Source organism: Homalodisca vitripennis, chromosome 4 (assembly GCF_021130785.1).
Source record: "Homalodisca vitripennis isolate AUS2020 chromosome 4, UT_GWSS_2.1, whole genome shotgun sequence".
In the NCBI taxonomy this organism is placed as follows: Eukaryota; Metazoa; Arthropoda; class Insecta; order Hemiptera; family Cicadellidae; genus Homalodisca; species Homalodisca vitripennis.
The window spans coordinates 28639322-28927679 of record NC_060210.1 but is presented as its reverse complement, the minus strand read 5'-3'; the positions used below and the strand labels follow the sequence as shown (position 1 = coordinate 28927679).

Here is a 288358-nt window from a genome sequence, read left to right as displayed (position 1 = left end):
AATAAAATATGTCGTCACTAAGCATCTTCTTTTTGTTGTTAATTTTAGACTTAGATTGTTGTGTTCCTAAAATTCTATCCTAACTTAAATTATTGGTAAATATGTAAAGTAATAATAGCATTAAACTTGACATTTACTGATATAATTATTAACTAAGTCTAGCTAGGTATCAAATGGAGTTACACGACGAAAATGTTTAAAGCACAGCAAGTGTAGTGAAGATTTCCATTGCTAATCCTAGGTAACTAATATTAGCAATTGTAACTACTATACTACTACTACTAGGTAACTACTGCACCAAAAGAGTTTTTAAGGCAAGAAAAGAGAATTTCCAAGAATCAGAAAATTATATTTAATTTCTTTTTAAACCTAATTAACAACATTATTAGCTTCCTTTTTATTTATGTATTGAACAATGGTATTATTTATTTTTGTATTTTTATTCATAATTTATTAAAGTTGTGCTTGTTGAGATTATAACAAAAATATAAATTTAAATCTATTACACTTAAAACTTTACAGACCATGTAAAATATGATGTTTCACCAGTTTATAACTTTGTAATAGTACCTATGTAAACGTCTAGTAAATATATTAAAATGTTTGAGATAAAACGGAATTGTGGGTGAAATGTAAAAATTGAATTCAGAATAAAATCTCAGAAAAATTTCAAACAGCAGCGGAGTTTGATTAGAGAAAAAGTTGTCATCTAACCTGTATACCTGCTCTGTCCTTAACCTGTTATGGTATTTTCTTCTAACTTCATGTTATTTACACACAATATATTCTTTTGTATGGCATTAATGTGCAATATTTTAGTATACCTATTGTATAATGTGAAACAAAATTAAAATTTGTTATTAAATTAACAGAATATGTACACCGATTTTCAATAACAGCTAAAAAATAAAGAATCTCGTGACTTTACACTGAAAGACCATCTAGTTAGACGAGTAACCTATTGTTTGCAATAAACAAAACAGCTTAACAATGATTTCTGAAATTTAAAAATATTTTAATTTGGATGATTCGCCTATATAACATTTTTATAACATGTACAGAAAAAATATAATAGAATTAATGTTAATAATTAATAGTTAATTAAGTTCTGAAGAAATTAATAAATATTAATTTTAAGACAAACCTCATACCATCAATTTATATTAGAAGCAGTTTTTTATAAAGTTTTAGAGAATTTTAAATTTATTATTAGTTATTTTAGTGTTAATTGTATGTGTGTAAATTACTGTGCACGTAGTTATTAGTACACATAGTGTTTAATTAATTGATGAGTAATTACATAAAAATAAATCTGAAGTAACGGCCCTGCGCTCGACAAGCAGCTGCAGGAGTGACTTATGGCCTCGATTGGTTCTGATGAATCGTTTCTGCTGCCACTGCCGATCTGATCCGGTCACTGCTTCTAGTTTACTCTGTCTTTGGCCATAACAGGACAATTAATGCTTGCCTCTGTGCGTGGCGCGGCAGAATATCTCTTCTGTTAAACATTGCAGCACGGCAGTTTACTAACCAGGCCCACAGCTACATAAGTTAATTGTGATAAATTTGATAACATTCACTGCTATTGCAAAATTAAAGTGGAAATTACAAAACATTAATGATATTTATAAGCTGGTGCTTAACATTTCTCGACTTTGTTAACCCATAGTCAAAATTCTTACTATAAAAAGACATTATTATCCCATTAGTTAGAATGTTCTAAACAATTTAAAAGTTATGTGGTATGTGTACAGGAAACTTTCCTGTACACATCTTTTATTGCTTTATAACTTAAATACTAAACTTGGATCATACATGACTAATGTTCCTGTTATTCCCAATTCTAACTTTAAATTATGCACTGATGAAGATTTATACTGATAAGATGTGATCGTCAGACACAAGTAAGTTCTAGGGAGTGACATTTTATTTGATTCTTCCACCGCACCGTTTGATTACACAATCAATTACATAATTAAATATTACGCCCCGCGTAAGCAATCAATTTATTACTATTAGAAAATTACCGTTTTGAATTATACAAATTTGCTAAATGCATTTGTCAAAAACAATAATTTGTATAGATTATAAAAAGGTATGTTTGGAAAGATTAAGCATTGAGAGTGTCCGAATATGAACTAAATTCCGAAACGCATCACATGAAATCTATTGTATTCTCAAATATACATAGTGTTGACATTTATGTATATACATATATTCTATATGATGTAACCTGTCTCCTGGGCCCTTGGCTACCTAGGACTGGCTCGAACCATTTCCCAACACTCTCAGCTACCCGTTGCTGTTTCCTTAATAACTAACATACTAGCCTCTCTATTAGATAAACTTAGATTTTTACCTCAATCATAGTTCTAGAAATTCGATGATTTTTTAAAAAGTACATAAATATAAATGATAAATGATACTACCTTTGTTTGAAGTTTGTTTTTGACAATGAAATAATCATGAAGGAAAGGGATTTTTTCGGACATATGCCATCGTTCAGTGGTAGAATACAACCAGTAACACTACGTTTCGAGAACTGCAATCTGACCTCTTCTTCAGGTAAATGACTAAACCGCATGTAATAGCTGCCTGATGAACTTCCGCAGCAAAAGTCTGACTCAGCGTGGCTAATATGCTTCAAAAAAACGAGTATTCAGGTCTAAGTGAGTGTTAGCAAGAGTAACATCGTGTTAAAGTTTAGTAACTAGTTATTTTTAAACTAATGTAGGTAAATTTTGTCTTACGTTAATTGCTTACGTATTCCATAGATTTATTCTATTTTAATGTCACATAAACAAGTTTTTTTTTTATTTGTATATCTGAGTATGCCTCCATCAAGTGATAACCATGCTGAAACAGCATACAATTCCCAGGCAAGAACGATTATTGCATTTGTTTTGCAATACTTTGAGCGGGAACGTGACAACAGAAGACCACCATTAGATGTAAAATAGATGTCAGAAAGAGTTGCTTCAGTTTGTGATATTTTTACAAGAACTTTGAGCTGCATATATATATATATATATATATATATATATATATATATATATATATATATATATGCTTAAAATAAATGCAGTATCCACAATTGTTATGTAGAAATGAAATAGCCGTAATCTGGTTATTAATTGAGATGTTAATATTGATTTGATCATTTTCGCTTATTGGTAAACCAACGATATATATATATTCAATGCAAGCGCTTGTTTCCTCCGTGACTCTCGTTGGTTTATCAATAAGCGAAAATGATGAAATCAATATTAAAATCTCAACTAATAACCAGATTGTGGCTATCAGTTGAATTTAAACTATCATATAGTTCCTGAATAAATATTCGTGGAGACGATAAAAAGCAAGGACAGAAAGAAAATATGACTTGGGTAATTCTAATTTAACTCTCAGCCCCAGCATATCAGTTGACAGGATTCCAGATGTAACTACACGATATTCAGATAAACCAAGATACCACCCGCTCTATAGTAATTATTACAACTAGCAAAAGTAACAAACTTTGGTATTGATATTGTGGTATCTCATGATCCTCTATCCACACTTCAGTAAAAATTGGTGGTTTTTTGTTAAAAATAACAAGTTTTTCCTACGCTTTTAATATTGTGTTGGATAATTATAATAGCTTATATACAATCTTAAAACTATTTAAAAAAATGAGTTTATAGCCCAAAAAGAAGAAAGTAAATTTATACTGTACAAGAAACAATGTTGACTTAGAATAAGTTGATTAGCTACTATGAAGGAAGCTAATTTCAGCTCCAAAATGTGACTAAACATTGATCGTTTGTATTTTAGTATACAATGTACCTCCTTTTTTACTGAAGCGATTACGACACATCTGCATTGGTCCGTGGCACGTGATTTGGGCTGGGCTAGGGGCGAAGACGAGTGGACGCGGCCTCTGGACTTCCGCAGTTCATCCACCTTGTGACGTCATCACCATCAGCCTAGCTCCTTCCTCTGTTCGGATCAGAATCCTTCCGTTACGCACCCAGACGAACTGCAGAAGTCCCAGCCGAGTTCTTCAGATTTCCGAGTTGAACACTTCCCTTCTTGCCAGACTCAAACTCTCATTCATGTACACCTCTTCAAATCCGGCGGTAAAACCGATGCGATGTTCTTTGTATTAAGTCCGCTTGACTCTTCGTCTCCCTAGTAACTTTTAGCACTCGACTGATGAACTTCACCATGATATCATGGGATTTGCTTCAGCTGTCACCACTTCTCTTCGGTCCTAAGCAATGGCAGCCGTCGATAAAGTTTTCCTCTATCTAAATTCCTAAACTCGTACTTATTTTATTATAATAATGTTGGCTACTTGTTCACTGCATTGCTCGTTTATTTCCATAAAATTAGGCACTGAATATTTTTCAAATTGACAAGCTTTTCTAGTTTTTTTTTTTTTTTTAGTTTATATATTCTGTATTTGCTCTTTGATTCCTCACGCATCTCTTGAAAAAGATCAAATACTCGTTTAATACTCACACTATATTCTCTTAGTGCTGATTCCACCTGCTTACTCTTTCGCCTTGATTTATGTCAAGGGTCACAACGCACATAGCTTTGTTTGGAGGAAATCGATGTCTTCTTTGGAAAGTTTCACACAAGAACCTTGGAAAACGTCTCTGTTTACACTTATCACTCATTTTGGTTTGAACGACAAAAATTATTCTATAAATTAATAAAAACGCTATTTGCTTAATATAAAACTTAGTTTCTAAGCCTGGATAAGGTTGTAGAAACACAATTAATTGAGTACACTATTTTCTCTATGCATGAGTCGGCGAGAGCTCATACTCAGAACTGGAAGAACTTAAGGAATTATGGAAGGTGTGTATTTTAAGGCATAATTCATACATATCCAAACTATTTTTTCTATAATTTTAATGGTGGTGTAGAAAAAATAAGTTTCAAGCATTTTTGCACTTTATCGTTTAAATATTATACAGATTACAATTTAAAATAAACCAAGAAGTGCCTGAACTGGGATCATTTACATCTTTGAAACGGGATATCTTCCATAACTATATCTACCATTATATATATATATATATATATATATATATATATATATATATATATAAGGTGAAAAATTGCATGGGTTTTAAAATTATAAAAATAGAAAGAACTCCAAGTCGTTTCACTACAGCTCTTAAAATTGATGCTGTATCTATTTGCTTTCATAATAAATACAGACTCTTTCTTTAAACTCTTCACCCTCTCAATTTAGAATTCATTTCAATATTTAAATATTGTGTAGTAAATAGGTATTAACTCAGTACATTATCCAAACGTGGCTTCTTTATGAAGAATAAAAGAGTGAAGCTTTAGTTTTGAATTCATTACTGGCCTCTGGTTTTTAGTTGTTATTCAGGAAAATGTCTCCTGGTTGGTTAAGCAATACATTTAAAATTCGATCTAATCCAGGTACATCCATTAAGGTTTTGAAATTTCCCTCAATCAATCTCCTTACTCCCATTTTGTGTGTCATTTTGAAACCATCTAAACGTAGCTATCTATGAGAAGCTTGTATATTCAGAAAAAATCTTAAAATCTGAATTATATGGAGAGATAAAACTTTTCCATGCTCCGTTCCATCTTAATGTCACAATGTCATATCCACATCACTCCCTAGATCTCTCAACTGTCCGCGGGTCGACGCGACGAGAACACTCCCAGGCGAGGCGAAGGCCTGGACGACCGACAAGCACTCAGTTCAGGCTGGCTACAGGCCAAACGGGCAATTTGGGCACAGCAGGGCAGGGCAGGGTAGCCACCCAGAGCCCTAGCTCTCCCAAACTTGGGTGTTCCTACTGTTTACTTAGTGCTAATTGATGCCGAAGTCTGTCAGTTTAAAGCAAATTCCACTCCTCCCACTTAATTTGTTTACCTTAACTAATTAAATCTATCGAATTTGAATGAATATTTACTCTACAAATGGGATCCTATTTTCCTCTGACCCCTCTGACACTCTTTATGTGAGTGATATGAAACGACATTGGGGAGTGGATTTTGGTTATTTTGAAATGACATTATATATTTCACGGCATAGAATGTACATTTATGGAATACCTGCAAGAATAATGGAATAGAACATAGGTTTCTACTTGTTTAACAAAGTAAAAGAACAGATCCTTATTTAAAATAGATGTCGTTTAAACAGAATGTATTTTGATGATTAATACACCTCACCAAAAACCATATAGGTATTAATTTTATAATACCTCGCCAAAAACCACGATCAGCCTGCATTTTCACTGAAACACTTTTTGTATAAAAGGTAACTATTAGTCTAGATGAAGCTGCGCTGTAGTGAAGTTAATGCTCATTTGAACTCTAGTCTGGGAGTAAGCCCTTTACTCCCAGTTTAGCCCTTAAAATACCACGTTCTAGGTGATTGCCAGGAAACACATTACAGTTGCAGACACTCATTGTTTATAATTTAAGCATACTACAATTCTATTTAGTAAGTAATTAACAGGAATAATAATTCTCTAATAAGCGCCGACCGTTGAAGATCAACGTTGTTATGAATTTCTCGTTGAGTGCAAAAACGTCTTTTAATTTACAATACCGTTTTGAGTATTATTTCAATATTATGCAGAATGTATTTGAAAAAATAAACCAAGAATTGCGTGAACTTGGATAATTTACGTCTTTAAATCGGGATATCTTCCATAACCCTACATTAAAAATAAGGTGAAAAAGTCAATGAGTTTTAACAGTATAAGAATAGAAGTAAATTTTGTAGTAAAGCATTATGTTTTTTTTTTTTATTTATTATATACCTATACGAAAAAAAAGATTTTTTTCCAGAATAGAGGGATTCGATACTTTAAAAATAAAGACGTTAAAAAAATTAAATTGTTAAAAAAGCAACACATATATTTTATGAACCATTTTTTCCCCTTTCATCGTAAATTTGTTGTCTCCTGCTGCAACTTTTCCGTACATAGAGCATCCCAGTATTAGTAAATATAAAATGGCAATGACCCAAAGAGTAAGTCACAAAGTATATAGCTTAGAATGAGTTACAATGACAAGTGGCACCTAACCTAGGTGCCAAGTACGCTCAATGGTAGTTCCATTGACGGAGGACGGTGGGCCGGTGGGCAAGTGACAAGGACGACCCACACACGACACACAATCGATGTAAGGTTGTCTGAATGATGACGTCACTAGGAGTACGACACCTCCATTAGTGAGCAGGGAGGCTGGCAGTGTGCACGTGTCAAGGTTATCATTGAGCTTCATATTTAACTTTTATTGGCTGGCCGTTAACGAAACTGCTTAGTTGGATAGTTAAACAAATATTTACTTTAGTCTGCCTAAAACCAAAGGATATCTTAAGAAACTGAAGAGTTGGAGCAGTTAATTTAGTATAAATTTATTGCTTTACCAAAAGAACACTGTTTGACTATTTTATACATTTAAGCTCTGAAACTAGGTTAATTTATATAGGTACAAGTTAAAAAGCATAGAAAAATAATAATATTCATTTAAAAATACCTTATAAAAATACATTTTAAGAAGCTCATATTTAGATATACTGTCAACTAGCTAATAGAAATATTTAATTTATAAATCTATTTTTAAAATTTGGAAAAAAACTTACATATATAATTACAATAAGTTAACAATTTAATGACTTATAATATTGCAGAATTTCAATAAACCATGGTTAAAATCTTAGATCACAACCATAATATAATATATTTAAATTTATTGGTGTAAATAAAAAATATTGGATGTAACTTTGGGTCGAGGCAATTCAACAAATTTTTATTGATTCTAGACTTTAACGCCAGGGGGTGATGTATCTATTTACGAAGTTTCATCCTAAATAATTATCAAATATTGTTCAATATTTGTGAGTGTTTTTATTAATGCTGAGATATTACAACGTGTACAACTAAGAGGATGGACCTCTACGAAGTCTGAACCTCATAAGGCCATCAGCCTTCCAGCATTTTATTATTTTATTTATGACAAGCAATTTGCTTAATTTTATATTCTATTTTGAGTTTATCGAAACTATAAAACTAAGTAAGATAAGCAAATGTAAGAAACATTGTCAATTTCATTAATTTCACCACGTCAACTTAGTACCTAGAAACCATCTTCTACACATCCGTCCGCTTCCAGCCAGCAATGGCCAGTGATACAATCTACTTAAAAAATTGTATTATCGGTTTTTATTTTAATTTCATCTCGTATTATACGCAATTAAACTACTCTTTTTAACAAATTTTGTATCAAGGAAAATCGAATGAATACAACAAATACGAGTATTTGGAGTGTATTTGTGAATTATGACTTAGTGGATTATTAATAAGTTGTGGTGAATACAAATCACATTTTTTAATAAAATATTGACTTAAGAAGATGACAGGTAATTAAGGATATATTACTTAAGAAAATTACCAAAAAGAACAAAATTACTAATTTAAACGTCTACAGTTCCTTGTGGAATAACAAAAGAAAATTTCGTGTCTTCAAATAAGACATATATAGAGGCAAGAAAAACTAACTTAGGAGTTGTTTGAATTTTGATTTCTAAAGTTTTTATAATTAGCGTAAGTGAACACCGATGCCACCAACATGAACAAAATTTTCAGCATTCAGCCACGTTATAGGCATTTTTATTTCCCTAAACCCATTAAAATTTTTGTTAAAAAAATGTATAAATAAAATTGAAGATTCTAATAAAGTTTCTACATAATAACAAGGCTTAAAGAAAGATACAGTATGTTCAACATCAATCTTCATGAAATTATTGCATTCCTCCTTGAATGTGATATTTTATTTTTTACGAATATATTTAATTATAACTATTTGGGCGTACATCTAGTAAAGGTTATTTTGATTACAATACTTCAACCAACATATGATTGGAAAACAGGATTTTGGACATTTGCTATCGTTATGGGTTTAAGAATAGTACACTACGACTCGAGGACTAAAATCTACCCCTGAAATAAAGACTTCATACATAGGGTGGACTTCAAATCAATATTTGGCAAGAAAATCTTAAAAAAATAAAAAATGCACCAGAAATCACCTGAAACAGAGGGTAGATTTTAATCTAAGAAATATACTTTTTAATCATTGTAACACATAATGACAAATCCGGAGTCTTGCCTTCCTTTAAAATCAAACATCGTCAAAACAAAATTTTAAAACTATGAGGTTCAATTTATAATAACCAATGCTAAAATTCAAAACGTATTTAAAGTAGACAAAATAATATTAGTTGTGACAACCAGAATATCGTAAAAGATACATTGGGAGACGAAATAAATGTTTTCAGTAGTAGGGCTGGCACTCTTTAGAGAGTATCGTATGAGACAGATCGATGACTGATAAAGACAAAGTGTTCTAAGCGACGAGCCATTCTTCACCGGAAGTAGTGACAATAAGTCAACATTTTAGAGCGGACAGTACCCTGACTGTTTTATAGACACTTATGGTTTATTGCGTTATAGACATAACATGAAGATGTTGTTTTAATTAGAACGTATATAAAGATTGTTTGTAGTTTTTAAAATTAATATTAATTCTTCACCGGAAGCAGTGACAATAAGTCAACATTTTAGAGCGGACAGTACCCTGACTGTTTTATAGACACTTATGGTTTATTGCGTTATAGACATAACATGAAAAATTAATTTTTAATAGAACGTATATAAAAATTGTGTGTAGTTGTTTTAATTAATATTAATTCTTCACCGGAAGCAGTGACAATAAGTCAACATTTTAGAGCGGACAGTACCCTGACTGTTTTATAGAGACTTATGGTTTATTGCGTTATAGACATAACATGAAAAATTAATTTTTAATAGAACGTATATAAAAATTGTGTGTAGTTGTTTTAATTAATATTAATTTCTTCACCGGAAGCAGTGACAATAAGTCAACATTTTAGAGCGGACAGTACCCTGACTGTTTTATAGACACTTATGGTTTATTGCGTTATAGACATAACATGAAAATGTTGTTTTAATAGAACGTATATAAAGATTGTTTGTATTTTTTAAAATTAATATTAATTCTTCACCGGAAGCATTGACAATAAGTCAACATTTTAGAGCGGACAGTACCCTGACTGTTTTATAGACACTTATTGATTTATTACGTTATAGACATAACGTGAAAAATTTAGTTTTAATAGAACGTATATAAAGATTGTGTGTACTTTTTTAAATTAAACACAAACAGAGTAGATTAAGTATAATAATAATTGTGAGATTTTATTCTAAACTTGGGTATAATTTTTATTGTGAGTAAATATTAAAAATCCCCAGCATTTGGATGAAGTGTATGGTAAATTACTATTTAACGAGTATTTATTTGCTTATTTTAACCACAGGTGGCACCGGAATTAAAATTAATAAAACACATTTTACTCATTACGATTAGTTTAAAAATTGTTTACTCTAGGGAATTGTTTCGCTTTCCATCATATCTCCACGGTAAAAAGAAATTAAATCTTACAAACACATTTCCAAAAAGATATATACCATGGACGTCCGCTCTAAATTGTTCTGATATATGAAATATATTCTTATAAATTGTTTGAAAATGCCTCTTTTAAAGCAATATCCTGCACGTCCTCATAGGCCACTGGCCTAAACGAGAATCTTATCAAACAGAATTAGTAGATACAGTACAAGGCCGAAGAGACTGATAAAAAGTGTTACGGTCACAAGCAGAAATGCGGTACCACTAGCTCAAACCAAAAGGCCGACGTCTCAGACTATGCGGCCATCGGCTCGATGTACCAATTGGTATACTTATTTTTATAACATAAGACATACTTTTTTCCATTCGTTTATTTAATTAATGTTATAAGCTGTAATGGCCTTAAAATATTCACAACTTAAACATTTTCAATGTATAAATGAAATAAACGTAGCTGATTTTTACCAACAGATTCAGTTACAAACAGTTAAGAGGTCTTATAATGGTTTTCACAGTTTCATATCCAATGAAATCGTTTTTACAAAAAATCGGGTGATAATCACAAAATATATATTAAAAGTAAAGCGTGAGTTCAAGAATACTGATAACTATGCATTGTTTTAAAAAATTGGGAAACGTAATCATAATGTATTTAACGTCATCAAAAGTTTTTAAGGACATCATGATAAACGTCGGACATTATGAATATCTTAGGAAGATGTATTATGTAAATAGAGGAAATATACTAATACATTTAACTTCTACAAAAATTGTCAAGGACGTATTACAACTATAACAAGTTAAATAAAACTCATACCATACAGCTTTTTCAGTATGGTGTTTGGAGAACTTTGTTGTCCATTCCTCTTAACAGATGTACTGAAGTACAACTATGACCATACAAGCAGAGCTCACCCTAAGCGACCGTGTACGAGGAAATATTCTTACAAACAGCCCAGCCGAGATAATACTCAAAGCTTAATTATAACCATACTCTGATACAAGCAGAACTCACACTAAGCAGCCGTGTACGAGGAAATATTCCTACAAACAGCCGAGAAGATACTTAAAGCTTAATTATAACCATACTCTGATACAAGCAGAACTCACACTAAGCGACCGTGTACGAGGAAATATTCCTACAAGCAGCCGAGAAGATACTTAAAGCTTAATTATAACCATACTCTGATACAAGCAGAACTCACACTAAGCAGCCGTATACGAGGAAATATTCCTACAAACAGTCCAGATGATACTCAAATTATAATTATAACAATACTCTGAGACAAGCAGAACTCACACTAAGCGACCGTGTATGAGGAAATATTCCTTAAAACTCCGCCAGCTTCAAATACTGATTATATTGGTTATTTGACTTTTTCACAGCGTAAAAAATACTTAACATACAACTTCCCTCACTTATTGAGTGTTGATTAATTCATACAACGGAGTATCGAATGGCCCGAAAGACCGTAACGAAAGTCATACGTTCGTTTTAAGTTTCTTGGTCGCCGACTTTCTTTGGATCTCTTCAGATGAATATGACTATAGATTCCAGGAGTCAAATCGGAGACAGCGTCAGGTACCAAACGCTGCAATATCAGGAAAGTGAATTGGAGTTAAATTAAAAATTCAAATTGAATCAACCCTTCCTACCATAGCTACAATTGGTTTGTTCTAGCACAACAAGAAACTCCTTTTTTATCCGCCCCACTTTGTTCAAGTACAAAATGTATACTCGACACAAACTACAATCCCAAAGTTTCTGTAGATAATGTTAACATATAATGGTGCTGTAAAACATCAACCCAAAGTTTTGTCAGGAAAGAGTCGCCAGACGAATAAAGCTATAAACAAAATAATTTTACTTTGTTTTCAAAGAGAACATGTATTTTCTTCTTGTAACCGCACTATCCTTTGGCACTTGTGTTTGCGCGCTTATCGTGTGCTAGTCTTTATGATGTGATAGAACAATGTTGTTAGTTTGTCGCTTCATTTACAAAGTCGAAGTCAAAATACTAAACAAATAAAGTAAACAACTTTTCTGAATGTAATCTTTTAAAAATGAATTCTGGTGCTTGCTTAATCCATTACGGTTACTTATATAAAGTAGTATCAAAAGAAGTTCCCTCTTGATATGATTTTTGATCAGGATATTATCAGTTTAACATTTCCAATGTAATACTTTAAAATTAATATTTATGGTTTTGTAATACAGTAACCTCGTAGTGATTATATCTGTCCAAAGCTTTAATCACGTATCCCATAACTAACATTAAGTAAATATTATTACTCTAAATATGTAAACAATAAATACAGGCATTTAAAATACTGGAGTATACTCGTTTTATTAACTGATTTTTATGAGATATCTCAATAATGTTTCTGATATTAAAAATTGAATTCTATAAAACGAAATGATTTTTGCGGTCTTAAAACCATTAAATTACAATGTAAGATAGGAGAACAACACTCAGCAGACTTGGATATAAGATTGCAGCACAATCTCATAGCTCATTCATTTCATTAGGCTTGATGTGCTACCACTGTTTATGTAAGAACGTCATATGATTTTACTCAATTGGATTAAAAATGTATTTATTCTGACTAAATACTATATAGGACTAATTTAAAAGTGTTAATTAATGCTCAGCCAAATCCCATTAAGTACAATGCATGTACAGTACTACCATCGAACTTAATTTTGCTTATATAGAAATGGAGGTTTACTCAACATTTCTAATCTATGGGTTAGTTTATTTTTAGGCATCGTACGACAGTCAGGTAGACAGAAATAAAAATCATCCAGTCCCTCGAATGATTTTGCTAATGCTCAGGTAATAGAAACAAAATGTTATCCAAACATATTAAAACATTAGTTTAAAACAGGACTAGAAGGCTTGCAACACCAGGATTATTCTACAGAATTCAGGAAAATATATGAATCAAAACTATAATTTATTATTATAAATAAAATATAAAGGTTATATGAATTATTATATATATGGCATAATTTTTATTAATATTTTCTATGAAAGCAACCAGGAAGGTATTTTGTTAGCTACCTCAGTCAATTTAAAAAAAATCTCATGTATGTATCAGGTTTTACTTAACAAAAACTATATCTTATAGTAACTAACCTTAAGCAAAATATAGTTGCCATTTGGTGGGACAGCATCAAGAATTCTGGTAAAATTATCACACATGCTGGCCCAACATAAATTACCCAATTAAATTTATTAGATGGACTTTTTATTAGTAATATCTGGTAATGTACTCTGCCTGGATAGCGGCCAGAAGGTCAATTTGGGCGGGATAACTCGGCCTCGGTTGTCTGACTCCCGGCTACAGCCTCCCTGCCCCACTATACGTGTTATATGAGGACCGTCATAATGGCAGTTACTTGCTGCCAAGTTGGGTTTTATGAACTGTGTATACACTGGATTACAGAGATTGGAATCAGCAACATAATTTCAAAACATTTATATGTTTTTATAAATGTATTAAAGTAATCAGTTATATTCTCGTAAGACATAAAATAAACTTAATGTCTACTTTTCAAGTTTTTATCTATAAGAAAGGATGGTGTTTGAGAAGTCAGTGGTAGATTTCAACTGAAAGTAAATTTCAAGTTGCTTATAATTTTAAAGCTTTTCAAGATATAGTTTTGAGATAATAATAATAGTTAAGTTGTGACTATGGATTGTAAATATGAAAAAATTAAGAGTTTAAAAAATTTTTGGAAATAAAACTTAATAAGAGCTCTTCCTTATTTCATTGAATGAGGAGCTCTTTATATTTAAAAATACTATTTCAGTAAAAGAAATACCTCGTGTTTTAAATCGAAAAATATTGGACATCTGCGCGTATCTTGTACTGCATTTCTTAAGTGAAATTTGTGTTAAAAGTTTTATTTTTAGCCATACAACCTTATACCTTTTGCTTTCTTCAACAATTACTTCGTTATTTCAAACATAAAAACAGGTTCTTAAGAAACATATTACTTTTCAATTTCCAATTTTACTAATTCAAATTTAGTCATATATGTTCAAATATGTTTTGTAAATATTTATACCTCTTACTTAGCATCCAAATTTCAACACATAATTTATCTTTAGGGTTAATACATTACTTTTAAATATGTCCTACTCTACCTTTGTTTCCTCCAAAGGACATTTAAATTAAGTATGGACTACCTTTAGGTTTTAAATTTTCCACTGATCTTTTCCGAATCGTGAACAGTGTTTCCACATTATCAAATAAGTCGGAAATATGAGCAAATCTCGTTTAAAAGCAGACTGAATATTATCTTTTTATTTGTCCGTAGTTTAGAAGTAAAACCATGATGTACCATGGCATAATGTTAAACCAGAATTTAAGTTTTTGGTACTCGTCTTTTTAGAGAGAGAGAATCAAGATTACATGAATACCGTCAATCTTGAATTTAAATATTTTTCATTGATGGCCCGCAAGCGTCTTCTTGGAGAGGCAACATAAAAATTGAATTTTGTTACTGTGGCGAAATGCGCTTTTATAAACTGAATAACTTCATTCTAGACTTTATGGAAATTCTGCCTTAAAATAATAAAATAAAATATGATTTTTCTCTTTATCGTTTTAATACTTACTGTATAGAGAAACTATACTACAAAGACTGAATGTATTCATAGTTTCAGTAACTTTTCCTACATTGAACAGTTTCACTTGGAATTGGAATTTACGAAAATTTATGAACGTAGTTACCGTAAAACACCATGTTCATGCAAGATCCCGAATTATTATTAAATTAATATTATATTGCCAAAAATGTTAGCTCACCACTGGTAAATTCCTTAGTCTTTATGTAATATTATTCATGAAACTTTTTCTACTAGGAAAAGAAGCCGAAATCCTCTCATTGCAAATGTAAAGTTCCACTTAGTGCAACATTTGAAATCTAGCGCTGTCATATTCATAATTTCTTTATTTTTACATAAGTACAGAGGTGATTATTAGGGCTACATGGCCCTTTATTACATTTAACCTCAACAAAATCCAAATACTAAAAAAATAAATGCCCAGTAGACTTAAACAGATTTATCGACTTAAATCTGTTTATAATATTTTAAAATTATTTAAAAATTTAAATAAAAACTATAACTAATATTACTATGCATTATAACATATATTACATTATAATATATTTAATACATTCCATGTCCACGCTATCGGTCTTGGCAGACACGGTCATCCGATCCAATAAGAGTTTCTCAAAGCTGTATTGAATAGTGCCTAGCTTTCCAGTTCTTTAATGCTACTTGAATGGAATTGAAAGTTCTGCATACGGTAACAATGAAGGATTTATGAAACATTGCTATTCTATGACATAAAATCCGCAGCGTAGGCGATCCAGTGCGAGTATTTATTGCACTTCTGCTGTTGCAAATAAATTTGAAATCGTTGACACGATATTGTGGAAACCCACTTTTAAGAATGGAATATAATACGTTCGAAATTCGAATGCTGCTCCGATGATATGCGAATATACTCGGATACTTATTGAACACTGCGTGGGTAAAGTTCCCTAGTTGACAACATATAAATTTGAGGTAATAAGCCCTCTCCACTTAAGTATTATCTGAATAGGAACTACACATAAGCATTTTGTAGAGAACTACGTAATTCAGGACAGTTTTTTACTAGTACTGGCAGAAAACAATCTATATTGCAATCACATCAGCCAAACCAGTCAAGGCTGAGTCAGAAGCGGCGAGTAGATAGTGCTATCTGCAGCCGCCAGGGATATGGGATGGCGGCAGGGGGTAGGTACTTAACCCATAAGAACAGTAAGTCACCAAGTCTAATCGCTCATATGTCATTTTAATGACCCCTATTTAAAAGTAATTTATCAGTGACGACATTTGTTTAAATTTTGCAGATCTCCAAAATTACGATATCTTCGTCATATTAACATTGTTTTACAGCACGTTCGTGTTTTAATATGTCTATTATTGTTTTTGTTTACACCCTCTCCTAATTAAATTTTACCAGTAACGAATATTACTCCTCCTTCTGTGTGCAAGAAGTAGGTTGTGTGCAAATATATAATTTATAATTTCTGTTATTAGACTTATCACATTTGTGCTAAATTCAGTCATGTTTAATGTTATACGTTTAGTATCCATAGAAATATTATTCATTAATTTACTTTAAACCTCTCGCCATAACCGAATATAAATTGTGGCATCGAAGTGGCCTCATGTAGAAGAGGTTGAGAAGAGAAGATGACCCCAAGGTCTTAGGAGACGTTGGGGTCATCTTCTCTTAGTCATCTTCTCTAGTCTCCTAAGATTAGAGCCCAAGATCGTTTAAAGTGTTATATTTTAGTCGATTTTTGTAGAAGTTTTGTCTGCACTGGGGTAATTTTCCGTGATAGTTCTCCCTACATGTGGCAACACTGAGTATCGAATTCTGGCGTAGTGTTTATTGCAAGACCTTCATGGGGATTTTTAGTTTGTTTATTTATATTCCCCAATGAAAACACTAGAAAAACAGGTGTTTTGATCTATTTAGACTTATTCTTTCAACAATATATCTAAGCATTGAGGTTGTGTAGTAGAGAGGGCCTGATAGTCCTAACTCCACCTTTTTTAATAAAGGCATTTTTAATTCACTCATATTCATGCATATTAAATATTTCTTAATTTACCAGCACATTGTGAGAAAAAATAATAAAAATGTTATTCTTTCTTACGTGCGTTATGCGCACTTGTTTAATTTTTTTGTGTTTAAGAAACACAAATCCGTGAAAAATTATGTCCTCCGAGAGGTCATTAAATATGTCTTCTCACAATATAAAATAATAATGTTAACTAATTTCAAAAGCTAATATTAAAAACTGTAAAATTTTTCTCAGCCTGGTATAGATAATATGTTATAGATTATTTTATCAATTAGATCTTGATAGAACTGAAAGTTATTATTTTCAAATAAGTACAATCATATTCAAATATCTAACAGTCCGGAACCTTAGTTAAAAAGGAATTCTTTAATTTGTCTAGCCACTGCACTATATGTGGATTAATTATATTTGTTTTATCGGTGATATTAAGTTATACAATTACATGATACTTGTTTAATTTTTAATTACAAGCATATACATTTCAATTTTGCGAATCATATGGATAAACATAAAGCAATTCGTGTGCAGGTGGCTCGTATATTATACAGAATCAACTGCTATAAAACCAGCCACTTTGGAACGCTTACTCTATGCTTGAAGTCATAATATAACAGTTCATAGTCTGCAAAGAGTTAATTTACTACAACATTCAACTGTAGCTCAAATCTTTACTGCGTCTCTCTATCTAAAAGTGATGTACTCCTAGTAATAATTGCCTTGGGAGCAACGAACTTATTACTAATCATTTTTTAAGGCAGTGCAAATCGATTTAAAGTTTCGAAAATATTGTTTATGTTAAGTTTATAGTTCTTTAGGATAACTTCGCTGAATATAGATGACATAAACAATGTTTTTGTAGCTCTTTGGAAATTACAGGCATTTAAAGTGGGGGAAAACAGCTGAAGATAAAAATGTGAAGTACTTACAGTACATACATGAATTGTTTTATTGATTTATTTATTATATTTTTAGTTAAATATGATTTAATAAAATAACAATTTTTTAATATTTGTTCTTAACAAAATTAAATCTTTTTATAAATAAAAAAACATGGTATTCTCACGTACATACTGTACATACTTTACAGTTTTATCTTCAGCCGTTCTTATTTAAGACTGATTATAAAATGGCAGACTTCCTACTTTAAATTCCTGTAATTGCACGTGGAATGAAAAAATAATGTATTTTTATTAATTTTGTATCCAAGAAAGTTATTTTAAAAGGCTATGAATTTGGTTTTTAAAATATTGTCCAACCCCTAAATTGATTGCACCACCTTAACTACTTAGCTACTACACATACATTTTACGTTAATTAACACGTTAATTGTACGTTTTTTACGTACAACACAACATTTGTTAAGTAAATAAAAAGGACGTTGAGAGAAACAATGTATTTGCTGCCATTGTCTTCCCTAAACAATACGCTGCCGTTTTCAGTACCACGGGTCTCGTCTGTAGGAAGCAAACCTGAGTGTTGTTCACACTAAAGGTTGAGATTTGAGTATTATCCATGTTAATTAATTTTATTATTTAACCATATAGTAGGTACCATATTGTAATCTGGTTTCGACTAATGTTACATATCTATTTATAAATAGTAATAGTCGATTTTAACATTTTTTGCGTAATTTGAGATTATGTATATCGCGCTCTTATACGAACATACAGATAGTGCTTTCTATTATTAATAATTTTAAACATATTTCCTTCTACTTAATTTATAAATAATCACACCAATAATTATGAAATTTTATTTTTGTGAGGCCTTTCGTGTTCAATCAACACTTAAATTTTATTTCAGTTATGTTGGCCTGATGATGTGTCATTATTGGAGTGTTTGTTTATAAATTAAGTATTTGATTCCAATATGAAGAGGCTGGTAGAATGTACGAGAATGCTCGTATATTTTTTCTGGTATAAGATATGTAAGAATATTGAAACATCACTTACATATGAGCTCATCCATAAGGTCCCCATACTTCCTCTGTTTTTTAATCTTGCTCCAAATAAAAGCATTCTACTGAAGATAACAATTTATTTTATATTTGTATATTAAATGTTTAACTGGATTTACCATATAGATGAAATTGTTTTATGAACAAAGCGAACGTTATTATTCAATGATTATAATGTATTTGGAAATGAAACGCTTTGTATAAGCTAACAACTCACAACAAAACTCACGAAAAACAACACAAAGAAAGTAACGAAAGTGTGTTCAGCCAAACTGTTGGCGACACAACAAAACGGAAAGTGGCTCAGTGGTCTATTTGCACGGACAACACTGTGAAGCGCTTAGCAGATAACAGTCTTGAATGAACAAGATACGTGGGTTTGAGTAGACTTCGTAAAGCCAGCTTCCCGTGCATCTTCTTTATTTTCTTATACTTAAAACGTAATACACTTCGATAATTCGAAAATTTCTTTTCTTAGTCTTGTCCTTCAAAAAACCTTTAAGAGTTTTAAATGTTTGTTCATGAAATGTCAACAAATTAATACTACTGCAATATTTAGAAGTGATTTAAATCAAAGATTAAATGTATTTTTTTTAATGTAAATATAAAATGAGATGGGTATCATTTCACCGAGTTCATAACAATAACGTGATATCAGACAAAACAACAAGTATGAATATGTATAAGGCATATGTAATATAATATTAGTAATAATAATTGTACTTTTTGTCCAATATTAATTGAACAAAAAATACATATTAAGTAAATTAAGACCTTTCAAAATCAAAGATTTTAGCGTCAGGCAACTCCACAACAAATAAATATTTAAAGGTTTCTATATAATAAATATATAATTCTACAGTTTGTCTCATTTTCTTTAAAGAAAATCCCCTCTAAGAAATATCGGCGTTGCAGAGGATTTTCTTGGTCACTTGTACGTCTATCTATTCTAGGAGATGGAATCTTTCTTTTAAGAGTCACTGTTATGTCACATTATTACTGCTGCAATATAATTAGGATTCGTGGTTATTATGAACTCTAAAACAGTAGCTAAAATAATAAAGGCAATTATTCAGGTCCATTCCATAAGTTTATTTGTTATCCTACTAATGATATAAATGTTTAAATGTGATGTAGATCAAGGAGCAACGTTTTGTCGCCCTGTTCAGTTATTTAGTAATAATTCATTTCTCGGAAATAATTTAAACATAGCCGACTAACCAGATCTTTTGTCTTCAATACAGTATATAAATCTAGACGTGGGGTATTCAACACAGAAACGCTGTAAGATGAATGTAGGCCTTTGTTTACCATGGGTTGGTATGAATCATATGTACTGCCGTGCCGTTTGGTTATTTTGGGAGCGCTGCACCGATTTTATCGACAATCCGTCAAAGGCCACTTCTAGACAATCTGGTTTGTGAGACTCCCGTTCATATTTATGTGTTCAACTGTCAGCGCGGGCCAGTAAACTGCGCTGGTTATGTCGACCAATTACCCTGCTGACCCTTACAGATTTATGTTGCCAATCTTTTCTGTGGTAGTGTTTAGTTATGTAATGAATTTTATTTTGGTTGAGCGTTATTTACTCCAACGTTTAGTATTGATGTCATTGCTTATATCTGTTTCATTGTAAACTGTAAACACTGTACGTAATACATTAAAATAAAAATACAATTATCAACCAGTTTCACAAATTATACATGTTTCACAAATTCAATTAACATAGACATTTTCCTTGAGAATTACAGACTCTAAAAAGTAAAATGATATGAAAATTAATGTGACCAAAATGTTTTAAACCAATATAACACACTAATTTCGAGACGTTCCTCAAAAGATTCACAGCGTTACCGGCGGTAGTATAGATTTTAATCTAGATTGTCGCGTTGAGATTTTATTCCAACGTTGATGTCTCGCTTACTAATTTGTGGACCACTAACACTTCGACACCCTGCTGAAGGTCCACATAGACCTTATCATTCATCTGCGATATCTGAGGTTACTGAAATATTACATCAGATAAAATCTTACCTTATAAACTTCCATTGCTTGTGAACCGTTAGTAGTTCCATCCGTAGTTAGTGACTTAGCATAAACTACTTCTTAATTTTTTTTTTAACAGGAAAGAAGACTCATTAGTGTTAAGAACGTGTCCTTTCATTCAAATTGTATAAATTTAAAATTACACTGTGTTCAATGAAAGCTTCTTATCTACTTTAAACTTCCAGCCACTAAAAGTTAATGCTTGAAATTATAAATTTTGTATGCAAATTATAAATAATTTTAAGACAAATAAAAACTGCCAAATTAAAGATTTTACATTTAAAAATGCTCTTCCTTAATGTTAGACTCAATAAGGGATCTTCACACTTTAAGCTCTTAAATCTCCGTTATTAAGAGAAATATCTGAATAACTCTAAGAATAAAAGTCTTAAAATGTTTTCTCCGATAAAAATTAATAATAAAATAAAGGTGTCCCATAAGAAAAAATTGTTAACCGTCATATTGCAAAATGGCGGCGGTTTAGTAAAATTGTATATACATATTGTAATATTTGTAAAAACAAGCCAGATTTATAGTTTGAGGTGAAACGGTGGACCATTTAAAAAGACATCATGTATAACTACTAAATAACCAACTCATTAAGTTGCCTACAATAACAAATTAACTGAACGCATAAGTGCTGTCTGTAGATGTTTTAAGTTTTTCACCTCCATTATAATAAATTTGTAATTATTATATTTGTGTACTGACATGTATTGAATGTATTTATCAGAAATATTGTTTTTTTTAATATTACGTAGAGGTTTAAGCACAATGCTTTGTTATACTGGCGAAACATCTCTTTGACAGTTTCCCAGATGTCGTATAAACATTCATTCACGTTTTGATCAATACACTTGTTAAATGTTTGCTTACACTCACAAAAATGTATATGGTGTTTTATTCTCGTTATACTAAATACTTAATATAATGAATTTCCCACGTCTAGTTTAATAACATTACTATCAAAGATCTGGTCAATCGGCTATGTTTAACTTATTGCCAAGCAACAATTTATAACTAATTCACTGTACACTGCTACTCAATTTTGCTACATGATCTACGACAAATTAAAACATTTTTAACATGGGACAGATCTGAAATATACTGATGGAATGGATCTAATAATTGCATTTTTCTTTTCTTTTTTTGTTGCTGATTTATGTTAAGTTATTTTACCAGTGTATTTATATTTGAATAATACTAATACGAAAGATGTGACACAGCAAAATTAACTCTTAAACACCAGATTCTATCTCGTGTAATACGTAGACCTACAAGATGACCAAGGAAATCCTCTGCAATCCGGAAAGTTTTACAAACAATATAAACTTCAGTCTCAATAATAACTATTTACTTCCGATATCACTATCCGTCTACTAACCACCTACCTTAAAAGAGGTCTAGACGAATGAAGACGTATTGTGACCTGTATTCCGTAGTTCAGTTTTAATGATTAGTGTTTTGTATAGTTTTCTATTAAGTGCATGTTTATAGAGTTAGTGAAGTTGACAAACAACATGTAGGTTGTGATTCCTGACTTAGGCGTGCCACAACGCTTTGGTAAGATTTGTTTATTTTAACCTAGTTTTTAATATTATGTATTAGGTTAGTTCTTTACCTGAAGAAGAGATCAGATTGCAGATCTCGAAACATAGTGTTACTGATTTATTGTTTCACTGAACGATGGCAAATGTCCGGAAAAATCCTATTCCCTTCACAATCCTTCCATCGACAAAAATAACCTTCAAACAAAGAATACAATATATTATTGTCAAACTATATTGTCTAATCGTTAAAATCTTGACTTCGTGCTCAAGTGAATCTGATCCTTTCACTAATACAATGTATAGTCCAGTACAGTCGTCTCATCTTCTCATAGTACTCAAGTACCTCGCGAGGGTAATTTACTTTTCTTAAAAAACTACAATTCATAGACAACCAACATCAAATTCTCGTTATACACATGTACTTCGCGTGGATAATCTAATATTCTTTCGAAAAAAATATACAGTCAAATCAAATCGTTCCCTTATTACATTGAAGTTCTTCTCGTGGATAATCTGTTCCTTTCTTAAATGAAATATACAGCCAACCAACATCGTACTCTTGTTACATTTAGGAACTTCGTGTGGAAAATCTGCTCCTTTTGACAATAAAATTTATGGACAAACTACATTGCTTTCTCATTATACTCAAGTACTTCATTTGGAGATTCTTCTGTTCCTTTAGAAAATACTATCTATATTCAAACTACATCGTCGTATTTTCATGTACTTGTATTTCACGTGAATAAACTCTACTTTTATACGATATGATATACGAGTATATTAAAACAACATTGACTTCTCGTTTCACTCAAGTTCATTACTTGAAGAATCTTCTTCTCTAAAACAATAAAATGAACAAATAAACAACACCGTCTTCTAACATACACAACTACTTCACGTGGAGAAGCGACTTCTCCAAAAAATTATAATTAATGAATTACCAAGTATATTTCACGAATTATACTAGTTACAACTCTTTTACATATTTCGTTAAAACAAATTAATCTTTAAAGCGGTTCTTAAAATAAAAATTATATAAGATTACACTTAAACAACTATTTCGATATTAAAAACTTACGTTAAATGACGTAAAACAAAAAAAGTTACGTTTAAAGACTTTGGGTGGACCAAGATTCCCATGAAACGTTGTTGGCATTTATATAGGGCATTGCTCGAAATAAAATATCCACAACGCGTTCTCACTAGATATTTGCCCAATATCAACTTCAGTGTTAGCACACTAATATGTCTAACAGCGTGGCCAGAACGCGTTTAGTAGTAGCTGTGTAAATACAGAAATCCTTATATTTTATCGTCAGCTTTCTATTAAAAGCATCGTTTCACAAATTCAACTGGCGTGACCAAGAAAACTTATGTTATTACTTGTTTCAATAATTAGCTTGTTTTACAGCGTCATTTAATACGCCTGATGTAAAATGAGTGCTTACGTCTGTAATACAAATCTAAGAAGTTTACTGATTGTTGTAACAGTCATAACACAGTTTTATTGTTGCTATCTAGATACTTAATGACTAATGCTTTAACTTACAGCTGTGTGTAACTCATTGTCATTATCGACCATACAAGGCTACATGGACATAACACGGTTTCTGATTACCGTTTGTGTCTGAGAGTGAAACGTTTAAAATTTAAGTTATGTAGCTGAGATTTGACTTATATCACCCTGACATGTATGACTAACGGGTACTCCCCATCCTAAAATCTGAAATGTTGTGTATATTTCCAATACATGCATACGGATCGTTTACTTGGAAAAGGTACATAAAATATAGATATAATACTAAATTAATATAAATTCATACTCACTTATATATATATGGATATATTAATTTAAAACATACTAAAATTATGTAATGCCACTACCTAATAAATTGAATATTTTAAAATGATTGAGCTTCCTTGGATGTTTAGGCCCCAATTGGATATTTTAAGCTTAAACGAATTAAATAGTGCCGCTTTATGGTTTTACAATGGATTCCTTCCCATTCTGTCATAGAAACTGTAGTACAGTACGTCCACAAGGTAACTATAGTGGTAAATACGAAACTTAACAATAGTCGTAGATGTCTATGTCTGTCAATCTCTTTCAAACGTTCACTAAAGTTTACAAATAAACAATTCATTTTTAAAGAAGAGTACAGATAAACCCGAGGTGTTCTAAGTTATGAACCAAATAGGTTTAAATTTGAGGTTTAAATAAAATGGTTTATGTAACTTAATATACAAATTGATTTTCGTCCCAATATACGGCATAATGAAACTTAAAACTCTACATAATACTAAGGGAAAAATAGATTGATATCATATAAAGGAATTCTTTGAGTATTTTGCTTAATTATTAGTAATTAATTGTTACAGAAGAGGATAAAGTGAAAATCAAAACTAATTTGTAAAGCCAATTATATCACATTTCCTGTAACAAATATAGCCTACCTAAACCTTGGGACTAAACTATGTTAATGTAACATATTTTGGATGAACACAGCCATGGTTCAACTAAGATTCTTAAGTTCAATATCTATCAGTCTGTACGGTGGGAAGACTTCCAATGGTTTATAGCATTCTCGCACCCCCGGCCTAGGAAATCTGGGAAGAGGACACTTTAAAAATACAAATTAAATAATTTGGTGAGAAAACATTTACAGAGGAGTAATTAAATTTGAAAAATAGCAGTAATTAAAAGTATGTTCAAATCGAATGCTCATCGTAAATTGTTTACTAACTACACATTCTGAGTTATGGGACCATCTGGTACGAATATCAACTGGAATGAGTCACATGCCCAAATCGTCGGTACACAATGTGGCTAACTAAATTGTATTTTGATATGTCACTCAGTGTTGGTTGGAAACAATAATAAACATTATCTTAGTTAATCAAAAGGAGTGGGACATATCTAACCATGTATTTTCTTTCCAATTAAATTATTAATTATATTGTCAGTCCGTATTAAGGTGTAAGATTCTCAGAACTTTAAACTCTAAAATCCAATCGTACTTACAATATAGTAATTTTAGTAATTAATTTATAAATAGTAGGCTTTAAAATTATCAAATACTGCGTACAACAGCGTCTTAAACATTATTACGCAAATAACTCTCAACTTCAGTTTAGTTTTGTTTAAATTTAACATTAATCCGCAAAACATGAAGTAGCTATATTGAATATTATAATGGTTATTTATAGGAGTTCCGTAATTAAAATTTTCAGTTTCTTTTCTTTCAGACCTAAGAGAAAAATATTTTGGACTCTATACACTTAATTAACTATTATTAACACTTATTGACCTTAAATGTTAGGTACATAAATTCTTAAAGCTCGTATTAACACATTTTCCTGTTTATATGAATATAAGTAACTTTTTAAATATTATTATTTTAATTCCTGCTCTAGGCTACGTCAAAACGTTTAAAATATAACTTGTTTTAGTTTGTGTACATTTTTAAATGAATTTATTCATTACACAACCTTTCACATTTTTAGTTCGCTTTTAGAGAGTTTTTTTCTAAATCTTCCTAGTTACCCAACCTTGATAGTTAAGGCTAGCTGACAGACATCAATGACTGTCAATTTGCGTAGAGACAGTTGGTATGAGGCCAAAAAATAGTATTTTAAACAGCTATAGGCTACAGTTTAGATTCCACGTGAATTGAGGCCAAACCAGTTAATTCAGTTCTTTATACAATTGTTTAAAGGAGCTATATTAACAGTTTTGTATTAGAACATTGTAATGAAAACAACATTATTAAATCTGGATATTCAAATTAAAATATGCGTTAATTAACGTGATACATTAAGGTTCGATGTTACAAAAAGCATAAATAACTTATTATTGATCACTGTACATTATAAACTTATTGAATTGAATATTTTTGTTTGGCGATAACAAAACATCATTGTTAATCTCTGCGATATGTTATCACCGAAATCTGAATGATTTATGTTGTACTTTAAGCCATGTTTCTCAAAATATGTGTGTATTTTCAAAATAACTGGTGCAAAAATTTTCAACTTTTCCACTCATATATTCTTAACATAACTAATTATATTTAAAGCTGGTCTTAAAATTAAAAGCGCTCGTCTGGAAACAATAATGTTCTTAATTAAAATAAGACTACTCACAGAAAATATCAGGGATTTTTCTGGGGACAGGAAAGTTTTATTTCACTAAAAATCCCAAAAAGATGAGATATGAGTGAGGAGCGCCCACACTCTCGTTCACTCGCGAGGCTCGCGGGTCAGAGTAACGCAGAGATGCTCGCAGTCCACGCGGCCGACACCGACTGGGCCCTACACCTCTAGGAGCGCATCCCGCGCACGCGTCCGTGCCTGTGCGTGTGTGCGTGTCCAGTCAGCTAGCAGACCACTCCGTCGGTCGCCTCCGGGTCCGAAGGAAATTTGGCAATTAATTGTCTCCGTGTATCTCTTAATATTTTGAAACACGCTAATTGTGAATTTGTCAGTAGCACATAATTAAGATTTTAAGAATTATAAGATTACAACTCTTATAATTTATACCTACTCCAATAAACCACCAAATTCATCAGTCTGCATTCCTTGTTAATGATTAACCATTAATGCAACCATTAATGCTAACCATTAAATTTGAAAAGTCGGCAGCTATGTAATATTTAAATTTGCTGCGATTGATGGCATGGGTAAATTATTTGGTTGACCATAGCACAGACTATTTTTCTTCTTCAGAGAGAATAGCGTATTACGATGACACAGATAGCAAGTCCGATATTTATGTACATACTAATGAACTGTGCGCTGCCATATACATGTTATTTTAGGTTTTATAGCCGTTTCTTTCTGCAACTTGTTCGAAAGATATTACAATCTGTTTGTTTATTCTCTTCCGAGTTTGGATTGTTTATGAGTGTGATTGCTGACCTTCATCTGACACTATCTACAAAACGTTTAAGGCATATTTATTCCAAACAGGTTTTAATTTTCAAATAGAAAGGGAATAATAATTTTAGAGGGTTCCTTGATGTTGCATTTTAAACTGTTTAGTAACAATTTACATTTACATTAGTAAATGATTGTTGCAATAACTTCCTTTAAGGTATATAAGGTAGGCGTAGGTCGAAGCATGAGTCGAGTAACAGACTTCGCTAAGGTTGCATGCAAAATTTAATTGATAATTTCTCTCTTGAGATGTCCTATAAATAAACAGGTAAATTCTACAGGGTGAATAAAAAACATGGTCTCTATTTTTTCTAAACTTTATAAAAGGAGATATCCTTTGGGTTGTGGAGCAATGTGGAAAGGAAGTTTTACTTGATGATTTTGGAAATATTTTGTGTTTCCCAAAATGCCACGTAGAAAAAAATAGAAGGGGTCCTGATTTTTCTATTTACTCGTACGTGTATAGAAAATAAACTTTTACATTTCCATTGGCAAACGAGAAATTGGACCATCCTACTGCGTGATAGTCAATAATGACGGCCAGATAAATCCACATGCACCATCACAGAACTCATTCTGGTCTTTTTAAAATGGCATTTTATACTAAATTGAAAGTTTTAAGAAATTGAAAGATGGCATCTTTCTCGAGATATCTCTCCACGTGCCAATGTTATATCTTTATGGTCAGTTTATTTACATATGTATTTATCCTGCGATTTTTTTTGTTGCCAAGAAGATTTTTCAAGATACCAATACAAATATTTTGCAAATACTTAGTTAGAAATCAAGCAAAGTGTCAATTTTTTTTAGGTCAGTTCGTTCACGGGATACCGTGTGACAGATACACAGACAGAAATTACATTTTTACAGCTCCTTGAGTTAATTTCGCTTTCGCCGGCAATCAGAATTTCAGTATAAATCTCGTGTATTTAAAGCTTTAAAGCTATACAAAAGGATACATAATAAATAGGGAGAAACGTTGACAACCTCAACAGCCCGTGCAGCCTGTAAGTGGGCGCAGACGGCAGACGGATGAGGGAGATCCTCGCCGCGGTAAGCTCGATTGCTCGCCTCCGCCGCTTCACTGCCAACCGCCACCCTCGCATGACCGCTCCGGGACGGCACAACTTTTTCACAGAACTCAAAATGAATCTATCCAATTTCCTACAACACATTTCAGAAACTTCAAAGGGCCGCATCAGTCATGCTGATAGCCATCCACACGTGTCACTAAAAGAATGCTGACAAAATATCAATGTTACATAGCCAATAATTGTTTATTTTATATATTCTATTGACAGTTAATTTATTTTTATAACAATATATTTAATTTGTTAGTTCCTATAATTTTCTTGGACAGAAAATGTTTTAAAGAAATTTTGATTTTGTTTAGTCAGTTTATTTGTACATAATTTATCATGCTTTATTTTATCACCTGAATCACCTCCAAAACTTCTAACAAGTCTTTGTTTTCAATGACAAGATTGTATTGTCTTGGCGTTTAAAACGTATTCCAATGTGCAGCATTTATAATTAAAATTAGTTTCTCTTCATTTTTAGCAGTGCTCTCTCTTCGTATTTGCCTTACTGGTTGTCCCTCCTTGAGTCACTATAAATTAACCTACTACATAACTACAATCCATGTTATATGTTTGGTTATTTAAGAGATCAAATTGCAGAACTGGAATCGTTGATGTATCATTGAACGATAGCAAATGTCCGGAAAATCCTGTTTCCTTCACAATTCTTACATTGTCAAAAAAACTTCCAAACAAATTCCAGAATTAGGGCTATGTTTTCTATACAAGGCTCCGCAGTCAGCTTATTTGAAAATCATTAGAATCATAGTGTTATAATACATTACACGATATCAGCCCTGAAAAGCTAATATTTATTTATCAATGTACGCTCCACGGTATTTCTTGGTATGTCTTCATGACATAACTTATAATCAACTCATTATTAAATGTTATAACACATATGGCGATTCTGTAAACAGATAGTACGAGGATATTGAATTCCCCTTCAGCATAGATAGTTCAATGATAGACGTAGACGCCTCTCTTGATTGACTGGTAGGCGCCTTGGACTGACCCATATAGGCCTAATGATGGTCTAACTCTGTTGTTTGTTCATCCCATGCTTACTCCACTGTGTTCTCCGAGCTTCACCCACTCGTTGTTATCAGCCGATAGATCTGATGACGTAAGACCTGTGACCTCACACATGAACGAGAGTACAACCTGACACAAACAGTAGGTAGTAGAGTGGCATTGTGTCAGTTGTTTCTGGATATTGGCATTTGACACAGTTCAGTAATAGACATCGACGCCTCTCCTGATTGACCGACTGTCGCCTCGGACTGACCCACATCATTATCAAAAGTTACGGGTATTGTCTTCGTCCTTCCGATCACCATACACTTACGCAACCATTTGGGCATAGATATCAACCCAAGCCACCACTATGCAATACAGATCCAATGTTATAATTACGGATCTAACATTGTAAATTCTAATGAACTTTATACGTGTTACTAATGACAAATTTAGTAAATCTTGAGTAACTTTAAGGTTTTCAATTGGGTTTAGGAAGGATTTCACTATCGATTAGAAACAATATTGATATGGCACAACGAAATACTGCAAATTCACATACTAAACTTGACTACGCTTACGTATTAGGTCTTCGCAGACTTGGTAAAACATGATAATAGTACGTTTGCAAGGTTGGCTTGGTTACAAAATATTGGCTATTAACAAGCATGATAGCACATTCTGGATCAAGATTACCAGCTGAACTTAACAAGAATTACATTTTCATTTCAGCAAACTTGTTATGACCCTGTGTACTAAAACTTGTGCTTTTTATGACTCTCTTCCGAGACAAACAGCTGGTCGTGACAAGAATAATTATATCTTTAGCAAGAAACAATACTGTTATAATTTTATGTAGTTAAAAGAGGACACTGCTGGCCTGTAACAATCTTGATATAATTGTACTCACTTCTTCTCTGAACTAGTCAAGGATCTTACAATTAGCAAGTAATAAACTTCTTATAAAACGATATATGGGAAGTATTGTACAGTCAGCTATTAAAAAACATCCCGGATTAAAAGTTGTAACATCAGTGTAAACAAAATAATATGATAAGTTTTTTTTTTAGAATAGCATGATAAAGACTATATATTATATTCAGAGAAAGATTGCATGCTACACACTGACTCAGTATACAACGTTTTGGTGAAAGAAAATCCTAAGATATCACCAATTTTCGAACAATAGACCGCCGTGAAAGCTCGGAACGTTTGACGCGATGGCACTACAGACGATGTGTGTCAATCGTATGTGGTACAGACCATAACTGCGTAATACAGATGTAGTAGTCATAAATATTCTTGAGAACATACTTGTTTGTTGGTAGCGAGGTTTCCTATTATTCGAAAGATAATTGCGTATCCCACTACTTAATTTTTGTTATTTCCATACTTCAAAAGATTCCCAAGTCATCGTGTAAGAATTGGGAAAACTGAGGAGTACCATACGATGGTATTAACTCTGGATGTCTACAAATATCTCGCGTTTCTCGGCATATGTACAGTTACCAGCATACTGTCCAAATGTGTAGGAACGTGCCAGAGGTGCCAGAGTGCAGTGAGGGCGCCGCAGCGCGAGGTGCCAGTGACGACGATGGTGACAGGTTGTGAATGGCTGTGACGAGTTTGCGGAAGTATATTTTTAGCGAGAGACTGATGATGCGTGGCTGGCACTCGCCCTCCCCGCTCGTTTGGCACTGGCACTCGCAAATAGAATACTTGCGAGAACTTCGGCCTCTTCGTCATAACTGTTAATATAAACTTTCTTAGGAACTAACTGACCGGCCGCATTTTACTCCTACACAGGTGATTTATAGCCGATATTTTGAATATTCGTAAAACAAGAGCAACGCAAAACTTCTGTGAATCAGAAAACCGACGAATAAAATTATATAAGCACATAACCTCGAATGTTACTTATGCCCCGTTAACTTTTCACGTGGTAACTGGACCATGAACCATTTCTTTTATTCAAAGAATCCTCGTTTTTTAATTGGCAGAAGGTGTTTGGCTGCTAAAGTCAATGTGACGGATGAGATAAATGTATTTACGTGTTTTACAGTTTCCATTTTTACTGTTGTTAGCGTGATTAATTCATAAATATTCCAATTGTTATTTGAATTATTGTAAACCACGTGTAACTGATTGTAAATGTTACATGTTTCTCACAGCCCTCTTATCCTACTAACTATTTGGATATTATTTGGCAATGAAGGTAGGTGCGATCTAAAGCGATCATTTGTATTGAAATGTTTATTATTAAAAAATAAGACAACTAGAGAAATTTGCTAACTATTTGAACTTACTGTCCCCATTAAAATAACAAACCTGTAATATAAAAAATGTATAGAAAAAATTAAAAGCTATTAAAATTAATATCATTTAATAATTAATAACTTCATACTAAAAACTACTATTTTTTAACTTACCAATTGTTTAATTAGAATTTATGAATGAAATGTTAACTTTATAGTTATACTAAATAAACCTAGAACTTAAAACTTTACTTAAAAGTTAACTTTCGATTTACAATTTTAATGTAATTAGGTATAGAAAGCACTTTCTTTTGCCGGATAATTTTATTGAACAATTTTGCAGTTTATACAAATTCGTTAAATTTATATTGTGTGCAATTTTCCAAAGTCAAGGTAGGGCAATAAATAAAATAATTAAATATTCATATATCTAAGTTGCGTATTTATATTACACCGTTGTGTATTTTACTATTGTTTAGTGCTAAAGGTTTGAACGATATCACTGCAGGAAATGTAGTATCTCCATTCAAAGTTAAACATTTAAATAAAAATCTTATTAAGAAAGCTATTATTATAAAAGATGAAAATATATATATATGTTTTAAATAATACTTTTTATATAATATAACACAACGGTTCAAGGATTAGAATCCATCCTATTCGTCAGGTGGGACAAGTATTAATATTTATGAATACATACAAAAATAAAGAGCAGAAAGAAGAAAAAGGGAAAGAAAAGGTTTCAAACACCCAAAAGCCATGTTATGGACGAAGAGTATAGATTCTAATCCTCGAAACGTTGTGTTATACCTTTTGTAACATATAACGATGGCAAATGTCCAAAATCCTGTTATGCTTTCAAACCTTCCATCGTCAATAACACACTTTAAAAAATATTTACAAGCAATACTTACATTATGATTTTTGTAGTATAATTACAAAGTTTAGTTCATAATTTATTTTAATGTTTTCCCATAGCAACAACAATATTGACTTTATTCATTAAATGAGTTAAATTAAGTCTAATATCCGAATTCATGAATCTTTTTTTATTATTCTTCATCGGGGAAAAACGTAAGCTTAACGCTTTTACATCACTTATGTAAAAATAATTAACGTTTACCGTAGCTGATAATGGTGCGTATAAGATCCTAATTCTAATAATATTATAAATGCGAAAGTGAATTTGTTTGTTTGTTTTGCTTCCACGCATTTACTATTCAATCTACTATACTGAAATGTTGCATGAGAATTCTTAGCATCCCTGGGATGAGTATAAGCTTATTTTTATTTCGAAAATCTCTCCGGGCTCCATCCTACTGGTCTCTAAAGCAGAAAAAAATCCTATCTTCGTCGTTAAATGTAATAATGTTTGTTAATAATGCATTGTGACAGCATGGCCATATATTCAATTAATTTAACCACTATTATCAATTTTGTTTACATCTTTATAGAATGAAAACATAACGAAAGTAATAACAGTTCTTATTTAAACACCATGGCAACAAGTCAAACCAATTAATTTATATTCTGGATTTTACCCAACAAGAAGCTAGAAATGTGTCCATGTAAGGAATTTAATTTGGTTTTCTTTGACATTCTGGGATAACATGTTTACAGTAGCTGAAGGAGCAATGACGGACGGGCAGGGCATTAGCTTGATTCAACAAACCATTCCTTCCGTGTCTACAAATTTTAGGAAATGAGCGAGGGCAGTGATTTAATGATAGCATGTGAAATCACAAAGTAATACACGAGACACTAAAAGCAATTTTATAACAGAAAAACGTTGAGAGGACAACACATCCATGTCTCAATGATGATGCATACTATACTGATTAGATATATGCATACTGATAAAGTTTCTAGACTAGACCTAGGAAATCGTATGACATTGGTAGCATGAATTGGGAACCAAGAACATGTACTTTACTGCATCATGACAGACTGCATCAAACTCGACTTTTAGCATGGACGTTCCTCTCTATCTCTTATTCCTTAGTCCCCAGTTATAATCTAAAACTTAATTTTTAATACCTTAATAGTCTAAAATTAATATCCAGGTTACGATTATAATTTAAACAAAACATTGTTTTATCATGATGCAATAGCGTGACACACTTTAAACAATAGCTCGGAGTGCATCTCAAACTCCAGTATTCTAATAACCCAATTATTTAGTTGACGTGATAGCCAGTTTATCTACCACCTGCATTTCCTTTCTACTAAACATTCGATTAAATAATCCATTCCGATTGTAATTAATCACTGATATTTCTGGAAATAAATTTATAACCATTTACGTTGTTTGGTGTGTCGTTTATCTTAACTAGGCTATCACGGCGATAACAGTAAATTATCAATAATTGAGTATAAAGTAAAACAAGAGATAAAATACAACTGTTTTAATCTGAATAATGTGCTCAGGACATTATAATTTGTGTCAAGGTGAATTTCACTTACTTCTTCCCCTTTAAAAGTTTCATTTCATTGATTTCTTCAACCATGAAGCTTGTAACGGCTTAAACGTTTTCCCCGATGACATCGAAAACGTTTGGTTTATACCGTACTGCCGAAAGTTGCACTGTTGCATTCAATTACTTTTCCAGTAGATACCTTTTGAATGTCCCCACCCCGACTAACCACTGTGAAAGTCTACATAATTCAAGGATCCCGATAGAGAATGTAATCCGAATATTAAAAATCAATCCGACACCAAAACTACGTAATAAGTAACATCATTAATGAATGAATAGCAGGAACAATTTACTTGCATAGATCTACACAGGAAATTCTATTACAAATAATAGTATTTTATTCACAAAACAATTTAAAATGGTGAATGGAATGTACTTGATCATTTATAACAGCGGGTATAACAAAATCTTGTTGGTGGGCAAACAAGAATAGTACATTAAGTGAACCTGATGTATGCTCCTAGTGCAATAGCGATAAATATACAATAACTATCGTACAATGCGAGTAGCCTACACCAGGCGAGGAGGAGGTTACAACAGTTGGCCGTACATTACGGGAGATCATAGATTCATACGCGAGTCGAGGTCACACCCGCCCATATTGTTGTGTATACCTTACACCTCTAATATTTTAGTTTAAGTCTGGAAAATAAATTTTATTCCCGTGCAATCTCCTTAAAGCAGGTATTGCTATTGCATTGTAAAGTAAAGCTCTTTCAGTGCCAACCATGCTTATGAGAATTTTATCTAATACCAATATATGTGATAAATCTTTAGCAGATTGGGTGGACTGCGCCCATTTCTACCTGAATTAGATACGGGAGCTTTAATACGGTTGTGATTTCCATGAAACCCTTCTCTATTTGCTCTATTGAAATGACGGTGTATTAATTATGGAGGTGTAATTAAATTGGGTAAATTGTAATAGTGTATTAAATTGCTATATTGTTTAGTTGTAACTAAATAATTTCCATTATAATATCAATTATAACTTAAGATAGTAGAAAGAAGATATTAAAGATGAACATGTGAGCTAAAAATTTGTATGTATCTATATAAACCACGTAAGATGGAAAAAATGCCACTGCTGTTTATATGATTGTTAAAAACTTTTCGGAAAACTTCAATGAACCTCACCGATGACATCCAAGCTTGCATTGCGATATAAAGATAAGCTATGTATACTAGTTTTAGTCAAAATAAGATTGTGTTTTTTTTTACAAAAACGAGGTATTGAATAAAACTGTCTGAATAGGATTTTTTCGTTAGATTTAACTACAACCCAGTGACTACGACTGAGCTGAAAAATCTAAACTTCAGCAGAACAGGAATATAAATATAAACTGACTTAGGTTTCGCTATCATGTACTCGCCAGTAAAATGTTGGGGCAACTCATTTCAAGTTGTCAATTGAATCTATTTTTATTTTTATTGTTATTTTATTCACGGATGTTATTTAAAAAATGTTGTTATCACTTGCCGGCTGAATGTGCTATCATTACACCACAGAGCCCTCACGTTTTACGATTCAATTATTTTGTATTTGGCCGTTTCTTTCACATATGTGTTTAAATAACCAAACTAACATATGACATTCACCCGGCAAGTGAGAGATCCGGGTTCGAGTCCCGGCGGAGCAAGTAATTTTTGTGATTCAATGTTTATTGAAATTAAATTAGGCTATTGACAATTATACAAATTTAATGTGCAAATTTATACGAATATACATAAAAGTCATTTGACAGGTATTTGGTCTTTCGATCATACGTTAGTTTGGTTATTTAAACACATATGTGAAAGAAACGGCCAAATACAAAATAATTGAATCGTAAAAAGTAAGGACTCTAAGGTGTAATGTTAGCACATTCACCCGGCAAGTGAGAGTTCCGGGTTCGAGTCCCGGCGGAGCAAGTAATTTTTGTAATTCAGTGTTTATTGAAATTAAATTAGGCTATTGTCAATTATACAAATTTAATTAATATATATATATATATATATATAAATTGGTAGTTTAAATAAATGATGATTCAGTAACATATTAGTTGAACTTATACAAACACGACAATTAGAAGCATACTTGGGAGCAAGAACAATTCATTTTCTTGACCATTAACTATTTGGCAACTTTGATACAGTTAACTGATTATTTAATTACCCTTGAAATTACTTTCTTGGACTTGAAAGTACAATATTTCTTTACCAAGTACAGTACCTAAGATTGGCCTAAGGAGAAGTTGAGTCGCACCAAGTTCGTACGTGCCCTGAGACAACTTAGGAACAGCAGAGTGCCTACGGGCTTTAATACTGTTATTCCATCCCCAAGCTTCCAAAGTTCTGCATTATAACATTATATTATAGTTTAATAAACAAAACGCTTATTACAAAAGCATTTGTTCGTAGGGAACATGTAGCGCCCGCACATGCTAGGTCAGATTGGCCTTAAAAAGTATTACTGTGTTACTGAACTGTCTATACTTACTTTGTGATAAACACGTAACTTACTTTCAATTTTTAACGTCAGGAAAATAAATACTTAAAGTTGAAGCTCTTTCTCGACACTACAAATCTTTTTCCACACACAGCTCTAACCATCGGAAATCGGTTATACCAATGCATTAAAAATGTTATCTAAAAATAGAAACATACAAACTATAATTCACGACTAAATTATATTTGTTGTGAGTTATGGTTGTTTCTATTTAAAACAATATTTACGGTAACGCTTTTTACATTAACCTACTTTTCTGAAATGTAAAAATTCTAGTTATCAAGTAATCAAGGAAATCAATCACCTCTATCAATTACCTCTCAATATCTGTGACAAGAGAATACATAGATCTTGTTTCCAACGAAGAGTTATTTAATTATGATGGAACAGTTTTATTAGATACTAAATTTAGAGCATGTTATTATTCCTTTTCCATTTTATTACCCCTACCATACATAATACAATATTCTAATTTTGCTATTTAATAAACGTGGAACCAAATTAAATCTTAGATGATTACGGAAAATGTACGCAAAGAGGACGTTTTATAAATACCTCAAGTACATCATTTTCACCAATAAGTCGGCAGTAGAAATCACGTTATTCGTTTAATTACTATCTCCTTTTATGTTGAAAAACCTCTCGAGTAATTTGAAAGATCAACAGCTGTAATGTTTAGTGTACTTATTCTCTTGTACCGCAAACATCTCACCACCTCACTACATACAGTATTTGTATTATATCTGCTAACACTATACGTTGCCTTTAAAATGTATTATCTACCCTGAGAGAAGAATTCTCTACAAATTTATAAGGTATTCCTATTATTAAAAACTGTAAGCAAAAAAACTTCAAAAAAAGATTCTTACAAAATCAATCTCTGATCTCTGAAATTCCATTAACCTACTTTCTGTAACTATAAATCCGATCAGAATATGACTACAGTAAGCTTTTTTTATCAAAAGACATCCCACTAAAATATAGTGGCTTCTGTACAATTAATTCTACACTGGTTGTATGGTAAGAACACAGGTTTAATATAACTGAGTTTAAAACATAAATGGCAGAATATTTAAATTTGGTTATCTAACTATATTATTTTTTACTCTAAATTGTACAATATTTCAACAACGTAACTATTACCAATGTGGCTTACTTATACTAAATGTAGTTTATTAAGCTACAAAAACTTTTCTAAGGCAAGTAAAACGTATTCTTTTAAAGATTTTAATTCGGGTTTAATGTTTAAGACAATAACATCTAGCACAATAAATAACAATTTATTATTATGTGACTGACAATTTAAATTCGAAGCCTAACTTGGCAAGATGTTATATTAGTAGAATAACTGTAGTAAACAATAGCCATCTGTAGAATACCACTGACGATATAACATGAGTAGTTATAACGGACTTTCCCTGCATGTTAACATCGGGGATTTGTCTCCAGAGAGTTGTACAATACCTAGCAATATGCAGTACACGTATAGAACTTATTGGTTAGAACAGGTCACAATTATAAGTTTAAATTTGGACTGCAATATGCTTGGGCTATATTTAAATAAGTAGGAAAATTAATTAATTTTTGGCCTCAAACTATTTGCCCACTAAATTGACCTATTGAGGGCTTTTTCAATCTCTCTTAGAAATTACTCCGGAGTGTGTATATATATTATATATAGTATCTAATTTCATAACAATATACTTTGTTTAGCGATTGTAAACGCATATGTGTATTTATTAAATAATAAATGGTCTTTATGTGAATAGTAAAATATGTTTATTGACATGATATTTCATTTTCATGACCCTCTTTGCTAAGCTCCTGAAAATTGTTCAACAATTTTAGACATTACATTACAATTGACATGATATTTGAAGAAGATGATTGGTTCTCAATCAACGATGGTAAAAGGGAAATAATTGTACAGCAAAAATTAAACTAAATACAGAAAAAGTCTCGTTACCAACGTGAAGCATCAACTTAAAGATACTTATAAATTGTATTTCTAAGTTTGTCATCTTATTTAATTACAAACTTGACATATTTAGATATCTGATAATCTGACGAGGGCATCAGTAGATATTTGGCCAAAATTTCAATGCACTAGATGTTGACTTATCGGTAACATAAATGTTACATAACTGGAATACAGTTATTGCGCAGTAATGTGTGCTGTGTGAACGGGGTCATAATCAAATTCATTATTCATTTAAGTTTGTGGTTTATATTTATTTTTATCTGTATTGTTGTTTAAGTTATTATAAACTTGGATGGAAAACGTTCTTTTGATTCTGTTCCGTATTTCGTGTGTATTTGGGTGGACTTTTTAATTAATTTTATCTGCCACCGCAAGGACTCTAGGCAAGGCATACTAGTTTTAGATTTAGTCATGATGTGACTGATTCCTATATGGGTAGGTATGGCTGACTAACGACTAGACGTCAAAGATTTACTTTCTTAACACACCGAAGTTGAACGTGGCAACGAGCACGTGTTTAGGAAGCAGATTGCTCAAGTGGCAGAACATTCGGTGAAGTCGCTAGCCATCTGTTAAAAATATAGGCAGGCAGGCCTGTGGCGGTTGCTTAATACGGACTCCGTGTTTTCAATAAAGTGTGATACATGGGGGAAAGGCTGTAGCAAAAATATTACACGGGTACACGATTAGAATGACAAGATCGACTGCGGCAAAACACAGGTTCATCAGAGCCGGCAAAATTAGTGAAGCGGAAAGATGCAAAAGTAAATATTACTCAGATATTGCAATTCTGGAAACTTTAAATACCTTTGCAGATATTTGGGGTACAAAAAAACTTCTGCTGCAGAAGGTGGGAAGAAGAAATGGAAAAGTTCGAGATTATCCATTGGTCAACTCTCACCGGACTCCTTCGCCTAGAATATGAACCCTGACAAACCTGGGTAAGTGTGTTTGCGTATGTAGAGAGGATGCCAAGACCAAGAAAACAGATGAAAGTAATACGGCGTCAGTGTTGCGCAGCTGATAAAATACGCTTCTGTAAAAATCTGAGAGTAAAGATGTTTTATTTAGGGCCTCTCGAACCAGCCTTTTCAGTACGTTACGCTGCGTGTTACCATTTTCCTTGATAGAGTATAAATACATACACAATTATTAAATAAATACACAAGATATAACTTAGACAATCAGAAAATAGTATTTGTATAGTTTATTACATAATTTTGGTGTAAAAATTATTAAACCATCATAAATATATAACATATATGTATCAATACTTTGCTACTTATCAACAGTAATACGTTACATTAGTAATTAAAGAGTATAATACATTATTTTTCCACCACTTTGTTAATAAAATAAACTATGACGCTCACACATACACAAGCAAAGATGAGAAACAAAATTATCGTGATACAACTACTATATATGATAACCAGTTCTAGTTACGATCCTACGCTAATGGGTTTTACCACTCACAAGCAAACAATAATTATTCACACACTTTACTTTACTCAAAGTTCAAGAAGCTCCTCTGGCAGTTTAGCAACTGGTAGGAAGGTTGGAAACTTGCATTAAGGTAATTAGAAACTTATTTTAATTGTGAAATCCTCTCAATACATACATACTGTTTTAGTGTATTCTAAATGTGGGTCTTAACTCACCTTTTATTCTTGGTCATGGATAGATTAAACAGTCCCAATATAAAATTAAATGTTGCACGGATATTGCAGTGCTTAATTCATTATTGGAAGAAATGCAATATAAATAAAGTATAGCTAAATGTAGGCTGTAAAACTGTGGTTAAATAAGATTCAAATTCACTTGATAATAACAATTGTTTGTTCAAAACGCAAATAATCCTATCAACTAATTTACTAATTGCATAGGGTTCCTACTTGATCAAGGTAAATTAGATTTAAACGTTTCGAATCTTAGATTGTTCACAATTTCAGATATAGAAATCTTTGCGTTTTTATTGGACTATTATATCTTGATTGTTTACCAACTGAAGAGGTACTTTTTTCTTCCTTGTACCATTGTATCCTCCCGTGGTAACCACCTAGTCACTGAGTATTATAATGTAGCAAGCTCTTATGAGTAAATAAACTCTACATTTAATGATTAAAAATTTACATTAAATTTGGTAAACAATGTAAATGTATAAATCTAGGAAAAACTTATTCATTAGAAAGCTTAAGGGCAGGCACGTGTGGACAAAACTGGGCCAATCGGGCAATAGACGAGCTAATGTGTTGCGTCCATTACATTTACACTACACGTCTCTCGGCCGACGTTTTTATATCGATACACATATTATCACTTTCAATCGACAATATTTCCTGAACGCTATTCTTTATACATCAAAGCGATTAGAGTATTGCTCTGCATATGCTATTGGTTGACGAGGAACTAGGGTTTTCCGTCACCGAACAAACTTGAAATGATTCATGTAAATGTTAATTTTAATTTTTCAGTTAGTAAAGTTAAGTAGATTTCATAAAAAATGCCTATTGCACTAGCCCTCTTGCCGGAACTTCCGGGAGATTTTGAGAAATGTTTAAAAGTGTTACGATTATAGTAAGACGCCAACGCCGGGTTATTGTCACATCAGTGTAGCGCGAATCCAACATCTACCCTAATAATGCATCTTTAGTTTGATATTTCGAGATGACTACCTCTTGCAAAATCCACCTTTCTTTTCACTGAGCCGGACATCCTATTGTCCTAGAAAAGTAAATTTGGAATACCTGTATTAAGCTTTCAACAGAATACGAGCTCAAGAAATTTGAGTGGATACAAATCCGGAATCAGTTATTTCTTTGACCAAAGAATACTTTTCAGACATATGCATTTATAAATTTTCTAGATTAGGGTAACAAGATAAACAATACAATCACTACATTAGACCTAAAGTTAATTAAAAGGTCCAAAATTAGCCTTTTTACCATACTTTTCAGACTTGCGTATTGTATGTGTTTTCTTAATCGTGACTAAAATACAAACGTTAATACTGCAATTGAAATACTTTAAATAAAAAGTTTATGAAGTATATTATTATGATTGGAATTAGAAGTTTTGAGATGAAGAAGACTTTTTAGACCTATGTACGTATATATTTCCTTGATCGGGGCTTTTTTTAAGTCCAATTATTTTTTAATAGATCACGAGATTGGAATATCTTCCAGTGATGTCACTTCTTTTCAGAAGTTTTTGTTATGCTATTAAAAAAGGATATGCCTATAACGTAACTTTTATTTAAAGGAAGATTCCGTGCAAAGACACAGGAAACCGCTTGTAATGAAAATATTAGCTTTTAGATTTCTAGTTGTATGACAACGTATTGTATACATTCCTACTAATGAAATACAAATATACATTTTCAGTTTTTAGACAAAATTCAATTTATTAGAAGTTGACTTTTGTTCACATGCATGTGTGAATTCATTCGTGTGCATAACCAACGTCTTCTTGGGCACACCTAAATCAGATTGGTCTGGGAATTAATGAATGGGCTTACTTTAGAGACATTACCTTTCCGTAGTTATGTCCGACTCTATTTATCTGACAGAATTATGTTTCAGGGTATGTCAAAGTGAAGAATGTCAGATAATGAATGACAAGTGTCGGTACTAGTTATATATTTTGTGTTACTAGTGTAAAACTTATAAATGGAGAGAAATTCTATTTTCAGCTGGTAAGCTTAGTAATGCTTGTATACCGTTAACTTATTATAACACATAGTGATAATGTTAAACAGACTATTGTAAAAAAATATGTTGCAATGGAAAATCTCGTACAGAGGGAATACAATTTTATTGTATGTAATCAATAAACTATGATCAGTTAGTATAATCATCTAATCCTCGTATCGTGTAATACGTAGTTTCCACTCAAGAATAAGAAGACTTGTGCACATAATTTAGCAAACTGCCTGTGCCCGCGCTCGACAGGTGGGGGAGTAGTGATAACACGTGTGTGGCGTGCTGGAGGTGATAGAGCAGCGATGTCTCAGCAATTGTCGCTGGCCAACAGGCTGTTACCCTGCCATTACTGTCTCAGACCTTACTGACCCGAGCTTGGCTCTCCCATTACCTCGATATATGGTGGTCAAGTTGTTCCTTGTGTTTCCAGTTCCACAAAAGCAGTACTGATGAGGTAAAATACTTCAGCAGAACCATTATTCGATCTCATATATTATACGACATAAAGGGCTGAAATGCCAAATATTAATTAATACTGTTGTGAAACGATTGTTTGCAATGCCGTGGTAATTTACACAATTTCAAACTAATGACAACTGATACATATATACAACGTTGCTAATTACAATCTCATAATTTATTGTATTAATCATTTATACATATGCATATTTTACCACCGGCTTTAAAGATTCCTCAGCACAATTTACTTATAACTCCCTAAAACTTTATATTAGTCTATATGCAAGACTGCGGCTTTCTGAGTGCGGTCATGGGTTCGATTCCCGGTAAGGTAAATAAGGAGTCTCAATCGACCGTCTCCCTTTAACAAGTTTAGTACAGTCAATTAAAATAACATTGGCGATTAAAGAGTCCCATTGTAAACAACATATAGTCTCATTATAAATTTCATTTAGCACTAAATCCTCACTTCGATTAATGCAAATGACGACTAAAGAGGCACAGATTAGTGTTAATACAAATTTACATATACATATCACTCGCCTATCAAGTGAGAGACGCGGGTTCGAGTCCCGTCGGAGCTAATACATCTTGTTATTCCATCCTTATTGAAAATGTGAATATGTATCCATTTTTCTATATCTTTCATAGCAACTTGTTGTTCAATTTCTGTGTAAACATTTATTCAATTTAAATTCTGTGTAATATCTCAAACATATTGGAATGTTTTATAAAACTGGACTTTTGTTGATTATTAGTCAAATGTTCTTACTATAAAACATTCTTGGGGTAATTTCTTCTAAATTTATAGTCTATTTTCACACATTACGTAAAAGGGTTCTAAAACATTAAGATTCACATTATAAGTAGTCTTCTATCATTATTATATTCTAAAAATAGTGTTATCTTGTAGTAACTTTGTAACAGTGGATGAACAATATTTACATTCCGTCAACTGAATATTGCTTGATGCGATATCAAGAGGAGAAGCCGCTCCACGTGGCCACCACCCCTCGCCTTACCAACCCCCCCCCCCACCACCACCACCACCAACACCCACCGCAACCACTTCCAACTACTAACCTCTCAACCAACAATTGTGTGGTTGACTCTCGTCCCCCTTTCCCCCTCTGACCGAGACAATGTTCTCTGTCATTCTCTTTCTCTGTCTTTTTTCCTCAGATTTTATGTTTTTATATCGCTAGATTCCGGAAGTTCTCATATTTCCACCAAACAAAGGATTCCATTGGCGGGAATTTGTGAGGGTTCAAATAAAACTCGTATTTCCTCTCTCTTAGCGCCGGCTATGAAAGCGAACTCCCGGTCTGGTGCCTTGTAGTGTATACCATGTCTTTTGATATACAGATATAAATATATTTCATAGATCCTCAGATTTTTATAATACAATACAAATAATTACTTTGATTAAATCTTAAGATTTATTGAATTATAGAATATCCTGTGATTTAATATCTATGTGGAGAAAGATATCTAACCTCAAAAATAATTGTCTGTTTTAATTTTTTTAATACTAAACAGAGGTTAACCCCGTAGTGCATATGTATATTTTTTCTTTATAGGCCTGCAGTACTACTTCCGTGTCAACAGCCCGCTTTAAGGCTAAATACAGAACGCCTTCAACTTTTAATAAGGCAATCGAAAGGCTCAGTACAGCGGTTGCAGCTACAACTTGTAGGCTCTTATAAGATAGTCACAAGAATTTAAAATTTCTCTTGCCGTTTTTTAATTCAATCTCTAAAATAATGTCTCTAATTGATTTTGACTAAGCAATAAATCAAGCTCTTTTTAGCTCAAGAATGTTTCACTTTAGAAATAAGAAAACTACTTATTTGCACTAAAACTGTCAAACACTCATGTGTGGTGTGTATTGCTTCGTTTGAAATAATTTCGAAAAATTATCCAACATGAGATATTAACTTAAAGAAATATGGCATATGATATATGAATTTTGATTAAAAAAGGAAGTTTTAAAAATTATGTCAAACCTACGGAACTGCTGGAACTGTACGAACACACCTATGAATGTTTTGAAAGTGATTAATATAAAAAGGCATTTTTAGGAAAATCCTATTTTTTAGTTGTAAATTACTAGGTAAAACTTCCGCTAAACTAAAAGCTGGTGAGGAAACTATTTAAACTGGATATTAATTTTATGTAAACATAAATATTTTTTTGATCGCGATGTTATGTCATATTTGATTTTTAGGTATTTATTTCTGGAAAAAGGGAGTTAAAATTAGAAAGATATTTCCTAGGAAAGCAGGAAATGGCGAAAAAGAGTCAGGATTTTTTTTTTCTAAATATAACCCTAACCTTAAGGATTCTTAGGGACTTTTATTAGCCTGGGGACTTTCAATAGGTTGTTTTTTAAAGGTAAGAATTTTCGAAGATAACTATGTCGAAGGACACCTGCGTCAGAGCATGAATCAGCAGTGTAGAAGAGTTTCGAAAATTGGGTTTTACAATTATCACCTTGTTCTTGACCTGAAGATCGGGTATTGGGATGTTTAATATTTTAATATAATATATAAGTATAATATGGAATATAATACTGCACAAACCCGAACACCTAAGGTATATACGATGTGTTTTTCCACTCAGTGTTTATGACGAAACGATGACGGAGATGACTTTATAACAACACAGCCACAGTATTCTTCTGACACAATATCTTTGCATCCTTAATTTCTGTTTTATCGTGAAACTTTATCTCAAATTGTAGTTCCTCTGGTTTATGTACAGTAATAAAGTTTCGTTCAATTTTACAACTTAAGAGATCTTTTAAGTGTGAGTCGTTTTTGTGGAACATGACACCCTTGCAATAATATCATAAATAACTACATTTTTATTTTTATAATGACAAATTTAGTCCTTATAATGACAACTGATTATTTCTTTACAAACTAATCGTTGTATTTCTGTAATCTTTCACAAACTGCCGGATAGTATAGATTGGCTAGAGACATCATAGTTCGGTCTCGTATATTAAAAATACGTTATCAGAATTAACATAAAATTATTGTTTAACCATTAATTTTGATAGAGATCGAGTCCGTTCTGTATTCAACTGTCTTATAGAGCTTTAAATAATTAAAATGATTAAAGTGGCACTAACTTTTTAAATTTAAACATGGGTCTAGGCAAAAGTTATAATTATTGTATAGTTTCATAATATTTAGTTTAAAAGAGTATACTCTAGAATATTTATAACTTACATAATGCATTCAGATAATAATCAAAAGTAGGCCGTTTCTATCGTCTCTATCACGATTACATTGGTCATTAGTTATATTTTTTTACTCTCTATTAAATGTCAATCAGTAACGTCTATCGGTACGTTTGAACTTAGTTTCTCTGTTAATTTGGGTTTCTGGCTTTTAGTGCGCTAAGAATATCAAAAATGTATTCCAAATCTTTACAGCTTTTTTTAAGATTTTTTTAAAGAAAAACTGTTTTGTTCCTGCAATTTATTTTTTAAAGGTATCAGTAAAAGGTACTTAGTAAAAGAAATTTCTCAGAGAATATCCTAATAAGCAGACTATGCAAATAGGACCAATAGGAGCAAAATTTGGATAAACATGAAGATCTACTTACTCCACGCTATTCACGAGTTCATTCACACACACGCGCATGCACACTCACAAACTTAAACAATGTTTCAGAGAACTCCAATTATATAATCTGATATAATACATTGGCTACGGTTATTTACACGTTGGTTAAATTAGATGATAATAATACTTATGTAGACTGTTTGTTGTTTTTGTATGATTGGACAGTAAATACCTTGCTTAATATTGAGCGAGTGAAAAATATATACAGAAACAATTTTTTTAATAATAACCTAAGTACTGAACACTAATTTAGATATTCGTCAATAGATTTATCCATCACTTTCAATAAAAATATCCTTAAGCATGAAATTATGTTGATTCTATTCTGTCCCATCAAAGCTTACTTTTTGTTTTCATGTTCTTGTATTCAACAGTTCATAAACCCTTCATTTCATTTTAAATGTAATTGTTAGCGATATTTACAGGTGCAACGCATTAGACTTTTTTTCATGATTTTCATTCTCATCAACCTTAAGATGTAATTTATTATTTCTTATTGCTTAGAGCGTATTAATTATCTAGTAATACAGCACTATATATATATATAGCTGTGATTTTGTTTCTTCAGGGACGATTTTGTTGGGATGCTGGTGAAGTTTTTTTATTACGGCCGTGACATACAATGTTTATGTGTACATATGTGATGTGATATTTGACAGCGCTGTTTTTCGAGTTTATTAAAATTTTTAATTGACACAATATTTGATGTCTAATAGAAAAAACACACCACTTAAAAATATAGCAGACACCAAGTTCCGAGACAAGGCGATTTGGATTTATGTAACAAGATGGTAAATACGACCAAATACGTATTGAATACAATGGGAGATGATGTTAGCATTACATTAACATGGATATGGAAGAGATGATTATCCTTTCCTAGACTTTATGTGAATCAAAATCATTCTCCTGTCATATCTATTGAAATAAACAGAAGTAGGAAATAAACTTTTTTAAATATAAATAGCATGCAAAAAGAAAGTCTTCAAAAATGTAGATGTTTTTGTTACTTACATAAAAAAAGAACATTTATGTGGTCCTGAGAGAATAAAACAGGATACCTTTATTTGTAAGTAGTTTCTGTGAAATATTTAATGAATTAACTTTTATTTTTATAGAGATTTTTAAGTAAAATAGATAAAGAAAATCCTTCTATAATCATGTGATACGAGTGAAAATTCTAAAAAATCTACAGTAAAAAATGTTGTACATTTCAATATTTATTCCGTTATTTCAGTGCAAAAGTTACTTAGTTTATACTTAACGAATGTATTAGTAAATCATAAAGTTAGTGATCTAAAACGACCTTGAAGTAAGATTTATGTTAGCTTTGAAGCAAACACGTGTTTCTAGGAAATATACCCTTTTAATCGTGTACTTACAATTCGCAGTAGAAAAAGCGTTTGCGAATGAACGTTTTTGATATCCATTCAAAAAGGTCAAACTTGTTTGCCGGGGGTTATAAGATTTATTCCCGCGCCACGTGCCCTCTCTTTGGCCTCCTCCCGCCACACCGGAGCTCTGTTCTCAACACTCGGTGATTGTTCTTGGAGAACAAGTACAATATGAAGAGTAATAATAAAATGCTCTTTTATTTTGTATTTGTGTAAGCTTTAGAAGAGAATTTGTGTAACAACGGATGGTATTACATTTAAGTCCAGCTTATTGTCATATGTTAGGGATATTTGAGCAATGCCGGAAGTTATTTATTTCAGCCCCTAGAAAAACCTGTAAAGTGGTAAAAAAAACCTCTCAATGTCAATTTAAAAGTGTAGCATTTGTTTCAGATAGTTTGAGTAAATAGCAATTTCTCTCAGTTTTCAATACATACACTTAGATTTTAAATCACTAAAAAGTTAATGTGTTCTAAATTATCAAAATTATTGGCATGGAGTATAGAACTCCAATCGTTACATACAATACTTCTATCTCTACATCTTACAATGACGCTACAGATATAGTATAAAAGTTCATCCTTAACATTAGAGCTGTCTCATGTTTCCATGACATGCACGGCATTCTCAAAGACAAATCCAAATCCTTGACCTAATTCAAGAAGGCAAAGGTATGAATTCAAGCCAGTTAGCATTCTTAGAACCTCTGACACTATTTCGCAAAATCAATTGTCTTACTAACCATGTGAACTGTTTAGCATTTTATCATTGTTTCCACCACTACTTCGAACATAGGCGAAAAATAATTTCAAATGGTCTTGACTAAACTTCTAGGCTAACAAATCATGCAAAACTAACAATCTGTATCTTTAAATACAAATATTGTTTATATTACTTAAAACCCCTAAAGCAACCGTTTTCCTTGAATAATCCAAAAGTGATTGCTTTCAAAATTAAAGTTTGGACAAATAGTTTTCTGCTTGATTTAACATCGCGTTGTCCTTTTCCTTGTGTAGGCACTTAACACAAAGAGTAGGCAACAATACAAACTCCCGCGGTAAACAAAGATTCATACTTCTACATTAAAAGGCGGGATGCCGTATCGTCCCGTTCATCGTAGACAAGAACGCGGAGAGTTCTTGTCTACTTAGAGCGATCGTGGATACCCGCAACAGCTCTATGTGAACGGAAAACGCATCATGTCTATGTATCAGGTCGTTTTTGAGATATCGAGCGGGCAGACAGTAATATATATATATATATATATATATATATATATATATATATATATATTACATTACTCAAGGGGCTGGAAACAATTTCACTCGATAGACCTATGTTACTATTATAACAAAATTGTTCACAAATAGGTATACTTTTATTATATAATATCCATTCGGATAATAAAAGCCAAACTATTACAGTCGTATTATGAGTAAGTTATAGTAAAAGCATTTTTACACGCATTGAATCCAAATCTTCTCTTAATAAATTTCAAGCAAGTAGTAATTATTCTTTGGTTCTCGATAAGTCAAGTCGGTGACAAAAGTTCAGCACACTCCTACGTTGTTTTAGTCTCTCTAGCTCATTGGAAAATTTGATATTTGAAAACTGCTAAGAAACCTATATTAATGAACGAAAATGTGAATGTATCATGTGGCAAGATACCTCGAGACAGTTTTCACCTGCAGATATCACATTTTGTAAGAAAAATCACGGGCGACGAATTTAAAAAAGTATTGTTTTTATTCACATTTAGTAGGCCTAATATTATGAACGTTCATTTGTACTTTATACAACAAAAATTTTATCAAATTGGATTAGTTTTAGATTGTGATAATATTGAATGCATTATAAAAGGGTTCACCGTTCAAGGGAATGTCAAGTTAATTTGCTGAAAACTACTTACGTTTTAAAATACTGCTGGTACTTGTGCGATTCTTTTCTTCATTGTAGGGCAATCATTTTTTGCAATATCTTGCGCTAAGATCGGTTTCAAGGTGCATAAATTACTATAGTATTATTGGTAATATAGAAACAATATTTTGTGTTTTTTTATGGAGTTTTGGCATTTTTAATGCTGATTTTTCAAAGTCAGTCAAGCTATGCAAATAAAACAATACAGCCGCGGCTTCGTTTTCCAAAACACGTTTTCATATTTAGCTAAAAGTTATTTAAGCAAAACTATCTACAGAGTGACAGAGCGTAACGATTTAGAAACACCGCAAACGACCAGCGAGGCTCGGGGAGACAATAGAAGTGATGTCGAGCTTAGTTCTGTGGCGGCGGAATCCCCCCGAAGACGTTTCGTCCCGACTGCGTGCATTCAATTACCGCGACTGTTAAACCTCTGTTTGACCCAGTTTCTGTGGCACCCACGTGGGGCGTCGTTATTCTGGTTATATCTTTATATCAACTTTTGTTGTGAAACGATATAGGTAATACATAATAATTGTTTCAAAGTAAATGGATTAAAATGATATTTACACTTGCTACTGTTATTATTAACTGACGTTTTTACTTCAAATATTGGTATAAGTCATCCATTAGGTTACTTTTTATCCGTTATTATATTAACGAATCAGCGTGCAAAGCATGGTTTACTTACAAAGCAAACTCACTGAACAATTTTGAGATAATCTGCTGTGGTTTGCGAAAGAATTAGTGAAAATCAAAGGACGTACTAAACCAATTTGTGTTTCTCTTTCAGATAAACACAAACAATTTCATCAACAAGCTGCCGAATTGGATCAAACATGCTAAAACGCCCAAGGCGCTCAAAACTCGTCATCAGGCGTTTTATGATGTCAACGAGCTTTTGGTATGTAACTGGGAGACCGCCCAATCAGAAGATTGACTACGTCGCTGGAGGTGGGAAAATTGGCGAGTGCATGGGAAATGAATGAAAGCTGAAGTGTGAGTAGGATTTTATGTAGTGGATATGAAAAAAAATTTAGTTATAAAAAACTGACGTTTACTATACATCTAAAACCATGTCTTTGTAATAAAGATTTGATTGATTGATAGATTGATAAATTTTAAATCATCATAAATAGCTTTATTGAATTGATGAAATTTTGTCATATAATAAAGTAGACGAAGCTTGAAACTTAAAATTAGTGTTTAGGTAAGTAATTGTATATTACTATGATATAGCGATAAGGTTTACAGGTGTTTACATTAGTGTACATTTTGAGTAAGTCCAAGTATTTAAGAGTTTATTATACTATCCTTGTGTTTATTGAATATATGTAAGTAACTTATTTAATTAAGTTTAAATTTATTCTCTTAATAAACATTTTTCTATTATGAATTTTGACTTACTACCTTTTTTATTTTTGTTAGTTTGAAGATTGTAATATTTTGTTACTGATTGGTTCTGAAAATTGCTATCGACTCAATAGCTTTATTTAAATACGGATATATACAATATCGGTATAGGGCATATTCACATTTAAAAGTCTGAGTTGCATGACAAATTAAATATTGATGCTTCAGCTTTAGACCAGGTTGATTTTAATCTTAAAACTCAAAGTTAGTTAGACTCACTCTTGAGATTCCACTAACCATTACATAGAGCAGGAGTCGACCTGCATGTAGGTATGAGTAATTATTAAAATAATTAAAGTTAATCTAATTTATATCTCTAGTTATCTTATCTAAGTCAAAACCGTATTCAAACCTTTTAGTAACTGAATATTATTTAACGTTTTGAAAATTACATTACTTGAGTAGCATAAATGTGAACTTGTTTAATATATTATTCAAACAATATTTATTCCAATTGTATTGTCGATTTGTTCATAATCACCCTGCTGTCCCTGCCAAGTTCACGATAAAGAGTGTGTTGTTTAAATAAACAATCTAAAATAAACATATTGATGTAAATACCGTCAATTAATTATATAATATTGAACTCAAAATATCAATAAATTGATCGATGCAACTGCTCTATTGATTATCTTCCTTAAATATAAATTAAAACCACAAAAATTAATCAATATTACTAGTACTTTACGGATTTTTGGATAGTAAGGATTTTCGTTGACACACTACGATTATATTTATAACTAATGAAACATTGACGCGCGTGGTGTACTGTATACGTTGTAGTTCCCTTAGAACATATTACAACCATTGGTCTAGTTTTTGTTTCAATTTACAACTTTGGTGGAGTTTCTTGTAGACGAGACAGAACTTGGCACATTCATAAGGACTTCCAGCTCGGAGGATTCCAGCTCGTCATATTTCAGAAACTGGGTGTTTTGCTCAAGAATTTTCAATATTGAAAATACAACCGTTTTACTATTTCTCTCGTTGAAAGCCATATTAATGGAGTTGATATTGCTTTATTAATAAATAACTATACACTCATGTTGTTCGTTAACTATGTTGCATATTATATATGCTATTATTAACTGTGCTAACTATATTATTTTGAAATCTGTCGTCATGGAAAGCATGTTTCAATTTTCTAAAAATATTTTAAAATAAAATACTATGTAAGAAACGTACATTTAAAGATTTTTTAATAATAACTACTTTTGTTAACAATTTAATACATACCATTATGTTTATTTTTTGCATTTTAAATTGGGAAAGTATTTCGTTTGTAGTGAAATAATATTAAATGTCGACTATTGAATCATTCGTTCTTACTAAAGGGTGGCGCATATGTCAGATTCCCCAGAAGAGAAATTTAAAGGTGTTGAAGGTTAATTGAATAAAACTTGATTTTGTATACAACTACTTAGAACGTAATCACAAATGTTTAGCAATTAAAGGTTTATCGTTATTAACAAGTTCAAATGCATTTATAATTAGGTTTCTGAGTTCGTCATGATTTTGCGGTTTTGAAGCATACACAAGTCTTCTTTATAATACCCCACAGTGATAAATCACGTGGGGTCAGGTCTTTCGAGGGCGCAGGCCAATCGATTGTACTACGGCTACCAATAAATTCATTAAATGTGTTATTTAAACAATCTCGAACTTGGATACCAAAATGTGCTGGGCACCATCTTGTTGCCAGATGAGCGAATGAATATTGAAAACAGGATTGTTTCTGAGCTCGGCAACTACTACTTCTTGCAGCAAACCATAAGTAACTTTGTGATTTAACATTTCCTTGAAGGAAATAAGGACCAATCAGTGCAGTGTTCGAAATACTTCCCCATACCACAATAACTGGCACATTGGGTTCAGCTTGGACTACGTTATGAGGATTTACATCCGACCAGTACACGCCGTTATGCCGATTATTAACGCGTCCATTTAGTTTGAAACGTGCCTCATCACACCACAAAATTGATCGCAAGAAATTTGGATCGGCCTCCGGGCGGATAATTATTGTCTCACAGAATTTCAATCGCCTATCGGAATCATCCTCGTGAAGCGCTTGGAGTAAAGATGGTCGGAATGGCTTAAATTGTAATTGATTTAACATTCTTTGCACGCTTATTCTTGATATTTCTAGTACAGCAGATGCCTTACGAGTCGATTTACCGGGACTGGCTTCAAAAGCTTGAGCAACTATCTGCAGTATTTCTTCGTTACAAATTGATCGTGGACGACCGCACTTAAAAGGGGCATTTAAAACGCTTCCTGTGTTTTCAAATTTCTTATTTAACTTCCGCATATACTGTTGAGTGGGTATCGCGACACTTGAATATTCACCACTAAATTCTTCAATTATTATAGCAGTTTTTGTATTATGCTTGCACCACAACTGAAGGATGTAAACTCGTTGTAGGGTTGTAAATATTTTAAAAACACTCATGAACAAATAACAGATGCAAAGAGCGTCACTTTACACTAGCCACTGGAACAGACAACAATGAACCGTTGCTGCCAACTTAACATTGTTACCAACCTATTGAAACAAAATATTCCAATTTATGGGGAAACTGACATATGCGCCACCCTATATTGCATGATCTGTAGCTTAAACGAGTCAACACTATTTATTGAGACAGTTATAAATTAATTAATGTACACCATTCTTGAAAATATTGAAGGTGGCTATAGGCCTAATTGTACTCGTGGAACTGGGAAAATTTCATTTCAGTTTCTCTGTTTATCTGAATGTTTCGAAAACAAACTGACATATAAATTGGAAATTTTGCTTAAAGCTTTATTTCTACATAAGCAACATCGAGTTAGAAGATGGTACATGTCACTATCAGGTTCGGCTGAGCAGTAGCAAACATTTTTACATTGGTTGTATGGGTTTTATGACCATAATGATAACGAGAATATTATAGAATAAATAAATTTGTACTATCTCATGACATTTATTGGATTGGATTGGAATCTGTATTAAAAGTTAGCTTGATGAGATGAGCTGTAGACTTTTGCAACCTCATTAGAAAATATAATACTTAGACTCTGTTTTATCTGGATTTGATACAGTGCGATCCTAGATAATAATAATAATAATTGAGGGTGTGTCATTACATCAGCTGAGCAAAGACGTTCTCTGTGGTCTAGGGGTAAAGTTACTGCTATCTAACCGACAAAGTCACTGGTTCGAGTCGCGGAAGTTCAATAAATATTTTCAAATGGATTTAGACCGGTTTTCCTTAAAAAGTGTAGTATACCTAAAAAAAATGCCACTGGCGTTGAAGAACACCCTTACAGAAAGAGTGATAGGGGAGAGGAGGCAGGATGACAGAAATACGAAATGATCGTGCTGGAAGAATTTTTCGTCAACAGTAAAGAATATGTTGTGACAATCTGTAAGGTGGTTGAATGCAAGAGCGCTTTCCTTAGTGGCTTGACTACTCTGAGACAGGATCATGTGGTTCAACTGGGCGTCATCACGCAGTACACGTGCCACTGAGGCACTTCCTTTCCTTAGCTTTCCTGTTCAATTAGGTTGATCCTAAGTTAACTCAACACCATCTAAATTATACTTCGAATTGGATAACTTATTTAGAAATGAATGTTTTCGCGTATTTTACGCTGTTTACATAAGAGGACTTAAATTAGTATTGAATAGTTTTACTTGGAAAAGCCTTTGATTTATATTCTTAGATTATTTTTTAAATATCAAAAATCGTGAACTGTGTTGATTTTACTGTACTACTGTACTTACTTACTAACACTTTTCGCACCCGCGCCTTTCCCATGTAGGAAGGCACGTGTACAGTATGTGAGGTCTCAGTGGGAGAATGTTGCCATATTGCCTATCGTAGCGCCTTCGTACATTTATTTGCAGCTAACAACAGTAGACAGAATACACTTAACCGTTTCAGTCCTTAAAGGGTTAAATTTTATAACTTTATTTAGATTATTTTTTTCTGTATTAAAAGTTACTGTGTGTATAAATGCATATTCAAGATATTCAAAGAAATTCAAAGTTTAGCTACTATAATTTCACAAAATTAAAACAATAATTTTTCATAATTGAGTTTTATACATTGTAGTTTATTTCAATACAGTTTCAAATATATTTATTTAAACTAAAACCTCTATCTTTTATAACTTTTATACGCCACTGTCTTAGAAAAGAGGCAGAAAAAATTATTTTTTAGTTATGTTGTTTATATTTGAGAACAAAAAATCTTTTTTAATAATGAATATGTCATCAAAAACGTAAGCGCTATTTTATAAACTTTTCATTTGCGCAGAAAAGTGCATTCATTTGATTAGAACATCTAAAAGTATACAGTTTCTATAAAAAATATGCGTCCATGTGGACAAAGTAGGTTCAAATAAAGCCTGATAATGTTGAGTTTTTGCTCATGTTGTTGTGACGCATACTTCGCGACAGGTAAAGCTCGATAATTATGTCGTTACAGACTTCATTCTATTACTTTACTCTCCTGTGATAATGCGTCTCCTCCCATCTTGAGGAATAAAGTAAAAGAGCACATATTAAAGTACATAAAGCTTTATTAATTAAGTTTTTAAACCCAAAATACAAATATTTTTTAATGTCATACCATTTGTTCTCACTCTGTTATAACTTTGTAATATAATTACCTCAAAGGTGTACCTACATTTCTGATAGAATATGACGCGACAAACAGGAGTTAGGCAACTTATCAGAGCAATTAAATACTTCGCAATAACTCATCATTTCACTTCCAGTGAACGCACATTATAAAAATAGTCAAACTAAAACTTGTTAAAGGATAACCATGTGCCAGGTATACTTTATAGAACTACGGACGCCTTAGAAGCAGTTAACAATGCGAAAACGAGTTTTATTTTTATCCCCCCAGTCACACTTTATTAAGACATCGCGGTTTTCAAGGCGTTATAAAAACTCGGCACGTGTTAAAAAGTATCTAGGTCAGAGCGGGTTAATCGCTCAAGGCTTGCACGCTCGCTGGCTCTGGCGGGTTCTGAGAGGCTTCATCCATTCTCCCCTTCAGCCTCACTCTTACCGCTTAAGTTATAAGGCTAATTGATCAACTCTACAACGTATTCATATTGTTCATATTAATGATACTGTTACAGTTTTATAATTGACTTCTTTGCATAAAAATACCTCTAGAGTCCTTAACTGTAAAGGTGTTATTGTTCTGTTGATTTCCAACAACTTTGAACTTTCACAAATGTATGCATATTATATTCATAAAATAGTAATGTTATGAATTTGCATACATGAAATTTTGGAAGTGGAATTATACATAAATATCTATGCGACATTCACCAGTATAACAATTTACAAGTACAACAGGGTATAGGACATTTGCCAGCGATATTTTTCACAAGAATACATCACTAAGTGTCAAGGATTGGAATCTATTCCCTTCTTCAAGTGTCAAGAACCTTATTAAATCCTTGTACACGATTACTTATTATATTTTTTAGTTTCTATTTCAAGTTTTTATATGCAAGTATAATGCCAAATTTTAATTTTTTACTAGTTTGTACATTTCCTTATTATATTATAAGTTACTGGCATCTAAAAAAGAGAATATATTTTACTTTTCAAAAAATAATGTTCTATTATTTTTAACACATAATAATGGAAAATATCCTAAATATTTTCATTATTTCGATATAACACTCATATTATACTATCATAATGTGTATTGTGTAAATATAAAACCTTTTGAACTGATAGTATTGACTCAAAGGTGATTGCTCAAATCTCTACATACTCAGTGTCACTATTAGAGCTTCACTGATTTAAAACTAAATTAATTCCCAAAAATTATGTTCTTGTTTCTACAAGATGTTCCTACAATGTACATAAAAATTAAAAAATTCTATTTGGCTTGTGCAACTAACTTTACATTCCAATCGTAAAGCAAGATTAGTAATTATTGTAATTCATTAATGTTTACTATGAGATCATAATAAAACCAGTATCGCTTGAAAAATTATAAAAATGTTAAATAAATGTAGCCAAAGTATTTTAGAATCTTAATAAAGATTAATTTTATAGTTCCTGAATAATTAATGAGTATTCAGAAACACTCGCGGATGTGATGAATCAAGTTAACGAACCTTTAACAAACTCTTTCGTCGTTTGCGAGAAAACTTAAACTCTATTTATCCTTAGAAATTTAACATTTCAATGTTAAGGTCCGTGGTGTGAATAAGTACGAGTATTTTATCAAAAGAGGCTAATCATGTTTATAGTTGAGTTAGTATTATCCATTTTATTGGTGCGAATGCGAATTCATTACATGTAAAAGTGCTTTCAAAAACAATAAAATCATAACATTTTATGTATTTACATATTAGAATTAGCAATGAGTTTTTTTACTTTATATTTCTGTGTTTGATATACAAATAATTATTATAATATTTGAATAAAAATTGTCATCAAAATAAAAAGCCTCAGAACAAATATGTAATAAATAAATATTATAGACGGGTATTATATGCCACCATAACTTACGAATTTACAAATTATATTTAAAAAGGAATCAGTTATCAAGTAATTCAAATCAAAATAAAAGCTATTCTAATTTTAAATAATTTACATGAAGAAGAGCATAGAAAGTAATATAATATTAAATTATGGACAAAAATAAAGCCAAAAATTGTTTGTATTAACTATTATCATTGTAATTGTGATACGGTTATAATCAAATGGTTTTTTCTAATGGAGAAGTTGCATTTCAACTTAAGCAAAACTTGAAAAACTGAATATAATACACATTGTTCAGCCTAGGCTGAGCTGCGAAAACAGTGTACAGAAGGTCATGTATAGGACAACAGGTAAAATACGAGAAAATATCATTTACATCAAATAAAAAGTAGACATTTTTCAAAATTTAACTACCGATTTCACAAGAAATACAAGTTTTCAGATGATGTATAGTAATAAATAAAACATACCCTTCACTAAGACCATTCATTATCGCTCTGGAAGGTATGAAAATTGTATGATTGGTTTACACGGACATTGCATCGCAAATACTCGTTTCGCTCTTCATGTAGATAAAACTGTTTAACCCATACATAGATGAAATAAATTCAAACTTAAATAGTAAATGTATTCGTAAAACCACATTTTCCAACAAACAACTTACCCCTTGAGTTATCTTACATATTCAAAAAGATGACAACCAAGGCATGTCAGCAAATGTTATATAGCCCTTTGAAAGCAAAATAATTATCTAACATATGTTGAATATGAGGCTAGAGACTGCAAATTTTCTCATTTAACACCCACAGAGCTAATTGAAAATGGAGTTTTCTAGTTGTTTTCCAGTAATAAGAATACGATATTTCTGTAATTTGTGTATGAGTTTGTGGCAATAATAAAGGTTGTTCTTACGTGAATCAAACAACCTGATAACCAAAACCCAGTAGTATACACAAACCTTACACTACAGTGTATACCCAATCTCACTAACTTTACAAATAGACTTGAGCAGAAATTGAATCAGCTGACGAAGAATACGCCCAATATTGTATAATTAATATTTTCTGAGCTCAAGTCATGATCAGGGCGGGAATAGCACGTGGCGAGCCCTTGGCTCTTACTTCGTGGGCTGATCATTATTATTCCAGGGGAGTCGTCGCGCTCGCCGCTGCATCCCCCGAAGTAACGAGACTGTTATACGAATGGTTGATCAGATCTGATTCTCTTGCACAACTTGGCGTAAAAAAGGCCTAATTTTAAAACTAAATTTTCTCAAAGTACTGTTCAAAAATTACGTTAAATATTATTTGTTAACTTAAGACCCATGTGCAGATGTCTGCATTTAAATACACAGTGTAACAATTTAAAAACCTTAAAATAAAATTAAATATTATTTATATAATACAGACCCAGATTTACAAACTGGCTGGCTGAGCACATGCCTAGTGCGGTTGCGTTGTGGAGAAATAACAAAGATTATTGAAAAGATTATTTGGGGGCATAAGAAGTGCAACTACCAAATTCTTTTTCTCTGGGTCATCCAGCTACTTGGAATGTCAGCTCAAACCTTAATAGTCGAAATTTTTTTAAACTGAACTTGATGATTTTTTTAAACTAAACTTTCGAAATCATTACGAACATACAACGATGTATGAGAAACACTGTTCCAAACAATGTTTAAAAGTACTCTTCCTAATGGATGAAATATAATTTTAAGAAATTTGACGTAATACTAAAAAACAGCTGAAAAAATAGTTTGTACTCCTTGCAAATTGTTTCAACCAAGTAATGCACGAACTAGTTTTTCCACAGGTTTAAATGACTAATGTTATTGACAGTTATGAACTATAAAACATCACGACAGTCTCAGGACCACAGACGTAATCTTCTTACTTAGATCACTAGGTAACAAGAACTAATGGAAGTGATCAAAACTTTGTTTCTACAGTATGAAGAAGAAGATAATTATTGGCAAAGTGTATTATCTCAAAGAGTTTCTGTAGTTAGACTTGCTAAAAACTAACTATCGTTAAAGAAGTCAAAGAAGCGAGATACTTCTCTCTAATTGTGTATTCGACTTATGATTCACATAACTCTGATTAATTAGCTATTTCTTTGAGGTATGTATCCGAGACAAAACTTAAAACTATAGAGCGGCTTATCAAACTTCTACTTTGAATATCACATACAGCTGCAGGCATGGAACAGCTATAGTTGGATAGTTTAAAAGCTAAGATATGGCTATCAAGAAGTGTGGCATAGTGTCAAAACTATGGCAACGCTTCTAACATATCGGGGCCTTACTCCGGTTTTCAGACCAATGTGTTTCATACAGTAGTTCATTAAATACGAGTATTTTGTTGATTATATTGCAACAGAGTGCTGCTCAGCTATAGTAGTGCTATTTGGTTTTGTACAGGAACTGTAAAACGTTTTTTTCTGTGTCAACTTACAGGTGAAGTATTTCGAAACAGTGTTTGGTAAAAACGCAAACGTCAGTCGTTGTTAGAAACTGGATGGTCAGTATGAACAGATGCTGTCTTAGCTTTGGTAAAAGGTTATAAGAAAATAAAAGAATCGTTTAAAATGCTATTTATGGACCACTGTATAAAACCTGCCTGTAGACTTAGTGCACAGAAGTTGCAGAATTTTAACCATTCTTCTTATAGTTGTATGGAGTAAACTTTCGGAGAGAGAAGACGTGGAGTTCCAAAAACGTGTAGAGTGAACGTATTAATCCTGAGTTGGAATACACATTTAAAAACATGGGCAGGATTGTTCAACTTCAAAAGGGGTGAGTTTGCCGAATATGAGAAATCTGCACTAAAACTAGCTAGATGTGATGTTTCTAGTTACTCAAAAGTAAGAAAAAGAAAAATATTTGAAGACTAAACCCGTGGGATCGAAGGAAAATTGGACGAAAGAACAAATTTCAAAATTAATATATAGTTTAAAATGATCTATTCAATAATAGCAAACTTATCTAGAAAGAAGGAAGCATATGAGGTCATAGCTTCCAGATTTCAAGTTTTCTCTCTTCTACTCACCTACCCACAGTGAGTAAACCTAAGTAAACAGAAGGGAAAAGATCAAAACTTCAAGCTTCAAAACTGTGTACGATCTATCTGAAGACATCAATGTAAATTTCTTGAACGAATGTGTTAACTTTCAGATATATTTCGAATTGTAAAGATTAAAAAACTTGAATGTTTTTTACTCTACCAGTGACTAACTATACTGTGGAATTAGAATGTTCAATGCTGGACCGGCATTTTTTTTTATTTCCTATAAGGGCAACACTATAGAACCAAAACTTGAATTCATTGGTATTTATGCTCACAGAAAAGGATTTGACTTTAAAAACAGACTTTTCTGAAATAGTGTAAGACTTTTCCGATCGAAATTCACGAATAAATCTTTGATGTAGCTTTATGTAAGGTATCAGTTTCAAGAGTCAATATTTCAAAAAGCCTTTTTAGATCTCTGATCACAAAATGTTTATTTATTTCCATTTTCTGAGTTTTTTGTCAAAAATAACAAGTTTAATTTTCTTAGCAGTTTTGTTTATTGTTCAGTTAAAGAATAGATGTAAATGTAAATTTAATATACATTTAAATCAATTTTTAATCAACAATTCCTATTAATTTCACATGTTTAGCACTAAAAAGATACGGTCCTATTAAGTTAATATTTTATTAGCCTAATCCCTAGTAGGTAATTTGTTTAGCTGCATAAAAAGAGTTAAAATAATAATATAATTAATTATATGTATGATTTGTTTTTACATACCGAAACCTAGACATTTAAAAAAATTTGGCCTATAGTTTATTTTAATTGTTGATGAAAAGCACATTTGTAACCTTACTACGAAATAAATTTTGTATTATGCAATTTATTATTAATAGTCTTTGGTTTAAATATACAAAATACCAACCTGATTAACTTTTAAGCAAAGTATCATTAATGGTGGTACAAGATAGCCTAGTCAAACTGTAATGAAGGCCCTATATACCTGTATAAATAGGTTTAGATTTGAACCGCCTATTAATCTTGCATTTGTAAAGCCAAGATACAATAATTGGAGCAGAATCGAGTCAACGAGATGGGGATGTGATGAAAGGGGTAAGTGAGGGGGCGGAAAATATGAGCGCCTGTAACTTGAAATCGGGGTCTGTATAAAATCTTGATTTGGCAGATGTTTATATAAATAAATTTACATATTTCTGACATGCCTGGACTTTTGAACACTTTTGAGTAATCGGCATCCCTGCAACCCCCATCAATCATATTCAGTGAAACCATTTGAAATAGTTCCATCAGATTAAGACATTTTAGCTTTTAATAGTTTTTTTTTATAAAGTAGGCCTACTACTACATAAGCATTTTTTCCTAACATTTTTTATGGGGGGTATAAAACTGTTTTTAATTATGAAATTCAAACGTATTCACTATTATAAGGTATACTTACAGCATTTTCGAAAATACATCTGCGTCGCGTGGTATATGGTTTTAAATAGCTTATAAAAAGTGTTGAAATATTTAAAAAATACTTGACTGTGGTGGATCAGGACGTACCAAATGTTATATATGTTTTTAAAAATAAACTATTACTTTACTATTAAATATTAGTTTTATTACTATTAAATAAACTAAAAATAAACTTTCCAATTTACGGTTATTATCCTGTAAAGTCTTCAAAAATTAATGATAATTTTATGTTTAAATAATTAAGTTGAAATTGCAATAATTTTAAATATAACTATGGAGTACGACTGTGGCATTTCATTTCATATATCAAAAATGGAAAGTTTTATAATTCAAACAAAACCGTTTAAATGAGTGTTTTCAAAATAGCTATTCAAAAATTATTTGAAAGTGACCTTTAGTAAGGTTTGGCACCAAAAATCAGTGTATTTTCAAACAACGTAATGATTATTGGTGGATAACTTATATAATCCATTTTAGTTCTTATTTTCCCATTAATTTTCCCGGGAATCATAAATGTAATTCATCGCTATCAATAACTTTCAAAACCAGTAATTTAACAATAACACTTAGTTGTAGCTTTAGTCACTACATTATACATTTATATTTAAACTTAATTGTTAGTTAATAGTTTAAATGTATATGTATTCAGTTATTGTTCATTTACTGTATAAGATACTATGATGAGTGGCATAGAGGGCTTGATAGCCTTAACTCCGCCCCTTTATTAAAGGCAATTGTTATTTCATTTCAATCATAAACAATAATTTTGTTCACTTTGCGTTTTATGTTTGCACTATGTAGTCTTCAGTGTTTATATCCATAAATGTAAAACTCTGGTTATATTCATTAGTATCGATGGGTAACATTAGTAAACTTGAGTTCCGTTTTTGTTTAGCATTTTCGTAAATGCCAAAATGATATTAATAAACAAAATATAACTTATTAAATTTACAATCAAAGGGCTCACCATAACGAAAATGAAGCTCACAGGTTACGAACTCGGAGCCATTACAAAGTTTTAAGGTCATTCCTGGATAATTTAGTGCGTAATATCGGCCTGTGAAGGAGGTAACTGACCCGCTCTACACAATCCAGATCAGGTTATTACAAAGTTATATTACTTGTCAACCGTTACCGGAAAGGACCAACGAAGGCGGAAGTACTCACAAAACTGCCTTAAACAAATCTCTCTTTCGAGTTTTAGCATGTAATTTCCGGCCAAGAAATTACAACTAAGAACTTAAATATTGAGTTTCAGATCTGACATTGATTTTCTTAAGTCTTAATAAGACGTAAAGGTTTGTTGATTTTATCAAAATTTGTGCTCTGAAACTTGATTAAAGTACTGCTTTGGCGTTTTTATGGAGAACTGTTAATAATTCTCCAATGAACAATTTGGAATAAATCATCACATAATCCAATACTATATCCGATATGCGTATTTAAACATGAAACTAATCATGTATGCAATGTTTTCCAATATAAGATGGTAAATTGTTCCTTACATGCCGTATAGATATTCAACACACACTTAAGTCATAGAGTCTACAATACTGGACTATTATCGTACCATTATCCATTATAACGTAATAAATATATGTATCTAATAAAATCTGTTAACTATAACCTGACCCGATAACAGCTCTACGATACCAAATATTGTGGTACCGCATGATACGGTTGCTTAAAAGCAATACCTTCTACGATAAATTGTTCTACCTAGGAATTGTTGATTCCAAGAACTTTCAAGTCTGAAACAACAGTGATATTCTTCATAGGACTCTCAAGTTTAGACACTTTTACTGTTTTTAAACTGAGATTTAAGTGCTGCCTGTCGCATCGATTCCTAGTTTGACACTCTGTCGACTGAGACAAGACGGCAACATTATTTATGACAGTTCTAAAGTTTGTGCGAACTATCCAACTGACTTTTAGAAATTTTCTTTCCAGTTATTTATCTCCAAGAAAAAATATTATAAACGTAAGATAGCATGGCTATATTTTAGAGACATTGCACACCTCATATTAGCAAGAATGCATGAATTCGGTTGATTCAAATGCTCTATAAAAATTGCTCATACTGGGTTAACGATTATTGATCAAATAAAGTGCATTTGTTTCGTTTGTTTCCTTAGGTCAATCAGGTTGTGTCATCTTTAGTGAACCATGGCTTACTGATTCGAGCTGCCAGTCATAAACAGATATACTAGGTCTATTATGTTGGTAAAGGTATGTGCCGTGTCTGTTAAAAACTTATTGTTTATATAACAAATAAAGATGCTGAGCCTATGAAGTACAAGTTATCTACAAACAATATAAATAAAATATACCACCTAAAAAACGAGAGAGGTGTTCGATTGACTAAAGACAGGTCCTTCTGGTCGTTATACACTATGTTTTTTTTTTTTTTTAATATTCATTATTTCCTTTGGCCGGTATAATAGTAGGTATCTCTGAAGCATATTTTAGCCTTTTCAGTCAACACATGACCTTGGAGAAAATCTTCCCCTCTATCTTCAACTGGCCTTGATGTCGTTATCTTCAGGTAGTAGATTATGTTTTAGTGTCTTTATTCTACCTCGTTCTTAAATAAAGTAGCTTTTCTGACAATTTTTGGTTAGCAAAACTTTCCAATCCTTAGGTTAGATATAAGTACCATTCTGTGTAACAGTCGACTGTCATCAGTATCGCGTCAGTGGTGGTTGTCTATCATCTTCATGAGATCTTGTCTCAGCGTCATCAGGAGGAGGATGTAAGTCAGGTAATAGGCCACAGGTTCATTGTGTAGGCGGTTATGCATTCCAGGGTGATAGGTGTCGATGAGTTTATTTTGCACTGCTGAGGATATAGTTTTAAAAGCTATGCCCTGTATGTGGAAATTATTGTTCAAAAATGGCGATTTAATTCTTTGGTTTTCCTTGACGATCTTTTCTTCTTTTTGGATTCAATGTGAATTCTTACGCTTGTAGCGTGAGTGTAGTTTTGAGTAAATCGACTTGTCAGCCTTAATGATTTGACATTTGGAATAACTGCTTTAGTCAAGTTTCATCTCCTTCACATCATTACTCTATTGATAAAATCCTGTATACTGGTTAGGGATAATACAAATCAACAGTAATCAGCACAGATTCCGACTTTAATTATTTTGTGTGTGTTTATTTTGAATATTGTAGCTCTGCGATTCCGGTTTTCACTTAACAGATACGGATAACAAATAAAATATAGTTTCAGTGTAGTAATCGTAAAGTGTAATGGTTAACGTTTTGGAGTAACTGATTTAATTACACAACGAAATTGAACGAAATTTGATATTATTTAGCTCAGTACCTCAAATTAAACATGTAAACTGGAATGAACGTGAAGAAAAGTAGTTTTTTACATGCGGTATGTTTTTACGCTAACTTTAATAAGAAAATTACTTTGTAAAACAAAAATGATACATTGTTATCCCACTTCCGATGAATTACCATGTACCCCTGTCGGAGGTATGAAAGAATGAATTAATGACCGAAGACATAACTACAATAAGGAAGTTGTTGACGCGATGTTACTATTACAAAGTAGGATGTTTCCTATTCTTCCACGCGAAAAGTTATGAAAACCTTACATACTTTGTTGAAAGTGCCCTTGTAGAACTTTTAAAGCGATTTTGTGATAAAAATGTACATTTTATAACTTTTTATAAGGTTGTAATATAGCTTACAAAATGTAGACCGGCAGCCACTTCTCTCTTTTCTAAGTACGTGGTAATACATGGTGACGTTAAACTATGAAATGTCTTCTCCACTAGACTGCTTATATTTTACAACGTCTATGAATGAAAATATATAGCAGCAAAGATAAAAACAAGTGCAAAACATAACTTGTTGATTGTCGGTTGGAAATTATATTATAGCCATCAACTCATAAGTTTTTCAATCGTTTCAAGAAATAAAGTTATGAATTTATAATATTAATACTAAAACGAAGTTTTACTACAGGTATGTACTAAAAATAATTGTGTACTATATTTAAATAGTCTTGTTCTCTTCCTATATGCTTGAAGATATAAACTGTATTTTTAGATAGTATAACGGTTGATAAACATCACAAACATTCAATATAGAAGCCGAATGATCAAGAAGAACCTTTGAGTACAAGATAAGACAATTTAGTACCAATAAAAGCAGCCCATAACAGCTAAATCTTTATAGAAGGTAATAAATAAATAATTTGTTGCGGCCGTGTAACCTAAATGTTACGTTCTGTTGCTTGCTTGTTCTTCTTTTGTACGGAAATAAATTTGCTCTTATCGTGTTGGACATTAGAAAGCTTACCTTGGGCTTTTATATACTTTCAAATAAATAATGAATCGTTTATATATTTACGAGTGTAAACCATTATAAATAAATAAACTGATCTTAAGCTAGTTAGTGGGATTCAGGATAAATGCCTTAGCAACACGTGAGGTTTTCTAACCATCTGGTTTATATTAAATAAACATACGAGTATTCTCATAACATTCACGTAAAACCTTCGCACCCATGGGGCAGAACCCCATAGTCGGATATATTCAAATTCGTTTTATATCAAATATGTGCATAAAATAACAGTGTGATATACCTAAAATCGCTGTACAAAATATTTTCTATAATATAGATTTTGTTTTTGGCTATTTAAAAAAATTAAATATTGTGGTTTAGTAAATTTACATAAATACTAATAATTGTTTGACTTTCATTACTACCTGCCAATAATAAACGATAGTTTTAAAAGATAAAATACTTAAATAATGATTATAATGAAACAATATCCCAAACGTATCAGGAACAATGACAAGATTATATTTACTGTTGCATTTGATCTTCAGTGAACCCTCCCCCCCCCCCCACGATCACACTAGCAGTCTCGTGATGAGACTCATATAAGTGGAAAGCGGTCGTGGACTGATGAGTATCAGTAACGTAACTAAAGAGGGTGATAAGGGGGCTAGAACCCCTACCCCCAAAAAAACAATAAACGACTTTAAATTTATACACATAACAGCATTTAAATGTTTTAGTTTAAATTAAGCCTATCTAATTTGTTGAAATTTATATGTATTCAGATATATTCCATACCCACCGGATGTGGTGCCCTTCACACAGATTCATACCCCCAAAATCAAGTTCTAGTCACGCCACTGATGAGTATCATTGGACTTGGTTTGATTCGGGTCGCGTAGCAGTTGGAGTTGTAATATTCATATCACACGTTGAAATTATTTTTAATTATAACTACGTTAATTATAATTTATGTTATTTTCTATCCAATGCAAGTTATTGAAGCATCGGTGTTATGGAATGCTTATAAGGTAAACCAGGCTAATTTTTATGTCGTCATTAATTCTCATTTTTAGAATTATTTTCTGAATCATAAGCATAATCTTAGACAAAGACGTTGCGTAATACTAAAAAAGCATAATTTTTAGGATTTAAACAGATGTATATCCTTAGATCTAGTCAGCTTTCAAGGGAAATTCGCTTTACAACACACTAAATATTCTGATTGGCAGAAATGTATTTGAGAATTATTATTTTTTATTATTTAACATGTTGAAACCTGACTCGTGGTATTCCAAGCCGGACCCTTCTCCATCTTGAGATAATTTCTTATTAATATAATGAGAGAATAAACTACTTTAATGTTTAAATATGACAAATAAAAAATGGTAATTTATACTCCTGCTATGAACAGAAACCAGTATTAGGATTTCAATTACGGTTTCATATTTTTTTATTCACACCTAACAACGCCATCTTGGATGTCGAAAGGTCTTGCGCAAGAAATTAAAAATTATTAGAGAGTTGCGTGTTTCTTTTTAAAAAAATAACAGTATTAGAGTGTTTCAAGAATCTTGGACGACCCAACAACAAACAAACAATATATCTGTACAGTGGTGTTTAAATCTCATTTTAAACAACCACTCCAAATTGTGTATTGTTGGATATTAGATTAGTAATACCAGTTATGTGAAATGTTGGATTATGTGACTTAAGATCACTGGATCACGATAACCTGAATTGAAAGACATTTATCACAAAGAAACCTTCTAAAACCTTTATAGACTCTTTTTAATCGATCCTGTTTGTTCATTAATGCATAAGACATAACTTACTCATGACCCATTATTCGTTTCTCTCTTACCAAAATTTTCTTTGTTGGATCCTTTATTGACCAACTCTTTGTGCAGAATTAAATAACTCATTTTACATTCAACGGTCGAAAAATAAAACCTGTGTTAATTCAACTATGTTCAACGTGTTTTCACATGCTTTTATGTATTTATTTAAATCTTCACAATTTATGGTCTCATATGAATATTTAATCTGTTTGTAATATTTAAGTAACCTTAAACTCCAACACTTACTCGTGGACTTTTTAGTTTCTAAAATTGCTATACGAAATAGGCCCAGCCTTATATAAGTTTGCCGCAATCTGACTTCCAGTGTGTCAAATAAAAATGAAGAAGTGTAGGTTATGTTTAGCCATTCTGGATGTCTTATACACATTTATAATATTACGAACTGCTATCGATGCAGGCAACAGAATGAAAATCCAAACTAAAAATCCAGAAAGGGTGTTTTTATTTGAAAAATTAAATAACACAGTGCTATATTTTTTACTAATATTTCGTTTATAACTATGTTTAATTTTTTAATAAAAAAGTTAATGACAAAATAATTCTTGACTATATGTCATATTTTCAAATACATATTTTTGCATATAGTTCTATTTTATTAAAGCAATACATTAAATTGATAAAGGAAAGAATTTCAAGAATGAATTCCTTAATTTATAGTAGGAGATGTAACCGCCACGTGGATGTGCTCCCCCTCTATTGCCGACCTTAACCTCCCTTCACTTTTCCCTCCCTCCACCACCAACAACCAGTTAACAAGCCTTAATTATGTCCCCAGTGCACAAACCAGTGTATCCAGTACAGACAGTAACTGACCCGTGGCTCTCTGAAGGAGAAACCTTCTTCATCAAAATAAATAATAATTCATCCTCTTTACCTTATTACGAAAAATAATTTACCAGCTAAATATTGTAAGTTTAATATTGTCACTGTACATATTTATTGGGTTCTAAATACCTTCAGAAAATTTCAAACTTTGAGTTAATTATACTTACAATAAAATAATATAACTTACTTACAATGAAGGGTTTTTGCTATAAATGGTTAAAATTTAAAATGTGTAAAATGTCTCTACGTTGTCAATTAATTGTAACATTTTGTCTCCGATTCAAACTTCTTAAATGAGTATATGCTAAGCAGTTTTATTTTTACTTTACTATTAAAATAGTTACATTTAACTATTTATATGTTTGTTGTTATTATTTCGTTGCGACACGAAACTGCGTTATAAAATGTACGAGGAAAAAAGATATTTATGATACTGATGTAAAATACAACCTGTCTCCATATTGTTAGAGGTAATAACTGTATTTGCACGTTCTAAATTTTGAGGTTACTCTTTTAGAATCAACTAACGATATATCGTTACTATCATAAAGCGTCTTTACAACTTCCTTCTTTGTTTGTTACATATGATGTTTCATCATTTCTTACTATTGCTATCATTTTATCGTAATTTCATACAGCTAATCATAACTTATCTATTTTCATATTGCTTACTTGTACTATAAGGTTTTGTTCCTTTATAAACAAAGTACAATTTTGTTAGTTTCGGTTTTTGGTTTTAATAATATTTATTCAACTGAACTTTCACCCCTACGTGTTTGTTGATTTTGAACAAAACACACACACACTTGACAGTGTTTTGACACTTTTTTGTGTCTTTGAATGTACGAAGTGATTTATTCAGTGAGAGGATGAAGAATCGTGCATTTAAGAACTCTCGCTTGGTTGTGACAGACGCCCAGTAACATTCATATTTTGTCGCAATAGACACCCGATAGACAGCTGACTGTAGTGTACAGTTTGTTACCAATGATTTATCGTGTTTCAAAATAACTGGAATGAATTCGGTTGAAGACAAATAAGTCAACAAATACCTGCTTTGACATTTCCTCATCCATTTCAGTACACAAATAGTTTACCATTTACACTTAACGCAGCTATGGTGATAAGGGTTTCATTTAATGTGAATGTTAAGTTTAACTTCAGTTCACTTTCTTCTGAGTGTAGCATCTGAATCTAATGCTGTCGCAGATTTGACTCCTGAAATTTGGAGTCATGTTCGTCTGAAGGGATCCAAAATAGTAGGTGATAAAGAAGCTCAACGAACTCGTAGCATCGTTTCGACATCAGAGACGCCTACATTTAACACAGAGGAAGACGAACTTTATATTAAATTAACGTTCACATTACTATTAAATTCTTTATGGTTTTAAAATCTTTTCACGGTTTTATGAAAATTGTTGAAATAACTGGTATTTTCCTAATAATTAACAATTAAATGCGCACTGAGCTCTATTACTCATGTAAAAACATACAAAATTATTATTAAAACATGTTATGAGAGTTAACAACTGCTATACTGGGTAAATTAAAATATTAGTTTTAAAGTATACAGTTCCCCGATTTGTCAAATTGAAATATAAATTGTATACTTTTATTATTTATTAGACAATACTTTTCATAAAACATTGCTTTGTTCATAAAATTTACACAAAAACATTTGGGCATAAAACCGTAAAACCCATGGTCTTAAAAGCGTGAATGAAATTTGTTATAATTGTGTATGTTTATCGAGTAGAATTATATTAATCATCTTTTATGACATATTTACTACCTTCGACATTAATGAGCAACCTTGATCAGAAAATATCCAAACATTCCGATACGCGAGCAATAATTCTAAACGCAGAAATAAACAAGCTAAATTTTAACACAATTCTAGTAATTTTAGCGTTACTAATCATTTTGTAATTACCGTTCAAACTCTGTTACCTATACTTGTTTAATCCAACAGTAGATAATAACGCTCATTATTTTACGGAAAGAATGGATCAATTTTTAACGGATCCTGAAAATTTTGAAAAATACGTATAAATACATTGTTTGGAATGTATTTTAATTGCTGTATTTAAATCAATGATCTTTAAACAAAGCCGCTATTAGTATGAGGAAACCTGTTTTCAAGTTTTGTTACATAGATACATTTTTTCAAATAAAAGCAACATTTAAATAACTCAAACCGTCAACACTCTATAACCTTTCTGCAAGAATAATATTACATATATGTATTTAGAATAGTCAGTCATATACTTGATCTAGCCCTTAAAACAGTATAGTACTAGACAACTAGGATAGTAGTGACTAGCATTGTTTTAAAGTTGGGAACTAGAGTACCCTTCAAAACCTAAGCTGCAATCATAACACTACTCTGTGACTGTGTATTGTGTGAAAATTTATGTAGGCGTCAAATAAGCATTATTCCATTGTAGTTTGGACTAATTCTACAATTCATACACAAACCAAAACATTATTCAATGAGATTAAAAAGACACAATTCAATGTTGAGGAAATTTGATGTTTTACCACGGATGTTCATTACCAATTCCAAGTTTAAATATATTAGTGAATAATCTCTACCATTATTTTAGATTCACCATACCCATTAATTTCCATAAATATAAAATTGTTTTATATATATATATATATATATATAAAATTTCAGAGTTGTATTTGGATTACCATTGTCAAAATTAGATTGATTTATTCCAATTGATAATGATTTATCTGCATTGCACTTCTTAACAAGTGTTGCAAGCCTAATAATATTATAAATATGAAAGTGTTATTGTTTATTTGTTTTCCAGACATAAACCATTCAACCGATTGTACTGAAATTTTACGTGGGCATTCTTATGGTCTCTCGGATGAATATAGCCCCATTTCGAAAATCCCTTTAGGTTACGCCCCACTGGTCTGTAAAGCAGCAAAAAATCCCATTCTGGTCTCTAAAGATGTGCAATATGTACTGTATTACTGTTCTTGTAAACATTGTCATGACAGCGCAACCATATGTTTAACTAATTCAACCTATATTTTTCTTATCAAGTGAAATCATAACGAAAGTCAATACCTCTAGATTCAATATTGTGGCAACAAGACAGACTAATTAATTTATCCTGGATTTTACTGTATAAACTAAATTGGGAATGTGTACATGTAAGGTAATGAATTTGGTTTCCTTACACATTGTGGACGAGATATTTACAGTAGTTGAAAGAACAAAAACGGAAGGACTGTACATTAGCATCATTCAACAAATCATTGGGTCCGTGACAGTGAGGAAACAAGCGAGTGCAGTAAGTCCGTGATTATATAAAGTAGACTCGCTTACACATAGTAATACACGAGACATTAATGCAATTTTTATGACTGAAAATCGTCGAGGGGGCATCACATCCATTTCTCACTGATGAGGTATACAATACTGATTAGGTATATAAATACTGATATCAATCCTAGATTGGACCGAGGAAATAGGTAGGTAGGTACCTATTATGATATTGCGAACAAGGGTAGCGAAGCAAGAACATGTACTTTACTGTATAATCTTTACAAATGGATTACAACTGTCATAATGTAAGGATTGAAATGTGTTAGTATTATTGATGTTGATTTCAGTTATCATTTTTAATGTAGTTAGTTTTTAATTGTATTTTCTAATTGGAAACCTGTACTGTTTTGAAATCAACCTCATTACAAAATTATATAAAAGTCTATTTATATGGTTTCTCTGGCAAACTCGAATTTTGCGTTGTAAATATAATTATTTGAACTAGAAGTAAAAAACCTGAAATAAGAATTACTTGCAATTGTGCTTAACCTTTGGTGCTCTTAATCATGAACACTGAAAATGGATACTTAATGCATGATATATGACTAATTCCATTTTTAAAGTATTACTAAGCTTCGACTTTGGAGTTCCTCTACATTGATCTGAAACAGTTCGTGTTACTGAAATCATAGGAGCTATTGAAACAAATACACGGAATGATGCACAGAAATCGCAACCGAAGTCACGGGTATGTGCTAGTAGTATTAAAAATGCGAAAGTTTGTGAAGCTGTTTGGATGTCTCCGTGGTCTGGGTGGATGTTTGATACTGAATCACACAGACCCTAATGAACGGATTAAGGACGAAATTTTGAATGTATATTACTAGAATGTAGGTATTTTTATTTCGATTCACCAGCCATAAATACTTTTAAAAGTAATGTAAAGAAACTTTATTTACTGTAAAGATAGATAATATTTTTAAAGTGATAGCTGATAGCCACATCACTTTGTATTTTCATGGATAAATATAATAATAATAATAATAAATATCAGTTATCATTGGGTGATGCATATAGTAATGACAAATAGTATAACATAACTTTTATTATAGACAGAATCAGAGACAAATTCGAACCAATTAATGTATTCTTCATTTTACTTAAGAACTAAATTGAGAATGTATACATGTAAGTCAAAATTGGGTTCTTTTGACAATTACAATAGCTGAAAGAACAAAAACGAAGGGATCGGGAACGATCGTGATTTAATGAACGATTCGCTCCGTGGCTACAATTTTAGGAAACAACTGAGCGCAGTGACCCCGCAACCATAACAAATGAAACCACAAAGCAGTATACCAGACGGGATGACCAGGATGACATAGCGAATATAAATTGGGAGGCGAGAACACAGACAGTAGCACCACGATATATCTGTACTGTAATGCCAGACGGAATAAAGAGCGATGAATATAGCGAATGAATTGGGAAACGAGAGCACATATTGTATCAGGTTTCCAGAGAGAACCGGGTAACCGAGGGTACCGAGACGGAATAAAGTACGAAACGAGAGTAGAGATATATCTTCGAGAACCGGGGGTAGACAAAGTAGATGCAGACGGAATAAAGAGGATGATATAGCGAAATGGATTTGACACATATTGTACTGTAAACAGGTTCAAGATATATCTTCGAGAACCGGGTACCGAGGTGTAGATGCCAGTCGGAGAGCGAAATGAATTGGGACATATTGTACTGTATCAAAGGTTTCAGATATATCTTCGAGAACCGGGTATCGAGGGTACAAAACAAAGTAGAATGCCAGACGGAATAAAGAGGATGATATAGCGAAATGGATTGGGAAACGGGAGCACATATTGTACTGTACCAGGTTTCCAGATATATCTTCGACCGGGTATCGAGGGTACAAACAAAGTAGAATACGAAATGGATTGCAGTACTGTAAAAGATGATTACGATTTCCAGATATATCTTCGAGAACCGAGTCCCGAGGGTACAGTAGAATGCCAGACGGAATGAAGAGGATTTCTAAGCGAAATGGATTTGGAAACGAGGGCACATATTGTACTGTATTCAGGTTCACAGATATATCTTCGAGAACCGGGTACCGAGGGTGTAGAATGCAGACGAATGAGAGGATTATATAGCGAAATGGATTTGGAAACGAGGGCACATATTGTACTGTATGTTCACAGATATATCATCGATACCCAGGGTACAAACATAGTAGAATGCCAGACGGAATGAAGAGGATTATAGCGAAAATGGATTGGGAAACGAGAGCACATATTGTACTGTATCAGGTTTCGATATATCCTTCGAGACCGGGTAGTAGAATGCCAGACGAATGAAGAGGATTATATAGCGAAATGGATTGGGAAACGAGAGCACATATTGTACTGTATCAGGTTTCCAGATATATCTTCGAGAACCGGGTACCGAGGGTACAAACAAAGTAGAATGCCAGACGGAATATGAAGAGGATTATTATAGCGAAATGGATTGGGAAACGAGAGCACATACTTGTACTGTATCAGGTTTCCAGATATATCTTCGAGAACGGGTATCGAGGGTACAAACAACGTAGAATGCCAGACGGAATGAAGAGGATTATATAGCGAAATGGATTTGGGAAACGAGGGCACATATTGTACTGTATCAGGTTTACAGATATATCTTCGAGAAACCGGGTACCGAGGGTACAAACGAAGTAGAATGCCAGACAGAATGAAGAGGATTATATAGCGAAATGGATTGGGAAACGAGAGCACATATTGTACTGTATCAGGTTTCCAGATATATCTTCGAGAACCGGGTACCGAGGAGGTACAAACAAGTAGAATGCCAGACGGAATAAGAGGATTCTGATATATAGCGAAATGGATTGGGAAACGAGAGCACATATTGTACTGTATCAGGTTCACAGATATATCTTCGAGAACCGGGTACCGAGGGTACAAACAAAGTAGAATGCCAGACGGAATGAAGAGGATTTATATAGCGAAATGGATTTGGGAAACGAGGGCACATATTGTACTGTACCAGGTTCACAGATATATCTTCGAGAACCGGGTACCGAGGGTACAAACGATAGTAGAATGCCAGACGGAATGAAGAGGATTATATAGCGAAATGGATTGGGAAACGAGAGCACATATTGTACTGTATCAGGTTTACAGATATATCTTCGAGAACCGGGTACCGAGGGTACAAACAAAGTAGAATGCCAGACAGAATGAAAGAGGATTATATAGCGAAATGGATTGGGAAACGAGAGCACATATTGTACTGTATCAGGTTTCCAGATATATCTTCGAGAAACCGGGTACGAGGGTACAAACAAAGTAGAATGCCAGACGGAATGATGAGGATTATATAGCGAAATGGATTGGAAACGAGAGCACATATTGTACTGTATCAGGTTTACAGATATATCTTCGAGAGAACCGGGTACCGAGGGTACAAACAAAGTAGAATGCCAGACGGAATGTAAAGAGGATTATATAGCGAAATGGATTGGGAAACGAGAGCACATATTGTACTGTATCAGGTTTACAGATATCTTCGAGTACCGAGTGTACAAACAAAGGTAGCGAGGCATTTCGTCCTCAAAGTTGGCATACATTTAATTTTAAGGAATTAAACTAGTCTTAAATATTATTAGTAAATCGGGACACTTTGAAAAGTTCATGTTTTTCTGTGTTTGTGTGATAGGATTACCTAAATATAATCTTGAAACCCTTTGGACATATATAGAAGAGATTAGCACCAATATTATAGGTGTATTAAAGGGTAAGACACACCCGGAGTTAGGAATCTTCCCTAATACACGGAATTGAATACAATCGTAGATGTAGGCGCTTTTTGACTGTAGTAGGGTTTTCATTCGAACGTATGTACTTGTGTGTGTGCGTGCGAGTGCGTGTGTTTATTTTGTCCCAAAGATTACATCGACTAAACACTCATTCTTTTATGAGTAAAAATAGTATTCACACATGCGATTCAACACGACCGAAATTATTAAGAAAATTACCTCACATTAAAAGGAATCATTTACAACCAAATCCCGAAAATAATTGATATTGAAGAAATATTTTAATTTCAAATCAGCTAATTCTACAACTTAGGTAACCAGTGAAGTGATACCTCCCTCGTATTTTAATTTTTCAGGGTTTTAAGTTATTGGTGTTTTCAAATGTAGAAAATCACACGTCTTGTGACACCTAAACATTGGCAAACTCGGTAAATCGGTTATAAAATCGATTGTAGTGGTACCTCTGAAGTCGTCTATTCAAACGATACAGTTGCTTTCTGTTGATACTTTCTATGTACCTATGCTCTTTGCCACTGAACGACTACGCTGTACTACAGACTGTAATCCCCTCTTGCTGTGTTTAATTATTTTTGTTCTTTATTCTTTTAAAAGGTGCGGAAATCATAAACAATAACTAGTCAATTTTAAAATGATTAATTAATCAAAAGAGCTCTATGAAAGTCTTGTTTGAAAAGGTAAAAATGTCAAGGAACAATATTTACGTAAAAATACACAATTTATCTACCAAATTGTAGTACTTTTGCTGTTTGTACTGTACTTGTTCAATAAGCCAATGTTTTAGCAACTTTTAAGCTAAAAAATATAGTTTTATGATTTGAGTATCTGCCAGTAATTTAGGAATCCTGCTATCAAAAGAGAACGTAAAACAAAAACTAATGGCATGGCTAATAAAATACACTCAATGACTTTCTAGAAAAAATCCAACGTTGCTAAGCCATTATTACCTATTATAAGCTATTATTAGATGGGACACTTGTATTGAACATAAAACTCTGCAAGAACTGAAGGCTGCTGTACCAACAAATATAATCACTTTCACGATAATTTAAAGTATGACGTCCATCAACCATTGAAGAGCAGCTACACAAGCTGGTAACTAGCACCGTTTGAAAAAAAAAACTTAAAAGGCAAAGTGAAAAAAAAGTAAATCTCAACTTAGAGTATTTTTTTAACTCTATAAACCTAACTAATACAACTATAATCATTAATGTTTCATTGTTTAATTCACTTGTGTCAGTCATGTACTGAGTTCAATTGATTCTTAAGGTGATAGCTCGTACATACTTGTGATTGGTCAGATAAACTGTGAGACCTCGTGTGTGATTTTATCCAACAACTCGTTTTTGGACAAAACACGCCCAATGACAAAACTTAACCCAAAGTAGAATAATATTTTGTAGTATACATTTTTTTAATTTTTGAGGCTTGTTTTTGTATCCTGAAAAGTTCTGTTTTTAATATAGCAGGTGTCACTTCTTAAGTGACGAAATAAACTATATAACAAGTGATGACAAATTTGATTTAGAAATTTGAAATATAAACATGTTAACTGATTTTTCTGTTTCGTACTGATTGTAAATGTGATCTTACTGCAGATTTTACATAGGCCTTTATGTACTGTTTATCTAGATAAAAAACAAACTAATTTATTTCAGAAATATATTGAATTCGAAGAACGTAGCCAGGAAAAAGGTGGGAGGGGTCCAGACAACTGATATTTTCCCGTAGTGGACAGAGAGTAAGACTTCATTTTGTTCCTTAAAAAGTTCTTGACCCGTTTCTTTGCTGAGAACGACCTTTTAGCAGAACATGTCAGTAATACTGAATTATTTAAATAATAATAGTCGTTTACTAAAAAAATAATTGAAACCATCGAAAATCTGGGAGGGGGTCCCCTCCAATTTGGGATCTTCTTGGAACCTCTCGCTGGCTACGTCCTTGAATTCGAACCAAAAGTGCTCCTAGAAGCGGTAAACCTGAAATAAGAGGCATTCACAATTTCGCTTGACCGTAAAACTGAATATTATGTGTAATAGAAGCTCACGTTTACTTTTCTGCTTCCCATTATTTTATATATTTTGTAGTTTGAAATTAGTACAACAAATGTATTATGTGTTAAGTTATTGAATACTGTAATACTACTATTGAATTCTATTGGTTTAATTCAGTCTAGAAAATTCTTCTTTGTAGTTAATAAATAGGTGTTATCGGAATGTTGAACTTGCTCTCCTATATATAAGTAATAAAAAGATTATGAGTGTTTGTTCATCGCCACTATTTGCACTTGGCTGAAATTAAAATAACGTATTGCTTAGTTTGTTATTAATAAATTATTTTTAACTAAACTGGAAAAATGCGTACCTGATATATGCCTTCCAACTTCCGTTTCATAGATCATCAGTCTTATGCCTACTTAAAATATCATATGTTTTAATCGTATAACATATTTCATAAAAAATATACAGACTTCGACTTTAAGTAGTTCACGTATTACTGAAATCGTTGGGGCTATTCAATGCAGAATACACTGAATGCAGAAAAATACGATTTAGCATTGAGTTGGTAGACTATTTATAAAATTTGTTTCACTCTCTCAAGTCAGAATCCCAAATCAACGCTTTCCAAACTTTCAAGCCGAAATCTATGGTATCCTGGCCTGTGCCAACCTAGGCCTTACCAGAGGGTACCAAGGAAAGAACATATGTATAATGTCAGGCAGTCAGGCAGCTCTTAAAGCTCTTGACTCCAACAGCATTACATCCAAGCTTGTGTGGGAGTGCTTTAACACTCTCTGCAAGCTTGGATCACGCAACTTTGTGCGTCTTGGTTGGGTACCGGGCCACACAGGCATAGGTGGCAACGAATGCGCCGACAGGCTTGCCAAAAGCGGAGCAAGCATGCCATACACCGGTCCAGAACCGAGTTGTGGTATAAGCAAGTCAGCCGCTTACCCAAGTATAAACAAATGGTCCAGGAAGACACACCGCTTGCGGTGGCAGAGTCACCAAGGACAAGCACTCGGCAAAAGACTGCTTGCTGATTCTAGCTCCGGCTTCACCAGATGGCTGATGGGGCTGGGCAGAGATCGGGTTAAGCAAGTGATTGCTTTGATCACTGGACACGGCCACTTCAGGAAACACCTAAACACTCTAGGTTTACGAAATGAGGACTCGGAGTGTAGACTCTGCAATAAGTCTGAAGAGACTGCAAAACATATAATACTGGACTGTGAGAGACTGGGAGCAAGGAGAAGGGCTCTTTTCGGTGATAAACAACCAGGCGACGAACCAGATGCTAGTATCGGGGAAAAGCTTCTTAGCCTAATTAAGGGCACAAAGATAGGCTTACCCCTCTAACATCAAAGGGGCACACAATAAGCTCAGGTTGACGTGTGAGGATCTGTGAATCCACCCCAATAACCCAACGCAAAAAAAAAAAAAAAAAAAAAAAAAAAAAAAAAAAAGTAGTTCACGTATTACTGAAATCGTTGGGGCTATTCAATTAAATACACTGAATGCAGAAAAATACCATTTAGCATTGAGTTGGTAGACTATTTATAAAATTTGTTTCACTCTCTCAAGTCAGGATCCCAAATCAACGTTTCCCAAACTTAAAATCGAACTGTTTGATTGTGGTTCAGAAGATTGGAATATTTTTCAGTCGCCATCTTTAGGGCGTTTTGTTTGCCACTTAAAAAGTATATGTATATAATACTAATACGTTATTCAGCAGGAAACGCGAGCGAAGCCGCAGGTATGTGTTATTAGAATAATATACGAAGTTTTTTAGACTTGTTTTACCTGTATCTTACTATAAGTCTATATAACAGTTTAATAAAATTAAAAAAAAAAAACAACTTTAACACTTTATTATTTCTATAGTATATTATGTACATTTGGTTTCAATGAATCCATTTTCAAGCACAGAGTAGGTTAAAGCAAATTAAATAAAAATATAATACTAATGAGTGTTTCGGGTCTTTTTCGTTTAAGGGCCAGCACATTACAAACATACTATACCTGACTGACAGTGCATTTAATCATTTTTTTGGTGTTATTAGTTCGTAGGGCAGTAGTCCAGGTACTACTTCTAGTATAAACTCGTCTTATCTTATCAGTGGTAAACGCGCGCCGCTTATCTTTTGCCTGTAATGAAACCTGCGTTAGTTCTGTCTGAGTTTTGTGTGTGTCAATAAAGCGTGGTGAGTTGATCTGGGCTTGGACTTTGCAAGCTCGAGTTAATTTTTCTCTAAAAGAGCAAGCAGCGCAAAGCGCTGCGCAGCGGGCAGGCATCGCGTGATCTGAGTTTTGAATAGGCAAGCTAGGGTCTTTTGTGCTGGCCCTTAAACGAAAAAGACCCAGTGTTTCTTTCATTTGAAATGTTTACTATAAAACCAGCATTTTTACAAAATTATTTATGAGACTATTGTTTATAAAATGTCGAAAACGCCTAAACTGTGTGTTATAAGGGAGGTGCTGCTCTCTACTTGACAGCTATTATAAAAGCCCAAGAGATAGCAGCACCATCGCAACAATTTCCACCAGAGCCTTGCATCTCGCTATTACTGTTGATATTATAGATTGTGGTGCCAGAATACAGGAGTTTTAAATTGTTTTCAACGAGAAATTATTTATTTTGTAAGTAAGTCTATTCATTTACAACTTTACTTATTTATGTGTTATTAAAAGTGTGTTTAAAATTACTACTATATTGTACATTATAAATTGTGCTTTAAAGGCACACGTTTATATTATGTTTTGGATATGTTTCAAAATGTACAAAAATCATTCTTGTACGTACAAGTATATTTTCTTAATATTTCACTGTGTTAACTATTTGTGATAAGAACATTTCTTTTGTTTTGACAGTTATAAACTTTAATTCAAGGACAGTTAATAATTTGGCTTATAAATTCGGCTCTGTGTATAAGGAAAAAATAATTTCAATATATAACAAGTTTATATAAGTAAGGTATGTTTAAAACGCAAATTTAATTAATTATTCTTTCCAGCATTATGTCAAGGTTACATAACTGTAATTATTTCCAAAATTCAACGTAAGTTATTGTTCAAAGACAAGATGTACGGCCTATTCCAAAAAAACAACAGGGCCCTAAAACTGTTTTATATTTTTTACTAATATTAATAATGTTTTGGCAATATCATTCTCTGCTTCAATAAAATATTACAAATTAGAACATAGAAGAATTTTTTGAATGTATTATATTGTTTTACCTTTTAGTTCAATTTTTACTCACAAAAATACGTATAAGTAGATGATCATGAACAAATTCTATATTTCGAGTTAAACCGTCTTCAGGAACACAAACTAAATAAAGCTATAAGAACAATAAACATCAACATAGAAAACCAAAATAGAGAAACTGTTAGAAATTAGGTAAACTATTTATAATTGTTAACATATAATTTGACTGCATAAATTAACTATGCTGACTAAGTCAACTTAAATTCGATCCACTTTGAAATTTTTATTTTTTGACGATCTGATGGGCTTGTTTCATGGTTCTTTTTTTTACTTAACTTTTTACTTTTACTGGTAATTTTTACTTAAAATTTGCAATATTTTTCTTTTTGGTGTGACTGGATTTGTTTCTTCGAAACTTGAATTATGCGTCAAGCCTGGTACCACTGTTGCTCTGTCTTGTTATGTTTATTTACACACCAGTGCCCTGTCATTATTGTTCTTAGAAAATTTACTGTGCAGGAATGTAATCTTTGGGACATATCTTACATTCAATTTGTCAAATAATATTTTTGGATTCACGGGATAAGTGTTCAAATATTCAGTAAGAATTTTTGTGTAGAACTACTGACTTGTAAATGTTTTCGAAGTGGAGCACATTTGTTGCATACTAAACATCTTGGTTTGATGCAAGGATGTGTTAGGCCTACTACTGTTGCGTTGTCTTTCTTTTTGTACTTATTGAGTTCAGGTAAAAATCTTACTTTTAGAGTGTGTTTTAATTATGTGGGTTAGTTTGAACAAATCTGTATGCTACTCTAAGAATGTTGTTAATGTTATAAAGTTCTGTATTGTATTTTAATTAACCTTGTCAACTTTAGATTTATTTGCAGATTTTATTTAATGCAGATAAACCACTTGAATATGATTTATCTGCATTGCACTTCCTAATAAACATTGCATGCCTAATGTTATTATAAATGTGAAAGTGTCTTTAACACTGTTTGTTTTACTTACAGGCGTAAAATATTCAACCTATTGTACTGAAATTTTACATGTACATTCTTACTATCTCTTACGCATGAATGAAGGCCTATTCTTATTTCTAAAATCCCTAGAATATCTAATTTCTAAAATCCCGGCCTATGCCCCACTGGTCTTTAGAGTAGCTAAAACTCTCTCTCATCGTGATTCTAAAGTTGCGAAATATTAATTGAAAGAGCCTGTCAAATGTAATCAAATGTTCTGTGTAAACTTGTTCTATGATAGCGTAACCACATTTTTAATTCATTTAACCACTATTTTCAATTTGTTTACATTTATAGTGTGTGAATTCTCTAAGTAATAACCATAAGTTTTCACGCTGTTTGTATATTTCATAGGTAATCATGCTATGAACCTAGTTTTTAGGTAAGTCATCAAATCCTACTCATCTACCTTAGAAGATTTCCTAAAACACAAGATGGTTATAATCTGACTCCTAAGACTTTCTTTGGAGCAGTCGGAAAAACTACCGTAGATGAAAGTTCGGTAGGCTGTGCTTTTGAACTAATTTACCAATTCCAGCTTGAAAAGTTTTAAAATATCAAAAATATTTGTCTGTTTATAAAGAAACAAACGCGTAAATAATTCCATTTTCAATGTACTTTTAACTCTACGCTTTTAGAAAGTATGTCCAAGTAACTGTACATTTTAGCTAGTATTAGTAGTATTAGATATAAAAGAGAAGTTATTATCTTTTACTATAAATTCAAAGACCGTTATAAATATCTTAGTTGAATTTTGACAGAAGTAGGTTTCTATGAACAGTGATATATATTTTCTTGGTCGTAAAATAAGGCAAAATCAACTATAGAACAAAAAACAGTAACAACGAATTAATTAAAATAGCCATAAATATACACTTTTTGACATTTATGTTCTTGATTGTAGGAACAATGTACACTCAACATTGGCGTTGCAAATTGACTGTCTCTTTGAAGAATGCCAGAAATTCACTCGAACCAGCAGTGCTTATAATCGTGCAAATCCTACGAAATTGCGTGTGAAGCCGCGGGTAATTGCTAGCACTTAATACTTCTTACAATGTACAGTAAAAGTATATTTTTACTAAACTTCCAATTTCATTTTCCGGGTAAACTCTGAGCTTAAAGACTGATAAAAGATAGTGGTTGCAGGAAAGGTTAAAATGGGATGTATTGTTATTTTAAAGGTTACACTATGCTTCAAAACTATAAATGTGACAAAAGACTTAAATGGTCAATAATGTTTTAATAATATGATTGTTCTGTTGTATTATAATGTTTACATATAACAGGGTCTTTCAATTAATACTATGTTTTACTGCGATGCATTTCATATGGGAGTTTTGGCAACTGTAGAAGCCAATGGTTCTTCAAAGTAACTACGTAAGATCCTCTAAAGTTCTACATAGATGAACCTATGTGCAAAATTTCATATTTCTATGTTTTCATTGTTTAAGCTGGGCGTCGATGAATCAGTCAGGCAGTGAGAGCATCTTTTATATATCTATAAAATTATAATTATAATTGATCATTTGCAAACACTGCAGAAAAATAAAGTTGCTCACCTGTATAGTGGATTCAAGATGGCGGTCGATAATTTTCACTATCTGAAAAACTAAAGAATTATTAGCTATGATAAAGAATTTAGTTTCCTGAATATATGTAAAATATTAAAGGATAAGGAGCTTAAACTCATCTTGTATACGATACCGGTATCATATTTTAATTTCATAAACTGTCAGCAAGCAAATGTCTATCCATTTGGCAAATCACAATTGTTTAATGTATTTGTGGGATTTTTATCTTGATAGAACGAAATGGTTAAGCATAAACTAAAAACATGAATTGAACAGAAATAACAGTGATGTCATTAACGGTGAAAATAGAGAAATCCTCCCTCCCTAAGTTGTTTCACTATAGTAGCGTTAATAGAGAACGATATTATTTCAAAAAGAAATTACTTGTAACAGAAAATTTCAGTTTTGTATTGTCATTTTTTAATGTTTCAAGTTCAGAATATATTATTAGTTTCAACACTAGCAACGAATCTTACATTTATCACGTACATATGTCATCTAAAGAATGCTCAGCACAACCCCCAAAGTACAGGATCAATCAGACACGTCTAACCAACCAGCCACTACAGAGACAGTGGTTTCTTTGGATGTTCATTTAGCCGTGCAACATTAATTAGCAACTACTGCGGTACTAATTTAAAGCAAAGGCTGTAACCTCCACGCACGGTTCTAGCAAAACCGCGGGTTCCATTTTGTTTATTCAAATTAGGAAATTTTCACATTACTTCTTCTGTACAGGCTAATTTTTTTTCTTAACTGTCCTTTCAAAAACATCAACTAAGTATTTTTCAAGCCCAGCAGGGATCACTTCTGGCTGATTTATACCTTCCAGCTGAACCTACCACTGGCCATAGCAAAAACCGATGTGTCACTTAAATCTGGGCAATCTTATGGATGTCCAGGAGCGGCACATCACTAACCGCAAATGTCGAGATTCTGGGGTTCAAGAGCAATGTCGATAGGTTTAGTCTACTGTGGGAGATGACTGTTGGAGTTGGTGGGGTTTGCTCCCTAACCTCAGAGGTTCTTGCCTAGCCTCAACAAGTATGTTCACCCCCTGACTACCTTGACTGGAGAGGCTGGTTCAGAGCGCTGGCCTCCCTTCTTCCGGGGAGACATGGCTTTTGAGATGTAGTGCCCTAATTCTTCCTCATGGATCACGATAGGAGGCGGTCCCTACTCCCTAACCTTACCCATCCTGAATATTCTGTCACTCCGGAAGCAGCACAAAGGTTCTTATAGGACTAAGTTCAATTTATAAGCTTCTTGTCCTAAGAGAACAAAAAAAGTATTTTTCAAGTTTATTAATACACCATTAGAAAATTCCATTGAAAACCTCTCGGATATTGAAAAACAAAACTGAACCATTTGGTTTCTTGGAAAATGATTTAAATCAGTAAATCCAGATATTCATTAAGAAAACTTTATAAGGACCTAATCTACTACATGTCTCAATGCTAGTGTAAATAATCTTAACTAATAGAATTCATGTTTGCAAAATCTGCAGAAATCTATCTTCAGATCTCTTTGGTGAAGAAAAAAGAAATGTAACGAACAATGGTATGTGAAGATTATCTCACATTTATGATTTGAAATGTTTGCTTTGGCAGCGTTTAACAACGTATTACTTCATATATAGTTAGCCCTATTTGTCTTTCTTTTAAACATGGCAATAGCATACAGGAAGAACTCTATCACAAAGTAAGTAGACACCATTCTTCAAGAAAATTAAAATTTATGCGTAAATCAAAGTAAATCACTCCATCTCTATTCATAAGAAAGTTAATAGGGGGAGGGGGAACTTTAAAGACACCCGTATATATTTTACGAGTTTTATTGGAATCGGGCTGTATAGGTGGACATCACAACTATACACCATTTCAGTATGTTGTTTCTTGTCGTAGCATTCTGCGAGATGTATAAGTGTAGAGATAATGCATTTTCGGTTGCTCTGATATTATTGCTGATTAGTTTGCAAAAATACCTGAAGGGAAATTTTGAATTGCATCAACTCCTCAATTAAGAAATACTACATATCTTTAGGGAAATCGTGACGGGCATTTGAATTAATGCAAACATTTCCTGTATAATGAAACATCTGGAAACAATGCAACCAACATAAGAGATCAAATGACTTCTGGTTTTATCATTATTCTTATGAAACTATTTCTAAATCGTATCAGTTCGTACTAAGCAAACCTCTCCAATTCAGGACTTTCTAAATAGTATATAATAGTAAATAGGTTACATAAGTAATAAATGAACAGCGTACGCGTTTCAGCGAACTCCTCAGTACGCGGTGTGCCAATTTACTATGAGATGATAATCATTATCGTATCACTTATCTTAAACAAATAGTACCTCCAATTTAGTACAAGGACTAAATATAATAGATGGTGGAGAATGGATTACATAAGGGATGGATTAACAACACAGACAAAAACAGAGAACTTCCTGAAAACGCGAGGTGTCAAAACTTTTACTAATAATAAACCAAATAATCAATAAATTGGTTGTTTCAAGAAGTAAATAAGACTCGTTTCAAATGTTTTATTAAAAATCTGACTAGGATATGAATTGAATTAGTTCTGGGTTAAACCTTCACTTTCAAGGCCCACTGTTACTCACAGTGGATCCTGTCGAAATAAAAACAGGTAGACTTGATAAAACAATTCATTTGTCTTAAAGAGTACAAATCTTAAAAGGAGACGTCTACGATAAAGATTGAACGTGAATTATCCAAATTTTAACTAGCACTCTTGCATGTTGTAAGGGAATTATTAAGCAGACCCTCGGCCCGCCCACCATGCAGTGGTGGTCGATAGAAGATCGGTTAGGATCTGTTATTGCGTCACAGCCCTAGACAACACTAGAATAATAGAAGAGTACACAGCTGTATGTCATACGGTTGCCAACAGGGGTCTGGGCCGGATTAAATGATTTAGTCCTAAACTATTTATACTTTGCTTTTACGTCACCAGAGGCCAGCCCTAGCCAGCCCGTCTGTCCCGGTAAACGTCGTGACCGCGTCGCGCCACCTACACGCACACGCACACGCACACGCGCTCCCATTTTATTCTGCCGACTTCCGTCCTCAGATACGCAACAGCCTAGTTATAAGTGCCTCAGCCGAATCTACACTAAGCTTATGTTCAGCAACACTAGGTTTGGGTTCATATTTTGCGGATTTTTTCCATCTATGTAAATGTTTGTGACAGTTGTCAAATCGTGCACTAAGATGAAACGCTTTCTAAGTAAAATTAGTTTTCGCATTTATGAGTGGTAGGCCAAGAGAGAGTACTCAATACATCATCATCTGTTGCTGGACAACCGGGACACCAGGACACGGGGTTTGCGTTTATGTGCGCAAACCCCGCACCGCACAAGCAGTGACGTTACGCACCAAATACTCAGATTGATATTTTATGAAAGTATATTTTATCCAACAAATTATACTGCTAAACCGGAGAAAACAGTCGGTGAAATAATTCGATTTGCTTATGTAAAATTCAAAATAAATACAAGGTACAAGTACGCCACACCCCGTGTTGCATAACAGAATTCTCCAAGGTTGCAAGAAACTTTTCAAATCTACATCTCATTTTATTCTTGAGATGTATGGACAGTCACGCATCCAAACAATCTTATATAAAGTAAATTTTACATCCCGCGGTTAAAAAAAAATAAAAATTGTTCCAGCCTACTGATAGACATCGACTTCAATAACGTTCAGCCAGTGCATCATTACAGAACTTATTTTTTTGTATGCAGAAATTCATGCAAAATTTCAAGTATATACTTGTTTTCGAGATATGCAGAAGTGAAGTTACTTCAAGCCCTCAGGGGATAGGCTTTGCTAATGATCAGACAATTATCGTATGTTATGTGAGATTTATTGATGAGAATTAAACCAAGATCAGGAGCAGATGACGACACGAGTTCCTCTTGTATGCAGTATGATGGTACTGTAACGTCAGCAACGACTAACCAAACTGATCGTACTCCTACCTCCCGCAACCTGTGTTCATTACAGAAGCGCGAAATAGGAGAGTTAGTCATTTTGATTTATTATTGTTTCACGTAAAACTACAAGACAAGTCAATAATAAAAATATATACAATCTTGTACAGTGTTTTTTCCGTGTTCGCCTTTTTTGTTTGTTTAATGAAGCAGTCGCCAAGGGCGACAAGATTCTTGGGGAGGAAGATAAATCAATAATATTAAAAACTGAAAAATTGAAATACAACATTACACTATTATAGTAATAACGTTACAAGTCAATCATAGGTCAGTTCGTCTTCGAGATGTCGCTGTCGTGCGGGCAGAGAGACACTGATGAAAATTAAATTTTTCCAGCGCCACATCTGACATATACAGAAGTTTATCATGTTTATTCGTTGTGTTTTACAACGTCTATTTTCGAGGTTATATTATTATAGCTATTTGTTTATCTGGGCTTGTGCGCTAGTTTAAACAAGTCCGCGATAAACTTACAAGTTGTGAGCAGCCAGCAATGTATAACTCCATGTCCGACCTCTCTATTTCTATCATAATTATATATAATTGCATTCAATATTAAAATGTAAATTCTGAATCGGATGCATATATGTGTTGTACATAACGTAGCATAACATAATGCTGTTGTACTCAACCACTATAATGAAAAATGTCCTGTGTTTACTATCTAAATTTTGTTTATTTTAAAGTAAATTTTATTTTAATAACATTAATGAGTGAGCTGTATCTTTTTGCCACATTAACAATAGTTTCAAAAATATTGGAAACCAGACACCATCAGATACCACAGGGATATGAAACTTTCACTTTAAACGCATAACTTACCTTAAATTATAGACACGATTTTCGTTTAAAGGTGTTTCAAAGAACAGGGACAGCAAAAAGGAAAAGAGCTTCTGGGGAAAATTCGACCCACGGAGATGGCAGCCATACGTCGGAAGATAGAATTGTAATATATATTACTCTTATTCTATATGCTTGTAAACCATTTTAAACATTACTGAAATTGTTACGAGTAGCTGTGTCGTGTCTTATGCTGTCATCTTTGTCCTCCTCTAGACAGTGTTGATAGTGTAGCCTACACAGTGGCATTTGGCCAGACATTTTACATTAGTGCTATTAATAGGAATCGTCTTGTTTGTGTTTCTGTTCTCTTAATTACGTGTTAAGAGCACGTTAATTGTGTTTTAGTTTGTTACAAAAAAGAATCCCGTTCCCCAATCTTCTAAATTATTTTCAGTTACTTATAACACAACACCACTGGCCCTACTCAATAAATAATTTTGTATATAACCTTTGACAGCATCATACACATTAATTTATTATAAACATAGACATAAACTTGGATAATTCAGAATTAGCGCTCAGTGTAGGAATGAAACACATCCTCTTGGACCAAGAACGTAGCCAGGAAAACAATTTGGGAAGGGAGGTCAAGACAACTGATATTTCTCCGTAGTAGACAGAGAGTAAGGCCCCATTTTGTTCCTTAAAAAGTTCTTGACCCGTTAAGTTCTTGACCAAAAAACGTTCTTTGTTGAGAACGATTTTTCAGCAGTATATGTCAGCAATACTAATTATTTAAACAATAATGATCGTATACAAAAAAAGTAATTGAAAACAATTGAAAATTTAGGGGTCCGGACCCCTTGAACCCTCTCGCTGGCTACGTTCTTGTCTTGGACAAAATAGATTTGTAATAGTAGATTGCGAGCTTTATTACTAACTAAAAAGTTTACGAATCTTAAGAAATACTACTAAAAAATTCTACGACCTGAGAGCCAATTTGTCTTGTACAAGGTACAAGTCACACTAAGCTTATTGTGCACCTAAATGCTGCATACCTACCCCCGTGCCTTCAACAAAACCTGGATGTTTCTGAAAGAAACATAAAATTCGACATCTAGTTGGAATATTCCAGAGTCCTTGCACTTACCCAAAGACTCTCACAAAATGGTGTATGCGATAGACTCCAAGGACTGTTTTCTGAAATGACCATGAGCTGTTCTGAGACAAATAACAATTTATTCACATGGACAGAAAAGATCTTTCTTCAAGCAACAATTATGTCATTTTTGAGCCGACTGAACTAAAACGGCTTAAGGGTTTCTCCCATTAGAACAATGTTAAACCAATACAGTTTTGCATCCTTATTTTTTTATCGTAGCGTTATGACAGATCTCTCATTTTTAAAATGTAATTAATACACATCCAAACTCTTTTTTAGTTCTTTTAATTGTATAATTTTGATTTATTCAACTGATGAAGTACATCAAAGTATGAGATTTTTTCTAAATAATCCATAAAATATATTGTTTGAACTAGTCTTTAAAACGAGACATCCCAAAATTCTATGGCTAAAGAGCGTAAAAATGCATGAAGTTTAGTTTTGTTCTTATACGGAAAAATTCAGCGTCATTTTACTACAACCAGGACATATAACTTCACAAGATTTGTATTCAAATCGAAAACAACGTTGGCACCAGGTCAATAACATGGCTTCGCTCAATAGTTCAACTTACAGGAAATGTTAGTTCTGTTCTCCGGAAACTATTTTACTGTCATCTCTCATAACTTCCGTTTTCATTTAGATGCTTCCGTTGCAGATCTAAATCAGATAAAATAGTATGAAATTATATTTTCGGCTGTGTTTAGCCTATCCAAATTATCAAAATGTATAATTTATTACTAAGAAATTATACGATTTTCGTTAATTTTGCAATTAGTAGTCTATTGTTGTAGTAAAATGCGTTTTTTTTTAATTTCCGAAATAATACTATACGTACCTAAAATTTGTTTTGGTACTTTTATTTATTAGGTACAAATTATCTAATAAGACAAGTCCACCTACAAAGTAGTCTTACATTATTTTATCAACTTTTTAATTAGAATTGTATGACCTTATAAAAGTAATAAAAATTTGTTCATAGCTTTAAGAAATTTATTATTAACAACGTTTATCACTTTTGCTACGGAGAGTATACCAGAAAATTCCCAAATTAATTTGTTTTGTGGCATTAAACAATTCTGCTGGATACAAAAGCAGCAAAATATGTGCTGTGTTAGAATTAAATCTTGACCTATCAATTCTAACAAAAGGACACAGAATGAAAAAAATAGCAAAACTGTTTAATTATTGTTTTTGAACATTTATCTTAAAGGTATCGTAGTGTAATGTATGTGATGTTTGTATAGCTTCTCATAGCCGGAGGTAATAGTTTTAAACATTTTGGGATTTTTGTCCAATCAATAGTATAGGGAAAACTTATGGCTTCGGAAGCCTTATCGTTGAGTTCTCCTGCTTACTTCAGCGGGTCGCTTGTCTACAATATAGGCTACCTACTGCCGTCACAATCAAAATGTTTTCCGTGCGGGACATCTTAATTATTTTATAGCGAGCCGCTTTCTACATCACGTTCTTCCATCTCTTCGGAATGTTTTCCATGAGAGAAATACTTACTTTAAAGCGAGTAATTTCTTTGCATTACGTTCTTCCGCCACAATCATAAATTTTTACACTCAGAGTATACTTTTTGTAACTTTATGGCAAGTCGATTCTCTGTATTATATTTTCCTGTCACAATCAGAATGTTTTCGGTAATATTTTTCATATTACAGATTATTTTCTATATTTATTTATATAGAATAGAAATTTTACAGGATGTTATATGAATCGTCAAGAAAAAAATAGTTACACACTGCTGTAATCATAGACATTGAGCTGATGATAACTAGATCTAGAACATTAGATATAATTGCAGTTACCTTGCTCTGAGCTGGATCAGGTACAGAAGCTTGGTTATCACAATATTTTTCTAGTTACATAGACAGTGGGTCACATATGCTGTCAAAGTATCCTAAGCTACATATAAACTCCTCAACCCCTATATTTAAAACAAGGTAAATTATACTTCGCAGAATACAAAATTTAATTAATAACTATTGCAATGTGATAGTTTCGTATATAAGACTTTCCAAAATTTGTTATGGAAAGTCTTAACAGTTTAGGTTTTAAAGCTACCATGTTAAAATTTTGTTTAAGGTATGAAAGGCAAGGAAAGTATTCAAGAATTAAACGATTTAAGATATGAATTTTACTACAGACTGAATGGCCTACGGTGAATTATGGTCTGTATTGTGTGCCAAATTTCATACAATTCCGTTGATATCCAAATTGATATGGCAATGAATAAGCCTGACCTAGGTGGGGGAGCCGCATGTCCTGTGTGGCGTACAGGTGAATGACCTTATCAGATTAAATTAATGGAAGCCCCTTATCTCTTATCTGATCGCTTCCCGTAACAGCGCATGTTGGTGGCAATGGCCTTTCTGCCACTGCCATTACTATTTGTCACTATTACGTGCATTATTACCTGTAATGTTCCACATTTGATCAATACAGATGGCATTCATTGCTTCATGAACATGAACGTGACATTGACACAAAGCTTCACAAAAGCATCAAGTCATAATTTGATAGTATCTCAACGATTTTTACACATTCGCAATGATATTTTCAGTTTTGTATCTATATCTGCTACAGATTTGATACACGACGATTGTTATAAAAATAGTTTGTGTATTATTTATGATTCTCATTGGTGCTGACTGAACTGAACTTCAAAATTAATACTGTCCCCTTGGAGGCCAGTGTATTTTTCGCTTGTATTGCAATTAGTAAAAATATAATGTCTTTTGTTAGACCACACCAAAGGACTCAAATTGTGCGATGGGTACCCATTACAATACATTACAATATTAGATTGCTCTCTCAGACCCTTTAAAAGTTTATTCTGTTCCGTGATATGAACTATCTCTAGGCAAGAACGTAGCCAGGAAAAAATTTTGGGGGGCCAAGAAGATGGTATTTTCCCGTATTGGACAGAAAATAAGGCAAGAGCAAGCAGCTCATTCTCCATTTTGTTGGTTAAAAAGTTCTTAACCCGTTTTTAATCATGAGAGTGATCTTTCAGCAGTACATTTCAGTAATACTGAATTATTTATAAATAATAATATTTAAATTAATAAATTTAAATAATAATTATTTGCTAAAAAGGTAAAAGAAAAAATTGAAAATTTGGGGGGATCCGGACCCTTGGATTCCCTTGCTGGTCTGTAGGAGTGTTTTTATTTTATCGCGCAGATGGTCCGACGCGTTAGTAATTTATTAAGATAAGATAAGAACTTCTTCACCCGACCCCTATATCTAAAACATGGTAAATTATACTTCGCAGAATACAAAAGTTAATTAATAACTATTGCAATGTGATAGTTCGTATATAAGACTTTCCAAAATTTGAATGGACAAACAAAATAGAATCCAGATGGTTGTCATCCAAGGTTGCATATGCTATGAATAAAACACTGGTAGACATTTTATGAAATTACATGTTGTAATTATACTAGAAATAACCGTATTCGATACATCAACAGCAAACAGGAAAGGGCCAAGTTTGTCAACAGCCAGAGTAGCTTTTTCAGAATACAACCAGGAGTGTCACAAAAAAGTTCTCTTAAGAGTTCAAATTTCACTATTAAGGTTAAGAGAAAAAATAAATAATTACTCTTAATCTTAAGACCAAGAGTATCGAAAGACTCAACAGAATGTAACAAAAGAGGCTGCACATATATGGATGGACTGCATTTTACTTGTTTACCCTATAACCAATAGAGATCTTCCATTGACCAAGAGAAACCTATGTCTCAAGTTTTAAGTCTCAATGACTTATCTATAAAAAGTTATCGCACAGACAAATAGACAGGCTGATCTTTGACCAAAAAATCAATACGGTTCTTCCTTGAATCAAGAGTAACCAAGTTTCAAATTTCTATCAAGATACACATATGCCACATACATGGACAGCCGACAACACGATTTCAACATCGCTGTCTCAGGTCGTTCTCTTTAATACAATTAGAGCATGCAATATTGTAATGTACTGAATTACTCCATCAAATTATTTTATGTTAGATAGTTAGACTCTGAATACCTTAAAAGGCGTGGGCTTTTAGATTTTCTTCTATGTCGCCATGTTGGTCATATTCTTAATATAAATTAGATTTAGAATGTGTATGTTAATGACTTAACATACACAAATTATAAAGTGACATTTTCTGTTGATCCAAAGACACAACTACCTATATTTTCATACTTTATTGTGATTATTACCATTGATCTGTCTGCCCTTCTCTCCATCTCCATTGATCAGTTTGAGTTTCATTTTATCTGAATTTTGCTCCTATATACATTTGGTTGTTATAAAGCATTAGAGGCTATTTATTATAAATGTTGCTAGTAATAAACAGTGGCTTTAAACAGAGTAAAAGCATTTCAAAAACATAATATTGTTTAATTTTCCACTACTTCCTTTACTGTCTTCTTCTTCTTTTGGTCTGGAGTTTCTGTAAAAGACTATATACGTATCTCTGTGGAGGAAAATATCATGTTTTGTTTTGTAGATTTTTAGTTGTCGTAGAGGACTGGTTGGGAATGGACAATCCTTGGAAAAATAAGGTGCTAAATGATCAGTTACAAAATAAAACTTGAATACAAATAACCCACTTTGAAAGGTTTAGGTTAGAATCATGCATTGATCTCACTTCTACAGTCATTATTTACTTCACGAGAAACTATTTGGTTGATCAGTGCCACGTTTTTGTCACATTGTAAGTATGAATGGCCCCTAATCGGGAAGATGATTGATATGGATACTTTTAAATGCCACACTAAATGTCTCAATACACTAGTAACTAAAATAACAATAATCTCCTCAATGTGCTTACTCCCAGACAGGAACAAACAGCCCAGTGTAGCTTAAGTACCAGGTATATTTTGTCTGTTCATTCCCAGTAAAACATGGATTATAATTATTCTTCCCCTGTAGCTGAAAGTTTATAATTTAAAACTGTTGTATTGTAGAGTTATTGTGTATGACTTTCAGAAAAGATACTATGGTATCTCAAAATTTTATTTTGTGGGATTGTTTTTCCCTTATATCCTTCTTTATTAACAGTTTATTCTGTAAACATCAGATGCGTAGTAACAAATAGTGTAGGTTTTTGACAAAACTATTAATTATTAATATAATGTAAATCAAATTTTATGAAGAGGATATGTTTTATATGTAAATCAATCTAACACAAGTTACATTCTACAATATCTTGATGAAGTAACTGTGTTCATTAAATACAGTTTGTATTATTAAAAAAAAACATTTTAATGTCATGTTGTGTCCAAAGTAAACAACATTCAAACGCTAATGCGTACAGGAAATAATCAAGATGCATTATTGGGACTCTCTACAGTAAAAATCTAAGCCCTATTACTAGTATTATTTTCCTACTATGATTATTGACATATTCAGTTTCAAATTTTCTGTAGAGCAGCACTAAAAATCACCCTATAAATAAATATTTAACTGTTATACTTGGTTCTTCAATAATTTCTTGTAGTAATATAAATTTAACAAGAACCCAAACTATTAACATATTGTATGACTTCTCTATGCCACCTACCAGTCTTATCTAGAAACCAGTACAATCAAAAATTAAAGTTAATATGAAAATTGCTTCAGTCCACAAAGTAGTGCATCACATCTAAAAAGTTTACAAAAAAGGCTGATATCCTCTCAAAGCTGCCCAACATCTACAACCACTCAATTCCACACTCCAAAACAGTTGGAGGGGAAGGGTGTGTTTTTGTTACTATAGTGGCTCTTCGCTCAAATAATACAAACCAGACCAACCAAAGCCATAATCAATAATTGTGTATTCCATAGTTTGAGTCTCACTATCACAATCACTTGTCAGGTCATCTGACATTCCTCATTTATAACTCCGCAAGCATCGATCCACCCCTGTACAGAATCGATTCAGTAACATCCACTCTTTCTGATGAAGGCATACCATCACCAGAAGGTGTTTGTTGCACCTGTAACTAAGTTGTAATTTTGGCACTCAAAGCCTTCCCACTTCCCAGGATGTCCTCCGGTAGGTTTCAGACACAAACTTATTTTCAATCCATTGGGAAGCCAAGCGCTGACGGGAGGGTTTTTGAACTTTAGTCGCCTTTCGAAAGGTGGAAAATCTTGCATAATGGGGAAATGTGGGACGGATAAGATTCCCTGAGTAGTGCCTTTTTATGCTGAATCTCGGGAGGAGCTATATTACACAGCACTGGGAGTCAGGGAAGTTGCCACAAGAGTGCCAATTATTGTCCTCATGACTCTGTTGAGCTGTACATCAACCTCTCGTACATAAGCACTGTTCAGCCACACAAGAGTAACATATTCAGCAGTGATTTCAGTTGTTTCTATGTCTCTGTGTTGGAAATCTACAGCAATATCATTAGTGTAAATAACATACCATCTGAACTGATTCAATGATTTCATTTGATGCTGATTGTAATCAATTGTTTTTGCTATTTTTTAATCATGTTTTATTATTGATAAGCTTATTCCTCTCTGTAGGAAGAGGTCTGTATCTTCAGGAATCATTCTTGGCTATGACTCTAAAACTGTTTTGCAGAGAGGAAGAGATGGGGTACCGGTGTCAGCAGCCATGATTCTGCTAAGGCGTCGCCTGCTGCTGATAGTGCTGCCATTGGCTGTGCTACTGTCATTGCTGCTGTTTCGACAAGTTTCTGAGACCACCTATTCTGTCAGACAGAATAGTGAAGATACCAGTATAGCCTCCCGGCTGACTGACAACCGCAAAGAACACGGTGAGACAGAACTAGATCTTGGGAGAATTGGATAGTTTTAGAATTCAGCTCCCTCATTATTTGGTGATTTTAGTCATTGCCCAATAACTATAAAAGTTTGTTTATGTCCAAACCACCATCTTAAATCCACACTCTCTTCTTCATACTAAAATCAATTATCTTATCTCTTCTTTATACTAAAATCAATTATCTCACATGTTAATTATGATTGATGAAATTAATTATGATGATTTAACATTAGGTTTTACATCATCTTCACTGAGGGTAGTACACCTGGACCTGAAGGGTGCACCCCCCAAAATCTCGTACCTGCTACAGTTGCTCCCCTTACTGGCAGCTAATGGATGTACAGGGCTGCTTATCGAGTACGAGGACATGTTCCCCTACCAGGGTAGTCTGGTTAACATTTCTGCCAAGAACGCGTATACCCAACAACAGGTATTTTACATTCACAAACTTATTTCAATTCTAATTACCTTACTAATTATTTTACAAATACTTGTAATGAAAACTAATGATGATTTATTCTATTTTTTCTATTTTATCTTGGTAAATATATGGCTTTCTTTCTTTCCAAAGTTAACCATAATGTGACATGCTTAAAAATCTAGATTGAAAAACTGTTAAAATAAGTTCAATGGATGAAAAATAAATGTAAAAAAACAATATTTTATAAATGGCTAATGGAATAAATACATGTAATGCATGACAATATGGTAACCCATTTTAAGAGTACTAATTTACAATAAATAACGTTTATTGTTTCATTACAGAATTTTAATGAAGCTTGATTGTGTCTCACACTTTAAAACTTACTTGTAAATATTTCAGATTTTAAATTATTCATAATGCTATAACAATAATAATAATATTATTATTATATGTACAAGATATGACTGTATCCTATTCCCCTTTAAAATACAATCATTTTAGTTAAATTCATTTTTATTTAATCATTTCCACAGGGTGTTTTCCATTTTCATTTTCTCGAAACTAGTTTAGTTTTAGAAAATGCATACACATTTTAAGTATTTTACCCCACTCAGTATAAAAACGTATTACAATCAATTACAATCCCAGAATAATTTTTTAGAGGATATTCTTTTTAAGATACAATACTTATAGTAGAGCATCTTCACTGAAAGTTATTTAGTTTTAAATGCAACTGATTCATAACTATATTAACTATTCTAGTGTAGATACTGTTTATGCAATGCACTGTATTTTCCCCAAGGCTAACCTTTAAAATTTAACTCAAACCCAAAGACTCTAAGAAAGCTAATATAAACAAAACATTGCTCAAAAAAGATACATTGGAGTCATGTGTTTGTTTTGTTTGGCCTAAAGTCTTGTGAAAACAGATATTGAATAGACAAAATAGTATAGGTTTATTAAAACAACACCAATAAAGTGTGAAATGATACCTATAGGATTATCTTGGTTCAGTTATGGAAAAGCAGAGGCAAAAAAGCTTGTACATATTTGGTTTATACACCTCTATGGGTTGAAACCCATGAGACTCCTTACAGTTTTTATTTCCAAACCCACTTCCTGGGTTATTGACTGTACCAATATATATATATAGACAGTGTATCTTCATTTTCCATAGACTCAGTGGGCCAAGGCATCTACATATAACAATATCGATTGCTCGCGGGATGAGATTGCCGCAGTCTGGTGCCTCGCTGCTCCATCTTAACACAGTACAGGCAACAAACCCGGGCGGTCCCATACAACAACATTATCTCCGCTTTAAAACTTCTCTGTAATCTTGTATACTTACAAATGTTGATGTTCATAAACGTTATTCTATCTTGTTTTGATTATTACAGTTTTTTTAATTATGTAAGGAAATAACTCTTTTTAAAGTAATTAACATGTTCTGAATTTTTATTTACCTTTATATTTTAAACCTGACCTGGAAGGCCTATAAAAATCCACTGATTATAAAAAAATAATTTATCTTGATATTCAAATAAACTTGGCTTGGTTGGTTTGAAGTTTAAATTATAGTTAAACACTAGGTGATAACAGGAAATTCAATAATTAGATTACAGACTAAAAAGGTAAAAAATTGAATAATACAACACTGAACTAAAATTTTTAATTGTATTTACTAAAAAATATAAGGGTTATCCATACTTGTTGAAAAAAAATCCAAAACCTAAACATTGCTAAACAGAACTGTTTTGTTTAACTTTTGACAAATGTTGAGTCTACAATTAACTAGTTTAAATAGTTTTCTAAACTAAAACACTTTATTATACAAAACATATTAGCTATAAATATTATATTCTTAATTCATAAATATCCTCTTCTAGTTCAACATGCAATAAATGGTTTATAAAAATTTGACCTACTTGAGCTTGGATACCTGTACGGTTTTTGTTAGAGAATAATTAAACAACTTTACTATTTTTAATACACTGCATGAGAATTTAACCAGTTTACCTTTAGAAATAGGTAAAATGCATATAAGAATTTAAGTTACTGTCATCAGGGATTACCTCTATACAATTCAAACTGGAAATGGTTTATTTTAAAGAAAATCACACATATAATTAAAAATATTATCTTGGTAATAAGAACCTTGGTGGTTTTCAAACAAGTTTCTTATAGCTAATATTCCCTTTTCTTTATTTTCCAGCACGTTTTGTATATTCTTCTATTTCAGTAAAACCAATTTTGCATTTTGTAAATTCAAAACTTAAAAAATTGATTTTTTCCAGATATTGCACATTTTTCCTGAACATAAGATTTCTCAAGGCCATTTGAAACTGTTTCCTTCATAGATTTTTTTTGTCTCTCCTACGAAATCGCTGCTAAAGAATCTTGACTTTTTGATGCAGCAAAATTGTTGTGGGTGATTTATTTTGAAACTGAAAGCAAACATAAATTTGTCTCTCTGGCAAGTCAAAACATATCATATTACCAGTAACTGATTTATTTGTGACTTTTTGAATACATTGCTTTTTTTCATAAAATAGCTTTAGAACTTTTAAATTTACTAACTATGAAAATATAGAAGGATGTTATGATTATAGTGCTCCTTCAAGCAAAGGGTTACTAACTAAACTGTTTTTCTAAATACTGCTTACCAATGAAACATTATTTCACTTTCTTTCAGTCTTCTGTTAATATAGTTGAAAACTGAACAACTGTCAGTCATTTTATTTAACTTCCAAAATCATGAAATATGATCCTGACGGATGTTAGAAACCAACCAGCGTCAGATGCAGTGCTAATCAGAAACCGTGAACACTGTGTGACAGAACACCAGGCATGGCACGCATCCATTGAGTAGTGTGGGTAAGACGTGAGAAGCAGACCACGTTGAGGCATTGCTCTAGCATTGGCGCAAGGAACCCATATTGTTTATATATCGATGGTCCAAGGATCAAGAACTGACACCCAAAAAAAGTTAATAATACCTCAATCACAGTTAGCTACCTGCAATATCCATCTTCCTGAGGCAGAGCTACAACATAGATCAGTTCCATGATACTCGTCTTAACCGGCTTCAAAGTTAGCCATGGACCTATAGTCCTACAATCGTTTGGTGTGTACAGTGTGTAATGGATAGCTTAGCTGTTCCTTGGATTGGTGAAACTGAGGTGGTGATTTAGAAGTCACCTTAACTTTTTGGTACCCAAGTAAAATGTTAGAAAGAACTCCTTAACTTAAACTAAGACCATATCAACTTTACATTTGGGGCATAAAAATTAACAAAGTTCAACATTTTAAGTTCAGTTTCCAATAGTTATTAAGATTTTATTGTTGAAAGTTCTCATAGTTTTTTGTGTATTTCCACATTTATTACTCTGGAAAATGTTTAAAAACATTGTTAACATTAAGAGGACATTTTTAACATTTTTTTTACGTTAAGTGTATAAGAGGTGAATACATGTACGTATACTTTTAAATTTATCTGGTAGTTCTAAGGATTTTGTGACCAATATGAACGATTTGTATTTGGGTTCTATATAAGAATAGTGCTGTGGTAATAGAAAACATCCTAGTTAAGTGTGATTGCTGCAGATAATTGAGCTTGTGTCCTGGGCTCAACACCTGGGACTAGAGGTGATCCCCTTGATCCAGACCTTCGGTCACATGGAGTTTGTGCTGAAACTTCCAGAGTTCCGACATCTGCGGGAATTGGACACATTTCCTCAGGAGGTATGTCCTCGGGCTTCTGGCACCCTGGACCTTCTGCAGGAGATGATCCGTCAGGTTAGCCTAAAATTTCTATTTCAAACAACATCTTCCAGTAAAGAATATAGGAGATGGAAACAGAAGGCAGTACAAAGCGGATATCAGGCAACTTCTATCAAATACAATTATCCATAAGATTTGTTTAGTCAGTACATTTTGTGGAATATTTAAACATATATAGAGAGAATGCTGAAGATTAAGAAACCAGAAGATATACATGGTACATTTATAACTTATATTACTTTAAATATAAAATGCAGGAATCTTAACAGGCTAAACTTCTGTACCCTCTCTTTTTCATTTTTGTAAGAAGTTTTTTGTACACCAATAGCATTTTAAATTGATTATGCTAAATATTTTATGGGAAAAAACTGTCCAAACCCATTTGCAAATTTTCGGAGATCTCCCCATGAATAGAATCCCTGACCTCTCAGTTAAAGCTGCAGCCCATAACTGTTATGGGTTTAATAGTTATTGTGCTAGCTAGTTTAACTATTTTCTTGGAAGTACATAGTGAGTGTATGACAACTTGGAGAGTGAAAAGATCATGATTATGTATCTAAATGGATACACAATAAGTAAAGAATTTACAACTTCAGATAAGTCCATAATTGTGAGTTATGTCTTTTATTAGTCGCTTTGTAACTTTTCCATTTCTATAATAAATAGGATTACTTTTTTCAGATGTTTTTTCTTTTACTGAATATATTTGAGGCTCTTATATTAGACTTTAAAGGGGTGTTGTAACCCCTATTAACCCTCTTGACTTTACCACTGGTAATTATGAATGTATTGTAAGCAATATGACTCACAATAAGTAAATATTTATCATTTTTTAATAGATTTGTGATACTTTCTGTTTTTATATGCCTGTAATTAAAAAACATAAAAACTTATCTCAAAATCAATTTTATTTTAAAAATAAGTTTATCTCTTTTTGTACACTCTCCTCAAATGGCTTCCTGAGTCACAATATTTAGTATATTCAGAGAAAGATTTGAAAAGAAACTTCACCAGAAATGTAGGACCTACATTTAAATTTACCTGTTCTGCAGGTTATGGGATTACACAGCAGGGCACGATACTTGCACATCGGCTGTGACGAGGTGTATCACTTGGCTGTGTGCCCCAGGTGTACCCACTCCGGTCGAGGTGGCAGGTGAGATAAACATATGTACCATGCCGATTCTGTGATTCTTGTCAGTAATTCAAACTGTCTCAATATCCATGGACTGTCCACAGGTTATCAAAGATGGACTTTTATACAAACTACACTAAATAAAACTAAATAGGTTTTCAAAGGCTACATATTTGTTCTTTACAACTCATTTGCTTCAAATATTTGGATTTGATGGGTGATCCAGTGAATGGTACTCAACATTTTATACTTAATAAAGAAATAAACAATAATTAAAAATTCGTATTTAGTGCCTATTAACAATATAAATTAAATGCTGTTGCTATATGTTTTATAAAATATAGAAAAGAGAATACCACAAATAAATTTACTCATTCCTCATGAGTTTTATTATTTGCTGCTATAGGCCTACTGTTAGGATTTAAATTTAAAAACTGGTACATAAAATAATTAGTATCAGCATTTGGCTAATGTGTTAATTAATCAATAATATAATTTGCAACTGAATTTAATAATTTTTCATATTTTATTCCACTAATATTACACTCTTTATTGTTATTTATATTTTTGAAAGGTTTCTAATTCTTGTAGTTTTATATCAGACTCATGCTATCAGTCCACTATATGTGATTATAAAATTTGAAGGAATTTGTAAGCCATTATTATTATGTCTAAATTGATTTCTTGTCTTGTTTAATTTTGGTCAAATCTATGCCAATAATTATTTACAAGCACATAATAAGATAGCATAACTCATTATACAGCATAAGCATAACATAAATATTATACAAACCTAATATAATATTTATGTAAAATAAAACTCATTATATAGCCTAGGTGAAAAAAATCACTATGTTGAAACTTGAACTAAAATAAAATTAAATAGTAGAAATAACTGTAAACAAAAGATGCAAAAATAAAAAGTGACATCATTATTGAAATAAAAAATATTGCTGAAATCTTAAGTGATGCATAACATTACACCACTTACTTATACTATTTCATGTGATATGCTTATCATTAAGTTATTTTAATTGAGGTTTTAAAATTCTTTTAAATCACATTTTTATGTTGCAGGGAAATCTTTACAGAGCATGTGACACAGGTGGCAGAACTGGTTAAGTCAGAATACCCTGAGGTTACCCCTATAATCTGGGATGATATGCTGCGACGTTGGGACCCTGTATATCTCTCTAGGAGCTCTCTGGGAGTGCTGGTAGAGCCCATGGTATGGGCCTATAGTGATAATATCACTCGGTTGGTGCCCCATTACTTGTGGTATTGGTACTCTAAGACCTTCCCTCGTATCTGGGTTGCAGGAGCATTCAAGGGTGCCAACCTTCCCACCTCAGTCCTCCCTGATGTCCGCCTCCATTACAACAACCAGAAATCTTGGCTGCGATTTCTTGCCAGAAGCAACACTGATACCAAGATTGCTGGGTATGTCTTGACCGGCTGGTCAAGGTATGACCATTTTGCAATCCTCTGTGAACTTCTTCCTCCCTCCATCCCTTCCCTATTGCTCAACTTAATTCTTGTATCTACACAAGAAAGTGACAACATAGTCTTAGATATGTGGAAACGGACTTTGAAATGTGGACCAAGATCAAAGCTTACAGTTGACCTTATGTCTTCAAACCACAGACCTCTAGCTCTAGATTGTTCTTTCCCCGGTCTGAAAGCATTCCTTGTGACTTCTAAGTACATGAGTTTAAAGTCAAAAGTAGACCACTTCTATAAAGTCGTTACTGAACAGAAAGCCTGGATGACTCCATACAATGTGAAGTACAATTTTACAAGTCCATATCGTGTTCTGGAAGAATACCGTTTGACTGAAGGCTACCAATTGATAAAAGAGATCAAAAGATTTAGAAATGAAACTAAAGACACTTTTTCAGAGTTTTTTGATGATCATACTATTGAGGAATGGATTGAGCAGAGAATTGTGCCAATGGATGAGAAACTCACTTACCTGGAGACTATTAGTAACAAACTTCTGTTGAAAAGAACCTGGCCAAGACGGCCTTTTTCTTAAATTTAAGAATATTAGTACTTAAGGCAATAAAAGTTTTGTAACTAAGGGACCAAGCAGATTGTGTACATAATTTGAATATTAATTAGTATTAATGTTTGTATATTTAATTTCCTTCATAAGGAATTGATGTATTCAAGAATTTTTTAAAATAATATCGTAACATTGTATAGTGTAATATTAAATAATAAAATGTAATACTTTTTTACCTATATTTATTTCGTAAACAATTTCCTTTCCCTGCATCCATTGTAATATAGATCTATATATATATTACGATATTAGACCCAAATTATTTTTATGTTGTACTTTTTTCCTATATTTACATTCATGGTTTATAAAAACACTCAATAAAATTATTGTCAGGAACCAACTGAAAGAAGTTTTTTTATAATTTTTCTAAGTAAAGTAATAAGTTGTTGAAAAAATTTCTGAAATAAAAATTGTACCAGTACTATTTTTATTCAATTGTTCAAACTATAATTTGTTATTGTTTATCCTTTTAAAGTTTCCAACAGAGGCATCATAAAAAAACTAAATTTATTCACCTTTCAAAATATTATTGATTAAGTAGAGCATTAGATAAGGGCCCAGATAAATGTCTATTAGATCAATTGTTTTTCATTGTGTCTGTGTGTGTAGGGGCATATGCATGTGTGCATGTAAAAATAGAGAGTCACATTTTTAATGACAACCAATCTTCATCAAATGTTGCATGCAGGTTTAGTTTAAATTGATCAACCAATCTAAATAACTATTTAAGCGAGAGATAACAGGTCACGTTCAAGGTATCATGCAACTGCAACATTGCAGTTCCATCCAGGAGATAATTATCTATGAACCCATAATTAGCCAGTTCATTCCAATTGTCACTTCCATTGTGGATTCATGTGACGTGACTGAAGAGGTTATACAAGTTCTGAAATAGCCGTTGGAGTATATACACTGCAGTTTGATCTCTAATAACTTCAAGAAACAACCATTTTTCAGTTTTTATTCCTGTTGTCACCTGTAGAAGAAATGTTCCTTACCACTATGAAACCCTTAGAGGTTATGTACCATTCGATCATACACAATGCCAAGAATTAAAAATTATCTGTCTGACAGCTCAGGACTGCTTACGAAAATAGAGTGAACTTCCTTGCATATAAACTTTTAGTATATTAAACCATTTTGGCTTTCTAGTTTTGTTGGACTATGCAGGAGGAGCAACTGTTCATTAGATAACACAATATTAATGTTCAACTAACACGTAAGCTGACAAATTCAATCGCATTCCTTTTTGTGCTTTAAAAATCAATTTTAATTTTTAATCTAAGTTGAAACAACATGGAGATAAAATTGCCTTTAAAGACAAATTTAAATCTTAAACTGAAAAACACTTCTTGGGAACTAACATTTGTTTAGATACAAATTATCAAAATCACTTTTGTTTATTACATTTTCCCGTTATGAAATTCATTCAGAATTACAGTACTCAAATAGGAAGATTTGTAAGAAATTTGAAGATTGTTGGTTCAAAACTTGATCCGTTGTACTACCACTTACACACACAGAGAGAGTTTAGAAAAGCACTCAAAATGTGTTCTAGAGGCAAAGATTGGTTCATATTTTATCCTCCCTGGGCTGAAGTGTCACTAAAAGACAAAATGTTTCCCTAAAAACATTTGTATATGTGGAATGCAGGATTGGTATAATTAATATCTTTTGATAAAATTATTTATTCTTTTCATAGTTCTCAACAAAAGCCATGGTAGCATAACTAGTCTCATCTTTAGTTATTGATTCTACTCGAACTCAGACAACAATATAGAAATCAAACCGTTAGACAACATTATCTGTTAGGTTGCCAAATGGTTCCTTAAAAAAGAACACTTGCATTATTTTTAGACAAAATAGAACAAAATAAGAAGCAAGTAGGCTTGATGCCAGGTCTTGATAAATAGTCTTATTTGCAAGACAGAAGAATGACTACAACATTGCCAACGGCTGAGTGTAGAAGTCAGACTATACAAAAGCAATAAGTTAAATATATAAACATTTAGAACATAACTAGCATATACGTGGCTGTGCAGTATTGTGTGTACTGTAGAGTTTTGAAATAAGCATAAATTATATAGACTTATAGTCATAATAAATTATATTTTAGATACTTTTCTTTAATAGTATTTCATTGCTAAATTTTATTCAAATCCATTCCAAAATTCCCAAAAGATTTCTTTTGCATAACATTTAGGTAAGTATTAATGTTTATGCACCGCTAAGCATAAGTGTATAACCTCCTATAAATACATAAAATAATAGAACCAATAATTGGTCAGGACTTCAAAATGATCAGGGTTGACCTTATAAGAAAGAGAGGCTAATATCAGTAATCTTAGGCAAGGACACAAAAATGTAATATTTGTAACTTTTTCTTCATCTTAATCATAATGATGTTTATGAAAAAAATATAGATGCAGACAAAACATGATTTTTTTAACAAAGTATAATATGCAGTCACATTCACTTTGTAAGCAAAGGGACATCAAGTGTCAGTGTTCTAGTCATTCTGAGATATATGAATCACGACCTGCTTGGCCACCGCATTATTACCAACAACTGTAGCTTCTTTATTTTTATTGTTCATTTTATAATAAGTCAATTTTAGTTTCTCAGTCGTTTGTTTTTCCAGAATATTTAGCTGTCTTTTTCCCAGCAAATAAACCATCCTATTGCAGGAGAAAAGTTAACTTCTTCATCATTATTATTTTATATATGTGCAATGTCTTTGCTACCAGAATAGGAAGAATGACTGTTTTGAACTCATTTCTAAAAAAATATATGCCTAAGGCTTGCAATGTTTTCTTATACTCACGTTTTCATTTTTTCACCATCTTTGCCAAAGGTAAATTATGAATTGAATCATGGAAGTATTTTTCTTAATTTCTAATTATGTACTATTGTTGTGGTTTTTACAGGATTACTTTGTTAAGAAACACAGAACCATACTACATAAGTTTCAACTCATAATTTGTTGCTATTTTACATCAACTTTGAATCTGTCACTTAAAATATAAAATTTCACATATAAAAGAATGCTATTGAAATATAAGTCTTGTATAAAATCTGGGTTAGCTGTAGAGAGTTATATTATGAAAATGCTACTACGAGAAAAATTGCAATAAGCTGATTTAAAATACAAAATCTATGTAAAGCTACTCTGAATAATGTTTACTATGATATGTGCCCCGAATGGAGAAATATTGATTTAGTTACTTATACGTCCAAGAGATTGCAGCACATTCTAGTCAAAACTGGATAGGACTAAATTTTATCACTGCAATACAGTGGCTGAAGAGCTGAATGGAAAAACAAGGGACATCAAGAGCGGTGTGGCTAACTGAGAAAACGGAAATAGTCATAAAACTCCGACCAAGCACAGAGTGCCTCAGGTCACACATACTGGCCCAAAGAGCTGAGAGTACATTTTAATTTTAACCCTCCAGCTGGTATGAAACGAATTTTCGTCGCAAAAGGTCCGTTCGATTTGGCAACGACAAATATTCGTCGCCAAAGTAGACATGTACCGTTATTGAAATTGTAGGCAATTACGGTCATATAAATGATTTTTATTTGATATATTCTGAAAGAGCAATAACTATAGTACCGATTTACTGTTCTTACTTCGATTATTGTCTTCTTTGTTTACCGTAAAACATCGTTTATTTGGACAGCTGACGTGAACATAGTACGGGTCAACGACATTGTTGTGAAACTGTAAACAAGTACCGGGTTTTGTGTTTGAGGTTAAGAATCCAATAGTATTTGGTGTTGTTATTATTGTTTTTTTAGCTTTCTTAGGTTATAGTTTGTTGTTCAGTATGCGTGAAAACTTTAGAGACCCATCAAATGATCTTAGAGAGCTCGCAGGGCGGGATCTAGGGACGCTGAGTGAAAAATGAAACTTTGTATATATTGTACATATTATGTAAATAAGGTAAGATTAAAATTTATTATTTTATTTTATTTTTGTTGTGTCTGTCATACTTATATAAGTATAAATGCAGTCAAGAGATTATGTTTACCCACGAACAATAATATTTATTTAGAAATTTACGCATTTTTGAAAATAAGTAAATATGGGTACAAAGCCCTGTAACACATACGTTTTGAGGTAAAAGTTACTACAATTATATATTTTTGGAATCAGGACAAAATTTCGAATAAGTTATACATTTACAGTTTTGATGTAAAGCTTATTGCTAAGCAGTTACACAACGGAATATTTACAAACAAAATTTCCTAAAAAACATTTTTCTTACATTTTGTAAAAAAAAGTAAAAATATGTTTCCATGGAAACATTAAGATATTGCTATTATAATGCTCTCCATATAGTTGTAAATACTTTGACATATAATGGTTTATATTTGGACTAACAGTTATGAAATGTGATACATTACAAGAAACGTTTGCGAGGCTGTTAAAATAGAGCCGCCAGTACAGAATGAGACCATTGCCAGTTCTAGGGTTAAATCTAAGTGCAAAGGATTAAGGATACTTACAATATGTAAACAAAATTTCAGAAAATTTTAAAAATAAAAATAAATTTTTACTATACACATTTAGACAGATGGAAAACAAAGCATTTATGGACATGTGTTTTACTTTATTGTTTTAATTGTAAAAGATTCCAATTTTCACTAACATATGTTTGTTTTAATAAAACTAAAATAGCATAAAAGGACCATTCCAAATCAAATCAACACACTCAATCTGCCTCTCCATTTTTAATTTTCACTATAATTTGGTATTTATCTTAGTCTCAGTAGTCACTATGAGTGTACCAAATTTATACCAAAAATATAAAATGATGAGGTGTTATAGTTTTAATGTACCAAACCTCTTTATCTGGTGTATTGACTTGACATAGAACTCAAAATCAAAAGTAAAAAGCCAGTACAAACCAAATTATTTACCTGGCATCTATACCAGAATTGATCAATTAAAAGGGCATATATATATATATATATATATATATATATATATATATATATATATATATATATAAAATTCTATTTTGATTATATTCGGAGAAAGCTTAGTATGTTTATAATTTAATTATTATAATAAAGTTAAACTGTCTATTACATTAATTTGAAAATGTAATTTTAGGCTACAATCAAAAGAATATACAGCATAAATATTAATCTGTTTATTTCTAAAATCATCACTTATAAATATGATTTTGTGGGCAAACAATTCAGGTGGCATAATATACATGATAATAATAAACTAACAAATGATAACAATATTATATTCTAAGTTTGCAGTAACAAATAAAACTGTTTTGATCTTTAAAAGTAAAATGGCTTTAAATCAACAATATTATAACTTTACAAACACAAAATAAAATATATTTAAAGCTACATCTAAATCTTATACACAAAATTTATACAAAATACATTATGTATACTATAAAAATAACAAATTTAATGAGTATCTTGCTGATGGATTTATATAATTGACACATCAAGTGATCAAATTGATATAAATTATAAGCCTGTTAAGAGTAAAAAGGTGTTGAAATATTATTTACTGTATTACATATTAACAATATAAATGTCTAATTGAATATTTGGGTTGGAAGGATCATTTGTACCAATAATCAATCAGCTTCACTAATTTCAATAAGGTTCAAGGCATGTATAACAGTAGCAAATAAATACATAGTGAATTCCCAACAATAGACCTTTCATTTTTTTTACACAATTTGATAATTTTTTTTGTACTATAGAATAGAGTGAATTTTAAAATATGTTTATTTGTTTTAACCACACCATTCAGTTGCTACTCTCTTTTAAAACTTGATCCCACTGATCATATTTAAATAATTTCGTTCTGCTGGAGCTCAACTCTCTTCAGAAACCTACTGCATTTACATATTTATCACATACTTCCTATTCTTTCAGTTTATAGTTAATCAGATTATCCTGGTATTCAGTGACAGTTCAACCAACGCCTATGTAGAAGCTGCTTGCTCACTTAAGCTCATTTACTTAGCATTCAGAAACTGTGGTAATATTTCTTTGTTACAAGCTAGAAACTGTAGCTCAGGTCAAATTGAATATGTACTGAGATAGTATTGTAGCACAAACATTGCTTTATATTTGCATACATTTTGAAGCACAATTCAGTTACCACTTAATAAAGCTAATATCATGGGTAACTATACAAATTTGAGTGTTATCAAATGTTAATGTTTGAATTCGTGTGATACTATGTCTTCAAACTTTATCGATAGTTGTGTCAAAAATGTACAAGTGAAATAAGTGGATTACATCGATCTATATAACTGATTATTGGTGTACATTTTATCATTAGTAAATAACTGCACTGTTTACATTATGTTAAATTTTTAAATATTTCTTGATTGTTAGACAAAGTGAAATTTAGTAGACTACAATTAACTGATAAAAAACATTAACTTCAACAAGGCATTTAATTTTCTTCAATAATGATTATAAAATGTTTTCCTTATCTTTTTTTCACAATCATTGAGAGAGCGAAGTGGCAAAGATGGTATGCCGAACGTTTACAACCTAGCATTTTCTAAAACCAACCATAGTTGGATCTACAATAACTTTTTCCTTATGTACAAGTTTTGCCATGTGAGAATCTTGTACACAAAGGGATTCTCAAAAACATTGTGGAAATGGCACAATGCTTTTCATTCACTAAAACAAAACAAAATTACAGTCACTGAGAATAAATACATATTTTATATGGGAATAATAAAATGAGCCTCGTTGCATTTACAAACTAAAATGGGAAAATAAACAAATGTGCAAGCAAGGTGAGGGATGGATGATTCAGCATAAAAATACACTATCTACCTCACATTATATTTCTTGGTAGTTTCCTTTTTAAAACTTGTATTATTCAAGTAATTGTTCTGCAGAAGGGACAATTCGGATTATCAAGGAATGCTTCTTCCACACCTTGAATTATACATGTTAAAATAATACAAGGGGAAAAATAAAAGTCTAAGAAGAATAGAATAGACCTGGTTAATTGCAGAATTCCAATGGTAGTTTTAAAATAATAGTCAGAATACACCAAATCAATTAAATACATCACTGGCACCGTTTATAGTAAAAGTTAGCAAACACTATTATCATTGCTTTTTACAATCCACTACTACCTCTCAAATCACTTGGAATGTTTAGTTCATGCGGGAACTCTAAAACACATACATTTTTCCAACTTTTAAAAGTTATCTTTCCATAAAACCTAATTTGGTTTATTTTACTAAACAGTTTAAAACAAAACAATAACCAAATCAGTCCAGCATTTCTCAAGTGAAGTGCTTACAAACAGCATTATATTTTTATTTATATAGATGTCATGTTGTTCAGCAAAACCTAGAGAATATTAAAATATATTGTGTATATTTTTACATGAGCTAAAGTTATGAATTGTGAAAATAAATTGTACATACTTAGGAAATAGACACTATAATTTAAATTTGGGAATGTGAGATATATACAAAAGATAACAAACTTTGTCTAGTTTAACACGCTAACTGGCGACTACTTACATAACATTTTAGTGGTAAAGTACCAAATATTTTTAATTTCGATTCTTGTAACTTTGGCTTTTTTTCTCTATACTGGGCACTAATAACTACAATTTGATGATTTGTTTATTAGTATCATATATATAAAGCATTGTGTAATTCAGCCCATCACGAATATTTACATGTAAAGTTGTTAGTCATTCTCGGAAGTGTTTTACTGCCATTTTACAGAAAAATCACATTGTATTTCTGTCTGCCAAAGTAGTAAATGAGCTTATGACAAACAGTTTGAATAAAGGTCATAACCTATATGTTGACAATTATCACACCTATGTTGAACTTGCCAATCTGATGTCATATCAAACACATCTCGCTGGTACTTTGAGAAAGAACCACAAAGATTTTTGTCAAAACACTTCTTAAAACAAAAACTTTTTAAGGTTGAAATGGTGTGCTCAGAAAACAATCAGGCATAGTGGTTATTAAATAGAAAGATAAGAGCGAAGTACACCTGCTCTATACATACATAGGTCTGAATATGCCGTGCTTGACCCTAAAAATACCAGTGGACCAAAATATTTTCGTTGACTACAATAAGGCAAAAGTTGGGACTGATCTTTCGGATCAAATGTCATTCTACAGCACTACAGTACAAAAGACAATGCTATGGTTACACAAAGTAGGAGAGGAACTTCCGCTTGGGACTTCAGTGTTTAACAGTTGGTTGGCTTACAATAGTTTCCTGAACTCTAAGACAAATCCTAATGCTCAGGAAAAGAAACATGTGGTCTCAATCAAATCAAATAAAAAATATCTTTAATACGTTATCATCAAGATAAGTATAGTGTCATACAATATTACTCAGTTCAAAGAAAAATTGGTCTGTTCATTGAAAGGCGTGCATAAAGAACCACATACTCTGAGAATAACAGCAACTGATCCCCATTAAATGATGTCATCTCCTTTTGTTGGGGAAAGAGCTAGAAAACGCTAAACAACAAAATTGTTCAAAATTTGCTATAAAAGAATGTCTGCAGAAATAGGACATAATATGGCAAGATATATAACACACATATCATCTTATAAGGTGTGACTACATTAAGTAGTGAATGCCCACAAAAACCATTTTTGTGTCAGAAAAGTTTCAGAGACATTCACAAGTAATGTTTGTTAATTTTATAAAATGAAGCAAAATAAAATTTGTGATAAACTGAATGAAAATATAAGACAGAGTTATTTTTTGTATTACCAAACGACATAACCCAGTTTATATGTTAGCAACAACCTGTTGGGTAAAGTGGCCTGACAAATTGCGTCAATAATTGATAAATCTTTCAATCTCAGTTGGAGAAACACTTTACAACAAAAGACAACATCCTGCGAAATGTCCAACTCTTTCTAGTTCAAATCATTTTATCGAGTTCTGTCAGAGTGCAGCACAAACGGGAATCAAAAGAAAATGGCTACCAGCTGCATAGTGATGCTGTCGGCTAACTCCACGCGAAAAGCTGTCATAACGACCATGGTTGTCTTGTGGGTTGCCTCGGCACAGCCGTTAATGTGTTAAAAAGTATTGTATGGTGTTATTGAGATTTCACGAAGAATGTGAAACCAGATTAGCTATACTAACCACCTGTCCAACACAGCCTATAAATGAAACAAAAACCTCAGTATTCTAATTTTACAACTAATTCAAAGTAGATAAAATTAAATGTCAACTTCTTTCCAGTGATAACTTTCTGAATAAATCAGATAGGATCGGCAGAGAAAAACAAATACATTGAACGAACAGAAATAGCGTGTAAATGAATAATTAATTATTAACAAGACTTTGAAAGTACAAATCTGTATCTTTTCAAAGGTGCTTATCTGTACTGTAAAACTGTATTCAGTGCCCTGTGTTGTAAAAATATCAACTGCAGCAAGTACCGGGGTTAGAGTATAAAGAGAAGTAAATATATTATTTCAAGCAAGGTTAAAGCACCAATCAAAATTTAAAGCAACTGCATTAATCAAAGAAGGTTTGTACAAATACAACCAACCATGTATATAAATTTACAGTAGTACATAAATTTCTAAAAAATAGAATGCTAACATTTTACTACATGCATAAGATATGTATATAATCGTACTGAAACAAAGTATTATCTTTTATTGTATTAGTCACACAGAGATAATTCATGCAATGCTATAAATTGAAAACATTGCAAAATTGAGTGCTCGGACTGCCATCTTTGGAGTTAGAGGTCAAGTAGCAAATGATTGAACGGTAATAATGAAAGTCAAATGGTGCAGTCCTATTGTTGGAACTCAAAACTAACTGAAATAATACCCAAATCTCAACACATCATATCTGTATGAATGATTATTTCCTGTGTAACTAATACAATCAAAACATTATGCAACTAACAACCTGTTTTCAAAGTGAACATCATACTTAGTGTTACATTTGATACTTTTAAAATTATTTTTGTTTGTTTTAGTACACATTTTGTAAACTAAAATATACTAAATTCTAAGAAATAAAACGGTAAATCATAAAAACACTTACTTTACTTTAGTAATTCAAATATAAAATATTTTGTAATGGGTTACTTCTTATATCTATTTAGAGTGGGTGAGATCATAATCTAAATTATTGGAAAATGAACAAAATCACGTAGGCTACAGATGAGAATGATTTGAATCGAATCAATTATTATATTTTTGTCTATTCTGATGAATAGTATCTTCCCATTTTGGACTACAAAGCAATAAAACCCAGTTACTAGGTGACGTTTGGACTAAAAAAAACCACTCTAATATTAAATGAACCACTCCAAGAGGACTCATCTGACTGGTTTATACATTATTTTACCCTTCAGTAAATAAAGCATAAACCGTTTTGTCACTTACATTTGAAAAAAAACCCCATGGATGTTAAAGAGCAGCACATCACTAACTGCAAATGTTGAGATATCTGAGTAAAAGAGTCGATTGATAGGTCTAGTTTACTGCAGAGAATGGCTGTTGGAGTGACTGGAGCTACCTAATGTTGAAAATTATTGGAAGCCTAAACATGAGAGAGTATTGTCCCCTTACTGCTTTGACTTGAAGAGGCTGAAACAAAGCTAGCCTTTCCTTCTCACAAGGTAACATGATTTAGATATAGTGTCTGTTATCCTTATGGTACATATAACCTACGATATTGACAGGAGATCCCCAAACTTACACATCCAGAATATTCTTTCTCTTTTTGAAAGCAAAATCAGAGATTCTTTTTAGGACTACGGGCAATAAGAGGTTTCCTCAGCTTCTTGTCTTAAATGAACAACAACTGAATCTGAGCATCAACAGCTTAAAGGTGATTTCCGAACTACCGCAGATGGTCGGGTAGAAGGAAGGCTGCTTGCAAAAACAGGATCACTCAGTCATCACTCATTCAAGAAACAACCATACTTGACATTGCTTGACTCTGTTATCTTGTGATTACTACTCTACTCTCTAGACCACGCCATTAGCCAGTCTGGTTTGGCGTTATATTAGGTAGCAACTTTTCAACTTTCTATTTTATAGCCGTGATTAAAAAAAGTGTTTGTATACAGCAAAAATAATGATGTGGCGTTTCAAAGATAAAATCATTAACAAATTTTTTATAATCAATATTAATAAACTAAATCTTGTATTACATTTTTTGGAAAGTAACTTTTGTGATATTTCAGATAGCATTTGGTCTTAAGTTTCTTACTGAAAATAAAATGTTTTGTAATCTGAATAGCAAATATTTAGCAGTACAATCATTCAATTAATCAGCAATACTATATCTCCTATATCTTGTGAATAAATAACACTAACACAATCTTGATATAATGACTTTATTACTCAGAGCACCATAATAAAGCACATTTTGAAAACCATAAGAAAACATTTCCTAAGTGTTACTTAAATATCAAACCTGTAAAGAAATAAGGTAAGTCAGCATTAATGTGGTAAAATTTGTATTTAATTGAGTAGTTTTTTTAATCGTTATTTTAAATTTCTTTTGTAAAATACCTGCCAGGACGATAAAAAAACTAGACCAAAATTTATATTGTTTAACAAGAAAATTTAGGATTAAAATAGTATTTAGAGACATGTTATGATCAGGCACAAAGAAAAATGGCTGGAGATAAGGATATGATTTTTTTTATAGTATGTGAAAGATAATTGAAGGGAATGACGTGTCTTTAATTATAAAGAATTAATTTTTTTAAGTAATACTTTATTTAAAAAGATGTAATTTTAAAAAATTCTATTAAAAATATGGCAGTTTGTTTAAAAACATTGCCCAAAATTTATACTTTAAATGTCTTATAAGTCTACATGGAGTAATACAATACATTTTTTCCATATTTCCTGTCTTCAGGAAATTTTCTACGGGCTGTGACTCTCAAATTTAAAAATATATTTTCAAAAACCAACTTGTACCACCTTAATCTTTTAACCAAATTTTGTGTATATATACATGTATTTTTTTAAGACAGATTGAAGTCTTTTTGCTTTACACAACCCATCCTGATAGGCTACTGACTTGTGTGAGGATCTTATGAAACAGAATAAAGAAGAGTCAGTACAGAACTAACTAAAAGTGCTATGATAACAACAAGAGCATAAAAACAAGATTCAGAGTTGTGCTCAACTCGAAATCAGATCCAAACCCAGCATTTTAGACTGTGCGGTCACCAGCTCACCTATAATACATGTGGTGCTCCACCTTGGCCAAAACTGCACACTGCCCTTATTTACTACAAAATACATTGGTCCTCTTTTAAGAGGTTAATATTGATTATCTCTTTAGACTCACATAATTAATATTGACAATATACTGCATATATATATATTGTACCTTTTAACATTTCGTTGTTGTTTGAAGCATATTTAATTAGAAATTTACATATTTATAATTTAAACTTAAAAGAAACTATTTGCAATTATTTTAAATATCAAACCCAAATTTTTCTTTAAGCTAATATTACTAAACAAACTATTAATGTTAAATTATTGAAATATGGTATTAACCCTTTGAGTGGTATAGCCAATCCGCTATGTTAACCCCCCCCTTTTTTGCAATACATGAAGAATATGATACCTATGTCTTGTGGCAAAAATAATATACAAAATACAAACATTTTTTACCTTTACAACAAACTTTTGAGTTTCACTCAAAATTGTCTATTTGTATTATTTTTTTTTTAGATTTATGTAGCTATACCATGTGGAGAAATTATAAATAAAATTCATGTATAATATTATACTTTTTCCATAATAAGCTAAGGTCAACAATAGATTGTCAAAATTGTATGCACTCAGCAGGTATACTGGAAACAATAAAACAAACAATAGCTCGCTGCTATAGAAACATCCAAATATAAATATTGATATTATTACACTAATAATTAATGTAAATTGTGCATTGATTTATGTTTTGCTTTTACATAAAACAATTGCAAAATGAAGTAAACAGTGCTACTAGCCAAATGTGTAATTCTCACCTGACAAATTCATCAGCTGACAGACCATAACAACATAAAATAGACATGAGACTAACAGGAATAAAAAACACCCATTAATCAATACATTGAAATATATCAATGCAGATAATTATGTGGTTACTCGGATATTTCAACTGTGTTAGGAGAAATCATCTAAATATGGATTGTCGTGCTAACTGACGCCGGCAATAAACAAGGTTTTTACTGCGTCTGATATGCCAATGCCACAGCACTCAAAGGGTTAAGTACAGTAAATTTGTTGCTTATTAACTGACAGGTGTTATTAGAAGACAGCTGAGTTCACAGTAATAAAAGGCAACAACTAACTAATAGTCCTGGAGCTGAAAGCCAATTAGCATTGTATAATCGCAAAATCTGGTTTTTCAGGATATTAATACAGAAATTTCTTTTGAAAAGAAACCCAAACATATACAGAAAGAAATCCAAATCCAAAAGACTATCTTTTATGTCTGCTGATTTTTATGGAGTTTGAAACTGAAAGGCATTAAAGGGGTTAAAAATATCAAACTATAATTTTTTTAAGATCTTATTTATCTGAGTAGACTGCCTATTGTTATATCACTGTAAGATAACTATATAAAGGGACTGAAAGTCATAACTTTCTACCAAATATCAGTGTGTTTATGGTTAGTTGATGTTTATTTGACTTTCATTTACATGCCTGACTGTCAGTTTTCAGTATGTTTAGAAAATTAGGACAAAAAATGTTTGATATCTTTAAGCTTTTTTACCTTCACATTATGGCCTCCACCTAATATTTGAATATTAGGATATTTCAACTGTGTTAGGAGAAATCATCTAAATATGGATTGTCGTGCTAATTGACGCCGGCAATAAACAAGGTTTTTACTGCGTCTGATATGCCAATGCCACAGCACTCAAAGGGTTAAGTACAGTAAATTTGTTGCTTATTAACTGACAGGTGTTATTAGAAGACAGCTGAGTTCACAGTAATAAAAGGCAACAACTAACTAATAGTCCTGGAGCTGAAAGCCAATTAGCATTGTATAATCGCAAAATCTGGTTTTTCAGGATATTAATACAGAAATTTCTTTTGAAAAGAAACCCAAACATATACAGAAAGAAATCCAAATCCAAAAGACTATCTTTTATGTCTGCTGATTTTTATGGAGTTTGAAACTGAAAGGCATTAAAGGGGTTAAAAATATCAAACTATAATTTTTTTAAGATCTTATTTATCTGAGTAGACTGCCTATTGTTATATCACTGTAAGATAACTATATAAAGGGACTGAAAGTCATAACTTTCTACCAAATATCAGTGTGTTTATGGTTAGTTGATGTTTATTTGACTTTCATTTACATGCCTGACTGTCAGTTTTCAGTATGTTTAGAAAATTAGGACAAAAAAATGTTTGATATCTTTAAGCTTTTTTACCTTCACATTATGGCCTCCACCTAAAATACTCTTGCTGATAATTGATTGTTTATTAGAGGAAATTCTCTTGTTGAATTAAATATATTCAGACTGTATGGTTATACAATGCAAACTGATTCTGGGCTCCTATACCATACATATTTTGATTTCTTTCCCTACACCACATAAAATAGTGAGTGATTGGTTTTAAAATGTCAACAGATTGCATGAAAATACAAATACAGTAAGAATACATGGGAACACCCAAAAATCAGAAATCCTGCAGATAACGAAATTGTAGAAAGCCAAGTGGAAAAGGTTAAGTACAACAATTGTGTTCAAAGTTTCAAATAAAATACGGACAGAGTATAGGACAAAATGTTCTAAATCTTTTCAGCACATATTAAAATAAAGCAAGAGATTCTCAACACCCATATGTACTTCACGTACATCAACTTTTATTATATATTGAATAATAGTGATGTTTGTTGCCTTTACTTCAATTTCTCAGTTTATTACTATTTTTATTATATTTTTTGTATTTGTAAAATCAAAAACAAACCTATTCAAACTGATTATTTTGTAGTTAAAAAGTTAAAAATTTATACAATTACCTCTTACCAAGACTAGCAATGAAAAATAAATATATACATAATACAACAATAAGCAAATTTTTGCCAATAATAAATAATTGTCATGTGAAGAATTGCACTAATATGAAACTTCTAAAATCATGTTATAAATATATACAAAACACACACCAACTTACATCTTTCATAATATAGTTCACGATTTAAACATTTATAAAAGTGTTTATAACTGTCTTGGAGACTTAAATGAATACAAATCTACATCTCTTTAAGCATAATGAGCTAAGCTTGGAGAGAACATATCACATATTGACACAGACTACACGGACGGCACTCCTCATATAACAGAACAACCTAACAACATGATCCTCAACTCATAACTTTCATTTTTCATGCAAACCGCAATTAGTAAAAAAAAATATATAACACTTCGTTATATTTCAATTTTAAATTTTCTTATTACTAGATATATACAATCTGTTTTCAGGTGTTAATTTTACACATATTTTTGAATTTTACCTATGTATAGGAGAGAACACAACATGTATTAGATTACTTTATGGATTTAGTTACTGCTAGGTTGTTCTCTTTAAAATTAACCTTGAATCTATATTTTGGATAGTGATGTAAGATACCAATAACTCACATTTATGATTTTACTATATTCTGTTCTGATTGCACAATAGTTTTCTAGTAATGAAATAATAAAAGCAATGATGAAATTATGTAATTAACTATGTATTATAAACAACACTTAATTTATTTTATTGTTTATGTAGTCAACATTTGTGAATTCAAAATTTCAATTACATAAACAGACATCTTACTTCATATGTTATTTCTCTAATTTAATATATTTTTAATGATATGCTATTTATATTTGATTCACTAACACTTATTGTACTTTTTAAATCAAAAGCACAATTTTTCAAACATTTCTGTTAATGCATTATTGGTTCTTCAACATATTTTTATTTCAAGCTTCAATATAAAATAAGTTAAATACCTCTCATAGATAATATAGAAGATTGATAAAATGAGATTGGTCTTTAAAATCTTTACAAAATATTAACTCAACAGTACATTGTAATCATATGTTTTTTAGATGTAACTATCACCAACATTGAAGCAGTCATAAAATCAAAGTTAATGAATTATACTTTTAAAATAAACTATACGCAAAAATAAATAATGAATAAATTCTTATAATATAGGACATTTTTTATTAACTACATAAATATGTAAAATTATGAGATTACTGATGTTTTATTGTACTTCACATCAATGTAAAATTAGATTGCGTGATGTATTGTTTTTACTTCTGTAAAAGCAAACAATTATTGTGACTCCATACAATATTTAAAATCATTATGTCTCTTAAGTATAAGGAAAGACACAAACACAGATAAAAGAAAGTTCAATGGCAATCAATGGAATTGGCAGCAAGAATGTCTTGAAAAGATTGCTTCCCAACAGCCATCTTGATACAGGAGATGCTTTTGAACAGCTGATCCCCAGAGAGGTCATCTGGCAGCCTTGTCAAAAATTGGGAACCATGAACAAAATCCATCTGGAGGAGAGTGTCTTGACATAGGTGGAGGACGCCTGTGGTCAAATAAATTTTTAATAACAATTTAAAAACTAAATACCAAACAGTAATTTTTATTTAACCTCCGTTAAATACATGTCATTGTAATTTATAACAAAATTTAAGGAAAACAACTGAATGGATACTGAAACAGTAAATTTAATTATACAGGGTGTTCTGAAAAAAGGTGCCCATAAGTCAGGGCGTGATTCCTCACATCAAAATAAGAAAAAAAGGTCTAATTAACATAGGTCCGAAAATGCTTAGTTACCAAGTTATACAGGGTGAAAGATTTCGTCTGAATTTCAGTTCCCCTGCTGCAACGAAGCCCTACGGGTATTTGTTGGCTGTTAATTAAGATGTACAATTTAGCGTACTTTATGTAAAATGAACTGAAAAATTGAATAAAACCGTTTCCAGACCTGTAGCTACAGTAATTTTTAAGATATGTGACGAAATACGCGAAACTTGGTCCCGAAAAACAAGTTACATTTAGGTTTGAAGCAGATTTACTATGTTAAATGTACAATAAACACAAAATATTTTTTCACGGTACTTGTAGAAAATTTAATTTCGAAGAGAAAGATGTAAAATAAGTCTATAATAGACAAACGCAAACTTTAAAAAATAATCCTTAATTACATACAAAACGCATGAAAAATAGACAAAATCTGTTAAGCTCTCTACAAATGTAATATTGAAATTAAAACAGCTGTTTTATTAAAATATTTGATTTGAGAAACAAAATAATTTCTATTTAAAACATATGTTTTAACAATGTAACATTGTTTATAATAATTTAAATAAACATTACAAGCAGCTATTTTTCCATTGCTCATCAAGTGCGTGTGTTGATCTGTACTTTAATACAAGTTAGTGCGAGTGCCGTTGAAGTTAATTTTTGATAGCTAATAATATCTTATTCATCATGACAGGTAATATGAATATTATGTACACTAATGGTGAAATGGCAGACATGCATTTAATGTACGGTCTTGCACATTGCAACAGTCGTCAGGCTAGACGACTCTATCAGGAACATTTTCCTCATAGACAGTTACCGACTCATAAAATGTTTTCTTCCATTCATAGAAGGCTAAGCGAGACGGGAACCTTTAAATCTGGAAAAGTTGGTAGATCAGGACGGCCACGTACAACGTGTACAGCTGAATTGGAGGAGGGCGTGTTGGACGAAATAGAGAATCATCCTGGAAGAAGTACTAGAGAACTAGCCTTGGATTTCGGTGTTAGTAATTCAATTGTCTGGAAGATTTTACACGAGCAGCAGTTGCATTCTTATCACTATCAAAGGGTCCAGGCTCTTTTGCCTCGAGATTACTTTCCTCGTGTTCAGCTATGCCAATGGCTTATCCAAAGGTGCAGAAATCCACATTTTTTAAATTACATTATCTTTACTGATGAAGCAAAATTTTCAAGAATGGCTATTCTTAACACCCACAATACTCACATGTGGGCAATTGAAAATCCACGTGCTATTTCAGAGAACCGTCACCAATATCAGTTTTCTATAAACGTATGGGCTGCTATTCTGGGTGATAAAATTTTTATTAGTTTTTTACCTGATACGCTCAATGGTGAAAATTATTTACATTTCTTGATGACTAATCTGAATGAGTTACTCGAAGATGTGCCACTATACACACGCAACAACATGTGGTTCATGCAGGATGGAGCTCCAGCTCATTACACATTACAAGTAAGAGAATTTTTAAATGAAGCATATCCAAACAGATGGATTGGTCGAGGAGCCCCAGTAGCATGGCCTGCAAGGTCACCTGACCTCAATCCTCTAGACTTTTTCTTATAGGGACATTTAAAGACGCTTGTCTACGACTCGCCTGTGGATACCATAGAAGAGTTGCGAATAAGGATTGTTAACGGGATTCAAAGGATACGTGAGACACCTGGGATCTTCGAAAGAGTTCGGCAGTCTATGAGAAGACGGCTGGATGCTTGTATTTTGAATGAGGGGAAACATTTTGAACATCTACTGTGACGTGGTTAGTTTTTTAGGACAAGTGTAACTTTTTTGTTGAATGATAATTCAGATAACTTTTTTATGTATGATAATGTATGATTGTTAAAAATATTTACTTGATAAAAAATAATAGTAACTCATTAATTTGTTTTAATAAAACAGCTGTTTTAATTTCAATATTACATTTGTAGAGAGCTTAACAGATTTTGTCTATTTTTCATGCGTTTTGTATGTAATTAAGGATTATTTTTTAAAGTTTGCGTTTGTCTATTATAGACTTATTTTACATCTTTCTCTTCGAAATTAAATTTTCTACAAGTACCGTGAAAAAATATTTTGTGTTTATTGTACATTTAACATAGTAAATCTGCTTCAAACCTAAATGTAACTTGTTTTTCGGGACCAAGTTTCGCGTATTTCGTCACATATCTTAAAAATTACTGTAGCTACAGGTCTGGAAACGGTTTCATTCAATTTTTCAGTTCATTTTACATAAAGTACGCTAAATTGTACATCTTAATTAACAGCCAACAAATACCCGTAGGGCTTCGTTGCAGCAGGGGAACTGAAATTCAGACGAAATCTTTCACCCTGTATAACTTGGTAACTAAGCATTTTCGGACCTATGTTAATTAGACCTTTTTTTCTTATTTTGATGTGAGGAATCACGCCCTGACTTATGGGCACCTTTTTTCAGAACACCCTGTATATAACCAGCACAAGTTGTTTGTACTAATAAAATGTTTTCACGTCTTGGTAAATAATTCACATACCACTCTAACACACATACACACACACAGCAAATAAAGTTTTTGGGGATTTTTCTAGAGAAATCACAGGCAAGTGAAGAGAAAACTAACAATTGTTTTTCAATTTTGATAACTTTTTCAAGAGATCACATAATATTTATGCACTAAAAATATTAATAAAGATAGGATCCAAATGGAACTATGGAAAAATTCACTCATTGAATTAACAATAACAAACTAAACACTCCTGGGCCAAAAGTTTGACTTTTAATAAAATTAAAAATAACCAAAATGTGTAAAGTTTTATTTAGAAAAAGAATATGTGTAAAGTTTTTGAGTAGAAATACTATTTTAATTTCTGCAATATTATAAAAAACTAAATAGTTACACAAATTTTAAACAGTAAACTAAGTACTTTTCTGTATACCTAAGAGTAAGTATAAAAGAACAAAATATTGTTATATTGTACAAAGAATACCCTATTAGGAAATAATAATATATGTAACCATAGCTATAAAAATATATTTTTATATGTAAAAATGAAAATAAAAATGCCGTAGAAATGCACATTTTTGGTTAACCACAGAAACAAGCTACAAATTAGGGCCTATACAAACAAATTTTTATAATTTTATTGCAAATATATTTTCTACACATAAAACTAATCAAAATACTAAATAAATGAGTAATAAATGAAATATAACAGAATATGTAACAACAGGTCACACATTTTTAGTAAAAACATTTTATAAAAATTTTGTATCAAACAAAAAACTGTTTCTGTATCATTGGAGGAAGAATCACCGGAGCATATTTGGTTAAATTGTCCTGCCATATCAAATATTCGGAAAAGACCCCTGGGAGCATATCTCCTCAGCCCCAAGGACATCAGAGAACAGGAGCCCTCAAATCTGATTGGCTTCTGAGAAAGCCTCAGATTCTAAGGACACAAATATAAGTAAGGGAGGCGCAAAGGTCTTTTCTAGGACTAAGCAAGGGAACCAACCGTCTTTTTCTGGTTTTTGTTGTATTTTGTTTATGAAATATCATAGACAGATAACCTAACAAACAATTTATCATGTTTTTGTGAATAATATGTAGATAATAGTTTCTACTGTTTATGTTTCTGTTTTTGCAATATCACATATCTGTTGTGTGTATTTCAACAGCTAATTATTTTCACTCCACATTTTTTTATTTAGTTGCATAAATACTTCCTCTATAAAATATATTATGTTTATATTTTAATATATTTTTATTATGACTAGGGGAAGTTTGAAATTTTTGTAATGTTTTAAGTTTTAACCCTTACCGCGCGATGCACTCAAACGCTGAGTGAGGTTCACATGTTACTGAAACGCTGTGAACTCAGATGCTGAGTGCATTCAGTTTATTGGCTACAAATGACGTGTTGTTTACAACAAACGTGCTAGAACGAAGGGGAAGGTTGATTTATGGCCTGGGCAACCCAACACGTGGACACGGGACCGTTCCTTGTCGACAGACAAAATATTATTTATTGTTTTTGTGTCTGGAGCTTCACGGCGACACTCCAGGCAGCGCGGTTGACTCAGGGTCTGCGTGCGTGTACTGCCAGCCGTCAGTCACTTGTATCTCGCTTTCAACTACGGATCGTTGCTTACTCGTTTTCTATTTTTATTTTCAGTTACAATATTATTTTAGTGTACAAAGACATTTTTATAGTAGTGTTTATTTGTAGTGTGATGTAGTTTATGTGTTATAATAATGGTTATTTAGTATCAGTTAGTTTTTTATTAGTATTAGTGTTTCTTTTGTGAAAATATGGCGAATCCAGACGATCCGGAGTTTGATAGTTTTGTTGAGGGGATAATGGACACATCCTTTTCGAGTGCTTTTTATCCAAAATGAACCAGAAGATTTCGATATGGACGATGTGATTTTGCACAATATAACTAAACAGTGACACAGACAGTGAAAGTGGTGTTCCAAATGAAGGATTACCAAGTTACTAGTGGCGGTAATCAACAATAATGACGGATTACCAGGTATGTCAACTTTCATGAGGAACTATAGGCCTATTCCCACAAATGATAATGAATGGATAGATGTAACCAATTTCGGATCAAGGACCTTCTACTACTATTATTCCGATTTATAGTGTAAATACTGGGCCTAACTTGCCACAGCTTTGATCATAAGACAAAACCAATGGACTATTTTGCTTTATTTTTTAATGATGACTTGTTAAAATACATTTGTGATGAGACTAAACTATTTTGCTAATACAAAAAAAACACAGTTTGTTGTCAACCAAATTCTCGCCTACAAAATGGACAGACATATCTGGAAGTAGATTTGAAAGCTTTCTTAGGAGTTATCATCAACATGGGCCTTTTAACTATGTCTAATATAAATAATTATTTCTCTACTAAGTGGGTTAAGCGGATGCCATTTTTCTGTGATGTGTTTTCTAAGGACGAGTTTCTCAATTATATTTTGGAACATCCCATTTTAACCACAACGAAACGCAACTACCAAGAGATAAAGGGTTTCTTGTGAGACCTATTATTGATCATATAAAGAAAATGTGTCAATTGTTTTATAATCCAACTATTCCGTAGCTATTGATGAAAGCACAGTTTCCTTCAAGGGAAATATTAGTTTCAAGGTTTATAACCCTCAGAAACCTGTAAAATTTGGAATGAAACTTTTTGTTGTCTCAGACTGTGATAACGGTTATGTTTATAATTTCATTCCATATTTTGGAAAAGAAACCTTGATTTTCTGGTTCAAATCTATTGAAAACCACTCAAATTGTGAAAGTTCTCAGTGATTCTGTAATCTATAAAGATGTAACTAATCCCAAACGCGGTCTTCATGTATATACAGACCGCTACTATACAAGTCCGGAATTAGCCGCAGAGCTATTGAAAAACTCATTGCCATCTCACGGGCACTGTAATGACGCATAGGGTTGGAATGCCACGTGGACTCAAAGAAAAATATAAAAAAATGAAAAAAAGGTGAATTTATTTTCGTACCGAAAAGGAGACACCTTAGTTGTGAGTTGGAGGGACAAGAGAGTTGTTACCATGCTCAGCACTAAGAGCAAAGGGAGCAAACACGATATGACAATTGTTCCAAGTAAATGGCCCAATCAACCTCCAATACCAAAACCTAATGTCGTCCTAGATTATACAAAGCACATGGGTGCTGTTGATAGAAGTGACCACTTCATATCCAATTACCAATTCATGCGCAAAACAAAGAAGTGGTATAGGAAAAATATTTTTCTGGCTACTAGACAGTAGCAAATTGTAAACTCTTATTTGTTGTATAAGAGTATACAAACTACACACGGCCGAAGACCAATGTCACATGAGGAATTCAGGGAGAGCCTTGTTGAAGATCTTGTGGCAGAGAGAAGGCAAGTCTACGGAGAGAGAAGAGACGACGGCGCGCGCGCCAGCTGGGCCCCTTCACGAGCGGCTAAGTGGGCGGCATTTCCCATCAAAGGCAGAAAAAAGGAGAAGGTGTGTTTGTTTGTATGCAGAACGGACATAGACGTGACACACCATATTTCTGCAAAACATGCACATCAACCCCAGCACTTCATGTAGAAGACTGTTTTGAAGCATATCATACAAAAGAAAATTTTTAGGTAAAATTTTTGATTTTTTTATTTACAAATATGTATATAATTTTGCTATACAACATTATAATTAGAATTTTATTAATTTTTGTTTTATTTTAACATTACAGAAACCTAAAACCAAACATAGCTTTTAAAATTTAAAATTTGTATTTTTTACATAAGTTTCAGCTTTTTTGGGTACATTTAGCATTTGAGTGCATAGCGCGGTAAGGGTTAAATACATTTAATAAGTGACACAAATGTTTTGCAGATTAAAGGCATATTCTGGAAACAATATAGTAATCTATCGAATTACCATTATATTGTATAAAATTACAGTATAATATGACTCTGTTCTTAAAATATTGCTATTTCTTTTAACCTCTGTAAATCCCTTTACAATGGAGTGACAGATATTCTCGGATTACATTTTTATTATCAGTGTCTCTAAAGGTTTCAGAATCACAGAAAATGGGTTCATGGTGATTTTTTAAAACCATAGGTTGAAAAAGTTATTAAGATTCAAAATCCAAGGATCAGGATTCAATTTTTTAAGATTTGGCATCAGACTTCGGATTAAAACATTCTGGATTTGCCCACCACTAACAACTAAAATATAAAAATATATATGATTTCTCAAATGTCTACTACACATCATGTATAGAGTTTCCAGTACAGAATTGCACTTACCACCTTATATAGGCAGATTCTAGTTTAAAGATTAACAAATTCATCACCAAGTGCTATTTTGAGTAACTTCCTTGAATGCTTAACCTAGAATTTGATATCTGAAACATAGCAGTTCTTCAACCACTGAGGTTAAATTCATGTAACACATTGACGGCAAATGTTCATAATCCTGCCATTCCTTCAAAATATTTCTCTTTGACCAACTTAAAAAAAGAAATGACTCATTAAAATCCTCTCATAAGATGCTTTATAACTTTCCAATAGACATCAGTAACTCACCGAGAGCTGTCCTAAAGAGGAATTCATCACCGTCCCTCAGGAATACGTCCCACACCCTGGAAGCCAGATCCAGGCTCATTGCCTTGGTGAACACTGTGTATATCCAGTCCAGCAGATACAGATCTGGACTGAGCGCTGTGAGAGAGAAATGGGCATAGACTTGTGGCAGATTCTCCCTCAGCAATTCGTTGTACGTTGAATAGTATGCCTCCATCTGTACAAACAACTATGTCATACTAAATCATACAAAAAAGGTTTCAGGATACTTAATGGTGCGCTCTACTCCAGGTGAGGAATAGCAGTACAAAATGTCTCAGAAATCCGTAGGGAGGGCTAGCAAAATCAGTTGTAGGGAGGGCAATGAGTGGAGCTGTGGAAAGGATTCACCAAGCACCACCAATATTTGTGGAGTGGGACCCAAGCCAGGTGCGGCCGAGGCTGATACACTTGCTAGCATGCACACTTTCGTCCACTACAGGTATCCAGTAGATCTTCCAATCTTCAATCATTTTACCCACTCCAAAATCTATACTTTTTTAAATATGTTATTTACATCAGTCTACCTCTATACATTGACAGTAAATCGACACTATAAAATTATTGCTTAAAATATATCAAATACTGTGGAAAAGTTTTTGCTGCATCATTCAAAACATTCGGAATGCATCCGCGCACTTAATTTCGTTTTTCACACAAAATTTGATACAGGTTCTTTGTTCCATTTTTTTGAATAGGTAAAAATCGAAGACGAACCAAAACACGTGCAAGCAAAGCAGCTGTCAACAATTAACTGAACATTCAAAATGGCCGAAATTGTCAACATAAGTGAGAGACATATGTACCAACATAACGCCACAAAAAAATCAAAATTTGAATATACATAACCCGCGAAAATTCAAAATTCGCGATACTTTTTGAACACACCTTGTACACGAATATTAAATGTTAATTTTTAAGAGAGATTTGCTACGTAACTCTTAAAATACAGAAAATATGTCTGTATATTAATGTTTATTACACATTTTAAGGTAAATGAAACATTTCCGTCCCATACAGCTGGTTAAAGTTTGAGTTTAGGTTAACGCACATTTCCCTTCATTAGCGGTTGTTTCCACTACCAATTATAAACGTATTCCATAACACAGGCCAGTTTCCCACAAGAGCAATTACAACTTCGGCGTTTCAATCATAAAAATCTTCACATGCCACTATTTCAACTATCAAGGTCGCCGAAAAACAAACCATAAACTGGGAATAATGTCCCATAAACTGAGGAAAACCATGAATATTACAGTAGGGCCGTGACGGATCACAGTGGTCTGAGAGTGGTAAAAACCACAATTATCTTAGCTACCAAAAAATGTACAATCTTCTATGCAATTTTTTTTGTTTGAAGTTTATTTTTGACAGATGAAGGATTGTACAAGAAACAGGATTGTTTTATATAAATAATTTTTTGTATGCACAAACAAACATTAAAAATATTCTAAATGCAATAATTTAGGTTTCAGGTTTTATACAAGCTCAGAAAGTCAGACATATATCAGAAATACAGATCAGGTGTATTTTAACGTGTCAACTTAGAATGTCAGTACTTTACATTGGATAGAGCGATGATGCTTGAACTCTCTCCTCTATTAACTTACAACTATAGCTAATATATGAAATACAACAACAGCATATATTTTATACTTTTTAAGTACAAAAAATTTGACATACATAACAATAATATACAGTCCTAGGATTTAAAACTCATTATTTCCCAACGTACACTACAGTGAGCCTATGATAAAGATATTCATAAGGGTATGTGCAAACAAAAAACATGAAACTCGAGCTGTTGTAACGTACTTCCTTAATGGATTTATACTTAGATTCAATTTAGATTCAGTTGTATCTGAAACTTCACCATACTAAGATCGATTACAATACATTGATGTGACTGGATAATTCATTTACATTTGCTTAGTTATGAGGGCTATTCAGAAAGTAGATTATGTTTCGAGCTGTAGGGGCGGGACTATCAAAGCCATTTTGATGTCAGGGCATTTCTCCGTTCAGTTGCTATCCAGCCATGCTAGTTTGAGGATACTTTTATATATCTAAATATAGAATACTAGTACTTTATTTTGGCAAAATCAAAGACTAAATTGTGCAGAACAAATCAATTTTAATTTTAATAAGAAACATTTAGAGTGACGAAAAAAGTAATTCAAAGAATGAATAAATGAAATTTCACTACTAAAGGACACGATCATCAATATCATTGATACAGCTGTACATAACTGTTAGTCATATTTTAATGTTTTCTATGAAAGATGGGAAAGTTATATAAGCTCTTTCAGACATCTAGTCATTATTTGTCCTGTCTGTTTGTCCCATTTGTAAAAAAAAATCCTTTGGAAGTAAATAGATTGAAATCTCCGAGCCAGGACATGTTACCATAAAATATATAGAATTCATACTATATATAGCTTACAATGGTTGTTTTGAAGTTTGATTTCTACTTTCAAGATGGAACAAATGCATGAAACAAATGTTTTCCATTTATAACAGTTTTTGTTTAACCCTTTGCACGCCAACGTACCTATATTAGGGCCGTCGGCTACTCAACTGAAAATCGCCTACGGCCGTAATATAGGTACGTCACGTTTTTCACCTGTAATTTTCTTATAGTTCATCTGATTGCCACGAAATTTTGACTAATCGATAGTCGATTAGTTGCTTTGAAACCACAAAGTAGATTATTCCTCTATGGACTGTTTGTTTGGTCGTATTTGAGCTTTGCAGCTGTTGGATGGTTTGGTCGAGAGTGAGGTTACGTTCGTGTTGCTGTGCGTTGTTTACGTTTGTATTTCTCTCATTACTTTTGTTGTTAGGGCATTTTTATTATTTATGTGTACTGAAAATTTAGTGAAATGAATAATAGAAAGAGAGAGCAGTCACCAGTGAGTGAAAATACACTGTTAGGTGCATTACATGACACGGGAATGCACGTATTGGATGATGAACTAAGTGACAATTTGTACATAGTCTCTTTTAGTTATAGTTTTGTGATTTTTAACAATGAAAAACTGAGGGAAGATTATTTTGTTTTGTGTTTCTGTAAGATTTATTTTAGCATAGTGTCAAATATTGATTTGTGAATATAGTGTAACATTACATACAACGTCCATGCAACTTACAAAAACTGTGCCCGTGTCACATTTAGTGAAAAAAATCACAACTGGACTTCTATAAAAGGTAGGCTTTTGAAATTTTTTAATTAGGTTAAGGGGTAGATATAGTTTACTAGGATATAACAGTAAATCAGCATACATTTTTTTTAAACCATTTGTGCTAAAAAAATGTTTTGAAAATTTAAATTTTTTTCTTAATTTTTAATTTTTTTATAAGTTTAAATTACATTTATGCAACCACAATTTACCAACTGAACAAGGGCATTTCATAAGCAAAATAACAGTAAAAAAAATCATCAATATCTGTTAAAAAATAAAAAAGTTATGATACATTTTGTGAAAGCTTGCAAAACTGCTGAAAATGCCCTTGGCGTTTCTGGGTAGTACTTTTGGAAAATAGGCTGGCGTGCAAAGGGTTAAGACATGTATTAACCTCAAAACTTAATACCTATCTTGATAATTGATCAAACTGTGGTAATAGAGCTAGCATGAGTCTACCCATATGCATACAATATTCAGCACAAACAAAGACATAATATATATATATATATATATATATATATATATATATATATATATATGTGTGTGTGTATATATATATATAACCAAATTTTGTAACTGGTAAACGGAAAATACGACTACAGAGACAAAACACCAATTATACTATTAAATTTTTAGTTAATTTTTTATCCTATGGGGTAGTGAGGGGGGGATGAGACTACTGGTGATTGCTGACTAACCGATACACAATATCCTACATTGTTTAACTACTTAATAAAACAATTATTTCTCTTTATTATTACAAATTAAGATTTCTGCTTTCTATGACGTTAAAATTGAATTCAAACGATCTTTGTAAGTCCTTAGTTGATTTCAATCGTACTTTACTCAATTTCACGTTTTGTGTTATACTTGGCTTTTATAACAACTTTAACTGCAGTAAATTTAAATAAAAAAAGTCTTACTTTAGAATATTTTCACTTTTAATGTATTTTAGGACCTCAGTGATCTTAAATTACAGATTATTATAATTGAAAATGACAATTTTTTACGTTTTTATTTCTTGTCCAAACTAACTGTAAATCATCAGTGCAATTGTTTCATTATAAGCGAACCTAATATTGTGTCAAAAGTGATAAATTGAAATAAAAATCATTATTTTCTACTACCGTTGGTACAAGTAAGCCACTCAGATTTATGTGAGAATGAGAAGTACGTTAGGGGAAGTTGGTTCATCGAGTTATTTAAACGGCACCCAGTCTGGCCCACTAATCATTGCGAAATTAACTTGTGTAAACCTTTGGGAGATTACAACTTGACCAAATACCAAGCTAATTTTAATAATTTTGAAGAATTATAATTATTCTTTAAAAGTCTATCTGTGCTTATAGTTAATATTTTAGTTAATAGTACTGAAAACTAATTGTATAAACAGAAATATGTTTGATAAAAAGACAATAAAGTAATTTTAATAATTTTGAAGAATTATAATTATTCTTTAAAAGTCTATCTGTACTTATAGTTAATATTTTAGTTAATAGTACTGAAAACTAATTGTATAAACAGAAATATGTTTGATAAAAAGACAATAAAGTAATTTTAATAATTTTGAAGAATTATAATTATTCTTTAAAAGTCTATCTGTGCTTATAGTTAATATTTTAGTTAATAGTACTGAAAACTAATTGTATAAACAGAAATATGTTTGATAAAAAGACAATAAAGTAATTTTAATAATTTTGAAGAATTATAATTATTCTTTAAAAGTCTATCTGTGCTTATAGTTAATATTTTAGTTAATAGTACTGAAAACTAATTGTATAAACAGAAATATGTTTGATAAAAAGACAATAAAGTAATTTTATTAATTTTGAAGAATTATAATTATTCTTTAAAAGTCTATCTGTGCTTATAGTTAATATTTTAGTTAATAGTACTGAAAACTAATTGTATAAACAGAAATATGTTTGATAAAAAGACAATAAAGTAATTTTATTAATTTTGAAGAATTATAATTATTCTTTAAAAGTCTATCTGTGCTTATAGTTAATATTTTAGTTAATAGTACTGAAAACTAATTGTATAAACAGAAATATGTTTGATAAAAAGACAATAAAGTAATTTTAATAATTTTGAAGAATTATAATTATTCTTTAAAAGTCTATCTGTGCTTATAGTTAATATTTTAGTTAATAGTACTGAAAACTAATTGTATAAACAGAAATATGTTTGATAAAAAGACAATAAAGTAATTTTAATAATTTTGAAGAATTATAATTATTCTTTAAAAGTCTATCTGTGCTTATAGTTAATATTTTAGTTAATAGTACTGAAAACTAATTCTATAAACAGAAATATGTTTGATAAAAAGACAATAAAGTAATTTTAATAATTTTGAAGAATTATAATTATTCTTTAAAAGTCTATCTGTGCTTATAGTTAATATTTTAGTTAATAGTACTGAAAACTAATTGTATAAACAGAAATATGTTTGATAAAAAGACAATAAAGTAATTTTAATAATTTTGAAGAATTATAATTATTCTTTAAAAGTCTATCTGTGCTTATAGTTAATATTTTAGTTAATAGTACTGAAAACTAATTGTATAAACAGAAATATGTTTGATAAAAAGACAATAAAGTGTAAATTTTAGTACAAAGTTTAAACAGTACAAAAAGTGACATTTAGAAAAACTGGCTTACGAGAAGCATACAGTAGAATATTAACTTTTATTTAACTATACCTTTCCTATAGATCATCCCAATAGTAAGAGCACAGTTTATAATCTCCACAGTTTGTAATCTCCTAGACACTTGCTTTCGGCTAGAGCACTGGGTTGAGCACACCCTTAAGTTACTGCAGGGTATAAAAATAACTACATTTCTTTTTCGACTTCAAATAAATGTTAAACTAAATTTCATAACTATAGATTACCCTTGAGGTTGAAAAAATGTTAAATATCCTAATGAATAATTTTTTTTTATTATTAGTTTGTGACTTAGCAAGATTCTTATCTAGTTTAAAAGTATTAGACAAAATAGCTTTTAATTTAATTTATCATCACTCAAAGTACAACCAAACAATCTTATAACACTAAATCGTTCATATAGGTTAATACTTATAACATTATATGGTTATTGATTAAGCAGTTGTTAACCACTAAAATCATTACTTTGAATTGGATGAAAATACAATAACGTACGAGAAAAATTTATTACTCGATATCTTTTTAAAGTAGATTAAATATAATGATCCCATGAAATAAGTTTGTTTTATGGGTAAATTATAGCATAAATTTGTGTATTCAAATAAACATAATTTTGTTTAGTCGAGAACTCCCATACTAAATATCAAAATACATAGTACTTTATGAGAAATTAAAACTATATTAAACAAATATTGAATAATAAATAAAATCTATTATCCTGAATTGAAATAACATAAGGAAATTCAGTATGAAAATGGGTATTTTTCTTTTTTTTATTTCAAGTAGTTTCTTAGACTATTTTTTCTCTCCCACAAAAGGCAAAAAAAAACAAAAAACAATTTATAGTAGATAATGAATGTGATGTTTACTATCATAGATTCCTTTCAGTTATTGGTTGATTAGCTTTATTTATCATTAAAACTTCGTCATGTGTAATTTTTTCTTCATAACAAAATATCATTTCAACAATTTATTAAGCAACAATTTGTAATAAGCCTTTACTGCTCAGATTTATTTCCTTTGGAACCCTTACCCTAATATTAGATGTATTGAGGATCGTGCAAGCTTCAGGGTTAGGGTCAGGGACTTGATGCTGGGAGGCCTATAGGAATGAAAGGTGGGCAGTGCTTGTGGCATGCATGTGCTTCGCAAGTATATTAGTACAGTGTTTTATAGTATTTATTACAATATATAGACAGTATTAGAGCACTTGAATGTGTTAAATTACACTAGCATTGAGCAAAGGTTGAATTCATCATTATCCCAAGACTTATTGTACAGTACTTAAGCTAAGATTACAAATCCACAACATACAACTCACCAGAGGCTGGTTGAGGTGGAAGAAAGCCATGTGACAGGGTTTATTGAGCAAGTTGGCGAAACACACAAAGGCATCAGCAGCCTCCATATTCAAGATTAGGACGGCAGCTATGAAGGACATGCCCTGCACGTAGCCTACATCCGGCCGGTAGCAGACGTATGCAGCGAGTAAACAGTGTAGCATGTCATAGTAAGGCCCTCCCTGTATCAGTAAACTAAATCAAATTTACCATTTTAAGTACGCTAATAGTTACTATAGTACATTAATTTTGATAAGTAATCTGATTCTCATATTATATGTTAGTTACAATAAATAAAATAATACTGGATAGGACTTGGCTGAGAGTATAAAATCCTACCTTTTTGATCGCCTACGTATAGCTCTTATTATCACACCTCTTTTGAATCACATGGTATGCAACCAAGATGGTTGCTTTATTTACTTTTGGTCTGGGGCTCTAGCGTTAAAGATATAAAATAAAGTTCTCTCTTGTTTTTCCGTATCATCTTCACTGAGAATAAATAGGAGTGTTCCTCAAGGTTCGGTACTCGCTTCAGTGCTACATACTAAAGATATTACTACATTCTTTGATCCCTTCTTTCACCTAATCATATATACCGACGACATCGTTCTGATCACCAACAACAGATCCGTTGAAGCATTGGAGGTATCCACATACATAGCGATAAATATGGCACATGAATATTGCATAAGAAATTACCTAGTACACAATGAAGAAAAAACAATATAATTGTGTATAGGGCGACATAATAATGATTATGTGGTCTACCAAGCTTACATAATGTAACATCCATTAAACATCAAGGTCAGATCTTGGGTGACCAAATCTCATGACGTGACCACATTGACTCCTTATGCCAGGAGCTGAGTTCTTCTATCTTTGCTCTGAAAAGAGTTAGGGCAATCTGTACTAATGGCTAACTGTAAGTATACACTGTCATTTGGTGAAGGGGGTTAAAAAACAATTTCACCCTCTGTGATTCACAGGTTGAACTTTGTACTATATTTTTAGTAAAAATAATATAATAAAAGTCACATGTGCAGTTATTAAAAGTGAGCTATATGTTTGGAATTAAGTCCGTTATATATGAATAGTTCTTTTATAGCAATAAATCTAGATGAAAGTGTACAAAATGCAAAAAGGAAATGCACGCTAAGCGCAGTTCTGACTAGTGTTAACTATTTGGTTCAGACTTGTAACAGTTCTAATCATTTGTAAATAAACACTAAAATAAAATAAATTCTAAACTTGTATCATATCTGTCAAATATTGCTCTCCAACTAGCATGTTGCCTTCAAAGTCTTGTTGACTATACTTGCCTTCAAAGGCTCGTCAAATCATCTCAAAATTAACAAATTTCAAAACAAGTTTTGAGATATAAGTGCGGCATAGAGACCCAAGCTTCACCAAATCTTAACTCTACAGCCCAGATTTGTTAAGCAACTCCTACAAAAACAGATGAGTGTTTTAAAAATATTCTTATAACATAAAAATCATGAATTACATCATGTAATGTATACAGTAGAACCCCTCATATCCGGCCTCGGTTTTACCGCACCTCGGTTTATCCGGCCACTTCCCGGAAGCCAATATCGAAATTTATTTACCACGGCTTGCAGACGCGCAGTTGCACGCACTAGTCTCCCACGAATCTTGCGTTATTTTGGTGTATCTATTTGTTTACATTTTCCTGTGTTGTCCTCAGTTGAGCTAATAGGTTTAACCTGTAAACAGTTTTTTGATTATTTCCAGTGCGGTTAGTACAGTACAGTACAATTGTTTTGTTTCGTCAAGTGCTGTGTACTGTAGGTTGGTTTATCCGGCCGAATCGTTATCTGGCCAGGGGCTCGGTCCCGTGGTGGCCGGATATGAGGGGTTCTACTGTAATAGGTTATCTTTTTTAGTGTGACAGTAACTCACTCTTAGACCTCACAATCTCCTCATTAATCAATAATAAGAGCTCTGAAACTTCCAAGGGTCCAAAACAAACCTGACGTCCAATAAAGCAACATTTTATTATCACTTAATAGCTGAGTATGGTAAGAAGCAAATAGTCAAAGCTGATAAAACTTCACTGCTCATAACGATTCTTCATAAGATATGTTCTGCTTCACGAACGTCAAGATAGCTACATGGATGATGGTGATGACATTTTAAATTATAACATTACCCTTCAAAACAACATAACTACAACAGCAAATGGATTTAATTTACAAGGCATAGAATAATCAATACATTATATACTTATTTTGTAGGAAAACTGAGGAAATTGATTTTTTTTTTATGTTAACACTCCAAAGAATATACTGACCCTCTGAAAAATGCAGAGATGGGGAAAGGTACGGCTGATGTCTAACTGGATCTGCTGCATACTGGCCTCCTTGTTGTCAGAATCCTCATCGTCACAACCACCGCCGCTACGCAGTCTGTCTTGAGCCCTAGCGAATACACATTCTTATTATGCATGTGTATTTCTTATTTAAGATTACATCTAAAAACCCAATCCGTTATGAAATAATCCTTGTCTTATATTTGTATTCAAACACTGTTGGTGGACTATTACAAGATATAATTTATCTGTTAAAAATTAAATAGGCAAAATACTGCAATAACAAACAGGTAGATAATTATCACCAATAATTGATGGTTTATGCACTGTTTATGCACTCTAGTAGCGTTCTTACATACTATTTCGACTGTGAAATGTTCAAAGTAATTATTGCTGTACGGTGCTGGCTCCTAGTGAAGGAATACATAATTACAGATTTGCCGCCAAATGTTCTGTCATTTTCTCGTGCCACGTCCATTTATAGGCTATACATGGAATCAAAAAACCCAAATGCTAAGGTTCACATCATGAACTTCCGAATTAACGTTATCAGACACATGTTGGAAGCACATGGTGGAAGCACATGTTGCACCAAGAGAAGAGGCTGCAGCTGTGACGCGTCCGTTGGGTGGAGCCCAGCAGCTGCTACGCTTGTCAGGTCGCCATTTCCCCCGCCCACTATCAGTAAGAGAAAATGGCCGACGGAAGCTAAAACGCTGCTTTGTGTGTTCAAATACAACACAGGGTGAGTGTAAAAGGAAAGAAACTGCTTATGAGTGCACAAAATGTGAAGTACCACTTTGTGTGTACCCGTGTTTATAACACTATCATACGTTTGTAGAATTCTAAAAAAAAAATGTATGAATTTATCAAGTTGTAGATTCAAAAAATGCATTATTATGATATTTTGTAAGGTTTCAATACATTTTGAATGAAAACAACAACAATTTTTTCTTTACTCCCTGGAGTTCATTAAGGATAATTTTGCTTACTCTAGTATACACTAGGTAGGATGACGGTTATAGCCGTCAGTACTCCCCAACAGGTTAATAACCTATAATCTCTGCCACAAAAAAAGGAGTCATAATTTCAGTGTTGATACATTTTGTAAGGTTTTGTAGGGTTGGTTTAGTTTAAGATTAAGGTTGTGACATATTTTGAGCAAGGGTTGCTGTGAGAGGATTTAATAATAGGTTAGATTGGCAGTACAAATACCCTCAAATGAACCAACACATTTATTTGTGACAACATTTCATTAAATTGATTAATTGATTGCGTCAATCGACATATTAAGCACAAAACTTAATGTCTTAATACTTTGAAGACATATTTAATATTAAATTATTCATTACAATTTATTTTGAATTTAATTCATTATAACATTTACTAGTAATTTTGTAGTGTTGCAATAATAATGAGTTCATGGACTAACATGAGAAACTTTCTTTAAAATAGCTAAACATTTACATGAATTTATATTTTCGAAATTGTGAACATTTAAATAGATATGGAATTGAAAATGATTAATGAACCCTAAAATATACTAAGTTCTTAAAATTACTTACATTTTATTTCACATCACACTTATTACGCCTAGAGATATTTTTCCGCACACGAACACAAACACTCCCGAACTTCACTTTTCGAATTCCCGGCCTCCACTTCCACCTCTCCTCCTTGTTCTTCAGTTTTGATGTTCTTCTCCCGCCAGGTCATTGACCACGCCTCTGCCAAATCTCTCCATCATAATTGGTGAGTAACAATTTTCCATATCAGCATGGCTGTCCCTTACATTGTCGCACGGTTTTTACAAATAAGCATTTCCTGTTTGTTCACCATCGGCGTCTGGGCGGATGTGCGTATCTACTTACATCCGGAGGATGTTTGTCTCGAATTGCAATACGAGACTTCCTTTCCAGCAACTATCTGTACATCTATTCTATGAATTTTATTTTACTAATAATACATATGTCTTACATTCCCCTGGCTTAATGACGATTCTACCTACGAATCGTACTTATAGTCTAATTAAGGTTATCCATTGGGTAGTCACGTTCATGTACTGTAGGCTTCAGAAATTTTATTTTGATGTTATTAATGTGGATGAAGTAGAGGGCTATAAAAAGAAGTAGTGTTATTATAGAAGTCCAGGCTAATAAAATGTACAAATGAGTTCCATGTTGTTTACTATGTTTTTGTCGTCGTGCTTTAGCTGGAGGTGGTGTTGTCTTTGTAGATTGTGAACAAAGCAGGTGAATGCGCAGGTAGCTCGGAGAGTAGGTAGTGTTGTTGTGTTGAGAATGCTGTGTAGACATCTTCCTTGTTGTCCTTCCAATGTGATAGTAATGGTGGGTTTGTCAAAATTTGTTTGATTTTTATAAAAGCCTGTTCACATAGATCCGTCCATTTAAATGCCATGTTTTTATTTGAATCTTTTATTATCTCAGTAAGGGGTTGTGCTATTTTGGCATAATTTTGGATGAATCTGCGGAAGAATCCTGAGCATCCTAAAAATTGTCTCACTTGCCTTACACAAGTTGGTCTTTTAAATTCGGTGATAGCTTCTACTGACTGTTTTTGGGGTAAAATGCCTTCCCGTGATACCTCGTGTCCTAAAATGTTTACACTTTTGTAGAGAAATTTACACTTTTTTGTATTTAGTTTCAAATTAGCTTTTTCTAGTTCTTCTAATATAGTTTCTAGATTATGTAAGTCATTTTCAAATGAGTCACCATAACAAATTAGGTCATCCACGTAACAGATGACTTTATTATAAAGGTGACGGTTTAATATCGCATTCAAGGCTTTACTAAATAATGTGGTTGAAGTTGAAAGTCCCATCGGCAGTCGGCAAAACTGTAGAAGTCTATCAGGTGTTTTTATGGCTAGGATGTGCCTATCTTCTTTCCTAACCTCCATGGAATAAAATGCATTTTTAAGGTCTAATTTTGTAAATGTGTGCGCTTTGTTCAAAGAGCTTAAAACCAGGTTTACTGAAGGAATGGGGTGGGCATCTGTTTTCAACTGTGCATTAACCTTCCTGAGATCAGCTACCATTCTGTCGCTTCCATCTTTATTTTTCACTAAAAATACTGGGCTTGCATATTCTGTGTAATCCTGACATTCCTCTAATATTTTTGCTTGTACTAAATCGTCCAATAATTTGTTTAATTTTTCCCTTTCTGTTTTACTCTGCCTATACGGTGGTGAGTTTACAGGTTTCGTATTCGGTTTTAATTCAAGTTTAACAGGAGGTATGTTTGCAGGAGTTAAATCGATTACCTTTGTTGTAAATATGTGTCTGTATTTTTGTAAAACGTCAAGGACTTTTTTGTGTTCTTGGAGGGTTAAATGTGGTGAGATATCAAATACTATGCCGTCCTTATCTGTCAATATTGTTTTTCCTGTGTCACTTTTAGTGGGATGGTGTTCCAGGGTAGGCTGTGCTTCAAGAGTTGGGTAATGTATATGTCCTATCGTAGTATGTGCGGGTATCCTTTTTGGGAAATTTGATGCATTATAAATATTTACAATTGTATCTGTACCATCTTCCCCTTCTGAAAGATATGCATGACATTTCTTTTTTATTCTTAGATTCCTATCTGTTTCGATGGCTGTTCGAGACTCGATACCTTTTAAGGAGCTAATCCTAATATGCTGATGTGGTGCTATAATTATGTCTTGTGGGGCTGTTACATCTGTTATTTGCTGTACTTCTAACTCCTGTGTGTTTTTAAAATTCTCGATGTCTAACTGCCACTGTTCATTCATAGGTATTATATGTTCAATCTGATATTTGGTAATTTTTATTGTTTTATTTTTATAGTTTAACTCCACGCAGTTCTGAAATAGGAATATGTTTCCTACCAATATAGGGCTGTTTAGATCAGGTGTCACATAAAACGTGTCTTCAAGTATTACTTTGCCAATTTTTATGGCGATCTTTTGTCGAACCCAAAACTGTTAATGGTATACCGTTAGCCGATATCAACGAGGGTATGTTGCTAGTATTTAATTTTGTTGCACAAACTAGGTCTGCTCTAATAATGTTTATGTTACATCCTGTATCTATAATGCAGGGTACTGAATGTCGAGGGTTTGTGGTCAAGGCTACGTCTATTGTTAGGACAGGTATCTTCTTCTTGGTTTTATTTTCGCAATTAAATATGAGTTCATAAATATCCTCTAATAATAATGTTTTATTTTTCCTCGGTCTGTGTATCCTGTCTTGCGTTATTTCTTGCAAGTTAGTACAATCTATCATATTCTGTTTCTTCTGTTGCTCTATGTGATTTAAAATCTGTATAGTGTCTATCTCAATGGTTTCTTCCAATCCAGTATGTGTGTTTACCTCCCCCATACTACAATCTGGGTCCTGTTTTACGTGCGCTACTACCTTTAATACGCTAGGTTTTATCTGTCCTGTGAAATTTTCTGAGACTGCAAGGTTTCTTGTAAAACTGGGTTTATTTATATTTGTTGTCCCCGAGGGGTTTGGTTCACTTAGGGTTGGGGTTGGATTGAACGCAGATTGAAGTTTCATGGTGTGTATAGGCTTCTGCATAATAGGTTGTTCAATTTCTTGCATCTTCTTTAAGGGTGGGAATTCTTGATTATAATCTATGGCTTTAAATATCACTTCTGAACTGGTCTTTCCAGGGGTTGATAGTGGTAGTACTTTGGGGTTAGTTGGAGTAAATGTCATAGACTTTATACATTTGTAAGTTTGTCGATTCCTTTGGTTAAGATCTATGGTGTTATTTGTTTTCGCTTTTGATAAGGGGGAAGTTCGGTAAGGGTTAGTGTGACCTCCCCCTATTTCCCGTTTTTTTGATGATTTTGTTTATAATAATTAGACTTGTAACATGATTCGATATTGTGGTTTGTTCGCTTGCAGTACCTGCAGAACAGCTCTTGTGTATTGTTGGTTTTAGGTGCCAAGCAGTTACTTTGGGTTTGAGAAGTTAATGAACGTTGCTTGAACCAGCATTGTTCAGTATTATGGTTGTCTTTACGGCAAATAGTGCAATACCTATTTTGTCTAGCAGGTTGTATTTGGGAATGGTTTTGTCTTCTCCTATCACTGAAAGTAACGTGTTTAATCATAGGTGGTCTTTGGGTTTGTTTGGGGTAGTTTGGGCTTTCCATATGTCTATTCTGGTGAGGACTAGGTGTTCTATCATATCTTGGCTTATATTTTGAGTTTTCATACGGGGATGGAGACCTTTCGTACCTGTGGTTATGATTTGAAATTTGGTTTGTAGTTAGGGTAGCTACTAAATTGGTTAGGGTGTTAACTTCTGTTTGTAGTTTATGGATGATGTTTTGTTCATATAAGGGTGTACTATAGGGTCTGTTTGCTGCAACCCTATTGTATCTTTCTTTGTTTTTCATTTGTGTTAGAACTAGCTGTTCTGTAATTTTTAAATTAGTCTCTAGATCACTTAAGGTGTCGTTTTTCAGTCCTATAACTCGTTCACAGATTTCTGGTTTTAGTCCCTGTATGATAAAATGTATAATTTGCTTGTCCTGTATTGTAGGGTCATATCTTCGGCATGTTGTTAATATATCTAAAAAATAGTTTAGTGTTGGCTCGTTCTCTCCCTGTATTTTGTGTTCTAAAATCATTTGTAGACTCTGGGTTTGTGCTAATGGAGTGAAAGCCTCTATGAAACTTTTAGCAAGTTGATCCCATTGTATGGCTTCCCCTAGTTGTTTTTGCTTATAATATTTGAACCAAGTTAGTGCTGTGCCTGATAAATGCGCTGGGAATAAATTAACTTTAGTGTTATCTGTCCATCTGTTTGAAGTTGCTGCAACTAAGAATTTATCTAAAAAATCTTGTGGATTTTCGCTCTGGAGACCTGTGTAAGTCCCAGCTGATATTAGCGGTATGTTTTCCCCCATGGTTGCTGTGTTCGTTCTGTCAGGTAGTGTGAGTGGCTCGTAATGTTGTGCTAAGGTTGGGGGTGCTTGTGTCTTGATGTCCGCCTCAGGGTTATGTACTATGTCGTATAAATTTGTTCTCTGCACTAGAAAATCCTCGATTGTAGCTAGATCCTTATAGTTTTCCCTGTCCTCTTCACTTAGGTGAGTTTTTCGTGTAGTTAAATAATTAAATATGGTTTTAATATTAGGGTGACTTGCGCTTATACGTGTTAAGTTCTTAAGTGCCGCTAGGATAGGTCTGAGGTCTGCTACAGTGTCTGTGTCTCTAGATAGAATTCCATTTTCATTTAATATTTTTATTATGTCACTTTTGGAAGTCCTATATGTGTCTAATGGTATTAAATCTTCATGTAGTATGGTTTCCATTTAATTATACATGTCCATTGACGTACCTCGTTAGTTTACTTGGCGTTACTCTAATTACGGGTTTGAAAATATTTTTGAGTTATTGGAAATTTAATTTATCTTTTAGGTAAATGAGTGGTTTGTCACTGAAGTAGGCTATTTTAGTTAAATACTTTCTTATAAATATTATTTAGTTCTAATTTATACCTAGCCTATGAAACTATGTGCTCGCCCATGTGAGGAATTTGAATGCCAATCAAGTTTTAGCGCCTCCACCATGTAAGGTTTTGTAGGGTTGGTTTAGTTTAAGATTAAGGTTGTGACATATTTTGAGCAAGGGTTGCTGTGAGAGGATTTAATAATAGGTTAGATTGGCAGTACAAATACCCTCAAATGAACCAACACATTTATTTGTGACAACATTTCATTAAATTGATTAATTGATTGCGTCAATCGACATATTAAGCACAAAACTTAATGTCTTAATACTTTGAAGACATATTTAATATTAAATTATTCATTACAATTTATTTTGAATTTAATTCATTATAACATTTACTAGTAATTTTGTAGTGTTGCAATAATAATGAGTTCATGGACTAACATGAGAAACTTTCTTTAAAATAGCTAAACATTTACATGAATTTATATTTTCGAAATTGTGAACATTTAAATAGATATGGAATTGAAAATGATTAATGAACCCTAAAATATACTAAGTTCTTAAAATTACTTACATTTTATTTCACATCACACATATTACGCCTAGAGATATTTTTCCGCACACGAACACAAACACTCCCGAACTTCACTTTTCGAATTCCCGGCCTCCACTTCCACCTCTCCTCCTTGTTCTTCAGTTTTGATGTTCTTCTCCCGCCAGCTCATTGACCACGCCTCTGCCAAATCTCTCCATCATAATTGGTGAGTAACAATTTTCCATATCAGCATGGCTGTCCCTTACATTGTCGCACGGTTTTTACAAATAAGCATTTCCTGTTTGTTCACCATCGGCGTCTGGGCGGATGTGCGTATCTACTTACACCCGGGGGATGTTTGTCTCGAATTGCAATACGAGACTTCCTTTCCAGCAACTATCTGTACATCTATTCTATGAATTTTATTTTACTAATAATACATATGTCTTACAATTTTAAAGTCTAAATTTAATGAATTTCCAAAGCCCTCACCTTTGAACACAGATGTCGTACAGAGAGTGAGTGAGGTTGAGAGGGTTGCCAATTGCTAGTTGCCAAACCCTGCCTCTGACACACGACGGCACTCCCTGCCACCACAGCTCCCTTGCTTTCTTACCAGTGTGCCTGTGGATGATATAATGTGTGAGTTCTGAAACTCTGGTAATACCTTAAGAATTAAACATTGAAACAATATAATATAGATTAGGATGGAAAAAATTTAATTAGCTCTTCTATATATTTCGTCACATCATTTAAAAAGTTACTGGAATTTGTAAAACACCAACACATACATATTTTGTCTCTGACAAACTTTTTAAACGCAAACTTGACCCACATGCAGTACTTTTTTCCAAACCACACATATTTTATAAGCTTTAGCAAAATGTTTTATTTCCCAAGCTCCTAGACACTCCATTAATATCATTCTTTACTAAATTGTTAAGAAATACTACATTACAAAAACATGCAACAGCCTGCAATTTCTATAGATATATACGTACAACACACACATAGATTACACACAACAACATATATATTATAAAGCATTCTTTATACCACAAATCCAATCTCCAGCTACACATTATAGTTACAAACCTAACTCGAAAAACTATTTAAATATATTTTAAAATCATATTACACAAAAATAAAGTTAAATGGCAAAGAGCTGTAAAAGACTGACCAACTGATAAACAACAGATTCCCAGTCCGAAATAGTACACCTAAGAGCTGGTAGTCTTCACCACGTGACAGAATGTCTGTGTAATGGATGAATTCCTATGAACCGCTTGCGATATTTTTGGTAAATGGATAGTCCGACAATTTAACTTGAAGGACATTTCTATCCAATTATGTGCATACTCTTTAAGGAAAATGAAAATTTTGAATTTTTGAAACTTTGAATACTGGGACAACATAATAGTTTTAAAAATAAATCATAAGTAGATTACTATATATTGTACATATATCATTTGTTATCCAATTATACAGAATTAAATTGTCTATAGCACGGCCATTTTTATTAATAAATGTTTTTTTTTTCAGAACACTTTGAAAATTATACATATATTTAATTTTATATAACCAGTTTACTAATCAAAAAAATTTGTACTGTGGGAGAGCTAACATTATTCTATTCCTTATATTTGTTTCTGTTAAAATACAAAATGTTATTATAATCGGTTGAAAATTTTAGGTTTTATAAAAAAGTCTCATTACTAGGTGCACAGCCGACTGACACAACAACTGGTGCGAAGCTGTGCTAAAAATAGATAATGTGAATATCACAGGATATGCTTCCACACAGCAAATTATTTTCACTCCTTGTATTTTCATTTCTACACGAGTATTACACAAAAGTCATCAGTTGGGCAAATATATGTCTGGTCATCTTTAGGAAAAACTAGTTATATACCAGTGTCAGATAACTGCCTGCTCATCTTAAAAGGATTAAGGAAATATTCAGTAACTTACTTTACGAATGTATTGATTCGTTGCCCTCGAGGAAAAATTTGATTACATTTTTGTTGTTTACCAAAAGAAGAAAACCTAGTCTAGCTGGCCCTGAGGAAAACTAGTCTTTAACTGCCTTGGTTAAACTTGCTTGATATTGATACATTATTTAGTTGGTGCATGAGCGTTTTTCTAATGGACATAATATAATAAGTAAATAATAATGAGATAAATCAAGAACAATACTTTTATTCCAAAAACAAGAATAACTATTTACAAATGGGCATGTACATATTTATGTCATTGTTTTATCCTTGTAATTAATTATATTTGCTTTTCAAAACGATTAATAATAAGTTTATACTTCAATAGTGGTTTAATATATAGAACAAAATAGACACAAATGAAAGTATACAGGGTCGAATGACACATTTATTTGGGTATTCATTGACAATTTGTAACACCACAGTGATGTACATGAACAAGGGATTTTTTAAAACAGTAACTCTGATGAAAGTATTTCTATGAGAAACATAATGTGACAATGTTTCTGAGACATTGATCAGCAAATATAATCTAGGTTTTTCAAAAGAGAGAGATAAAAAAAAATCAAGAATTAACTTTTTACCCATACTTTTTTAAATTATGGACTAATATAAAAATGCACTTGTGTTTTAGAATGTTTATCTACTTTTTATTAATTTTAAAGCGATTAATAAAAATGTGAGAAAATTTCATAATAATAGATAATGTATCAAACAATAGTTTGTGTAATGAAATGTACTCATAACTATTATAGTAACTTATTTTTAGTGACGCTATTTATTGTACTCATGTGCAAAAATATAAATAAAGATATTAAATAAAAAAAATACGCTACAAAGCAAAATTTAAAACAAACACAAAAATCACTTTAAACTCAGACCTTAGAGGTATTATTAAATTAAAAAACTAATTATCACACAGTATACAATTTACTAAATCAGATGTACTCCAAACATACAAAGTTGTATATCAGAGCTTTTTCTGTCTTCATCACAAACAAAAGTTATTTACTTGATATGCATGAAATGTTTTTCTAGAACTAATGAAAATAAATTAATCAAATGATAAACCCGTACATCTGGTCCCATCTAGGCAGGATCTCCTGAGTCCACACTCTTGTAGCCTGGGCTAACTGTTCCTCAGCCCTCAACTGTTGCTGGAGCTGTTTCTTCCGTTGTTTTGCCTCCTTCAGCTCTGTCAAAACATAAGCGCAATTCATCAGAGAATGGCAGTAACAGACCAAATACATACGCCCTTATAGTAAACCCTTGGATCCATAATATGATTCATAGACCGATAAACTGTTGCTGAAGCTGCTCTGTGTGCTGTTTTGCCTCCTTCAGCTCTGTCAAAAGGATGCCAGTAACAGACCAAACACGTATATCGTCCAATGTGCGTTGAATCTCCTGGATCCACTCATTATTGTCTGGGTCAATTGTTCCTCAGCCCTCAACTGTTGCTGGAGCTGACTCTTGTGCTCTTTTGCCTAGCTCTGTCAAGATACAAGCACAATTATCTCAGTAAGAGACCAAACTCCAATATTTCTATTCCTTAAAGAATAAATTGTACTGCATAATATTGAAACATGAATTTAAAAAAATAAAACCTATATATGAAACTCTAAACAAATAAAAGCAAAACAAAATGTATGAAGGATTCATCAATTGGCTTTGTGTTGTTTATGAGACGTGCAAGTGTTCTAAATTTGTTTAATTCTTGTCAGAACTCTAAGCAATACATCTATCTTCCTTGAACGCAACCACACAAGGATTGTGTGGTCTTTCAGGTTCATCAAAAGATGAAACTGAAATAAAATTTATCTTGTGAAATGAGAGAACATTTAAAGTTTACTGATTGAACACATTAAACTGAGATACTATTTTCATTACATTGGCATCTTAGTTTTTATCATTACTGCCTCCAAGAGCACTGACCTTTCTTGCGAGCAGCCTCCACCATCTGTTGGTACTCGAGGCGATGGCGAGCCTCCTCCTCCTCACTCTTCGCTGGCAGGTTGGCAGGCCTGTCCAACTGTATGAGGGCTGAACTGCTGGCAACCCTGTTCTCGTGAGAGAATGTCCTCGGGCCAGAGCTGCTGGAGCGAACACTACACGGCGAGTCCGGTGCCAGGCTCCCGCCATCAGACTGTATAGTACACTGGTTAGTCTCAAGACTAAACTATCAGACTGTATAGTACACTGGTTAGTCTCAAGACTAAACTATCAGACTGTATAGTACACTGGTTAGTCTCAAGACTAAACTATCAGACTGTATAGTACACTGGTTAGTCTCAAGACTAAACTATCAGACTGTATAGTACACTGGTTAGTCTCAAGACTAGACTATCACCAAACAGATAGTCTTACATATAAAACGTTTGATCCAGTTAAAACAACTCGAGAATCAAGAATGTTTATTGTTGTCCTACATTCAGCATTAACAATGAAACACAACGCATGAGTTAGGCTACATCATTTATCACATTTAATTATAACTAGTTTCTTATAACTAGATCAAAATTTCCTTATAACTAATTTAAAATTTCCTTAGAACTAGTTTCTTTTAACTGGATTAAAATTTCTTTATATTTAGTTTAATTTTTTTTAATTAGTTTACAATTGAATATCATTAAAATCATTTACGTACACCTTTTCAACTGAATAAAAGGTTTTCATTGCTTTCATTTTCAGCCATTTAACCAAAACATTCTTAAAGTTCTTAGTGCACACTGTTTTGGCATTATGAAGTAACTTATAGATTTGTTCCAATGTAGACAAAGCTATGTTGGGACTTGTTTACCCTTGTGTATTTCATATCCATTAGATTTGCAGATTTGGTATTATGAAAATGTACCAAATTTTTAAACTAAACAAGGTCAGATCTTTTTAAATATATACTAGGCTATGTAAAATGTAGATACTAGGCAATATTAGTATGCTTAATTCTATAAATGAATATTATAAAGAATCTCTCTCAATAATGTTCATAAGACAGTGGATAGCTTTTTTTGACATTTAAAAACTACTTTTACACCAGCAGAGTTGCCTCAAAGAAAAATGCCAAACAAAAGGTGAAAGTGAAAAATAGGCATTGATAAGTAAACTAGAACTTGTACATGACTTAATATTTTTTAGACAAAAAATGAGTCTGGAAAGGCAGGAGTAAAGATAGTTGGTATGAGCACCCCACATGTGTGTGTACACTTGTAAAATCTAGATTGTCCTAAAAACTTAACTGATTTATTTTCAGTCTGTTGACCTACTACCTAAACTAAACACAATTTTTTGTTTTTCTTGGTTAACCTTTAGTTTATATGCGTGAAACCATATGTGTGATCTTTCCCAATATTATATTATTCAGGTCATACTCATGACCAGATGTGAACAGAGTTGTGTCAACTGCATAGAGTATGGTTCTGTTAGGCACAAAGTTAGGCAGGTTGTTTATAAAGACAGTAAATAAGAAGGGGCCCAGGTTACAGTGGCAGTAACTTTTAGACATTGAGGGTAGATGCCTACACTAAGAATGGGACTAATTACCCATGTTAATGAACAGGATATCTCTTCAATTACTTTTTTAAGCACGAAATTTTAGAGACCAAAAACATCCTCATATTTAGAATTGCTTAGCCTACTTACAATATTACACACATAAGCAATGCTCACTTCAGACCAAGTAAAATTAGATGAATCAGGAGATTTAATACTCAATGATTTTAATATATCTATAGGACAGGTAGTGCTTACAATATCACTATTTGTATTTACAGTATCATTAATATTTATAAAGAGTCATTAAATTCAGCAATTGTAATATGAGAATTAGGCTGTAGACATTTTTTGTTTATACATTTAGAACTCTTTAGAACACTTTCTGTCGCATTGTTAATTCAAAAATTTATAAAAACATTTTGTTAGTTACATCTGTCTAGATATTTTTGTATACTAATTAGAACGTGTGCTGTATAGCCTGTAACATAGATTGTGGCAACAAGTAAAACCAAGAATTCGGCTGATAAACTGGGTAAGAACTTATAGACCCCATCATGTATATAAACTGTGCAGAAGCTCAGTTCCACACTGTATGACTGCAATTAAAATACAATAAATATATCAGGTTATAAAGCAATAAAAAAATCAAATTAGTTTTTTCTACTGGTATATATACAAAGGACTTGACCAATTCTTGGAGACCCATTCCTATAATACCAGGAACAGAGTTACCTATAGACTCCCTGCACACCACCTGACTGCCTATGAAAAAAGGCCTTCCTACATCGGGGCAAGGCTATTCAACATACTTCCATCAAAGCTGAAATCACAGAGAAGCAACAAGAATTTTAAAGGAGCTCTTCTTGACTGCCTAATGGAGAGGGAGTTCTACTTTGTTGAAGAATGCCTGCAGATGGGGAGACCTTCTCATTGAATGACCATGTACCTCAAGCTAAAAACTCTTGACGCCATGACTGTACTTTATGTTCATGTCAATGAAGATAATTTTGTCTTTGTCTTATTAAAACTCAGATGCTAAAACAATCTCTTCAATTATAAATTGAAGTGAACTTTAATTTCAAAACCTTTAGGTCAAAATATTCTTCCAATTACAGCTCCTGTTCTATGTGTTTTATGTCTTTTGACAGCTTTTGATATAAATGTGAACATAAATCTAATAAAAAAATACAAAAAGAAGTGTAAGCATTATTAGAAATGGCATCATTGTGCTTCTGTCAAGTTATAATACTACTAATATTTAAAGACGTAGCCTATGTGGATTGTTTTGAAGTGATAACAGATAAGAAAGTGAATAGTTCATTGAGAACTGTCACTAAAGCCATCTGCAAGGTCAACTTAATTGACCTTTACTCCCAGCTGTCAATAACAAACTATTTGCAGGGCTCCTTGCTAACAATGACTAGGACTCTAAAGATAGTGATACAGGAAGAAATCTTTGATCTACATTGAAATTTTATAACTTAAGCTGTTTAAGAGATAATTTATTAAGTGAAAAAGCATATGTTAGGAATAATTATGATTAGTTTCTTAGAATCAAATCATGACTGTTAAGGTTTTTAACTCCCTAAGTAAAGACACTTCTAAAAATACCTAAATAGTTTCTATTGTTTTAAATAGTGCCCTTTTATTGGATTTTATTTACAGCTTTGATAGAATTCTACAATGTTAAGTGTCTTAACTTGAAAATTTACCGACATCTTTCCAACAAACAATACCATCCCACTTCATTAAATAGTGAAATTTGATCAAAAATATATTTGAATTATATATCTTACAGAGAGAGAATTAGTAGAGAAAATCTTCATCATACTCAGATATTATATCAGATAATTCCCGTAGATTAGGTAAGACACAACAATAATACCCTCCATCACAAGACCGAATAATTTAACTGTCAAGTCATGAACTCCTGTATTTTGACTATTTAACTATGGTAAAAATTATTAAATAATTTCAAATTACACAATTATTAAAGAATTAATGATGCTAAGATTAATTAAATGGTCAAAGATGTGTAACAGTGAAAATTACATTCTATGATTTAGCAATTTTTCTAAACTCATGATTATTAGTATAAAATCCTTTTATGAATCAGCAGCAAACAGATCCTGTACTTGGTATGAAAAATTTCTATTGCTTTTCTTAGTCCCAAAATCCTTTTATGAATATAATAAAACAATGGTATTTTCAAGCACAGATTTGTTGATTATATTTGCACATAAAAGTACAAAAATAAACAACATGTTAATCAATTATTTTATAAGTTGTGGCATTTAAATATAATCCTGATATCTGTTATAGAAGTTTTGATTGAATAAATCCTGTAAGATAAGTACAATGAAAGTAATCAATGCAATGTTGAATGTAGTGGAAGACTCTGATTACATACATCAGCATAGTGGTCGACTGTGAGGGAGGTGTGTGAGGACTGCGGAGACGAACTCTTGCCGAACAGTTTCCAACTGGCGACACTACGAGTGATGCTATCCTCCGATCTCGATCCCGACTTCCAGTTGAACACATTTCTGTAACATAACACCATTCCATTCAAAACTTTCTAATGGTAATTTTCCCCAAACTACTAGAAACTTACATGGTACGCACTGATATTTATTTTGTGATTTTTCCTATTTCATTTTCACTGTAATGAGTGATTGGTTGAAAATTTAATTCCATAACCATAATTAAACTTGATCTATCAATGAATTTTAACTTTTAATGAACTCCCAATGAGAGCTATTATTTAAACCGAATTGAAAATAATATCTTAACAATAAAATAATTTCAACCTTTTTTAATCTCCCAGCTTTAAAAAATATGAGTAAAGGTACAAAAATGATTATGTAAGAGATGCTTAGTAATATTACTGTTTGGTACAACACCATTGTATGATACCATCGATCTATGCCTCTAAAAGTAAGGTAATGAATTGACCCTGACAGACTACATACACTACCGCTACAACCAAAAATCTAAAAGCTCCAAAAGACAAAAAATGGGTACAGCTGTGAGGTGAGAATGAAATATGTCTTTATTAGAGACCTCCCATCATCAAACCTCTTAACATATAATGATTTTCATGATAATTAAACAAGAACATTTACTTATAGAAACGATTTTATAGGAAAGTAAAACAATGGGCAATGAGCCTTTACAAAGACCTTATCATCAATAATAAACAAATATAATTAAATATTGAAGGACCCGACAGAATAAATGAGATAAGGCATAAATTAACTGACAGTAAATTTTTTTATCATAAACAAGAGAATTCAACAGGAAACCATATATAAATTTTCTAGTCTCTATGACTATAACAGTCTCTAAGTTAACACAAACGGATAGACTGTTCTTTGACTTTTTAACTCTAAAATCAATACCTTTGGACCCAAAGGAAGCATATAGTAAATTTCAAGTCTCTAGGGCCTTTATATTAACAGTTACCACAGACAGACAGATAGCCGGTCTGTCTCTTGATCCCAAAATCAATCGTGAACTTCCTAGGATTAAGAAGAACCTATACAACTTACTCAGTTTCAAGACATAAGCCCTTTCTTTTGAGAGTTATTATACAGACAGATGGATGGACAATTACATGATTTCAGTAAGATTCTGTTAGGCCCTTAATGAGGTGGCCAGTAAGTCATGTGTACTAATTGTATATGGTACTGAATAATAATGGTAATGCTCTCACTAATTCTGCTATAGTCCCATATATTAAAAAAAACTAAGATGATATATATTTATACATTCAATTCATTAAATATATATATTCAATAATTTATTTCTACATTCAGGGCAAAAACAATTGTTGCATACATTTTTAGTTAACATAATAAAATATGGGTTACATCAAATAGGACAAGAGGATCTTTAATTCCAAAAATAGGAATATTTGTAAATTAAATGTTTTTGACCTTAAAAATTATTACAGCACAACATAGCTTCTTTCTAAATACTAACTTGATAAACATTTTCTAATAATTAGTGAAATTTGTAAAATAAGATTTTTACAGCCAAATGAGCTAGTCACATTAAAATAATGAGTATAAATCAAATTGTAAAGCATTTCAAAGCAGGCATTAATTAGAATTCAGTGAGCAACAGCAACTGAACTGCTTATTTATTCATTAGATATTTAATTTTTATCAGTAGACATATTTACAAAAAATTTTACTAATAATAGAGAAAATGTTTCCAAGTTTAAACATTTTCTCTGTTTTATGTATTATAGCTACTAATTATTGACTTCATCAAAACAAATTGAAAGTTTTTCTGTTCTTACATGAAATACTGTAAGTAACTAACACCACAAGATTATTAAACAGGAAAACATATGCCAAATTACATTATCAGAGGATATACACATCCTTTAATGTGGTAAAGCAATGAGTGCTACAGTTTGGCAGTTACGACGAAGAGCATTTCTATAGTTTGAGACACAATTCTTCTCAATACTTAACTATTCTGGCATTAACCAGATTAATTATTCAGTTTAATAAAACTGAATTCACAGTTCCCACTTTGTGTATAGTGAGTAAAACACAATCACATAGTTACGATAAAACGACTCACAACTGGCAGTATTTATTGCAATAAATGTTTATAATGGCAACAGTTCTGACAATGTTCACTCGATTACTGTATGAGATAACAGAATTAATATACACTTTAGCCAGAATGGAATAAAACTTTGTGTTAAGAAATTGAATCCCTGATTCAAACAGAGATAATGTGACAGTTTTAAATAGTATGCAAATAATATACACTCTGTAAATTCAAGCAAGTTTTGCGTCCAATCCGTTTATTGTGTTGTTTTCTGCTATGGATATATTTTAAATCAGTATTTCTATTCATAAACGACAGGTAATGGTTCCAACTTCCAGAGAAATCAATAAAAATTTAAAAACAAGTTGGAACCATTTTCCTTCAAAAAATTAAGTAGCATAAAAAAAATTCCTTCCCTAAAAAAATTATTTAATTTCATAGGATAGTTGGCCGTCATAACTATCACCGCCTAACCGGTAGTATTCCACTTCATCTAAGTTAGATTTAATTTTATGTTTCATTCTAAAATTATGTTTTATGTTTAAAATTTTTCAAACAATTTTAAACAACTATTGAGTATTATTTTGGCTTTGGTACAAACAAAGTATGAGCAAATAAGAATTTCATATTAAAAATAAGTACTTATCAAGCACTTATATTGTGATGATGTGTCATTTTTGTTTGAATATAAAGGCCTACATTTAAAGAATTTATTCATGCAAATTTAAAGCACTTAAAAATATTAAAAAGTTAAGTTCAAGCATTTCCTATTCCAGAATTATTAAATACCAAAAGGGTATGAATTCCAAAATTTGGGATCTTAATCTGTATAACAGATTAGAACACACAAAAATCTAGATCGTAAACTTGCCGACAACAAATAATCACTCATGAATCCAAATATGTTACTCAGTTATGTATATTTTTACACACAGAAAGTTAGCAATTATAAACATTTGTATTAAAGTTACAATGCTAAATTTAATATATGATAACTAAAATGTTCTAATGAGCTCAAAAAATAATAATTACTAATTGAAACTAATTTATAGCAGCAAGGCTCAAGATTGTGTCACTACTAGTTACATTTTTACGATGTTTAAAAATCACAACTTTGCTACCTTAAAAAAGGAGAGAAGTACACTAAACAAAATGCTTAACTAATGAATGAATGGAGACAATAATTACCCATTGCAATCACTGTACAGGGTTATCATTCAGGTGGGTAATTGCAGGTTTCACAGGGTCAATCAAGGACATTAATTAATTACTGAACGGTCTGTGATTGTCTGATACAGTACAGAAGAGAGGAATAAGCACAGACACTGATAGACAACAACTGACAGTACTGTTACTGTTAGTGATAAGTGCCATATTGATCAAGTGCGCCTCACTAATCAGTTGTCCTTGGATAACTCTATGAATACCAATCAGTCAAATAAACTCGTAAATTCATTCGTAAAACTCAACCACTCACACAATGACAGGTATCAGTTGTTAACTATAGGATCATATATGACACATTTCTATCAATGTATTTCCCACTTTTTTGTTACTGTGAATGCACATAAAACATGCATAGTAGAATATTTAATATGTTATTACGTTAGTTGGAAGAATACAGCATGTAAAGTAGATTGCAAGGCTATCTTGTCAATACAAATTCTTTGCTTTAGTAACAATTTAAGTGGCTTTGACATTAAATTAAATTATATCCCATTTAACACATCCAGAAATAAAACAGCAGACAACCAGCAATTAATAATGCAACAACAGTAAAATATGCAGACAATGAATTTACACATGGGGCAGAGAGTGTCAACATTGTGTAGAATCTGAGGTAATCCCTCAAACTGAGGTAATTATGTATACCAGGTTTATCATGTACTACATGTGCCTAATGGTAGTACAAGGGCTATCCAGAAAGTAACAAACGTTTTGAAATACAAAATTAACCAACTGAAATAGGAATACTTTATTACATAGATTTAAATACACTCTTCGACTATTTTTCTACAGAATTCCCGTTCAAATTAAGACATTTATCATAACGTGACACAAGTTTTTCGATTCAAGCTTTGTAGAAATCTGCCGTCTGAGATCTTAACCACTGATTAATGCCAGTATGAAGTTCAGTGTTACTATTAAAGCGCTGTGTTGCGAACCAGGTCCTCATCACTGGATAGAGGTGATAGTCGCTTGTTGCCAGATCTGGGCTATAAGGCGGATGATCAAACACTTCCTAATCAAAATCATCCAAGACTTGATGTATATAATTAGCTGTATAGGAACGTGCATTGTCGTGGAAAACAAAATTTTTGAGCCAGATTTTCCCCTACGCTTGTTTTGTATTGCTCGCCGTAGCTTGTGCAATGTTTCACAGTAAGAAGAAGAAACAGTGTTTTATTTAAAACAACAAAATTGAATAACAGGTGTTAAGCATGGAACCAAGTATAAACAAACACACTACAGCAATGGCCTGTGGGCTGTCAGGATTCAAATCCCGGTGAATTGAAACGTATTCTGGTGTACACTTGTTCTATGTTTCACAGTACCTCTCTGCATTGATTGTTGAGCCTCATTCAAGGAAATCAACCAGAATCACATCCTTAGCATTATGTTCATCGTATTCATCAAGAAAAGACGATGCAGCAAGTCTTTGTTTTTTGTGATCTTCCTCAAGGATTTTTGGAACCACCTGGTACAAAATTTGTTGTACCAAGCTTCCCTACAACAATTTCATTAAGTAAACTTCATGAAATTTGTGGGAAATGTTCTGAGAGTTCAGTCATTGTGGAACAGTGATTTTCACAAACTTTGTCATTGATTTTCAGCATAAAATATTCAGTCACTAGGCTAGGCCAAAAGCTACGACTATCATCATGAACATTGGTGTGGCCATTTGTAAAGTCAATACACGACTGCCTTACTCTGTTTTTACTCATTATCACATTTCCATAACTTCACACAGTTGGTAATAGATTTCAATTGGTTTATGATTTTTTGCCAACAAAAACCTCATCACTGAACGCACTTCACAAGTGGCGGGATTTTCAAGTGCGGCATACATTTTAATTCATCACAGTGCGAAAAGTAAAAGAGATACAGACCGCGTGTGACTACAGTTCGATGCATACTGAACGCCAGGGTGTTTTGACACTAAGATAGCAGCTGTGTCCCACCCACTGCCACACCATTCAAAATCGTCTGTTACTTTCTGGATAACCCTAATATATTGCTGCACTAAGGGAAATGGTCAGCAAGTTGTATCACAATATTCAACTTTTTCGTATTGTTCAATGTTTAGGTAACTTTTTTCTTGAATGTTAAGAAAATAGAATTCATTCATAAAAATTTATTTCAGAATATTTTTAGGAACGATCCCCTTTGATGAGATTTCACACTAATATAAACAATCATTTCATTATCATTAACCACTTGATTCCTCTCATCGACTTGAATGTTTATTAAAATATTATTTCTCTCTCTAAATTCAGTTTAAAAACATTGCAAATATTGAATCTGACAATATTTATAAACTATGACACTACTAACAACATAATCAAAGACCTTACAATAGTATCGAAAACAGTACAGTATTTTAGTAAATCTTTATTTGGAACATGCCGATATTTGAATGACTTTGCATTACGACCCAAAATATAAAGAGTACAGTATCTGTAAATTTTTCGGTAAATATTACAAAGCATACCTCATAATGTGCATAACTTGCTGCAGTATTTTTATGTTTATTTTTTCAACAAAATCTAATTATATTATTAGTACACTGATTTAATACTATATCTACACATGACATCACATTATTTTACTTTAGAGTCAACCCTTTAGTTCCCATTTATACCTTGTTTTAAATTTATTTTAAAATTGTTGTCTGGTTTTTAATTATATTTTCTACAAATTTCCATGCAGGTCTATTAAAATAAAAATATGTTTTTGAAATAAGTTCACAATTACAACATTAGTAAACAAATAACCATTTTTAACCAAATATTGAACTTTTGATAATGAATGTTTAAGTTGTAATCTCAGTTAAAAAAATATTTCCTTCATAAATAATCAACAATGGGCAAATATGTTCACTAACTGATAAGAATCACTGGCACATATAAAGACATCTGGAAATGACTCATAGTTTCTGTTTTCAAGGATTTGTGATTACTCCACAATCTAAGGTGCCAATTTTCTTATGTCTATATAGAAAGGTATATAATTTACAATTTATAAATAGCTTCTTCTACAGTCTTTCCTGAAAACCATTTTTTCTTATGACTCAGTAAAACAAATGTTTTATTCCTAAAAGTTATATTGTAGAATCTGGTACAATAACATGTGCCTGCAGTGGTTACATAAGAAGGGGTTTCATTCTTAGGTAATCCAGTTGGTTGTCACATAGCAACTCTTTCCAACAGCTGCTACATCAAAAGAACTTGTGACTATATTAATGAAAAATATTCCATATTGGTGGTCTGTAATTTAATTTTTCAAATACTGGAATCTCCTACAACACGCAAGTCAACTTGTTTCCACAACTTTCTTTTATTTATAACATCTTATAGGTGATATCATGTTGAAATAATCTGTTACATATTAACTCAATAGGCAAATGACAGAAACGAGTTATGAAAGAAATGGTTGAAAGTCATGCATGTGCTCTATTATCACTAACCAGAATAGCATTGCAGCAAAAATGTCATCAACGTAACTTCCATCTATCCATTTACATATAAACTATTAATTATATATGAGTTATAAAATAGTTTGATAAAGTACAATTAAGACTTCTCAATTTAAAATATAGAAGCTAAAATAAAAAAATTATACTTTTGTTAAATTTAGCATTATTTTCTACCAGGATAAATATTACAAAAGTAAAAGATTATGTAAAAACATTAAAAGAAATATAATACAAATACAAAAATATAGAGACTTCATTCTACTAACTATATAATAAAAGTATGCATCCCAATTAAACTTTTCATTCAAAATTAGTTAAAAATAAAAAAGCCACAGTTTTTATCCTTTAATAATTGTGCTAAGATTTTAAAACAATGTAGCCTACATTATAAAACAAATTAAGAGAGAAACTAAAATCAAAGATTTCATAACCAAAATGTATTAATTTAGTATGATTGATATCAACTTGAACATTGACATCACTCTTAAGTAACAAATGTAACATAAGAAGTAGTTCGTAGACGGATAGAACGATAGACGGACTCCCTTTTACTTTTTTATCTTAATATCAATAGAACTCTTTCTTAGGCCAAGAAAAATCTGTATACCAGGTTTCAAGTCTCTGGGACCTTTTAATCCAGTGTTATTGCATGGACTAGCAGATGAATTACCCTTTGGTGTTTTGACCTTAAACGATAACCTTCTTCTTCCTTGAATAACGAGGAACCTATAAACGGGCAGATGGACAGACAGACGGACTGCCCTTTGACCTTTTGACTTAAAATTAATAGAATTCTCCTTTTCACCAAGAGAAACCTGTGTATTAAGTTAGAAGTGTAGAAATTTGTAAGACCTTTCTATCAAGAGTTATCGCACAGACAATTGGACAACACAATTTCAATAAGGCCCTGCTGGATCCTTAATAAATGGCCAAAATTATGTACAATTTTTTAAATGATAAGTCTTTATAATGGTATACCATGGTAGTCCATGGATTAATATCCAAGAGTAAAATTCTTAATTAAAGTGGTTTGTGCATTCATGCTGGCACTTTTGACTTAAACCTTCCTCTTGAGATGAAACTCACAATGACATTTTACTAATCCTTCAGCATGTTACAAACATTGCAATGGATTGTCATGTTATTTAAACAGTCATTCTCAAAGTTTTACCTGTAGATATATACACACATTAAAAAATACAAATACTAACTATTCAGAATAAATGTTGTACGCAACAACGTCATATCACATCTTTAAAAGCTTTATAATATTCATCAAATTTATAGAATGGATTTCTAAATAGCCAGTCGTGTAACACTATTACAAATTTTTTCTCTGTTACATTTTGTTATGAAGCAGGTAGATTACTATAAATTTTTAAGCCTAGATACATGTTCATCTATGGTTAACCTATACCATGGTAATTCAAGCTTATTACTATCTCTAGTAGCATGGTAATGTGTCATGTTTCTAAAAAGGTATTTGTTAAAATCTTTCTTAACTAAAAGTAAAACTTGAAATATATACAAATTTACAATTATTGTTACAATACTGGTTTTACAAAAAAAAGGTCTACAATAACTTAATGGCTTAGAGCCAGTTAATATTCTTACTGCATTTTTCTGCAGGATGCCTACCCCATTCTCCATACCACCAAACCATACCTTAGAATATTTTCAAAAAGTGAGTGATAGGCCATTTGTACATAACTAATAGTTACATGAATCCTTAAATGTACTAAAAAATATTACTCTTGACAATGTTTTACAAACACTGTCAATGTGACACTTACATGAAAGATTTGAATCATATTTATTCCTAACAATGTAACTAGATTATTAACATCATTTATCATATTTACAGATTTTAAAGAAACAAATAACTTTAGAGTTTTATCCTTGTTTTAAAGAAGGCCATTGATTTAAAACCAAGAGGTTGAATCCAACAAAGTGCCTTCAGAAAAATAAATAAGCTGTTCAATATTTCTATGTACTTGAGCAAAGAGGTATCATCAGCATAAATTGTATAAAGTTTAACCAGTTACTGAGCTAACTATGTAAATGTGTGGACAAACTGATGTGTTGGAGTAGTTATACTACTTGGAGACAATGCACAATTTCATACAAGTGGAAATTATGATTTGGAGCATCATATATTGAGCTTATGAGGTCAGCATATTGCACATTGGTGAATTTTCAGTGTTATAATTTTTTTTTTTTTTTTTTAATTGTTTGTGGTATCACTAATTGGGTCCATGTACAGAGAGTTTTTATGACATAAAACAATGAAATTTATAAAATTCAATTTAGAACCATCTACAAAACGCATAATGAAATAGTAAAATAATGGGAAGAAGGAAAGGAATGCTAATCTATTAAATGAAGAAAAGTGGAATATAAAAGTAACATTTTATGATTAAGTGAGGCAAATACTTGCTTAGGATTATAATTATATACCTTACTATGTTTTATAGCACCATATATACAATGGAATTAATTATAGAGGTCAATCACTCACAAATATTTTTCTTACAATTTGTGTTCACAATTATTGGTATACTATTATTGTACATTGATTTTGATAAGTATATCAACATTACTTTAACATGAATATTCAAATTAACTTTATGGAAAGAACATCTTAAAACCGTTAAATAATGAAAAATAAGAAGACAGAGGATAATTCATTAACATTATCTTAATAGTTCAGATAAACTGCTAATGTGTTATGTAATGGGGTTTTTGACCATCAATTGATATTCTAAACAGCAATTAAAATTAATTGCTATGTATAGTTGTTGGTGAAATAAGAAGTTTTTTTTTAAACAAAACAATATTTCAAAGTTTTTTCATAAATTATTACAAGTAAGAGAGATAACTTTAAAAATTTTATTTTTTAACTGACAGACTTAACAAAATATTATATGAGTATGTTTCTTAAGTCAATGACATTTCTTTTTACACTAAAAGGGCAATAAACCAAAGTAGAACTTGCAATTCAATTTTGTATAAGTTTTCAATGCCATTAACACAAACATGACACATCTATAAGTTTCAGTATTATCAACTTAAAAAATAGTAGCTGTATAATTTTCACTGTTATAAATGAGATGTCATTATTATTTCTCTACTGTTGCGTGACTATTTATTTTATTCATAAACATAGTACCAATTTTAAACGTTTATACATAAAAATTAATTCCTAGTTAAGAATTTGACATTTTACTGATCACTATTTTAAAACCTACGTAGAACCAAATTTGCAAGTAAGAAAGATGGTGAATGGATGCAAGGTGCTGACCTTGACCTTGAGAGCAGTAGGTGACCTTGACTAAGATTGTTCCTCCATTGTTGCTTCTCCAGTCAGGTCTCTTTGTGGCCCTGTAACTGGAATGTACAGTCTGTCTCCTTACTGTAGTGAACTTTTCTTGCTACTTGAGATAATTCTGTACAGTTGATTCTTCTACAAAAGATCTCTCTCATATTTATAATACATCTTTCATGAGTTTCTCTTTGTTACACATGTGGCAAAGAGAATATGAGTTGTTATTCGTAATGTTTAACATCTTTTAAAGTTATAACTAGGTTTGATGTGAATAAAAAGGTAGTAATAACTATCCCGTAGCTGCAGTTTATGTTTCTCCAGACGAGTTAGATACTACCTAACTTTGAAGTGAATAAGAAGTAGTTACTGGTTCTTTTGTCTACTTATATCTTCTAATTTTTTATCCTTTTGTTGGACACACTTACTTGGTACTTGTTAGTTTGTACCAGATTGTCTGTTTAAACACTTCAGATAAGAACATTTTTATTTTATCTAAAGAGTGCCAGTTGGATATGGTAAAAGACAATTTACTGTTACAATGTGATAATTAAAATGTCGATAATATGCACACAATGGTCTGCAATCTAATTGGAAATAAAAACAAGGAGCCTTTAAAAAACCAAGAAAGTAAGGTAGACGTTGCAATGTTACATCTGGGAGACCAGACTTAGAATATTTTTATGTAATATACAATAAAATACATGCTTTTTTAGTAAATCAATGGTATATAAAAAGAAAGTATTGTTTAATACAGATCAGACTTAAATGTTTTTCAGTGATTAATGTAAAACTATTAAATATAATATGTAAATATTATTATACTGAAAGCAGTTTTAAATTTAAAACCATAGTGAAAAAATTTAGAATCAATATGTTTACAGTATGTGAATGATTTAAATTTATGCCGTTCTCTGTAGTTATTATATTTAGATGATTTTTTATAATTTTGTAACTATGAGCAAAGATTTTAATAAATTGGACTCACAATTAAAATGCTAAAAATAAATATTCTCCACAGTTGAAAAACTTTAAAAATAAAATGCAATACAGCATTATACTTTACCATAGAAAAAATACAAATGATGTTATTTTATACAAACAAGACCAAACAAGCAATAAAGGTAATGTAATTCTAGTGCTTATTACAATTTTGAGGAAATATGCAAAACTCAGAGAAAAATTATAGTGAGAGTAATGCCTGGTACTTTTTGCTACAGCACAAGAACTTAAAAGATGTAAAGATTTAATTTTTAATAAAATTTTCTTACACTTTTATTTCACATCTTTATGATCAAAAAGATTAATTATCAACTGCTTACACTGAATAAAACAAATGCAACTCTAATATTTAATACTTGAGGTCAACTTTTGATCTGGTACAAACTAACATTTACTTCTAATTTTAAATCTACTGTACCTCAAAAAACAATTTTTCTGATCAGGGTCGAAACATTTTTATTATCAGCCTCTAAAAGTATGTTTTGTACTCTGAAAGCATATATAAAAACTATTGAATACAGCTTAATTGTAACAAAATATAATTTCATTTTCCAATAAAGCAAATACATAAAAATTACAGAGCCAAACAAAAAATTATTTTAGTTCTGGCTTATATTATCGGTAGATCTGTTATTTGATAAAAGCAAAACATAGTTGTATCTCGCCTTAAGATGTAAACAATAGTACTCGTACATTCTAGAATACCAGCATCTGTGTATCATCTGTCATCTATTATGATTAATTTGAAACTGATAGCATAGACATAAGCATGTGATCCAATAAGTCAGTGGGTTTAGTTGCCACTTTCTATCTCAATTGCCTTAAAAACTGGTTTAATTAACTACTAGTTTGAGAAATAATGAGTACTTTCTCTGTATATCTTGTCCTTTTGCCAAATCTCTTTGAATAGCACTTTAAATTCTATAAATACTAAAACTCAGTTGATAAAATGACATGCATATCTTTTAAAACTCACTACTATAAAAATTCTTCCTAAACAAGTTCCAAATTTCTATTTCAATGGTCATGTGGAAGGAAAGACATTAAAAATATCTCCATCACACTCACTCCGGCTTATATACGCTTTGGGAGGAAGAATTCTGGATGTTTGTTTTAAGTTTGCAGTTCTAATTGGTGAGTGGATACAGAGTAGTGCTAAATGAAGAAAGTTAATTAATTGTTCAGCATCCTACTATTGGTGTGCAGTTTTACCTTGCTGTGACCTTGATGTTGGGACCACTATGAGACCAGTCACTAAGTTCACTAAAGTCACTTAGCTTTGTTTACTGTTTATTTGGGTGTTTTGTAAGGAGTTGGGAAATTACTTCTAGGAGGAAAAGTTTGCAAACTAAAAAATAATATTAGTAAATTAACGATTTCTTTGCTTATTGTGATAAGTGAAAGTAATCTTTCTTTTACTTTTGTTTTAATGGGGCAATGTAAAGAAAGTTCAAATAATATGTAATATGGCATTGGCTAATCCTAAAATTTCGTTTCTTTAAATCTTTTAGGAGAACAATGGTGTAGCCAGGAAGAAATATCGTGATGTATCTCTCCCGAAGATATGAAAAAAAAACATTATTTTGATAACAGTAAAAAGTCAACAGATCACAGATAAATCAGCTAAACATTTGAAAAGTATGCTATAAATTATAGCTCAATAATAGTAATGTGTAATCATTTTGTTAACTTGCACCATGATCAATTAGAAGTAAATTTAAACGATCAGGCCTCTGCTACGCTAGTTAAAACTCATGTTCATCATGTTGTTTTGTATGTATGACCACACAATGTTTAATAGAAGAAGCACTCACATTGTGTAATGCTTGAGAACATTTACGACCAACTACTGTCTACAGTATTAGATATAAATAAATCTTCCTTATTATATTGAGACCTGATTCTATCTTAACAAAGTAATACAAGGTAAGAGTTCGCCACACCGTGTGACAGTTCTAATCTTTAGCTCACTTCATTCTTGAGATGCATGCGGACAGATAGACAGACAGACAATCATACAGAAGTGAAATTGTGTCAGCCTAATGAGTGATAGCCTTCAGTGACCTCAGCCAAATCCCATGGATATCCACCATCATAAAATTTATTCTTGTCTATGTAGAAATGAAGTTTCATGAAATACAGTAAAAATAACAATTTCTCTTGAACATCTTGCCACATTCACATATATGTTCATTACATTGGGTTGCATAGGAGTGAATAACACAAAGATGTTATGTTGTATGTGTAGGGATAGTTAGGCTATATATTATGTTACTACTATGTCACATTTCAGATGTCATTATTGTACTCAGATTGTATCAAAATACATTTATTCTACAATTTTTTCATTGCCATTTCGATTACCGGTACCTATTAGAAAAATGTAAAAATATTCACTAATGTTCAGCTAAACTTATACAAAATTTCAAGTATCTCAATTTGCTATATAGTTATCGTAAGGACAGACAGAAAAATTGAAATTTTTCCACCCATCAAGTAATGGGTTTCACTAATGTTAAACTAAAAATACCCACTATGAAGCCCAAAGTTTTCTCAAAATTAAGTAATATTCAAAAATATACATTTTTTTTCTTTTAGGACAAGAATTTAGAAAATTGCACCTAGTCCTATAAGGACCTTTGCGTTGCTTCCAGAGTGACAGGATATTCTGGATGGTGGTAGGCCTCCTGTTGATATCCAACGAGAAAGAATTTAGGGTACTAATCTCAAGTCATATCCCCTCGGAAGAAGGAAAAGCCAGCTCTGAACCAGCCTCTCTCCAATCAAAGCAGGCAGGGGGTGGCAAACCCTTATGCCTAGGCTAGCAAGAACCTTTATTAGACACAGAGAGAATAAACCCCACCAACTCCAACTGTCATCTCCCACAGTAGACTAGACCCATAAAATTACCCTTGCACTCCAAAATCTCGACATTTGGGGTTAGTGATGTGCTGCTCCTGGACATCCATAAGGTTGCCCAGATTTAAGTGACACATCAGTTTTTGCTGTGCCCAGTGTGGGTTCAACTGGAAGATATAAACCAGCCAGAAGTGACTCCTGTTGGGTTAAATATACACATTAGAACTAAACAATATACATTAAATTAATACTCAACACGAAATTTGGTATATCTTTAAGAAAAACATTATATTCTTTGTATATTAAATGCTGTACAATAACATTGATCGGTCTGCAACTAATACTTCCAAGGTACCTTATTTACTTAGAAAATACTATAAACGGCTCTGTGAAACATGTTTAATAGACTGAACGAATATCAAAGCTTCACCACTTTTGGACACTTTTCATTAAATTAAATATCGATATTGGAATAACCTATAGAACCACAATGTAAAGATTGACTAACAACATCTTCTAGAGCTGATTGTTACAGAAGTTAGTTTCCTTACTAGGGCACAGCAACACCAGCTTAAAATGTTATGTGTCAACTCAGGGTGTCTTAGATAAACATGGACTATGTCAAGGTTTGTAAAGGACCCTTCACTAACAAAAGTCACAGATAAGTGTTGTTGAGATTGGCTTCCATCCTGGGACTCTGTACTACTCTTGGTTCCAACAGTGTCCAAGCTTAGATTCTGTGTCAAGATGTGATATGCATATTCGTGCCTAATTTGACAAAATATTCATCCAATAATAAGGAGATCCTGACTAGTAGCTTAATTTAACTCTCCTTACCTAGGATTTAACTTCCTTTGGCCATAATTAACTGAAATCGAACTTTGACAAACCATAAAATCAATGGAATCAATTTTGTCAAGATCACTTCAATAACAAGGCTCCTAAAATAATTGTCACTGAAAATTGTTATCATCCTAGGGTTATAACCCCTTGAGTGTAATTTTGCTAAATAACTAACAAAATGTTTGTATTTATGAGAGGAGTTTTTTTCTGATATAGCCAAAATCAGCCAGAAAAAACTTCTGCAACGTTTACAGGCTCACAGACAGACAGGCAAGTATTGGAATTTGTCACTGTTAAGCTGTGGGTACTAGCTTGTTTTTTTTTTAATTTTTTGACACTTTGAATATTTTGTAATTTATAATTATATGCAATATTTCATGTTGTGCACATTAATGAATAAAAGAAGAAAAATTATGTAAAAGAATAATGTGTGAAAGCCTATCACAATGCCAGGAAATAAAAATGTGGAGGCTATAGTCGAGTGTCTCATAACACATGTTACATATTGTAAATGGTACCTTTATTATTTCGGCTACCTACTAATACAGACATTGCTGGTACAATATAATGTGTCCGATAAGAATTCAATAACAAAGAACTGGTCAGCAAATATAGTGACATGAAGAGATTTCACGGTATTGGTTGTCGGAGTCGAGTTGCCTGGGTGACCTCATGTGGTTGGATACTATGTAAACCAGTATGCAAGTACAGGCCTGCTGTCCTTTCACATCACCTCAAATAAATTCGGTCAACTGTGTCCTGGTCTGGCATGCAATCAGATTGTCCGGTTTATACTACCACTGATTATTAAATTCTGGATACTAGTGCAGTCATTGAAGTATTATTGCTCCGAATTTTTTTACTGGGAACCGAATTGCATACAATTTTGGAATTAGGTTCATCTTACCCTTAACTTCAAAAGTGAAAATGATTTGAACTCCGCTACCACCCTGGGGGTGGTTGCCACCCCTTCTCAGGGGTGAATTTTTGTTTTTTCAAAATAACCTTGGATATCGATAGAAGGCCTAATTTTAAGCAAATAATCATCTATAAAGTTTTTAGAAAAATCCAATACTTTTGGAAAGTTATTGGAAATTGAAATTTCACAATTTTTTTCACGTTTTTCATCGGTTTTTTGCAAATATCTCCAAAAATATACGTTTTATCGAAAATTTTATAAAAAACGACATTGTAACAGGTAAAAAAATTAACAATTTGGTTTTTTATAAGGTATTCTAAGTGCAATATTAAGCTAGATATTAAAGATCAAAGCCGTTTTTTATTTTGTCTGAAATTTAATTGATGTGGCCAATGCCATCTAGCGGCGAGCAGATGCATTTTAGGCATTCTAATAAAAAAGGGTTTTGTAGTGCTTGAAATAAGCTTTAAAATGAGCACTATTAAAGTTTTTTGCACGTAAAATAAATGAGCTGTATTGTAAATAAGAGGAGCATCTAATGTTTTTCCTTTTAAATCAATGGGTTTCATAAGTGGAAAAAACCCTGTTAAAAAGGGTTTCCACCAAAATTAAAATTAATCGTATTCCGCCTAGAATTAACTTTATTATGAAGAGTTTGATAGATTATATCAGTTTGGCTGCTTCAGGACACATATTTTTCAAAAAAGTCACGATTAAAAAAAATTTCAACTTTTAAAAAAATCAATGTTTTTCATAATATCTCAAAAATGACGACAGATACATATAAAAGTGTAGGGATAACACATTTAGGTATTTTTCTGACAAACAATTTGGTTTTTTCTGTCAAACAAAAAGTGACGGAGATATGATTGTTTAAAGAGCGCGTGGCAGCGCAATCACAGCTTCTCTTAAGCCCTTTAACCCTTCACCGTTTTAGAAAAAGGTTTTTTACTATATATTGCAATGAAGGATGTTGTAGCTCTCTTAATTACCTTTACAATGGTTTTTTATAAATTGTGAAAGCATGAAAATTGAAGGAGTTATGGTCCAAAAACTTATCATATTTTTTTCTACTTAGTAACTGAAAATTTCGGAGTGTGAATATTTTGAGCAATGTGAAAGTACGCAGTATTAATAGAGACCCAAAACTATTGTAATGTGTATATATATATATATATATATATATATATATATATATATATATATACATAATATGGCTCATATATTTTGGAAATTTATATTGTAAATAAAGTAAATTGTTTAATTATTTATTGACTAGCCTGGTCGGCTTTTAAGCTTATTCTCCTATTAATGTAATAAAATTATTTTTTTCAAATATTAAGGTGAGAAATCGATAAAATTGTCACCAAATTAATCGATAATAAAATTAACTGATAATGTATAGTGCAATTTTTAATTCAACACATTTTTTTGAGCTATTTGCTACATAAATATATATTACTAATTAGTTCTGCCCTACATAAAAAATATTTTAAACAGTGGAACTCGTTTATACCAAGTTTTTAATATACTATAATTCATACAATTTAATTAAGAAAATTAAAATTGACCTTACTTCACAGGGTGAAGAGGGTTTAAAAGCATCTTCAAAAGAATACTTGTGGAAGCGATTTTTTTCAATAGCTTTTCACTAATTGCGTATCTGTATTGGTAAGTTTATTTTAACTAATAAAATAAATAATTGAATAAATGGCAATTTTTTACTCTAAATTAAATTATTTTTAAATATGTAATCATATATATTTACTGTTTTAATTTAGGGGTAGCTTTAAGGGTAAAAAAGCTTAAGAATATGATAATCATTTTCGAGAGTGTGGAATAATATTTAAATCCTTTTCAATTTATAATAAAAAAATTTTTATTTTTTATCAAGGGGTAGTTTTCAAGGGGGTTAAAAATGTGATAATTATTATAGAGAATATAAAATATTACTTACTCTATACTTACATCGTTTTATGTCATACCAAAGTATTTTTTTGTGATTTTTTCAATTTAGGGGTTGTTTGCTAGGGTTGTAAGATTTTCAAGGGGTTGAAAATTATTGTAATATGTGGTAATTGTGTTAGAAAACACTTTACAATTTCACCACTCACTATTAGACATGTTTTCTAGCGATAAAATGGCTCAATGTCAATTTTTCCATTAAGGGGTTGTTTACACCCCTTAAAAATAATAGTCGGAGTTCAGATCATTTTCACTTTTGAAGTTAAGGGTAAGATTAGCCTAATTCCAAAATTTCATGCAAATCGGTTCACAGTAAAAAAATTCGGAGGTAAGACCGTATTTTTCGCTTCAATGATTGCACTATACATCAAACCAGGAAGCAGGATATATGTACCTCAACTAAGTTCAGTCAACTGTGTCCTGGTCTGGCATGCAATCAGATTATTCAGCTTTTACTACCACTGAGTATTGAATTCCAGACATATAAAACCAGCTAGCAGGGTATATCTGTGTAATGTCTGATGAAGTTAAATATATCTACAAGTCTGTTGTATTGGTCAACAACAAGACATTGACTGATCCTCAACCAGCAGGAAAATGTTATAATTGATGTCAATTATTCAATAAAACAGGCTGCAAATAATTAATGTTTCAGAGCTTATCAGGTTAATTAATTTGCTCCTCAGTGGGATATTCTGCAAGTTGTGGGATTAGATTGGGACATATTTTCTAAAACCATGTCATGGTATGCATCTGTAAAAGAGGTTACAGGAAATTTTGTAACGAGTCTGAGGAATACTTGGCCAATTTTTCAGTCGCTTTCTTCGATTAACATTTCGTAACTACACAAACTTATATGTAACATTGTAAAACATAATGTCACATTAATTTTTATAGGATACACTGCTGTAAAACAACCATTTTATTTTTGTTTTTCATACTCAAGATAGTAAGAATAATATTAATAATATTAAAAACTAGCTGATATTTTGGCCAAGATATTTATATATATATATATATAGAGGATCAATTTTTGTACCAATTTTTCAGCATTTCCTTTACCACCACTTCATTCTTGGTAATCAAGACATTCTTATGGGATTTACATGTAATAAAAATAATTTGGGATACAAAAAATTGTTAATTACAGTAAGTTTAAGTAAATAACAATAAACAAATCTTTAAAACAAATTATTATTATATTAACCACACTATTTTTTTAGGGCTCTTTAATAATCAGGCATTTTTAATTTCAATTTTCTTTAGGCACCTGATTTAATTGAAAAACTATTTCTAGGCTAATTGCTTAATATTAGAGATGTAGCCTTGAGAAGTGTTTGATATAAATATACAATAATAAACCTGTTAACACTTTCTGATAGATTTAATTCTGTACAAAAATCTATGAAAAAGTGTTAACAGGTTTATTATTGTACATTTTAATTGCTTAACTTGTAAACAAGGTTATTGTAATGAGGTAGTAAACTGAACATGTACTACTTACAGGACGAGCATTGTCTTAGTGCAGTAGACATTTATGGGTTGCTCTGGCATGAATGGAATGTCATTAGCTATCCTCATCCATGACAACATGGAATTCCATTGTTTACCATTCACTTGTCTAGATATACTAATCATATATAATACTAATATTACACAAAATAACATTATAGGTATACTTATTAGTTCAAAATCACAGTGAAAGCAGTATTTTAATCAAATGATTAAAAAACAATACCAGCTTTAGAACATTACATAATATAAAATTGTACTGTTAACTATAGTACATTGTAGCATACACAATGAACTATTTACGTAGGATGTATTAACATGATATGCTATGAATCTTATTTTTTTAACTGTATTACTCTGTTAAATATAGACCTCTTTAAATTTTCATTTTCAGTAAAAAACTATTACTTTACCATAATAAGCTTTGTGGGTCTAAAACATAAAACCCAAGAATCATGTTGTGACCTAGTAACAAAAACATACAGGGAACCTACCATGAATGAATCTAAATTGGACAGACCATTAGTTCATGTCTAACAAGTGTTCTCTTTTTCAGCCAGGAAGTTTCAATCAGGACCCATCATCACAATGCAGCTGGGAGATAAGAGTTTTTATCTGCTCCCAACATTTTAAATATCCCCTGTACAGTTCTAATTAGAGAATTTATTTATTTATTAGCATATTCAACTTGTGTCACTACATCTTAGATTATGTCCAGCATCAGTTTAATTTGGGGACTTATACAGTGTGTTCCAAATTTTATGCACACTGAAGGGATCTTGGAAACGATAAGAAATACAGCAAAGATTAAATTGACATAGCTGTGTATAATAACAAGACCAACAAATTAATATGGTCAAGTTGATTATTTGTTGCTTTGTTCACTCACTGCACTCAAAAAACTGATTTTTGTTTAAAATTTCAAAATGTCCCAGCTCTCTTATTAGTACCTATAGTAAAACGTTTTTTATGATAATTTTTAATACTTTTTAAAATATTATAATTAAAAATATGTTTCAAGAAGCATGAGGTGTAGGGTTCAAGTCAATTCAACAACCCATTTTTTACTTAATCAAAAGAAAGTAGATTTTTTACTGATTTCAAAAATAACTTACTAATGATTTTAATTATAATAGTTGGAAAATGCTTAGAAAATATTTTTTTTATTATTTATATATATACTTTTTTAGAGGTGATAAGGAAAAAATGTTTGTTATATTTAAGAAGGAATGTCTTCTGAAGGTTGTAAGATGAGCCCAACTCAAAATATTCTAAAGGAAGCCACTAACTTTGTGGGATACTGTATTACTGGATACAGAAAAACCTAAATATTTTGGAACCAGAGAATGTTTCCTTTGTTCATTTATTTTACAGATATTTAACATATTAACCCTGGATTGGTAAGACGTCGTCTTGACGACGACGTAAAACAGCAGTTTGTGTGAACCGCGGAAACTGTTCCTTTTTTTTACATCTCCGTCAGTGCCAACTTAACTGACCCTGATCCGGGTGCGTGAGTGGAGGGGATAGGCTCTACCCGTATTGTTTCAGTGTGTCCCGAGGTGGAGTAGTCGCTCCAACGAACCCTTACTGTGTATGTAAGTTTTACGCGTAGTCCTGTTAACGAATTCTTATTTGTTTCATGCAACGTATTATTGACGAAACATTACTTCGTGAGTTTTAATTATGGCGTCACAGCGACAAAACGATACAGTGTTCTTTTTGAATCACATTTTTCCAATTCTGTGTTAGTGTTTTTGCCCAGTTCAGTTTCTTTTGTTATTTGAAAACCAATGTTTATATAATTTGTTGACTGTTGTTTCAAAATGAATCCTGACGAACTAAAAAGGCAACAATGTATTGAACGTTACCTTAATGAGAACACTAACTCAATAATAAACCTGAAATAATTGAGTGTTACAACTCTACCAAAGGAGGGGTTGACTCATTAGACCAAATGTGTGCTCAAATGACAACCAGCAGGAAAACAAGGTGTTGGCCTCTCTGTATCTTTTATGGAATCATCAATATCATATTAGTTAATTCCTACGTCATCTATGTGCATAACAAAGTATCTGAGGGAGCAAGACCCCTTGTAAGAAGACAATTTTCTAAAGAACTCGGCTGTGAGCTTCTTCGTCCTTGGTTGGAACATCGTTTGCAAATGCCTAACTGAAGTAAACCTCTTCTCCAAACCATTGCGAGAATACTTTGGGTAGAAGAACCAGCAACTCATCCAGTACCTAATCAACAGCAAGGGCGGAAAATATGTGGTTTATGCCCTTCAAAAGAACGCAGCTTCTGCGAGCGTTGTTCTCGAGCGATGTGTGGAGAGCATCACGAACAATGGTGCAAGGAATGCACAATCTAGCGTAAGCTCATAAAACTGTTTGCCTAGTGGTATATTTAAAAGATTTGTAAACAATAAAATTCCTTTACCTTACCAAAGCCTTACCAATCTAGGGTTTTTTTTCCCCCTTGGGGCGGCCTACTGCCATGCACTTAAGCCTCAAGGGCTTTTTGCGCACCCCGGAAACACACCAAGGGTTAATGATCATACTATGTCACAAATAAAATTAAACTTTTTGTTCCTATTTTTAACACGCTTTTATAAGCTGCAGTTGTATCTATGTAACGGAATCTTTGAGCATAATTTTCACCAATTTCCAGATGTCTGATTAATGTGAAACTTTGTATACGTATCAAGGACCGATGACAATGCAATAATTTGATCATAGTTTTCCATTATTCTTATAAGGACCGCCAGGATTAATAAATTCTTTTATAGATCCTCTGTGATAGAGCTAGCGCACGATCTGCACTAACCCAGCGTTCAAGTCTCCATTCGTCTCGGTATTCTCGGATGTGCTTGACTCTCTTAATATGGTAATATTATAGTAGTCATCTAGTCTCTGCCATTTCCAGTGGTTTCCTTGACAGCCAGATCTCTAAGTACACGATCCATGCATGTTCTTTATTTAGTATACATTACATAATACTAATTTGAGTTGTTGCTTTACAGAAACATATATAGTATTTTTATCAGACAAAGCCTTTAGTATTTTTTAACTAATTTAAATTAGGAAATTCTATGCACATAAGCATTTTTCAGAAATTTTCAGGTGATTATTTTAAAAATATAAGCAATCTCTTTTATGATCTGAGTAGGACAAGAGATACTAACATCGTAAATTAAAGTAAAGAAGTGGATGGCAATTAAAGTACAGAACTAGGACGTCTATGAAGGAAGTGAACAGCGAAACCGTGAAGTCAAGAAGGAAATAATCCATTCTAGAAAAGTGAGGGTAAAAATAAATGTTTTTAAAACTATTTTTTTAAGATGAAATACTATAGTTGAGTACATTATAGAGTTTATACTTATTTGTTGTAACATAAGATGAGATCCATCTATATTTCTCAATTCTACTATTGTCGGAATACAATATATAGTCGAGAGAAAGGATGTACTAGAATCCTTAAAGGATGTTTACAACTCTTAACAGGAGTTCTTTTATTACTGCTAGTTTTAGTTATATTTTGAATACACACTCTGTTGTAGCTTATTTTACGTACCTCTATTTATATTTTACAAACAAAGTTGCTGTATTTTACTCTCACCTGTGTGTATCTTACTTGTTTGTACAATTCTTAGAAGTAATTGTTTTTCACAATCATACGACTATTACATTTTTTCAATATTGCATTTTTGCTTCCTTTATCTTTATTACAAAACACTATTTGTTAATATTAATGAAATACTAGTATGAAAACTATATTTACAAACCTATTCACGCTCACTGTCAACTTATATTGATATTTAACTTGGGTACTCGTCCAAACCCACTATTTGTCTATATGCCATAATTTGTATAAATACAAGTTAACAAAATTAAAAATAATGTAAATCTGTTATTTTTAACCCTAGCAACAAAATATTAAGAGGGAAACAAAAATAACACAATATAATTTGGGCATAAACGGGTTATATACAACCTACATTACAATAAAATCACATTAATTTGTAAAATAGTATTTAGTATTGCGAACGATCTGCTCGTGTCTTTGAACAACAGTGATGGCTTTGTACAGGCATAACTGGATGACATTGTGATTCTTGTGAGTGACAAGTTCAACACTACATTCACGGAATCAACCAATGCTGATCTGAATATGGTGAGAAACTGGTGTGATGGAATGGTCCTTGTCAACCCCACCAAGGCTGCCATTGTTGCCTTTTCAAGAAGTTCAGGGTATTGGGTACTTCAGTTTGAGGGTATTGAGAGGCTCTTCCATTGAGTTAAAGTCCGAGGTTAACTACCTGGGCGTAATCCTATATAAAATCCTAAACTGGACACCCCATCTGGAAAGGGTTATTGCCAGATGGAAATGGTCTTTGATGCAATGCAGACACATGATAGGTGGGTCTTGAAGACTTAAGCCGAGGCTTTTGTATTGGTTTTATATCTCCATGGTTGGATCTGCATTGTTTGGGGTTTTTGTCTGGTAGGAAAATCAGAGGCCAAGATGGCGGTAGCTGATCTGGCTAGCATCCAAAAGCAGGCTTTCCCTTGCTATTACTGGGGCTTTTCCAAGTGCGCGTACGCAGGTCTAGACTGTTGCCTCAACCTCGCCCCTCTGGACTTTGTCATTCGGGCTAGGGCCAGGAGGAGTGCCTACTGTCTTCTGCAGGCAGGACTTAGATCAGCCTCAGACTCTAGCAGGGGGTACTACAGAATTAGCATCCTGATTCAGGAAAATGCTCTGAACATGATCTCTGATCAGATCACATGAGTGCTCATAAGTTATCTTTAAATTGGTACTACTAGTAGCATATTTATGATAACCTACTTATATTGCGTAATAACAAGTAGTAGATTGGGTCAGAGTGGCCTATTTCTTACTGACATTGCTTCCTTTCGGAGGGCAGAAAACAAGAACAGGTCATCACAATGACATGTAATTTAAACATGTAAGTTAAATAAAGTCTGTTTTTCTAATAATTTAGGTAAGAAAAACTGTTAAAAAAAATAGTGTTATCTGGATAATACCAAAGTACCACAAACTGTTCCAAAAATAGTGACCTCCAGGATAATGCCAAAGTACCATTTTTCTTTTATACGTTGTTACATTTCTTTTGGCATTTAACACATTCACCATGGCATGAGTGACTCACAGTACACCTTTAGTTGAGAACTGTCAGATTTCACCAAACTAACTCTAGATTGCAGAACAATTTTTTTAAGAGATTTAATTAAAAATTGAGATGAAGAGAAATATTCAATAATTATTACAATAAAGAGTACAAATGTGAGTACATGTGAAATGTTACAGATGGTTCATTTCGCACATATAAACTAATGTGTGTACACATTTAATTCTCATGAGTCACCTGTGACTACATTATTGCATTCCTCCCAGGAGGGTTCACTTCTAGCTAGTATATATACCTTCCAGTTGAATCTACATTGGATACAGCTAAATCCGATGTGTTACTTATCTTGTGGATGTCTAGGGGCGGCATATCACTAACCTCAAATGTTGACAGATAGGTCTAGTATACGAGGTGTGATCAAAAAGTTCCAGGACTTTTTATCTACTATGGGAATGCAATGTCTCACAGCGATGCGGTTGGCAGCATTGTATTCCCTGACTCAGCAGTAACACAGCTGTGTTTGCAGATCAATCATAACATCACTAAAAGTAACATTAGCACAGTTTGTTTGAGATTAGTTTTATAGAGTTTGGCTATTTTTTTGTTTAATGAAATGAATGTGAAAGAAGAGCAACGTGTTTGTGTGAAGTTTTGTGTGAAACTGAACAAAACGTTTTCTGAAACCTTTTAGATGTTACAAGAGGCTTTTGGTGAAGAATGTCTAAGCCGATCATGCTGCCATCAGTGGTTCAAGAGGTTTAAAGATGGCCGAACATTCACAGACGACGATGCTCGTTCCGGACACCCTTCAACGTCAATCAATGATGAAAATGTTGCTAAAGTGAACGCTCTCGTACGATCAGACCGTCGACTAACAATCCGTGAAATGGCAGAATAATGTAACATTTCATTTGGGTCATGTCAGCAAATTTTAACTGAAAAACTTCAAATGCGTCGTGTTGCAGCAAAGTTTGTGCCAAAACTGTTGACTGAAGACCAAAAACAACACCGAATTCATGTTTCTGAGGAACTTCTTCAAAAGGAAAATGACGACAAAAGCTTCTTGGATCATGTCATTACGGGAGACGAGACATGGGTTTTTGGTTACGATGTGGAAACAAAAGCCCAATCATCACAATGGACATCAAAAGGCTCTCCAAGACCCAAGAAAGCACGTCAAGTAAAAATTAAATGTGAAGGTCATGCTTACGGTTTTCTTTGATTGTAAAGGTGTCGTCTACTATGAATTCCTTCCACAAGGTCAAACAATTAATCGTTTTGTTTATCTTGAAACCCTCAGAAAATTGCGTAATGCTGTGAGAAGAAAGAGACCTGAGCTATGGCAAAGTGGTGATTGGTTCCTTCACCATGACAATGCTCCTGTTCACTCTGCATTAGTTATCCGTGACTTTTGTGTAAAAAACGCAATTACTGTCATTCCTCAGCCCCCCTACTCACCTGACCTGGCCCCAGCAGACTTTTTTCTCTTCCCAAAGCTCAAGAGACCCCAGAAAGGACGAAGATTTCAAACAGTTGACCAAATTAAAGAAAAAACGACGGAGCTCCTAAACACCTTTACAAAAGAATAGTTTTCTGGGGCCTTTGATCAGTGGAAATACCGGCGGGAAAAGTGTGTAGCTTCCCAAGGGGAGTACTTTGAAGGAGAAAAATTCGAATAACCTGTATGTTGTATGAATAAATGTATAAAAATTCAGTCCTGGAACTTTTTGATCACACCTCGTACTATGGGAGATGAATGTTGAAGTTGGTGGGGCTCCCTGGAACAGAAATGGGCCAAAAACTGATCCTTGTGACACTCTACTAGTGATCAGTTTTTCATTTGTCTGGATGGACTTCACAGTAAATTGTGAATCATAATACTGAAATTTAGCCATCTAAGATTGTCTACTAAGGTGATACCTAATCATTCAATTCAAAGCTATTCTAGTGACACAAAGCAACCTTAGTTTTTCATTAGGGTAATAGATCTATATCAACACAATAAAATGCTTTCATCAACACACTGCCATCCTCCCAGCAGCTATTGCATAAATACAATCATTAACAAAGTCAATAAAAAGCAAGTTTGGTTCATTTTGAATACCTAAAGCCATACTTTTTCAAACACGTTACTATTACCAGCCTCCAGGTTATTGCTTAGTTGTCTGCAGACAACCTTTTGGCACCTATATAATAGACTGCCACCACAACAATCGAATCACTGATATTTACGATTATCTAATCATCGATTTTCATGAGTGTCGAATCCTTGAGATTAAGGATTATCTAAAACTACTGAAACCAAAATTGCAAACCAAGTTAAATTAATGTACAGTTCGGTTGTTTTAAATCTTAAAAATTAATAACACATGAATATCACCATTTTGCTTGTGGCCATTACTCAAATACTATGTACATGACTTCACTTTGTTTGGCTTTAATTTGGACCTAATGTCAAACCGAATTAAGTTGTAGGCTTTTAAGGTTGTATTACAGTGAAACTATATTTTTATATGTAAAAACAAATATACATATTTAAAATAATAGAAAGAAATGGTAATTCTTAAGTTATATGTTTATAACCATACAAAACAAACCTCTCTACAAAATTATAGCCATTCTGCAATGTTATTTCTGCAAAAACTAATGTTGTCAAAACTAGATTCATTTATTAGAAAGTATTAATTGATTTGGTTCCAATTAAAATTGTACATGAGTGTTAATATGTCCATTAAACCAAATTTAGAATGATAAAAAACTGAATGAAATATTATTTAATTCCCATCTTTAATTATAGTTTTCATCTCTTCACTATAAACTGGATGCTTTGGATTTAAAGGGGTAAGATTATCTTGTAGCCATGTAAAACAATATTCAATGAGTAAAAATATATTTATACACAAAAGCACATATGTTTATCGTCATTTTTCTTGCCGATGTCATTACTCACTACCCAAATGATTAAAATTACTTTTGTTTGACATATACATGAATTTACTTGACAATATTTTTATTCTGTAAAATAAAAACAAATGGCAATGATTAATTATGATGTCTATAATTCAAATATTTCTATATTCAATAGTTTAGATATTTTTAATCGATAGTTGATTCAACTCTTGTGGTGGCTGCTGATAATACAGCAGCAAACATTTTCTATTAATTTGGCTAGATTTCTTCCCAACTTCTAATACATTAGTCCTACTAGTAAATATTGTAATTTTTTAAATAGCTTAAAGAAGAATTATTTTATCTAACTTACCTGCTGAAAAATCCAGCTAGACTTTTCTTTTTGGTCTTGGCCTCTATGGAATCTTCTGAAAAGGCACTACAACCACCAACAGACACAAGAGAACAAGTATCACCATGATCTAATAGACTTCCAAGAGCAGAATCTTCATTTGTTGAAGGAGAATTATCACTTAAACTAGACACAGTACTTGAAAATGAGCCTATCTCCGCACTTGTGCGCTGAAAATTAGAACTAGCTAAATCACAATCAAGACCTCGAGGGTTACTTGTCCGTCCCTTCCCACCACCCGTTTTATCGTTGTAAGACTCCTCCAGGTTCAATTTTTCTTCAGCATTACGCCTTGTAATTGCATTCAGAGAATCAGGTCTGTAGATTTCTTCACCACAAATATTCACAATACTTTCATTATCAGGTTTTATAAGGAGTAATTGTTTAGTAATAGGACTGTAAGCTAATGGAAAGTTGTCCAACAGTCTGTCAAGGGGGATTGATTTGGAACTTCCTTCAAATTTTGCAGAATGTGTTGTCTTTGCTTTATTAGATTCTTTAATAGGCCTTCTTTCTAAACTACCATTAAACAGATTTTCTTTACATGAATGAGATTCTTTTGAGATGTCAAAGAATGTATCATCAGTCTCAGAATTGCAACCATCCACAGATCTTTTTGATTGTGTGTTAAATGAACTTCCTTTGAGTTCATTATCTTTCACTAATATTTCCGAAACACTAAATTCATCACATATTATATTAGTTTGTACTTTTTCATCGGAGTATGATTCTCCCTTTCGAATTAAAACTTTATCCCCTCTTTCTGGCCAAGTTTTAAACCAATCACCCGAAAATGATTCTTTACTATCACGATTACCAAAACTAGTATTGTCAGATGTTTCAACTAAAGGAACTGATGTCTCATTTAATTCATCAATAGCCTCAGAATATAAATTCTTTTGGAATTTCTTTTTTTCGAGACAACTAGGTAAGCTTTGACTTTTGAACTTTTGAGCAACACTACTCAAAAACACTTTTTGAAGATAGTGCCCAGGGTTTAATTTGTGTTTTTCTGTCTTAAATGTTTGAAAACTTGCAGCTAGATCAGGGTTACAAATAATAAGGTTCTCTGTTTCACACGTATTTTGAATGTCACTGCCACTGTTACTTCTCGGTAAGTGTTCCTGACAAGGATTCCCAACAACCTTTAATCCATCTTTAAGGACAGTTATGTTTGCCTCTTGAATAGAATCGTCTTGAATTTCTGTGTCATGGTAATCTTGTTCAGAAGGAACTGTCTTCATGATTGATTCACATTTTTTATATTTGATCCATTATATAACTCGTCCTAATTAAATTTAAAGTGCACATATTCTTACACTACACTCACGAAATTATAACTAGTTAAAACTAACCAAAACAAACACAAATCGACATCTATGACATTTCAATGAAACAACCAAGAAAACTCATCACAAACACAAGACGACAACATCTTTATTTTTTACTCACTCTGTAATCTAGGCTACATCTGCCTGTACTTTGGTCGGTATAAAAAAAATGTAAAACATATGAACCAACGCATGATGGAATACTAAAACGTATCAGCTGACCGAACCGGCTCTATTTTACTAGATGCACTATATAAGCTGTCTCTGTTGTCGTACAGATAGAACTGATCTCAGGATTTTTGAATCGTATTTAAACAGCAGTTTTTTCCGCCACTTATCTTAAACTATAGCTGATTTTTAATATTTTGAAATTCTAAAATTATGAAATCTGGAGATAAATGTTAGGAATATGCAAATATATGAGATGCAAATTTATTTATAGCAATATAGGATGAGAAACGAACGTAGCAGCAATACTTGTGGTTAAAGATGTTATGAATATATAAATTCATTTAAATTCTTTTGAAGTTCCGACTGATAAATCAAACAAGAGACTTTAGTAAAAGTATTTATGTCATTTCACTAGCGGTTACCCGCTGTTTCACACGCAATCTTTAGAACCGAAATCCTTATATTACTTAGTAAAAGCAATTATGATGTAATATGATGGGAGTCCTATAACAATTTTAAAACGTAAGTATGCATACATCAGGTAGATATTATTTAAATTCATGGTAAATAGTATCAGAGTTTAACCGAATTATTATATCATGATTGGCACGTGTATGAGCATTTCTGGTTCTAATTAATTATATACATAACGTCACAGCTGAATCTGCCTTGTCATCCCAATCAAGAAAACACAAATCTCGGACCACACAGGTCTTGGAAACTTATTTCGGTGAAAAAGCGTATATTTCCAGTCCTTGTCACATATTTCAGGTCTAAGCTATTTCCAGAGTTTGTATATATACAGGGTGATTCATGAAGTTCTCCCCCCACTTCTACAGCACATTGTACTAGTAAAAATAATGAAAAAATGTTATATAAACATAGGTCCGAAAACGCTTCGTTAGCGAGTTACAGCTAGCGAAAGATTTCGCCTGAATTCCTGGGTAAAGAGTAAAATAAAGCCATACTGAACTTTTGAAAAGGTTAATTAAGTAAGAAATATCGTGGATTCCTATGTATTTTTACCTGATAAAGCTAATAAAATAGGTTTCAGAACTGTACCTGTAGTAGTTTTTGAGGGATTCAGGGTTAAATGCAAAAAATTTGGGGCACGAAACAATGTTTTTTAAGTTTGATGTACAATAACTTTGTTAAATTGGTAATAAATACATAAAATCAACAGATATTAATTGTAGAGAATTTAATTCTGAGAAAATTGATATAATCAAAGTCTAAAATAAAACAGAAATAAATACCAAAAAATCGATTTTATTCAGTATAATACATTACTACTAATACGGAAATATACTTTGGTCTAAATCGTGTTGACATAGTTGAGTTTGCCTTGTCCTGATGAAGAAAATACACACGTCATAAGTAGGACGGAAAAGCTTATTACGACCTACGGAGAAGTCCTACCTACTTCTTATGTACTTTCGGTATAATGGGGAAATCCTTATTAAGGTCATGCAACATTCCAAAATAATTGTTATTAAAGTTTTGCGTTGCACCAGTCTTGCTTTTTGGACTGTAGCCAGGGAAACAATAAATCGTTGAGGCATGTTCGTGTTCATTTCTCTGTTTTCCATAAGCCACTGTTAAAATGCAACATCACAATGTCAAGGAAGTCCACCAGTTTAAAGCAACTTATGTGAAAACATTCATAACTTTGTCCATTAAGGTTGGTTACATAAGAGTGTTTAAATAATATTTAAAATGCATTAAATTATTTAAATCTATCACTGGCGCAATCTGGATAAAAATGTGTACATTAACTTTATATTTACTATCTGCATTACACTACTGATAAATCACTGTTTACTTAATATTTCATCAAATTTAAATGTAAACATATGTTTCAGCCAATTTGACGACATAAAACTGAAGGTTTCAACACTTCTCCTTCGTAGACTAGTGGATACAGTCACGGCTCTCTAACTGAGAGATCACGGGTTCAAATCCCGGGGTGGTTCATTCATCATAGGAACAACAGCCACAGTGACCAAAAACAAGCCAGCATAGCCATTAGCTGAGGCTTAAAAGAGAAAAGAAAAATTTGAATAGCTGTTTAGTGCCAGTTTAATTTGGATTATAAAACGTAAAAACTAAATTTTTTCTGAATTTCAAAATATTCAAGGTAACTTTTCTTATATTTTGCTTCATAAAAACCTTCCATGGATTTCAATGAAAATTTTACAAAAGGAATTAACCGAAGTAGTCCAGTTGTTCTCAAGATTTGCGCTTAGCAACACATTTTGTGATTCATTTTTATTTATGAAATAGTTCACAAACTGATAATAAGGACTGTTATTAATTGATTTCGTTTATTTTGATAATAGTTTTGATGTAGTTTATTGTTCGTAATGTAATGTTTTTTGTTCTTCCTGTTACATAACCTTGTCTTGTTTGTGTTTATGTTTTGATTGTTTACGTTTTTGTAGATTCTTATGACGCAAACAGGTTCCACTTGTGAAAATGCTTTCACTAATGATAGTGCTCATGTTCTACATGATCACGGTTATAATCAGACAGCAGTAATATCTACAGGTATTCCAAACTCCCGAAACTCTGAGGACAAAGAAAGCAATGACGGCATCCACTGGCAAACAGTGACTGGTTCATTCAAAAGACCTAGGAAATTGGTTTCGATCGGTCCCGACATATCGAAAAAATTGTGTTCAAACCCAAGTAGCTTCTCATTAACTACAAATAACCGTTTCGATGCTATTGGAGGGTCAAATACGATGGATGAGAGCACCACATCGACGCCGCCGTCTCATGTTGGCGAGGATAAACCACCTCCGATCTTCGTACCCAACGTTGTAAACGTTAAGAGCATGATAACCGCTATTGAAACTGTTATCCCAAATGACAACTACACATTTAAATGCCTCAGCCAAAACAAATTCAAAGTTAACACAACAACTATTGACGGTTATCGGAAGCTGGTGCACAAACTAAAAGAGTTGCAGGTCACCTTTCATACCTACCAAATCAAACAAGAGAAAGCATATCGCGTGGTTTTAAAAAATATGCACTTTTCCACTGATGTTGCGGACATTAAGATTGCTATTGAATCCTGTGGGTTCCAGGTTCGCAACGTAATGAATATGAGACAGCATAAAACCAAAGCACCTCTTTCAATGTTCTTTGTTGATCTGGAACCAAATCCGTGTAACAAAGATATATTTAATATCGAGTACCTACCTTAATGCAAAAATTACCTTTGAACCACCGCTCAGGAAATCCGAGATCGTTCAGTGTAAGCGATGTCAAAGTTATGGACACACCAAAACGTATTGCTGGCACCCTTACAGGTGCGTTAAATGTGGCCAGAACCATGACACACGGGCATGTTTGAAATCCAGTGATACCCCACCCACCTGCGCTCTATATGAGGGGAACCACCCGGCGAACTACAAAGGTTGTTCTGTGTACCGCGAACTTAAACAAAAATCGTTTCCCCCGATCAGACCCAAAGTACCTGAAAGTAAAACTCATGATCAATCACCTCGGGGAGCCCAAGAAGTGGTAAGACCTCCTAGTCCATCCACTGTTCGAATCCTGCCGGGACGATCATATGCACAGGTGGCATCCAACTCGATGTCGGAAGATAACAGTACTCAAAACGCTTTAAGTAAAACACTTAACGACTTTTTCAGCAAATTTGAAAAAAATAATGATACAACAGGCTGAACAGATAGGTACTTTAATGAACCTATTGTCTTCCGTCATTTCGAAGCTAAAATGAATAATTTTTATAGAATAGCACTTTGGAACGCCAATGGCTTGAGTAACCATACTGAAGAGGTTAAAATATTTCTTGGTCTTCATAAAGTTGATATTATGCTTATCTCCGAAACTCACTTCACAGATATGACACATTTCAAAATTCCTTTTTGCTCTCTGTATCACTGTAATCATCCAAATAATACTGCTCATGGTGGTAGTGCGGTATTAGTTAAAAATAGTATAAAACACCATGCCATACCTACTTATAAGTATAATTATATTCAAGCTTCCAGTGTTGTGATTGAAGACTGGTCAGGTCCACTCACGGTATCTTCTGTGTATACCCCTCCTCGTCATAACGTTTCATACCAGCAATACAGCGACTTCTTCAATACCTTGGGTTATAGATTTATTGTGGGAGGTGATTTTAATGCGAAACACACCATGTGGGGCTCTCGGCTGCGCAATCCCAGAGGCCGTAATCTCCTCAAGACTATCAACGACAATAACTATCAATATTTTTCTACGGGAGAACCGACTTATTGGCCTACTGATCCCTTAAAAATTCCTGATTTGCTTGATTTCTTCGTGACTAAAGGTATTTCCCAAACGTACACACGTGTAGAATCTTGTCTTGATTTATCCTCAGACCATTCTCCATTGATCTTCACTTTAAGTTCATCTGCCATTACTACAGAGGGTCCACTGCGGTTAAGTTCTAAATATACTGACTGGGACCAATTTCGATCTCTTCTTGATGAAAACTTGCATTTACACGTTTCCTTGAAGACAAATGGTGAAATAGATGAAGCTGTTGAATTGTTTAACAGGACAGTCCAGAAGTGTGCTTGGCAATCAACGCCGTATCAACGAAATGGAACCACTAATGGCCTGAACTACCCTCTTAGCATCAAGAAAAAGATTGCTCAAAAAAGAAGACTTCGTAGGATTTGGCAAACTTCCAGGAATCCTCGTGATAAAAACAACTTCAATAGAGCGGCGCGGGATTTGAAACGTTTGTTATCTAACTTCAATAATGAAAGGTTTCAGGTTTTTACTGCAAGTCTAACTCCTACAGAAGACACGAAATATTCAATGTGGAAAACTACTAAACACATGACTAGTCCAAGAGTGCCGATTCCTCCGATTATCTTGCCAGGTGGTGGCTGGGCCAAGAACAACAAGGAGAAAGCTGAAGTATTCGCTACGCACTTACGCGATGTGTTCAAGCCCAGTGACTCAGCTCAAGCTCCTGACCCAGAAATTGAATACTTATTAGAATCACCTACCCAACTATCACTTCCTGTTCAGCCCTTTACTCCCTCTGAAGTAACTGAAATAATTGTGAAACAATTGAAGCCGTACAAAGCTACTGGGTATGACCTCATTACAGGAAGGATTTTAAAAGAACTGCCGAGGAAAGCTATTATGTTTTTGACTTTTGTCTTCAACGCAATATTGAGAATTGAGCATTTTCCAGCACAGTGGAAATTATCGGAAATTGTCATGGTAGCTAAACCTGGGAAGCCTCCACATCAGGTTAGTTCTTATAGGCCCATAAGTCTATTGCCTGTGACTTCAAAAGTTTTTGAGAAGCTTTTTCTAAAACGATTTCAGCAAGTTATTGATAGCGGCAACCTTATCGCCAACCATCAGTTTGGTTTCCGCCAGAAGCACTCTACCATTGAGCAGATTCATCGTGTAGTCAATGTAGTGAAGGAAGATCTGGAAGCAAAAAGATACTGCTCGGCTGTTTTTCTTGATATCAGTCAGGCTTTTGATAAAGTTTGGCATGAGGGTCTCCTCTATAAATTAAAACTAATTGTTCCTCATTCTTTCTTTAATGTCATCAAGTCCTATTTGTCAAACAGGTTTTTTCGAGTCAAATTTCAAGACGAATACTCCGACCTCCACAAAATTGAGGCGGGCGTTCCACAAGGCAGTGTATTGGGTCCCATCTTCTACACCCTCTTCACATCTGACATACCTGTACGAGCCGATGTCACCATGGCCACCTTTGTTGATGATACCGCTATACTACCCTCTCATGAAGTCCCAGGAGCTGCATCCCAACGACTACAATCTGAGCTGGATGACTTGTCGGAGTGGCTTGTCAGATGGAGGGTGAAGGTTAATGAAACCAAGTCCACTCATGTAACTTTCACAACAAGGCCTGCTAACTGCCCACCTGTCTCTCTTAATAATGTCCTCCTCCCCCAATCTGAAGAAGTGAAATATCTGGGTATGCATCTAGACCGAAGACTAACTTGGCGTTCTCATATCTGGCACAAAAGATTATTTTTAAACTCAAAATTCAAAAAAATATCCTGGCTTTTAAACAAGAGGTCGAAATTATCATTAAGAAATAAGTTGTTAGTATACAAGGTGATTTTGAAACCTGTTTGGACTTATGGTATACAGCTTTGGGGTACAGCCAGTAACTCCAACATCGAAATTCTCCAACGTTTTCAGTCTAAAATCCTTCGGAACATCCTGGAAGCTCCGTGGTATATAACTAATCAATTAATACATCAAGACACCAAAATTTCCACAGTAAAAGAGGAAATAACTCGCTACAGCAAGAAGTACCAAGACAAGCTGTATTCTCATCCAAACTACCTTGCGATGAACCTGTTGGATAATAGTGCGTCAGTTACACGTCTGAAGAGACACTCAATCCTGGACTTACCTCTTAGGTTCTAATTTCAAACTTTCTTGTTTATTTGTGTTAGCTCTATCGCTGGATAGAGTCTAACTCGTGTTAATTTATTATTTTATCTAATTTACTTATTGTTCTAAGAATGTCTGAACAGATTGTAAAACAAATTGTAAAAAAAAATGTATTTATAAGATAATAGACAGGCATGTTACTGTGACTTATGCCCAAGGTAAAAAGGAAGGATCCAAGTTGAAACAGGGAAATACGTTTTACCTATCTTGAGGGTCGTAATGCGTGTGTGTGTGTGTATATATACATATATTGCACCCAAACATGCTAGTAGCTTAAATGTGGATTACAAATCATCTTATTTGGACTTTAGTAAATGTTGAAATGTTTGAGTTAAAGAACTACGTCAGAAAGAATGGAATTTTGAATCCCAATTTAAAGAAAGATTGACGCTGGCTGGCTTATGCTTCTCTATGGTTCACCTGGACAAGAAAAACAGAGTGGTGTGTGTGTATGTGTGTATATATATATATATATATATATATATATATATATATATATATATATATATATGACCTTTTATTGCGTATAATTCCAGTATTATCTGGGATACAGGTAAATTTAATTTCCAGGAATTCCTTTTTTAATTTAATTTCCAGAGACCTGAAACCCCTAGAGATGACAATGAATTGTTATATTTTACCTGAATACAACTTCCAATAAACAACGAACAAAACTACAGTTTTAGAAGGGATTCCAATATGGAGCAAACTTTTTGACAGTATGTTTAAATTTACATTATCATAGGCTCCCTCTATGTCAATAAAAATTTGTGTCAGGAACTTTTATTTAGCAAAAATGTTTGTTTGTCAGTTTTATATAGTGCTAAATTATTCCAACAACATGTTCCTTTCCGAAACCCAAATTGAGTTGAAGGAAACAAATTATTTTCTTTTAGTCACCTCTGTAATTTGTTTTTAAGCATTTTTTTTCAAAATCTGTTCTAATTCTCGATGATAAGGCTATTGGTCGATAAGAATCTGCTGACAAGGGGTTTTTATTTGGTTTCAGAATGGGTACAATAAGTGTTCCTTCCAAGCATTAGTAATAACGTCAGAAAAGAACAACTTGTTCTTAAGGTAACGGTTACTATGGATGCAAGTTCTGACGAAAATCTGTTCTGACGAGTACGTCCGAAACCCTCGTCAGAACAAGGTGGTTACAGTGTGCGCGTTTTCAGATCTTCTGATAGTCAGCACGTGTCAAAGCCGCCCAGCTAAATGGATGAACTCGATGAACAATATTTTCTTGAAAGCCCGTTATTAAAAATAATGTTGTTTAAAAGGGTAAAAACGGAATGTTTTAACCCGATATTTGGTAGTAGAGACGAGAAAGGAGAGTTTGAAGTGTTATTTAAACATTTATGTGATCAACCGGAAAGATTTTTTTGATGTGTGAACGCAAATGACAACTTTTTCAGATAATATCACTCTACTAAAAAATTTAACTAATATAGAAAATGTGATTGTAGTCAGTACGTCTCATAGCTGTCCAGCTAAATGGATGAACTCGATCAACAATATTTTCGAGATATTGGAAAATAAGGCAGATGTGAAAATAATATTAAATAGCCAGAATAATTAGAAACAATGTATTTAATTGGTCAAAAAAAAATTATTTATTAATTATAACAAAATAATCTCATAAAAAAAAACAAATTAGATTCATAAAATTATTGAAAATTTGATTGACATAACAATTAACCCTAGAAATAAAACAACCTTTGTTTGATAAAAAAGATAAATTTCCTTTATAAAAAATAGTTTTGCTGAAAACCCACATTTTACCCACATTCACCCTAAATTGAAATTAGGTTAAATTTAAAAAGTGAAGACGCAAAGTAAGTGAAAGTAAAGTAGCAGTAACATTCGAAAAATGTAACTCACATTTTTTAGTTTAAATCGGTTGGAGTTACATTTGAAAAGAACGAAGCAAGGTCCTCATGTTGAGCTGTACTCAGTGGAGTTGGTGCTTGTGAACGACTTTCCCAAGTATCACTCGTTGATGAACCACATGGGGAAGAACCATAGTTATGTGGTGGATGGTGGATTGGCTGTAGTCGATGTTGTCCTCCGTATCCCGACAAAAGATCCTCATCACAAAACACTTGTTGTAGCTTGGTCCTCACAATCATTTTTATTTCTTCCGGTATTTTTGGAAATATGGTAGTAGGCTCATAAGAAAATGGTAGTCTGAATCTTCGTTTCGGGAATCATAATTTCTCTCCTCATGTCCCACAAACATCTGTTCTCGTACACCAGACCGATTAATTTATCAATATCCATGGTTAATTTAAGTTAATAACAAGTTGCTGGCCGCACAAAAAATCAAACTTGTTTGATCGCTCAAATCGTTCTGACAACTTGGTGTCTTTCCTGACGCAAAAGTCGCTGCCACTGTAAACAGTATCAGTAGAAAACATGCTTTTGTTTGTTCGGACGACTTCGTACGAATTCGTCAGTGCTCGTCAGAACAGATTTTCGTTAGAATTCGCATCCATAGTAACCGTTACCTAACCAACAAACTAGAATTAAAAGCTTTAGAGAATAAGTGGTTGATTTTAATAAATCTTTTCAGGAGTTTTTTCTTGTAATGAAGTTACTTATTTCATAAGTTCTTCTATTTTAAACAGGCTACTCAAATCAGTTTATTTTTCACTTAAGGTGAGCATAGAATAGGGGAGAGATTTAAAAAAGAAGTAAAAGAGGACGCTAGTTTTTGTACTAAATCTTCCAAACACATAGAAAATTTTAAAATATAATATTTACTTTCAGATAAGAACCTAGAGTTAATCTTCTTGATTTAGAACCATACTTCTCACAGGTGCAGTGCAATAAGCGTTGATGCAAAATAGATCCAACAGTTTTCTTGTACTTAATATAATTATTAATTGTTTGATGACTCCTGTATTGTAAGTATGCTAATGTTTTGTTCTAAATTTGTTTCAAACAGCAAGTAATCTACTATGGACAATGTGGAAATGCTGAACGTGGAAAAATTAAACATATAGTAAAACTTGTAGCAATATATGGGATCTGTTACTGTCATTAACTGATCTAATAGATTATCCATGAATTTTGAGAACAAATCCCAATTTGCCTTTTCAAAACACCATTAAGTTTAACAAAAATTATCATTGACATTATGACAATAAAGGGATATCCAAATTTATAACTATGGGAATTTTATGAATTCCACTCAGTCACTCAAAATCAATTCGATAATAGTAGCCAGAGCTGGAGACTCTACACATGTATTGCACTCTCTCTTAGAGGATATCCAGTATAAAAAGTAAATTCTCCAGAGTCAAAAAATTCTAGTCCACAAACTTCAATTAAATTCATCAATTCATTTCCTTTGAAGTCATTATTAACATCACCCCAACACATATTATGAGCATTACAATCTTTCAATATAATTGTATCATTACAATAAAGGTAAGGTAGACCAAGCATCACTTCCTTCTTGATGAGTTGGAGGTACATAAACTGAAATATATTATTATACCTCAACTACATTTACTTCATTGTTTTGAAACTCTTCAGGGATATTTATATCTAACACAGTGTATTGTAATTTACTATGGCATAGGAGGGCTGCCCCACCTCTTGACCTGTCTATTCTATCATCCCTTATAACATTGTATCTCTTAAAGTAATAATTGTAAAAGAGGTCAAATCTGGTTTCAGATAATCCAACAATGTCAACCACGTGATTCATAATTAGAAATTAAATTTTTTTTACAAGAAAGGCAGAATAGCTGTTACACTGCAAAAAGTTTAAGCTGTTATTTATTATAACACTGTTGACAAAAATAACATAGAGAACCACATAAAAATAATTAATTTTCTCTTAAAAGAAAAGTTTCCTTTGTATTCATTAGTGGACAGAACAGCAGATAAATCAAAGTTCATGAGGGGTTGAAATTTCTTTATTAAACTAGTTATACTTATTACATCATTCTTGAAAGAATAAAAAACACTGAATAGATTATCAAAGCAATAATCATTATCTGATTTGGATTTCTAAGATTTCAGGTCACTATTTTTAATGTGCATAGGTGTTTTCCGAACCACCTCACTATTTATTAAATGTTTATTATTATTATGAGTCTATTTAGTATAATCAGATTTATGATTTACGGCTGTTTGTGTATAGAAATATTCCCTTGATTCGCTTTGCCAGACTTACTTTGGTCATTTTGTGATTTGGGTGGTTGAATCCTAGGCAGAAAATGTATTTTCCCTGTATGATATTGTATTATGATGTACTATAATTTAATGTGTTGTACCATAGTGTTAGTAATATTGAGTGCCAGACCACATCAGCCTTTCTAAATAAACTATGTTTATTAGCTCCGCTCCTGTGACGTCAAACCACGTCACCCTGGCCTGACCTGCAGATCCCTGACTACCTCGCCCTCAGTCTCCAGCTATGCAGTAACCACACAGTACATGTGAGCCCATGGTCCACAACTTACCAGTTAATTGGGAGTATTTGTTTAAGCCCTACTGCTCATAATACCAATACGCTACAATGGTGACTTGGATACGGAACAGAGTGAAAATACTGATTACAATATTATAACCCGTGGGGGATAAAAGTTACGCAAAATTCGGAGAATATTGATTAATATGTCTGGCGGAGATGGTAAGTGTTGCGAAGTGCCTTATGACTTTGATTCATATGATCAGTTTCTGCAACTAATGGAAATTAGCATCGCAACTACAAAGATGGAAACAATTAGGTTGACCGGACAGAAATGTATTCAATCCTAAGTTTATTATTGTTGGTTTTCAAGAAGATAGACAGAATAATGAAGACAAATCCTTCAAAATTCAATAGTTTTAATGTAAAAAATATTAGAATAACATTGAATGGTTCTTATTATCCAAATAAATTACAAAATTAAACACTTCCCAGGTATTTTTAGAATAATGTGTCACATATATCAAGATTATACGAAAGTTTACTGCAAAAATATGGAAACCTATTACAATCTCTAAGAATTATAGAAAATAGACCAATTTGTGTCATTGATACAATAAAGAGTTTGACAAATATTTCTGGTTCAAAAAACAATATACACATAATTACCAATATGGATTTTCAAAATGCTGTTAAAAATGCGATTTGTTGTGTTGTTGTTTCTGAGAAATTTTTAGCACATGATGTAATTAAGAACGATATTAGGAAATTTGGTACATTATTTAAAATATAAAACAAATTCCTCAAACTTCTACCATTTTTCACTGACTTGAGAAATTATTGATAGATTTTAGTAATTTTTTTTACTTGATTTTCACATTGGTTTTATGAGAATTTTCAGTTTTTTTAAACAGATTTAATTGGTTCCAAGGAGTTTTTTCATTGCCTCCTGACAGATTTTCATTAATTACAAGCAGATTTTTGGAGAAACCTAAACCTGAAAAGTTTGTATTTTGATAGCAATTTTAAAATTATTAAGTGTATTGTAGAAGTACACTAAGGTTTCCTCAAAAAGAAATCTTAAAGAAAATTATTATGCATGGATTTTTTTTATATGGATAGTATATATTTATAAACACGTCTTCAGTGTAAAATATCTCATTGAATTTTAGTAAAAAGGCGTGTGTTCATATTTTCCTACATTCTGCTGCTAACAATTAATTATTCAAAGAATGTTAAAGACATGTTACATAATTAGAACAAATGTAAGAGAAAAGCTATAAATGTGTCAGCAATATATATGTGAAAAGAAATTTAATAAACAATCTTTGCTAGTGACACTCATTTTTTTATTATCAATTAGTTCCTTAATTGTAATTAAGGAACATAATTTTGTTCCCTAGTTAATGCAGATAAAAATTATATATATATAATTTATGTTTATTTTGAGCAATAGGTACCGAACTAGGTCAGTAAGAGTGCGCAAGCGTGGGTCCCTGCAATGCTTTACAAACGTGATGTCACAACGGAGCCTGCCAACCTGGTGTTTACATTGGCCCTGGTCTGACCTTACTCACGCTGCAAGCACCACTGCCAATTATATATATATATATATATATATATAAATTTTTTATCCTATTATTCACATTAAAGTTGTTTACAATATTAACATTCTTTCTACATATAATGCAGCTATGCTGGGAAGGGTTAATTCAATGCGAATGTTGAGTTTAGCTCCAATTCATCTTCATTTTACTAGGTGTCTTTGATATCTAAACAATGCAAAGACTTAGTTTTGAGCGTCACAAACTATTTTTGGATCACTTCAGTCGAACATGACTCCAGATTTCAGGAGACAAGTCTGTGACAGCATCAGATTTCAGAGGCTGCACGTAAGAGGAAGGTGAACTAAACTCAACATTCACATTGATCAACCATTCCCACCACAGCCGCGTTATGTGTTGAAGACTTGGGATCGTGTCAGTTAACGTCGTAGTGCACTCAATTGTGCACCTGATGAGATAATGAGAATGCCTCTTCACCTAGATTGCACTACATTCTGTAGTCTAGGTGTCTCTGATGTCGAAACGATGCAGAGTCTGACGACACAGCTGGAGTGATGAGTGTGACAGTTGTTATGCAAAGAAAAAGATGTAAATGACTTATACTACCAGCATGACCGCATAAAATATTGTAGAAATGTCACACGTTGGCATAGAGAATAATGATTTATGATATTTCATGACTAATAAACATTAATACAAAAGCGGGCTACAGACAGCCTACATTGTCTTCTTGGACAACATATTTTGTGGGCTATAAATAAAACCCTCATCCTACAAGGGTTAAGCACTTTCCATTGTTGTCATACCGACACAGGTATGTAGACATCTCACTACTTGAGTCACCATATCCCATCTGTCTAATGTGGATGGTTAATAAAGCAGAATAGTGAAAGTAACTTCAATTATTAGTTACAAAAATAGTATATTTTTACATTAACAATCACACAAATAACATAAATTTAACTATATTAAATACAAAACTGGGTCTATACCGAATGTACAGTAATCCAACTTTCCAACATTGGAAGGTATTCACCACTCAGTAATGAAGTGGTATAACACAACTCACATTATAAGACTTCATTATAAAATGTCATAATAACATTTAATTTAACAAAAACTATGAATCAGCAATAAATTCAAGTCATACTTTATTTAACTGATCTGCTTGACAATCCAGATTCCAATTTTGTATGAAACTGTACTCTGATACACATTTGAGATAAAGAGATTAAAATTCAAAGCATTAATTTCATTTTTAAACATGCAACTGAACCACAAGAATATAATGTTGCTAAATTAACCCTTTAAGGAGTATGGACGTCATATGACGTCTTCCTTTGATAGTCTAAAATGAATAATGGATGAAATCCAAAAAAATAACTAAAGGAGTAAAAAATTAAAATCTTTAAAATTAAAAAAAATTTTTAATTTATGCACATTTGAAAACTTTACTTTTTCAAAATCAAAGGTCTTATTTCCTCACTACGGCACACTCAATCAGTGTTGTCTGCCATTTGGACAACAGTAACAAACTAGACGGTTGTTTAACAAATATGTCACTCTCACAAGATAAATAGGGCCACAGTATGCAGTATACGAGGAATGGCTAGTATAATGTGGCGGCACATTCTGACAGCAAAGCGATGCGAGTGCGACGCGACCTTGAGTCGGTGGTTTCTACTGCAATCTGGTGGTAAAATCAGATTACAAGTAAATGCGAGCACAAACATGGAAGTTAAGTATGTTGCCGGTAGATGGAACCACTTAACAGACTTATCTACCTAAAGGCAATCAGTAATAGCAATGCATTTACGATAATACAAAAATACAGAGGCTAAACGTCTTATGACGTCCATACTCCTTTGGGCCACTATACGAATATACGTCATATGATGTCCTTACTCATTATGTAGTGTTTACACGCACTCCTTAAAGAGTTAAAAGTGGTTGAAGTTAATATCTATAAAATGTAACATTTTTAACATAATTAATTTAATATTAAAAAAAGATTCAGTGATTTGTATTAAATAGTTAAGTTACAGAAAAACCAACAGTACATATCAGAGTCAATTTCATACCTATTAAATTACATACAACCAAATTAATGGACTTCCTATTTGTTTCCATGTACCCAAACCTACATTATTGGAATATTATCACCAAGGATGGTTTATTTTACAAGTTAGCTACCTGATATTCCTAGAATGTAAACTATCAAACTAGCTAACCCCATATAATTAATAAAGAACTGACAACTTTTATCTCATACAAAATACTATTGTATAAACTTGATAGATGCACTTTAATTATACAAGGAACCACCAGAGAGTGCAGTTGGCGGCGACCAATAGAATGGACTGGCCTGCGCGACGTTGCCATACAACTGCCGCTGCCGCCCGGCACGGCTGGCGCATTGTGGCTGATAAACCGCTGCGCTGTCACAACTAACACTGATACTGAACATTTAAAACTTATCAGTATAATTGAAAAACAATATTTAAAATGTGTTGACAGCTATATTGTATTTAAATTACTTGTATAGTTTATTAATGTTATTACAAACTAACTATCGATTAAAACAAACAAATCGTCCCGTCAGTTAGTCAGAGTAAAGTACTTGCTTATTTCCATACGATACAACAATCTTTTCAGTGATTTTAAACGATTACTAAACACACACAAAATTAATATACATGTTGCTTATATTGGACACTGCATGACGTGTTGCTTGATTAAAAATAATTAAAAAAATATAACAATATAATCAATTTTAAAATTATGGAACAATTATATTTTTAAAATTTGAAATAATTTAATTTTCCACTAAATAGCTTTTAGGGCCTACTATTTTAAAATGAAATACGTTAAAAAGCATGATTGATTTAATAATATTCTTACCTTCGCACTTGTATATTATTTATTCGCTCTCAGGTGGCAATATCGTAACCAAAACCTCGGAGTCTTCTTCATTTTCACGGAATATTAACGGGAAATTAACGTTTTTGCGGTATTTTTATGTTTTCTTTTTAATTTATATTTCTGCTAAAGATTTTAATCCTACGATCTTCGTATATGAGTAATATAATACAATAATTTATTTCAATCCATTTAACTCAACATGGAAATAAGCTACAGAGATGCACTTTTTTTTAAAATGACCGTAAAATTACATTTAGTAATACGTAGTTAATTAATTCAAGACAGCTCTAACATTTCTTTCGAGCGTAACGGTTAAGTATTTTAAGAACGCTGGACTCGCGCGGCTTGTGGTTACAGCGGGGAACAAATTTGGCAACGTCGCTCAGTTCTCGTTGGCCGCTCCAAGGTCACGGGCAAAATAGGCTCCTCCCTCAACCGCACTCTCTTGTGGTTTTTTGTATAATTAACTCTATATAGAACATAGCATGGCTATTAAAAACTATCATTTCAGTAGATTTTAATCTACAAAAGAATAATGTGGCCAAGGAACTCTACAAATATATCCTTTTTGTTCATATAAATGTTATAGATTTACTAAGGCAATTGGTATTCATTTTCCACTGAGATTTGGAGGATTTAGACTATTCATTTATGTAAGTATAAATTAACATATTGAAGCCGACTATGTTAATTATTAATAATACAGTAAAATCTGTCATATCTGGCCTAATGTGGCAATGGAGGAGGCTGGTTATTACCAAAACTAGGTCATAAATTGTAATATGAAGAAAGCAAGTTATTTATAGCAAATGTAATGCCGTAAGTTGTGGCTACTTCTTTTTAGTAGTACTTAATTATTTATAAAAACGTTGAATACTGCACTGGAAAAATTTCCCATTTAATTTTATGAATTTATGATACAACAGAGATTATTTTAATTGAAACTTAACACTAGTCTAATCCAGTAGATATTTGTTATTTCTGTGGATACACATGAAAATAAAACACAATTAAAAAGGACATAGATATAAATTTATTTTAGAAACTATAAACATTCAATAAAGTACAGTATTTATCATTCAGCTTTTAACTTGTTCAAAAAACTATTACCTCATTACTACAACATCTCTCAAAGTACATTCAAAAGCTGGTGCAAGATATCACAGTTTCAAAAATCATTGAATCATTGTTTTGAAAATTTCAATAGGTAAGGTCATCAAGAGGACAAACAAAGACCGATCCTTTTGTTACACCCTCAAATACTTGATCGCAGAGCTTACAGTTATAAAACGTTTTTTGTCAATCACCAGGCCAGATATGACAAGATTTACTGTACTCAAAATTAACTGACCAACTTATTTCCTTCGACAAAGTATGTAGCTTAGATTTCTACAATCTTGTTTTTCTATAATACCAGTAGTCAGTAAATATATGTTTTCCATAATATAGATGCTTGAGTGGAATATTTCAAAGTCCAAAATAGATTGTGTCTATTAACTGATACTAGTTTGTGCCAAGTGTTCAGTAACAGAATCTTCAGGTTTAGTTGCAGGTTTCTTGTATTCTCTGGCTCCAAATATCGAGGATCCAACTCGAACATTTGTGCTTCCAACTTCAATCTGCAACCACACAGCAATGGATTAGGGTTGTGGTTACATTTCTGTATTACTTAGCAGCTATAAAATTCAGAACTCGGATCAGTATTTGGATTAATGGAATCTAATCGGATAAGCCCTTAAATAAAATCTCATAGAAAACTATCAAAATTTGAATCATCAAATAATTTTAAACAGTGATATTTTGAAACCTTGAATAATACAGATAAATAACATGGCACAAAATAGGCAAGTTAAAATGGAATAGAAAAGATTCAATGTATTAAGGATTTTGAATTAACAAGGTGCTTAATATTATCATTTATGGTTAGGTTCTTAATAATATTTAGTTGTCCATGCACATAAACCATCTCTAAAGAATTTTCTTAGACTCATAAAATAAACAAGCTTAGCTATATTGAATACAATTTTAATTGATTTCTCATGTTTAGTTATTACTGCAGTAGTAATTAAAACAGTCTTAATAGTTTGTAAATTTAGTGCAGTATATCTGGTTCATACTACATTGCAAGTTGATATATGAACTTTACAAAAACTAAATATTATACAGGTTCAGAAATGATGAAATAACTCAATTTGCAGTTATATCTGGATTTTTGATGAAGTGCCTAATTAATTCCTGAATAAAAAATTGGTTATATAAAATCAAACGTAAATGGAAATGCATAGAAAATTGTTCCTTTTATTCAAAAGACATGATTACTTTACTTGGCAAAATATTAGTTTAGAAATACATTTATATATCAAATGTAAAGTTAAGGTAGAAAAAAGTAAAATGTTTATATGACATGTGATAGATCTGGCTATATTTGCAAACAGCTCAGGACTTAGAAACCCAACAAGTTACTAAATGTCGTAATCCTTTTAGGACGATGAAAAACTTTGGAATTTTTTCTGATACATACTTTTGAACTGACTACTTTTTCAGAAGGGTGTACAGAAGGAGACAAATGTGAAAATAGGGAAAATGAAAACTTTTCAAAATACATTATGAGTATACATAAAATATTTTTCTCTTATTATATTATTTATTCTTATTATTTAATAAAGTTGTCTACAATATAACTTTATTTAATCATAATTTTGTTGGTTACAAAATTATTAAAAAATATTTTACTTTGCCTTTTTTGTTGTTGTTTAGTTTTAATTTTTGTGTTAACCTTTAATTTAATACGAGAACAAAAAATAATTTTACTGTAGGAAACCACATCTTTTAGTTTCTTACATTATGTTTTAGATGAGTAAAAATTTGGTGTTGATTGGAAAATAAGGATAAAAAACACAAATACACAATAAAACCACCTATCTGAAGTCACAGCTGGACTGACTTGTGTGACAGCTGTTAAGCGATGAAAAAGATATAGATGACCAACATGAACACATAAAATATTTGCAGAAAGGTCATAGAATATACATAAGCACAAAAAATCATGATTTAAACACAAAAGCGAGCTACAGAGAGCTCACTTGGCAACAATAGTGCAGGCTACATATACACTGCATCGTCTTCTTTATAATTGAACTTCTTTATAATAACCCACTCGTACGAAAAGGATTTAATATGTTTTTCTTTACAAAAGGGTAGAGACACTTGTTTCACATGGTAAAGTAAACAGTTTTAACTTAATTAAAGCAAAAATTAGGTAAATGGAGATGGTCAGAATACAAAGTTACATACTATATTTCGCACTATTGAGATAAATGAAAAGTTCAAAATATCTTGTAATTTTATGTATAACTCATAAAGTTTTATAGCAATGGTAATAAGGGTGAAAGCAAATTTAGTTGTCTATCTACAACAAGTAACAAATCTGTACAGCATTCAAACTGGATTAAACACTAAATACTTACAGCATGTTCAAAATCATTCGACATTCCCATAGATAGCTCCAAGTCTTCTGGCCTCTTGTTGAGAGCCTTACAAACATCTTCCCGACATTGAAGCAGAACCTGTCAGCAATCACAATATATTAGGACAACAATACATCATAACTCTGTCACTTTATATCCAGTAACAGAAGGCAGTAACAGACTTGAAGTTGCAAATATGGCACATAAAAGGTTAATAATGCTCTAGATACCATTGGGAACGTATAATCAGGAGATATATATTTAAATTACAGGGAAAAAGGATACAAATGGTATAAGATTGACAGAAAAAGTGCTGATACCCACAAGACTATAGGTACCTACAAGTAGCCTATACAGGATTGAGAAGACACTGGTAGCAAAAGAGGTAGCCATAGGTGTCTTTCTGGACATCGAAGGAGCCTTTGACAATACAGCCACTCAGGCAATTATCAATGCGGTCTCTAGACGTGGTATTGATGGTCAAATATGTGACTGGATAAGGGCCTTGCTCACAGACAGGGTGGTTGTTACAACCCTCATGGGAGCAAGTGTCAGTACAAGGTCTATGAGAGGCTGTCCGCAGGGTGGCGTCCTTCCTCCTCTCCGCTCTATTTCTTTGAATAGTAGCGGTGTCTTTAGTAGGGGTACGCAGATGATATTGTGATTCTTGTGAGCGGCAAGTTCAACACAACAGTCATGGAACTGACCAATGCTGCTCTGAACATGGTGAGAAATTGGTGCGATGAGGTGGGCCTCACTGTCGAACCCACCAAGGCTGCTGTGGTTGCCTTTACCAGGAGGCGACAGATGGAGAGCATTGGTCCATTTCTATTCAGAGGCTCTTCCATTGAGCTGAAGTCCGAGGTCAAGTACCTAGGCGTGATCATAGATAGGGTAAACTGGAAAGGGTCATAGCCAGGGGGAAATGGTCTTTTAATTCAATGCAGACGCGTGATAGGTGGGTCTTGGGGACTGAAGCCGAGGTTTTTGTACTGGCTTTATTTTTCCATAGTCAGACCTGCACTAATGTATGGAGCTGTTGTCTGGTGGCCAAAAACGGAGGTCAAGACGGTGGTAGCTCGTCTAGCGGGTATCCAAAGGATGGCTTGCCTTGCTACAACTGGGGCTTTTCCTAGTGCGCCATTAGCATCCTGATTCAGGAGGATGTTCTGCACATGATTTCTGATAAGTTGCCACAAAAGTTTTCCTTTGACAAACCCTTTAGAATTGTGATACCTTCTAGGGATGATTGGTCAGAGGGAAGGAAACCTCTTCCACCAGCGGAGCTTGAATGGTTTATAGACGGCTCTAAAAAAAAAAGAAAAAGCGGCACAGGCGCTAATTGTGGAAGTGAGACCATGTAGGGAGCTGGTGGTCCCTATGGATCCGTATCTTACAGTTTTTCAGGTGAGGGTCGCGCCATTATAGAATGTGATCGTGAGAATCTTCGTCTGTGATATATGAGCAAATTTTTAGCGACAATTAACATTTTCACAGCTAGTCAGGCAGCACTGATGGCGCTGGACTCTTGTGTGATCAAATCCAAACTAGCCTGGGATTGCTATCAAGCCGTTTCTTCCCTTGCCAGAATCAACAATGTGACCGTTTGTTGGGTTCCTGGTCATGGGGGGATCCCTAGGAATGAAAGAGCTGATGCTCTGGCCAACCGGGGCTCAGCGTCAATTATGACGAGCCCTCAACCGTTCTGCAGTGTTCCAAGGTGTGAATCCTTTAGGGCTGTCTTGAAATGGGTTCGCGCGGAACATGAGAGAAGGTGGAGGTTGCATCCGGGCATGAGAATAAGCAGAATGGTAATACAGTCGCCTTCCTCCAGAGTGGCGTCGGACCTTCTCTTACTAAATAGATCAATGTCTTCTCGGGTTATAGGTCTGATCACGGGACATGGTCACCTGAGGAAGTATCTTCACGGAGTCGGCATCCTTCAGGATGATCCACTCTGTAGAATGTGTGATGAGCAGGATGAAACTGCCGAACACTTGCTCTTTGATTGCCCTTCAATAGCAAGGGAGCGGTATGCCATCTTTGGTAGTTTGGACAAGGGTGGTGAATTTCCCCAGGAGAACCTGATAGGTTGTTTTCGGCGGTTTGTGGAACTGCTGAAATCATAGACTGACAGGCCTCATGGTGTGCTTCCGGGGTGTGCAAAAAGCCCTTGAGACTTAAGTGCATGGCAGTAGGCTGCCCCATAAAAGAAGAAAAAGATACTAGGTGGACAAATCACCAGTCTCTACACAGACTGTAACAGTTCTGGTGGTCAACTCGTTCAACCTAAAGCCGCTATACTCTAGGCCATAAAGTAGCACAACTGAGTGGAGCAGCTGGTAAAAGTGAGTTGCACTACTAAATTAAACATGTCTTTTATACAACTCATAATGAGTACCTACAACAACAGAGAGATAAACCTTAGCCATGTTATTGCCTATGAGCCTGACGTACATGGTAAAAATCAGTTCTGCTGTTTAATGTATTTACAATATAGCAAAATTCATAAAGAAATTCAACTGACCATTTTATGTTATTCATTCCACTTTGAAGTGCTTTTTACATTAATTTTTAACTGTTTTTAAAAAGACACATCTTATTGTACCTTCAGTACAGGTAATGAAGAGATACTACTTTTAGATTTGGTAATAAGAAGAGTGGGCAGAGGGTGGGAAGTAAGTGTATTCATCTAATAATTCCCGCAAGAACTAGTTAATGTGTATAGTACACATTATTTGATGAGTTGTACTCTTAAACATCAAGTGTGACAATTATTTTACAACGCCACCAATCTAACAAATGTTGTTGTTTAGTTTGCTAAACTACATTAGAAAAGTTATTTGTGGTATTGGTACAAGAGTGAGAAGAATTATGATTATCAATGCCATTAGCATTCTAATATAATTTAAAACAAAGACCACATATGCACCGATGCTGTAATATTTTTACTGCACTACTAGCAGCAGAGAAACGTTGAGCCCAACAGCTTACTTTTGGTGTTGCGCTACTGATTTTCCAGCTACTGTAATGACTGTAATAAGTTCCTACACGATCACATCCACATGTAAACGAAATTAAATTACTAGCAGCCCAACTCAGTGGCCGAATGAAGTTTATGTGGCTGCCTCACTCATGATTCTAATATAAATATAAATTAGTAATAAGAAACAATAAAATTGTAAAGCATTGATATTAGGTTAATGGGATTAGAGACCATGCACTGATGTTACATGTCGCATGTGTGAAAAAAAATAAAACCACTGATAGGGAACCCAGTTATATGGGGCTATCCAGAAAGTAGATACGTTTTGCTATGTAGCCGCCAGAGGAGTGGCTATCCAGCTGTGCTAGTGAGAGGTTATTATCACTCCTTGTGGTTTTACAATAACAGTTTAAAATGTGTGACGCAATTGAAAATCCCGTGAGTTATGAAGTACGGTGGGTAATATGTTTTTTGTTGGCTAAGCACAATAAACCAATTGAGATTTATCGCCAACTCTGTGAAGTTTAAGGGAACAAAGTGATTACTCAAGGTGGAGTGTGTCAGTGGTGCATTAGGTTCAAAATTGGCCGAACTAATGTGCATGATGTGCAGGCCAAGCATTGTGACCGATGAAATTGTCTCTGAAGTCAATGAGAAGTTTAACTTTTTTAAACAAATTTTTATGAAGGACATGAATCACAATGGTTACCAATGTCCGTTGTGAGGATTAAAGAAGACTGCCAATTCACAATAAAGAACTTCACTTAGTTTTCCTCAAATTTTAGAGTTTATTGCCAGACATTGTTACGCAAAAGTTAGGTTTCCATACATTTTGTAAAAGATGGGTACTAAAAATCTTAACAGAAATCATAAAAATCAGTGTATGGCTGCTTCATTGACATTTTTAGACATTTATAATATAGATAGTGACTCACAGCTCGATCGAATCAATTCAGGAGACGAGACTTGGGTAAAACGTGTGAATTGCGATGCAGCACTTCACAGAGTGTGACTGCCTGGTTGAAGTCACAGGCAGCAGAATTTTACAGTGCCAGAGTGTCAAAACTACTTCACCGCTATGATAAGTGCCTAAATTTGAATGGTGACTGTTGAAAAGTAGTATTTTAGTGTAACTTTCAAATGTATATAGTACAATATCTTTCTTGTATTTTGTTTTTTGTTACTTTCTGAATTTTGCTCTTGTACATTACATTTGCTATGTATTTTAAATGTGAATATATAATTGTGTATAAGGAATAATTTTCCTAATTACAAATAAATATTTAACACATTAATCCAAAGACGTAATTATTTCAATATAAATAAATAAAATAAATAAATAAGGCCTTTATTCTTGAGCGGATTTCAGTTTACAATCTGTTTTACAAATCGACTCACGTCAAACTAATCATAACAGTACAATTCGTATTTTAAAACTGTGACACCCAAATATTGCGTGCTGGTAATTTACATAGAAAATTCATACTTAACCCTTTGCACTCCGCGGTCCGACATATCGGACATCGTAGTTTAGGCTAAAAACTCCGCGGTCCGAAATATCGGACATCGCAGTTTAGGCCATAAACTCCGACGTCCGATATGTCGGACCGTTGATAAAGTCGCGTTTACTGGCTACATAAATGATCCAAATGCACCTAATTTGCGATATACGCAATCTGGGATAGTTATAGATTATAACGATGTACGGTAGTAAACTTTGATACTCTATGTTTTTTTTTTTTGTAATGAATAATGCAACATCACTTTCTATGACGTATCAGCTGAAGTCAGGATATCAGCTGGCTTGTGTATTGCTTTGTTCGCTGTGAGTTCGTGCTTTGTTTGCTGTGAGTTTCGTGTTTCAGATAACCTCTTTTTCAGTGGATAAATCGTTTTCAATATAATTAGTGTTTTATATTGTTTATAAAACAGTATAAAATAAGTGTTCAGTATATCACAGACATTTCACGATTTGTAGAATTTGACACCAATTGATAAAGTGCCCATAACTTTTTGGATTTTCGAGGTAAGTTCATAAAATTTTGAGTGTAGATACATAGTTAGATAAGAATTCCAAAAATAATAACAGTTTATAGGGGGTCAATGTAATTTTAGTCAGTTATAAGAGCTGAAAGTGAAATTTTTATAAATATTTTTACATAAATATATATAAAAAAATTAAAAAAAAAAAAACAAGATTTTTGGATCAGCATTTTTTATGTTCTTTTATATGCAGAAACTTATAACAAACAAAACAAAACAAAATTGTTGGCTTTATGTACTAAAATAAAAAAGTTATGATTTTTTTATGAAACCCTTACACTTTTGATCAAATGGCATTGGAGTTTTTCGCTAGTACACTTGCAATAGCCACTGGAGTTTTTGGCAGTGACACAAAATTTCACTCCGGAGTGCAAAGGGTTAAACAACAATACATCATTAAGGTACCTATACAGTTTTAACTTCCTTTTTGAAAGTTTTAACAGACAAAGTCTTTATAACTGGTGGTAAGGCATTGTACTCCTGGGGTCCAAAGTACGAGAAGGACCTTTTTGTAGCCTCCAACCGCACACGCGGCAGTTGCAGCTTGTCGTCCTGTCGAGTGTGCCGTTCTCTTAGAGTCGCTCGCGCCACTAGTTTCCATCTCAGGTAAGAGGGTTCACCAGTTACCAAAACCTTATGCACCAATGTCACAGTTTGGAGCCTACAAATATCTTGAACAGAGTGTAAATTTGCTCTTTTGCGATAAGGTGAGATGTGGTCAAATTTTTTTAGATTATAAACAAACCTCAGCGCACTGTTCTGTATCCGTGCAAGGATGACATTTGCCTCTTGAGTTAAGCAGCTACCAAACACTGGAAGGGCGTAATATATTGATGGAAATACCAGAGAATTTACAATATGCAGCTTTGAAAGCATTGGAATTAACGCTCTGTATCTATTCAAAACTCTCAATTTACACATTGCACGTTGAGAAATCAATTCAACATGTTTAAGAAAGTTTAGCTGATTGTCAATTATAACTCCCAGGACTTTAACAAAAACACGATCCTCCAAACAAATACCCTCAACAGAAACAGAGAGAATACTCCTGTTCATGGTCTCTTTAATGGATGGTGAGCAAAAATGCACTACAGAACACTTATCTGCATTCAACTTTAGGCCATGTCCCTCCGACCACTCTTTAACCCTACGCAGATCAGCATTGAAACACTGCACCGCTTCATGGACACCTGGAGGGGGATATGTTAGAAGCATCTGAGAGTCATCCGCATAGGAGTAGAGTGAACACGAGGACAATGCAAGTTCAAGATCAGCAGTATATAAAATGAACATAACAGGCCCTAAACATGACCCTTGAGGAACCCCTGTATCCTTCGACAGCGAGGAAGAGCAGTTTTCTTTTACCTTCGTCACCTGACTCCGTCCGCTCAAATATGAGCCAAACCATATACACCATGACAAATACATATTTAAATAAATTAAGATTTAGAGTATTAAATATTTTTGTTTATGAACATATTTCCCTCTAAGAAAAAGGTCTATGTAGAATAGAAACTTCTGTTCATAGCACAAATAATAGCTCCATTTAGTGGTTATGAACATATATAAAAGGTGGACGAATACATATAAGATGATATTATTCTCAACACGAAGTCAAATAGGCTATAGGCAAAGAATTAAGCAAAAAAGGCAGCTAAAGATTTTTTTACTGTTAAACAATAAAAACAAGACATCCCAAATAAACAATGAAATTTAAAAACACATCATTTTTCATGCACAGAATAACAATGAAATTTGTTTAAAAACAAAGAAAATGAGTATTTAGAGCACATTTCCCCAGCCTAGAGATATTCGTAGAAGAAAGTACATAGACCTTGAATAAGACCTTGACCATAAATCTTGACTGTAGAAAATTTTTAGCTAGACACGCAAAGAAGAGGAATCAAGCGAGCAGGGCTCACGATGCTAGCTACCTTTCTTTGGAGCTGAAGACACACAATAACAATAACCTATTGTTGAAGAGGCTTGAAGAAATGGTTTCTTGACCAAACAATTTATTCCTTGACAGTTTTTCAGTTGGGGGACAAACATAAGCATTTTTAACCACGGGAAAAGACTTTTTCATTATGTTTATTTACTGTTGTTACGATCAATAAAGTTGAAATTATTTTAAATGAATTAATGACTCAAATTCTATAGTTCAAGTACATAAATATAGTTCATTGATTTTTTACTTCAGGAACTCAAACTCCAAAGTCAAACTATTGTATTGCTTAATTCTACATTTCTAATTTACTTCACAGTACCTGGAAATCTGGGTTGGGCCCTTTAGTTAAGTCATGGTCAAGCCTTCCAATAGTCATAAGCCCCATCAACTGCAGATTGGGACAATTTTCCACAACGTGTTTGGAAAGAGGGACAGCTTTGGCAGGCTCAGCACCATTCTTGGCTATGACATAAATCAGTATATAGTTACTCAATGTGGTTGCCAAAACCCTTTTAGTCCAATAAGTTAGATCAGTTGCATGTTTGTTTCATTATATATATATATATATATATATATATATATATATATATATATATATATATATATATATATTCTATTCCTCATAGCTTTTCAAATACCTCCCTGAAGTATAACTAGGTCTTCACAGCCTGGAGCACTTCAAAATAATTGGAAATGAACATTTTCTAATGAATGAAATGTAAAAGTACGGTTAACTTTACACTACCAGTTAAAAATGCACCATAAATCATATTAGTATTACAATTTAACCCTTTTTACAACGATATATTGTTGTTGCACAATACATTTCTGGTGATGTAATTTTGTTATGAATAGCATATATATAATTATAGTGTCTAATAATTCCATTAAAGACCTAGGCATTATATTCGATGAGAAATTTTCTTTTGCAGATCACGTAGTTTCAGTTTGTAAGTCTTCCTTTTCCATTTTAGGTTTCATACGCAGATCTAGTAACTTCTTAAAAAATACTGACGTAATAAAGCTTCTTTACTGCTCTTTAGTAAGATCTAGATTGGAGTTTGGATCTGTCATCTGGAACCCATCTTACGCATATCAGTCTGACTTAATAGAGAATGTCCAAAAGAAATTTCTGAGGTTTTTGTATTATAAAGAGTTTAATCACTACACAACAGTCGTTCCATATCCAGAATTGTTATCATTGTTCGGTATTGACTCCCTGGGTAAAAGAAGACGGGTGGCTATGTTGGTGTGCCTGTATAAGCTGGTGGGCGGTGTGCTCGACGACTCGGCTCTGCTGTCTAAACTACAATTCAGTGTCCCTCGGCTGAATTCAAGAAGTCGTCTGTTGTTTTCGCCTCGTTACTCTCGTACCAATCTGGCGGCTAACTCTCCGTTAAATGTAATGATTCGTTTGCATAACTCACTCCCAATCAATGTTGATATTTTTGGCAACTCATTAGACCAATTTATTCAGGGTGTTTCACTCAGTATTAATTAGTTTGGTTTTGTATTATCGTTATTTAACTGTTATATATTAAGTCTTGTTATTGTTGTTGTTACTTATTTATTTGTTACAGATATCTATCGTTATTTGTCGTCAACTATTACTATTTATTATTTTACATCATCCATACACATTTTATTACATTGCTTGTTGTTGATTTAAATGTTATACTTCTCAGCTGTAAACTATACTTGTTTGTCATTGTCTTGAGAGCGCTTGAAGATGAACTTTTAAATTGTTATTTTTAGTATTTATCCTCTATTTAGTATATTTAGTATTACTTTAATGCTTCATTGTAATTGGGCAATGCCTGTAATGTAAGCATTTCTTCAATAAACGAAATAAACGAAATATAATTTGTGGAGAATTAAATTCTCCACACAAAAAAATAATTTCATGCTTTTTACATTTTATACTTGACACTACATACATGATTGATGAAAAAGTGCCTTAAATTCGTATAAATTACTATTCATAGTTTTTAGTATGAATAGGGTATATTTTATCCAAATTGCTTAAAATTTTCAGGATCTGTCCATAATTATAAGTACTTTTAAGATATTCTATTATCAGTATAAAAAATAAATAAAATATATTTTATAGCTCTAAACTTACAAATAAATATCTACCATATAGTGTTTTTTTCATTTATTTAAAATTCTTATTTATTATGTCAGCATACTTAATTTTTTCTTAAATGCAAGTTTTTGTAATAAAAAATAAAACTTACTTCAAGCAATTATTATGTTTTCTTTTAATTTACAAATTTTTAAGCAAAACTATACAAAAAGGTAATTTTGAGCTCAACAATTTGGTCATGATTCATGTTAAAACGTTGAACAGTTTTAGGAAAGTTTTCAAAATTGGCAAACATCTACAGGATTTATATATTTAACAAGATAAACCTCACTGTTTAAATTACTGATGATAATCACTTGTTCTTCACATGAAAACTTAATTGCACATTCATAACAAGTGACATTTACTGACACTCTGATTAGTAATAAATTGATACTAACGAGGATGAATTGATCACCAAAATGTGTTTTACATCATTCCTTGTTTTATTTGAATGATGTAAAAAAGGAGTATTTTTATTTGGAAAGATTAAAAATAACTTAACTTAATCTAAGTATTGAAGAGATATATAACAATAATTCTAAACATACCTTCCTCTCCACTGGTATTTATTTGAACCATCACATTCAGTTTTTCCTTGTTGGGTTTCTCCTGTTTAGACCATGCATTATCTAGCATAGTAGCGAGCTTCTCTGTGTCCACTGTTTCTACTACAAATATTCCAGGAACAGCAACTATTTTCTTTATCTTGTTACTTTGTAGATTTCCAATGAAGTGCCATTTTATATCTTTACACTTTTCTAACACCTATGCAATACGGTGAGTTATTGAAATATACAATCAATTTGTTATAAAACTATTTGACATTGTTAAATGTTTTAATGCTTAACTAGAAACAACTAACTTTCACTTCTAGAAACATACACAGAGAAGGTTCTAGAAAGAAAGGTGAATTGACTGTCACAGTTTTCTTAATTCTTGCAATCAAGTTACAATACTTTGATTGAAAATAGTTATAATTTACTAATATGATGTACTCATGTGAAAAAACACAGTTTTGTTTTTGATTTAGCTAACACTGGACACTGATCCTTAATTTTTATTCCCATGTTTATGTTTATTTCAAAATAGTTGTGATATATTAAGCTCCCATAAAACTGCTAAGAGGTGGGAGAATGAACTGTGACTGTCAAACCCATAGATTTTACTTAAAACTGAATTACTCATTGAAGATGTAGAAGCAGTACAATAACAGCTTGCAAGCCACTAGATAATTGCATTACCATCGGACAAAACAAAGTACCAACCCATTACTTTGGCACCGGTCTGACACACATTAGTACTATTCCATTTTTAAATTTATTATTGTATTCATTTTTGAGTTTTGCTACTTAAATAACACAGAAACCATTAAAAAATGGTATACTATATCTTTTCATGGTCAATGATTTCATTAAAGCGTACAAACCACTTACTATACTTACACCAGAATCAAAACAAAAATTATGGAATGGTGGCTCTGAAGTAAGCACAGTTTAAATCGTGTGTACATACTATGTTTTGAGACAGGAAAGGAGTTGCTTGTTATTTTTTTATCTCATGGAGACAGTAAATTCTAAAACATACTGTATAACTTTACAAAAATGTTTAAATCAAAACTAAGATGAAGTGTGTTAAGTAAAGGAACCGTTTTGCTCAATGACAATGCCTGTTCATATGTGGCAAAACGATTCTAGATTTCTAGTATCATGTAGCTAGAAATAAATTTATATGCTTCAAACAGACTTAACCAAGCAGCCTGTTACTATCATGAGTTTTGCAACTGAACAAACATCTTGGATGTCAGCCCCTTGATGACGACGATAACATCAAAATAACCATGATGCAGTGGCTGCTATATCAGGCAGCAAACTTCTACCATGACAGTATATAAAATTTGTAGTAAGTTTGATGTGTTAAGTACCTTAATACTGGTGGAAATTATGTGATAAACTAGTGAGAAGTGTGGGTATTTACAAAATAAATTGTATAAAAAGTGTAATGTTCTCTTTTATATATATATATACAGGTTATTATTACAGTCCCACACGAACTTGATAATTCTCTAACGATTTACAAGTAAAGCAATAAAACTTGGTACATTATTACTGTACCTATAAATCTACTTTTGAAGTACCTACATTTTTTTGTCATATCCGGGGGATGTCCCGCAAGGAGTCAAGAGAGAAATCTTTAATGACCATAGGTCGAGTGGTACATCAAATTAAAGGTCATTATTAGTAGAATATATTATTATGTTTTAATTTAAAGGGTTTTAGTTATTTTAATTACATTAATACATTAATAGTAGAATATAATGCCGCAAATCTGACCTCGAAAGGTTGTCTCTAAGAAGTTACACTGGTTTGAAACATTGTTGACTCCCAAACTCAAAATGAATCAAGCTCATCATTTAAAAATTTGATGACTAGTCGTAAACATATTTATCATTTAGGTATTTAGGTCTTTTCATTTTTGGACCTAAGAAATCTGGGAATGCAAAAAGTACATTTTCTTGGTCGGTTTGTTGCAACAAGAAGCTTGATTGTAAGATTTAAAAGGCAGTTCTCCAACTTAGATCTTACAGAAAGAGCGTACAGGCATATAAAAAGAGTGGTGTAGCTACTTGGTATCTTTTAATGAATTAGGAAAAACGGATCAGTTGACTTCTTTAAGAAAAGAGATCTTTTAACGTAACAATTCTGCTAATCACACACCTGGTGAAATAATCACTTCCGAAACTAAAAAAAAAGAAATAATTGAGAATGGTTTTATGAAATTGCAAAGCACACTTAATTAGAATAAGAATGAATTCAAAACAGCCTAATTTATTGCTAAAAACAACAGGTCTTACCCAACCACTTTGGCCTTTTTGAAATACTAAAGTTAAACAGTGTCATGTACATACTAAAAACTGCTAAGAAAATAATACTGTCATATATCTAATGAAATTAAAAGAAAAAGATTCTAAAAAAAATTTTAGTAGTAACTGGTTACAAGTTATTGATTTGACTATGTTGACAATATGTTTCATATGTGAAAACATTAAAGATAAGTACCACATTTTTTTATTTCTCAATCTTGTTGAATTGTCTGATCAAATGCAAGACTTGTATACAGCTTCAGTATCAAGACTTGTGACTTGTCTGCTAGCTTAGTTAATGAGGTCAGGGCTTAAGATATCACCTAAGCAAAACAACAAGAAAAAGATTCTAAAAATAATTTTAGTAGTAACTGGTTACAAGTTATTGATTTGACTATGTTGACAATATGTTTCATATGTGAAAACATTAAAGATAAGTAGCACATTTTTTTATTTCTCAATCTTGTTGAATTGTCTGATCAAATGCAAGACTTGTATACAGCTTCAGTATCAAGACTTGTGACTTGTCTGCTAGCTTAGTTAATGAGGTCAGGGCTTAAGATATCACCTAAGCAAAACAACATTACAAGATAACAAACAGAAAATGGAAAAAAAGTTTCTTAGACTTATTTAAGCAAATGTAGTGTCATAAGCTTAGCTTTGTTTATATATATATATATATATATATATATATATATATATATATATATATATATACACACTAAATACTGAATTTTTTAAATATGTACCATAGTATTTTCAGGGTGGCCACTCAAAAACTCTTTTCAAATTCCCGGTTTTTTCCCGGTTGAAAATTTCCGATTATCTAGTCTATTTTCAAACCAAATAGACAACTGTAGTACTGTATTTAACCCTTACGCCAAATGCAACGATGACGTTTTATCGTCACTAGCAGTATTTACAAGAAATGCCACAAAGCTGCGGTGCCTCTAGCATTTCGTCGCTAGCGATATGCGAGAACTTCTGTGACGATTTATCGCTATCACCTATTTTAAGCTCCTTAGTTTATATCTCTGTCTTTGGATGTGTCGACTTAACATTGTGTATACCTGATAACTTTCCTTTATGTGATGTTTAGAAAATACATGGATCCAATTCGGAAATACAAAAATAACAAATAAATGCCAACTCAGCGCTACCATAGGGCAGACTGCAACTCAGTATTGCGGGTGGCTCTAGCGGTGGACGAACTTTCGGTACGAGACAATGATTTCGCCGGTGACACAAGGTCGGTTCAGTACAATCAACAAATAATTCAACCAACAACCAAATACTTTCATCTGAACTCTACTTAATTTATTTATCTTTTGTGGGGGAGGGGAAGCTTAAAAATACCACGTTACTTCAAAGGACTTTGCAGAGATACAGGAAAATGAATATATTTAAAATTTCAAGTCATTTTTCCTTTTTAAGTAATAGAAATGGTAGGGTTATAAAACGAGCTTCCAGAATATATTACATTTACGTAAAAATGTATGAATATATATTTATAGAGAATATATTTATTTACAACTACGCAAAGTACGAGTACGGATAAAATGCGAATTAGCGATCGTCTGTTTACTATCGAGGAGCTAAAGTTTGCGCATAGAACCAGCAGACACGCTAGCGTTGAAAAATATAGACACAGAAAAAACGAACTTCAGTTATAATATATTTATAAATTACGTTATTCTGTTGCTATGTGTTTCTAAATAGTTTTATACACAAAAACATACCACTCGGTAATTTGAGCACTGCTGATCGTTTTTGTCTACGAATAGACAGTGCAGACTCAGTCAGTTAGTCAGTTAGATTACAGTAAAGAACTATGAAACAACAATATATACAGATCCTCGTGAATGTTGGAATATTTGGTTTGAACAGTTCGAATCGCCTGAACGATCGTCAGGTGTGCGTAGAAATCTTTCCGGTAAAAAGTTGACCGGGGAACTGACAGGATTTCTAGCCGTCGTCCAAACAATGCCGCTCTGAAGACGAAAACTGATGAGCCTGGTGGCTGATTCAATCAGCTGGCCGTCTGCCGTTTGTAGACTGGCAACATGAGTTTACACTGGCAAGTAAAGTTGCGAGAACATTTACACAACTACTGTAGCATAATGTGAAGAATATAAGCAATTTTACTCACAAGAGCTGTCGCAAATACTTGTTAATTGAAATAATTTAAATGTTAATAGCCGACACTGTTCTCCAGTTCTTGTAACCAACTATCCGGCACTGGTTGCGGCAGCGCTCGCGAGAGCCCTTGCGCCCGTTTAGACTAGCGATGTTTAGTTGGACACAAAACGCGCCTTTTTTGCCGGTGTAAACACAGTTCAGTCGAGATTTGGATGTGACCGTAATATCATAACATCACTTCCTTTGTTTTAACCTTCGTAATTTGATGACAATCGGAGCGTGTGAGGAGCAATCGTTCATAGACCCGAGCGGTGGGCGGTGAGCGCTAGATTGGGCCGACTAAACTCACTACACTAGTGGAGGTAACATTAGATCAACCGACATCAGATGTAGCTCACAAACATATGTCGATCTTCATTCACAATTTCACGAGCCACGTCCCATAAAATACGATGTTCCGTGATTAATCAGTTCTTGATTCAAGAAGCTGTAAAATTATATCTTAATTTTATAAGTTTTTGGAGACGGAAAAATTATTTTTAAAATTCTCCCAGTTCTCAGAATTATTTATTTTGATTGGTAGGATTAGGTTTATTTTTTATTTAAATTGTTGGGTTACAAAATCTGACCAATACCAACATACAAGAGCTGTTCAAAAAGTATCGGACCTTCTGTCTTCACGCTTAAACGAATGAAGCGCTGGCGGTCAAGCTTTAGTGGGGATGTGGAGGGGCCTGTCATGCGCTGTTTTGTATCATGATAAAGCTTCGGTTGCCGGCAGTCAGCCTAGTAGTGTAGACCTCTCTGTAGAGCTCGGTAGTTTTTATCAAGTTATAAATGACAGAAACCTTGAGCGACATACTGCATTAATTTTTTTCTAAAGCTTGGCAATTCGCAAATGGAAACAATTCAACAGGCCCTTGACGAGTCTGCTATGAGCAGTACTTGAATAAAAGGGTGGTACAATTGATTCAAAAATTCAAACATTAGTGGAAAGTGAATTGTGTTCAGGCAGGCCACCGACAAGCCATAATGAGAATGTTGTCTTACAGTCCAAGAACTAGCAGACGAAATCTGAATCAGCAATGGGTCAGTACATTTGATTTTAACCGAGAATTGGAAAATGAGGAGTTTCTGCAAAACTTTTTTCCAAAGTTTCTGACAATGGAGCAAAAGCTCCTTGTCCTTCGCCAAGCTCCATACTCCCTCGACATTGCTCCCTGCGACTTCTGGCTATTTCCTAAGCTGAAAATGCCCCTGAAGTAACTTGATTTCAAGAAAGAGAAGACATTAAACAGAATACAACGACCGAGCTTAACAGCATTCCAAAAGATGCCTCTCAGAAATGTTTTGAATAGTGACAGAAGTGCTGGGAGAAGTGTGTGCACCGCCAAAGAGACTACTTTGAAGCGGATTAGAAGTTTATAGCTCTAATTCAATAAATGCACTTTTAATATTAACAAAGATCCTATACTTTTTGAACAGCCCTCATTTGTTAACAAATATCTCCCTGTTAACAATATACGTATTGATACAAACAAATTTTAAAAAAAGCAAATACAAAACGACTACTTTATTAAAATAATTTTTGGAACATAATAGGCTTTAACAATTATCATAATAAGCATGCCTCTGAGTAGTCTGACTTTTTCTATATTTGACCTGACCATCCATTCCTTACACAATTAGTCAGACCAATGGTGAGTAGCCCTATTTCATTACAACAAATTCGTGTAAATCAGGATAGTAATTAGAAAGATCCCTAAACAAACATAAACAAAGAAAACATAAAAACAAATTTAATTGTATAATCTTCTTTTTTTCAGTTGGCTAATAACCCTTAATCAACTACAAGTTACTGTCTGCATAGTAATTATAGTTATGTTGCTAGAGGTATGATTTCAGCCAATATAATAACATAGTTTTTTAGAGCAAATTTAACATTTAGACAAATACAGTTATGAATACAAATTTCACTGCACAAAAAGGGACACACATTTTGGGCTTTTACTGTAGCTAACCTAAGGATAATAAAGCCCCTTTTTGTCTTGAATCTGCATGTATACACGCAAGATTACGAGTAAATAAACAATCTTCCTCAAATAAAAGAAATTATATATAAAAGTTGTTCTTACCTCTGGATCATTACTTTTTTCTACTAATTCTTGAATATAGTTTTCTCCAAAATGTCTCTGACCATAATCGTATGCAGCAAAGATCAACTCTTTGGGTTTAGTTTTGCTGACTGCTACCAGCCTTGGTTTGATGTTTGGTAAGTGCTAAAACATACATGGTAAACAAATGTTAATAAAACTACTCTTATTACTAAGTTCTTCAATACTCTATTTCACCTTGCAGTAAGTCAGTATTAAAACAGCAAATCTTGTGGAGTTTGGATCTGATCACTTTATAAAGTGGTACACTATATTTCTAACTCAAACTCAAAAATACGTTAAAATAATAATCCTTACTTTGAGATTTTTTAATAGATAAATATTTCATATATTTTTGTTATCTGTGCTAAAAAAGGAATTCCTCGACACTGTAAGAGTTCTTTATCAAAAGAATCTTTCTTAATCCCTTCCCAAAAGCATCATCACTCTCCCACCTCAACTTTTCTAACAGTGAACTAAAATTTTTTCATCACTGTAAGCGAAGTGGTTTTGGAAAAAGCAAGTTGAATGTGAAGGAATTCTAAGATTCAATCCGCTGGGGAGAAAACGCCTACCACAGATGACAGTCCTGAAGAGTTTAATATTCTTCCGAAAGTATATACATTGCTGGAAATGTCAACATATTTTTGTTCCTTAAATAGAGTTTAACACAAAAAGCGACTGCTTTTATTAAATGTAATTCTCAAAGCACTCTTTTAGAACAGACAAACATCAGCAGTTGTGGTGACTTTAGACAAGTCATTCATGAACAGCAGGAAAAGCATGGGTCCAGGGAGCGAGTCCTGAGGAACTCCCCTAACAATTTCAGACTCCAAAGACCTCGTAAATTTTAGACAACCCAATTTCATGAAAGCAAACTTGAGTCACACTGGGACCTATCTCTGAGTCAATAAGCAATCCGAAAATACGCAACACTCTCAAACCAATAAGATTTAGTTTGTCAACTATGTAAAATATCTTTGTTAATTCACAACATAACCATGCAGAACACTGGTGAGAATCAAGGGAATAAACAATGGATGACACAAGCTGATTGATGGCCTCTGGCAATAGATAATCCTTGATGAAACCAAACAAGAAAATATTTGGTTCTTTTCAACACATGCAATTAGCCTTTGGAGGAATATACTTTCATTACCATAAAAAAATGCATAAATGCTTATGCATTTATGTTTTGCTTAAGGTTGATATTAAAGAAATCTGTCTCAAATTCTCACACCCAACCTTGCTTCCTCTTTTGTTTAGAGGTTGTACAATCGAATGCTTTGAAGTTGAAGAGAATTGACCAAGATGGAAATGCATATTAATCAAATAAGCCAGAGTACTAGAGACCAGATCACGTATTTCTTTCAGATTTGAGGAATTTTGAGCCAGCAGAGGTTATAATTTTTAAGGAAGAATTCTGTTGCCTAACTTCCACCTCAGATGTTTCCAATAAGAACATTAAAGCAGTGCATGACAAAACATTCAGTTCATAGCCGATGGTTCATAGTCAGTTGGAGCTTTATACCCTGCCCTACCTCGCTGTAAAATGAGTTAAACATATTAGTGACAACATAGTGGTCTTTTATGATACCTCTAATAGTATTTTGTAAACTGAAATCGTTATTAGTTTTGGTCTGTGATCATTTCTAGAAAAAGGACTGTCACCGTCAACAAAACAATGAATAAACTAAATATGTTACACCGCCACACAACACTACAAAGATTTAGGCTAGTAGCAACCTGGGGATATTGTATAGAATGCAAGGAATAATAGTTTAAACAGAATTATTATAGTTGACCGATCATACCAGTATATACAAAACAATGTTATACTAATTACAATTTTGGATCTGATTAGTCTATTACATATATATGTATCTCTAAAAGTGCAATACATATATAAAATAGGCTATTTCAGACCATCCGTACATTATCTATAACATCCTAACAAACAGAGGTGCATAATTCGTTTCAACAGATATCCCCATTTTTGAGCCCAATGAACCCGGATAAAATTCTAAAAACAAAAAGTAAAAATTTTAAATTACGAAAACAAGAAAGCTGCCTTCTTTGTTTTAATAGAAAAAAGAATTCAGGAAAATAATTTTGAACAGCCAAAATGTTTTTTAACACTTTGGAGAGGAGGGGTAATTTTTTAATGATTTAAAAAATTTAAAGGTAGGTTGAGTTTTACCTCTTTTCAAAGGTCTCTCTCTCTCTCTCTTTATTCACTGATCATTATGAAAAAGTTTTAATTTATTTCGCTTCTTGTATACAGGGTGGTCCAAAATGTTAAAGTTGTATGGCTTCACAGCTGTTTTTTTTTTACTGTTACCTTGTTAAAGACTTTTAGCAAATTTCACTCACAATACTAAAAATTCAAATAGCAAGGTATGACTTTCATTACATCACCAATAGCTCTCTTGAAAACTAAATTTTTTTGTATTTTAAAGTTTATTTCTATCTTACTATAAGGATGGTTTTGAAAAGGTATTAAAAATATGAATTTTCATGAATTTTTGTTCCATTACAGTGTTTTGAACTCATGTATTTGCTGTAAGTTCTTAGTAAATTAATTTTAAAAATCGATTTTTACTTTTTTTAATGGTTTCATTGTTCCAAGTTTATTTGAGATATCTCAATATTTAGTACTTGGTCACAGGTTATTGTTGTTTGCTGACTCGGGTCAACAGTCTCAGCGGCAGGTAATATGCATAAATAGGCACTTAACTTAGTCCAATTTAGTTCAAATTTACAGGTGGTAAAGAGAATGTTACAATATTTCTTTACAAGTTTCATTTAGATACCTGAATATTTAGTATCCAGTTAACAGGTTTTTGCTGGTTGTTAACATGGGCTAACAGGCGTAATGGTCGATAATATGCATAGCCACTTAACTTTGTCCAATTGTCTTCAAATTTAGGGTAGGGTACGATAAGCGGATCCGGTTTTTTATATTGAAACTAGCGGGCCCGGCGCGCTTTGCTGCGCATTTCAATAATTTTTTGCAAAAGTTGCCCGCGGCTTCGCACGCAATTTCCCGTTGAAAACAGTACACTATATTCACTTATTCTTTTTCTATCACATTCTAAACATTGCTGAGATAATTGATAGTCGTTCCATCGTGAGCCTCTTGGGCGTATTATGAAGGTATGTACCATATTCCTGCCTCTATCTAGCTGTTACCCACGGCTTCGCACGCAAATCTTAAGAACCGAAGTCCTTATATTACTTAGTAAATTTTTTTTTTTACTATAATAAATTTTAGATTAAATTAGTTATATCTCCGATGCCACGATTGAGCTTGCTTTGTTGTCTCGATCGAGAGAATATGTACACACGGAGTTTTGAGAACCATACTTCTGTCAAAAAAAACAACTAAGGTTGATTTTATAACATTCTTTATATTTGTAGCCAACGTAAGATAGTAATTATGATATCTGCATTACTCTTCTGATCAAGCATGAGCATGGTTTATATTAAATAAATATTGCAGTTAAAGGTGAATTTTTACGTCAAATTTGAATTGTATTATCTGGATAGTAAAGTCTATGTTTAACAGTGATTGCAAAAACAGTTTAAACAAAATTTGTTGTTTCTCTTAAGCTTACTCTATGCTTTAAAACTATAAGTGTAATATATGTTTACAAAGAACAGCTGATTAAAAATTTGAAAAGACGTTAACATATGTTTGCTGCAATGCATTTCTTATGGGTATTTCTGTAACCAGTGGGGCGGAATCCTGAATCGGGAAAGGGATGGGCATAGCTTATAAACCTTCTCCGTGGAAAAATACATATACGTACAAATTTTCATCATGATCGGTCCAATAGTTCACGATTCCATAAAGGACAAACATACAAACATTCATTTTTATATATATAGATTGGCACACAATATTACTTAATCCATAACGTTTGATATTATAATCAATTGATACTGATTAATTATTTTGAACAATTGACTTAAATAATCTATATCAACAGCTGTAAACACTTTCAAATAATACTCGTAGGCTAATGTAATATTTCAATTTTATATAAGAACATTTGATTATTAAAAATGGCAGTCAATTTTAGAAAACTACACGACATTATTTTGAAAGATGATAAGACATGTTTTTCGTGACTTCAACATGTTGGACTCGTATATTATGTGAAATTTGTGGGAAAGAAACAACTGTAACTGTGAGAGGAGCCAATATGGTCGTTTTCAGTTTTCCTAATTTTGGTTATAGGCTTAATTGTTTGATCACTGTAAATATTAAATTCATATTTTAATTTAAAACATATGATTGTTATTGAAGACTATAGATACTTTGATATCGATTGATAGTCTAGGATTTGAGATTATTAGGTATCGTTGATTACATTCTTCGATATAAAAAACCGGGTCTGCTTATCGTACCCTACCCCACATTTACCCACTGTGTACTGAAGGCAATTTGGTAGTATTTCTTTGTTGCAAATTTTATTTAGGTATATTAATTTTAATACATGGTACACAGGTTATTGAACACCGTCAACGAAATAGTCAGACCCGTTTATTTCTAGTGATTGTTACAACTAAAACTGGTCCATGCAGTTAAAAATTGCCATCTCTCCAAAATGGAAAACAATTTTAAATGTTACAAATCTGTTTCAAACTACTGACTAATGCAGGAAAGTTACAAAAAATAAAAATAGGTGAAGTAACTTTTTCTTGATTATTTCATATAGACTAACCCTAGGATTAGTGAGATTAATATTTAATAGCCCATATCTAGGCCTGTCTTTTGATTGGCTCTCTTCCAAATTTTAAGGCTGACTTTGTGTACTGGTTTTAATGGTCTTTATATAATAAAATCTTTACTTATTTTCTGAATAGAACTCTTAAAACTACTAGCCTTGGTCTGTGGAATGAATTAGTTGTCTCAATTTTGAGGTTAGCTTTTATTGTACATTTACACTCTAAATATATGCATTTGGAGCATAAATTAAATAATTAGGCCCATTAAAAATATAAAATAAATCAATTACCATCTGTCTCCTAATACACGCAGCTTCTACTTTACTAATAATCACTTTTAATCCGTTCATAATGTCGTTTTTATACATTGTCACTGTTATTAATTGAAAGAGTTTTTATGTTATCTGTGTATTTTATTTTTGACAGATGGTTGATATAGATCTTATTATTTGGAAATGGTTAGGTGATCGTTTTAAACATTAAATAATGCTATAATGGTAAATAAAATGTGTTTAATTTAGTTTACTTCTTCACTACCGTTCTGTTCACATTTCTATCATTCATAATATTCATTAATCCTAAGTAAGAACTAAGAAGTCAAATCACTAATCAGTAGAAGGCATAGTCACTAGTCAGTACTCGCAGTGTCTTTTTTTCTTCTAGGTTTGCTCAAAAGAGCAGTCAGGATTTGTAATAACATGCAGTTTCGTAGTTCCAAAATACATGTTACGTGTACATGTTCAAATCATTAGTTTTTAAGAACATGTCTATAAGTCATAGGCTAGATGTTTAAACTTACCTGATATTAGATGAAAACATTCTTTTCTGGCATATACATAATTTGGGCATTGTAGTACTACGTGGTTGATTATCTCATCTACACCTTAAGTACAGTTTAAGCATAATAGGATAAAATATTTCTTTTGATTGCAAACAACTTACTGTTTACTCTGGTATCCAGTTACAATCGAGAAAATATTATTTCCTTCCTTAAATGTTTACTATTTTTAAACCATGGAACTTAACTTACGTACCTTTGTTGCAATATGTTTGTACCAGTGAGCTTTTGGATTTGATTCAAAGATTACTTGATAGTCTCTAATAACCCATTTTTTTATACTTTAAAGTCCTCCAAAGAGACATTAACTTATGGAACTTTCACACCTGCCGTTATTGCATCTCTGGCTAATTATCTACTTTTTCATTAAATTCCAGTGAAACGTCTTGGAATCCATACGAACACGACATTTTATCTAACGATTTCAACTCAAAAACTGTGCTTATAGTTGATTATTATTCTTACTTTTGCTTGCTTTTGATTATTATTGGATTTTGCTAAAACGCCGGTTGAGAGCCCGCACTTATAACTACGTTATCATATTTAGTATTATTGATAAGTGAACTGCTTTTTGTACAGCTATTAGTTCGTAACTATAACTAGACATGTATTTGCTAACAGAATATAAGGCAGAGGTATTGGTCTGAGGAATCAGAAAGACAGAACCACATCCATCGTTCGTTTTGGGCCCATCAAAGTAAATATAAACATAATCTAAATAAGATCGCCACATTTTTCTAACCAACATTATTTGAGTTTGTTTAATCGTATTCATTTTGGTTACTTCTAAATTTGTTAATCTGGTATTGCCTTTTATATTATTTTCATTAGTAAATAAGGATAATTCAACATCCCAGTAATCTTTGAATCTTTTGTTTCCGTCATGTTAGGCACCATTTCAGTTCCACTATGAAACGATTTTAATAATGGTAATACTTTCTTTTGCCAGTTTTTGACTTAATGTATTTAAGTATTTCTAAATGCTAGATGACTATTGAGTATCTTATATACTAACTTATCTGTAAGAATACTTCTTCTGATTCCTAGTGTCATCACAGCCGCTTCAGCTTATGGTGCTATACTAGGGAGGTGCAAAAGGAGCCTAAGGCAAATCTGAGTGCCTGATTTTGAATTAAATCAAGTTTACCAAAATCACTTTTTGATATATGACCATACAATGCACAACAATAATCTAATTTTGATCTCATTAAGCTTTAAATACTTGTATGACAAAATTAGGGTTGCAACCCTTTTTCAACAACTAATATTAAGATCTTTAGAACACATATTTACAAGGTCAACAATATGTTGTTTAAAGGTTAATTTGTTGTCTAGTATGACTCCGAAAATCCTAATGTTATCTCTAATTGGAATCAGGTAACCATTAATTATAGTTTGTTCAATGCTGACTTATCTTTTCTTTGAATAGTATATAGTGTTGCATTTTGATTTATTCAAACATAATTGTAATCAAATGTATCATATTCACTAATTAGTTTGTTTAGGGCATGCCGTAAATTTTTACTTACCAATTCTCTTTTTTGTGTGAAAAGTATACGACCATGTCATCAGCATGCTATGAAAACCTTATTTCATTGGGTTATTATTTATTACATTCATTTGAGAAATACAGGGTGCATTATGAAAGTAATGCACATGACTTTACTGTGACGCGAATATTGATCGCAGCGCGCTCGTATGGATCGGATAATATGGCGGGTGTGGTGGGACGTGTCTTTGTACGAAATCTGTTTTTTTGATTGCGTCACAGCGTGATAGAACGCTCACCGGATCAACGGTACACGATCAAGTTTCCGGTGGCTTGGAAGAATGCAGTGGAAACTTATCAAATGTTTCAAGAGACCTTTGAATAGGATTGCATTTTGAGATCTCAATGCGGAAGATAGGACAACCTTCTCACAAACTCAAAAAAGCATGCATGATCAAATCTCACATCAAAACAATGCTGGTTGTCTTCTTTTACGTCCGAGGAATCGTCCAATTTTACTTAGAAAAACTGTCAATGCTGCTTTTTTTCTGGAGGCGCTCAAGAGATTGAAACGCTGGGTCGCGCGCGTCAGACCTGAAATCAAAACGTTTGCAAGCTCCTCTACTACCATTCCCTCAGCCACACGGCCTTTGTCGTTACCCACTACCTGACCCAGAACAAGATCCCCGTGGTTCCCAGTCTCCTCACAGCCTTGGCTTGGCTCTGTATGGTTATGTTTGGTTCCCCGACTGAAGAGAGAACAGAAGGGAAAGCACTGGGAGTCGGTGGAGAACATCCAAGCTCACTCGGTTCCGGAGAGGCATTTCAGTCGATGGGTTCCAGGGTGCTTTCCAGGCATGGCAGAATTGTCTCCAAAGTTGTTACGACGCAGGAGGAGACTATTTTGAAGAATTTTAACCATTTGTAACAATCGGGTTATTTAATATATTTTTCTTAAAAGGTATGACTTTCATAACATACCCTGTATAGATAGTGAATAACAATGGTGATAACACGCTACCCTTGTAGTTCTGGTTAAAATTATGTATTTACTTGTCACATTTACTTTTTTATCAGTTAGCCAGTTATGTAAGTTTAATTATAATTAAGTCTAATCATTTTATTGCATAACTCAAGGATATATACATTACCATGTGCTCCAGTGATATATAGTGCTGCTACCATGGTTGTCTCGTTTTATGTCAAAACTATTAGGATATAATTCATTTAAACTTTTTCGACACGAAATTTAAAAGATAATCATTACACCCTCGTTTTGTCCTAAATTCATATTGGATTTGAGGAATCACATTTAATTTTTCAGAGATTCATTCTAGCCTATTTTTTATCATTGTATTAATTATTTTAACAAGACATCTACTTAAAGATATAGACCTATATGATCGAAGTTCCTTGCAGCTTTAGTTGGTTTAAGAAGCGTTTAACTTTGATTCTTTCCCATTCTTGAAATATCTTGATACTCTATTTAAGATGTTATTAAAAATTCTTAACATAAGTTCCATTGCACTATCAGGTAAACTCTGTATCATTGTATAACTTACCCCATCCATTCCAGGAGATGTATTTCTGGTTTTAGACTTAATGGCTATCTTAATTTAATTTATTGTGAAGTTTTTCCAGTGGGCTATTTGTTAAGGGGAGATTTGGACTATGCAATTCAGTTTAGTGAGGTTCATAATTAGCTACAATGTTTTTTATAAATGTTTCACTTAGGTTATTATCATTTTGTTTTTAATTTTTTTAATTAGGCTATTATTACAGTTCAATTTTTTAATTATTATCCATGCAAAATATGTGTTTTCATATCACTGATTTTATTACAATTAATATTCTCCCATCCACACACTGAGTGACAATATTAACCCCACAATTCCTACAATAAAACTCAACAAACAAATATGGAAAAAAAGATAAAATTAAATTAAAAGCAACAATAAGTGAAACATTTCTGAAATAAGAAGAGAATACAAAGTTCAAATATCGAAACAAAATTACAGGTATATGAGGTATTACAGACATATTTAAGTGAAGATGAGCCTAAAAACCGAAGTATGGTTCCACCAGACAGACAGGTAAGACCTCACAGTGTAACAGATAATAATAATAAAAAAACAAGTACTTAAGTATGAGTATATGAGTTAAATATAATTCAATTTAACGTAAGATCTCTAGAGCCTAAATGACCAGAGATAACACAACTTTTTAATACTAATAGAATACACATACTACCAGAAACTTGGCTACAGAGTACAGACATTTTATTAGATAATAATTTCAATATAATTAGAACAGATATATCTGACGTTTATGGAAGAGTAACTGTTATTATTAATAAGAGTGTCACTTTTAGCAATCAAAAAAGTTATAGTAGTGATAACAAACAAATACTAGCAATAAAAATAAATAATTTTAGCGCCCCTATAACAATACTACACAATATTTATTGTACTAAAAGGAAAGTAGATTGAAGTTGTTGGCAAGAAACTTATTTTCAATGAATATATGCTTTTGCTTATTGTGTGGCGATTAGAACGCACATCACCCCTACTGAGGTGCTGTTGAAGCAGGCATTAGTGGTAATGATATTTTAATGCCTATTCTAACTCTGAATTCATATTATTAAATAACAACTAGATCACTGCTGTTCCAACGCAGACATCTACATTAGTATTAATTTTTGCCACACCAAATTACAATCTATACTAAATTCTTGGGAGATAAGTAATAATTGTTTAGGTAGTGATCATCTTCCAATACACACATCTTTTGATACCGCTAGTTTAATTAAGAGTTCAATCCATTTTGAATTTCAATATGAGTAGTAGTAATGGAAGAAATTTGAAAATCCAACTGGGAACAATTATATGCTACTTATATAAATAATTATCTAATTATTATTATTATATATTTATTTATTTAATTAGCGGCAACACAAGATTTGCAAGTTATTACTATGTTCTTACCTGATCTAGTGATGAAACCAACATCGGTATAATGGGACTTGTTATTTTGCCAACTCAAAAACGGTTGGTTTTTGTTTATTTTTATCTGAAACTATCACTTCAAGAGGACCAACATTCCACTCACTGTATAGTCTAACAATATGTTGTTTTTTGTGTAGTGAATATTGTGGCGCAGAACTGTGTACTGTACTTTGTATGGAGTATCCACGTTACCCTCATCCCCTACAACTAATACATGATTTTGGATAAAACCAGTCTGCAGCGAGCTTCGGTCTGGTACTGATCATTCATTAATTTGTGAACGCTAACGGCATGTGATTGCGGACTGTAATTTTCGAGTCTTGTGTGTAATTTGCTAACAGACAACTTGCAATTCGGTTTGTTCTTTAATATGTTTAATTAGTTTATGTGTTATAGTGGCAGAAAAAAAGACAGTGGTAAATTGCTACCATTTCTTGTAGTCATAGTAAAAAAACGAAACGTTTACATTTGCGGTGTTGAAGGATACAAATCTTTTTTTTAATTCAGCCAAATTATTTTCAAGTAGACCCATATATTTTAAAGATCATTAATTAAAAGAGAAACTTCCTTACATAATAGAATATTTACTTATGTTTTGTCTTTTGTATAGCCTTTTATACAAGGTGAGAGTAATCTGCTGCAGGGCATGTATTCCTCGAATACAAGCAACTGGACGTGTAATGATGTTGAAATCTTTGACAGCTTTTGTAAGGAGGTAGTTAATGTACCTTTGTATGAAAAGGAGATGTTTAGTTTGAGTGGAAACCACGGTTGAGACTAAGACCACAGAAAGAAAGTAAAAAGTAATATATCATGCAAAGTGAAATATATAACAATAACAGATGAAATGAAATGAGTTTAGTGTAATATATAAGAAAATAAACATGCACATGACAATAAAATAAATAATATGTTTTTCAAATACATGATTTCAATATAACATTTGTTTATAGCTACCCATATGTCCTGATTGAAGTAATCTGTTTCTTCTGTGTGGCTAACTAATTAATTGTAGTTCGTAGAATAAATTTTCACTTCAATCCCATTAATTTGTTTATTTTCGTTAGTTAATTATGCATTAATTTAAACTATGACATGCTCTATTTTATTTATTACATTATTGTAATAATATATAATAGATATTTTCACTCGTAACATAAACTTAATTGTTATCTTGAATTTTGAATTGGTTTTTCTAATAATCAGGTATTTGTCCATTATTAATAATATTGTAATTTATTATGTATCCTAAATGAAAATATATTTTCAAAACAAAATTACTCAAACATAATATTTTGAATGTAATTTCAGTGAAAATTGTATGACGTATTAAATATAGTGTGAGGTTATACAGAGTTTAATAAATCTATCTTTGTATTTTAGCACTTTCACATGGAAATTTCCATACTATGATTTCACTTTGACAAAACGGTTGATAATACAGAACACGTGAAACATGATAGTATTCAAAATATCAACTAAATTCCAATAAATGAAGTTTGGTTGTTAAAGATCTTTTAAACAACAATATAGTTACCAAAAACAAATATTTACATTAAAATATTCTTGTACATAGGTGCGAAAATGTTCTAAATTTTCAAAGATCCAAGTGTATTTCCCACTTTCCATCGTAGATTAAAGTTCTCGAATATTAACACTGTCAACATATATTATACTAAGATGAACACGGTGAATGCCTAGCATGGTTTATTATCTCTGAAACAATCATAATGCATTAATTTCTGATAAGCAAAGTTTTACACACACGTTTGCAATCTGATAGAACTTGATTTTTGCGTTTTAAACGTTTAAAACCTAAATTATATATTTTAGTGTGTATGTGTGTGTGTGTGTGTGTGTGTGTGTGTGTGTGTGTGTGTGTGTGTGTGTGTGTGTGTGTGTGTGTGTGTGTGTGTGTGTGTGTGTGTGTGTGTGTGTGTGTGTGTGTGTGTGTGTGTGTGTGTGTGTGTGTGTGTGTGTGTGTGTGTGTGTGTGTGTGTGTGTGTGTAAATAAATGAGAGAATTATAGAAACATTTTTCTATGTGAAAAAGGAATTGTCTATGTTCCTTAATTTTCTGACACTATTCTTTCCCCCTGAAATTTTAAAATTTTACATTCTGACCATTATTATTATGGTTTTAATTTATTCCCCAAAGGATAACGATAGACTTGATTATGCGGATCATAAATAAGGTTAATGTTATTTTTCAAAGACTTGAGCATACTATAAGTATACTTATAAGCACATATAAGTGGAATCTCATTACAAGCGATCGATTTTGTTCCGTCATAACGACAACAAGTAGTCAAATACAAATTGACTAATTTAAAATGTAACTATATGGTCGTTAACATAATTCCCACTTATTGTAAAAACGAAGGAACCTATTTGTTTATTGACGATAATGGAGTACATTATATTAATAGACGTTCTGACATAGCTAATGTTTTTCTTTTACTTGAAAAATAATCATGCCTAAATATTAATACTTTACCCCTTAACAAAATCCCACTTTTATACTTATACAGCACAACCTGTTGAGGATTAGAAACCCCGTTCTACTATTAATACACAAAAATTTCCCACCACCTACACAACTTTGGTAAACCATAAGATTACTTTTCTTCATTTCAGTGGTCTGTAAGCACTGATAAGTGACTACAATTGTCAAAGAACGCTGGCAGAAAAAGGGAGTGGTGTTCCCTTCATTTGGATGATTAATTTTGTAAAAACAGAAAGTTACTGTAGTGAACTAAAATAGAACTGGCAGATGAAGGTCAAGCTTTGAAACAATTCAGTTGGTTACTCTCTATAATATTACATGTGTTTATTTTCAAAACTTGCCTTGAAACCCCACGGCCGCCTAGTCTAATTCGGTTTACTATAATGATATGGCCGCTTTTATGTTGAGTATTCATGTTGTATGTTGATGTTAGTGCATTTGTTATTAAAATATAAGTATAGAGCCCTAGGTAGGAAAAATATAAATTTCTCCTATTAAATATTACCTCCTCAAAAATAAATAAATCACAATTAGTTATTCTTTGGTAATATTCTGTTAGTGAGTGATATGTTTAGCCATATTTAACAACAATGGAAATTTGTAAATATTAAGTTTTATTATAGGTAAAAACCAAAGTTTAGTGTTAGCGACACAAAACAAAGAAATGACAATAGTTAAAACAATTACTACATTTTATAAAGCAATAAATTACGTTACACGTTCAGTAAAACTGTCATTTAAGGAAAATTATAATAAATACTATTAATAACCACGGGTTTGAATACATACAGATTAAGTTTATTTTTAACGCCTTCAATTATCAACAGTGTTGTTATTTTAAAATTATATTGTACGAAGTTATTGAAAACGCTACAGTCTACATAATAAACCATATATTTTACCTTTGACCGGTTTTCAGCTGCCAAGAATATTTTTTTATACATATCTTTCAAACCACTTTCAACACCTTCATGACATAGGTAGTCGGCAACACCACAAGAAAGAATTAAGTAATACATAAGAAAGAAATACATAATTTCAAAGTACTGAAACAGTATGCGCAAAATTTAAATCAACTTTCAAATATAAAAGATTTGTAGTTACAGCTAGTTGTATCTGTCACAGTTTCAAATAAATAAATGAAAAACATTTTTGGTTCCTAACAATACCTTACCAAACAATTTTAAGATTTTTTACTTAACTGAGATTTCCAAATAGATATAACTAGATAATGTTTAAAATGCCACAATTAATATTTCATAACTGATTGATCAGATGACGATAAGATATAACAGTGACGGTGTTTTAGTGAATTGCTAAACTACGGTATATTTCTGGACGATTAGACGCTTTTAAAAATAGAAATTTATATTAATGTTCGTGCTAGGAATAATAGTAAATGTGAAACAGCATGAAAGAATAGCTACAACCAAACCATCATGTACAGAACATAAAATTGAATAAATTTAATACAGTACTAATAATTCTGAATAGAAACGATAATACTCATATGTTGAAAGTAGCAGGAGGTCCGCTCTTCTTGGTGTAAAATATAGTTACCATTGTCTAATAAATTAACTTTTAAATTAATATAGTGAGTTTGTAGCTTTAACGAATATAATTTACTTATCCTCGAAATTTCGTTTGAGAAAAGGGTTTTCAATTTGGCTATGAAACACGTCGTTTGTGATGTACCATCATGTTTGCAATACATTTCTGAGGACTTCAGATTTTAAGCCTAGGACATAAAGTAAAACGAGTAAGCTCAGGACACAGAATAAAGAATAAAAATATAGAATGGAGGTCCATGTTAAACGTCAGATCCGAAATTTCATCACTTGTTATAGTACTCTTCCTAGCTTACTGCAAACGGGCGATACTAGTTTACTTCTATCTACCACATGTTGCCAAATTCAAATTCATTTATATTATTTTAATTGACGAGATTCGTTGCACTGCTGTAAATATAACCTGTTTGCACGTCCTTAGTTGTGCGGACTTCTTTTTTTAGCTTTTGTCTTTAGCAAACAAAAATTAAAATGTTTTTGAGTGTTTCCAATAGCCTATTCGTTTTTATATGATCAATTTGTATTTAAATTAGTCTGTTGCAATTTTCCTCATGGTAGCACTTACCGAAAAATTGCTGCATAACTGCACACCAAACAAGAACTCCAGAGCCCAATAACCCCTTCCCGTTCAAAATTTTATATAAATTACTAACTGTTTCCCGCTGCTTCGCATGCTTTTCGTAAGCTTTGTCCGTGAGTGGGCACTTCTGGTTCAAGTGAATTATATTTCTAACGCCGGTGTAGAGTTTGCCTTGTGGCCACGATAAAGCAAATCTGTGTATGTTTATAGCTATTGTACACGTACATATGTTTGTACTTTATTATAAAGTGATCTAAACACTCAAGGTTTAAGTTCAAGCAGAAATTTACCTTAAAGACAAATATACATAAAAACTTAGTGCCTTCAAATAGTTTTTGGCTATTTAATCTACGTAACTATCTCGTAATTGCAGTTACAACAGTGTGCAGGAGCATTGAAAACTCATCTTTTACAGGGCCGCCTGGTGGCGAGTTACATGAATGGGCATATCATATAAACCTTCTCTGTGAAAAAATACATATTTCCGAATTTTCGTAATGATCGGTCAAATTGTTTACGATTCTTTAAAGGACATACAGACAAACCACAAAAACACCTCGCGTTTATAATATTGTATAGATAAAGTTATATAAATAATTTATTTAAGAAACTAATTACTAATGAGACTATCATTATTAAATAATCCCCTCGGCTCTGTCGGAAGAAGTAGGTCGATTTTGTGACAAACGAAAAACTATTAATTTATTCTAATAGGATTTACATATACTAAAGTTCCAGTTGCAAACTGTCCAATTTAACTAACATAGACATTATAAACACATTCGTCCCAAAGTTTTAAATAATAATGTTGCTAAAAAAATTAATTGCTCGACTTCCCAACATTTAAAAACTAGATAAATGACACATTTGATTCTGGGCGAATGAGTTGTTTTGTATTGAATTTGGATTCATTGCCATATAATATCAATGTTATCGATATAATAAGGGCATTGTGGCAAAAGAGAAACCTTGATTAGTGCTCCGTTTGGTATAGTATTCAACTAACTCACATAGATAGCTAGAAGAGAAAATAATGAATCATGGCCCAGTCACCACAGTGTGAGTTTTCGTTACACATAGAGTAAAACTAAAAAAAATAAAAAAAGGTTTTTTTTTTTTAACTTAAAATACAGAGTGGCAGGTCTATTTTAAATGTCAGTGCCAAGCGCTATCGACTTTTCGTAATTCCTTAGTGCACCGGTTAATGTTAGGTCATTGTTTCATCTACATTGCTCCAATTTACAATTCAACAATATTATATTATTAATTTAAATTAATATCTAATTTCCAATAAGAAAAGAGCTTCAAGAATGTAATATTATATTAATTTTGCTCTACTTACAACTTATAAATTCTGCTACACTAGGCTTATAGCCATTTCGCTACAAATGGTTAGTAAAAGCACTAACCATTCATCGCACTTTCATTCATCGCCATAACATAATTTCAGTTACGATTGCTGCAAACAATATATACACGAGGTTTACAATAAACAAAATAAAAATATGAAAAATTACGGAAACATTAATAAAATTTAAGCAGCAGTGGAATAATAATGCAATACATACTGTAAACAACAACTATTCGTATTAATTTATTTAGCTAAGCTGAAACGAGTATTTTGAAACTATCAGAAACTAAGGTTTTAGCGCCTCAATGCTTAGAGATTGTTAAAAATGCTGCTTTCTATTAATACTAATTGTTCATAATTTGTATTCGATTTAGAGTTTCCTAAAAGAATCTGTATACCGAACTATAAAAGTTACTAGCAAGTCTGGACATTAAGAATTTGTGTTTTGGGAATTAAATTTCCTAAAGGGGACGGGTTTTTTTACTGTAGATGGGAATATTGCAAGCATATTAGAGTTTCTATTTTGGCCATCGCATGTGTCAGAATAAAAAATAATATATTTTAATTGTAGAAGAATTGTATTTTTGACTGTTTAGCCACAAAAGACTCTAAGGTAATTGAGGTAGTAGATGGATATGTCGTTATTTATGACTTTCTTTTGTTATTTTCTTTAGTTAAGTAAGCTTTACCTACTAACTTATAAGATTTTTCTAATCCCTCCTACCAAAACATTTCTTGATTTCCCATAATGCACTGTATCTACATAACAAGTTTGTCACAAGAGCAGCATGCGTTATTCTTAGAAGATATTATTGACAAATTAATTTGATAATTTTTCATATTCTGACCGAATTTATTGGAGGACTGGACTTAAATTGTTTGCTTGTATTCCACAGTGATTAATTTTAATGCCATATCAGGAACTTTTGTCAGAGTACCTTCAGCAGTAGTCATTCACATAAGCCGGTCCTGATAAAATGTACTGCAAGCGCTTTTATTTACCTCAACAGATCATTTCCTGATTTACTTACCCCATGGAACATAATACTTAAAGGAACTTAATACTTAAATAAAAAGAACTCTCATAAACACTACTTGCAAATTTGTTAAAATAATCATCTGAAATAATTATTGTAGGGATCTAAAAACTTATATGTAGGGATCTAGTTTTTGTTTCTTCGGATGAACAATTTTTTTAAATGTACCTTTCAACGGATTGTAATAAAACCAGCAATATGAGACATTCCTTTGAACAGTTTCGTAAAATCAAACATTCCTAGAATATATTTCTTGTGACTTTTTTCAAATGCTTCTGCATGAGTTTACGTTTATAATACTTTAAAGATATCCATTTTTACTTCTGTTTGAGTTTTTCCACTCTTAGTCTTATATTATATTCTTTGATTTTTACTTATATAACTTTCTTATTTCCCTGATTGTATTAGATTTGTTTTTTTAACTATCACTTTCTTTTGAGTTTTTACAAGATTTAGCAACACTTATTTAATTTTCCTCTAACTCAGACTCCTCTGCGTTGCTTGGTACCATATGAAAGATCGTTTTCATAGTAGTAAGGTAAGCTGCCTATTTTTGTACTTTTCTTAGTAACAGGAATATCTTCATCGGAGTATGAGGAGCTGCAACATTCTGATAAATAAGATGGTTCTTCATCGGAACTAAATCACGTATTGGGGGTCAATGTTTGAGGAAAAACAAAACACCCAACTCTGTTTGAGGAACTGATAAGGATATATCAAAATTTAATTTCTTAGACATAATATATACTATAGTTTTGAAAACTCTTTTAAATGTACATCATACATATAATAAAATCTAAAAGCTGGCTATTGCACTTGGACAGAACATAGGTCTTTACTTACCGTGCGTTTAGACTTTGATAGCCTTACTTTAATTGTTTTTTTTTTTGTAATTTTTACAAGGTATTATATAACTTTAAAAAAAATGTTAAAAGATATTCCTTGCAGGGAATGTTGTGGCAGATAGTAGTCATTTTATCGCATATCTGAGAGTTAGATAAGTCCAGTGGTTCATCAGTACTAACCGGTATTTGTTCTGTTTCTATATTATTTTCCCAACCATCAACCACCAACACCAACAATGACCGGGACTTCCATTATCTTTATATGATTACTAAATATTAATTATTAAGGTGGGAGTGGTGGATCAACAATGAAAATTATATAATATGAATAATATATGTATCAAGTTAATGGTTAAATTTACAATTAAAATGTAATTATATATTTTTATTAGAATATGGTGTTTTTGCTATGGATTAAATTGGAACATTTGGAATTCAATCCAATATGTGTGTGTATGTGTAGCTCCTGGGATAAATATGTAGACAATGTGTTCTTACTCTTTGCTTTTATCCCCACTATCACACTACTGTAGAAACACTGAATCATCTGTTCGTTGCTCTTTTCGTTCTGCTTGAGTATTGTATTGTGTTCATGTTGTTCTTCTCGTCTTGTATTCTATAATCATTGTTGTGTTATTGATGTTTATGTTTTATGTGTAGTAGAGCTTTTCCCTTGTAGCTTAGTATATTTGTGTCTCCAAAATGTCTTCAAGAGGTATAAAAAAGAGACAAAAACCCATATCTAAATCTCAGAGAGCTAATGTTACATTTCCTGTTGGTAGGATGAAGAGGTTCTTGAAAATGGGTACTCACCGGCTGCGCATTGGAATTGGTTCTCCAGTTTATATGGCTGCGGTAATCGAATATTTGACAGGTACATATATGGTTAATATTAGCAAATTATTTCGACTTCTTACATGTTTATTTATTTTATTTTTTATTAAGCCTCTAATAAAATTAGCTTGGTCTTTATTAGAGATCAGTTTTGATAATCATGAGATAACACAGCATTATCACAAAGTGGCAGATCACTGGAGAAAAGTATGATTTTGAGTAAAATTAATTATATTGTTAATTTGTCTATAAAATATAAGGTAAAGTATTTTATTAGACTAAAGGGAACAGAATGTTCTAAAAGTAATTTATAGTGTATGTAGAGTGAAAAGGTAGAATTAATTAATTATTTTTTGTGTAGAAGCTGTGTAGAAATTAACTAAAGAACAAAATCAATTTGGTTGGGAAAGTCCTTAAAAAACTTTCATAAATGAACTACTAGGCCTAAGCCTAGTTGAATGAGCTGACACTATTGACTTGCCCATCATTGCAGTACAACATTTTCCTTGCGATAGTACCCATTAGTAGCATATCAGTATTTTAACCCTCCGAGTGGCGGTATTTTTGGGTAGGGTACGATAAGTGGACCTGTTTTTTTATATCAAAATTGGCAAACGATATTAGGTACTTAACACATTCACTGCTGAAAAAATATGACGACTTACGGCGAATGCGGCATGTCAATTTGGTATTTATTTACAATAGCGTGACCATGGAAAATGGACTTTTTTCATGGGTTGGGCATTTATAGCCAAGTATTATTATCACAGGTGCATATAAACTGGGGGGAAAGTATATTATTGTATTATATTGATGCCTTTCGGGTATTATTGCGTTAAGGAGCAGGGGCATCACGTGATCTGGGATTAGACTTTTGCAAGCTCGAGTTAATTTTTTTTCTAAAAGAGCAAGCAGTGCGCAGCGGTCAGGCATCTTTGACAGGATTAACGTACTAGTCAGCATCATTTCAGTAACTTATCACTTGACCTTAATGTTCAGGTGGGTACAGTTTTGCAGCCGCAACCCAGAAATGGTGGATCCGCTCATTGAGGTGTTTGGGTATTTCGCCTTAAAAAGGTATTCACCCAAATACCCCACAAAATGAGTTTTTATCCTGCCGTAACGCGGAATTTTATCTTTAACACTTCTCCACGTCCGCTCAATGGTATTTGTGTGGGCGTGAGTGCGTGGGTCCACAAACTCCTTTGAGTGATTGACTGTCTCATGCACAAACCCCTCGTCCTCTAAGCAGGCGAACGCACGCCAACAATCACTAATAATTTTACTTCCCGGTAAAATTTTTTCTTTTACGATCTTTAAGAGAGTTTCCTTGTCCCTTTTATCTACCGGCACTAAACATGTTTCGTGTGTGGTGCGGTCTATACCACCAAACACCCACTGCCCTTCAATAAGTCATCCTCTATTATATTTCCGTTTACCAAATTTGGCCTCGTCAATTTCCACAATGTGGCCAACTCCACCTAAAGTTTCATCATTATTGGCCACATGGTCAACAAATACTTCCCGACAAAACGAATACCAGTCAACAGCTGTTTTAGAACTAATATTAAAGTTCTTTTACAGGTAATCTTGTTGCTGCGGCACTAAACACAATATTGACGCAACAACATAAAAAATGTCCGTCAATGGTAAATGGGCGTTTTCAAAGAAAGTCCCCTTTTTCGCACTGACAGTAAACCGACACTTGATTTTCTTTCATTTCGGTGCAGGCGTATAGTACTTTCCATACCAAAAATTGAAGTCCCCAAATTTGTTTACAACGAGTTCATTGCCACACTTTATATTACCACAACGCCTAGTCCCTTTATAAGCCCCATGGTTTACATAAAATTGTAAAACTCCATACTTGTCTTTACGAATTGCTTCCACGTAAGATAACGAACATCCAACACAAAGGTGTGCCATACCACTACTGAACTAGGAGGTTAAGAATAGACACGGAGGAACAAAATAGTTCAAAATGGCGTCCCTTCTTTATTTGAGAGAGCCGTGGAGTAATACCAAACTGTCAAATATGGATAGTGTTGCCAGAGGTAGGCTACTGTCAAAAACAGAGTTTTCAGAGGATTTCAAAAAATCGTAACTCCTTTGATTTTTCGTTGCCGACGAATTTTTTCTTCACTATTGTTTTCAGGAAAAAAAATGAACATACCTTTCCATGGTCACATTATTGTAAATTGATACCGTCAATTTTTCTAACTTATGCTCTATTTCTGCTTAAAACTATTTAAATGGATAGGTATCTTTTGTACATTTAATGACTAATAATTCATCAATAAAATATAATAATAATAAATAACGCCAATTGGCGTTATTAGCATATAATAGCATAATGACAAAAATACAATATGCGGGTAACGCCAATTGGCGTTTTATGCGTATTTATTACTAAAACCACAGTAATAAACTGTAAATAATTGCATTTATAATACTTACCATTTCCATTGGTTCAGTAGTAATATGTTGTCAAATCGTAAAAATAAACATAGAATACAGTTTGAGCTGTAGTAGTTCCTAAATTACTATATACACAATGTACACGAACTTATCTCAATTTAATTCAATTGTGATATGCTTTGAAACAGTCTCCGAGGCATAAAGCTGGCTTATCTACACAAGCCTCACAAAAGTAGGTAGTATCCTTTCTTATCCCATTGCCATTACACACGATACAACGTCTTCGTAGAGGTCTGCCTTTTTCACCCATTTGGAATTTTGATGGGAGGTGTTGTGTTGCTTTTCTTTTGGGTTCTTCAGTGTTTAGTGGAGTCAGGAGACTATCAATCACTTTTATCCTGAATTCCAACAGTGATAGTTTAATTTCTACGTTGTGTTTGTTGTATAAAAAGAAAGCATTTACTATGCACATCTGCAAAATGTGTATGAATAACTTTTTATTACCACCTAATGGTTTTTCTTTCACACGGATAGTAACTGAGTAGCTGATCTTGCCGGTCGATTCCGCTCATATACTGATTATACTTTACAATAAATTGGTAGTGGTTTTTCTTTTGCCTCTCCTCTTTTATTAACATGTTCTGTCATTTCATTTTCATACTGGTTTGATATATATATATATATATATATAAAACAGCCCTTTTGTCCTTCCACTTCCCTACCATTGTCCCCTCGTGATATTTTGCAACAGTTTCTCACTTTTTTAGTTTTTTGGTCACAACTTCTGAAGGATTGTTGATCCTATCGACACGCAGTGTCCCAGTAATGTAGGTTTTTTCAGCCAGAAATTTCTTGGTCAGTGACACACTGTTATAAAAGTTGTCAACATATACAGCATGACCTTTACCTAGCCTTTCAGATAACAGATACATCACTACTTTTTCTGTGACCTACTCCTGACAAAGCATCTAAAGCTCCGGCATAAATGCAAAATTTCAAGCTAGTCCATTCGGTTCTGTCAGAAGATACAACTCTATCCCATATTTGTGTTTCTTTTGTTTGATATATTGCCTAAATACGAGGTAACCTCTCCACAAAACCATCGATTCATCTAGGGACAGTTCTTTGCCTGGCGAGTAGATACAGTTCATTTTATTATAAAAATACTCAACAACTGGCCGAATCTTATGTAAGCGGTCTTCAGAATCTGGGTCACTTTTGACAAAATGTAAGCACCTCAAAATTACAAGGAACCTGTCTCGAGATATAAATTCAGAAAAACATGTTTTGAATAATTTATTTGTTTTCCAATAGTGTTGAATGGTTGACATTTTTACTATTCCCATATGAAAGAAAAGCCCTAAAAAGTTTTTGAACTCAACTAATGTTATATCTGTCCACTGACTTATTCGGGAATTCTCATGAGTGCCAGAAGACAAAAACACTTCCTCTGCATTTGCGTTGATTTCATTGATAATGGCTTTGAGAAAGGGTTCGTCAACAAAAAGGTTAAAGTAATCAATAGGGCTATTATTTTCTGGTATATGAACACGTAGTCCAGTTGGTTGATTAAATAAAAAAGTTTTCATTATTGGGTTACATCCCAAACTAGTGGTATTTGAGAAAGATTTGTGTGTCTAATTTGACTGGTCCTTGGTTGGGGAGAATCGGGATTTGAGTGGCTACTCACGGTTGACGAGTCTGGGCCGCCACTTGCAGTATCTGCTTCAATTTCAGACTCAGAATCACTTTCATCACTTGGCCTGTAACTTACTCCACTACTGTATGTCTCTGATCCAGATTCAGAATCGTAATATCTATCAATTTCACTAATTCTGTCAAATTATTTGGATCTTGCGGCTCGCGGTCCCTATTATTATTCATTTCGGAAAACTATTAAAAGTATTGCATGGAAACGACACGCACAGGATAATGTCCCAGACTGTACTCAAGGCTAATCAAGAGATAACGCTGAAACCGGTCGGGAAGTAACATCCCGCCCAAAACGCCAAATGGTGTTTGCCGCAGTGAACGTGTTAATCATAACCATCGATATAATCAATTGGTACTGATTAATTATTTTGAACAATTAACTTTTAAATAATATATATCAACAGCTGTAAACACTTTCAAATAATGCACGTAAGGTAATATTTAAATTTTACATAAGTAACATTTGATTATTAAAAATGGCAGTCAATTTTAGAAAACTACACGACATTGCTTTGATAGATGATGATATGTTTTACGTGGTTTCAACATGTTGGACTCGTACCGAAAAACCCATTATGTGAAATTTGTGGAAAGAAAACTATAACTGTGAGAGGAGCAAATATGGTCGTCTTCAGTTTTTATAATTTTGGTTATAATAATTTGTTTGATCACTGTAAATATTAAGGGAAGGGTACGATAAGCGGACCTGGTTTTTTATATCGAAGAATGTAGTCTACGATACGGTACCTAATATTCGTATCTCAAGTCCTAGACTATGAATCGATATAAAAGTATCTATAGTCCTCAATAACAATCATATGTTTTAAATTAAAATATGAATTTAATATTTTCAGTGATCAAACAAGTTATTATAACAAAAATTAGGAAAACTGAAGACGACCATATTTGCTCCTCTCACAGTTACAGTTGTTTCTTTCCCACAGATTTCACATAATGGGGTTTTCGGTAAGAGTCCAAAATGTTGAAACCACAAAAACAATATATTTTATTTATGTCTTATAATCTTTCAAAGCAATGTCGTGTAATTTTCTAAAATTGAGTGCCCTTTTTTAATATTTAAAATTACTTATGTAAAATTGAAATATTACCCTACATGTATTATTTAAAAGTGTTTACAGCTGTTGATATAGACTATTTAAGTTAATATTTCAAAATAATTAATCATTATTGATTGATTATATTGATGGTTATGATTAAGTAATATCGTTTGCCAATTTTGATATAAAAAACCGGGTCCACTTATCGTACCCTACCCAATATTAAATTCATATTTTAATTTAAAACATATGATTGTTATCGAGGACTATAGATACTTTTATATCGATTGATAGTCTAGGATTTGAGATGCGAATATTAGGTATTGATGATTACATTCTTCGATATAAAAAACCGGGTCCCCTTATCTTACCCTACCCGTATTTTTCTCTCCAAGTGGTGGGACATTTTTCCTGATTTTGCATGTTCGCAAAAGAAAATTTATATAAAATACTGTAAATTATATAGGTACTTTGGGATTATACCGACCACACCCAGACATGAATCGTTATTTGACATTTTGCTTCTACTGATTACTAGATTAGCGTAGAACAATATTTCGTCAATATAAAACAGGAATTGTCTTATCGCAAACCCCTCCCCATCCTCAGACAGAGGTCAAAGTCGAGCGGTCTAGTAGATAACGTGATTGCAGAGTGTCGCCGCCCGTTCAGCTGGTGCGTCGCTTTGTTGTACTTCTGTGTTTTAACCCTACATTTCTTCAAACACAAAAATTCAACAAAAACAAACATTACCAAACAAAAACTAAAATCTTTATTGAAAAAAACACACAAAACTTGTTTTTATTCTTGATCCACACTCCGCCACCTAAAATGCGAGTACCTCCAGCCATCAGCGTGGCCTTCGGTGCTACCCCGTGCTGATATCAATGAAAGAAAAACATCCCTCGAGATAGTACCTATCAGTAAAATATCAAATTCTAGAGGGGCTGATTAGAAATATAAATTGAATTGTAATGGAAAGGCAATTATGTACCGTGCAAAAAACTTAAATAATCGTGTGATGCCGCGTGGCCTGCCGTAATCGGGATTCTCGAGAAAGATAAGGTAACAGCGACAACAATACCGATTACAATACCTGGAAATGCTTGTTGATTGATGGAATGTTAGTTCTGTTACTCAATTACATCGTTTTATAACGTTCTAAGTTCATTGAAAAAAGTTTAAGCGTTGGGGGCATATAACGGAATCTGACCCCATTAACAATTGATAATCGTTGTAAGTTTGTAATTTTGTAATTAAAGAGTTGTTTTTTCGTTCTACCATGTTTGTTTCTATAAATTTATATTTGTGTGTTCTTCATACTGGTGTGGTCGGTATAATCCCAAAGTACCATTATATAAGTATGACATACCATTTATCAAGTTAAACTACATAACATACAGAATAGAATAGCAATAATATGAAACACTTACCTTATTATTCCTAAAAAAATACACTAATTGCTGATAGAAACTTTTATGTACACGTGTTTTTTACTGTATTTTAGTCAGTATCAGAGCCAACCTCTTTCTTCCTGGTTTGAGAGGCCTCCAGTAATGTTCCAAGTAAGTGAAACACTCCCTATGTACCCCAAAATTACAAGCTGGGCACCAGAAGTGACTTTTGCCCCTATTTTTGGTGTGTCCACACACTGCACAAAGTCTTTCACTACGGCCTGGTAAATGAGCGATCCGGTGAGAAAGATCTCCACTTGGTTTAGGAGATGGTACAGTAGGTGGATATAGTGTTTGTAAGGGTTCCACTAGTGCCAGTATATTCAATTACTATATCAAATTAAAGTTTGGAATCTGGCCTTTTAACCATACTTAATATATACTGTCGCGGCATAACATTGGTAATACCGGAAGAAAAGAGGCTTGCGTTAATAGACGCTAGAGCGTCTACCACTTGTAAACGAGATTTAATAGACGTTGCAGCGTCTTTTTGAGTAAATGTTTGAGAGGACTAAAAATATTACAAATTCACTAAACGGTACTAGCCTAGTTTACAAGACTCACTTCACAATTTGTTGAACCACTCAATATTCTTGCGTCTAACCTCCTTGTACAAATCCAATTAAATATGCAAAAAATGCAAAGGTTTAGCAAAACTCTATCAAAAAATTCAATTTTATTTCAATTTTTTTTTTTTTTTTTTTTTTTTTTTCTTTTCTTGGGGCGGCCTACTGCCATGCACTTAAGCCTCAAGGGCTTTTTGCGCACCCCGGAAACACCATGAGGCCTACCAGTCTACAACTTCAGCAGTTCAACGAACCGCCGAAGACAACCTATCAAGTCCTCCTGGGAAAATTCACCACCCCTGTCCAAGCTACCAAAGATGGCATACCGCTCTCTTGCTTTTGCAGGGCAATCAAAGAGCAGGTGCTCAGCAGTCTCCTCCTGCTCATTACACCTTCCACAGAGCGGATCCTCCTGGAGGATGCCAACTCTGTGTAGATGTTTCTTCAGGTGACCATGCCCCGTAATGAGACCAATGACCTTAGAGGACATTGATCTGTTTAATGAGAGAAGGTCCGAAGCCACCTTGGAGGAAGGTGACTGTAATACCATTCTGCTCACTCTCAAACCCGGATGCAACCTCCACCTTCTCTCATGCTCCGCGCGAATCCATTTCGAGACAACCCTAGAGGATTCACACCTTGGAACACCGCAGAACGGTTGAGGGCCCGTCATGATTGTTGCTGAGCCCTGGTTGGCCAGGGCATCAGCTCTTTCGTTCCCAAGAATCCCCTCATGACCAGGAACCCAACAGACGGTTACATTGTTGATTCTGGCAAGGGAGGAAACGGTCTGATAGCAATCCCAAACCAGTTTGGATTTGATTGCGCAAGAATCCAGCGCCATCAGCGCTGCCTGACTGTCCGTGAAAATGTTAATCGTCTTGCCCCTATATCGCAGACGAAGATTCTCACGAGCACATTCCATAATGGCTGCGACCTCCGCTTGAAAGACTGTCGGATATGGACCCATAGGAACCACCAGCTCCCTACATGGTCTCACTCCCAGAATTCCAGCGCCTGTGCCACTTTTTGTTTTGGAGCCGTCTGTGTACCATTCGAGCTCCGCTGGTGGGAGAGGTTTCTTCCCCTCTGACCAGTCATCCCTTGAGGGTAAAATAATCCTAAAGGGTTTGTCAAAGGAAAACTTTTGTGGCATCTGATCAGAGATCATGTGCAAAACATCCTCCTGTATCAGAGTGCCAATTCTGCAGTGCCCACAGCTGCAGCCCGACCAGAGTCCTGTCTGCTGAAGACAGTAGGCACTCCTCCTGGCCATAGCTCGAATGACAATGTCCAGGGCGGCGAGATTAAGACAGCAGTCCAGAGCCGCGCCTGGCGCACTAGGAAAAGCCCCAGTGATAGCGAGACAGGCCATCCTTTGGATACCCGCCAGACGTGTTACCACTGTCTTGGCTTCCGTTTTTGGCCACCATACATACGACAGCTCCGTACATTAGTGCAGGTCTGACCACGGAAACATAAAGCCAGTACAAGAGCCTCGGCTTCAGTCCCCAGGGCCCACCTATCACACGTCTGCATTGTATTAGAGACCACTTACCCCTGGCAATGACCCTGGTTGAATGAGCTTTTGTTTTTTAGCTAATGAAACAGGTTATAATATACAGCAATTAAGATTTTTTCATTTCGAGAATAATTCTACAAAATTATTTATTTTTTTGGTAAATTTTTAAAGCAATAGTTTTTAGTACAAAATACAGTTATAATCTGTGATATTTGGTGTAGTTTTATAGGAAATTTAATTCTTTAAGTGACACATTTTATTTTATTGATTTATCTTTATTTCTTCAATTTTACGAAGATTTTTGTAATGTGACATTTGTGTTCTCCTTACACAAATCCTATCAAACACACAAAAAGCGCAAGGGTATAGTATTATACCTTGATTCACATTGTTTATGTGGGGTTAGTACATAGGCCTATTTATGTGTATAGTACATGCTCTTTTGTTTAATTTTAATAAGTAATTTTATTGTTTGAGCCCATACTTATGTTTAAACAAATATTTAATAATGTATGTCGTCATTACGATGCTGTTTCATGATGGCCGAAGTGGTACCAAAATGCAGATCACGCTCATATTTTGATGGGGTTAATGCATATTTATATTTATAGTACATGTTATTTTGTCTAGTTCTAATACATAAACTTTATTATTTTGCGCCCATACTAATGTTTAAACAAACATTTAATAACGTATGTTGTCATTACGGTACCGTCTCATGACAGCCAACGGGGTACTAAACACTGGTCATGCCCATATTTTGATGTGGTTAATACATATTTATATGTATAGTACATGTTATTTTGTTTAGTTTTAATACATAAACTTTATTATTTGAGCCCATACTATTATTTAAATAAATATTTAATAAAGTTTGTCATTATCACGGTACCGTCTCGTGATTGGCGTTTTGGTACCATGTCGACCGTAATGAGACTGTACTGTGATAAGTTGTTAATGGGTTAATAAAGAAAATGTAACATGAAAACAAACATCTAGAAACTGAGAAAGACACAGTAAATCATCTTAAAGTGTTATTTTATTTAGTTTTATTAAAAGTAAATTATCTCTTTTATTTAAAAATGTTGCTTATATAACAAATTGTATTTAGAATATTAAAATGTGTATACATTACTACTGATAGTTTAGTTATTTTTCAAATTAATTACTATTGGTTGATTATATTGATGCGTATAATAATTAAATATAGTTTGATAATAAATTAGATATAAAAACTGGGTCTCCTTATCGTATTCTAACGTTCAAATGTTTTATGTGACCAGGCAATTTGCTCATGCTTACTTAATTATTTTAAATTTTAATTCAATAAAACCTTTTCAACAAAATTCTGTATCTAGTTTGACTAGCCTATCTGTATTTCAGAATATACAACTTTAAATAATCTGCAAATAAAAGTAAGGAACTTATGTTAATATAAAACATATTACAAGTACTCTACAATTTACCATCAAATTTAGACTATGCGGAAGGTCATGCATGTAAATTGTCGCAAGTAGTTACTTTTTTAAGCATTTAAATAAAAAAATGTATTTTTACTTTAAAAGAAATTGTGTCTAATTAAAGAACATGCATAATGTTCAATAACTTGAATTTATTATAAGTGAATGATTTTGTTTATACATTTAAATGTTACGAAATAGAGTTCAGGAGATAACCAAATTTTAGTTATTTTGAAATACAAGATAACAAATGTTATGGTTATTTGAAGAAATATACTAGTATGAGAAGAGATAAGACAGGTTCCCAAGCTGTCGATATTTTTAATCGTAGTAATACTAGAAAATTTTGAAACATGCTGCAAATTGCTCTGGGTTCAACCTTTTGTGTTTTAAGTAGTGTGATATTCTCTGGGATAGAGTAATAAACTATCGGGTATTATGTTTGGCTCTCAAGTAGGCAGTAGGCTCTCGGTTGAGGTGGTAGGCTCTCAGGTAGAGCGGTTGACCCTTGGGTGGGCAAGGCAGTCAGGGAGTAGGTTAGGTAAATATTTGTTACCTTCACAAACAAAGTATAACTTATTTACTATTTTCATATTTTTTCAATATTTTTTTGCTTAAAATATAAGTATTATTGGTCTAAGATAGGTAGATTAACACGTTCACTGCGGGCGGTAACTATGGTTACCACTGCTACGCTGTACTAGGAACGGGCGGTAACTCTGGTTACCACTGCTACGCTGTACTAGGAGCGGGCGGTAACTATGGTTACCACTGCTACGCTGTACTAGGAACGGGCGGTAACTCTGGTTACCACTGCTACGCTGTACTAGGAGCGGGCGGGGCTACGCTGTACTAGGAACGGGCGGTAACTCTGGTTACCACTGCTACGCTGTACTAGGAGCGGGCGGTAACTATGGTTACCACTGCTACGCTGTACTAGGAGCGGGCGGTAACTATGGTTATCACAGAGCCTTTGCTCTGAAATTAGGTCAATGTGTGCCCAGCACTCGAGCTATCACAACGCTGTATTTCTCGCTCCTCAGGAGGCACTTTTTCCCGGGTTTTTAAGCATTTCGTTTTCACATTTTTCATTATTTTTAATAATTTTTTAAGTTTTTTTAGTAGTAAGTGATTGTGCAACACAATGGATCTTTCCCCACTACCAAGTGGTGTACAACCAAGTTCTAGGCGTATTTGTAAATAATAAACGACTTTTGGGTGGGTTGGTTAGGATGTATATACACATTTGTATCAATATTTTATTTTAGTAAACTTATTTCATCTTTTTTCTTAAATTTTTATAAAGTTATGTACTACAATATTTTCTGTAAACTACAATCATTTCAAGTAAACATTTAAATATATTTTGTTATCATTACTCACCACATGTTTGTAAATAATAACTGAATTTGAGTGAGTTAGCGGAGATGTATATAAACTTTTTCACATTTTTATTTTATTTTCACCATCTTGCTAAAAGTACAGAGCATCAGTATCAGTATCCAGCTCCTCTAGTAATGGAATAAAAAAGGTTATTTAACATTACAACATACCGCATAACTGCATTTCCCCGTTATCTTCAAAGTAAAATAAAAAAATTGTCTCTGTCGTTACTGCACTTTGAGGTAGAGATGGGAAATACCGTTATTTGTCAATAACCCATTACCAAAATAACGTGGTTAGTTGGTATTACGTTCCAGTAACCTGTTACCGTTGTAACATATTACCAGCCGACCAACACTAGATATTTAGGATCATGCTGTTACTAAACTGACGTTATTAAGTTGCAAGAATGAGTCAGACTAAATCTACGTGTGTAGGGCAATATACAAGGTGAGTTTTAAGTCCCTTCCTCCCTATTTTTTTTTTAAACCGTATAAGTTAGGAGGTTTAAACTCCGTACATATTCGTTAGACCTAAATATCTTGTTTTTCATGGGTTCATTGACTCTCCACCTCCAATGGGGGACGGTCCACGAGGAGTAAGCCGAGATTCTTAAATGTAAGCATAGGTTGATATGCACATCAAATTAAAGGACACTGTAAGTAGAATACAATGCCGCAAACCGGACCTCAAAAGGTTCATCCTAATGAAAATTACAGTGTGTTAAAATGTACAAAATAGTAATGTGCTATTATCTGCGTTTTATCGTGCAACTTTTTAAAAGTTCATTTCAAAAAAAATTTTCTATTGCTGTTTATTGTTTAATAGAAACTTTATTTTGTTGTGTTTAATGATTTTAAGGGATCACTGGAAGTCCGAGATCTAGGAGTTAACTAAAGGATTTAATAAGAAGTCGATCATGTGTTGTGTCGCCTTGTAAGTATTTTATTTAAAGAATTGTTGTCTTACAAAGGTTTTAGACCCATTTATTTTTATTTCAACAGCGATTCCGGTTCTAATATTGTACGATTCCGATACTAGTAGGTTGTTACTTACCCTTTTATTGTAGTAGATGCTCAAACTGATTTCCTGTTACTTCCTGACAGTAGTATAGTCTGTTAACAAATTCACTCCTTAGACGGGTTAGGATTTCTGGTATTACCTTCCTGCAGGCCTCAGTAATTCTGTTCCGAAGATCTTCCACACATGCGACTGGTGTACAATAAATCACGGACTTCAAGTGTCCCCACAAAAAAAAAATCCAGTGGGTTCAAGTCAGGGGACCGTGCGGGCCATTCTATTGCCCCGCGTCGTCCTATCCACTTCTCACGAAAATGTACATTAAGGTAACCACGAACATTAACATCGTAGTGTGGAGGAGCACCGTCCTGCTGGAACCTTACTTCTTCTCGATTAAACTCCCCACCATTAGTGCGAATTGTATTTTCTATTAATGGATGAATATTATTTTGGAGCATATGTAAATAACTTTCTCCATTTAAATTTCCGTCAATAAACAGTGGTCCAATCACGTGGTTACCAAAGAGACCTGTCCAAACATTTACTTTCTGGGGATACTGGGTATGATGTTCTCTGTGAACATGGGGATTAGAGTTATCCCAGTATCGGCAGTTCTCTCTATTCACTAAACCATTTACGTAAAATGTATTCTCATCACTAAAGCAGATATTATTTACGGTTGTTGGATTTGCTATAATTAGTCTATCCATAATTTCACAGAACTGCAATCTTCTGTCCGGGTCATCTTCATTTAATGCGTGATGTAGCATAATTTTGTAGGGATGAAATTTGTGCTTCTTCAGGGTAGTTATTGCTTTGCGTTGTGATACCCCGATATTGTCTGCTATTTGTCTCGAAGAGGTTTGAGGATTTTCCACAACTGTACAAAGAACCTCAAAATCAACTTCTTCTGACAAAGGAGGACGGTCTGAACGTTTTGCATCAGTAACGCTTAAATAGGTTCTGCTAACAGGTCTTTCTGGATGGTTTTCATTAAATCGTCTCATTGTTTCGTGGTAATTATTCCCAGAAGCGCCAAAAATAAACACCATGTCAACTTTTTCTTGAAGAGTGCGACCCATGTTTTTAACTTTAACAGCACTAAAACTAACAAGATCAGTAGCCACACTGAAACTAACAAGTTCAGATACTTAATGGCCCAAGTAACCGAAACCAAACATAACAAGTCTCTGGGAATACCCAGATAACAAACAACTTTCACTTTTACAACGACACAGGGACTATGTCAAAGATTACATTTAAAAATGCAGACCACAGATTCTGTACAAAATTATTATTAACAAAATTACGAATTATCCTTCTTTAATTCAGATTGTAGCACCGTTTCAAGCGTTAAAAGGCAATGTTAAACGACACATCACATGACCGACTTCTTATTAACCCTCCATCGGGCGCTAAACGGAGTTTTCCTCCGTGTATTTTTTATTATTAAAAATAGTACTACTTTTCTGATGTTGGCAGTCGTTTCCCGCAGTGTACTTCACGAGCATCTTTCGGGGAAGCGAAACAATAGCCTCCCGCTTATCTTTGTCAAAATCTGTCAGTGTGAGGTCTACTTCCGTGCGAGACTGGACGATTCCTCCGTGAGCGCCCGATGTCGTGTTTGTAGTCTTTGGACGAAATCTCCGTGAGCGCCTTATAGTGTTTAGTTTTTATGGAGTAATAATCCGTGTGCGCCTAAATGTCTGACCTGTGATGGTTTCTTTTTAAGTTTTACAATATATTTTATTTGAATTTTGTGAAATGGAGAATGAAGACGAGAGACTTGTCAGTACAGTACCCGTGTGCTAGGGAACATTTCAGTACTGTTTATGGAGTGAACATTGTCGTTATAAGAACCAGAAGGAAAATGTTTTGAAACTTTGTGTAGTGTTAAAAAATTTTTAGTCAAGAATAAATTTTGATTTTAGAATAATAATTGAAATTACAATTGTATAATATCTCAAGAATTGAAGTAAGTTGTTTTTGTAAGAAGTTAAAAACTAAGTTAATTTCCATATATTATTACAGAAGGTTAAACATTTTTACAATTAATCGCATTATTCCTTAAAATAAATCATGTTGTTACTATACAATAACATTTTTTTAAATTTCGAAATTCTTATTTGGAAAATTCATTACATAAGAGAGTAATTTTTATTTAAATTCTAAAAATGAATATATTTACATTGTAATTAAATCAGTATGAATATTTAAACAAATAAAAACAGTTTAAACGACTATAATATCCATTATTCCCTAACCTGGAGGAAACCTCCGTGAGCGCCTGATGGTGTTTCTAATTTTAAGCGCCCGATGGAGGGTTAAATCCTTTAGTTAACTCCTAGATCTCGGACTTCCAGTGATCCCTTAAAATCATTAAACACAACAAAATAAAGTTTCTTTTAAACAATAAACAGCAATAGAAAAATTGTTTTGAAATGAACTTATAAAAAGTTGAGCGATAAAACGCAGATAATAGCACACTACTATTTTGTACATTTTAACACCCTGTAATTTTCATTAGGATGAACCTTTTGAGGTCCGGTTTGTGGCATTGTATTCTACTTACCCACACCTAATTAATGTGACCTTTAATTTGATGTGCATATCAACTCGGCTTACTTCTAGTACACAGAAACTCCTCATGGACCGTCCCCCATTGGAGGTGGAGAGTCAATGAACCCATGAAAAACAAGATATTTAGGTCTAACGAATATGTACGGAGTTTAAACCTCCTAACTTATACGGTTTAAAAAAAAATAGGGGGGAAGGGACTTAAAACTCACCCTGTAGACAAATTATATGAAAATTAAACTAAGTTAGTAAAATGTAATCGTAGACTACTTTGAAATATACTAATTATAAACTGGTTATTTAAAATTTTCACTGCACAATACAATTATTGTTTAGTATACAAAAACTTAACTAACTCACTACAATGTAATATTTAGATTAGTAGACTACTTTTAAATAGACTACTTATTAAATAGACTACTTATAATTGATAATAAATGAGAATGAACAATTGAATAAGAATGTTAGATTTGTTTTAATTTTTTCCAGAAACAAGTCTAAATTTATTGGTAAATATATTTTATTTACTTATCATTATCTGATATTTTATTCCCTGTCTCCTCTTCCCCCGTAACATTCAGCTCACTCCACTACGTTATTCGTTTCTCAGTAACGTAATACCAGATAATCGTTACCAGAACTCCGTTCCTAGCATCATCGCTTGCATGGTAATAGCCTCGGATGTTACTCAGTAACAAGGTTACTGAGTAACCTAATACAAGCGAGATGTTAGGAGAACGCCAAATCATTCAGCCTCAATATCAGGGTGTTACTGGTAACACGTTATCCTGGTAACATCGTTATTCAGTGGTACCACTGAATAACGATGTTACCAACAATAATACATTACATACCGCCCATTTCTACTTTGAGGTTATGTAAAGACTTGGGTTGAAGCTCTCTGGGGTTATGAGCACTCTAATAGCTCATTTTTGTTTTTTTTAACATGGTCAGAAGAGTAAACATGTGTTTCATCAGTCATAATAAACAGGTTAGAAAAGAAAAAATTGAAAATTCATTTTTAATGTTAATTAATTATCGTAGGATACAACTCTTCTGCCATAGTCTGGCTCGACTAAGTTCTTGCACAATTTGAGTTGTGTAAGGATAAAAATGAAGGTCCTAGTGCAAAATCCTCAACAAGGATCTGTTTTAATACTCTAGTTGCTAAAGCTTGCTACCAGGCCGCCCGCTTTGGACTGCGAGTAACTGCAGCTCTCACTCTTTCCACATTGCTTGGTGTGCGAACAGTGTAGACTTCCCCGAGTTTTATTTTGGTTAGAGGCCATATTTGTAAATAAACTTACCCAGTTTTTAATTTTTTTTTAGATCTAACACCTCATGCTTTTTTTGTATATTAGTTGTAACCATAGGTCATAGTGGTAAGAATGTCCAATGTAACAGCTATTGGTCTCAATTCAAAGATGCAAACGTTCAATTTATCGAACAATTCATTAATTACATCTGAAAAAGTATAAACTTTATAACAATAATAAATTATATTTATACATTTTTTTGCATAATTGCATTGTACTTTTGAATACTATTAATTACATCAAAGCATTTACAAAACTGTGTGTTTATTAGGGAAAATACTCAGTATTTTAAGCGTTACAAGTATGAAATACTGTTTTAGATATCTAGTATTTAAAACTTGAACAGTACGGAAATACTAATTTAGAGTATCTAGTGTTTAAATACGTTACAGTATGTGTAATCAGTATTTGTACTCAGTATTGCCGAGTAACTGTATCAGAAGTAACGGTTATATATATGTACCGGTTTAAGCCTATCTCTAGTCACAACATAGTTCTTCGTTTGGCCACTCACATAAACATTTTTTTTTAAACAATATTTCCCCTCCATCAAGTGTCCCCCTCCAAGGTTCTTATTTAAATTTGAACCAATAGGAGGTTGTGGCGCTATGCGATACCACCAAGTAGAGACTGGCACATAGCGCCACAGAATTGGGCAAGTGCTCACAGTGCCAACACAACCGAATAAATAATCGGATCCACGCTCACAGCACCTACAAATTGTTGTGGTGCTGTGAGCTGTGGCACTATGAGGCCGCACATTTACAGTCTATCTACTGTCATAATTCTTATAAGTTTTGGAAGTGCTCTACTATGTGATACTAGTTTGTAAATTTGTGTGTGGTTTATAATTAATTATATTTATGAATTAAACATAATACAGTATGTTATATAATACGAGGAATTGGGGTTTCTGGGTTGGGGAGATAACAAGCTAAGGAGGGGTAGGCATTGGTGGAGGGGATAACTGGGATATCAACATTCAGGTGAAGACTACTAGGAATTTTAGAAGGCAGAGTAGGACTACCAACTGCATATGAGGGATCATTTATAAGCTATTAGGGTTTTTCCTCTTTATCTTCATTTTTGCAGTAGGTTCTACCTCTTTGGTGAAGATCGATTGTTGTTTTTTCCTCTATGCTCTTTGTCTTGTTTGCCAATAGTCAATGTATTTGCAATTTGGTTATGAAATTATATTTTCCTGTTTTGTGATTGGTCAGATTTTTCTGCATAGTAGATTTCAAATTAAAGACGTTATTTGTGTTTTGTCATTGCTATTAGCCCTTTTGTATTCGAGTTTCCTTGAGTTTGGTTACAACAATTAAAATACTTTCTACAAGTGTATTAATTTTAACTACAGGCAATATATGTATTGGATGCCCTCTTTGAATCAAAAGTTAAGGTATTGTGTAATTTTTAGATATGGAATTTTACATTTCTTTTCTTTGCCTAATAAATGTGGCGTCCATTGTTCTATAGTTCCTCCACCTCATTTGATATTCTGTAAGTTATTATTTTTATTTCACTATTCTTTGTTTTTCTTCCTTTTCTTCGGTTATATTTGTTATTTCTAGTTTTATAATAATATTTTAAGTACGGTATGTTATTGTTTCTTGTGTAGGCCAGTTGACAGGCCCCAGGTAGGCCACGTTTCTGCCAGATCACGTTGGACTAACTGAGCATTAACATGATCTGACTTGAATCTAGGTACTACCTTAAGGATGTTTCTTTTTTCATGCCAGAAGTGTGGAGTGGCACCAAAGGCGCCACTGAAGCCTGCACTGATGGCCTGAGGCATTTCGGATTGGTACTATCCCAACATAATTTCAGTTATTATTTAGACTTTCCTCCCTTTAATATCTATTGTACTACTTTTCTAAACTTTTGTTTTTTAGGTTGAAATTTTGACTAATAATGTGAAGTGAGTAAAGTAAACTGTTACCAAATGCAAATATTGATAGTTACTATAATTGTGGTGTTTTATAAATCTTAATACTATTTCTATTAACTTGTTCAAGTGAGCTTGCTCATTTTCTGTGACCAAAAGCTGAACAAAAATTAAATCACATTTAGAGGAGGCTGTGAGGCAAAGAAAATTTATTTTTTCACTCCAACACAATACAAAGATAAGAGTCTTAAATGTATCACACATTGGATATTTTAGATTTCTACAGTTAAATGGTATTACAACCAACGGTTCATAGATGTATTGTACATGTAGGACTAGCTTGTTTGTAGGAGCATATAAGTAACACTCAGATTATCAGTCATGTGTTGTGTACACATTCTCTCTTAGAACAGCTAAATCCAACATTGTTTATAAACCATCTTATCTGCTAGACTTAACATAATGTTTCCTGTAGTGGAGTGAATAAAAAGTTATATTGTGCTTCCATAATACTTTCTACACAAAGTTGAATCCTACTATTGGTCTTGGAATTATATATAACCAATGAACATCCCAAATCACTGAGTTATCTTTTGTGTATAATTTGAAGGCCTTAAGAGAGGAGATCTCGATTTCCTATCTTTTCAGTAACAGCATGTGAAACTCGACACTCAGGATGAACATTTGGAGTATATATGATATTTAATTTGGTCAATAACTTGACAATGTGTCTGGATAGTGCATAATTATTTTTCAGAATATTTGAAATGATACATACTGGTATGGAATTTTCCTGATATTGACATCCAACTAGCAAATACAAGCATAATCACGAATAGCAGAGAATTCATCTGTCAAAATATGCAGTTTTCTTTGATCTTAATATTGTTTGTAACATTTACACTTATAGTTAATAAATTTGAGGACCTGATCTTGACATAAGAATATTAATGTAGATCCAGAATTAATCAACTGATTGGCCGTATACTTGGCCGTATACATTCTCATATATATCGTTCTGTGTTTGCTTTCATTAGTTATATAAAAGCATAGTACATATGTAATAAAACTTGTAGACTCTTCCGATACTCTATTTGTCACAGAACAGATTGAATTAGATTTAAGTATATTGATTTGATGGCTGAAGAGATATAATATTGAGACATATTCCTTTGCTTTATAGATATTTTAGATAAATATTTTTGGTTACTCTGGTACAAGAAATTGCACAAATTTTGTCTCTGACAGTGAACATCACTGGGTAAAAATGGTGTAAAAGCTCTCGCAAGCGTGTTGCCACCAGTGTCTTACAGTAGACAACTAGCAATACAACTGTTACAAGTACTTCCAGTGCTTGCTAGTAAAATTGTTTAAAATTGTTCACAAAATGCGATAGTTGTGCTAGTTCACTCACAACTTTACTTGTCATGTGTAAATGAAACTTCAAGGTTGAGATTGGGTTTGTTGTTGTAATTACTTTTCAGTTTGAATCTATTGTTACGGTTAACTTTATTCACGTCTGCCAAGTGCCATTCATTGTTGGGTGTTGAGAAAGGTATTATTGAGAGAAATAAAAAATGCAGTTTTTTTACTTGAAACCAATTGCCTTAATGTCCTCAAATTATGTGACATGTTCTTGAATTATTTTAAATTCGGTTTTGAACATATCTCGCAGACAGCATGTTATTCTTAATGCATATAATTAATATATTCTTTATGGGGAAAATATATGCAATTTATTATTTTAAGAGATTCACTTTACTATTGTTAAAGTGACAAAATTGAAATTGTACTACTAAATAGTGATTCTTTAACATGGGTTATCATTTTTTTAGTTTTGTCAAATAATTATAATATAATACTCTATGATAACGCAAAAACAATAGTGTACATATCATATCAAAGTTAATAATACCTACTGCATTAAAAATGGTTAGGCAAAATACTTCTAAAGTTTGTTAAATTTAACATATTTCAAAAAAGGAACCTACAGAATAGTCAATAAATATTTTTTTTATTTAGATTAAAAGTTTCCAAGTTTTTTAAGCAAAGGTAGATATATTTTCATTTGTTAGCTGCTCTATTGAGGTTTGAGGTTGTCTCAATTCCTTTTGGAATTTCATAAATCCTTTGAACTCTTTATTCGAGTTAGGGTTATTATGTTGCCAAATTGTCTTATCCCTTTGAATACATTTAGTAATTGAAGTGTTCAGAAATGTCAGTGGTTATTATTTATTCAGAATATGGGATGTAAAAATAAATCATAACTTTATAATATAAAAATTATTAACTTTTTTGTTTGTTTTGACACAAAGACCAATTTATGACAATTTTGATGCAGAAGTTTATGAGTTCTCTGTGTACTTTGTCTTGTTTTTGTATACTCTTATAGTTTTTTTCTGTTTTATAGCGGAAGTGTTGGAACTTGCGGGAAACGCTGCTCGAGACAACAAAAAAGGACGAATTACTCCTCGTCATATTTTATTAGCTGTTGCGAATGATGAAGAATTGCACTGCGTAAGGAAGTTTACTAATTATTTACGTTTAGTGCTTTAATATTTTTAACATAATTATTTATTTTACTTCTGGATTTTAGAGAAACTAGATCATTAGTGACATTCACTTGTATGGTGTGTTTGATGTAATTTAATACCTGTTAATTAGGCAATAAACAACTAAGCCTAAACAATTTTGATAAAATTTAAATTTTTTGAATAATTTTTGATATTTACAGAAGCTGTCAAACAGAATTGGTTATACAATTTTTTAATCCATAAAATATATTTGACAAATATACTCTACAATAAAAAAAAATTCAAATATATTTTTTAAAAGTATTAGGTAATTTTAGATATAACATTATGTTTCAATGGTATATTAACCCTTTGAGTGCCACGTGAAGTGGTGGAGGTCATGCAGCCAGTGCCAAGCACTATTTTTATGTTACTGCAGTATTTTACTAAAAGATTAACATCTTCCTTAAAAATTAACATAATGGGACACTTTTTGCTTTATTATTTAGGGCAAGATGCAGGCTACAAATTGGTATATATATATTTTGACCATAAATTAAAAAAAAAAATTTATATATGTGTAAACAAAAATACGAAAACAAAAAAAACACATTTGTTTTGTTTAAGATACAAAAAGTATTTATTTATTTTTGTTTTATTAGTGTTATGTGCCAATTTTATGTTCCCCGTGTTAGTTGGAATAAATGTACCAAGTTTCATAAAAATACATTTATATATAACTGAGTTTTGAATTTTTTATATATATTGCTGCAAAATGCTGAAAACCTGCACCAACATGCACGCTTACTCTTGTTCATGTAAAATATATTTAACTAGTTTTATGAAATTAAATCAAGGTAGATTATACAACTGTTATTTATTTATTATGAACAGACTTAAATTAATTACTTTGGGCTTATTTCATAAGGCCTATTATACTAAATCCTTCAGATGAAATAACTGAGTGAGTGTTTTTATCATATAGGCTAAGAATTAACTAATGTTTTTTCACGGTCAGATTCCGTTATATGCCCCCAACGCTTAAACTTTTTCCAATGAACTTAGACCGTTATAAAACGATGTAGTTGAGTAACAGAACTAACATTCCATCAATCAACAAGCATTTCCAGGTATTGCGATCGGTATTGTTGTCGCTGTTATCTTATCTTTCTCGAGAATCCCGAATTACGGCAGGCCGCGTGGCATCACATGATTAGCTAGTAACCAATTGTAATTCATTATAATCATACGTAAATGAAAAATTAGCTTTGGGGGCATAATGTTAGTTCTATTACTCAACTATATCGTTTTATAATGTTCTAAGTTCATTGAAAAAAGTTTAAGCGTTGGGGGCATATAACGGAATCTGACCTATTTTCGCTTAAGGGCGATCTGTTCCTTTTACTCATTTCGGCAAACTATACTTTATTCAAAAATGAAATTGAACTGAAGTAATAAAAGTAGGAAACTTTTAAAACACTAATCAAAATGTCAACACAGCCACACTAGACAGCTAGCAGAAACAACTGAACGTAAACAAAACGACTGCAGCGTGACAACAGGCGGTTCACGCCACAGCCTTCTAGATATCAGCTACATAAAAATATTGTATACTATATATACAAACTATCACTACGTAAATTATGGTGTACATTTCTTGGGCTTTAATTTGATACGTTTTACGATATCATACATCAATATTTAGCAACAGGATGACCAATATTGGAAAGGCTGATCTAGTCGGCCCTTGGCAATTTTCGTCAATACTATCGGGCCGATTAGATCGGCCCTTGGCACTATGCGGAAACGTTGCTAGGCCGATTAAGTCGGCCCTTGGCACTCAAAGGGTTAATTAATTATTTAACCGCTATATACCAGCAAACTTTTAAACATTTCAAATTAATTTAATATCTACTTTTTTATCAAACTTATAAAATCAATAAATTATTCAAAAATGATAAGGGTTAACAGTAATTGTACCTGTTTCTTTGCAATATATAATTAGTGTCTGACATTATTGAGACTAGTTACAATAAGGATGCTAAATGAGTACACGAGTACAGGAATGATGAGAAATGAGCAGGAGATGATGGATCTGTATGTAGGCTAAAGGGCAAAACACCTTGTCTCACCCAAATATATGTTCATATCAACTGAATGACTAGTTAAAGGATTTCTTTCACAACCTTACAATAAAACTTCACATATTTCATGCATATTGTAGCAGAAAACTTCACACTCAGATAATTTTGAACTATGTTTAAAAATAGTTTTAATCTGTGATAAAAAGTTTTTTCATTGTATTTAATAGTTTTTTTACTCAAAAGCTAGACATTTTATTTAGGCCGCTACAGAACACTGCCTAAGGATTTAGCACATGCACATACTAATCTTCTCTGATCCAGTATGGCTTTTGTTCTGATTCATTAAAAATGTATTGTGACCAAAAATATCATTTAAGAATGATTGTTATTTCAACTGAAGTTTCTTCCAGAACCTAATGTTCTTTATGCTGTACATCTATCTTGTAAATTGTTTGATGTACTTTCAAAGTACTAAATTTCATTTGTAAGTCGGAAATGTTTTCTGTCACTAGAAAATATAACATTTTTTACATTAGACATGTTTAATGATTAAATGCTATGTTTGATAAATGATGTCCGATTTCAGCTGTTGAAAAACGTGACCATAGCGTCTGGAGGGGTTATACCTAAGATCCACCCTGAGCTGTTAGCGAAGAAGAGAGGTGGAAAGTTTGTGCTTGGAAATAACATGCCACTAACAGTACCATACAAAAAAGCCATTGCCACTAAACCCGTTATTCATAAAAAGCAGGTGGTGGCTGTACAGAGCAATCCTTCATCTCCTGCCCCACCCTCGCCTTCCGCTGGTAAGTGCGATAGTTGTTTTATATATACCACATACGTTTAAATATTAAAATGGCCATTACAGTTCTTCTTTTCCAATAATAATTGAAAATCAGAATAACTACAAATTGCTACAACAGAACCTGATTTTTAGTGTGTCTTTTTCAGCCTCTATTCTTACTTAATCTTGTATGAGGTCATATAAAATATTCAAATGAAAAGGTTTCTCTTATAAATTAGAGGTTATGTAACGTAACTGCTCCATATATATAAAAATGCACAGGATGGATCTATATATATGCACAGTGAAAAAAAAATAATGGTTAACTTTTTTATATAATTACTATAGTTACATAACAATGCTTGAAATATATATATATATATATTTAAACTCCACACATTTTAAATAAGAATAGGAAAAGAATAGGAATTTAACCCATCCACCTACTAATATTTTAGCACACAGTAGGGCCAAGGAATTCCATTATTTTTGCCTATTATTTAGGTGTGCAGATATTTAGCTTTAACTTTCTAGTAAATCAATATTTTCAAAAAAGATTTTGTAGCAGTGTTTTTATTGAGCTTACCTACCATTTAAAACTCCCTGCATTACAAAAAAAAAAAAAAAAAACTACATTACCTATAATATACCGGTAATAACAAAAATTTATTAATTAAAAAAATTTTATGTTGCCCACCACTAATATTTTATTTTCAAAATTAATAAAACTTGCAATGAAATTATTATTGTACATCCTACCTTATTTGTCCTTAGAAGTCACACACCAAAAGAGTTTTGTATATTTCATAGTATATTTACACACAATTATATCGTTTTTATATTATATACCATATTTACACACACACACACATTATATAGAATTCTCACAACACCTTAGTAGTTCACAGCAGTGTGATATGCCTCTAAGCATACGTCCATGTGAAGCGGCACTGAACATTTTCAAACTGTTCCTGTGTCACACGATCCCATTCCACCTCTGATTCATCACTACCGTTACTGAATTCTTCATTACAATAATTATAATCGTTCATAAAGCGATCTATTTCACTGTCACGTAACCTATTACCAACCATGTTTACGGACACTAACAACAACAGGTATCATATGGAGTAAATTCATCTGTTATTCTTTGCTTACATCAGTTTATCCATCTAATGAAAACAAAATATTGTTCTAAACAAACAAGTAACCATAGAAACGAAACATAGTTTGATTAGTGCAGCTATCTGTCGAGTTTAACCCTTTGAATGCCACAAGGCAAAAAATTTAGTACAAAAGAAATGCACTAGCAACTATATTGCAAGTCATTTGCGAAAAAATGCCAGGGAATAATAAGAAGAATTACCGGGCTTCCGGAAAAAAAAGAATATATTTTTATTATTTTTCATACTATTTTTATGAAACAGGTATCAAAATGTTTGTAAAAAGTTGTATTACAATAAAATGTTACAAAACAAATGAAACAACATAAAATAATATTAGTTTTGGCATGTCAAAACCAAAAAATGTATAAAGCAATTTTTATTTTTTAGTTTTTATTTTTTTTTGACAAATTAATAAGAAACAATTTTACTATGGGAAGAATTTTTTTAATATTCTTTATAACATTGTTAATGTGAAAAAAAAATAATGGTTAACTTTTTTATATAATTACTATAGTTACATAACAATGCTTGAAATTATGTACATAATGAAAAAATAATTTTTCAGTACCGGTAACACAACACTAAAACAAAAAATAATTAATGCATTGCTTACATTTATCCTTTGGTTCTAAAGTATATCTAATATATGGTCTTCATATTTTCCCAAAAAATATGTACACACACACACACACACACACGCGCGCGCGCGCGCGCACGCACGCATGGGAGATATCAATTTAACAAAATCATTTTAGAGATCCTAACCTCAAAACGATGTAAACACAACCATGTAACCGAACGTATTATTTTAGATATTACGCATACTATACGTAGCGAGTTGTTTACGCGCCAACGATGTTACGCGCCCGGTTGATCACCGCCCGCTGTTGTTGCTTCTATTATTCTGTGTTTTTTTTATCTTCACTAATATAAAGTACTATGTGAACTATTATTTATCAATTGCAGGATAGTTAGAAAATAAAAACAATATTGGTTGTGAAAAGAATTCATGAAAAATAAAGCGTTAAAAAATTACGATAACAGACGGCGACGACGGATCGTCGCCTGGCACTTTTCGCACAGAAAGTCGGCGACGATAGATCGTCGCCGTGGCACTTTTCGCAAGGGTTTTTGGCGACGATGTATCGTCGCCGTGGCACGCAAAGGGTTAAAGTGAACTATTTCTGCCGCGGAAGCGCTCTGTCGAAATATGGCAGGGCCCGCGCCGGAAGCGGCGGATTGGCTTCGTCGAAGTAGGTGAATGGGTTAATATAATTTGTGATATAAAATCTTTTCTTGTGAATTTATTTCAAATGTCATGTTACTTCATTTACCTTTCACACAGACACCAACGACTCTCTTCTAGATAATTGGTAATTTACTCTAATACATTTTAGTTGTAGAAATCATACTTCTATCATATAATTCTTGGATTCATTAAGGGCCAATCAATATTGAAGTATTAATAGAGTTGAATTACTGAATTGTTGTAGCAAAAGTGAGAGGAAAGATAGGGAAGGCCAAAGATGCTGCAGCAGCATCTCCCTCTACTCCCTCTGTCACTATTCTCTCTGAGAAGAAGCTATTTCTGGGACAAAAGGTATGACTGTAGAGTGGAAAAAGCAAGTATTTTTAGCCTGCTAAATTGTAGAATAATCTAGTAAAGGCTGAGGGTAATTAGAGCGTAGTCTTGCTACTTGTGCTTAGCTTTAAGTTAAATTGATATCAATCTAGGGATGGATTGGGCAAAGTTAGAAACAGTTAAGTTTAAATCTTTATTATATGTATTTTACCACTAAGTAGGGGTTTTAAGAAATATACTGTATTAATATTAGAATAAGTTGGGCTTGTGTTTTTAGTTTTTCTAGTATCTTTTGTTTAGATCTAGTTTTGAAATTCTGACTTATTCCACTTGTAAAATTTATCGTACTGTACTGACAGAGATCTTATTAAACAGAATAAGGTTGTTAATACTGATAATAAGTGCTTCAGTCTCAGACAGGATTTCAGCCTTAGTACCCATGGAGGTGGCAGCTAAAGGTCCTGTAGTGGCAGACTAATTTTGCTTCAGTTACAAGCACTTATTCTAAATTATCTCTACACTTTAAATACTGTGTTTTTATAGTGATGTATGTGTTGTATTATTCAATAATATTTGTAGAATAATGTAACATACTAATAATAATATAACTCAAAAATGAAATTTACGTAATTTTGGGGTGGATCATGCATAGCAAACTTATATAGAGTTGGAAATTGATAGTTCCAAAATAGCTATAAGATAGAAAAAAAAGTCTAGTGTCAGAAAATATATAGTTGTATTGGGTTTTTACAAAAAAACATTTGGTAAGTTATTTCATCAACCTAGGCCTATTTAAAAATATGGACACTTCTGTCTCTAAAATGTCCAACATGCAGTAAATAACTAGTACAAAAAAGTGTTAAGGTAGACTTTGAAGACAAAATTATGTACATCAACGTATTTGAAAACACGGGTTATTGAGATGGACTTTGATATGCTTACTGGGAAAACACCAAAACTTAAAGTTAAAACAAAAATAAACAATTACATAATTATATTTTGTCACTCACACAATCAACTATATTTATCGTTATTTTGTTAATAAATGCATCAAATTCAACCACTGAAATAAATCTTTTACCTAACAACAATAACAACACAAAGCATACAACAGCACATGAGAATGGCGACTCTTGAGAAACTGACAAACAATCATGAATCAGCAATTTAGAAGGAAGAATAAGAATAAAAAACATTATATGTTGATAACTCCTTGTCATTTCATTGGTATCTAAATATCGTGGCTAAACTTTATTTTAAATTATTTGTTTAAAGTTTGTTATTGACTTTGGAAGGTTTGACAGGATAACAGGATTTCAGACTTTTGCCATCGTTATACTGTATGTTACAAAATGTGTAACACAAATTAACGAGGATTGGAATCTATCCTCTTTGTCAGGTGGGGGAGGTATTAGTACAAAAAAAAAAAAAAAAAAAAAAAAAAAAAAAAAAAAAAAAAAAACAGAAAGAAGAAAAAAAATGGAAATAAAGGGTTCAAACATACCCTAAAGCTGCTTGGAGTCTAGTCCAGGCATTGTCACTACAGAGAAAAGTAAAAAATCCTGTTATCTTTATTTTAAATGTTACAACAAATGAATCATTTGATGACGTTTAATCTTGAATGACTGCCAACTCCAGGGTTAAAGAGTTAATGATGTAGATGTTAGTGATTTAGAAGCTGATAATTTCCCTTATGTCAATGTTAGCCTAGAGGACTAACCAATATAATGTTGTAACCTCAGATGAGGAAAACGAGAGAAATGATGTAAGTTGCAACAATGATTCTAGGCTTAGCACACCTCAGCCTACATGGATATGTGCTTATCCTCCTGAACCATAAATCAGCATTTAAACTTATTTTACAGTTAGGAATCCAGGAGTTCAAAATTGCCCACCTCGAAATAGCCTTTTATATTTTTGTTTGTCACTAAAGCTGTGTGGCAATCAATTATCAGAGAAACTAATGTGTATGCTAGAAAATTAATTGAAAATAAAAGACGTCTGGTGAATTGAAAACCTTTTCAAAATTATACACATGGGTTGATGTTACAGTTTCGGAATTTAAAAAATATTTCGCTCTACCTATGAATATACTCTCCATCTGACATCAGAACCTAGTGTACGCCAAGGTAAGCTAGTATATGACCCCTGGGTTAAAATTAGGATTATACTTGACCACTTCAATTTTGTCTCTAAACACCATATTGTACATACACAAAATATTAGCATTGATGAGAGTTTAATGGGTATGAAAAATATATGCACTTTCATTCAGTACATGTCCAACGAAAGCACGAATAAACTATGTCATCCCCATTGAGCTCTACACTGGCAAAGAATACTTGGAATAGAGACCTGAACCATTTGTTCATAAAGTGGTCCTTGAAATTCTAGACAAAAGTCAATTGCTAAGCAAAGAAGTTTTTACTAAGTTAAGTTCTACATGAAACCTGATTTTTAGCAGACCCAATATTGGAAAGACAAACTTACATGACAGATACACTGAATAAAAATGTAAAATGTCTTTTAGTCCACAAACTAAACAAAGGGGAGAGTATTTACCACAGAAAAAAAATAAATTTATGGCTATCCCATACAAACAAAAAGCAAAAAGTAAAAATGTCTACTTGCTCTCAACTGCACGTCATACGGAAGATATGAATGTGAGAGGCAGAAAAGGGATCTGTAAACAAGAACCACTAGTAATAAACCAATATAATCTGTATTTGAGGAGTGTGGACACTAGTGACAAGTGTTCATGTCTTGTTCCAGGACAACATAAAGTATTGGAAAAGACCGTTCACAAACATTCTCGACTTGTGCCTCCTGAATTCCCCCTTACGTAATTCACTCAAAACACACTGACAAACCTTTGGCCAGAAAGGAATACCTGTCTGATATTTTAAACTCACTGGCTGAATGCCAACAGAACATCCTAATCCTAGACCAAGTGGAGACCTTGCACATCAGATTGCATACTTACCTGAATGCAAAGAGAGTCTATGTGCTTATGTGGACCCACAAAAAAGGCAAAAGTAACTTTTTATGTCCATCCTGCAATTATGGAGTTCCTTACATGCAGAGAGTACTTTCTCTACATGGAATATTATTGGAGTCTGGAAGAAAGAGGAAGAATGAAGATGGCTCAGATACAGACTAAAATGTAAAAGAGTGGTGTACAAAGGTTTTTACGTGATTAGTGTTAGTGTAATATTGTTTAGTTTATTCAAACTGTTTTTTTCAAGGTAAAATTTAATTTAGGAAAAACTTGCTATTTAGGAATATTTATTTATTTATTATTTTAATTTCATAATTGAAGCCAAACATAAAAAAATGTGTACAAAAAACAATTAGGTTTTTTAAAACATATACTTGTAACCAAATCGAGGTAAGTACGAGTATAATATGTGTATCATATCATTTGTAGACCTATGTATATATATATATATATATATATATATATATATATATATATATATATATTTAGTAAACTCCTACTTATCCTAGTCTCGATTAACCGAGGCCTTCGAAGATAAAAAAACTTTTTTTATAGATCAAACAGTAGCAGTACTAAAATAAGATAATGCGTGTGACTAGCGGATATATCAATTTGTGATGCACGTATTCTGGCTGTTGCTTGGTAGAGTACTACAGCGTGCCATTACAGGCTGTTGCTAGGTCAAGTAGTGAATTCTTATAATATGCATTCTCTTAGTTACATAACAGTTACTGATTTATGATAGGTTTGCGTGAAGGAGGCTTGGTGAGCTTAGCCTATAACAATGAACTTTCACCGAATGACACTGCAACGTTGCCATAATTCTGGAACACCACAGACGTTTCTATTGCTAGTCAGTCGCATAAGTTATTTGGACATGTTCGTTTCATTTTGTTATTTTTGTTCTGCCATCTTACCTGTGGAAAGTGTACAGTGTTGGTGTTACAGCATGAGTGGAAAATGAAACAGTGTGTGATTTCTCTGGAAGAAAAAAAATGAAAGCATTAAAACATTTAGACAATGGCAAGACAATTAAAATGGTGGCTGCAGATCTAGGAGTTGGTGAAGTGAATGTTGGTGATTACAGACGGAACTGACAAAACATTGAAAAATTTGTTATAAATATTTGAGTAGTAATAGCGGTTTATCGAGTAAACATCAGAAACTTTGTTTTTATGGTTTACTCAAATGTGGAGTTTGAGCAGCCCTATAACCAACGTAATAGTACAAGCAAAGGCAATAGAATTTTATAAAAAGTTTAAGGATAGCGATGACAGTTTTACAGCCAGCGATGTATGGTTAGACAGGTGGTGCATTGATTAATACTAAGATAATTACAATGCAATATTTCAGCTTGCTTCTAGATAGGACATTATACCAGAACAATAGATTAATATTCGTATGATTCTTATTAGGCTACTTCTACGTTATCATTTTTGTTTGTAGAGTTCTTAGTATATTAAGCCAAATTATTAATTTGTAATGAAAAGGAAAATATCTAACATAAATAGCAAGATAAAATTAAATGATTATGTTCCAGCTGACGCTAGTGCAAGGGGACATCACTGTGATGTCTTCTGATGCCTTGGTGCACCCGACAAACGCTGCTCTGACGATGATGGGTGAAGTTGGCCAGTCTTTAGAAAAGAAAGGTGGCAAGGACTTTTTACAAGTGAGTCCTATTGTTTAAGGAGTACAAATAATTGTTAATTGATATGTGACAAAACATATAACATGTTTCACTGTAGTGTGACATGGCAATAAACAAGGGCATCGTTAGGTACGGAAGTCTTCAAGTGGAGTCATGATAAATTAATAAATCTTCTTTATTAATCACTGTAACATGTTACAAGAATGGAATCAAAATAACATAAAATACGATGTATGTTATGTTGTGGTGCTAGGGCCATTGACACTACTATCTTGGTGTTGTGTTTGTGGAAAGGGAGAGAGAAGAGTTTATATTTTTCCTTGGGTTTATCGTGGTGTTGCCATTTTCTGAGATGTTTGTAGTATTGTCTAGTTTTAAAATATTAAAACCCTTTAGGCAAATTTAAATAATATAGAATTTCTGGAATCTTCCTTGTTCAAAAGGCTATTGAATACATGGTTCTGTACATTGTTATATATTTTAAAAGGGAAATGAAGATAGAGGTCAGGAGGGAACAATCAGTTGAACGTTAAGGTCTTTTTAAAATGGTCTCCTTGGTAGCGCACTCACTCCTTTTAACAACTTTTGTATAATCACTTTGAAATCAAATGTAGTAATGGTGTTTAGATGGACTGTTATATTCCATATGATGTCTTCTCTTGATTCAAAATGGGCTCATTTCTGTTTTATAAATGACCAAAGGTTACAGAGAGTCATATCGTAGAATAGGTACCTGTCGAACTATTTCAGCTGTGTCGTCTTTGGTCAGGAAAGTCTGAATTAGATGAGAAGACTGGGTGGGTGTGTTGTCATGTTGGAGCTGCCAAGTGTTTGCCGTTCACAGATGTGTTTGTTCTGTACGTATTAAAAAGACAAAGGTCTTTCAGATGGTATTCTTTGGTAATGGTTTGGCCTTGTGATGCGTGCTCATAATATACCACACAATGGGAATTAAAGGAAATGGTTAAGGTGACCTTGATTTAAGAGCAAACTTGTAGTTTTTCTAGGCTTTAGAGATGGTGTACATTTTCTCGGACAACTGACCATATGTTATCTAGTTATAGATTGATTTCTTTGATCACAGTGTTCAAAAAGTTGAGATTACTTTTTGTATATCCAGCATGTCCTTTGCAGTTTCCCAATGGGGTTGTGCCTGCTTGATTATTTATTAGTTACCTCACAAATGTAATGGGACATTCTGCTCATGTCCACATTCTCAGATAAGATTGAATGCACGATCCAATACTCATCCCTTTTGTCCACTAGTTATCAGACAGTGACATAACCATCCTTTATAGCTGCAGTTCATACTTGTTCAGTGACATTTTCAATTTAGCTTGTCAAGGGTTTATCTAAATGTGGTTCTTTGGCCACTGATGTATGTAGGGTATGTTATTATAATGTTATGTTAAAACTATCTAAATTTTGTTTATTTTTCTACTTACTTAGGTATCACGTAGCTTTTGGCAAAATTTGTTGCAATATCACTGCTCAACGTTGTTCAGTGTCATTTTACTTTTTACTGAAATTTAAAGAGTGCACACCTCCATGATACTGGTGAAATAGTATTGCTGATGAAATGAGTGTGAAGACAATGTTCTCAATCACTATGTATGCCTGACAGGAAAGAGTTACAAGATGGCTTAGCTGGTATGATCCCAAGACCACCAAGATAACCATCAGAGTTGAGAGTTATAATGTACTTATGTATACTTTTCTGTGTACTAATATATAATGTAAATAATAATTTTAAATTTGTTAAAATAGTATATTTTATTTGCAGGAAATTCAGTCTCTCAAACAAACACACGGGAGTTTGGACATAGCTGAAGGTATTTATTATTATGCATATATATTGTACAATTTGAATAATATTGTAACGTATCTATCAATCTTCTATATTAAGTTCTGATTCTCATTGGAAAATCCATACATATTGTTCATTTCAAGATAAGGTTGAATGAGGGTGGTTTCTTCCAAAAGCCTTCAGTTACATTTACTAATACTTTACCAAATTAGTAATTATATCACAAAGTTTCTATTTAATAAAATTAATAAATTATAGTCATCATGTAGTATTCTTGTATTTATAAAATAGCAAACATATTGTACAGTGGTTTTCTCTTACTGACAACATTCTTATCTTTAACTTTGATATATTACTTGGAAATGTTTTGTTAGTATCAGCAGTCATTGTTATAGGTGCACATTATTGCTTTGGCTACGTGAAAGCACTTTCAATGTGAGGTACTTATATATATATATAGTTTTTATAAGCACGCTACTTGCGAAAAGGTTCAAGATAAATTTCAGTTTCGGCAGGTGAGTGAGTGTGAGGTAAAAAACATTATCAACAGTATCTCCACAGCGGCTTTTGGCATTGACGGAATTTCAATCATCATGGTCAGAGCAGTTAGTCCTTTCTGTATCGGGGCTATCACCCATATCATTAATCTCTCTCTCTCCTCTGGCCGATTCCCCTCTGGATGGAAAAAAAGCCTGGTCATCCCTCTTCCCAAAAATAGTAATCCTACTAGTGTGTCCGAGCTTAGGCCCATTTCCATTTTGCCAGTTCTGTCTAAGGTATTGGAAAGAATTGTGACAAATCAGTTGGTTTCCTTCCTGGAGTGCAGCGGTGTTTTGCCCGATAGTCAGTCTGGTTTCAGGAAGGATTTCAGTACGACATCTGCTCTACTAAGTTTGACAAGCCAACTGTTTTCCGCCAGGGATAAGAATTTATGTAGTAGTTTAGCTGCTCTTGATTTCTCACATGCATTCGATTCAGTGAATTTTGATATGTTTTTGGCTAAGCTGCATTACTACGGTTTTGATCAGGTTTCAACAATGTGGTTTCGCTCTTATCTGATCGACAGAACCCAGGTAACCAGGGTGAATGATCGTCTTTCAGGGATTGCTCTCAGGGAGTCAGGGGTTCCTCAGGGTAGCTGCTTAGGTCCTATTATGTTTCTATTGTATACTGCGGATCTTAATCTTGAGTTATCATTCTGTTCCCTTTACTCCTACGCTGATGACACTCAGCTTGTGTTGTCATATCCTCCATTACAGTCTTCCTTGGCAATGCAGCAGATTAATGCTGATTTGTCGAGGGTCAGGCTCTGGGCTGACGATCACGGGCTTCAGTTGAATCCAAGAAAGTGTTCACTTGTTAATTTTTACCCCTCTTCAAATGCAGTCTTTCTTGGTAATGGACCCTTGGGAGTTTCCTTGGGAGGTGTTCCTTTGCAGGTTTCAGACACAGTAAAAATCCTTGGCGTTACTTTTGACAAGCAGTTAACCTTCTTGAACCATGTTCAAAATATCAATCGTGGTGTAATGAATAGGTTAAGAGTGTTGTTTAGGTTTAAGGGGTTGCTCCAGGAGGAAGTGAAACTGAAGATTGTCAAAGCTGTGGTTTTCCCAGTTATTGTTTATGCTCTTCCTGTACAGTATTTGGGGGAAGATTGACCCTTGAGGGTGCGGTCCTGATTGATAGGTTACAGAACTCTGCTGTAAGATTTGTGTACGGCCTGAGAAAATTTGATCACGTTAGCCAGTATCGCCGTACAGCAAGGATCCTCCCGATAAAGTACATTTTCAAACTCCAGGTGGCTTGCCTTGTTCACAAGGTGTTGCTGACGGGAAAACCCTCTTACCTCAGGAGGATGCTACAGACCCGGGCTGAGATTAGGGACTGTCACACTCAGCAGGACGCCATGCTGGAGGTGCCCAGGGTCAGGCTGGAGATGGGGAGGAATGGATTTCAATACTTTGGCCCCCAGATATACAACAGTGTCCCTCACAGTCTAAAGGCTTATGGATATTCCTCGTTTAAGGACAATCTGAGACTGGCTTTGGAGGAGGAGTGTTTCACCTCTAAATAGCTGTGTAATGTATTAGATTAGTTTAAGTTAGGTTAGATTAGTTTAATTTTATATTTCTCGGATGATGATATAGATTTGTATGTGCCTTGATTTAAAATGTAGGACTTCAGTTATTTTGAAAAACAACAATGTAATGTTGAAAATCGCTGCAAATAAAGACGTTATTATTATTATTATTATTATATTATATATATATATATAGCACCTCTAACAAATACGTCGCTGCTTGTAAAACAGCAGCTCCAGCTCCAGTTACAGTATAATAAGGTTGAAACGAAATGTGCTTGTATTTTTAAGGCTAATATACAGTAATGTTTTACCTTAAACATTGGCCAGCTTCTCAATGCTACTCATATCTGCCTTGAATTGTTCATCAACATCGTCCAGGCCAATGAGGCTGGCTCCTTCATCATTGCTGCCCTCCTGCCCTCACTGCCACTTGTGGTGTCTTCACTGTCACAATCTTCTCGCAAGTTTTATTATAAACCGTTCAGTAACATTGTCAAAGACCCCTTCCAAATTAAAATATTCCTCCTCAATTTTCTGTATATGGTTGCCAACGTGTTTTCCACTCTCCTGCACTTACATTTATTTCTTGCAGTTTCCATGGCAGAATTCATAGAAAATGTTATGTTCTTCTTTTTTTTGTAATCTTTTACCATAGCCCAGATCAACTAGATAGGGTTTGGGGTCTGGGTGATATGGAGGAAGTCTTAAAAAAAGAATGACCTGCATCTTCTAGTAATTTATCGATTTTATATTTTTTTGTACTGGCTTATGAAGTTTAATTTAGCTAAACAGGGTGTTCACAAAAGGGTGTCACAAACTTCTGTGGCTGATATTACTCATCATTTCAAACAAAAAAATTTCATATATGCATAGGTTGGGAAATGTCTTATTTAGCTGCTAGCCGCCACTTAATTTTTTTAAATAAATTATTATTACCTATTAAAATAGTTAAGCTAAAGAAACCAAATTGGGCACATACATTTAAATGGATAAGAAAGAGAGAAAAGTTCAGTTCTTTTCTTTAACATTACTAATATGGCGTCTGTTGAAAAGTCTAAAAATCAAATAACAAAAAAGCTAGTAAAATATCAAGACACTAACAATTTTAAGAATTTAATTAAAATTTCAACAGTACTTGTTTCAATGAAATCTGTCAATGAATAAGTAAGCACGACCACATTAAAGGTACGTTTGCACAAACTGGGCATGCCAAACATGTTACTGTTGAGAGCTATTAGTTGTTTATTGCTCCTGATTAGTGCAAGCGTATCTTTAAAGTGGTCATGCTCGCCTTTGCATTGATGGATTTGGTTGAAACAAGTACTGTTGGAATTGTAATAAAAAGTTTCAAAGAGTTGGCTTCTAATAAAATTTTTATTAACTATGCTGGGTTTTTTTGTTATTTTACTTTAAAAATTTTCAACAGACGTCATTTTGTAAATATTAAAGAAAATAACACAATTATTTTGTCAAATTTTTCCTCTTATCTATTCAAACCTATGTGCTAAATTTGGTTTCTTTAGCTTAACTAGTTTTAGAGAAAATAATTGTTCAAGAAAAATACAAAATGGCGAGACATTTACAATGATACTAGGTTGATGTTTTTGGTAGTGCTAATAGCATTCCTGACAGCACACAAATAGCCACAAGAAAGAGCAGTGGAGTGAGGCCGTGTCTGCGCACTGTAGTGCTTCCATTGCACATCCTGGCTATCATTTCACGACTTATAAATTCAACTGTACTGAATTGAACTTAAGTACCAAGATACCAGAAGAGGTCAGTTAGGACAATTTAATGTCAGGACTCAGATTAACCACAAAAACCTGAAACATGTTTTAGTCTGTATTTCAATGAATAAATGTGTACATTTTTGAGCAGTGTCAAATTTTAAATTTTTTTATTAAAAGTTTATATCAACTTTTCAGCTGTTATATGTGCGGGTCATAATTTCACTGCAAGGTGGGTGATCCATGTCAACTCACCGGGGTTCAATGAGGCAGATTCGCTGGACAAGCTGGAGAGAGCAGTGCGGAATTGTCTGACTGTGGCTGACCAGAAGAACATCAAATCCCTGGCTTTGCCAGCCATTGGAAGTGGCAGGTGAGTAAACACAAGTCCATGAAATTCTAGCTTATGGCATCTCTTACCCTCAGCTATTTGATGCCTTGAAGGTATGACTGGTTTAACAGTTTCAGTAAAAAATTATTACTTAACCCTTAGGGATCGGGATTTAATTTTTATGATTGCCGAACCACAAAAGTGGCCATTACTGTTTTCTGCCTTAAGGTCGGTCAGGTTGTTGAGTTATGACCACATCTTGTTCCTCAGCTTGGTGGACCACACCTAGTGGTCGTCACTGTTTTGCCATTCAGTTTGTCAGGCCACTAGTTGTGACTCACTGTATTGCGCAGTTATAAAGTTCAGTCCTTATCCAGTTCTGGCGAGAGTGCTGTAATCTCTCGGTCATATAAGTAACTATATTAATATTTCTTTATTTGCAGCACATACTATAGTAAACATTGTTAACAATTATTTTTCACCCGACTGTCAGTGTCACTGTAGCTGCTATGGTATGTCACTGCAGCTGCTATAGTGTATTTTATCTGTTTATTAAAATACTAGTGCATTTGGTAGAGACAAAGCTCAAAATATGGAAATGAGTTTATATTCTATTGATACCAGGGACCTAATTTAAATGGATTGTATTTTTATTTTGCAAAAATAAAAGTACTTTTAAAACTGACCAACCTATAGCTTAAATTACTTGGTTTATGTAAAAGCAAATAATAAATAACAATAAAGTTTCAACCTTGAAGCTAATAAACTTTGTAAATTATTTGAAAATTAAATTTAAACCGCAGTAATTTAAAGAGCTGAAGGTCAAATACTGCCATTTAAATATGAGTAAAGTGATGTACATGGTTACACAGTGCTGACTGGTGTCGCAGAACAGCCGGGCATTATGCATTGCATGGTATGGCGAGCTGAGAGGATAACCACCTGAGACTAAATCCAAATTGAGCAAGAAAAAAGTTTTGGCCACAATTTAGGCCTCCTGATTGCAAAGGGTTAACATTCTGCAGAGTAAGTGAATGTAAGCTCAATTGCCTGTGTTCAAATTACAAACCCCAATATTTTGTCTCAAGCTGGGTATGTGGAGAAGCTGATATGGAACTGTCTCTACGCAAAATAACTTAATACAACAAATTTGGATTGTAAAAGTCACAAAATATAAAAATTAAAATTGTTCACAAAATGTAAGAATCAGAGCATAATAATTTAAATTCATGCAACTCTTAAAATAATTTACTTATTATTTGTTGTTTAATTTTTAACCCTCCGGCTGGCGCGCATTTGAGCCTTGACTGGCACCCTGTTTTGAAGCTTCGTGCAGAGTTTTTAATTTTTTATCCTGTACAATTAATTATCAGAGAAAACAAAAAAATCTTTATACATCAAATTACTCTGCAGAATATGTTGTACAATATAAACATAATTATAATTTGACTTGCCTAAATAATGGTGGATGTTTGATGGTCAGAACTCAAAACTTTTTTTTTTTTTTTAAACACTTTTTTATATTAACCCTTAAAGCGCCGTAAGCGCATATGCGCGCGAGGATCGACTTTGCTCTGAACGCTGTAAGCGCGTAGACGCGCAATATACTTGTTTTTACTATTTTGCACTGTTATTTCAGAGTTTGTCCGCTAGACTGTGAGGGGTGTATGTTACAGTAGTGTAGCGGGGCTGTGCCACATCACGTGACAATCTTTGTGTTTATCGATCGATACTGAACCGGTTTTTGTTGAACAGCTGGCAGTTTGGTAGTATTGCTCAACGCCGCAAGCGCATTTATGCGTACGTCACTGCCTCGCCAGGCAGCTCTTGTGTTCTTCTTCATATCCTGTTGAAGCAGTGCGAATAGTTGATCGGTAAACTACTGTGTAGTCTTATGAGTTATATGATCATCTTTTTATGAAAGTTATATATTTATAAACTTTTGAAATAAACAGTTTCTTGAATGGCGATAAAGTCTTTTTTTCCTCGTAGAAATATTTTTACTCCTTATATTTATAATTATGTATTTTAGCTTTTGTTCCAAAATTCTACATTTATGTTTATTTTTTTTTATTTAGGCTTGTTTTTACTCCAATAAGTGTTACAATATTTTATTTACTTCTATAAACATCTGAAAACCATTTTGTAATTATTATAAAAATAACACCCGTTAGAGGACTAAGAATTTGGAAAATATTTGGTTTTCAAATTTTTGGCATGTAAATTTAATTTTTTATTATAACTTTGTATTAAATATGTAATATACTTATTTTCTAGTTCTATTCTAGTACATATAAGCACGTAATGTCATCATTGATATACATAATAATAAAAGGAAACAGTAAGCATTGGGTAAAATTTATAAAGGAGCTGGAACGCTACATAGTAAATCATGTGTATTTTGGGCAATAAATATGATAAAAGATATTTTTTGCAGTTTCTGTTTTATTTTGTTACCTAAAAAAAGAAATTAAAATTAGCGTTGAGAAAATCTTAATTTTAATTTTTTATAATAAATGAGCGCTAATCCAGAGTTTAGCTGAAACTGTTTGGCGCTTTAAGGGTTAAGCCATTAAAAAAAACTCAAAATTAATTTTATTTAAAAATCTAAAATATGCATAATGTTCACTTAATTATGCACAAAAAGAAAATACATAGTTATAAACACTTTTATTTACAAATGAAATTACAATTGAAAAAAAACAAGACTATATACAAGCACTAACAGTTGCTGAGTCGCGTCACGCAGAAGTAGTCGGGAGCTTTTAGTGGCCAGTAAAAGAACAAATATTCATATATATATATATAAGTGAATACATTATTAGAAGGCTTGGGATCTTGTGATTAAAGTGATATAACTTTTATGCGATTCGAGCGGTAATTATCAGAACTATGACGTAATTAGTAGACGATGTTTAATGAGTCGTATATTACGACTCTGCCAGTTCACGGCGGGAAAAAAATGAGTCGTAATTTACGACGTTGCCAGCCGGAGGGTTAATGAAGACAGTATTGTGTTTATTTTAGATCTAAAGTTAAATTCAATACTGTATATCACGTAATTCAGGCTAGGATCAAGTGTTTATTTTTTAATATGTGAAAATGGCATACTCAAACTGGGAAACGAAATTACAATCCTGGGGTAAGAAACTGAGACAATGACCATTCAGATACTAGCGATGGCAGTACCAAGCCTTCATCTGAGATTGATGTTTTGTCATTAGGGCTGGATTCCCCAAACAACAGGCTGCCAACACTGTCCTACGATCGATCTCAAACTACTTCTCATCCACACTGTCCTCTTCCGTGAAGCAGATCTTCTTCGTGCTATGGGACATGGAGAGCATCGGTATCTACACGGCCGAACTGGCCAAGTTGGACTCATAGGTTTAACTTTCTACTGTTGGCCAATACTGGGGGTCAATGCTAGGGATGTACAGGGTGTGGACCAACTGTTGCTACTGCCGTCACATTTTTTAGTTGCTCACCACACCCTGTGCACAATGTGCATTAGTTGGTTCATTTTAAAATTTCAAATCTAAAAGTAAATAATATTTTTTCAGGGTCAATAAAAGCTAAAATTGGAATAAATTTTAAAATGAAGCGAGCTAGGGACTAGATTGTCTTAAGGTACTTGTAACTAAACATTAGAGATTTCACAATACATTGAGAGCATTCACAGTGGGGATCCATCCGCTACTCGAGCCGTGTGTCTTTCATCTTCTAAGACAAATAGTTTGTAGATAAGAAAGAGAGCTTTCCAATAATTATTAGACTGGCTTTAAGTCTCTTCCATTCGATTCTTAACTCATAAAGCTCCTGGTCTGTTTTCTTAAATTAAAGATTTAAATGTTTTAGTATAAATGTTTGTATCTGCAAAAGGAGCCAGAGTGAGATAAATAAATACAAATGTATCCCTGACTTCCCATGTTGGCCAAAGAGACATGGATCTCTCCTAGAGCGCTTGAAGGTCTCATGTAGGCCAGTACCAGATGACCAATAGGTTACTGTAGTCTTATTGTCTCTTTTCTTACCTTAGTGTTAATTGTTGCATTTAGGAGATACCAGTTTAGTTCAATGTACAACTCAGTGTACGTTTTATCAGTTAAATGTAACATTTGTGAGAGTGATAGTTAGTGCCAGTGCTCTAAGAATTTCTAACTACATTTTTAAATGTAGCCAATTATTAAAAAAATATGGTTAATTATATTTTGTTTTGTGAATATGCCCAATAGTAATAGAATAAAATATTTTAATGGTTTAATATATTCCAATTATGCACTCTTAATTCTTCTGTAATACTATAGATAAATATATATTAGTTTTTTATCAATTTATGAATTTATATAAAAAATTAGGAAAAATAAATTTCAAATGGGATTTATAAGAGATGTCAGTTATCAGATTGTATTAATGAAAATAAAAAAATACAATAACCCATAAATATTAAAATAATGATTCAAGGGGAAAACATTAATTTAAATTTCTACGAATTTGATCTATAATATGTTTTGAGCCATTGTGCTCTTTAATTAAGTTTGTTTACATTTTCTGTTATAAAGATTATTGAGCTTTTGACAAAATATCTAATATGTAAAATAGTGTTTTGTAAAACATCTCTATTTATTTCAGCTATTCTGTAATAGGTAAACATTACATTTTATTATTTTCACATAACAGTTTTTTTTTTATTTCAACAAATGAAATTTATATTGTGGTTTGAAGGCATATAAAATATTAATTTTTTGATTTTTTTCTACCTTGTAACTGTTAAAATATTTTGAATTAATTTATTTGTTAGTTGCTGTACAAAATAATACAAACGCACAATCAATAACATCTTTAACATGTTTCAAAGTAACAATTAAGGCATGTCTTGTTATTCAAGTATTTATAATGAGAGTAAAGTATTTAATACTAGAAAACAATTTAAACAATATAAATTTTTACTATGTTATTGGTTTGTAAATAAAATTAAATACTACAGTTAATTTTTGTGTTTGACATTTTTTAAAGAATAAGATTATGAAGTCTTCATTCAAACTGGTGGTGATTATAATCTATCAAATACATATCTGTATTTTTTAAATAGGAAAATTTAAAGCCAGACTGAGAAGTAAAAGAGACTATTACTTAAGTATTTCACACTTAAGTCATCCATTACGCACAATCTACGCACAATACTTTACTATGGCACAATTCATTGTGTATAACGCACAAAGCATATCAAAACGCACAAATGAATGTTTTTAACCAACGCACAAGTCTAAGAAAATGCACAAAATACATTAGTTAGTACGTAACATTTGGTGCAGTTGTTTAAGTATCTTTTAAGGGGATTTTTTTTGTAAATTTTGTTATATTGTTTGAATTGTTGCATCCTATGATAGTTTAACATTGAGAATTTTAAGCTTTATTTGAACCCTTTTAGGACCAAAAGGCAGTTACTGGATAGTAACAGTTTTATGCCATTAAAATACCCACAATCAGCCAAATTCCAAAATATAACTTTCCATGTACATACAATTTAGTTTTTTTATAGTAAATAATTTAGTTAATAGAAAAAGTTATTTAACATAAAATTTTTAAGTACCCCTTTGATGTCCCAAAATTTGCTTTGGAAAAGCCATATTGTAATTTTTATCAGTTGTAAATCAAATTGAAAAAATTGTTTACTAAATGAATGAATCAGTGATATTTGAGTTATTTGTGCATGTATAATACGAGTATACATTTTCATATTTTTATTAATTTTCTGGTTGGTAAAAACAAATAAATATATAAAATAATAAATATGGTTTCATTTTACTAAAAAAGAAAGAGAATTTTTGGGGAAACTTTTGGTTATATTAAAATTTAAAAAATATACTGAGTTATTAAAACTATTTTTCTAAGACTTAAAATATGCATCACAAGCTATTTTCTGTATTATAACAAACAATAAGTGCCAACGTATAATTTTTCATCAGGTCCTGAAAGGGTTGTAAAATCTGTTACAAATGAAATATACATTTTAAAATTTTACTCCTTTGGATAATTTTGACATTGAAAGTCCCAGTTTTTGTTGCCCATAAAGTAGTAGTATAGGTGATTTGGTAAATCTGATAAAACGCTTTAGCTTTTGTACTCAATATTAAGGTGACGTTCCTTTGTTGGCTGTCCTGTATAGTACTGAGGGGAGACAATACTACAACTCTGTGTCAGGAGGAGGTGTCTCGTAAAGCTGACTGTCACACAAAGGAGATTCGCACAAAATAAACAGTAACAAACGCACAACTTTGCACAAATATTTTTGTATCAACATAGAGTCTTTATGTTGTTTTTATTAGGAACAAATATAAATTCACTATTATATTAATAGTGTTTTGGGAAAATTGTTATTTCTGATAAGAACCCATTATCAAAAATTGATTGATTGGTCAAATATATAAACAATTAATTACAGAATTATTACATAATCTGTTCTTTTTTTAAACAAATAAGTAGGTGCTAGCATATGGAATCTACTTTGTGTTTTAGCACAACTTATAATGATTTTATTTACTATATATTCCTGTTTTGTTTACAACTTTCTTTTTCTCTCATTACCCTTTAACCATATTTATTGCTTTTTTGTCTATTGTTACAATATTAAAAAGATTTTCACTTAATGGATTATTGTAACACTTAAAAAAAATTAATGCAATTGGTAACTTTATATGCGAAATATAAAAGAGTGTATATTAATATTGTTCAATTTTAATTTAGTATTTACGTGTCTTTTTAATCATAGTCATGTTGGGTGTTTAGTAGCAACATTTTTACTCAGAGAATAAGAAGTGTAGACTGAGAAAGGGAGTTTAAATTTTCAGTAACATTGTTTTTGTTTTTTTTTTACGTTATTTTTATACATAGATATGTTCATTACTTTTGTGTACCCTCTTATGCTTGCTACATTACAGGTGTACACTTTCTTTAATCTTAAATTCTACTACAACACAATTAATGAGTTGAATACTTGCCTACCATACCATAATATAATATTCATATATTATTCATATAATTTTGTTAGAAATCTTCACTGTGAAGTACCCTTAAAAACAAAATAAATATAAAAATATGCTTTCTTACATAGAGTATTTACAATATTTCAAAATATTATATATATAAAACATTAAGTCCTTTTTAATTTGACATGGTCAAATACTTTTTACAACAGTCAACCAAAATTGTGATGGAAGGGTATTTGGCTGGATGAAATAAAAAGTTTAAAACTGATAACCTTAAATGTTCAAAGTTATTGCAAATATACACGTTGACGTGTGTTATAAATATTTTGTAATTAGGTTAATTAACAGCCCTTCTCGTTAGGCAAGAATATCTCTGAAATTGGTTTTTACTTTGTACATTCTATACAAATGTGAGGTAGTGCACTCTTTAGTGGACTAGATCCAGTTTTCATAATTTCTCAAATACAGTACAGTTATGTCTATCTGAACCAAGCAAACAGTACTCAAGAATATGTATACACACTTACTGTTATCCTTATCAGTTTCAGTTTCTGTAGGGAGCCATCGTCAACTTTCAAGGTGTGGTGAAAACAAGAGACTGTTTAAATTCGTTATTCAGCTTTTTTGTTGAGTTATTTATATCTTACAGTGAGATACATTAATATTTTTTAGTACATTATATTTTATACTATCTAAAGTATTGTTGAGTTTAGCTCCAGTTTACCTTCCTCTTAAGTGCAGCATCTGAAATCTGCAGGGGTTCGTTTTGAGCTTCTTCGTTTTTTGTCACCGACTATTGTTGGATCCTTCAGACGAGCATGACTCCAGATTTCAGGAGTCAAGTATCCAACAGCATCAGATTTCAGATGCTTCACTGAAGAGGAAGGTGAACCGGAGCTAAACTCAACATTCACATGGAATCACCCCTTCCCACCATAGCTGCATTATGTGTATAGTATTGTCTTGGGCTTTTACTGCACTGCCAATCAAATCTAACTTAAAGGTAAAAACAATTATGTAAAAATGTGATATTGCTCATTGAGATATTCTTGTCTGCTAGGAAGTTTTTGGAGACACTGCATATAGATTTTTGAAATTCTTTACTTTTCTTTAAGTTATTTAAATTTTTTAATATGAACTACATTTTAGTTGTTTTTTTATGTTTTAGAGCACTGGTAATTTAGAAAAAATTTGTAGATAATGCCTTGTGGATGTACAATTTTTCAATGTTCTTCACAAACCTGTTCCAACCTGTGTGCTGAGTTTAGGGGGGTTTGATGAGATTACTTTAGTGCAATCAAACAGTGATTGATTTCTTCATCAGTTTTATTATCGATTAATGTACTAATTTTTCAGTACTTAGTGTTTTAAGTAGATTTTAAAATATTTTAGAATTTATTAAGTATTGCATTTAATTAATATAATTGATATTGTATTTTGTTTTGTTTTAAAAATTCCAATTTATATAAATATAATATATATATAAATATATTGATTACAATATAAGTTATGAATTAGTTAATCTTATTTGTTGAAGTTTTTGAGGAAATTTTATTAGTTTTATGTTACATATGATCTTTGTAACCTTAGTTGAATTATTATGGTTGTTTTCATTTCTGCTGTTGATGTTTGTGATAGTATTTGTTCAAACAGATGTTATAAACAAACTGTATGACCTGTAAAATTAGCCTTTTCTAAACGTTGTATCGTGAATCAACTGACACATTTTATGTAAATTTGATAAAACATTAGAATTGTTGCGAGATACTGAGCTCTTTTAACTATGAGTGCTTAGCTGCAATAATCTCTCCTTTTGAACCTTTTGAATCTCTCATATTTACCACATTCTGTTACAGACATTAAACAAAATTATGAAATTATTAACTTAATGAGTTGGTATCATGTTTATGTTGATAAAGAATTGTAACCAATTTATAAAAGGAAAAATGTATGAGACTGGTAAGCATTCAGGCAATTATCATTTGTGTATAGATTTTTACCTGAACTGTTAACATCTTCATACTGAGCGATAGTGAGTACTTTTTACTATTCGTATGCACTAGGGTGTCTATTCCAGTCAATGTGTTATAGATGAACTATGACTTGGTTAATGAAGGTTGTCAACATGTAAGAAAATTCAATACCCAAAGAATGTTTAAAAGAAAACTACAGGGTGGGGCAGGGAAGTATCCCTAACTTTGAAGGTAAATTAAAAAAAAACGAAAAGTGTTAGAACAAAACTTTATTGTGGCATCAAAAGGGTACAGATGGAAGTTAATTCTTACTTTGTTTTAAACAATACATCATTCAAGTGATGTCCCTCATTGTCAACACACTGATCTAGTCTGGTTCTGAAGTTCTGCATAACTCTGCGAAGCATTTGTTATGTTGCATTTGTTTGTTGTTCGCGGGCAACTTCAACGCGAATTGCATCCTTCAAGTCTTGTAGGGTTCTGGGTCGATGTTTAAACACTTCACTCTTGAGGTATCCCCATAAAAAGTAATCACACGGAGTTAAATCCGGCGAGCGCGCAGGCCATGGAATGTCACCATACCGGGAGATTAATCGCCCGGGGAACATTTCCCTCAAAACAGCCATCGAATGTCTAGCAGTATGGGCTGTGGCACCATCCTGCTGAAACCACACTACTCCAAAATTATTCTGTTGCAATTGTGGTGCAAGAAATTGTTGGAGCATGTTTACATACCGCTCGGAATTGATGGTAACACAACGATTGTCCTCCTCGAAGAAATAAGGCCCAATTATGCCTTCACTGCTGATTGCACACCAAACAGTCACTTTTTCACTGTGTAGAGGCCTCTCATGAACTACCCTAGGGTTTGCACCACTCCAATAACGCATATTCTGCTTATTAACAACTCCAGAAATGTGGAAGTGCGCTTCGTCACTAAACAAAACTCGTGCATCATGAGGCAAGTCAGCAATTAAAGTTTCACATGCCTGTACTCGTTGTTGCCAGTCCCGTTGTGTGAGTTCTTGAACGATGACCATCTTGTATGGATGGAAGTGGAGTTCTTCGTGGAGAATACGACGCACAGTGCGATTAGACAATGCAAGGGCGGATGCATGCTTGCGGGCAGAACGCTTAGGAGACTGCAAGATCGATCTTCTGACACGGTCAATGTTTTCTGGAGTTCGGACAGTTCTCCGAGCCCCAACTCTCTTTTTCACTACACTACCACATGCACGGAAGTTTTCCACCCACAACAAAATGGATTTGCGGTCAGGAACAGGGTTGCGAGGGGGAATCCGATAACGAGTTCGCAGCGCACGCTGCACTGCAACAATAGACTTATTCTGAGAAAAATACGTCTCGACAGCAAAAGCGCGTTGCTCATTCGACCAAGCCATGTCTACAACTGACAGCGCTACTATCGGAAAATTCCGTGGCCACAGCGTCATTCGAACCTACCCCCACTCCTCCAACATGTCCCCACTACTCACTATGCCACCTCGAAAGTAGGGATGTTTCCCTGCCCCACCCTGTAAAACTAAAAATGTTTAAACCTTGACATTTTTTGCTATTCTGAAACTCCATAACTCCTGAGTTACACTGTCTGGTATTGGGAATTATGCCACAACATGCTGCTGTAAGGTGTGGGCGTAAACGTGACATGCTCATATTTGAAAGAGCTCTGTAAAAATTAGGAAAGCTTTAGGAAGTGAATGTTAATAAAGGTTGCTGTCTTGTATCAAAATTGTTTAGTTTACCAAACACAGTACCTTGTAATACACAGCATTGTGTCATAGAGATTCTCAGGGTGTTATGATTATTTCGAACCTTTTATATTTTCTGCTCAAATGTAGGTCCTTAACACGATAACCTCATTTCTAGTTGTGCTCAATCCTAATCTATTATCTAAGTATTGTATTTTAGCTCAGAGATTATGATTCAATGTTGTAGTATAATAGATTTTAGGGGAAAGACATGTAAAAATTGACTTAAAAGAAGAAAAATTTGTAATGTGATTATTATATTATAAGTCCATTAACCAAGGAACGTAATTCTTGACTCGGGCAAATATTTCTTACTATTTAATTGTTGTACTAACAAATAAAATTTATAAATGGTTTAAAGATTAGTAAAAATCATGTAGCACACAAAGTGAAATGAGTGAATTGTATGTTTTAAATTGAACATTGAGATTATTTTGGAAAATGCACATCAAATTTCTTTTTGAAACCAAACCTTTTTTGTAAAAAATCATGTCAGCATCATTTTTATTCTGTTTTAATCGCATAATGAATTTTTAAGTTGTAAAAAATAAAATTGTTTTAAATTTTTTAATATTGTTTTACATATAGTAAATGTAGTACATACAAGATTGTTTTTCATAAGTACAAAAAAAATAAAAGTGTTGATTACAGAACAGCGCACAATGATCTGATTGCAGGATATCTGCATTTCTTTAGTCTTGGGCAATAAAATTAGTGCCACATACCTGAAGGAAAATATAGAAAACTACCTAAAATGAATATTCTTGATCATTAATCTTCTGTTCTAAAATTTGATAGTTTGCATAATTAAAATTGGGCTACATATCTCTTTTGTTTTGTAACATTTGTGTTATTAAAGTTACTGCATTAATTGGAGATTTAATTTTATAAACTGGCCATGAAATAAATATTTTAACTATTTTTCTTTAGTTGTTTACCAACATTAGTTTCTATGATATTTCTATACAAAGTTTTAAAATTGTATAAATATTAATATTTTGTTGCCTAGGTCTGGTACAGTTGATATTTAATCATGTAACCTTTATCTGTTAGTACTGTAATTCAGATAGCAGCAATAAAAATAATAGTAAGGAGAAAGAAACAAGAAGGCACCTGAAGCCTACTAAAGCTGTTTGCAGGCCAGATAGATATTTTGGTCTATCACCTTTCTTTGTGCTTATATTTGTAAAAGTTCAAAGTCTTCACTTCGTATTAAAATAGCACTGTGCTGCAGAATCTTGAGTAGTTATTTTTAAGATTTGAAAATATTTATTTAGTTCAAAACTTTTTTAACACTATTATGCATGATTTGGTTATTTATTAGGATGTAATTAACTTACTGTCAATCTTAAAAGAGGAACTCAAATAGTAATCAGATCAGATTTATGCATCAAGAATGAAAAAGTATGTGAAAGATTTGAGGGTCGTCCATAATGGCGGCTGGACCCATCTTAGTTTTTTTTTAATCTGATAGTTATAGCTCATCATATAAATATAAATAAAAATTATACACCCTACTTGAACATTTAATACAAGTTTTGGATGCATATTGATTATATTTTTTAAACGAGACATTTCACCTGATTTTACATAAGTTGTAATCAGACAGAGCTGTCCTAATGACCTCTGAGATTGATAGACAGCTAAAAAGACAATATTCAGTGTGTTCCAAATTGTATGCGCACGGAAGAGATTTTGTGAACTATAAGAAATACTTTAGGCCATTGGATTTAAAAAATTATCGCTCACAAAGTTTGAACACTCAGAGCAACACGCAGTGTTGTAATCATAGAACGTGCGTGATGCAGAGAAGAAGCTGTATTGAAAACCTTTTTTGTTTAAAGCTACTTGTCAATGGAGCTTTACATTTTCATTTCTATTACATAAAATAATTAAGTTATTTATTTTATACCTTTTTAGTTAGAATAAACTAAGTTGCATTAAAAATTTAATTAGGCTCTTTTAACTATTTTTATACGATTATGATACAATTTGAAACTAACATACTATTGTGTTAATCAGTCACAAAAATTTTAGTAACAGTCATTTTTAGACTAGTCTTGTTATATGATTTCTATGTTTTACTAAACATAGCTGATTCCAACACTGTGTGCAGTGAAATATCAGTCAGGTTTATCAACCATCTGAAAAGTCTAATAAAGATTTCATTCAAATAACCATACAAAAATTGTTATTATTAGTTATTTGATGAAACCTACAAGGATAATGTAACATATATGGTATTTTTTAAACCAATTAAAAATCTGCTTTCTATTGAATAGTTAAAAAATGGGTCGCTGCATTAACAAATTTTACTTGAACCCTACATTTCTTGCTTGCTGGTCTTGAAAAATAGTTCATTATAATATTTAAAAACTAGAATGTTCATGCAGATGTCATATTCAAAACATTTCAATATTGGTACTAATAAAGATCCCTTCAGTGTGTATAATGTTTGGAAGAGACTGTATATAATATTATTTACATTTGGACAAAAATAACTTACTTAATGTGGTCCATTTACAATTTCTCCACAACCATTTTATTAATGGTGCTTGTTAGTTGAAGATTAAATCTGTCTGTAACAATCTTTTACCCAATCAAATATTCCATCATAAAAAATATTCAGGGTAAGAATTTACTACTTCTAAACAGGATTTTTGTGTTATAAATGATAAATTATTTTCACAGCCTCAATGAACATTTATTTTATCACATTAATTTAAACCAACAAAATGTTATAGTTTCCTAGATTTTGATCACGTTATAAGACGTAAGAATGAAAGTTGGGTTTGGTGCATCTCTATGTTTTGTCCTTTAAATATGCAATATATCCAAGCTAGGATACATTTACTGTGGAAATTATGTTAGGCCATTAATATTTTGTAATTATGGCAAATAATCATTCCAGTCTTTAATTGTGATATTTGAGTTATGAAAGCTTGTTAATTGATGAAACTGTGAGCAAACGGAAGTTTTTGTTAGGTATGTTAATCTGTATGGACTTTGTTAATAAGCGTACCATATTTAAAAGAGTTAAAAATTGATAATTTTTGTGCTAATATTTCTATTGCAACAGATTTAATATAGATTTTTCTTTCATAGATGTACTGAAATATTAATAATATTTTATATTTTGTTTTTTTATAAAATATATTTTACTGTCTTGATTATAATATGTTTGACATTACATATTTGACAAGTTCACAATACCATGTAAAACTTGGCACTTCATAAACAAAATTTTATAAAGCAAACACTGTACTTGTATAATTTGTTTTTAAAGCATCTCTTTTCATTGATGGTTTAGTATTTATTAAAAACAAATGAATATAACAAGTAAAAGTCTGGAAAAATACTCTAAAATGATTCGTAAAATCTGAGACGTCTTGGTTATTAAGTCAGCTGTGACACTCATAGAATAGAGGGTTGAACTACTGGTTTTATCGAGAGATTGTTCTCTTCTATGGAGTTTTTCTTGTGGGAGAAGGAGGTCAATTATTGTCATCAATTTTTTTGTCTTAATAATAATTACAATTACCAAACGCTTAGCAATTGTGAGGGTATTGGTACACCATGACGCATTCCTACACTACATGAAATGTGCCATCGTGTTGTGAACTAGTTATAAAAACCATTGTTGCAATCTCAAGATTGTTTTGAGATTGATACATTTATAAGATTTAATACTGAATATAAGTAATATTGTAATAGCAACTTACAGTTATATTTTGATTTAAAATTAACCGTGTTAATTAAAGTGGACCAGTGCTAAAGTGGAGTTTTATATTTAAAACATATTCATTTCAATTATTTGTTCAACTGAATTTTACTTATACTTTATGTTGAAAATAAAAGTATTGTCCATAAAGTAATGTGGTTTTATCAACTATTAAGAGATTTTGTTAGTCTTTTAAGATTTAAAGTAATACAACTATTCAGACAAGAAAGAAACATTTAGTGAAACATTTGTAACACTAGCTTTGGATAATCTCACATCCCAAATTATTGTACTATGACAAGTTGGTATTATTGTAAAATGGGGTTAAGTTTACTGTACATGTCAGAGCTCGTTAGATGTTAATAAAATGTGTCTGTTCTTTTTCTGTCTATTTTTGCCTGCCTTTATAAATTTTTATATTAGTATTTTTTACTGGAAGTTACGAAACATGTGCAAAAATTACTACATATATTATAAAGTAGCTTATTATTTTTTCATACCCCTAAGTGATTGCTATAAAATGAATGAACTAAATGAGGCTAGATCGTTGTAAGGTTGTGGTCTTGATGAATGTATGCAGTGACAATATTGTAGACATTTGGATTAAACGTTTTCATAAAATCTCAGAGTGGATGCACAGGTTAACCATAACCATAACCATATAGTTAACATTGTAACCACAGGGACAGTAATTTATACTGCTTCCACAATTTGTGTTTAGACAGATGGTAGTAGGACGCTAAACCATGAAATTGAGAGACAGAAAAGGAA

The 288358-nt window shown here is 32.7% G+C and overlaps 5 protein-coding genes across 15 annotated transcripts in view; 2 read left to right on the top strand and 3 right to left on the bottom strand.

Annotated features, from left to right (window-relative positions):
• LOC124359085 (growth hormone secretagogue receptor type 1-like) overlaps positions 1 to 26986 on the bottom strand; it is a 459143-nt gene extending 432157 nt beyond the window's left edge. For both annotated transcript variants that reach the window (XM_046811520.1, XM_046811519.1), the window contains exon 1: positions 26837 to 26986. The gene's annotated coding sequence lies outside the window, so the exon portion shown is untranslated. The remainder of the gene's footprint in view (positions 1 to 26836) is intronic.
• A 23935-nt stretch (positions 26987 to 50921) lies between these two features.
• LOC124359083 (hexosaminidase D-like) lies at positions 50922 to 104709 on the top strand. 4 transcript variants are annotated; one of them, XM_046811517.1, is made up of 6 exons: positions 50922 to 51030; positions 96918 to 97113; positions 97355 to 97551; positions 101152 to 101343; positions 102381 to 102484; positions 103541 to 104709. In XM_046811517.1, the coding sequence occupies exons 2-6, from the start codon at positions 96951 to 96953 to the stop codon at positions 104496 to 104498; spliced, it is 1614 nt and encodes a 537-aa protein (XP_046667473.1). In that variant the 5' UTR covers positions 50922 to 51030; positions 96918 to 96950; the 3' UTR covers positions 104499 to 104709. The 4 variants fall into 4 exon arrangements, with proteins under 4 accessions (XP_046667473.1, XP_046667471.1, XP_046667472.1 ...); XM_046811515.1 differs by lacking the exon at positions 50922 to 51030 and adding an exon at positions 81061 to 81207; XM_046811516.1 differs by lacking the exon at positions 50922 to 51030 and adding an exon at positions 81109 to 81211.
• A 4966-nt stretch (positions 104710 to 109675) lies between these two features.
• LOC124359082 (TBC1 domain family member 14-like) lies at positions 109676 to 182116 on the bottom strand. 3 transcript variants are annotated; one of them, XR_006922104.1, is made up of 10 exons: positions 180612 to 182116; positions 152921 to 153056; positions 148954 to 149164; positions 148096 to 148213; positions 145517 to 145648; positions 138015 to 138141; positions 135682 to 135882; positions 128474 to 128687; positions 119004 to 121157; positions 109676 to 118336 (listed from the first exon to the last, which is right to left on the bottom strand). XR_006922104.1 is itself a non-coding variant. In XM_046811513.1 (9 exons), the coding sequence occupies exons 1-9, from the start codon at positions 181892 to 181894 to the stop codon at positions 120970 to 120972; spliced, it is 2610 nt and encodes an 869-aa protein (XP_046667469.1). In that variant the 5' UTR covers positions 181895 to 182116; the 3' UTR covers positions 109676 to 120969. The 3 variants fall into 3 exon arrangements, 2 of the variants coding, with proteins under 2 accessions (XP_046667469.1, XP_046667470.1); XM_046811513.1 differs by having other exon boundaries at positions 109676 to 121157; XM_046811514.1 differs by lacking the exon at positions 180612 to 182116 and adding an exon at positions 156268 to 156449 and having other exon boundaries at positions 109676 to 121157.
• Positions 182117 to 198537: 16421 nt separating this feature from the next.
• LOC124359081 (pyridoxal phosphate homeostasis protein) lies at positions 198538 to 231026 on the bottom strand. 5 transcript variants are annotated; one of them, XM_046811509.1, is made up of 7 exons: positions 230725 to 231026; positions 228872 to 229033; positions 217234 to 217377; positions 210648 to 210864; positions 208291 to 208433; positions 200995 to 201093; positions 198538 to 199146 (listed from the first exon to the last, which is right to left on the bottom strand). In XM_046811509.1, the coding sequence occupies exons 2-7, from the start codon at positions 228944 to 228946 to the stop codon at positions 199021 to 199023; spliced, it is 804 nt and encodes a 267-aa protein (XP_046667465.1). In that variant the 5' UTR covers positions 228947 to 229033; positions 230725 to 231026; the 3' UTR covers positions 198538 to 199020. The 5 variants fall into 5 exon arrangements, with proteins under 5 accessions (XP_046667465.1, XP_046667463.1, XP_046667467.1 ...); XM_046811507.1 differs by lacking the exon at positions 228872 to 229033 and having other exon boundaries at positions 230725 to 231025; XM_046811511.1 differs by lacking the exon at positions 228872 to 229033 and having other exon boundaries at positions 230904 to 231016.
• A 4743-nt stretch (positions 231027 to 235769) lies between these two features.
• Positions 235770 to 287968, top strand: LOC124359080 (core histone macro-H2A.1-like). Its single transcript, XM_046811506.1, has 8 exons — positions 235770 to 236077; positions 256823 to 256929; positions 259596 to 259815; positions 262453 to 262559; positions 267080 to 267211; positions 268974 to 269022; positions 273006 to 273180; positions 276363 to 287968. Exons 1-8 carry the CDS (start codon positions 235906 to 235908, stop codon positions 276523 to 276525), a joined length of 1125 nt encoding a protein of 374 aa, XP_046667462.1. The 5' UTR covers positions 235770 to 235905; the 3' UTR covers positions 276526 to 287968.
• Positions 287969 to 288358: the final 390 nt, after the last annotated feature.

Coding starts and splice junctions, on each gene's coding strand:
- LOC124359083 (XM_046811517.1), top strand. CDS start 96,951: ATGATTCTGCTAAGGCGTCGCCTGCTGCTGATAGTGCTGCCATTGGCT. Junction 97,114..97,354: donor TGACAACCGCAAAGAACACG/GTGAGACAGAAC, acceptor ATTTAACATTAG/GTTTTACATCATCTTCACTG. Junction 102,485..103,540: donor CACTCCGGTCGAGGTGGCAG/GTGAGATAAACA, acceptor TTTATGTTGCAG/GGAAATCTTTACAGAGCATG.
- LOC124359082 (XM_046811513.1), bottom strand. CDS start 181,894: ATGAAGACAGTTCCTTCTGAACAAGATTACCATGACACAGAAATTCAA. Junction 149,165..152,920: donor CAGTCGACCACTATGCTGAT/GTATGTAATCAG, acceptor TGTACTATACAG/TCTGATGGCGGGAGCCTGGC. Junction 121,158..128,473: donor CCTCTTTAGGACAGCTCTCG/GTGAGTTACTGA, acceptor ATTTGACCACAG/GCGTCCTCCACCTATGTCAA.
- LOC124359081 (XM_046811507.1), bottom strand. CDS start 230,856: ATGTATTTCTTTCTTATGTATTACTTAATTCTTTCTTGTGGTGTTGCC. Junction 217,378..230,724: donor CAGCTGAAAACCGGTCAAAG/GTAAAATATATG, acceptor TGTATGTTTTAG/CACTTACCAAACATCAAACC. Junction 210,865..217,233: donor AAAAAAGTAATGATCCAGAG/GTAAGAACAACT, acceptor CGTATTGCATAG/GTGTTAGAAAAGTGTAAAGA.
- LOC124359080 (XM_046811506.1), top strand. CDS start 235,906: ATGTCTTCAAGAGGTATAAAAAAGAGACAAAAACCCATATCTAAATCT. Junction 236,078..256,822: donor GGTAATCGAATATTTGACAG/GTACATATATGG, acceptor TCTGTTTTATAG/CGGAAGTGTTGGAACTTGCG. Junction 267,212..268,973: donor GTGGCAAGGACTTTTTACAA/GTGAGTCCTATT, acceptor TTTTATTTGCAG/GAAATTCAGTCTCTCAAACA.